The sequence below is a fragment of the Clarias gariepinus genome, chromosome 7 (genome assembly GCF_024256425.1).
Source record: "Clarias gariepinus isolate MV-2021 ecotype Netherlands chromosome 7, CGAR_prim_01v2, whole genome shotgun sequence".
Lineage (NCBI taxonomy): Eukaryota > Metazoa > Chordata > Actinopteri > Siluriformes > Clariidae > Clarias > Clarias gariepinus.
Window position 1 is genome coordinate 36,541,290 of NC_071106.1, and position 288,358 is coordinate 36,829,647.

Here is a 288,358-nt window from a genome sequence, read left to right on the forward strand (position 1 = left end):
CCTAGCAATAAGATTAATATACACATGTTGCTTCAAGTAATTTTTTAAATATCATTGACAGTTGTCACAAGTGTTTTTATATATACATACAAGTTAAAAGTTTAGACACAAGTTTGGATTTATATTTCTACATTCTAGAACAATACTGTAGGTAGACACATGCAGATAAGGGTAAATGGGGGTCCCAAATTGCCTGTAGTATGTGAAGTAGTGTGTGAGTATACGTGTGTGTGCCCTGCGATGGATTGGCACCCTGTCCAGGGTGTACCCTGCCTCGTGTCCTTAGCCTCCTGGGATAGGCTCCAGGCCCCTGCGACCCTGAATACGGGATAAAGCGGTATAGACGATGAGTAAGTGAGGGTGAATGTGTGTGTGTGTGTGTGTGTGTGTGTGTGTGTGTGTGATGGATAGGTGTAGCTGAATAGGTGTCTATGCAAGGTGCCGCCCAGGTACTGTACACGTGACCCTGTATGCAGGATAAGCGGTATAGAAAATAGGAGGCAGGGGTAGCTCAGTGGTTAAGGCATTGGACTACTGATTGGAAGGTCTCAGGTTCAAAACCATCAAACCACCAAGTTGCTATGTTGGGCCCTTGAACAAGGCACTTAGCCCTCACCTGCTCAGAGATTAAATAAAATAAAATGTAAGGCGGCTCCTGTAGATAAGGGTGTCTGCTGAATGCAGTAAATTTTAGTAGCAGACACATCTGAAAATCAACTGTTCAAAGGAGATTATTACATATTTTGTATTTTGGACACCTTCAGCAATGTATTGCTGAAAAATCAGAAAAGACCATGGATTTAGAAGGGGAGTCCAAACGTTTGACAGATATATAGGGAGAAATTACTTTACCATGTTACTATAGAGTCCTTCTCTGTCAATAAAAAAAATTCCAGCTGTATCCCTATTGTCATGCCACCAGTGCAGCATAGAATGCTGATTGGTTACGTCAATAATGATGTCATTGGTCACGTCATACATCAGGGAAACGGCACAGGCCCCAGAGCGAGGATTATTTTGGTCCCGCCCCCTTCTGGTCGACATCAGTACTAACAGCGAGCACTTCATAGGGAACCTAGAAGATCTCCACACTAAGAGTAACAGTATGGTAGAAGACCTGAAAAAGGGCGCTGGGGTTTATTATATCACCCTGCAGAGGCGCAGAAGAGCTCTAGTCTAATATTAATGACTAGAAAACTTGCACAAAACAAGCAAAGAGGACAATTAACTCCTGTAGAGACATGTAAAACTACTGAGCTGAATTAGTTCCACTGTGAGTGGGTGAAGAACCTCAGCCTTCAGCTGTCACCTGGTTACCTGGGTGTAAAGAAGAAAATTAGAGGTTGAAAGTGAAGACAAAGCGGGGATATAATTGTTCAGTTTGGGGTTGGAGCAGGTTAAACAGGTAAGAAGCTCTCTAATACCGAATATAAACACAAAGACGGGCTTTAACACTGAACGGCTAGGTATGCTAGCAGGCTAGTTAGCTGTGGTGTTAGCATTAGCCGAGTGCTTCTGCACTAGCACTGAAACGCATTTTGTTAATCCGGTTCAAAGCGTGTATTTATAGGGGACTTATTTTAGTTTTCAGTGAAAATAGTTTGTAGTGTTCGACGTTTGTTAAGAAGTCAGGCGTTGTTTAGCTAACATGCTAATGTAGTTTATGTACAGGTGGAGTAGTTTAGCTCGACCTCTGTGATACACTGTGGGTGATACTGAGCTAGAGAGTTAGCTATTAATATAATATTTGACATAGATTAAAATGTAAAACATAGCATTATATAAAAAAAAATTATAATATAGCAAAAATAATAAGTTCACTGATGTGATAAAGATGCGAGCCGTTATGACCTGTCAGAGGAAATACACCACATATTTAATCCAGATATATAAAAGTGTGTGTGTGTGTGTGTGTGTGTACAGTGATCCAAAAAAGTGTATACACAGTTCAGGAAAAAAAAAAAAAAAACTTCTATTAGATATTCTAAAGGTAACACCATTAATTTCATGATGTTTTAACAAATTATATTATAATATTTTAATATTAGAAAAAATATATATATTAATAAATACATATACAGAGTCAAAGAAATGTATACACACTGCAGGAAATGAAAAAAAGTACAAAATATTATTAACATTATATTAATATAATATATAATCTTAATATTATCATGCATATCAATATACAGTGGAAAGAAAAAGTATGTAAACCCTTTGGGATTACGTGGAGTTTTGTGTGAATTGCATCATAAAATGTGCTCTGATCTCCATCTAAGTCACAACAAAAGAAAAACACAGCCATCTTTAAATAATCCTACACAAAAATATGTTTTCATGTTTTTATTGAACATAACATGTAAACATTTACTGTGCAGGGTGGAAAAATTATGTGAACCTCTAGCTCAATGACTTCTCCAAGAGCTAATTGGAGCCAGAAGTGAGCCAACCTTGAGTCCAATCAGTGTGATGATATTGAATGTGTTGCTGAAAGCTGTCCTGCCCTACACCAGTTTTGGTTTACTGGTTTCAAGAAGCACTGCCTGATGTGAACCACGTAATCCCAAAGGGTTCACATACTTTTTCTTGCAACTGTATAACATATAGCAATACATTTTAATATTATTATTCTTCTTCTTTGTCTTTTGGCTGTTCCCTTTCCGGGGATCGCCACAGCGAATCATCTGCCTCCATCTAACCCTATCCTCTGCATCCTCTTCTCTCACACCAACTAACTTCATGTCCTCTCTCTCTGCATCCATAAATCTCCTCTTTGGTCTTCCTCTAGACCTCCTGCCTGGCAGTTCCAACCTCAGCATCCTTCTGCCGATATATTCACAATCTCTCCTCTGAACATGTTCAAACCACCTCAATCTGGCCTCTCTGACTTTATCTCCAAAACATCTAATGTGGGTTGTCCCTCTGATAAACTCATTCTTAATCCTATCCATCCTTGTCACTCCCAAAGAGAACCTCAACATTTTCAGCTCTGCTACCTCCAACTCTGCCTCCTGTCTTTTCTTCAGCGCCACTGTCTCTAAGCCGTAGAGCATCGCTGGTCTCACCACTGTCCTGAACACCTTTCCTTTCATTCTCGCTGATACTCTTTTATCGCACAACACACCTGACACTTTTCTCCACCCATTCCAACCTGCCTGTACCCGCCTCTTCACCTCCTTTCCACACTCTCCGTTGCTCTGGACCGTTGACCCCAAGTACTTAAAATCCTGCACCTTCTTTACATCTGCTCCCTGTAGCCTCACCGATCCTCCTGGGTCCCTCTCATTTACACACATGTATTCCGTCTTGCTGCGGCTAACCTTCATTTCTCTGCTTTCCAGAGCATACATCCACCTCTCCAAATTTTCCTCCACCTCTTCCTTGCTCTCGCTACAGAGCACAATGTCATCTGCAAACATCATAGTCCATGGGGACTCCTGTCTTACCTCATCTGTCATCCTGTCCATCACCAGAGCAAACAAAAAGGGGCTTAGAGCCGATCCTTGATGCAGACCCACCTTCACCTTAAACTCTTCTGTCACACCTACAGCACATCTTACCACTAGTGCTCTCATACATGTCCTGCACCACTCTAACATACTTTTCTGCCACTCCAGACTTCCTTATACAATACCACAGCTCCTCTCTTGGCACCCTGTCATACGCTTTCTCTAAATCTAAAAAGACACAATGCAACTCCCTGTTACCTTCTCTGTACTTCTCCGCCAGCATCCTCAAAGCAAATACTGCATCTGATGTACTCTTTCTAGGCATAAAACCATATTGCTGCTCACAAATGCTCACCTCTGCCCTTAACCTAGCTTCCACTACTCTTTCCCACAGCTTCATTGTCTGGCTCATTAGCTTTATACCTCTATAATTGCCACAGCTTTGCACATCTCCCTTGTTCTTAAAAATTGGCACCAATACACTTCTCCTCCATTCCTCTGAAATCCTCTCACTCTCCAAGATCTTGTTAAACAAACTTGTCAAAAACTCTACTGCCACCTCTCCTAAGCACTTCCATACCTCCACAGGTATGTCATCAGGACCAACAGCCTTTCCACTCTTCATCCTCTTCAACGCCCTTCTCACCTCACTTCTACCAATATTTGCTACTTCATGTTCCACAACAGTCACCTCTTCTACTCTTTGTTCTCTTTAGTTTTCCTCATTCATCAACTCCTTAAAGTACTCCTTCCATCTTCCCATCACCCTCCTGGCATCTGTCAGTACATTTCCATCTCTATCTTTAATCACTCTAACCTGCTGCACATCCTTCCCATCTCTATCTCTCTGCCTTGCCAACCTGTACAGATCCCCCTCTCCCTCCTTACTGTCTAGCCTAGCATACAAGTCCTCATATGCTCGTTGTTTGGCCTTTGCCACCTCTACCTTCACCTTACTCTGCATCTCCCTGTACTCCTGTCTACTCTCTTCAGTCCTCTCAGTGTCCCACTTTTTCTTAGCTAGCCTCTTTCCCTGTATACACTCCTGAACTTCCTCATTCCACCACCAAGTCTCCTTGTCCACTTTCCCCTTACCTGATGATACACGAAGTACCCTCCTACCTGTCTCCCTGATCACATTGGCTGTAGTTGTCCAGTCAACTGAAAGCACCTCCTGACCACCCATAGCCTGTCTCAACTCCTCCCTAAAGACTTCACAACATTCTTTCTTTCTCAGCTTCCACCACTTTGTCTTCTGCTCTGCCTTTGTCCTCTTCGCCTTCCTCACCACCAGGGTTATTTTACACACGACCATTCTGTGTTGTCTGGCTACACTCTCCCCTACCAACACTTTGCAGTCACTGATCTCTTTCAGGGTACAACGTCGACACAAGATGTAGTCGACCTGAGTGCTTCTGCCTCCACTCTTATATGTCAATTTTAATATTATTATTATCATTATAATTAAAAATTTTTTTTGTTTTTTTTTTCCAATTTTCTCCCCTAATTTAGTCGTGGCCAATTCCTCCCCGTCACTAGGGGGCTCCCACATTAAGGCTACTACTACCATTCAGCCGGAAGGGCGAAGACTATCACGCGTTTCCTCCGAACCGCGTTGCGTCAGCCGACCGCATCTTTTCGAACTGCTTGCTCACGCACCATTAGCGGCGGAGTAACACATTTGGAGGAAAGCGCTAGCCGCTCCTTCGGCGTGCGCGAGCTCACAGACGCCCCTGATTGGCTGTAGAGCCGTGATTAATGTGGGAGCGCAAGTACCTCTCATCCCTCCCCCCTGAGAGAGCTCGGCCAATCAGCTCTCTGTGTGCCTCCGGCTGTGAGAGGAAAACAGCATCACCCGGGGTTCGAACCAGCGATCTCCGGATGATAGAGCGGCACTTTACCATTGCGCCACTCGGAGGCAATATTATTATTTTTAATTATATATTTTTTTCCCCTGAAGTGTGTGTACATTTTTTGTCTGTCTCTGTATATATAAATCAGTCATGTGCATGTTTTATTTATTCTTTTTTTTTAATTTGGTAATGTATACATTTTTTGATTCTGTATTATTATTAAGTATTGTTTATATTAAAACTATTTACATTTAAAGGATAAAACTGCCCAAATCTTCTTGGTTCTATGTGAGAAAATTATTGCCCCTTAAACCTAAAATCTGGTTGTGCGTGTGTGTGTCAGGCGTGTGATATAACTAACTAGCAGTGAGTCGTGCACATCTCTGTTGAGGGATTTTTGCCCACATTGGAGGATTTTTTTTGTTGAAGGTTCTCAAGTAAGGATTTTAACTAGACCGCTCCAAAACCTTTTTTTTTGAGCCAGTCAGAGGTGGACTTGCTGGTGTCTTTCATATCATTTTCTTGCTGCATAACCCAAGTGCTCACAAACTGATAGCTGGAAACTCATGATTGCATCAATTACGGCAAGTCGTCCAAGTCTTGAAGCGGCAAAGCAAACCCCAGACCATCACACTACCACCAGGGTGTTCGCCCCCCTATTGCCCTAAGTCCCTTAGACTTTAGGCCTTCTGTAACCTTGAACAGGATAATCGGTGTAGAGAGTGAGTTTGTCAGAGAGAGATTCATTTATACTGGTGTGTGTGTGTGTGTGTGTGTGTGTGTGTGTGTAAGGCTAAGAAAAGGAAAGCATGTGAGCACAGACAGGACACCATGACCTCAGGGACAGACACATGTAAATCACGAGTAAACAAACACTGCTACAGAATTTACAATAAACTAAATTGATTTTAAAAGCAATAAATCATTTGAAAAATGGAAAATAATTTTCTGACAAATTTTAACAAAGAAAGATTAAGACTACCAAATAGTGCCAAGAGCTGCAGAAATTGATATTTAATTAACTGTAACTAATGATATTTAATTAACTTTAATAACAAATGTATTGTTTTGAAAATTGTACCAAATAGGCAGAATTTTTTTGCGTGATATAGAAGGCATATTGGTATTGTGTTGGAAGCTATGATACTGTATATGATGGAGATGGAAATCTCCATGGACCAAATGATACGATATGATCACGATACTTTCGGTGGCAGTTCGATTTGTACAGTAAGTCTCCGACTAACGAACATTCGAGTTATAAATTTCCGTAAAAACGAACGGTCCCCTGTGCGCACACGGATGTTGACTATACGTGTTACTTGCGCATGCTGAAACCGAGCATGGGAGACGATTACTCACAATCCCACAGCGAGAGAGAGAGAAGAACCATTGGCCCAGATCATGTGACACTTGGCAGACAAAGCGTATACAATTTATTAGCAAGTTATTAGCAAAAATTTATTCACAATTTTGGTTGTATCATGATACACAATTGAATTATTTTTATGTTATACTCTTTTAATAATATATGATCTAGCCAGTGATGATACTTACACACCTGTAACCATGTGTATTGTTTTATACCCTAGGAGCCATGCGTGGTTGTGCCTGGAGCTTTCGAGCTCTGTCCCCAGCCCTGCTCCCCCGGCTCCGCTCCTGCTCTCGGTGCTGCAGGACACCGGCGGTCTGCCATGGCCTGTGGCGCTCAGTCCAGTTCTACAGCACGGCTCCGGAAGCCCAGGTCGCCCCTCTGCCCAGTCAGGCTCGAGTCGTGATCTGTGGAGGAGGAATCGTGGGAACGTCTGTCGCTTATCATCTGGCGAAGTTGGGCTGGACGGAGATTGTGCTTCTGGAGCAGGGAAGGTGAGTGTCGTCTAATACGTATGCTCTAACGAGGTTTGGTTTAAAGCCATTGTGTTTTAATCTTTTTATTTCTATGGCAGGTCCATTCATCCATTTATCTGTTGCCTTTTCTTTTCTCCCTCTTTGTCAAGCTCTAATCTCATTACTTTTACCATCAATTCAGCTTTCTATCTGTTAAAATCTCCATGCATTCCAGATTCACTTTGATTAGATAAATCTGTTTTTTTGTAAGCCAAATAGATGGAATCTGGATTTATATTGACAATTTAATCTTGATTTCTGCTCTGTGTCCAAGATTCATTTGCAATTTTCCAGAATAATTAAGCTGCTGAGATTTCTGTGTGTTTTTCGTCGTAGGCTCGGAGCTGGCACAACCCGGCTGTGTGCGGGGATAGTAAGCGTTGCCAAGCCCATCTTTATCGAGAGCCAGATGGCAGACTACTCGATTGCGCTGTACGAGCGCCTGGAGCAGGAGACTGGTGTCAAAACAGGTCAGGAATAATAAGGACTGGGAGGAAAGAGAAAAATTATAGTAAACTATAATACAGAAGGTGTGATTGAGATGAGGTTGTGTGTGTGTGTGTGCGCATGTATGGCAGCTTTTGTCAGGACCGGATCACTGTGTTTGGCTCAGAACCAGGACCGTTTCCTCTCGCTTAAGCGTCTGGCATCCAGACTCAAGTAAGATTTTAATCACTCTTTAAGACTTCGATCAGTGTCATGTGTAATAGTAACGGTAAGATGAGAAATAAAGCATTAAATGCATTGTGAATGTTAATTGATTTGAGTCAATGTTAATTGATTTTCTGCAATGTTAAAGTACTCAAACTAGTTCCTTTTATCAGGAAGTAATGCAGAAATGTATCTGATTACTTTTAAAAAAAGTCATTTTGTAATGTAATTAGTTACTTTAAAAAGCAACGTTTCGCAACGCTGACCCTCACCATACATATTTAATCCGTTCCGGGTGAGATGCATTTTCCTATAGCAAAAAATGTAAATGCAGATAATCCTTTCCAGCCATTCAAAAATATTCCCAAAAATTCCAAATTTCCAACTCTTTAATCAGTTTTTGCATATGAAAACAATCAAAAACATTTAGAAAAGGCATATTAATGAATTTGAATTAAAATACAAAAAAAACTAAAAATGATTCTCAATTAACCGTTAATTATAATTGCAATTTTTTTCTTGCTTTATGGAAACTAAGACAAGTTCCAGACAATCGGAACACAAAACACAGTACAGGTCGTCCCCGACTTAGGAACGAGTTCAGTTCCTGGAGCATGTTGGTAAGTCTGATTTGTTCTTAAGTCAGACAAAGTGAGTCTTGTACCCCTTTAACACCAATATACAATGTAATGCATACCAATCCACTCGACTAAATCTGTCTTCTTTCCCCACACTGTCATCATGGCACCAAAAACCGTAACCTGTAATGTCATTTTTTGTACAATACAAAAAATACGGAAGTAGAACTGCAGTCCATTTTTTTTATTTGTGGAAATACGTAACTCGAATGTTAGGGGACTACTCGTATTTCTTTATTAAAGTTCCACAAGAAGTGGCTCCCATTTTTCCCTTGGTACCATCCTTGGTAACTTTCTTTGCACTTATGGTGCTATATTCTCACAAAATCATGCACAAAAACGCTTTTCTCCAATTGGCTACCGGAAGTGTGTGCGACTGGCTTGATCTTTTGTACGTCGAAACGACTTTGAATGTCAAAGCAAGATCCAGCCAAAATTTTGGTCCGTATTCAAAACTTGTTCATATGGTGAGGGTCCACTGTATGTATTTGTATTTATAATGGAAAGATGTTTTATTTGTTCGTTCCATGAATTCTCCACGTTATGTTGTAGCGTTTTGGGTATAGCCTGTAACATCGTCAAACCCAAAGAGGTTTCCAAGCTCCACCCGATGGTCAACATTCATGATTTGGTGGGAGCTCTCCACCTTCCAGGAGACGCTGTGGTCTCGCCTGCAGACATCAATCACGCCCTGGCAGTTGCAGCAGCAAAGCACGGTAAGGGAGGCTTCAATTCCTTATTCTGACTCTTCCCTTTTTTTTTTTTTTTTTTTAAATCAGCTTTACTTTTATTTATAATTTTCTGTTGTAAATCCATCGCAGGAGTCCAGATCCATGAACGAACCAGCGTGAACCACGTTCTTGTGGAAAAAGGTCACGTTAAAGCGGTGGAGACGGACCGAGGCGCCATTGAGTGTGAATACTTTGTCAACTGTGCTGGACAGGTTGGTTCGTTTAACAAATATATATAGATTTCACATTGCAACGATGGAACATTTTTTTAAAACATTTTTTTTACAGTTACAGTACTTTATGTTACAGTTTGCAATTTTCCAGTGCTTTTGTCAAAAAAAAAAATATAAATAAAACCACAGTTTGCAGACAGTTTTCTAGATAAGCAAATAACAGCTTATTTGAAGTGTATTGATCATTGACTTACAGCAAGCACATGTGCGCTTCTTGTTTTGACGCAGAGCGTCATGTGATCACAACTGAGCCAATGTTTTATTTCCTCTCTTGCGCTGCAGAATTGTGGGTAATCGTCTCCCCTGCTGGGTTTTAGTGCGCGTCTGTTACTGGTATAATCAACATCCGCCCGCACGTGTACTGTTTACTATAACACTGTGACTACATGTGTGCGCGTAAAACATATTTTATTTTGTATTTGTATGCGTGTGTACAGCGCGTGTACTGTTTATTATAACACGTGTGCGTGCGTGTAAAGCAAAGGAAAGTCTCATTAGAGGTTAAAGATCCATTTTCTCCCTCTCCGTTTCAGCCTGTCATTATGTGTGTACGCGTGCGTAATTTGACACCGTGCCCCTTCACACACACATTCGCCCTTATACCCCCCCCCCCCCCAACCTCTCTTGGCTTCACACACACACACACACACACTTTCTCTCTGCTCTACACAAAAACACTGCTCTGTCGCAATTCTTAGTAAAAGTAAAGTGCAGGTTAATTTGTTTTATTTTTACTTTCATAAATTTTTATCCTTAATTATATTTTGTATTAATAATTTTAATGTATTTATTCTTTTGAGTTGTGGAACGAATTATTTGAGTTTCCATTATTTCTTCCAGGAAAATTTGCTTTGATGTATGAGTGTTTAAAAATACAAGTCCACTTAAAGAACGAATTGTACTCTTAATCCAAGGTTCCACTGTATATACATAACAAATAAATGGATCAATGTTTAAATTACGACACACAACATGAAATAAATCTTGATGTTGGAACAAAACATTCATGTACTTTAAATAATAGTTGAGACCAATCATTTATTAAATGAAGATTAGGACACTCAGAAGCTAAACACAATTTTTTACTTTCAAGAGAAAGTTCAGTTTTGAAAAAAACCCTTCTGTCCATCAAACACATTTTGTTTCACTTATTCGCCTACTCCTGTGACCAAGTGGTTTTATACTGTTGACACTTTTGAAAAAGCTTTTAAACAAATAAATCCAAATTCAGTTTTAAAGTTCTTTAAAGAAAAAAAATATATATTTTCTAGTTTCAATATTAAATATAATTAATTATTATACAAGTCATTAAATGCTTTAAATACAGTACAAATAAGAATGAGGTTTCCATATTTGGTGTTTGTTGCAGTGGGCGTATGAGCTCGGTCAGAGCAGTGAAGTTAAGGTGTCTGTGCCTCTGCATGGCTGTGAGCACTTCTACCTCCTCACCAAACCTCTACAGGAACCTCTGCAACCCACAACACCTGGTAACTCCACACTTACATTTGTAGATGTGAATAAATCATGTAAGTAAGCTCACGTGTATTGTACAAAAAATATACACTGCAGCGCACCAGATACCAATATTAACAATTATATACAATATTTTCAGTGTGTAAGTAAATATAAAGAATGTCTAAAATCCGGTATATTGTATGTGTGTATCCGTGTGGGAGTGGGGAAGAAATGAGTCGGCCTCACCGGTTTCACTAAATCAGTCCCAAACATGAAAATGTCCGTCCTGTAAAGCTTTCCTGATGGTGAATAATACTAATTTCAGGAAAATCCTCAACGAGACAGAGTTCACAGTCCAATACAGTGGAAAACAGCTCTGAGCCAAAATGGTAACTACAGAAAATCAATGAGGACATGGTGGAATTACAGGAAACGAACCAACTGACATGGCAGCAAAACAAGCCCTTACAGAAACAATTAGGGAATGTCAAATTCCACCCTCTGACCTCAAGCTATTGATAAATTGGTATATACTGTATTGAATAATTTGCAGAATAAGAATAATAGCAAAACAACAAATGATTGAAATAAGCCCAGTTGTGGGGAAAAAGACCCTTTTAAATCCAAACACGACCAAGTTGTATATACAAGGTGCTGTATAGGCCATATGAGTTTAACCGATGCATATTTATTGAAAGGCGACGAAGATCTTAAATGTCAGTACTGTAGTACTACTTTAATTATAAAGCGTATACTTTTGACCTGCCCAAGTCTTAAGACGAAACCAGAAAAACTTATTAGCAAATTATTAGCAAAAGTGCATCTAAAGAACCATGTGTAAAATCTGGTTCTTCTGCCCAAGGCAGTTTTTTCCACTACATTTTAAATCCCCTACATTATATCTATAACATAATATTATATTGGTTCGTATAAATTAGTTAAATGTTTAATATGTATCTGCCATGAAATATCCTGTGAAGCTGATATGGCAGTAAACCCTAATACAAACAGAGGCTTATATGGGTTTCTGGTAACAATATAGTATTGCCTCAAATTGAAAATCTTAATTCTTTAAACTATTTATTTATTTATTTTTTTAATGTTAAAAAACAATAGTTGGTGCATTAAAACAAATCATATAAATAACATATTGGGCAAATGAATCGAATGCTCTCATTGTGAATCTGTAGTGGTGATGGATATGGACGGCAGGATCTACATACGGACGTGGCAGGGCGGCATTCTCTCAGGAGGCTTCGAGAAGAACCCCAAACCCATCTTCACAGAGGGCCGCAATCAGCTGGAGATCCAGAACATGCAGGAGGACTGGGACCATTTCGGTGAGTCCAGCTTTTAGCGCATTTTAGGGTTTAAGGACGCTCTTGCACATTCCGGTGTGTTCACTGTCTGCTGAGTACTGTTCTTAGGCATGAATCGCACTCGGGTGTGAGTTTCTGAGGGAAGTGTTGGTCTTCAGTCGCGATTCTACTCTGAACCGATTTATTTGAAGGAAGGGAATCAGATAAATGGCACATAATTGATAAAACTAGTTATCCGTGTATTTTTCCATATTATTTAATCTGTTTGGTTGCCTTTTGTAATTTCTACATGCACTTGTTTTTTTGCGTTGTCATCTGTCCAATAAGTAAAATGGGAGAATTACTATCTGTAGTGTGAAACATAAAGGCGCTTGAGTCTAACGTTTAATTTCCACCTAATATGAACTGATGAAACAGACATGTTATTACATCTACATAACTCTCATTTCTTAAAGCATCATCACACTTCCAGTTACGGCCTGTAATTTTTGACCGTATCTTTTTGTTTTTTTTTCCTCCCAGAGCCCATGCTGAGCGCTTTGCTGAGAAGAATGCCAAACCTGGAGTCGTGTGAGATCCATCAGCTGGTGAACTGTCCCGAGTCCTTTACCCCGGACATGCGCTGCCTCATGGGCGAGACTCCGGGAGTGCACGGCTACTTTGTCCTGGCAGGCATGAACTCCTCAGGGCTGTCTTTTGCAGGAGGGGCTGGCAAGTAAGGAACAAGCTACAACTCGATTGTAAAATTCGGTCACCTCTTATCTTAGTATTTAATTTTCACCTCTTTTTTATTTATTTATTTATGTTTTTAAACTTGTGCTCAGATATTTAGCTGAGTGGATGACTTACGGCTATCCGACCGCTAACGTTTGGCCTCTGGACATCAAGCGTTTCGGAAATCTGCAGAGCAGCCGCACTTTTCTGCGTCATCGCGTGATGGAGGTCATGCGTAAGTACTGAACAAAGAGCACAGAAGTGATGTAGACTGAATAAAACATCCTTTAAAGTCTAATAAAAATGTGTGAAGGTAGTTCAACAGTTTAGAGTGAATCATATCCATACCAACAGTTAGTGTAATTAACAGGGGTGAAAGTAGTTTTAAATTCTTACCGGTGTTATCTAGCCAAGAGGTGAGAAGAAGACACCATGGACATGGAGGACAGTCCTGTAAATCTCACAATTAAAATTTATTATTTTTTTAATTAAATTTTATTCCGCTTTAGAATATCAGCTCTGTTGGACCCCCAAATAGTTTTTAATGGCAAGCTAGTGCATTATGTAAGGTTTTAGCGATTTGGGATTTAGCCCTGTTTTAGAGCTGGTTAGCTTTGTAGCTGTAAATAAAAGAACATGGACGGTTCGCTTTGTAGCTGTAAATAAAATAACATGGACGGTTCGGATGCGATTCTGAACGACTTTGATGCAAGTCAACGCGTTTTTTTTTTTTCGTTTTTTTTTCCCTTTTAAGGTGACCTAATGATATCAGATGTGTGTTTTTTTAATTTTTTAATGAAAGTGCTTCTGTAACTGGGTTTTGCCAGGCAGCTGTTGGCAGTTAGGGTAATTTACAGTTATTGGAACACCTGGGAAACGGAGTTGAGCATTCCAGTGGCGTTACTGTTCATTATCAGCACTCATGGAATGCCTCTGACCAATCAGATTGCTTGGAACTAACTAGTCGGAAGTAACTGATGTACTGTATAATATGTATTTATTCTAATTGGACAGAAGGTTTTACTATAAAAAGACAAAAACATTCATTTCACTAAACTAATGGTATATGGTGATTTCTGTTGTATAAAAGGAATAAAACACCTCAGGAAATGCTGTTATAATAATAATAATCAATCTCTAACTGCTAACAGTAACTCTGCCTCACCCCCTCAAGCTGACGTTTTTTATGTTTCTATAACAGCACACCTCCGAGTGTTTTATTATTTTTTTCCCCTTAGTTAGTCACCATTTCCAATGTCTCATAGATGTTGGTTTAAACTCGTCTCGTCAAGTGTTTGTCTGTAACCTTGTTGCATTTGCAGCTTTTTGTGTATCCAGAGTTAGAATTTATTTCATCTCACTACATTTTCCATTTTCATTTCTTTTTCTGACTGCTCTAGCACTGCTATATGAGCTGAAAGTGCCGAGATGGGACTTCCAGACAGGCAGACAGCTGCGCACCAGCCCTCTTTATGACCGTCTGGACACACAGGGGGCTCGCTGGATGGAGAAGCACGGCTTTGAGAGGGCCAAGTACTTTGTTCCTCCAGGAAAGGGTAAGAATTCTTTTAAGGAATCTTGTCCCTGTTATTTTTCCCAGCGGCAACACAATATACAATACAGTCCCCGACTTACGAACATTCTAGTTACGAATTTCCGCATATACGAGCGTACCGCGGATATGGAAACATTTGTAGATGCAAACAAATCGTGGAAGTAGCTCACGTGTATTGCACAAAAAAAAGATAGACTGTATATAATAGACTGTTTTCTATAAGTAAATGTATAAAATATCCCAAAAAATAAACACTGTGTAGTGATGTCTCCTCCTTCTGGGTTGAATTTAGACAAGGTCAGCTGACTCATTATGCATGTTTTAAAAGGCTTACAAGTGGTTATGATTTTTGGCAACATGATGGGAGTGTGGAGAAAGGGGACAGATGCACCATTTCGATTTAGTCAAGTGGATTGATATGCTTTACATTGTATATTCGTGTCAAAGGTGTATAAAACATACTTTGTCGGACTTAAGAACGAATCCGACTTACGAACGTGTTCCTGGAATTGGACTCAGTCGAGGACTACCTGTACTGTTCTAAACTAGTCTGATTAAACATGGATAGCACACTTGTAATATTCTTGTCTTCCAAGTATGAATTGCACTTTATATGTGGTCTGTTTATGCATAAAGTGTGCGTACAGTGTTTTTTAGTAGTTTTACTCAACTCGTATACAGTGCTATGCAAAATAATTATGCTTAATAAAAACCTTTAAAAAGAAATCGGATAATTTTCCTATAAAACTTGATAAATTGCATGTAAGACTGCTGGTGTTGTCACACCAAGTATTAACTGTCCTTAGATTAGTATTGTTCTCTAGCGCACTCCCTGACCAAAAATAGTTTCACAAGAGTTAAATTATTAGCCCGGATCAAGGTAATATTTTTTTAATAGCAGGAATTTAGTTAAGTCGTTGTCCAAGATGTTGTTAGAACCTTGAGGAATAATGTTGAACTGTCACAGTCAGAGATCACTTAAACACTTGGTGAAATTGCATCTTAAAACATTTACAAAAGAAATGAGAACTGTATTTAATTGTGAAAGTACAAGCATTTCCACACACAAACAATATAATGTGAACTCTCAGGAATAAGACTTAACAGCTGTGTGTTCAGAGAAAAACCTCTTATTAGTGGGAGCCATCAGTAAAAAAAAAAAAAAAAAGGTTTAGATTATAAGCTAGTATAAAGATTGAACTTTAGAGCGTTGGAAGTGCATCTATCATGCATAGTGTGGTCACTGTACAAGTCTTTGGAGGCAGTGTTATGATCTGGGGTTGGTCAGGTCTAGGCTCAGCAGTGTTGTTACAGTATAATGATGTCAGATGTCTTCCATCAGGGCATCTTTGATTTACTTTTTGTCACATATCAAACTCATAGTGTTTTTTTTTTTTTTTTTTTTTTTTTTCTTTTCCTCCCTTTTACTTTAATACAGATTTGCTGGCCCTGGATCAGAGTAAAACCTTTTACAAGCCAGACTGGTTTGACATCGTTGGTGCTGAGGTGAAGTGCTGTAAGGAGGCGGTGTGTGTCATCGACATGTCATCCTTCACCAAGTTTGAGCTCACAGTGAGTAAATGTAGGAGTGTACGATATTATTATTGTTCTTATATTGTTTTTTTTTTTTCCTAACTTTTTCTGTTTTTCTCCAAAATCATTTACAGTCTGATCAATTTAGTCTCATCTATTTACACATACCTGTGGTTTTCTTTTTGTACGTTACACTGTATTGAAAAAATAAGCTGTTTTCCTGCTGCTTTTTGCTGTATTTTAGTTTTGTAGCATGTGTCAATGACGCATTTAATATCTGGGACTCAATCTCGCAGTCCCAGATATTAAACATTTCCTAAATTGTAAAAATAAAAAATGGATGCTTCAGAGGAGTCTTGACTGTAAAAGTTCTTTAAAAAAGCTAATACAATCAAATTTTCTTTTTTTATTTAAAAGATTTTATGAAACATGTTTGATCATGGTCTAGTTATTAACACTGTGTCTGTATTTAAACAGAATCTAAAGAATTTTTGTTATTATAAGAGATGCTAATTAATGCTAAATAAAATATAAAACTACAGAAGGTAAGAGGAAGGAGCGACCCTTGAGAAATTTCTGTATGATGTTTTATTTTTTTATGTTTTACAGTCAGAACTGAGTCAGTGATTACGTTTACAGAAAATGTTTGTTTCTCATCTTTATTAGCCAGGCAGTGGAGAAAAAAACAAAACAATAAACTTCTCACCACAAATTGCAATATTTATTTATTTTTCTTGTATATTTTAGTAAAGCAGTACTTTACACAACATGTTTCTTTTTACATAAAGTGTTTCAAAACAAGAAGTCACTAGCACAATTTACTGGTTTATGTTTTTTCAACACGTTATCATTTTATTGCTGGTGTTTGGTGTAGTATTTGCATTTGTTATCAGGCTGGGTAAATACACACAGACCAAGTGGATAAACTAGATTATACACTTGTGTAAATTTGAGCAGATTAGCTCTTTCAAGTTTGTTTCTTTCCTGCCAGAACTTTTTTTTTTTTTTTGGATTGATTTTCAATTTATAAATAGATTATTCTTGCACAACTGTGTCATTAACTCACTTTTTCTCGTCCCACCAGTCAGCCGGGGACCAGGCCTTGGAGTTGCTCCAGTGGCTGTGCGCTAATGATTTGGACGTCCCTGTAGGACACATCGTCCACACAGGCATGCTCAATGAGAGAGGGGGCTACGAGAACGACTGCAGCGTGGTCCGCCTGAGCAAGAACAGGTACGTCAGGAGGATGGTCTGGAGATAATGAGTTCAAGTGGGAAGGATTAGCGCTAGCTGACTGTGGGGGAAAAATATATATATACATATATATGACCAGTGACCAGTTTGTGAAGTCAGGTAGACTTCTAATGATTCATAGAATGTGGAAGAGATGTGTGTTGCTGTGAGTCTGGTTTTTATTTCCAGTTTTTCTCGATTAACTTTTTAAGTTAAATTCACACACACTAATTAACCATATTCTTTTCAGGTGTGTGTTCTTGTTCCACTACACCTACTTTTTGACCCTTCACACCTTACTTCTCTTGACCCCGCCATTCACCACAGACTTTATTCAAGTTTCAAGTTTGTCATATGCACAGTAAAGAAACATGTACAATGAAATTCTTTCTTTGCTGTCCCCAATGAATATAGGTATAGAAAAGAATAGACTGCAAAATAAAAATAATATAACAAAAGAATAGATACAGTATAAAAAATACAGTTTCAAAAGCACAATATGAAAATATATACTGTAAACAGTACATGGAGTGCAAAGTGTGCGGAAAAAGTGTGTTCAAACGATTGTGCTTTATTAACATTTCAGCTCAACTCACATAATTGCCATCTTTAAGCTTTGATTAATAGTTATGTTTAATCCTTATTAGAAAATTTAAGGATATATATTTTTAATAAAGTTTTCATCTTTTTTTTTATCTTGACTGTTAACTACCACATTCACAAAACAACCACAAGCTAAATTTAAAAGCCAATATCTATATAATACTATTGATTAATCACTTTCAATAATATTGATTAATAATTTAATAATCATTAGTTGCAGCCCTATTCGTATCTAGACTTGTTTAGGAATAGTAAGACTTACAAATAATTTCTATAATTTAAAAATAATTTTTTACCACAGCCTTGTGCAGAAAAACAACCAATTACATTTTGCAAAATACTCTTGATTTATTATTATTTTTTCGTGCTTCTACTTTTGAGTTTGAGTGGTCGGCAAGACAGGAGTAGGTAAGTGGTTAAGACGTTGGATTATTGATCAGAAGGTTATGGGTTCAAACCCCAGCATCACCACCCTGAGCACGGTCTTTAACTGCTCAGATGACTAATGAGCTAAATGTAAGTTGCTCTGGAAAAGAGAATCTGCTAATTGCTATAAATGTAAAGCTAAGAAATATAAGCTGCTTGAGAAAAATCTAATGGGGTTGAGATCAGGCTCACCTTGTGCAGGCACGCCTTGGTTCCACTGAAGGGAAATTGTAATGCTACAGCGTACAAAGAAGATCTAGATTGAAATGAGAATTACATCTGGGTATGACGGTCAGTTGTCACATACTTTTGGATATATAGTGTAGATTTGAAGTGCGTTAGAAAAATAGTTTGAAGCAGTTTATAAGGGTTACCTTTTTTTTATTTAATTTGTTTGTCTTATTTCTAGTTTCTTCATCATCTCTCCTACGGATCAGCAAGTGCATTGTTGGTCTTGGATTAAGAAGCATATGCCCAGTGACCCACAGCTCCACCTAGAGGATGTCAGCTGGAAATACACTGGTATATCAATCCTCAATCCTTGAAAGATGACGATTTCTACAGCTTGATAGTGGTTTATTCATGTTTAATAATGCCCTTAATGATCGTACAAGTTGTCGTCTCATCTCTCACAGCTCTGAATCTGATCGGTCCCCGGGCCATGGACGTGCTGTCCGAGCTCTCCTACGTCTCCATGACTCCTGAGCATTTCCCTTCTCTGTTTTGTAAGGCAAGTGTTCAGCCTCGGCTCTCACTCAGGTCTCATCCTGATAAAACGGCACTCTTTTAAACTCTTTCTTTGTGGTTACAGGAAATGAGTGTGGGCTACGCTAATGGAATCAGAGTAATGAGCATGACGCATACAGGAGAGCCAGGCTTCATGCTGTACATCCCTATAGAGGTGAGGTCCTCGTAATTGTCCTACATCACGACTCCTGGAACTAATTTCATATTTTAATATCTTGTGATTTTTGTTTTCTCAGTACGCGCTGCACGTGTATAACGAGGTGATGTCGGTGGGTCAGAAGTACGGCATCCGTAACGCAGGGTACTACGCCCTGCGCAGCCTACGCATCGAGAAGTTCTTCGCCTTCTGGGGACAGGATCTCGACTCGTTCACTACGCCCATCGAATGCGGCCGCGAGTTCCGTGTCAAATTCGACAAGGTTTGTTAAAGAAGGTTATGATTTAGAGACGGCTCGAGATGGCTGAAATGATTGAGTATAAAGATTTTTTAGCTTTTTGAGTATTGTTTGTACCCACTTCTCTATCAAAGAAAAGTTGGTAACAACAACACAGTCGACTGAAATGCATTTCCTGTTTTTTTCAAAAATTTGATCATATAACACACAGTAATGAGAGAGAGGGATTTTTTTTAAGGTTGTGTTATCAGATATCACACAAATGAGATTGGTTTTTCCTTTGAGTCTGGTTCCTCTGAGGGTTTCTTTCTCATATTACTCTTCGTGAAAGTCGCCTCCTGCTAAACTAATTAAGCTGCTTTATAAATTTATAATTGCATCCGTTTCTTAATTTTTTTTTTTAATTATGCATTCAAAAAAAAAGGTTTTAATTTTATTTCATTTATTTATGTAAAGCAGCTTTGTGGCAATATCAATTGTTCAATGGTCAACCTTCCCATAGGAGGAAAAAAAGCCACAATTGATGATTCAAAAGAGTTTATATTAGGGATAGGACAATATATAAAATATCGTAATAGAAAAATTACATAAAGTACTGTATATCTTGTAATATGTATTGTGGACTTAGTAGTTAGTAGTCAGTTAGGAGATATTTTTTAGCCATAAGAAAGTGTTTTTTCTCGCGTATTCCAAGACATACACAATTGCCTTTTTTATATATTCGCCAAAAAAGGCGATTGTACCCTCTGCTGAAATACTTTCCTGTAAAATGTAATTTAATTACAGATGAAATTTTACCATATTTATTTTGACAATTTAATTAATCTATTGCAAATCATTTCATATATATTTTTTATTATTATAAACAGGTATGGTTTTGAGAGATTTTATGAAATTGTATCATGTTTGTACCGAATTGTGAAGAGACTAAACATAATCTCTTCCCTAATTCCTAGTGAACCATACTGATGGAATAAAAATACTTGGCAGCTACACCTGCTTATATTGACTAAACTTGTAAATCACTTGTAAATTCAACAGTATCGTCCAAAACTGAAAGTAAAAAAGCAAAAAAAAAAAAAAAGGGGGAAAATAAAGCAAGAAAAAAGCAGAAAACAAATGTCAGCTGTAATTGCTAATAAATAATTTCATCAGTTTATTCATGATTAAAATGTTTAATTTTAAAATTCACTAAAATCATTTATTTCAAAAATTTTCAATATGCATTTTCATGTCTCTACACCTTTCGTGTTTAACAAAGTCGTTTTCATGGTACATAATGCTCTCTGCTGGTGTAAATTTTGCGTTTTAATTTCCCATCCATAACTCAAATAAAATGTTAGACATTTTCAGGATGAAAATAATTAATATGAATCTTTTTACCCTTATACACTTTCATTTGAATAGTGATTTATTAAAACCACTGAGGAAAATAAATGGCCAAAAACTAAGAAAACTCAAGTTGTAATTATCAATTGAAGATTTGCCATTTTACAGATTTAGTTTATATTAATGTAATATTTCTCAGCTACTTTTGATTATAAAGTTAGAAAATGGTATTTCAATACTTGCTATATATACACTCACCTAAAGGATTATTAGGAACACCTGTTCAATTTCTGATTAATGCAATTATCTAATCAATCAATCAATCACATGGCAGTTGCTTCAATGCATTTAGGGGTGTGGTCCTGGTCAAGACAATCTCCTGAACTCCAAACTGAATGTCAGAATGGGAAAGAAAGGTGATTTAAGCAATTTTGAGCGTGGCATGGTTGTTGGTGCCTGACTGGCCGGTCTGAGTATTTCACATTCTGCTCAGTTACCAGGTACCACTCATCTCCACTACAAATAGGAAAAAGAGGCTACAATTTGCTTACCAAAATGGGACAGTTGTAGAATAGAAAAATGTTGCCTGGTCTGATGAGTCTCGATTTTTGTTGAGACATTCAAATGGTAGAGTCAGAAATTGGCGTAAACAGAATGAGAACATGGATCCTTGTTATCACTGTGCAGGCTGGTGGTGGTGGTGTAATGGTGTGAGTACACACTTTAGGCCCCTTAGTGCCAATCTTAGCATTGTTTCTGGCCATGTCATCCCTTTATGACCACCATGTACCCATCCTCTGATGGCTCTGATGGTTCACTGTACTAAAATGGCCCCCACAGTCACCAGATCTCAACCCTATAGGTTGGTAGGGGGTCAAACACCGTATTAGTATGGTGTTCCTAATAATCCTTTAGGTGTGTGTGTGTGTGTGTGTGTGTGTATATATATATATATATATATATATATATATATATATATATATATATATGTATATATGTATATATATATATATATATATATATATATATATATATATATATCTATATATGTATATATATATATATATATATATATATATATATATATATATGTGTATATATATATATATATATATATATGTGTGTATATATATATATATATATATATATATATATATATATATATATATAGAGAGAGAGAGAGTATATTTTATTTTATTTGTATAGCGCTTTTAACAATTGTCATTGTCTCAAAGCAGCTTTACACAATCAAGAGAATTATTTAAGTTTGTATGGAATGCGAGTGTGCATGAATCAAAATGATCAGATTGTCCCTGATGAGCAAGCCGCGGGCAACAGTGGCAAGGAAAAACTCCCTGAAATGGTAATAGGAAAAAACATTGGGAGGAACCAGACTCAACAGGGAACCCATCCTCATTTGGGTGAAACAGAAAGCAAGAATTGATCTGCATTTATAGTGTTAGGTGGCAGGCAGTTCAGCTATACAAGTTGATGTTAATTAATGTTAATATGGAGTCCAGGTAGTTATTGGAGACTCCGGTAGACTCGTAGGAAATTCCAGTCCTGAACTATCGAGCAACTGTAGCCAAGTCAAGTCCTTAGAAAAACAGCTGTCGACACCAGTCAAGGCCAGAACCATCTTCATGGTAGAGTGAAACCATCCCATGACACCAGACCATCCCAAAAAGACATACGGGGTATCCATGTGACGAGAACAGTCACATAATGTAAATATATATTTAATGTAGAGTGCAAGCAGAGACTCCAGCAGGACTAACTATAACAGCATAATTAAAAGGGAGAGATATATTTTATATATATTAGAAGTGTATTCTGGCATAGTTAATACATATAATTCAAACAAATAAAGTCTTCTTATCTGTGAATGTTTTGCATTAATTCTGTCCATAATCCATATATTGTTTGGAAAAATATAATATAAACAGTTACAAAATGGTTCCTTGGCCAGTTTTACATTTTACACCACTTATTATTTTTTTCCCCCCAAAGGATGATGCTATTTTCTAATTTAAGCTTATAATGAGGCCATAAGACGCAGTACACTGGGATCAGCGTCTCACTCTCCTCCCGTCTGTCTTCCCTTGTTTACTCCCCACAGGAGACAGACTTCCTGGGCAGGGAGGCCCTGTTGCAGCAGCGTCAGGAGGGCGTGACGCGCCGCTTCATCATGCTGGTCCTGGAGGATCACGACCCTGAGCTGGACCTGTGGCCTTGGTGGGGCGAAGCCATTTACCGTAACGGAGAGCTGGTGGGCGTGACCACTAGCAGCGCCTACAGCTACACCCTGGAGCGCCACGTGTGTCTGGGTTTCATCAGCTCGCCAGGGCCACACGGCAGCGCAAACGTCATCACGCCCGACTTCATCAACCGCGCCGAGTACCAGGTAGACATCGCCGGACACAGGTACCCGGCCAAGGCCAAGCTTTACCCGTTCAGCTCGCTTTTCGCCCAGCAGAAACGCCGCAAGGAGGATGTCGAGCTTAGCAACTTACAGGGCAAGTAAAGGGATTAAAGTAAAGCGTAGAATAAATAGACCATGATATTTGCTTTTCCCATATGATCCACAATCAGCGCAATTTTTTTTTTTTTTTTTTTTTTTTGCTTACTTTGTAAGTGCAATATACGTCATCACATGTGCTGTTTGTCCAAGCTGTCTCAGTCCTGACTCTCTGGAACACCAGCTTTTTATCTCGAAAGCACATCCAGTCATATTGCACAAACTTTCACTACCTGATCAGGTGTGTTTGGAGGTGAACCAGCTGACGTGACGGTGTTTAAGGGCTGCATTAAGACTCCCTGTATTTATATACTATAAGCCTAACTTTTTTTTTTTTTTTATTGAGCACTGTGTCATCATTATGTGAGTCTACTTTTTTTCTTTTTCTTTTTTTAAAGGAATCCTGTAAAAAGAGACTGTAAAAAGGATATTCAAATGCTTTTATCAAGCAAAGGAAACGTCACGATTCTTATCTGTGCAAATTGCACGTGAGGTACAGATGCACTAGATATACATTAGAATGGGGAAAAAATGATTAGGATGGGATTCCGCCTTTAAATAATCCGTCCTGTGAGCCGAGCGTGTTTTCAATGTGTTTTTTTTTCTTTTTGGACAATCGAATTCTAATCATTAAGAAGGTTTTTGTGGTGTCGAACAAAACAGACATACAGGGTGACGTAATGTTTAACCGTGAGTTTGCATTCTTCAAGCCATTTTGAACATATGTCAAAGAAGTGTATTTTCATATATCTATATATATAGTGTACAAAGAAAGACCTTTTTGAAATGAAGAGTAGTGTATAAAACTGTGTGCAAATTGTGTTCATGTCTAAACATAAAGCACTTCATTATAATCTATGATGTTAAACATGTAATAAACAGTGGTTTTAATATTGAATGATGTATCGACTACTGTTGCACAACACCATGAAGGTCGCTACGTTCATGTGAACAACTGAGGGAAAGTCTCGGTTGGGCGCAAACATCGTATAGGAGGGATGATCGAGTCAAACTGGGACTTTAAGCCGTCTAGACATACAATCATTCACAAACACCACTCGAACAGTTATAGGAACTCGGCTAACGGTTATTGCCACAGCCTCCTGACCTTGCGTCACATGTTTGGGCCATTAAAGGAGTTCCTGGGAGGCCAGGGTTTCAGATTTAAAACAGACTGGCAGTCTAATTATAAAAACTTTCCACCTTGATGGTGTCTAAGCATAAGTGAAACACTGGGATAAGTGCATTAGCGTATCAGGGGATTATATAGAGAAATAAAGGGAGTTTTTAAAACTCTTATAACTGTGTTACAATCAAAAGTCCCGGTTTGACTTGAACACACCGTGTACATACGTCTTTTTTTCTTTTTTTTTGTGCTGGATCTTTATTACATATATTTCCAGACACAAACACTTTTATTATTGTAATGAAGACTCATTAATATAGTTGTCTTTTTTTTTTTTTTTTTCCTACGCGTGTGCGCGCATGTGTGACTTGTTTTTACACAAGTTGAAGGTTTGAACCTGAATAACACTGCACTATCGGCAATTTATATGACATTATATTTTATTGTTTTGTTTTTCACTCTGTATTGTTGTTGTACATCCCTAATAGTCTCTTATCAACATTTTAAACAATAAAAATAAGGAAAATCTTTAAGTTTTTTTTCTTCTAATGTGTGTTGGTTTGGTTATTTGTTTAAACATAAACAATAGGCGAAAAATTAACTTTTGAATTTGGTGACCGTCGTATGCAAAAGTTTTTATCCCCTTAGGACAATACACAGAATGTTATTTCTAGGTGTTGGGGCTTTTTTTTCTTTAAATATCTTGTCCTTTTCTTAAACAAATAACAAATCATCCAACAATATGAATTATAAGAAAGCCTTGTTTTTTTTGTTTGTTCCTCTCATAACTTGCAGGTTTTTATAACATCCTGTAACAGCTTGTCTTAATTTTAATTTGTAACATTTGTACACACACTAACCAGACTTCCATCTAACATGCTGTTCATTTTAAATTCTCCAAATATTTTGAAAAAAAAAATAATCGGTCATCACGAGCGCATAGAGAGTGTTAAACATGCTGTTTACCTTTGTTTGGAATTATAATTTTTTTTAAGCTGCTTGAACAGGTATGTGGTATTAAATGTCTGTATCGTCTTTCCAATCTGAAAGAGACTCAATAAGGCTGTCCATCATATTTCATGTGTTTGTCCTGTTATATCTGTATCTTAAAGAAATAAATATGTAATTAAATTGAATTGTGTTGTCTGTCTGAAAACTGTCTTTGAAATAGTATAGTTATATTTTAATAATTTTTTTGGATTTTTTGCCGATTCCTTTTTTTCCCCTAATTTAGTCGTGTCCAATTCCTCCCCGTCACTAGGGGGCTCCCACATTAAGGCTACTACTACCACTCAGTCGGGCCATGTGATGCCAGCCAACCGCATCTTTTCAAACTGCTTGCTCACACAAAGTTGAGGGGCAGAGTAACACACTCAGAGGACAGCGCTATCCGCTCCTTCCGTTTGCATGAGATCACAGACGCCCCTGATTGGCTGTAGAGCCGTGATTAATGTGGGAGCTCAAGTACCTCTCATCCCTCCCTTCTGAGGCCAATCAGCTCTCTCTAGACCTCCGGCTGCGAGAGGTTACAGCATCACCCCGGAATCGAACCAGCGATCTCTGATGATAGGGCGAGCACTTTACCACTGTGCCACTCGGAGGCAAATGGAATTTATATTTTTTTTAAAAGTTTTGTTTGGTAAAAATAAATTGATTTAGTCACATGATTATGAAAAGCATTTTCCATGTAGCATGATTTTACTCACTCGCTTATCATCGATACAGCTTTATCCTGTATAAAGAGTCGTGGGGAGGCACACACACAGGAGACTTGGTGTATGATCCCAGATAGGGTGCCAATCGATTGCAAGGCACACACACACACTCACACTCACTGACACACTATGGGAAGTTTTGGGAAGCTTACTAGCTAACTGGACCGTGGTAGGAAATCCACCAAACATTAGGAGAAAATGCAAACTCGGTGCACACACCCCGAAGTGGGACTTGAACCCGGACCCTAGTGATAGTGCTTACCACTACGCCACTGTCCCGCCAGGTGCTTTTATGTGTTTTTCTAGGTTTTATTGAATATCTGATTTTAACACTTGCCTACACTACATCCTTAATTAAAAATCATTTATAGAAATGTACATTATTTTTAATTCTGAGGGATTTGCATAAAAATAGAAAGGAGTGAGTGTGACAAAGTTAACAGAAGAACTCATATTCTCCAGCACGCTCAGTAAAACCTAACAGCTGTTTTACTTACACTCACCTAGAGGATTATTAGAAACACCTGTTTAATTTCTCATTAATGCAATTATCACATGGCAGTTGCTTCAATGCATTTAGGGGTGTGGTCCTGGTCAAGACAATCTCCTGAACTCCAAACTGAATGTCAGAATGGGAAAGAAAGGTGATTTAAGCAATTTTGAGCATGGTGGTGGTGTAATGGTGTGGGGGATATTTTCTTGGCACACTTTAGGCCCCTTAGTGCCAATTGGGCATTGTTTAAATGCCACGGGCTACCTGAGCATTGTTTCTGATCATGTCCATCCCTTTATGACCACCATGTACCCATCCTCTGATGGCTACTTCCAGCAGGATAATGCACCATGTCACAGAGCTCGAAGCATTTCAAATTGGTTTCTTGAACATGACAATGAGTTCACTGTACTAAAATGGCCCCCACAGTCACCAGATCTCAACCCAATAGAGCATCTTTGGGATGTGGTGGAACGGGAGCTTCGTGCCCTGGATGTGCATCCCACAAATCTCCATCAACTGCAAGATGCTATTCTATCAATATGGGCCAACATTTCTAAAGAATGCTTTCAGCACCTTGTTGAATCAATGCCACGTAGAATTAAGGCAGTTCTGAAGGCGAAAGGGGGTCAAACACCGTATTAGTATGGTGTTCCTAATGATTCTTTAGGTGAGTGTATAGTACTGTGCAAAAGTCTTGGGCACATACAAAAATATGGCATAAGGAAAATATCCTTTTAAAAACATTTTTGCATAAAAGAAACTTCTATAAAGAGGAATAAAATAAACAGTCAATATAAGTGAAAACTTATTGTTTAAAATCAGGGGTTTAGGCACAGATTTGTGCAGTTTTAAAAGAAAACAGCTGTTAGGTTTTACTGAGCATGCTGGAGAATATGAGTTCTTCCGGTAACTTTGTCACATTCGCTTCTTTCTATTTTTATGCAAATCCCAGGAGCGTACATTAGGTTTTTGGTTTCCATCTGTAATCTTGTACTATATATTTTTTACTTTACAGCCATGCATATATTCTGCTGTAATGTTATTTATTTATACGACAAAATTGGTACAGCATATAATATGGTGCCTAAGACTTTTGTCTTTATATATATATATATATATATATATATATATATATATAATTTTTAAAGGAAATAAATAATTATTAAAATGAAAAACGAGGTTCGGTTACTTTCTAATTTGTCCATAACTCATGTTTTAAAGACTTCCCTGCACCTTATTTGTTATTTGCCTTACATTATAAAGGTACTGTTTAGGCTTCTCCACTAGGAGGCAGTGTTACTCCTTTGAACCAGTGTAAAGTGGTAACACTGCTGATATGGAATGCTACTGTATGTAAGGAGAAATTTCGTGATCTTGGGTTTCATGAAACCGACACTGAGTGTGTGTGTGTGTGTGTGTGAGAGTGACAGGATTTAAGTGTAATCATAGTCATGCTGCAGGTTTGGCATTAAATGATTCATCAGAGACATGACTGTGATCAATTTAGTGAATAATTATACAAAATGAAAACTATGACCTAAATGTCCCTGCTGGGAAAAAGAGAAGATTTTGGAGAAGAAAAGAGAGATTTTGGCCGCAATGGTTTCTTTTAAACATTTTCCCATTAGGATGTAATGGTTTCATTGAATTCCATTTACTCTTGATTTAGTTTCACACCCAAATGAATTGTATTGTGTATTAATAGAATACCTGCCAGCTCTATCTTATATGTTGGTCCTCTTTCTCTCTGTTTTATTTTTATTTTTTTAAATCACAAGTCCATTAGGGGTACAACACTAAATCACATGAAACCACAATCACTGCTTATTATCATAATTTGAAGCTTCATATTGTGATTATCATTCTTTTTGGAAAACATGAAATATGAATACAAACCACTACAATCCATTCTTAACTGTCTATCATTTGGATTTAAATTTTTTTTTCTTTAATTCAGCAACAACGTCATCTCATCACGTTGCTATGGTAACAGCTCATCGTCCTAGATCAACGTGGTCAACCCTACTAACTACATCACTGTACAAAAGTCTTGACACTCAGACCTCCAGACTTTCTTGTACTTTTAATATGGGATTGAGGACCAGTTATCCACACTTCAGTTCATAGTCCAGTCCCTGTACTGGTGCAGTTTCAGAGGAATGTTTTTTTTGTTTGTTAAGCCACATAGTGAACTATAAATCAAAAATTTATGTTAAGGCATAAACCAATGAGAACCAGGTGCAGAAGATGACAGATGATCAGGTCGGTGAATAATACACTGCTGATGCTGAATGCTGAGTGGTTGGAAAAGATGAGAGGGGAAATAAGGTCGCTGCTGAGGCTGTCACGGAAACAAGCAATTTTTCAAATAAAATTTCAAATCAGGTAGTCAGGTTGCAGCATATTATGGTAAAATACAGGTCAGGCGCGAATCGAACGCTCGCCTCTGATGGTGCGAGGCCACAGTGCTGACCACTACGACCCCATGCGACCTCTCTTCTTTATATGTAGTGACACAGTGGTATAGTGGTTAGCACTGTCGCCTTGCACCTCCTGGGTCGAGGGTTCGATTTCCACCGTAGGTCTGTGGAGTTTGCATGTTCTTCCAATGTTTGATGGATTTCCTCCAGGTACTCCGGTTTCCTCCCACAGTCCAAAGACATGCAGATTAGGCTAATTGGCGAATCTGTCTGTGTGTGTGTGTGCCCTGCGCGAAGGATTGGCACTCTGTCCAGGGTGGACCTCGCCTCGTGCCCTGAGCCTCCTGGGGTAGGCTCCAGGCCCCCCGTGACCCTAAATACAGGAGTGGTATAGACGATGAGTGAGTGAGTAAGTGTGTGCAATGGATTGGCACTTTTGAGGGAGAAAAAAGAGAAGAAAGTGAAAGAAATACTATTTTAAGCACGACAACTTGTTTTGTGTAAATGGATCAAAAGTTCTGTGTGATCCTTGTTATTTCTAGCGAACTGTGATGTCATGTGCCGTGCGCTACATTACTCTTTCTGCGTTTTCTTCCTTACAGTATGTGTGCTGCTAATTTTGTCCTAGGGTGCACAAACTTTTGCAATATATATATATATTCTCAGGATTAAAAGCAAAATCTAATTCTGTGCCTCTACTCTGACATCCTGAGATCTTCACATGAACTCCTGTATGTACAGTATGCGTGAGTGTGTGTGTGTATGTGTGTGTGTGTGTGTGTGTGTTTTCTCCTCCTGTCATGGTGCAGGTTTCCGGCAGCGCGGCGGCGTAGGGAGTCTCCCCTTGAATCTGATCCGGCTCTGATTGGATCACGTCGCGGGTGGCTCGGGGGTCAGAGGCGTGCGGAGGGAGGAAGCCGCTCTGTGCCAGGTTTCCCATCATCCTGTGGGAATGGAGGTGTTGGATTACTATCGGTCCCAGGTTAGTGGGACGGGGCAGGTGCTCGGCAGAGACTCTTTCTTCTCGCTCGGTCTCTCTCATCAAAGCAGAGAGACAGGTTTAGAGAGAGAGAGAGAGATCAGATTCACAGCACATGTCATACACTCAGTGTCAGTGTTATTAGTGTGTAATTACTACAGTTGTTCTTTCTTTCTTTCAAAATTCTTTTCTTTTAAAATGGCAAAAATCTAAAAAAAAAAAAAAAAAGACATTTAGAAGCGCAGGCTCGTCTGGAAGAGTTAAAAAATCTGCCACGGTCATAGAGAGATATCCTTTATCTCTCCTTCCATCACTTTCTCTCCCTCTGTCTGTCTCTCTTTCTTCTTACTCATCCGTGTTTCTTCCTTCTTTCTCTCTGTCTGTCTAAAGTTGCATTTATCTCTCTCTCTTATCTCTTTGTCTGTTTTCTCCTCTTCCTTTCTATATCTCTTGTTTTGTCTCTGTCTCTCCTCATTCTCTCTGTCTCGCTCTTGCTCGATCTCTAGTTTGTCTCTCTCCATCTCTGTCTCTTTTTCATCTTTTTTTCTCTCTCTCTCTCTTACTGTCCTTGTGACCTTTTCATCTTTCTCTGTCTTTTCCTCTCTCTATAACACTCTCAGTCTCTCTCTTGCTCTATTTCTCTATAGTCCCTCTTTCTCTTGCTGTATCTCTCATGCGCACAGGCTTTGTCTCTCCTTTGTGTATCTCTATACTTCTCTCTGTTTCTGTCCCTATTTCCCACTGTCCCAACTGTCTCTCTCTTTCCCCCCTCTATGTTTCTCCTTCTTTTTTAACTCAGTTCAGTTCAGTTCAGAAGGGCTTTCTTGGCATGAATGATGATCAAAAAAAAAAAAAGTACATTGTTGCCAAAGCAATTACAAAACATTGGTTACATTATAAATAACATCAATCCATATTTATACTGTAGACATTTATAAACATTTTAAATATGAAAGAATAACATGATAGATAAACAATAATAATAATAATAATAAAAAAAACAACAAACAAAAAAAAAAGATCAATATTAACACTAACAATAACAACAACTATCAGAACAATGGTGATGTTACGTTGTAGTGATACAGTGTAGTTAGGTATGTTCAGAGTGTGTCTCACTGTCTCTGTCTCTCTAGTCATTGCATTTCTATGTCTCTCTCTGTCTCTCGTTCTGTTTGTATCTCCTCATTCTCTCTTGTCGTCTCTCTATTATTCTCTCTCTCTCTCTCTCTTTCTCTTTTTCCCCTCTGTATCTTACGACACTGTATTTTTCTCCTTACTGTCACTTGTGCTGGTTGGTGAATGTGAAGGTGTTAAATGTTACAGCTCCGTCCGGTACATCCATGTCTTCTGTGTATTTTTCCCCCTCTGTCTGTCCCCTTCTCTGTATGACAGTGTGCATTCAGAGATATTCTCAGACAGTGAGACCGCTGGAGTGAATAAAGGGGACAGAGTCTTTCAGCGCGGCGTGACGTCCCTGACAGCTGAAAAATAGGAGGCCCTGCGCAGAAACACAAAAATGATGAGAGAGGGACGCTGTGTATCTCTCGCTATTCATCCTTTTCAGTGTCAGAGAGATGCTTTCAGACACAGTCATACACTCCATCCTTCCATCTGCTGTCCTTTTCACCGATTTCTAGTGATCCTCTGGCATGCAAACACACACACACACCCAAACACCCAATCACAGCTGAATAATATCTTTATGTGTGATGTGAAGATGTGAATTCTACATCTTAGAGCTTAGAAACTACAGTATGTTATGTACGAGGGGCGTTCAAGTCAAATCGGGACTTTTGATTAGATAGTCTTACAGAACACGGTTATGAGAGTAACAGCTCCCTTTATTTCTCTATATAATGTCCTGCTACACTAATGCACTTATCCCAGTGTTACACTAGTGCTTGGACACCATCAAGGTAGAAAGTTTCCTCACTACGCCGGAGCCATGATGGGACTGTCATCTTCAGGTCTGAAACCCCGGCCTCCCAGGAACTCCCTTAATGACCGAAAGATGTGGAAATGGAATGTACGAGGAAATAACTCTTTTTTTTTTTTTTTTTTTAAAGATTTCAATCAACCATCAAGAGTTGCACGTGCTGAAAGTTCACGTGAACGTCATTCTCAGACGTACGGTCTTCTTTAAAACGGTTTTGCACCGTTCAAATGCAGCCAAGAGTCTCATCATCGTACTGTGCTTGACGTCTTCTGTAAATGTCAATCGCTTTTCCACTTTGATTCAAGAGTAATGTCATCATGAGTCCCGGTTTGACTTGAACGCCTTCTGTAACTTGTCCGCAATGATTTGCTTATATCTCATCGTGCACTTACAGCTCGGCTGGTGTGTGTCAGAAGCTGAACACTTTCGGGTTCACGGGGTGTTACGTGACACGTTAAAAGTAAAACGTCTTCGTCATGTAAACACACACCCATGACCAACCACTTTCATGTATGCACCTCCCTATTTACAGTATTCACACACACAGATTTCAGGCTCCGATCTCACTGTACAGTAAATATCCCTCGGACCGATGCTGTTTTTACAAGCGACGTCGCGTAAACACACTGTAAGCCGTGAGAACACAGCGCCTCTTTGACCGGAGTGAAGCAGAGCTTTGTGTGTCACGATCTCCTCCCGGTTCTAACACAACCGCACATCTCAGAACATCCACCTCCTTTTTTTAATTTATTGCTTTGATAATCTGGTAAATATAGCAGGATGGATGATGTGCAACCTTTTTATAACGCTTCACTTCAGGCTGCTGTTCATTAGGATACGTGACACCTACGTGCTGTAATCGCTTCGTTCCCGTGATGAATGATACTGCGGCTGTTTTCTGAGAGAATAAAAAATAGACGGACCAGAAACATCCATAAATTAAATAAGTCCATAAAAAGGGACTGTCTATTCTGGGTTCATCTAGTTCCTGAATATCCTATTGAAATCCAGACGTCACTGTTGTGTACATTGCAATCTCTCTTTATTTAAGGCTGATAAATATACAAACCCGATTCCAAAAAAGTTGGGACGCTGTACAAATTGCGAATTTAAAACAGAATTAAAACAAAATGTAATGAAATAAAAGTTTCAAATTTCAATATTTTATTCGTAATAGAATTAAGATAACATATCAAATGTTGAAAGTAAGACATTTTGAAATGTCATGCCAAATATTGGCTCATTGTGGATTTCATGAGAGCTACACATTCCAAAAAAGTTGGGACCGGTAGCAATAAGTGGCCGGAAAAGTTAAATGTACATATAAGAATCAGCTGGAGGACCAATTTCCAACTTATTACGTCAACTAGCAACATGATTGGGTGTAAAAGGAGCATCTTAGAGTGGCAGTGTCTCCCAGAAGTCAAGATGGTCAGAGGATCACCAATTCCCCCAATGCTGCGGCAAACAATATTGGTGTAATATCAGAGGAAACTTGCAAAATATTTGAAGTTATCATCTACAGAGCATCATATCATCCAAAGATTCAGAAAATCTGGAACAATCTCTGTGAGTAAGGGTCGAGGCCGGAAGACCATACTGGATGCCCGTGATCTTCGGGTCCTTAGACGGCACCGCAGCACATACAGGACTGCTACTGTAATGGAAATCACAACATGGGCTCAGGAATACATCCAGAAAACATTGTCAGTGAACACAATCCACCGGTTAAAACTCATGTGTTAAAACTATATTTTAAAAAAGAAGCCATATCTAAACATGATCCAGAAGCGCAGGTGTTTTCTCTGGGCATTTCAGATGGACTGTGGCAAAGTAGAAAACTGTTCTGTGGTCAGACGAATTAAAATTTGAAGTTCTTTTGGGGAAACTGAGACGCCATGTCATCAGGACTAAAGAGGACAAGGACAACCCAAGTTGTTATCAGCGCTCAGTTCAGAAGCCTGCATCTCTGATGGTATAGGGTTGGTTGCGTGAGTGCGGAGTGGCATGGGCAGCTTACACATCTGGAAAGGCACCGTCAATGCTGAAAGGTTCTAGAACAACATATGCTCCCATCCCATCGTCTCTTTCAGGGAAGACCTTGCATTTTCCAAGATGACAATAATTCAATTTAAAAACTCATATATTATATAGATTTATTACACACAGACTAATATATTTCAAGTGTTTATTTCTTTTAATTTTAATGATTATGACTTACAGTTAGTGAAAAGCCAAAATTCAATGTCTCAGAAAATTTGAATTTTACTTAATGATCAAAATATTTTTTCTCAAAAAATGTGAATATTGCTCAATAAACAAATGAAATGAAATGAAAATAGTTTAAATACAGAAATGTTTGACTGCTGAAAAGTATGAACACGTACGACACTCAGCACTTAGTCAGGGCTTCTTTACATGAATTACTGCAGCAATGAGCTGAGGTGTTCTGAAAGCCCAGGTTGCTTTGATAGCGGCCTTCAGCTCTTCTGCGTTGTTGAGTCTCTCATCATCCTCTTTACAATACGCTAGAGATTCTTTATGAGGTTTAGGTCGGGTGAGTTTTCTGGCCAATCAAGCACAGTGATACCATGGTACTTAAACCAGGTATTAGTACTTTTAAAAGTGTGGGCAGGTACTAAGTCCTACTGGAAAATGAAAGCTGGTCAGCAAAGGGGAGCATGGAGTGCTCTAAACCTTCACGGTGGACGGCTGTGCTGACCTTGGACTTGCTAAAACACAGTGGACCAACACCAGCAGATGACATGGCTCCCCAAACCACCACTGACTGTGAAAACTTTATACTGGACCTCAAGCAGCTTAGATTCTGTGTCTCTTCTCTCTTCCTCCAGACTCTGGGACCTTGATTTCAAAATGAAACGCAAAATTTACTTTCTTCTGAAAAGAGGACTTTATCCCACTGAGCAACATTCCAGTGCTGTTTGTTGCACAACCCTGACCAAGTATTTATATTAAGTAACTTTTTGTAGTCCAACATTTTTGTGTAAGAATTTTTTTTTTTTATTGGTCTTAAGTAATATTAAAATTTTTTGAGATACTGCATTTGGGTTTTTCTTTAGCTGTAAGTCTAATGAATATTAGACTAAATTAGACTTATTTATATACAGTATATGAAGTTGGGAGAAAATGTCATGTCCTTATATAAGGACATTCGGGTCTCAAGGGGATATACAGAATTTATTTATATTTTTTTACTTTGTACCTTGTACTTGACCAAACTGGTCATATTCCCAGTCTTATTAAAAAGACACATAAATCTATCACTCTTGTCCGAACCAAACTGAAATTTTTCCTGACTTCTTTTCCGTAACTTCTGAGAGCTTTCTGAGCTTTTCAAAGAAAAGCAGTCACATGTCCAATATTTTGTTACAGTCATGCCATACAGTAGAGTATACAGCCTTAACTATCACAAGTCTTGTAAAGTCCAGGTTTAGTGCGTTACACACACACACAATATCATGACAAATGAATGTATACATAAGTACTGTTTGTTACTTGCTCTGCTCGAGTGTAGCGGTGATCCAGCTGTCAGCCAGAGCTTTAATTCTTACTGGAAGTAATGAAACGTACTTTAATATAGAAACATCTGGATTCATTCAGTAGAGTTGCTTTTACTCATGTGTATAAAGGCAGTGACACACGGACTAAAAGAACTCCTACAATAATTATTAGCTGTAAGTTTAAAAGAAAAAGAAAAATGATTACTGTTTCAGTTTTTTTTTTTAATTGGCAAAATTGTACAACTAAATACTATAGGAGAAAGTCCAAAATGTCTAAAAAAAAAGCAAAAAAATGACATCTTAGCAAGCAAAATATTTTTTAATTTAGCCAAACCTATGTATTATTTCTTTAAAAAAGGTTTACATCCAACTTTATTTTATTATTTGTGCTTGCAATTTTAATAACATTTGACTAGAAGTAGCTTAATAATCTTAGATTTGATCTGTTGTCAATTATTTTAAGAAACTATAGATAGGTTTGGTTACTGATTAACACTACGGGACCATTACAATGGAAATATTCTTAAATCTAGCAAGACCAATCTATCATTTAAAAAAACAACATTTTAAAGCAAACCAAATATAACCTTATATCTAATGTGATTTTAATAAAATTGTAAGCCAAAAAAATCTTGTTCTACTGGTAGAGAACTTTGGTACTTTTAAGAAATAATTATCTACAATTTTAGTGAAAATTGACTAGAAATAAAGTAAATAAACTTATATTTGGTAATTTGTAATCTTATTTTTTTTAAAAGTGTAGCTAAATGTACTTATATTCAGGATATTTTCTCTTAGCTGTTGAATACATATTAAAATTGTCATTTATATATTTATAATTCATAAAAATGACAACTCTCATTAATTATTAGGCAATATCACATGCGAGGTCGTGCTGTTGCACTGGTTATCAGCACAGCCGTGGTGTCTTCGGCTCCATTTACTTCCAGGTTCAGTTGTTAAATCTCATATAAATGGAAAGCTAGTGTTCTATGTAGGGTGTACAATCCCTTGTCCCAGGAATTTGGGATTCAGCCATGTGTTAGAAGCTAATTGGCTTTTGTAGGCATCAGATGTATGTTCTTGCTAAAATGTGTTTCTGACTGGTTTAGAATATGTATTTTGGCAGGTAAATAATCAGTTCTCTGCACTGCATTTCATATAAACCTATTTTTACCCATGCTGCGTTAGTGTACTGACAGTTAGTGTAATTAACGATAGATAGACAGATAGATAGATAGATAGATAGATAGATAGATCGATAGATAGTTAGACAGATACTGTAGATAGATAGATAGATAGATAGATAGATCGATAGATAGATAGATAGATAGATAGATAGATAGATAGATAGATCGATAGATAGTTAGACAGATACTGTAGATAGATAGATAGATAGATAGATAGATCGATAGATAGATAGATCGATAGATAGATAGATAGATAGATAGATAGATAGATAGATAGATAGATAGATAGATAGATAGAAAGAACTTTATTGTCATTGCATAGTACAGGTGCTTGCAGAAAAGAATGATTGTAGAACATCTGGGACGAGGAGTGATACATATAATTAATGGTCCTAGTGAGGTTACTGTCCATTATCAGCACTCCTGGAAAGCCTCTCGTCCAATCAGATTGCTTGGGTGGGACTACCTGTTGTATAATTATTCTTAACATGTGACAATGTTAATAAAAAATTTGTATGAAATTTCTGGAATTAAAGGTGCAGCTTCTAATTTCTGAAAGTCTGTCTATTGCTGTGAAAAATTGTGATATCATGAATAATCAACTTCAAACATACAGTTTAAAACATTTACTACAAAAAAGAATGAAAAAAAAAGAGATATTGCCACGGTTTCTTCAAATTACACTTCGCCTTAAGATTTCCTGGCCTGCCACAGCCTCCAAGAGCTGTTTAGCCCTGGCAATTGTTCTGTATAAAAAAGCAATGCAATTCTTTATGAGCGTTATAAAATAAAAACAGAAATAGAGAGGGTGAGATCTGCTGGGGGACGATGAGGCCGTGTCATTTATTTTTCTTTGCAGTTCCCATCGCAGACAAAAGGATGTGATAAAAGTCAAAAAGTGCTCCCTTAAATGAATAAAAAATTAAGAAATACTGTATGGCAGAATTTTATATAAACTACTAGAAAGAGTAAATTAAGAGTAAAATAAGTGCATTTTTGGATCCAACTGAATTTATAATTCTTTATTATTATTATTATTATTTTTATTATTATTATTATTATTAATTATTATTATAAACAATGATATTAAGTGTTTCTCTCAAACACTGAATCTAAAACTCATATTGTGAGACGAAGATGGTAAGCTTGGTGATGTAGCGTCCGATCTGCACCCTCTTCTCCAGCTCGCTCATCTCCACTTGTACCTCGATGGTGTCAGGGCCCAGCATAGGGCTGAGCAGCAGCAGCTCTCCGGTCTGCCGGTCTGAACGCTGGATGGTGAAATGGCGTCGCCCGCGGGCCCCTAGCAAAGCGAAACGCAACGTATCTCCGATCATCCGTACAGACGAAACCCTGAACATGACCCGCTGAGCTGAGAGATTTGACACCACTGACATGTGGTGGTAGGTGATGGAGTTGGGCGCCTGAGAACATGCCTTATTGTCCACGGGGCAGGGGTTCCTTTCACATCGCCTGGTTCAGTAAAAAAAACACATAATAGGAAAATTTGATACCATTATCTATGCATATTAGTGTATATTATATAATCTATGTATCTCATTTTAAAATAGATTTATTTATTTTTTTCATTATTTTTATATGCTTGCATTTAAAATGTTGTTCCTCTATTATCCTACAGGGGGTGCCCTCTAAACTATTCACATTTTGGCAGGCAGCACAGCATTCTGTTTGGTAGGGGCAACTTATTTGCCAAATTTGTTTAGATTTGTAGCAAACTCATGATTTTTTTTTTTATATAGAATGAAGATTTTTATAAAATTGTGATGCTTATAGAATTACGAAATACGAACTGAATAGAACTGAAACCTAGGTATTGTGATAATATTGTATCATCTGGTCCCTTAAGATTTCCATCGCTACTAGTTACGATAAGGTGTTATTTATTAGAAGTTGCTTTTTCCTTATCTTAAATGTAAAATGTAAAACAGAAAGGAATACTCTCTACATGGAATTCACTGTAATTCTAGAAAAAATTGAAAACATGGCTAATATAAAACATTTTTGGAAATGTTTTAAACACGGTGGGACTTTCATCTATCATTACTTTAAGTGAAAAAATCATGTGAATTAAGTCTTACTATAGGAATTATTATATACTAAAACAAACATTAATATAAATTTAATATTTAATTCAAATTTAATAAGGATTTACAGTCAACTCCTTCTGACCAATCAGAATTAAGAATTATCTATGCAGTTTAACTGCACTACATCCAATGCTCCACATTAGGCTTTTATTATTGAATCCTTTGCACTGGCACTTACGTGGGTGAAGTTTTGACATAGGTCACATTTCGGATGCGTGGACATTCCACCTTCATACACTGAAAACCTCCATATGTGTTAATACACAGGCGATCACGGGTGCAGTTGTTCTGCCTTGTGGTGCACTCATCGATGTCTGTATGCAGGATCAAGAGAAAGCATGTGTGTGAATAAGAAACGTCTGGATTTAGTCTCCTTACTTCTACAAATGGTGGCTCACTTGGGTTGGCTCACCTCTGCAGCTTCGGCCGTCCTGGCTCATTTCGTAGCCAGCTGGGCATGAACAGCGATATCCACCAGGAGTGTTAACACAAGCATGAATGCACAAACGACCTGCCGGGCCGTTATTGAATACTTCACACTCATCGATGTCTGGGAACATAACAGGAACAGGCACACAGAATCACATTATTTCAGCTGCCTTTTCTGTTGGTGAATTGCCGAAGGCTAAAAGGACTATTGCACCAAATCACACTTTGATTCCTTGAGTAATGTTATTCTGAATAAGAATATAAAGGCTTTCTCGAAAGTATATGTGTCAAATCAAAAGTTATACATTATCATTCTCTCAAACTAGAGTCTGAATCAAGTTAATGGGCAAGTTGTGGCTATAGTGTTTGAGTCCAGAGTTATAGCTTTTATAGTAGACTAATAGTCCAACGTTGATCCCCTCATGTTCTGAGTCGAGTCCAGAGTTCCTATCTTTAGTGTCCATATCAAATGTAGATTATGCGTTTATCACTCAATAAAGTCCAAGCAACAGAATCAACCATATGTTGAGCCCATGAATGTAAATGTGAACAGAGTTCGTGTCAAGTGCTTTGCTCTTAGAGCAGGGGTCTCCAAATCCAGTCCTGGAGGGCCAGTTCTGGACCAGAACAGTTTGTAATTCACCAACACCTAAACACACCCACTGAACCTACAGAAGTAATTAACAGATTAGTTAAATCAGCTGTGTTTGAGAAGAAGAATCACCAAACTGTGTTGGACACTGGCCCTCCAGGACTGGATTTGGAGAACCCTGCTCTAGAGCCTGAATCCAGATAAGCCACAAATCACAGAATTAAAGTTGAATCTATATTTCATAGCTCTAGAATCTAAATCTGTACGTTTCAAGCCAAGATCTTGGCCATGAGAATCCGAACTGAGGCTAAAGTCCCTAGCTTTATGTTCTGATTTAATTTCGAATTGGTCCCAGGTAGAAGGGTTTCATCAAGGTTTAGATTTTAAGCCCCAAGCTATAGTTTCTCGGTTATATAGTAATATAATCAGAGTCACGTTTAGAGTCCCTAGCCTAGTTTCTTGGATCCAAATCCTAGCGAGTTTAGCACTCGATTGAGTCCAGAGTCCCAAGCATTGGAATCTGGGTTGAGCCTCTAAGTTTAGAGGAGCAGAGTTCGAATCCACAAACAACAGATTTTAAGTTCAAAGTATGTCTAGAATCATGGAATCTAAAAACATCTGTAAAGAACACTGCCTGGCCAAAAAAAGCCAACATTTCAGAACATATCTAGTAACATATCTAACCTGTATGTGTACCTGTATGTAGCTGGTAACAGAAGAAGGCTGCTTGTTTTTGCTTTTGCCTCATAGGGCGAGTATGAGTGCTGAGGGTATGAGTTCTACACAGACCGTCTCAAGGAAAAAGCATGTAGTTTTTTTTTAAGGAGCCACTATGTACAGAATCAAATTCTGCAGAAATATCCAACCCTTCTGTGTACTTTACAAGCAAGAAGCAAACATCCCCCCAACCACTCCTCACCATACCCTGCTACCGCCCGACCCATTTGGGGAAACCTTAGAGTGCTTCCTCAACATGTTCCATCTTCTAATACACAGAGGAAAACAAGTACAAGCGGCTACATTTCCAACCTGGCTGACCTTATCTTTAAAAAGTAAATGTGGTCATGACATGTCAGAAGTAATATCCAGCTCCTCCGAAAATAAAATATGTTTTTTTTTTTTTTAATACCACAAGGGCACAGGAGAGCAGTTTGGGTTAGTCGAGCTGAGTGCGGTTTAAAAGCAAAAAATTGAAACTTCTCATGAAATTAGGCGAGTTCATGGTGTTAAGCTTACATGTAGCACATTTGGGAGGACATCAAAGTTCTGCAACTTGCACAATAATTCAGGAAGTATTCATGTTCTTCAGACGAGTGTCTTTCGGGAATGCATTTACTGTACATTCTCTTCTCCCAGTGCTTTAATATCATATGGTGATGGTATGTATGTACTGTACAGTAGGTGGTTTGTAATGAATTATAAAAAGAAAATATTGTGTATCATATTCTGGTCTGATCTAAGACCATCATCCAGCTTCAGAGAGCTGGCATTCTCAAAATTGGCAACGTGTCTCCTTGTGTAATCCTACAATTTCTGTCTAATCTAGTAGGTATAAAAGTCTGTTCTCTGGGAATTGACTTGAGGAACGAGACAGGTGGATTTAATGTTGTGCTAGGTTCAACGTCAATTCCTCTTCTGGTTGTGGGTGAAAAGACAAATTGCTTTTTGGCTAAACTAACACGTTCTAATGGTGTAAGATCTAGAATGACTTCTGGATCCCTATGGCTTGGTGAGTAACTAGACATAATGTACGCACATATAGAATTTCAACTCTGAGGATTTTTTTCTAGAGAGAAACTACAAAACAATAACTAAATCAAAAGACGTTAAATAGATACCATGTGCTCATTTGTAATCTAAACAAAATTATCTAGCTAAACATTTTCATTATGTTATAGGCTTTTGAGTAAGGATATGACCTAGCTAACTAGCATCAGCTAGCTTGTTTCTACAGATGATATAGGTAGGGTGGTTACTAACTCACCCAGAGTCTATACCACTTTATCCTATATACAGGGTTGGAGCCTATCCCAGGTGATGTGTGTCATGAGGCGGGGTACACCCTGGACGCGTTGCCAATCCAACGGAGTGCACACACTCACACTCTCATTCACACACTGTGAACAATTTGAGAATGCCAATTATCCCAATATGCTCGTCTTTGGACTGTGGGAGGAAACCAGATTACCCGGAGGAAACCCACCAAGCACAGGGAGAACATGCAAACTCCACACACACAGACCAGGGGTGGAAGCAGCCCTGGAGGTGCAAGGCAACAGGGCTAACCACTGAGCCACCCTTAATTACAATGCCACGTCGTACATGTGTTTTTTTCCAAATATAATACGATTTTGCTCAGAAATATGTATATAGAATATGTAGGTGTGTGTGTGTGTGTTGTTTTATTAACTACTGTACATATACTGTTTTTTTTTTTTAGTCTGATGTGACAGGTGCTCACCTGTGCAGATGCTGGTGTCGCGACCTGAAATGGTATATCCTGCCTGACAGGTGCAGTGTGTGGTGCCCTGGACCTGGACGCACTTGGACGGCTGCACAAATGGAAGCAGAGTCGTTAAAGGAAACGAGGTGGCAGCAGCTGCAGCTCCAGAGGTGGCAGTAGAGATGTTGGTTGTTGTAACAAAAACTGAAGGAAGAAAAAACATGATATGTTGGGAAACACTTTTGAGCTGCCTATTTATATACAGTATATGTGGTGAGTTGCGGAAAAATGTCAAAAAAAAAATCTAGAAGATAACCAGATCTCCTACGCGGCTGGGTTGCAATTCACAAGTCATATTATTTATCTTAGAAATTCTATGATTCGTATAGATAAAAAATTACAGACCGCACCTACAGTATAATGCTTTTGATACCAATCGAGATAAGCGAAAAGTCTTAATGATAAATGACTGTAAAAGATTGTAAAAAAAAATCAGTCATGGTGTATATACTGCGTCATGGGTTAGTCAATACAGTTAAAAATACATAGATTTATACGGTTTATGGCTTGTTTGTGCACTTTGGTTTGCAGGAGGATATGGGATTATGAGACTTAAAAACAACCTCGGTAGTGTATGGTTTTAAAGATGCATTTAAAAGGTCATTACTGTAAATGTGTGCTTTCTACTTGTGCAACGAAAAAAAAATTGTGTTTGCTTTATTTACATTTACAGCATGTGGCAGATTCTTTGATCCACAGCGACTTAGAAGTGTGTGGTTGTCCACTTGGAAAACAAACATGTCTTTATACTTGGGCAGAGCCTGAATGTGCCAACAATTTAAGACATTGCCTGAAACACCAGTACTGTTGCAGAAGGAAAAAAAGGAGCAGAAACGAATTAATTAATGCACTAGTTTTTTTTTTGTGTAAGTGCATGAGCTGAAGGAGAATGAAAACAGTTTGGACAGCCACAGGAAGTTCATTCTCCCATTTGGTGCCAGGACAGAGTTCTGATGTTCTGTATGTACAGTACTTCCTGTTTTTTGAAGGTTGTTGGATCGAGCTGAGACTTGAAGTACAGTGATTTATATTAAACCGTAGTAGCCTGTTTCATAGTAAAAGTGCCAGGAGGCTCAGGGCACAAGGCAGGGTACATCCTGGACAGGGTGCCAATCCATCGCAGGGCACACACACGTATACTCACACTGATTCACACACTATGTGCAATTTGGGAACGCCAATTAAGCCTTACCTGCATATCTTTGGACTGTGGGAGGAAACCGGAGTACCCGAAGGAAACCCACTAAGCACGGAGAGAACATGCAGACTCTATGCACACAGAGACGGAAATCGAGCCTGGCCAGGAATCTGGAGGTGCAAGGCGACATTGCTAACCACTACACCACTGGGGAACAGTCAGTTATTTTAAAACACAAAGGTCAGCCTTTCTGGAACAGTTCTTGCAAGAATAGTATTTTTGAGTGCATTTTAGAAACCCATCAAGCACCATAATGAAGCTGGCTCTTATGAAGACCTTCCCAGGGAAGCAAGAATAAAACTGACCTCTGCTGCACCGGAGAAGTTCATTCAGAGTCACCAGTCTCAGAAATCACCAATTAACAAACAACACCTTAGATTAGAGCCGTTATGAAGGATTTACAGAGCGGACGTAGCAGATACGTCTCAATATCAACTGTTCAAAGGAGATTATTGTGTATTTTGGACGTTTTCAGCATTGTTTTATAATGTAGAAAGAAATTAAAATCAGGAAAGACCATGAAGTTAGAAAGTGATCCCAGACTTTTGAGCGGTAGTGTATGTGTTGGAGGATGTAGTGGAGTGAAAGTAAAACGTATCCACTAATAAGGTCACTCGAGTAATGTACAGTGCATATAATTGAAATTTTAGGCATTATGATGAATCAGCACAGTTTTCTTTAAATTGGCATGTGTAAGTGAAACAAATAGAGTTTAAATTTGGTTCTTCATTCCACCCTGGCTAGACTTTAAATGGTTCCAAATGCAGCAGCCAGACTTTTAACTGGAACAAAGAAAAGGCAACACATCACTCTGTCTTGGCTTAACCTCACTGGCTACCAATTAAATATACTATTGATTTTTAAATTCTAATGGTCTATCTGACTTATATATACATCCCTGACTTGTTACCCCAATATTCTGCCTCCAGGTCACTCAGATGTTCTTTAAAAAAAAAAAAAAAAAAACATTTTCCAGCCCCTTATTCTCCAGTACTATGCATTTTGTAAAGACCAGTCCTATGCATTTTACAGTTTCACACTATGCCAGGCATAAGTACCATATGAGTACTATACAGTATAAACGTATTAGGTAATGTTCTCCTTTAAAGCATGTTTGGTCAACTGTAGTTTTAAATCTGCTATACAAATAAAATGGCTTGACTTTGTATTACGTATATAAAACTGCAGCATCTCAAGTACAAGGGGCGTTTAACAAAGACATAAAATCGATTGACATTTATACAGTACAAGACTTCAAGCACAATGACGATCCCGGCCAAGGTGGCTCGATAAATCCTTTGTTTATTTTTCCCACACTCATCTACATCAGTGTTGCCTAAACATGATAAGTCTTTGGAGAAAAAAAAAAGGAATAAAACTGAATCAAGTATGACTTGTTTTTGAAAGAATCTGAATATCCTTACATGTGGGCGTTGGAGATTGGCATGTATGTCCTGCCCATCCTCTGGCACATACACATGTGAATCCATTGACTTCATCTGTGCATGAACCCCCGTTGGCACAGGGTGAAGAGGCGCACTCATTTATTTCTGAGGAAAGACAGGAATTCGGTCATTAATCTATCCCTAACACCGAGCAGATGCATTGAGGTATGCAGAGCTCTGATAGCTTCGTGTAACTTTATACTACGATACTGATGCAAAGATTAAGTAAAGTATGTCCTGCGTTTTGTGCTTTCACAGCCAGCTTCCTTTCGTGCCTGATGGAGCGTTTGTCGAGCCTAATCGACTTGTTGGACTGCTGTCTGGAATTAAATGGTGTGTAAAACAATGAGCTGGGCTCAAACATTTTTTACAGAAGCCAAATGAAACTCAATCATGCTGAGGAGCACGTGAAACTTTTTTTTTTTCCCGGGGAACAATGTGGGTGATAACATAAGTGATGTATAAAAGTGTTTTAGAGACAGGAAAAAATAAAAGCAGTGATGTGGGAAGTGAGGGTGATGGGTGGAGTTTAGAAAAGATGAACAATGACAAGGATAAGGAGTGAGAAGACAACCATGACACCAGGACCTAATAAAAAAAAAAAAGATCTGGGCTTTTGTAATGTTTACGCAAAGTATTACATAAGACCCTTATGACAATGACATAAACGTACTGTATGTCCACATTTAATAAACCTTTTTTTAACATACGTACACAGATGACATAAGGTGTGTATGAAACTTCATGAGCTGACTTTGTGTCTAAAACATCTAAAACATTGCACTTTGTTTCAAATGTAAGAGCTACGTATTGTAAGGATGATGGGCTGGCAATTATTTATTATTTATATAAAATGCTTATGTAGCTTTATGTCACTTGTCTTATAACCATCAATGTAATTACAACTTTATACCAACAACAAATGAAATCACTAGTTTACCATATGCGTCAGTTTATGGTAAAAACGACAATTGCTTATAATCCTTATATGTACAGTACATAAAATTTTAATAAATGTGTTCAGTTGTCATAAAGGGCTTATCTAGGTATTATTCCACTCTAGGAACACAGGAAAATGTCATAACACATCCTAATGTCAACGAATGCCACTATTTCAAACAGGTATTATGTCACCTTGATGTCAAATTGACAAAGAAGCACAACACCCATTTAAACTAGTGTTTTTAAACACTAATGTAGACATTAGTTGTTATATAAGGCTTATAAGCATATAGTGGCCTGTAAACACAGTAAAATGTCATTACACAAACTTGTATACCAATACATATCTATTACTTCACAGGTGTTCGGGTATTATGTAAATGTTATGTCAAATTATCAAAAATACTCCAACAACTGACACAAATAAATCTTTAAAATGTTTGTGTAAAGTAGCTTTAATGTCAGTTGTTATAACTCTTATATGTATTTTTAATATAATTAAAAATATATATTGCCCTGTGGACAGCTTACATAGGAATTATATAGCCATATGAACACCTTAAATAGGTGGCAGGTAGCCATATAAACACTTTGTGTAGGTGTTATGTAGCTCTATGAACACCTTCTGTAGATGTTATGTAGCCCTATGAACACCTTCTGTAGATGTTATGTAGCCCTATGAACACCTTGTGTAGGTGTTATGTAGCCCTATGAACACCTTGTGTAGGTGTTATGTAGCCCTATGAACACCTCGTGTAGGTGTTATGTAGCCCTATGAACACCTTCTGTAGATGTTATTTAGCCCTATGAACACCTTGTGTAGGTGTTATGTAGCTCTATGAACACCTTGTGTAGGTGTTATGTAGCCCTATGAACACCTTGCGTCGGTGTTATGAGACCTATGAACACCTTGTGTAGGTGTTATGTAGCCCTATGAACACCTTCTGTAGATGTTATGTAGCCCTATGAACACCTTCTGTAGATGTTATTTAGCCCTATGAACACCTTGTGTAGGTGTTATGTAGCCCTATGAACACCTTGTGTAGGTGTTATGTAGCCCTATGAACACCTTGCGTCGGTGTTATGAGACCTATGAACACCTTGTGTAGGTGTTATGTAGCCCTATGAACACCTTGTGTAGATGTTATGTAGCCCTATGAACACCTTCTGTAGATGTTATTTAGCCCTATGAACACCTTGTGTAGGTGTTATGTAGCCCTATGAACACCTTGCGTCGGTGTTATGAGACCTATGAACACCTTGTGTAGGTGTTATGTAGCCCTATGAACACCTTCTGTAGATGTTATTTAGCCCTATGAACACCTTGTGTAGGTGTTATGTAGCTCTATGAACACCTTGTGTAGGTGTTATGTAGCCCTATGAACACCTTGCGTCGGTGTTATGAGACCTATGAACACCTTGTGTAGGTGTTATGTAGCCCTATAAACACCTTGTGTAGGTGTTATTTAAACCCACGTACATGGGTATTATTTAGCCTTGTGTAGGCTTTATGTAGGTATTATGTAAACCTATGAACACCTTACATGTGTGTTATGTAGCCCTATTGAGTGCCAATAAACTTTCAGGTATGTCAACTTGACATAATAATAAATATAAAAAGCAAAGCAACAGCTGAAATTTAGGTGTTATAAAAGATATATATAAAAAATATATATTGCCCTGTGGACAGCTTACATAGGAATTATATAGCCATATGAACACCTTAAATAGGTGGCAGGTAGCCATATAAACACTTTGTGTAGGTGTTATGAGACCTATGAACACCTTGTGTAGATGTTATGTAGCCCTATGAACACCTTGTGTAGGTGTTATGTAGCCCTATGAACACCTCCTGTAGATGTTATGTAGCCCTATGAACACCTTCTGTAGGTGTTATAAGACCTATGAACACCTTGTGTAGGTGTTATGTAGCTCTATGAACACCTTGCGTCAGTGTTATGTAGCCCTATGAACACCTTGTGTAGGTGTTATGTAGCCCCATAAACACCTTGTGTAGGTGTTATTTAAACCCACATACATGGGTATTATTTAGCCTTGTGTAGGCTTTATGTAGGTATTATGTAAACCTATAAACACCTTACATGTGTGTTATGTAGCCCTATTGAGTCCCAATAAACTCTCAGGTATGTCAACTTGACATAATAATAAATATAAAAAGCAAAGCAACAGCTGAAATTTAGGTGTTATAAAAGATATATATTAAAAATATATATTGCCCTGTGGACAGCTTACATAGGAATTATATAGCCATATGAACACCTTAAATAGGTGGCAGGTAGCCATATAAACACTTTGTGTAGGTGTTATGAGACCTATGAACACCTTGTGTAGATGTTATGTAGCCCTATGAACACCTTGTGTAGGTGTTATGTAGCCCTATGAACAGCTTCTGTAGATGTTATGTAGCCCTATGAACACCTTCTATAGGTGTTATAAGACCTATGAACACCTTGTGTAGGTGTTATGTAGCCCTACGAACACCTTGTGTAGGTGTTATGCAGCCTTACAGTATGTCCTGTATAACTTAAGTAGATGTTATGTAGCCCTATAAACACCTTATGTATGTGTTATTTAAACCCACGTACATGGGTATTATTTAGCCCTGTGTAGGCTTTATGTAGGTATTATGTAAACCTATGAACACCTTACATGTGTGTTATGTAGCCCTATTGAGTGCCAATAAACTCTCAGGTATGTCAACTTGACATAATAATAAATATAAAAAGCAAAGCAACAGCTGAAATTAAGGTGTTATAAAAGGTCTTATGAATTGTCATCTTGCCTTATAACTAGTTACTCAATGTAAAATATTGCCAATGTTATAATTTTTCTGTGGGTGTATGACTGACCCTTGCAGACAGGCTGTTGGCCGCTCCAGGTTAGCGACTCTTTACACTGCCGGGTCTCAGAGCCCACCAGCTCGTAGCCGGAGTCGCACAGGAAGTGAACCTCATGACCTAGCAGTAGACCTTTTCCTAATTTTCGTCCATTGAGGGGAGCGTCCAGTTTCGGACAGAAAGCTGTGTAGAACCAGACAATCAGTTATTGCATTTTTACATCTCCTATGTTTTTTTCCTCCCCAATCTGAGATCATCATCAAAAGCTCCTACCATTACTGGGTTTGGCAGGCACACGGGCCGTGCTGTTCTGCAGCTGGCTGATTTTCCTCTTCAGGCTGCGGAGACTCTGCAGGTACGAGGCCTCATGTGATGCGAGCAGCTTTTGTGCTTGGCGTAGGGAATTTTGCAGCTCCTGAGTACTGGGACATTCCTGCATGAACACACACACACACACCGCTGTGATGTAGCAAGTTGCCAAGATAACGATCTTAATTAGTGCTTGAATTGAATTCGAAGCTTGCTGATATTCATCTTAAAGCATATTTCTTAGTAATTATGGTGTATGAAAGAATATAATCTGGACCCACTAACAGCGTCTTGGAGTTGAACAGGTTAAGTAAGATATTAGAATATATGATTCATATTTGCACACTGGTGTCTAATATCACACATTTCATTTCTTTTCCAGGGAAAAAGGAAGCGAGATTTATTCATTGATCTTCCACCTAACACAGACAGTTTCTCTCTCTCTGTCTCGCTCGTTCTTGAACCACATTTACGTATCCTTCCAACTGCCAGTCCCATAAACGATTAAAGCATGTGCTGGTTTTATTCTATGGACCGTGTTCTGTCGTGAATGATGCAGTGTCTGGGGTCCTGACGTGCATGACGTCACATCTAAGTGGAGGTTGGAGCTCAGAGCTGAAAGACTAGATTGTGCTCGTGAGGTGAATGAACAGAGCGTATGCAGTATGAGCTTTACATGCTCTGAGAAAATATCGCCGCTTGCAGAAAGAAAGGGCGGTCCTGATTTGTTTCAGCCGAAGGACTTTGCTAGAAAACAGCCAGGGTTGTGTCGAAATGCTTGACCGAAAAAACTGCTGGTAGGACTCAGTGCATCTTACTTCAGGTGGAAACAGGAACGATATAAATGCAGATAAATGAATAAAGCTAGACTATTAATGAGATTTCTTTCCAGTCCAGAGACTCACCAATCCACCTTTCAGCACATTTTTAGCGGTGGGAGAAAACCAGAGAACCCTGAGGAAACCCCAGCGCCACTGGTGAGGTCAATCGCTTGAGATGGCATGATGAAGCAAACACGACTCAGGATGGAGCTGTACGTTCTTCCTCTTTCACAATACTGTTCATGCAAGCTTCCTCGCTTCTCATTGGCTGCCTTAAGGGGAAGGGCCCCTTTTTTCCTCCAAGTTTTTTATATTAAATGACTTATGTAAGGAAGCTAAATATTTGCATATCCTGTTAGAACAACTTGTTCACTGATTATGAGGCATAGATCAGTGGAGCTTAAAAAGAGAGTAATACTTATTGAGATGTTTTATTTTATTTTTGCAAAACATCATTTTAGATTAATCATTAACATATACTGTACTATAGACACATTAGATACATATATAAACATAACATAATCATAACAGTCCTTAGAGATATACTGTCCAGATAGGATAAAAAGGATTCCAAGCATAATAGTTTAAATCTTAATCTTCAACATTTTTTTCATTGTACTTGGAAATACATTTCAGAACTGTATTACTAATCTTAGTTTTTAGTTTAGTGCTTTCCTTAAAACCTAGTGCACTTCTCTTTAGGTGACCAAGTACTAAGGTATGACAGTATACCAAATGATAACTGTTAGTATTCCTGACACTTAGCGTATTGTTTTTCCAAGCATCATTGTAATAAACATGAATAAACCTCTAGCAGGAGTTACAATAGTAATGGTTAAATTAAATGTGTAGGTTAGCTGGTTAGTGATTGGTTAATGAATGGTGAGCTGGATACTTATAATGATATTGATGATGATAATGATGATGATTATTAATTAATTATTTTTTTTATAACACCAACCTTTTTACCTTCTAAACTACAAATGCCGTTCAAATCAAACCAAGACTTTTACTTGTGCAGAATAACAGAATACAGTTATTAGAGTATAAACATCCTTTATTTCTCTATACTAATGCACTTATCCCAGCATTTCACCAAAATTTGACTGCCTGCTTCATGTCTAAAACCCTGGCCCCCCAGGAACCTCTTCAAAAGCCCAAACATGTGCAAGTGGCGTTGGTGAATAATTGTGTGTACAGTTCGCACGGACAGATGCGTCTCTTCCGCAAGTTGGTGACAAGTTGTCTGTCGATTTCCATGGATCAAGCATTTGTTTCGCTCAATCTGGTTTTTGGACACCTCGTCTGAGACCGTCAATCACAGATGTAGAGCCATCTTTAAAGCGTTTACGCCATTAAATATATTACTGCAGCTAAGAGTCTCATCACCATACTCTGCTTGAAGTCCTTTAAAATGTTAGTATCCTTTACATCTTCGTTTCTAAGAAATTTCATTACAAGTCCCGCTTTGATTTGAACACCCCTCATATATAAAGTTATGTAAATGCTCACAAACTGTGTTCAGCTTGTGTAGACCTTCTGTTCGATAGACAGTCCTCTCTGTGACCTACCTTACACACGCACACAGGAACGCACACACAGCTAGGAGGTCTTTCTTTGACCCTTAAACACCTCCTGTGCAAATATTTAGCCTCAAGCAGAACATATTAAACTACATGTTCAGTTTGCACATGAAAGCACAAGGCATCAAATACAACTATAGAAAGGATCTTGTATTCATATTCATACTAACAGATTCATAAAAACTTTATATATTCTTATTATTGAAATGTAATTAATAATTAATGTCTTTAAATATTTGTAGTTTTTTCATATTAACATGCATAAAGAATATTTCACAAAGATTAACAGAATAAATTTAGCACATACATACAGTACATTCTTGGCTTGCATTATAAAATTTATTAGTGTTTAAATAAAAAAAATAAGTGGAATAGGTTTACAATAAAAGCTCACACACTTCACTCACCTGGCCATAAATCGTGTTCATCTGACCGATCCACATAATCAGCAGTACGAGGGAAATCAAATTCATTTTCCTAATAAAAACTTACACACTGCTCAAAACAAACTCGTCACTCTTCTTAAACGTCCCGAGTCTTTATACTCACTTTAAAAATCCACAAAATGTAATAGAGAGAACTTGGGACCAGTTTCAAGAGCCTTCCAAACGAGAGCCTTCTCCCATCTGCAGAGCGAATTTTTATAACCCGCCACTGTAGACTGGTGTTTTTCTTCTTTCCTTTTTTTTTTACAAAAAAAAAAAAAAAAAAAAACACATGCCACATTTTCTCCTCATAAAAGCCACTCAGTTCTAGTAGCCTATTTGTTAACCTGGAGGAATCTAAAATCCGCTTGTCAACAACATCTAAGGTGCATATCAGACTGCAAAGGAGGTATTTTAATTGGGTGAAAGTAGAAATAACGAGCTCCAGTCTCCTGGAGAATTATGGTAAAAGGTTATAGATTTGCACGACTTTGGTAACTTTTTTACTATGGTAACAATTTACTATGTCTTAAAATATGCTTTGGTTCAAAATTATTAATTCTAAATTTTATTAGTCCCATAAACAGTATGATATGAAGTGAAATGCTTATACAACTGATGACCTAATAATTAAATTAGAATATAATGTATGAAATAAGATCAATAATATAATACAAATAGAAAAATATAGAAAAAAACTTTTAGCTGTACCAATTTACATTATGTACAAATAATAAAATTTTAATAGTATTAAAATAGAATAAAATCAAGAATTGGAATATAGAAACCATGTTCAGTCATGAGCAAGAGAATGTGCAGAATGTGCAGAATAATGTGCAAATTCATATTGTACCTGTCAGATCAGCATAGCTTGCGTTAAATAGAAAATGCAAATGATCTTGCAAACGAATATGATGAAAATAAAATGGCATATTTTCACTTGAGACAATAAGTTATAATGAACTTTCCTAGTCTAATATGATGCACGGACATGTTGGACCTGGACATGTTGCTTAATACTGTATGTAAAGATTTTTTGAGGTTTTGAACCTCTTTTAATTACTGACTATTATGACTACAACAAAAATTAATGTGTCATTAAGAATGTGTCATAGTTAAACTTTAAACACTGATTATACAACCTAAAACATGTTGTTTTGAATAAGATGTGAATGGAGATCCCAGCCTCCTTGCTATGTCTACATTCACATGAGTCACTTTACCCGAGAGCATCACATCATTCCTGAGTGGGTCTCGCACCAGGGTAGAAACACTCTGCCCTCTGCAGGGAGATCTTTCCCTTCCTCGAGGCGTCTCAGGAAAAAAGAAGTTTACTGAAATTATGTTGTAAACACAGATATATGAACAAATGTTACAAGAAAAACACATATTATATTTAGTAAATGTCAGTGGAGTAGGCACCCAAATGAAATACACAAGTATGATGGCTGCCAAGCAGTGCATAGGGAGCCATTTCATTTTGTAATAGCATGCGGCTTGCATGTTACAGTATAGTAATTAAGCAATAAGACATGAGAGGAAGTGCTGTTGTGATGAATATCAGCACAGCTGTGATGCATTTGAAGGCATTAGGGCGAAACCTGACTGCCAGAGGCATTACAGCCGTGCTGATATTCAGTACAACAGCACGACCTTGAGGTTGATATTGCTTTTATATAATAGTTTCAAGAACACCATTTATTATCAACAGTTTTGTTTGTTTATTCAACCAGTTATTTTGCTCCGCCCACATGTACAGTATCCTTTAGCGGCTGGTGGACTTAAATACTGCGACTGGCGGAGCTGGCGACCGACAGTTAGTGAGTACTGTATGAATCTAAAATGAGAATAAGACATGGAGGTGGACAGTCCTGTAAATCACATATACTGTACATTCTTCTTTATATTTCCACTTATTCCGCTTAAGTATACAATATCACCTCCATTAACTTCTGGGTTCTGGGGTTGAATCCCAAATATTGTTAAATGGAAAGCTAGTGTCCTGTGTAGGGTGTACAATCCCACACACCAAGTAAGCACGCTTGATTAGGGGTTACTGAGGGATTCGGGAATCAGTCTTGTGTTACAGTAGAAGCTACTGTAGTTAGCTTTCTAGTTCGCCTTATGTAAATAAATAAAACAACAAGGTGGCAAAATTAAAATTTGTGCAACAAATTCTGGGGTTTTATTCTCTTAAGACCAATTTAAAGTAAATCACTGACAGCCTGATATTGTCATGACATTTATGTTCACGATCAGATCTTAAATATTATTAAATAGCACAACTACTGATAAGCACCCTCGTCTGATGTCAAGTGCAAAGATCAACTCATGCCGAAAATACCAGAGGTGATGGGAACATGTTTGAACCTGAGAGGTTAGTAGGAATCTCTACTAAAGAACTTCCTTTTTTACTTTAAGCCATGAGAATCCAGGCTTGTGTTTGATAAAACAAATCATAATCCCCTGAATCTGAATGACGTACTGTAAATGAGCATGTTGGATTACTTTTAAAGCCTTTATTTCTGTAACAAAGCTATGGTCAGCTTTCAGGGAACATCTTTGTGGGACGATTTCAGAAAGAGAGCCTCTTTGCCTCTACTGGAATGTTTCATGCAGATGCTCAGTCAGTCAGAGCCACTTGCTCTTGTTGACTTGGATTTGTTGTCTATCCAAGGATATTTTTGTCATCAGTCCAGAACCTTCTTGCTTACAGTCTTTTAAGTTTAAGAGAAATGTCATGATGCAATTAGATATTTAAGCAACTAAAAAACTGATAGTCCCACCACCGCTAACATTTTAATCCTATAGGTATTTTCCATTATTATTCTTGAACCCATGTGTATTCATCTTAATGGTTACTGAATAAAACAATAATATAAAAGATTAAATAATTCCTATAACAAAAAAAAAAAAAAACATTTTGACTGAGACATTGTAGTAGCACTAGTTATACAAATATTATTCTTGAATTGCGGAATTGCCATGACAAATTTGAAACTATTGAATAATTTTGATTTTAATGACATATTCTTTGAAACAAAACCCTAAATTACAAAACAATTTGCTAACACTTATATACATAGTATTAATATACATATTTATAATTTACATTTTTTGTAGATTTTTTACTTTTTCACTACTTATATTTAATATAAAGTAATTAAATTAAAATATCTGGGTAAAAGCGTCTGCCAAAATATTTGAAAAAGAGCCTCTGCCGAATGCCTAAATACAATTGGTGACAAAACATCTAGAAATATATATCACATATGGGTTTGATTACTTTTTTATGAACAATACATGCCAATACCAAAATATACTGTACCAATGAAAACTTACAATACATTTCACATCTTCATGGACTCAATGGGAGGTTGCTCCTGCTAAATATCTAAAATTGATATTTAAGCTCAACTTAAGTTTGCAGCATCATAGACAACGAGTTAGAACAAAGTGATCGTGAAAATCTGCCTGAAACTGATTCTTTAAGTTTATGTCAATGTTGCAATGAGTCATCTAATGAGATGTTTTTAGTGGCATGCGCGCTTTAAGAGAAGAAAAACATCACTGGAAGATGATGAGAGATAAGGAAGACAATGAGCTAAACCCCCCAAAATGTCAAAACCATTCTGAAACTTGTGCATCGTCAGAGAACAATCCACAACATTGCTGTCATGGTCGGTCTGTCATACGGAACAGGCAATCCTAATGTCTGATTTGAACATGCGCCGTGTTTCTGCCAAGCTCGTCATGCATGCATGACCCGTCCTTCATGTCGAGGATCATTACCGGTGACGAAAGTTGGGTGTATGGGTACGACCCTGAGATGAAGCAACAGACCTCACAGTGGAAGAGCATTCCAGGCATTGTGCATCGAGAGAGACTGTCAGGCGTCTAAGGGGGAGAACGTACAGCAAAAAAGCGACCTGATCAGTGGTGCACTAATCTCGAAACTTTTTGATACCACCTGATAATTAGCTAGATGGTTGATATCCTACAGGATATTGCCGGTTACCTCTAAGCTTTCGGAGCCTCAACCCTAGTGAAAATTTGAGGACTGCTTAAAATTTTTAATTGAACTGCTTATTTGCTGCAAATTCTGCCCTGAAGAGCGGTCAAATATAGGACAGATACTGTAGTATAATCAATGCTTGTCAGAATTTGTGTGGTTTTGTTTGTCAGAATTCAGAATTTTACTAGAAGCTTGACGATGGCTACTTACTGTAAAATATTTATTAAAGTTAATGCTTGCTAAGGGAATTTATCCTAACTGTAGGTGAGCTGTATATTACATTTTTAGAAAACCTAAAATAAATTTAAACTTGTGCACCAAATTCTAGGAGTTTTCTTTCATTAAAGATGTAAATTGTACAGTCATTCTGTCAGTACTGTTGTGAGGTCCATGTTTATCACGAGAGTGTGCACGCTAACTAGAGTATTAATGTGACGTCATGAGGGGGGAGAACGAAGCTGGAGCGCGAGAGAGCAGTGGGCTGAGAGAGAGAGAGAGAGAGAGTTAGGGGTAAATAATACAGATCCTCACTCTTTATACAGTCTACTTGGTAACTTGGAAACTTTTTACAGCCATGAGAGACGGGAGACACCCGCAGAGACGCGTTACGCTCCTCATACTTATATGTTCAGTCCTGAACACCTGCGCGAGCCGGACGCTTAACGCACGAGCCGACTCACCTGAGAGCGGTAAGTCGCACGCGCCTGCGTGAGTCGTCTCGAGCTGCAGCACGCGCGAGAGCGACTGCATCACCTGCATTCATTTTAATCAATTAATTAGGATCATTTTCAATAACTCATGAAGTTATGCTTTCTCTTTAAACAAACAAACAAAAAAAAACTTCTGAAAAATGATGTTCTCATGTGAAGGATAAACAGGTCTTAAACTTAAAAAAAGTTTTGAGACTGACACAAATGTTAATTATCACAAAGTCTTCTGCTTCAGGGTTTTCAGTGTGTTTACAAGCATTTCAATTACAAGTGTCAAAGGCTTTTATTGACAATTACATTAAGTTTATGCAAAAAGTCAGTATTTGCAGTGTTGATACTTCTTTTTAAAAGGATCAACACTTTAAAAAGCTTGTCAGAATTTGTGGGTTTTTCAAGATCCAGAAAGTTTCGTTTTTTCGATCCACTTAGTTATCACTTTTGCCTCATGGCGAGGAGCTCCATCATGCTAGAAAAGGCGTTTTTCGTAACAAAACTGTTCTTGGATGATGAAAACTTTGCACTCGGAGGATGTTCTTTATACATGGCTTTGTTCTTAGGCAAAATTGGGAGTGAGCCCACTCCCTTGGCTGAGAAGCAACGCCACACATGAATGGTCTCAGGATGCTTTACTGTTGGCGGGACACAAGACTGATGGTAGTGCTCACCTTCATATATTTTGAAGAAGAGGAGCAAAGATGTTACTTTTCTTCAGGAAAAGCATCATTGACAGTCTGAAGTTCTGCAAAAGATACAGGGATTGGACTTCTGAGAACAGGAGTAAAGTCATTTTCTCTGACGAGTCCCCTTGGATTATGGGGCATCAGAAAAAAATATTGTCAGAAGAAAAAAACTATTCCTGTGTCATGCCAACAGTAAAGCATCCTGAGACCATTCATGTGACTATTCATATCACTAATCATGTCACTACTTTAAAATAATAATAATCATAATGGTAAAGCATCTGTAATGAGATTTTAGATCATACCTTCTGGCTGTTTAAAGTACATGCTTTACATATTAAAAATTAAATAACAATCTAATCTGCCATTCTCTTTGATGCACAGCTATACAGCACCAATATTAATAGAAATGTACAGATTTATATTTTTTTCAGACCTTGAATCATAAAAAATGAATCACAGCTCCTTTATACTTTCAGATTTTTTAGGTTTTCTGTATGCAAGTTTATTTAGAAACAGGTATATTTATTACTTACTTCAATACTTTAATAATTTACTGTATATTTACAGTACTTGCAATTCATGACTCACTTTGGTTTTCTGAGATGCTGCAAATTAACATTGTTGATTACTAATTAGCTTTTGTATTCCCTGTGTATAAAACTGTACTGAAAAATGCATCAACTTCAACATGCATACTTATATAGCTAACATGGTCATACATAGTTTGATTGTAATGAAATATTTTGTTTCATTGGTTTATTTACATTTACATTTAGTGACTTAGTTACTTAGTCTTCTTTTCTGAATTAAATGTCTTGGGTTGTGAAAAAAAGAATCCTCTCTACCTGCAGCATGTAGAGTGCAGTATTTCTTCCTTAATATTTAGTATATAATAATTAAGGAATATTAGTAAAAAAAAATACTCAACAATGTCATGGTGTGATAAAGTCAAATCTTTTCCTATAGCAGTTTTATTCCTCTTATACCCCAGCATTTTAATAATCAATGACTTTGCTTTTAGTTTTTTTTTTTTTTTGTAGAACATTTGTGAACCACGTTAATAAATAGCAGCTTTACTGGCCCTTTTTACTTTTATTCAATCTCTTTTAAAGTTAATAAAACAGCAAAAAGGTGATTTTGTCATATTGGGAAAGCAGAAAAAACTCTGTGCTAAAAACTTGCTGACACTGGAGACTCCTTCCATACAAACAGTAGATTTCTTCTTTCTTATTTTGCTTAACATAATACTTAAATTAAATCCCTGTACAGGAATGCATTCTTATTACGGAAACAATAATGTATGAATATTAATATAACCTGTTTTTCTTTTCCTGATGTATAATGCAATGCACTGAGTGGAGAAAAAAGAACAGTATAACTAGTGTAGTGTTGTATTTCCAATTAAAACTTGTGCACTAGTAGCCTCCTTCTTTTGTTTTTATCAACCTGTCATCATCTGCGCAAACTATTTGACCCCTCAGCTTGCCCTCGACCTCACACTTGCACTTGGTTGCCATGGAGATCCGATCTAGTTGTGCAGTAGGGGTAATTGTAGTACTTTGCTTTTCTTTCTAGGATTTGGGCCGAAGGAGCGTTTTCAGATCGTTACACAACACAATCGACTGCGCACCCGAGTCGAGCCCATGGCGGCGAACATGCAGAAAATGGTAGGTTATGCGCAGTCTTAATCCTGCTCTTAATGTCAGAAAAGAACTCAAGGGTACCACTGAATGAACGGTGTAGGACTTTTCTTTTCTTTTTGTATGAAGTGCATTCATTGAAAAAGAATTTGGTTTGGTCACTCAAATTCTTCATGTGGGTTATGGACATGTATCACATGGACATGTATGATATGTCGACACGTTATTGATGTGTTAGAAGTGTTTAAATCTCTCCTAATTTCCTTATCGGTCCTCTATTATTAAGATCAAGTCATAAAATAACTGACGTGAACATCCAGCTCAGACAGAGGTATGTACATATTTCTCGCCATGCTTTCCCAGGATCTCCCTTCTGCTCCATGCTCCCATTTTTGGACTGGTGCCAGAGCTCTTCATTAATGGAACATGCCAGAAGAAGAAGGAACCCCCAGCATGCTTGTTGTTGAAGTGCCCCCACCTTCCAGAGTTTGAGAATAGGATGTGCTTTGTAAAACAACTCTCTTCTATTGACACCACTGACCTTGACTGCTTATAGTATAGAAATTTCCCACAGTTCCTCCTAAGTTCCCCCAAACACCTATCAGCCATGCGGAATGTGACTCCCGCCCCAGCTGGAGTCTATTCTCGTTTCGAAATCGCACTTAATCCGATCAGACGTCCTCTTTCTCTGAAGGATATGCGATGTTGAAACAGCGATACACACACGTCCCTTTGACACAAGCCTGTCGCGAACACCAAGACAGCTGCTGCGTGAGTGCGGGTCAGGGCGTTAATCCCGATGTCCGCGCACGCCGTTTCGTCTTGTGGCTACAGGCTTACGGGGTTAAACAAACACAAGCCACTGTATAAGTCTGACTTCACATTCACTGACTTTGTTTTTACCCTCCTAACCCTCCATGTAATCGTGTGAGAAGATTTTAAACAATGCTGCCATCTTGGTTGTTTTCTTTCTCAAGTGAACATTTTTCATAAAGGCTCTGAGGGATGTTAAGAACTTTATTGTGTCAGCCTGGGAGGCACGCAAGAAAAAAACGTCATGGATTTCAATGTGACAAGGAAAAATCTTTGTCTTTTTAAGGAGCGAATCACACCTCCGGGGTTGGGGCAGGGCTTGAATTCCACAGTCCAAAGACATGCAGGGTATCATGATTGACATTTGCAAATTGCCCCTAGTGAGTGTGTGTTTGTACCCGATTCAGGAGGTACCCTACCTCAAGCACTGATCATTTAGGGACGCACCTTCTGATTCAATGATTTTTGTTTTTTGATTTATTTTTTACATTCTAGAACAACACTTGGCATTAGGTAACTACGTAACAACAAAGACAACAGTCAGTTGTTATTTTAAGACACGAAAGTCAGCTAATAGTTCTTACAAGATCAGTATTGTCATGATCATTTGCAGAACCCAACAAGCACCATGATATAATATGCATGTCTTTGGGACAAAACCAGAGTACCCAGAGGAAACCCACCAAGCACGGGGAGAACATGCAAACTCCATGCACACAGAGGCAGGAATCGAACCTGGCCAGGAATCGAACCCAGACCCTGGAGGTGTAAGGCAACAGTACTAACCATTAAGTCACCGTGCTGCTTCATTTAGAGAAATCACCAATTAACAGCACCTTAGATTCGTTTGTTATGAAGGCTTTACAGAGCATAAGTAGCAGACACATCTCAATATAAACTGTTCAAAGGAGATTATGCATAAATTGGACCCCTCTAAACTTTTAACTGGTTATGTTTATAATGTATATAAAATGTAAACAATACGTTATTGTCACTAGTGCACTGGATTGATTAGTTGGTTAAATTTAAAGTGCTCACCTGTACACAACAAGGAACGTCTTGACACGGAAAGCCTGGATGTCCGATCGTGGCTCCGGCGTCCTGAGAAAACTTTATACCATGACGATGTCCAAGCACTAGTGAAACACTGGGGTAAGTGCATTAGTGTGTACAGGTGAGCACTTGTTGGGATAATATAGAGAAATAATACTTTCTGTAATAAAAAATTATTTAAAAACTTTCTTAACTGTGTTCTATTATTCTGCACAATTAAAAGTCCCGGTTTAACTTGAACATCCCTCATATTAACATTTAGGTCTTTTTCGGGTTTGTATGGTATACATTATTTATCCCGTACTTAGGCATAATTATTAATATTCTAAACCTCATCAAGGCCTGAGTATAATGAGGTGACAGTGTGACGTCATCATCGATCTGCATTTCGTATTCCAGACTCTCGCATTTGAGATAATTTGCTTAGCGGCTCACAGCAGAGTTCCCGTGAAGCTAAAAAGGGATATTAAAGTGCTTTAGTGATAAATTTGAAAAAAGCTTTGGGCTGAAGAGGCTTTGCAATTATCATTCGACAATATTTGCACAGAAATCCTTAAGCGCAGCCTGATTGTCTGTGGCTGTAGTAGAGATTAGAGGCTTACACTGAAAACTCTAAGCTCTGCTTTCAGAAGGAGATAAGATTTCTTAATTTCATAAAATGTCTCAAATTGTGCTCGTTTCTTTTCCTCCAGTGACTGTGGTTTTATTTGGATTGAGTGGAAATTGTGTTTAACATAACAGCGCATTTGATATTCTGTAGATTTGCAAAAGTTTTTACTCCCCATGGATTCTTGCTGGGATTCCAAAAAGATATTTTAATTGTAACATAAGTACATCTTTTCACAAAATAACAGTCAATTTTCTTACATGTGACGGTGGTGTATGACGTCAGACAGGCTTACAATAGAGATGTCAGAAGAAACAAACCAAACAATATTACGCCAGAGACTCCAAAAGTTACACAATTGATATGCAAAGAGTTTTTAGATGGTTTTAAGATATTGGAATATGCTGAAAAAAGAGTTGCACCTGTTTTGGGTATGGTCATGGCCAGCGTTGACTTTATTTCTGTTTAATAGGTCACAAACACTCAAGCATTTGCAGTTTTTCATAAGCGTTGGCATTGGTAAGCCACACAGTGAACAATGAATCATTTAAGTTTAAAAAGTATCTAATTTAAGGAATGAACCAGTGAGAAACAGGTGCAGATGATGGCAGATGATCAGGTGAGGAGGTGATTACAGTAGTATACTGCTGATGCTAAATGTTGAGTGTTGAGTGGTTGGAGCAGACGAGAGGGGAAATAAGGCTGTTTTATAAAACAACAATTTTTTTTATGTTTGGCAGACACCCTTATCCAGAGTGATTTATATTTTCTTATTTTTCACGCAATAAGGGCCTTGTTCAAGGTCCCAACAGTGGCAACTTGGCGGTGATGGAGTTTGAACCTGGGACCTTCTGATCAGTAGTCCAATGCCTTAAACACTGAGCTACCCCTGATACCATCGAGTTGTATCTTTAGGCAGTTTGCGGCCTGTTGCAGTAAAAGATTTGTTCTCGTTTCATTAAATCAATCTACATTTATTTTAATAAGAAGAAATAAGGGGTGGCTCAAAACTTTCACTCAGTACTGTATACATGAGGGGTGTTCAAGTCAAACCGGGACATGTGATGACATTTCTGGTGAATGAAAGCCTTCTGGTGAAATAAGCACAGAAAAGCGTAGTATGGTGATGAGACTGTTAGCTTTAGTACAACATTTTGACATGGAGATTGAGACAACATGGGAATTATTGCTACATAAGGAGTTCCTGGGAGGCCAACATTTTAAATGTGAAGCAGACAGTCTGATCAGGACTCCGGTGTACTGAGAAAACGTTCTACCTTGATGGTGTCCAAGCACTAGTGAAACACTGGGATAAGTGCATTAGTGTGTCAGGGGTTTGTGTAAAGAAATAAAGAGAATGGACTGTGTTCTGTTATTTTGCACAATCAAAATTTCCGGTATGACTTGAACGCCCTTTGTATTAACATTTGTTTTGTTTGTATAATTTGTGATTTTTATAGGAAATAAACCAGTGCTAAAATAATAATTATACTTTTTTACTTGCTATTTTTAACAAGTGTAGTGGTGGTGCAGTGGTTAGCACTGTCGCCTTGCACCTCCAGGGTCCAGGTTCGATTCCTGGCCAGGCTCAATTGCTGTCTCTGTGTGCATGGAGTTTGCATGAGTGTGTGTGTGTGTGTGTGTGCCCTGCGATGGATTGGCACCCTGTCCAGGGTGTACCCTGCCTCATGCCCTAAGCCTCCTCGGATAGACTCCAGGTCCTCGCGACCCTGAATACAGGATAAAGTGGTATAGAAGACGAGTGAGTCAATGTTACATTACAGTACTAATCTGTTGCATTATAGCAGCTACAGTACAAACAAGCTGTTTTTCATTCTATTGAAGTTAATGATGCAAAACAATCTGCAGCTTGTCATGTTACTTAGAAAGACCTTTTAAAGCACCGATACTCCAGTCTCTTTCTCGAAATGTTATATAAACATCTCGATGATTATAGCGTACTAGCCCCTGTGTAAATTGTTACTGTACGTACAAATGACAGTGTTAAAACTAACACATTTATATAAACAGGTTTATATATTCTCAGCTTGTACGTATACAGTATACTTTTGTTACTTTTTGGGTATAGAGGAATGTCTGAGAAACACAGCACAAATGTCTCCAAATCCATCTGCTATTTTGTCCCAAGGGGTGCAAATTTTTGCACTCAGCCATATTTATATTCTTTAGAGAAATAATGGCTATCTACCCTGCATACACATCCAAAATCATTCTCGAAGAAATCTCTCCGATTCAGCTTTCAGCTGTTTGAATTTTTTTTTCTTTGAGTGTAAAGAAGACGATTGTTGTTCTTTTCAGCGTTCAAGCGTTTGCAGTCCCCCGCTGTGAGCGAATCTAAATGCACCCTGTCACTCCATAAGGGGCTCTCCCTCCCTCAGGAGACGAGGCGGGGGAGTGACAGAAAGTTGGCAGCATCTTTGAGCCTCACATAGAGACAGCATGTGTGGAGAGATAAGAGAAGACAGCTAGCGTATGGTAGCGCGGTTAAAGCAGAGCCGCTGATGGCCTGTCGGGAGTTTCGTCCCTGTCTGTAGTGTGGGTGGGAACAGGAAGAGGACGGCTCGAATGACTCCGGCTGCTGATTTGTGCCAACGAGCCGAGTGCTGACCGTGTTCTCTGCCTCTCTGCGCTTCCTCTCCTTCTTAGGCTGTATCTCTGAAATGGGACCCGAGCTTCAGGAGGCTGCTGTGAAACCACATCTGTGGAAAGTGGCCCCCCTACTTTGATTTCACGCTAGATTTCGCAGTGGTGACAGCCGTGTCCATGGGAATACGGTGTCACCAGCCAAGCATGGCGTACTGCTGACCGCACACACACACACACGCACGCACACTCACACACACACACTCTACTCAAATTCAGGAGGTGGAGGAAGAACCTGGGTCAAACGGATTCCCCTGAGACAGATATGCCATGATTTTACTCCTGGAATGAAACAAAGGCGTCAGGAAATGAGTGAAGGCAGTTAGTATAACAAAAACGTTCCTGCTTTTTTGCGAAGAAAGTCATAACATGGCACCTTACCTGTGGTGCCATGGGTCAGTTCACTCTCTTTAGGCTCCTCACCATGTTGTTAAAGAAACAAGCCAATATTTGGGTCATAATCTGCCTGAATTCCTTCAAGTAATTGGACTTTTTTTTAAACCTGTTTAAACCTGTAGTGTAGGCATTGCGTTTGATTCCTTATTTTTTAGGAGTGGAGCGACACCCTGGCTGCACAGGCTCAGATAAGGGCTGCATCCTGTGAAAATAACACTCCAGGATCAGAAGTGGACACCGAGCACATCGGCTGGAACATACATCAGTCTCCTCATGGTGTGGCCTCCTACACTGACATCATCAACTCATGGTTTCAGGAAGGGCATCACTACATCTATCAAACTGGAGAGTGCAAAAGCAACCACACCTGCAAGCATTACACACAGGTATGATTTGGAGATGTTTGACTTTATATATAGACAGGTACAATACTGTATATACATACAGAACAACCACTTAGATTAATAATTAATTGGTTCTGAAAGTCCAGAAATCTGAACAGTTGAGGGCCAACAGCAGGAACTTGGTTGTGCCGTAGTTTGAACCTGGTACCTTCCAATTCGTAGTCCTACACCTCATCCACTGAGCTACCTCCCTTTTAATTTGCTGAGCCCTGGGTCTCCAGAGATGATTGGCTCCAACTGGCAGCTTCTCTGTGCAATATAAAGTAAAATGGATTTGTTTGACAGTAGGAACAGACTTTGCCAAGGTCTCAAGCTTCAGCTGAGAGGAAATTAGTTCACATGGTCAGGAACCACCAGGAGCCAGTGTCTTTGTCTACAGTCAAGACAAATGGTTGGTTACATCACTATGGACTGCCATCCAACAAAGAAGGCCCTGCTCCAAAATACACATCTTCAATCTAAAGTTTGCAGCTGAGCACATGGACAAAGAAAAAGCTTTGTGGAGGAAGGTTTTGACCAGAGGTATGTTTGGAAGTGTAAAAGTGAAGCATTTAACCCCAAGAACACTGTACCAGGTGTTAAGCGTTGTGGTGGTGGTGGTGTCATTCTCTAAAGGGGGTAAAAAATGAAGGTGAATGAGGACTACGTCAGAATTCTTCAGCAGAACCGTAAATCATCAGCTAGATGGTTGAAACTTGGATAAAATTGAGTGTTCAGACCGGAGAAAAAACCCAAAGACACATTGATGCTGGTGGTGGAATGAATAAAGCCAGCTAACTATAATTTTTGGAGACTCATCCCTATTATAAATTTGTTAAACATGCTTAAAAGTCTGGCCCATGCCAGAAAACTAATTAAACAATAAAAAACAATTTATAAACAGTGGTCAAATATGATGGATAGCACAAGCATCTACGTAAGGTGAAGCGATATTCAAGCACATTTTTGCTATGGTGTATATACTTATGACCCTGTATGTATAATTTGACCCTGTGTTGATGTCTGAAATCCTAAAATAATTGAAAGATTCATTGCAAGTCCAGCTTCGTTCATGATGAGTGTATGTAAACTTCTGACTGCAACATACTCAACAATATACTCTACTATGTTTTCTTCAGCTGGTTTGGGCCACGTCCAGTCAGGTGGGCTGCGCATTGCACCTCTGCAGAGCTGGAGTCAAACACCTGGACATGTTTGTGTGTGCGTACTTTCCCGGGTAAGACAATAATTATTTTACGCATCGTAATATACCATATTTGATATTGTTGTCAGCTCCTCTGGAACAGTGTTGTCAAGTGGAAGACCTCCCCAGGAAAGCAAGACCAAAACTGACCTCTGCTTCAGAGGAGAAGTTTATTTAGAGTTACCAATCTTAGAAATCACCAATTAACAAACAGCACCTCAGATTAGAGCCGTTATAGAGGATTTACAGAGCAGAAGTAAAAAAGACAAAATCAGATTATATAAAACGGGAGATTCTTGAATATTTTTAAATGCCTTTTGAATTGTTTTAGAATGTAGGAAGAAATAAAAATCAGGAAAGACAATGAAATTAGACGGTGTGTCCAAACTTTTGATCGGTAGTGTATTTTATAATTTCTATGAGGATCTCTTATCAATCAGGCCTGTGTGTGTTATTACAGTATTTGGTTAATGTTATACACAGGGGCATATTTGTAGTGTAGCACTGATTTTTTATTCAAACGTAACATTAAGGTTACATTAACCGTGGTTAGGTTCGGTTTGCTCTCTGTGTGTGTGTGCAGGGGAAACTGGAAGGTGAACGGTCGGGAAGTGATTCCGTATAAATCAGGAGTGTACTGCTCACTCTGCACGGCCTCTATGTCAGGATGCTTGCGGCTCTGGGACCACGTTGGAGGATTGTGTGGTGAGAAACACTGTAGACCAGTCCACCTTAAATGTCTGTGTTAAGTCTAATGTAGGTCAGTTTACTTTAAAGCCTCTGTAAACATGACAATTATTTTTTTTTTACTTAAAGTATTCTTGAATGCGTAAACCTTAATAAAAAACTTTTAGCAAAATAATACTCAGTTTAATGCCCAAGAAACCACTTTAAACGACCTTAAAGCATTGTTAATCCTGTACCCCTAATTAAGAATTCTACAGTCTATAAATATGCATAATGTGCTGTTTAGAAACACCGCCATGTCCTGCTGCCGTCCCAAATAGCGAACTTGCTGGCTAACACCCAGTACAAAAGCTGTTTGCAATAATTTGTCACGAATGATTTTTATCCTCAGTGATTAACCATCCAAACCACATTAGCATCCAAAATGTTACTTCAGCTAAGGTTCTGCATAAACCATGTTGGTACTCTCTAATTTGCATATCAATCTAGATTGGCCCAAAGGTGCAAAAAATAAAATGATCAGATTTCAGCAAATTTACAGGGAAATTTAATGGAAATGCTATTTTTTTTTCTTTTTTATTTAGCACTGTGCTACTTAATCTCTTTCACTGAAATGAAGCGTCAGTGATGGGGTAAATAATTACACATCATGTTTGTTCTTAAGTATAATTATGAACAAAATATAACCTATATCATGAACTATAATTTAAATATTGTAAAAATGCTGCAAAGACACAAAAACTGTGGGCGAATCAGATGCTATCATTGAATGATTGATACTAGCATCTCTAGAGCAATGTAAATATTAAGTTGAAAAAGTTTTGTGGTTGTTTAATTAATTCCCATGTCCTGTTCAATACTAGCTAGAAAGCAACACCAGTTAGCATAGCATCATACAGCAACAGTGCAAAAGCAGTAATATTAGCGCTTCTGGTTTCGAATGTGAGTGCTAACCATTTAGCCACCGTGCTGCCGACTATGCTAATCACTTTTGTTTAAATGGTTTATACAAAATGCTATTTAGATGCAGTTTGTTTCACTTATACATGACCTTAAAAAAAAAAGCTGTGAGGATGTACAGTAGCTAGGGCAGCAGGTGTTCCACACACAAACCTGTAGCTAGTCATAAGAAGCTAATGGTAACAGAAACATGTTGACATGGGCTTTACATGGGCTTTAAAGTCTTCTTTGATTAGCATTTAATTAAAATTGAAGTAGAACCATGGGAAACCGGACCACTTTGATTTACAAATTCTGACATGTCGTCATGACCGGAACACTAATGAGCCTCTTATCTGATAAGCTGTGTTTAACTGCCATGATAGAAGTTTATGTCTTTAAAAGGAGTGTTTCATTATTTCTAGGTGTAGCCAAAGTGTATCTGAGTATGAACACTGCCTCTTTGTTAGCTCTTTATTCATTTGGAGATAAGGGCGTCATGGGTGAACATGTTGGCAGGACTAAGTAGAGTTTTATGCGATGGTAATTTCACTTAATGAAATTTAAACAGGATACAATAGATAAGCTCTTCACTTATTTCAAAGCCAGGTTAGCTTTAATGAATGAGTTCTGTGCTTTTAAGTGGCAGTCGTGTCTCTGCTTTGAGTGTGTGTGTGTGTGTGTGTTTTTCAGAAATCCCATAAAACTTTTTTTTTTCCCCACACTGACAAACCAAAGCATTTTTTTTTTTGTTAAAAATGCTGGTTAATGCTTTTCAAAAGTAGGTTTATTTGGAACATTGAACAGTTTTCCAAGAGCCTCTAATTAAAGAACATAAAGAATATATAAATTATTGATTTTCATTAATTAATTAAAATTATTATTATTATTATTATTATTATTATTATTATAAAGGTTGAGCTTAAGATTCCTGCAGAAGCCCAACTTTTTTACAGCGTTAAAAGATATCTTTTGTCTAGGGTTCTTCCAGAAAAACAACTGCAGAACATTCTAACAGTGCTCACTACTGTACTATGTGAAAACACATTTTTAATGGTAAAATTATAATGCTGGATTTTAAACAGTTCCTCCAAACAGACAACTTAAGAAACCTTAAACATCTAAATTAAATGAGTATAACTTTTTATTTAAAATCTATAAAAACAACAGATTACTTAAGAGCTCTTTGAAGTTATTATTTTTTTAGCTGTCTAAACAGGTTCTACGCAGAACCTTCTCTGAAAAGGAAACCCTGTGTTTCTCTTTAAAAAAAAAGGTCCTATTTGGAAGCAAATTTTATAGCAGGAAAAGTTCCTGCAGAGAGCAACTCAGAATAGGTTGATGACGATTTGAAACAAATACGTGCTTATATGGAAGCCTTGTTAACGGGGAGACTTCCGACATCAAACTGTGTATTAAAGTTTTCAGATATATCAGATACTGTATAGTTGGTTCAAATTGTATAAAATTCAGTTCATTACATTGCCTAGGTTGTGCTGATAAAAAGGATACTGTATGTCACTCTATACTGCACAATCCTGAGCCCTATGTATGTTTATTAAAAAAACAGCAAAACAAAAAAATGCTTTTTAAAGGGTACATTTTCAAAAAAGTCCAAAAAAAAAAAAAAAAAGTTATTTCAGTTACTTAAAGGTCACCAATTTTAGTTTTCAAAGTAGGTTCCACTTGCAACCTTGTCTGAAATAGAAACCTTCTTTTATAGGTTGTTTAAGCAATATTTTAAAGTTCTGTCAGATAAACAAACTGAGGAACCTTTTAAGGAGTTCTCTTTACTTTGTGTGTGTGTGCGTATTGTTTCAGAGACCCCTCGAAACCCATGTCGTATGAGTTGTGGACAGTACGGACAGCTGAACGTCTCGTCATGTCAGTGTCAGTGTAAACGCGGATACACGGGCCGGTTCTGTCAGGGTCGGAGCGGTTCTTTTCAGTTCCACCTCTCTCTCTCTATTTCTTTACCTTACTTTTAAACTTATTGCGTCTTCCCATCTGTACACATTTAATGTGGCTGTAATGTGTGTGTGTGTGTTTCAGTGCGTTGTAGTGTGCAGTGTGTCCACGGCCACTATAAAGAGGAGGAGTGCTCCTGTGTCTGTGATATAGGTTATGGAGGTGCCGAGTGTGCGGGTGAGGAGCTCAGCTGCACTTAATTTGTCATTTCTGTCACTGTCATTTTTTTTATTCTAATAGTAAACACTTTGAGACCATTTTTTTATATAGCGAGTTCAACACAGACAACTGTTACATTCACTGAAAGACTGGAAATCTCTCATTGGTCTCATTGCCTCAGCTGATAGTGTTAATGAGAGAGCAGTATACCTCAGGCACGAACCAAGGATTTACTGACTCAAATACTGACTCGCTGAATCTCAGTCATGACCACCAACAACTGCCTTGTTAAACATGTTAAACAAGTTGTTAAACATGTCCCTGGTATGGTTATATGTTCTTTAGAGAAGCTGAGTTTCCCCCATCACAGCTGTGACCTGCAGATAGACGGTGAATGTCTCATGGTGTCCTCTGAAGCCGAGACGTACTACACGGCCAAGCTGCGCTGTCAAGTAAGGAAGCAATTTCACACAAGCAGAACTCATCATCATCCACCAGTTGGATTAGTCAACCTCAGACCCAGTGAATAGGCCTTGGCTCTAGCTGTGGGTTTATTCATGGCAGGAAAGAGGAGGGATTTTGGCCCAAGTTCTCAATCAGAAGGTCCAGGATATCATGGCCTTTTACCTCGGACAGTTGGAGAACACCAACGAGGTCACGGACCCTGACTTTGAGACGCGCAACTTCTGGATAGGTGAGAACTTCGAACCGGTTTCTGAAAGAAAAAAAATAGTTGTAGTTTTAAATAGACCATACATAGGAGGATTATTTTAGAGCGATAAACAAAAGAATGTTAAAAAAAAACTGAATAGCTTTTTAGGGTGGAGCGTATCTCCAAAGTCAAAGAAGTTCTGCAGGGTTCCTTAGTAGTATGTAAATCTCAATGAATTAGAATATCATTAAAAAGCAATTCAATTAAAAAGTGAAACTTATTATATGGATTCATTACTCACAGACTGATACATTTCAAGTGTTTATTTCTTTTAATTTTAATGGTTATGACTTACAGTATAGCTAAGGAAACCCCAAAATTCACTATCTCAGAAAATTAGAATATTACTTAAGACCAATAAAAAATAAAAATAAAATAAATACTGAATGGACTACTGAAAAGTATGAACATGTACAGCATTCAATACTTGCATGAATTACTGCATCAATGGAGGCGAACAGTCTGTGGCACTGCTGATGTGTTATGCTCTGATAGCGGCCTTCAGCTCTTCTGCGATGTTGGGTCTGCTGTCTCTCATTTTCCTCTTTACAACCTTTTTATGAGGTTTAGGTTGGGTGAGTTTTCTGGCCAATTAAACACTGGGATACCATGGCATTTAAACCAGGCATTAGTACTTTTGGAAGTGTGGGCAGGTACCAAGTCCTGCTGGAAAATTAAATCAGCATCTCCATAAAGCTGGTTAGCAGAGGAAAGCATGGAGTGCTCTAAAACCTTCCCGGTGGACGGCTGTGCTGACCTTGATAAATTCAATTCAATTCAATTTTATTTATATAGCGCTTTCAACAATGGTCATTGTCCCAAAGCAGCTTCACAAGAAAAAAAATGAAAGATTTTTTTTTTTTTTTTTTTTTTTAAGAAAGAAAAGAAAAGAAAATATTTGGAAGTGTGTATGTGTGAGAAAAATGTGTCTAGATAATAATTAAATGAATGAATGATGAATGAAATGTCTCTGATGAGCAAGCCAAGGGTGACGGCGACAGTGGCAAGGAAAAACTCCCTGAGATGGCAATAGGAAGAAACCTTGAGAGGAACCAGACTCAACAGGGAACCCATCCTCATCTGGGTGATAACAGATAGAAATAACATCAAGTGTGTTGTGCAGGTGAAAGTTCAATATATCAGAAGTTGTGTAGATTCAGTTCAGCAGTAGGTGCAGAGGGCAGATGGGGTCAGATCACTGGAAGCACAGGAGCAGGATGTGTAGCTCCAGCCATCATAAAGCAGAATCTAGCTGGAGCAGGTCCTTCTCAAGATGCTTTAGAAACCTCGCAGGGTTGGCCTTTGTCTACTGAAGCTGGCACAATCTCCAGATGTCTCAGGATGGGTAGAAAAATACAGAAAAGATGGAGAGAATTAGCGTAGTTGCCATTCAGGATAAGTGTAATGGAGTATGAGGTTATGGGTTGAGTTACGCGTATGCCAGATTAAAGAGATACGTCTTGAGCCTACTTTTGAATTGGGAAACCGTGTCTGCTCCCCGAACAGTGTCTGGAAGGCTATTCTAAATGACCTGATAAAACACAGTGGACCAACACCAGCAGATGACATGGTTCACCAAACCACCACTGACTGCAAACTTTATACTGGACCTTGATTTCCAAATAAAATGCAAAATTAATTTATCTGAAAAGAAGACTTTGCCCCACTGAGCAACACTTCAGTCTTTTTTGTCCTTAGGCCAGATAAGACACAATTGAAGTTGTCTCTGGTTCAAGAATAGCTTGACACAAGAGATGTGACAGTTGTAGCCCATGTCCTGGTCTGTGCATGGTGGCTCTTGAAGCACTGACTCCCAGCTGTAGTCCACTCCCTGTGAATCTCCCACAGATTCTTGAATAGCTTTCATTTTATAATCCTCTCAAGGATGCGGTTATCTCTGTTGCTTGTACATCTTTTCTACCACATTTTTGCCTTAACATTTTATTAATGTTAGATACAGCTATCTGTGAACAGCCAGCTTTTTCCATCTCAATTAATTATAATATTATAGAAAAGATGCAATATATATATATATATATATATATATATATATATATATATATATATACACACACCTAAAGGATTATTAGGAACACCTGTTCAATTTCTCATTAATGCAATTATCTAATCAACCAATCACATGGCAGTTGCTTCAATGCATTTAGGGGTGTGGTCCTGGTCAAGACAATCTCCTGAACTCCCAACTGAATGTCAGAATGGGAAAGAAAGGTGATTTTAGTTATTTTGAGCGTGGCATGGTTGTTGGTGTCTGACGGGCCGGTCTGAGTATTTCATATTCTGCTCAGTTACTGGGATTTTCACGCACAACCATTTCTAGGGTTACAAAGAATGGTGTGAAAAAGGAAAAACATCCAGTATGCGGCAGTCCTGTGTGCGAAAATGCCTTGTTGATGCTAGAGTATGGAGAATGGGCTGACTGATTCAAGCTGATAGAAGAGCAACTTTGACTGAAATAACCCCTTGCATTTGTGAAGCCACAAGACGCACAACCTCAAGGCGGATGGGCTACAACAGCAGGAGACCCCACCGGCTCACCAAAATGGGACAGTTGTAGACTGGAAAGATGTTGCCTGGTCTGATGAGTCTCGATTTCTGTTGAGACATTCAAATGGTAGAGTCAGAATTTGGCGTAAACAGAATGAGAACATGGATCCATCATGCCTTGTTACCACTGTGCAGGCTGGTGGTGGTGGTGTAATGGTGTGGGAGATGTTTTCTTGGCACACTTTAGGCCCCAATTGGGCATGGTTTAAATGCCACGGGCTACCTGAGCATTGTTTCTGACCATGTCCATCCCTTTATGACCACCATGTACCCATCCTCTGATGGCTACTTCCAGCAGGATAATGCACCATGTCACAGAGCTCGAAGCATTTCAAATTGGTTTCTTGAACATGACAATGAGTTCACTGTACTAAAATGGCCCCCACAGTCACCAGATCTCAACCCAATAGAGCATCTTTGGGATGTGATGGAACGGGAGCTTCGTGCCCTGGATGTGCATCCCACAAATCTCCATCAACTGCAAGATGCTATCCTATCGATATGGGCCAAAATTTCTAAAGAATGCTTTCAGCACCTTGTTGAATCAATGCCACGTAGAATTAAGGCAGTTCTGAAGGCGAAAGGGGGTCAAACACTGTATTAGTATGGTGTTCCTAATGATCCTTTAGGTGAGTGTATATCTATATATCTAGCATGTACAGCAAATTCCTGCTGTAGAGTGAGGATGTCTTTGAAAAAAGTTTCTACATTAAACAAATACTATAAAAAAGTCAACAGTAATTAATAAAACAAAGTCAATAATTGGTGTGACGACCCTTTGCTTAAAATATATTTTCAGGTACAATTTGTGCTGTTTTATAAGAAAATTATAGCAATTATAGCTGCTTAGATTTTCCTCCTGCCACAGTCCTTCTGAGGACTTTTTCATCCATGCAATTCCCAGAAGCTTTCTTTTTGTTTATTTGCCTGAAAACTGGTCTTTTACATAATATGCGGCTTTCTTTTCTGCCCTACAGACATTTTCCAGTAAGATTGAATTTTTCTACTGGAATGCTAATGCTTGGAAATCAGAAATGTTTGTTTGTACTGACTTAATAATGAAGTCATAAAAAATGTATAACAAACTTTGTAAAAGTAAAAAACAAACAAAAAAACAGGGTACTTTTAAATAGATAGATAGATACTGTAACAAAAAATGTATCCACACTTGAAAAGTTGCTATATACACCATTAAAAAACTCTAATTGACGTGTGTAGTGTAGCAAAATGTTTCCTTTAAAGATGTCAGTAGTCGTACCATCGTTGATGCTGTCTTGTGCCCGTCTGAAGACAGGCGCTTATTTTTTTTCATGTTGACTTTGTATACATTTTTGGGCCCCCTGTGTGTGTGGAGTATATGTGTGTGTGTCCTTGTCTATTACCAGTGCATGCTGTATACACTTTTTTGATTAAGTGTTTTTTTCTTTTCGTTGTTCTTTATAAAAACAGGTCTGACGTATAAACCACTAAAAGACTCATTCCGCTGGGACACAGGAGAAATCGCCAGCTTCAACAGTTTTGCTTTTGGACAGCCAGACAACCAGGGGTGAGAAAAATGCAACATGATGATGTTTGTTGTTTGTAATATGTGGATGAAGCTGAATATTAGGACTGTAGAAGCTTTAGCAGCTGTAGTGTTTGGGTTTGACCATCAGGTGTCCCTCTTCTCTCTCTGTCTGACTCGAGCTTTGGGAATTGCGTCGAGTTGCAAGCGTCCAGCGCCTTCAACTGGAACGATCAGCGCTGCAAAACTCACAACAGATACATCTGCCAGTTCGGTGAGTAACAACATGATGTAGAGATCTGAGCATGCAGCAGAGGAGTTTGCTTTTATTAATACATCAAGATGATGTTTATTATTATATTAATAATAATAATAATAATAATATTAATAATAAAAATAATAACAACAATAATTAATGTTGTGTTTTTTGTGACATGCTTTTGGAAAAGAAGTTTAAAAGCTTGTGAAAAATAATTCACAAAAAATTCACAAAATATGATGGTCATAAACATTTGAATTATATGACATTTAATTTCTTTATCATTAGTTAAAGAGTTAAATGGCCATAATGAAAGGAAAAAGCAACAAAATATGAACTTAACACGGTCATGTGGAATTGTGACAAGTAGATTTCAATAATAATAGGAATATTAATAATTATAATAATAATAATAATGCACTTAATAAATAAAAAGTATATATTAAATGAAAGTAAATAAATTAAAATAGTAAATAAAAGAGACAATTTTTGTTAGTATGGTGTTCAGCCAATGTAAAAAATCATTATAATAAAATGTTGGAAATTATAATTGTAAGTAGTTAATATTCCACTTTTTTGAGTTTTAACTTATAAAGTACTAATGTAATTTAAAAATAATGTATTGATTATTATAATTATCGTTACACATTTTTTAGGAATCTTTGCACAACAGATAAAAGGCTCTGTTTACATTCACGTAAGACATTCTTTCTCATTAGAACAGTTTTTAATAAATTTGATTAATCTAAATTATTTCATACACCAGACAATATTTAATAGGTATTACATTAGTATTAGAGCAGCAGAGATGTACAAACCCACCAGACGCTCTTTAACACTCAGCTGTACTGAAGCGGAAAAGAAAAAAACCCAACATAAAACCAGAGCCAGTGTGTAAACACGTGCCGTGTTTAAGCTGCTCATCTGCTTCATCTCCTTTATGAGTCATTCAGTTTATGAGTGCAAACAGCTCTAGCGTGATAACCGTGCAGCCTCTGTTGGAGTCTGTGGCGTTCGTCATGAAGCGTTTTGCTCGGGATCAATAAGTGCCACTTCACCGCCGCCGTCGCTATTGTGTGAATAACCTCCAGGGGTGGAGGATCTTTCAGCAACACTATTAGTGCCAAAAAGGCTTTTACCTTGTTTTCTTCACGATCTGTTTTGTTTTGCTTTGTGTCATGGAGTGCTTATTGATTAATCAAGATGACTTTATTCCGTAATTGTTGCCACGGCGACAATCTAACAACATGTTTGAAAGCTCTTAGAAGATGCGACGCGATGGAAACGATCATCTGGGATGCGTAGAGCGATGAGAAAAAAGAAAACACAGCTAAAGGATGCAGACTTACACACATGCACACACATGCATAGCAGCGCATGCACTCTTGGACTGAATATAATGAAACAAATTGGGGAAATGAAACAGTCTGTTTGTTTGTACGCACATCACGTAAAAACTACTGAATGAATCTTCATTTAGCCGAGCTTGTGGTAACATATAGGCTTTGTTTAATTGCAGTTGGCCCATAAGGAAGATAGGATATGCTACTTTGAAATTTAAACGGAAAATGACCTTCTATCATAAAAAATCAACCATGAAAAAATCATTAGTTCATTCCAAAATTTTACAGATGGTGCTGTAAATTTTTTAAAACGCACTTATGAGTGTGCAATTAAATTCCACACGAATGAAGTCGCGGGCACATCTAGTTTAAAAATAAGGCCGCAAAAAATCTTGCACATCACTTGACGTTTTTACGGTGGCCGAAAAGTGCAAAACGAATGAACAAAACTAAAAAACAAAATAACACATTTAAAAATCAAAATAACAAAACCCAAAACAACATAACAAATTCAAAAACAAAATACCAAAATGAAAACAAAATAACAAATTTAAAAACAAAATACCAATACACAAAAAAAAAAAAATAATAATAAAAAAAAAAAAATAACAATACGCAAAACAAAATAACAAAACCCAATACTAATTTGTTGTTTTGTTTTTGGTTTTGTTATTTTGTTTTTGGATTCGTTATTTTGTTTTTGGATTTGTTTTTTTGTTTTTGGATTTGTTATTTTGTTTTCAGTTTTGTTAATTTGTTTTGCACTTCTCGGCCACTGTAATTTTTAAGTGGTTCAATTCTTAACAGCAAATGACTGAATTATGGTTAATCATTAACATCCCCAGTGACTATGCCCAATGCCCACATTAAGTCTAATTTTTGTGTGTAAATCTTTATGTAAGCTGAACTGAATGAAATAGTTTCACTAGAAACATTTTGGTGTATTTAGAGGTTTGGGCATAATAGGAATGAGATTTTGTTCATTGAATTTTGCAGCCACGTGTCTGTTTATTTGGACGAACAATAAATTTTATTTATCCCATTGAAAAATCTACAGTTAGTCAAGCCTTAAGTGTGTCTGGCAGAGGCAATCAGATTTTAAATGCAAATACGCTGCCTGGTCACCACTTAAGAAGGGTCAAATTATAGGCTGGCATCAAGTACTGAAATCAATTAATCAGATTTGAAATTCCTGGAATTGGTTTTAAAAGCTGTCCAACACATTATTAAAACCTGTAAGGACTGTGCTGTACAATCAACTTTGTGAAAGAAATGTGGTCAGAAATCAATCATAAATGAAGATCACTGAGACACTGTCAGTAGAAATCAGATCTATGTTTAATATTGAAAATAAGAACGTTTCCACAGACATAATGTGATGAGAACTCACAGGATTGGGACTGAACAGTTGTGCGACCATAAGAACCCCACTTGTTAGTGAGACTGATCTAAAAAAAAAACAACACCACATTTTCTGGGGAGCATAAAGGTTGGACTTTGAAGTGATGGAAAAGGTCATGTGAACTGAGGAGTCCAAATTGAGCCTATTCCAGAGTGATGGGCGTGTCAGGGTAAGAAGTGTCCCCTGTACAAGCCTCCCGGCGACAGTGTTATGATCTGGGGTTGCTTCAGTTGTTTACTGTAGGTCTAGACTCAGCAACGTTATGTGGCAATAAAATGTACCTGAATTCACGGAATGACCAGAGTATCACATCTTAATAGAACAGGCATATTCCAGGATTCAGATTGTAAAAAAAGCAATTCAGGGAGCATGAGGAATCATTTTGGCACATGAATTCACTACCGCACTGAACATCGTCATCAAAGCTAAAGGAGATCAGCGAAATCTTGGAGCATGCGACTTTTTTTAGGGTGTATATTGGCATGAAGCAGAATTAATAATGCTGTTTATTTTCAAGTGAAAAACAGGACAGCTCAGAAAGCATCGCTGATGCATCGTCATATTTTATTATATGATATCTTATATGTACAGTATATGAGTTTCCTTTTAAAAGAAAACAAAATGATGATGTTCATATCTGCTCCAAATATCTGCTCTCATATCTGTCGAGCAGTGGCAACTGGACACTCAAAATAATCTAAACTCTGTCATTTTGAAGCACTTTCTTGTGCGTCTTGGTGTGTGTGTGTGTGTGTGTGTGTTTCCAGGTCCAGAGCACATCGCTCGGTGGGAGTTTGGCCGATGAGAGCTGTGCTTCGTGACTGAGGCAGAAGATTACTGATCCACGGCTGCTGTTCCTCTTCTGACTGGATTGTGTGGTTTAAGCTCAGATCTAGGACTCCTGATCGATGTAGCCGGGATTTCACAAGGAATAAAATATGTTGAGACGTGTTGCTAGAGGAAAATAATCAATGACTCATTGTCATACACTGTGGAAGCAAAGTTGATTTTTTTTCCCCAGCATGTCCTGAAGTATTTTAGTCCTTTTACACCAAAGCGATGACTCTTTTTATTTATTAAACATCATGCTGTAATTTTTATCCATTTTTCATTCAGTGTGTTTTATTCAATGTTTTGGAACGTTTATAAAATTAGTCGATATTTGTGTTCACTGCCATCCTTTGTGTATTTTGTACAGGAACAATGTAAGGAAATTTTTATCATTGTACATTTGCCCTAAATAAAAATAGCAGATAAGACTAAGGCTCTGTTCATATTACATGCCACATTTTTTGGTCGGATCGGATTTGGGTATCATAACGGTCCACATAAAAAATTACAAGTGACTTTTATTTTACTATTTTATTATTTTATTATATTTTTCCATTTATATTTTTCATTTATTTATTTAGAATTATGTTTTATTAAAAAAATTTATTGCCATTTTATTGTCATTTTTAGTGCTGTGATGCTGGTTCAACTTAGATTGCTGTAAAGTGCTATATAAATAAATGTTGATTGATACTCTAATGTGGATGCGTTTGTCTTTTAAATTGTCGCTCTTGTACACATCAATACGTCTTTGCTAAAGTCACATGAAATCTCGTTTTCCTTCAAGTCGCATGACTGTGTATCAGGGTAAAAAAAACAACAACAAAAATACAGATCTGCTTCCCTTCAGGCAGGTGATGTAAATGCAGCCTAAAACCGTCGATGCTTGGATAGCTTCGATTTAAACTCTCTTATGTTATCAAACACCCCCTTCGTCCAATCTCACATTTGCCTTGTTTTTTCTTTTTTCTTTTTGAAGTACATGCCTCCCTCGCTTTATGTTGAAGTAAATGGAGAGTGCTTTAAAATCATTAGACAAATTAATTTTCAGAGTTTTCCTTAAAACTTCAAATAATATTAATATTAATATTGCAGTCTGTAAAACTGCTGAACATTAAACTTGATGATTGTCCTAATCTAATGGTCGTCACATTTTTTTTATGTTATGCATATATGAGTGACGTCTAAGTAAACCCGGGACTTTTGATTGTGCAGAATAACAAATGACAGTTACAGTATGAAAGTAAAAACTTCCTATATTTCTTTATATAATCTCCTGCTACACTAATGCACTTATCCCAGCATTTCATTAGTGCTTAGGTACCATCAAGGTCAAAAGATTTCTCAGTATGCCAGAGACATCATCAGTTTGATGCTTCCGGCCTCCCAGGAACTCCTTTAATGCCCTAAACATGTGGAAATGGCTTGAAGCGAGGTACTGTGCATTACAGTATGCTCTGTGGTTTTGGTGAGTGTAGGGTTCCCACAGACAGATGCATCTCTTCCACAAGTTGATGACATCCATATCCTTAAATTTTATGTTACACTTGCTGAATGTTCACAGAAACAATGGCAGTGGGCATCATTTATGTACGTACTTAAAATCTGCAGTAAATGGGAGTCTGTTAAATGCCTTCGTTCACTAGAAATAAAATCACAAGTCCTTGAATGTGCCTCGTGCATATGATATGTACTAATGTGATAAATATTTAAATGTTACAGTATTTGAAAAATAGTGAATTTGTGGAAATTTGATTTCAATTTTTCTTTTCTGTATTCTGATATGACATTTTGTATTATGAAAAATACTGTCTAATTATTTTTATATGGCATGCAAATGATGTTTGTGTAATAAAAATGTTTTTTTTTCAATAGCTGTAATTTTCCTCTATTTTATTTAGTAAGTATAAAAAGTTAATTAAATATTTTGTGCCCTTGAATTTGCAACTTTTCCCCCCAGATTCTGTCCTTTTATAACTTAGTGCTCAAGAGACTACTGTTTATGGAGAAACTTCACGCTAAGGTGACCTGCACTATAGGACTGGATTATAGACACACACACACACACACACACTGCTGAGATGATAAAAAAAAAAACAGAAACACAACTGAGGCAATTTGTTCGATCAGATTAAAAAAACAAACAGTCACCGTCCTTGCTGATATTTGCCTCTGTGTTTTGTTAGTGTGTGTGTGTGTGTGTGTGTGCAGCCCTGCTGAGCGCTTGCTGAAAGGCTTAATCGTCTGGGAGGGCGATGACTGAAAGCTCATAAATCACCACTCTCATTATTGTTGGCTGTCCATATGGATTTACACTCCCACTGTAATCCAGTCGTCAGTCATCGTGTGAGTGTGTATCTGAATTTACATCACTTCTATACCGTATTCATAGATTGTTAAATCAAAGCCACATAATTCAAACAAATACACAACCCAGTGTCTAATTTTCTGGCTAATATCCAGATCCGTCACACTTTTGACTTTGATCCCAAAACGATTCGCCCGAATGTGATTTTAATAGTTGAGACAATATTTTAAAATAAAAATCAAGAAAAAAAATGTACTTCATTCACATATAGGTTTTATTGTGTGTTCACTTCCCAAGTTGATTATTTTTACCTTCAACACTGTTTTATTCCTTTTATACAAAAGCCCTGTGTGTCATATTTATTTTTTCGTATCTGTTTATAATTACATGTTACATTGTCAGAAAATGTAGAAAATCTTTTTTATAGAATACTATCCAATTACTGTAAAAAAAAAAAGCACCTTTAGAAAATGATTCCCAGAATTCTGCCCCATAACGTTGCTGAGTCTAGACCCGAGCCACTGAAGCGACCCCAGATCATAACACTGCGTCCAGATGATGGGGGCATCACTTCCTGCACTTCCGTTCTGGACTCATTAGACCACATGACCCTTTTCCCATTTTGTCCAATCTTTATGCTCCCTAACAAACTGAAGCCTTTTGTTTTGTTTCTGATGAGTCTCACTAACAAGAGGTGTTCTTAAGGACACAAAGCTGTTTATGCCCAGTTCTGTTAGTTCTCATCACATTGTGTGTGTACGGAAACACTTTTACTTTTAGTATTAAACATATGTAAAATGTGTAAGTAATCTCAGTCATTCATGATTTATTTCCTTCTGTGCAGTTGCCAGTTCACACTGTTATTAGTGTTATATATGGTTGTTATAATATCTTACATTTTTGAGCAATAGCAATTTATTGACGTTTTGGCACCTGGGGTCGAATTTCCGATGCACAATTCTGCAAATGGCGAAGACAATGAGCATGCACTTGTTTGACCTGCCGATCTGCCTCGCCTTTTTCACTCATGGAGATGACAGGCTCTTCCACGCTGAAGACTGTTGCTTCATCTCAGGGTCAAACACACACACACACACACACACACAAGTGTCGTCACCGGTAATGATCCTTGACATGGAGGACATCATCCACGGCACACTGATGGAGTTCTTGGCAGACTTCGACATGATGTTCCTTCTGCTCCCGGGTCGGCAGGCTGGGGACAAACTTAGCAGCAACACAGTGCATGTCCAAATCACATGTGAGGATCAGCTGACGTGCTGACAACAGCAGCAGTGTTGTGGATTGTTGTCTGATGATCATCATGCACAAGTGCCCGAATGGTTTTGACATTTTCGGGGGGTTGAGGTCTTCCTCGGTCTCTAGTTGTGTTTCAAATGACTCATTGCAGAATCGCTGTAATCTTGCCGAATCACGTCAAACGTAATGTCCCATTCATTCTTTGTTCTAAATTGCTGTCCATGATGAATAACAGATTTGGTCAAAAGTGCATTAGCTGCACAGCTAAGACGAGTTCTTTTGGCACACTGACTTATGAATGTCGTTGCTCCCTGTGACTGTGCATGCAGCTTTGTGCACCATCTATTGGTGTGTTACAAAACTACTTTTAACCATTTAGAACAAAAAATTCAGTAGTGCTGTGGTTGAAAGTGGTTTGATGTTGTAACCAAATTACTACACTTTTTAAAAAAAACAGTTGATTTTTAAGCTTTTTCTATCACTAAATGATAATTTCATGAATGAATGTTTTGCATATATGCTCATTTACATATTTAACATCTGCTCCATGGATTCCTGTTGTCCCAGTACAAGGATGCTACAATTTGTGCTAAAATTTCCAATCACTCATAAGCAGCTAATAGAGATCAGGCTGAAAATGAGCACAAGAGTATTTCTATAATGAGAAAAAGACTGCCATAATTTATGCAGAATTTGTGCCCTAATTTTTTCCCCGAGAACACATTTGTTGATTCTGTGCAGCGCAGATAATAAGAACAAATTCACTTGACACAAGTCGAGTTTGCTCTCTCTCTCTCTCTCTCTCTCTCTCTCACTCTCACTCTCTCTCTCTCTGTCGCTGCAGTTCTACCCCAATCCAAAATCAATTACACTCCACAGACCAATAATCTAGTGCCTCCCCCAAGTGAACCCTTATCTTCCTCTCAGGGCCAGATAGAAAATAACAAATTACTGCAGATAATTCGGTGGCTGTCGACGTCGCTCGCTGCCTCTGCATCGGACCGACGGCTTTGTTGTGTGTGGCATTCATTCCTCCCCATGTTTCTTCTCTCATCCCCCCTCTCTCTCTCTCTCTCTCCTTCCTTCTGTTTCTCTTTAACGTCATCGATTTTTTTCCTTGTCCTTCAGCAAATGTCTTGTTTAAGGATTACTATCTTGCAGCATAATAATAATAATAATAATAATAATAATAATAATAATAATTTTTAAAAGTGGCTAAATAAAAAAAGATCATCCATACATGCAGTACCTTGTATAAACATATATTACAATTTTATGAATTATGGAGTAGAAACAGCAGTAATAGTAGTATAATATCATTTAAGCATGTGTGTGTGTGTGTGTGTGTGTGTGTGTTGACTGTGCCTATATTTGCACTCTCTCCTCCATGCATTAGTGATGGAGGTCATCAGGATAGTAGGGCGACTGTCACAGCGGACGGTTATTTGGGCTGTGCTGGTATCCTGATAAAGTGCATTAAAAGATGGATGGAGAATGAAAGGCACTGGAGGCAGGACAGTGGAATTAGCTCCCATTGTCATGATAATGACATTCATATTTTTCACATCCAACACACCCAGACCTGGCATTGTGCGGTAAACGGGAATGCAATTTCTCAGCCAGCAGCGATCAGAATAAGGAACGACAATTACAAATCCTCTTTGAGAAAGTAAGTCGCTAAACGACTTTTCATTCAGGCGAGGCGAAGGGGTCTAGGAAAGCAATTAAAGTGTGTGTAGCTGTAGGGAAAAGACCCTGCTCTGTTATTTAACCTACATAGGGAATATTCCTTCATTCATAGGCAGAAAAACATTCACAAATTTAAAAAGCAAAACAAGTCAAAGGTGCAGTTTGTAATGTTTCAACATTTAAGAATCATATAATGGTCTGGTGGGAAAGCAGGTGCCCAGGTGAAACAGGGCCAGGGAGAAAATGGAAAATCCTGGAATGGTGAAAACTCACTTGGAGGGAAATTTTGGAAAAGGATGCAACCAGGTTGGGGTTCTTTGTTAGAGCTTCAGTGTATAGATGATGTTTTCTCCATTTCCAAAAAGCCCAACCAGCAAGATGGAGGGATCCTCTACAAGGCAATACTAGATGAAAAACGAGAACCTCAAAGTGGTCAAACATCTTACCCACTGGGCTACCGCTGCCCATCAAAACTAATCTCAATCCGACAGACCTTGAGAACTGTTGTAAAAAAAAAAAATGGGCAAAAACATCGTGATCCAGATGTGCAAAGGCATTTGAAAAGAATTATAAACTTGCAGCTGGATTTGCTGCCAAAAGTGGTTCAAAAGTGGTTATTGATCCGAATGGTGAATATTTATACACTTTGATTGCATTTTGGGACTACCAACTATCTTCTAATGTTAGATAAACACATGAGATCATGTTGCCCTTTAAGTCAAACCTGAAATTTTGATTTTGCAGAAAATAAGCCCCTGCTACATTAATGTACTTTTTTTAAAGTTTCACAAGTGTTTGGGTAGCATCAAGGTAGAGGTTTTTTTCAGTAAACTAGAGCCATGATCGCACTGCTGGCTTCATGTCTAAAAAAAAAAAAACGGCCTCCCAAGAACTCCTTTAATGGCCCAAACATGTGGGAATGGCTTGAAGCGAGGTCAGGACTGTAGCAATGAGGAGGGGGGTTATGGCAATAACTCCCAGGCAAGTTCCTGTAATGTGCAAATGGTGTTGGTGAATGATTGTGTGTACAGTTCCCACAGACAAAGGGAACTTTTCTGTACGTTATCTGTCTATTCTCAAGGATCAGGTGTTATATTTTCTGAATGTTTACAGGAAAGGCAGCAATGAGCTCCAAACAACCTTGGCCAGGATCGTCATAAGTAGTACGGCCGTCTTTAAAACATCTAAATGTCTTACAAGAGTTACTGTATCAAGTTCTGGGATTGATTGAACAGATTGATTGATTATTATATTAAGTAAATAAATAAGGGTTAAAACCAAATTTTAGGCATTTTAGATTATACTTTAACATGGAAAGGGACTGTATGGCCAGGATCAGACACTCATATGTGCCTCTGCTGTGAATTCCATGTAATCAAGCTGCATAATGACTCATTTCTAACTCGTCCCGGTCCATCACGATTATGACAGATTAATGACGTGTGTATCAAACCCCACCAGCTTCCAAAACCTGATAAAGAAGCGGCTCTTTTTACGAGATCTGTCATGATTAAAGTCTCAAGACAGGTTTATGCTCACAGGAGAAGTTTTAGATAAGTTTCCTTACAGAATTTACCTGTTTGGAGGGAGATTGAATTTAAATAGAAAGAAAGAGAGATAGAGATAAAAAAAAAAAAAAAAAGCGGTGTTATACTGTGGTACGATTTCACAGCGAGACAAGGAGTGGAGGGAGAAAAATCACGAGTGAAGAATGAAATATTTGGAGCTGGAGAGCAAAGAGGAATTCAGATTGGTTTGGTAAAACCAGAGGCAGATAATGATAGACAACAATGGAGGCAATTACTCAAGAAATGGGAGATAAGTATGGTCTCCTTGAGACGAAGGTTTTTCCCCCGGTAATGGTTCATTTATTCAGGAGCTGCGCTTTCTCCATACGGCGGCGTCTCAAGGAAGAGCGTGTGAAAGGCTGCAATCAGCACTCAATTAGAGTGTTTTACATTTCAATGGTAATGAGGATACCAGGCAATGTGTCTGCCATGGTAAGGGAGGGGGGGTTGGGGTGCGACGAAAAGGAGGCAGAAGATAGGAGAAGAATAACAGAGAAGAACAAGACAGAGAGAGAGAGGGAGATTACAGAGAAGATTATAATAGTCAGAAATATGAGAAATTGCCTGGAACAGTGGTTCGTGTACTTCGGCTTTGCTCGATGAAGTGTTTGTCTCCTCCCTAACACACCCACATGGACTCATATTATTCCTGCAAGTTGCTGTTAATTAGCTGATTAGAAGCATCAGGTGCGTTAAAGTGGATAAAGCCACCTTATACTCGAGGCTGAAGGATCAGGGCCTACTGCACAGGAAGCATGGTGTTGCTGATACTTATGAGTTTCCTTATAAAAGGCTACACTATCAAAGTGCACCGAAGAGATAAAGGTAGACATTTTGTCGGCTCTTATTTATTTATTTATTTATTTATTTATTTAAATAGGTTTTGGTTAGGCCGGTGTGTTCTTGTCAGTATACCGAGGCACCCTGACATTACTGAGGTGAGCTTAGCTAACGTTAGGATTCATGTTACTGCACCGTACAGGAGTTAGGGAGCTAAACACTTCTAACTGTATCTATGTTTTTTCAAACTTTACCGTGAATTTTGCCCAGCGACAGCATCCTGCTGCACCCCAGCACACACTGCCGTGCAAGCGCAAAGCTAACATTTAAGGAATAGAGGCGCTAAGTTAAGGGATATACAAATTGGCAGAGTCCCTAATGCTTATTTACAAGTGTTATATTTGTTAACTTATTTATATAAAAATGAAATGAGTAAATACCCAGTTAATTTAAAACTTCACTGCAAACATGTAATTACCCCATCCCTGAGAATGCCAAAGTAAAACCCTTGAAAATATCTAAACGTTTTAAATATGATGCAATATGTACAGTACTGTAGCTTTAACCCATCATTAGAATGTCTTTTAAACACTCTGTTTGTATATAGCCTTATTCATAATCTATTTGGATTTTTTCACCCTAATTTAGTCGTGTCCAATTCCTCCCAGTCACTAGGGGGCTCCCTCATTAAGCTTCTACTACCATTTAGTCGGGAGGGCCGCAGACTATCACATGTTTCCTCCAACCCACACGAGGTCACCGACCGCATCTTTTCAAAATGCTCGCTCACGGCCCGTTAGGGGCGGCGTAACACACTCGGAGGACAGCGCTATCCGCTTCTTCCGCTCGCGCGAGCTCACAGACGCCCTTGATTGGCTGTAGAGCCGTCATTAACGTCATTAACTTTTTACTAATCTCTTTTATGTTTCGTCCTCTTAGGGCTGCTTTCAGGAGACTAAACAGGTTAACATGCAATGGAGCAAGATACAGTAGGCCTATAGGGAGGAGGCTTTAACACCTTAAAATCACAAGCACTGTTGATTGTTGAACCTTTCTCCTGATAATGTTCCAATACTGGCCCAAAAAAATTTTAACACTGATAAATTTTTTCAACTGATGGTTGACCTTTGAACTTTTTCTCGGTCGGTTAACCGAGGTGTTAACATGTGATGTTTGTTAATTGGTGATTTCTGAGGATGATAACGCTAGATCACTTACAGCAGCAAACACAGAAGGAAAACTCTCTTGAACCTCCTTTCCTGTTTCATCATTGTTTATGACGATTGTTTATGACTTACTTTACTGGAGGTTTTGAAACTATGAAATAACACAAATGGAATTAGACAAATACGCAAGAGCAACAACTGTCAGTTTTTTTTTTTTTATTTTAAGGCAATTTTAAGGCATGAAGGTCGGCTGTTCTGGAACAGTTTTTATAAGAACAGTATTATGTCAAGTATGCAAAACTCATCAAGCACCATGATGAAACTGGGTCTTTCTCAGGAAAGCAAGACCAAAGCATACCTCTACTGCAGAGGAGAAGTTCATTTAAAGGTACCAGCCTCAGGAAAACAGCACCTCAGATTAGATTGGCCATTTTAGAAGGTCCTGCATCAGGTAAAAAAACAAACAAACAAAAAAACAAACTAAGAATATTGCTAAATTTACTGAAATTGGGTTATGAACTGGTCAAAACATTATTAAAGGATAGGACCTGGAGGGATAGTGCTAAACCGTCAACTTTGCGAAAAAAAACAAACATTATGATCAGTGTTCACTTACTGTATGAGCACTTGCTGTAGTTGCATTTTTTAAAGCCGCAGCAGGAATCAGAGCTATGTTTACTAGTGAATTCGCTAGCGAGCATAGGGTTTGGACTTTGGAATGAGAGACCACAAGGTCATGTGTGATGAGTCCAGTGTGATCCTATTCCAGAGCGAAGGCAATGTCAGGGTAAGAAGTGAAGCACATGAAGTGATGCACCCATCATCTGGAGAGGTATGATCTGGGGTTGCTTCAGTCGCTCAGGTCTAGACTCAACAATGTTACAGTATGTGGCAATAAAATGAAGTCAGCTGATGACCTGAATGTACACATCTGTGGAGTTTTTCTCCACTGTCATATTCGAGGACTCCAGTAAAAGAGTGGTTCTGGGTGCACAAGGTATGATTTTCACAGTGGAACTGGCCACCAAATCGTATGCCATAATCAAAGCTAAAGGCATTCGAAGGGAATATTAGATTGAGCAACTTTAGATCTGGATACAGTAAAAGGATCTAACAGCATATTTAAAGACGGTGGCTAAATCCCAGGTGGCTCTCTACTCCCTTTCTACTGTATATAGTGTCCTATACTGTATGTGCCTTCGATTTACAGTAACACTGCACAGGAAATACATTCCCTTAAAAATACAATATTGTTCGGAATAAGTTTGACGTGATTTTGAAGTCCGGTCCTCGTGAGAGGGTCACACATACAGTAGGTCATGTAAGTTTTTCATTCTCGAATAGGGGGAGTTCCAGTGTTGTGAAAAAAAGCAAACCACAGAGTCTGAAGCTAATCATCTGCTATATGCTAAGTTACACATCCAGGTGTACAGACTATTGACGTTGTACGATACGGCACTGCTATTAGGGGATGTGACTCAGCTGTTGTCTATGGGAGCTTGTATTACTCATCACTAATGCTGCACTACATCATTCTAGTAAATACCAAATCTAAACAGGGCTAACTACAGGAAATTGGCAGGACCATAATGGTAAAAAAAAAAAAAAAAAAACAGACACAAGACGTTATCTGTTAAATACATTTCATTTCTGAAGACTCTGAGACATGTGCAGAGGATTAATGTCACGCATAACACACATGGATATTAATTAATCATGTAGTCTGGCAATCCATTGAAACTCACTTATTTCCTGTGTGACAATGTCCAAATCGCCCGAAGCCACACGCCGACGAGAGGGGAGAAATGAATCAGATTCACGTCTCTAAAACAGCCAGTATTTTCAGAAAACCGTTAAGTGCATGCATTTACGAGAACATACGAATATGCTTTAAAAAAAAAAAAAAAATAAAAATAAATCTTTATAAAATATCTGTGTCCCTCGCCACGTTCTGCTTCAGTTCTCTCGGTCTCTCCGCTCTCTCCAACATGTTTTGGATACAAGATGAACTTTGATAAGAGTTAATAAGAAAACGCTATTGTCCCCAGAGAGAATGAAGCGAACGGTTCTGTCTTGCCAGCCAAACACTAGAGCTTCCTCTCCAGGAAATGTGAAACAGAGAATAGAGAAGAAAAAAAAGGACGGAAAGAAGTCAAGGGGATGAAATGAGCAGTGGGGACAAGGAAGACAAAGCAAAGAGATAAGCTGTGGATGAGCTGAGTGAAGAGGAGAGAATAGAGGAAATGAAAAGCCTTATTATCGCTGGTGAATATTCACGACCCTGTCGGTTCTCGAGAGCACACCTCGGAATACAGAGTATTCGTTTTGTGCAAACAAGACAGTCGTTAGATGTGTGCTGAGTAATCTGATTAATTTGCATGTACAGTATTTATACTATAATGTAGAATATAAGGACCAGGGGTTTATTGATTGCACCCTCTGGGTTGGGGGTTCGAATCTCGTCTCTGGTCTGTGTGTGTGTGACGTTTGCATGTTCTCATTGCGTTTAGTGGGTTTCCCCCAGTTTACGCTGTTGTCGGATTGGTGTTTTCAAACTACAAGAAGGTTGGCGTCCTCAGCGATGTAACGTCCCCTCGTGATCTGTGGTCGTTCATAATAATGTCTTGGATAGATGTGTTTTCTAGAAGATCTAGTATCATGATACTGTAATCATTTCCTGTGCTAACATAGGTCGCTATGACAACTCACATCCAAGGGCAACATTTGATGCTAGATTTGTGACGTGTGTTGGATGCTGTTGGATAAATCAACAAGCTAGACAGAAGGAAAACAAGATGAGAAGACACCTCTCTCTCTCTCTCCGTTTCTGTCTCTCTCTGTCTTTCTCAAACACTCCCACCTACCCCCTTTCCCACACACAAGTCTCAAGGACGTCAGATCTTAATTGAAAATGACAGCTCCAATTAAAAATGTAATCATTTCGCCCGTTTGCTAATTAAAACGGAGGCGACTGATAGTTTTGTCTCATTAACTTCAAAGAGCACCACTGCGCAATGGCTGACTGGGCTTCTTCTGGTGCTTTAGTTTTTTATTTATTTTTTTTATTTTAGCGGAATGTGAAATATGCAAGAAATAACCCAAATGAAAGGGAAAAAAAAACATCTCAGTGTCACTTGACTGATGTCGTCTCGGGAAAAGGAGCTCCACAAAGCCTACGTGTTATGAAGGAAAGTTTGAGGAAGCCTGCGAGGCAATGGGAGAGAATCTTACCTTCATCTAATGATCAGACTCCTCTCTGCAGTGTGGCATGGCATGTATGGGTGTATGAATGAGTGTGTGTGTGTGTGTGTGAAAGAGAGAGAGAGAGAGAGAGAGAGAGAGAAAGTGATTCGAGCGATTTCATTCTGTATGCTTGCAGCTTATCCCTTGGGGTACATGATCTTAAATTAACCACTTAATCACAGCTGACAGATGTGTCCGAGGACTGTCGAATCCCTCTACTTCTCTGTCATCGATGAATTCCTTTCAGTCGTTTTTATTCCCATTACAACAAAAAGGATGTCAAGCCGTTTTTATGTGTTTTGTGAAATTTTAAAAGCTGCCGAAGAGAGTTAAATGCCACAGCGATTCCAGTCTGCTTTTAGTACTCATGGTCATGCTGCTAAAATGATATAATTTTACAATTTTACATTTTATCACATTTTAAAAGGAACTGCTTTTGAAAGCTATGTCCTTTGCTTCCTTTGTGCCTTCTGGTTCCGTTTATATTACAATTGCAATTCAGTCCTGGACCAGTCGTTTGGCCTGAACTTGTGTTTCACTGCATTATTCCTAAATTCTCAATATTGCTACGATATAAATTCCTGTTTTAAAGAAATTCTGTGTGACTTACTATCTTTAAGCACAGACTATAACTTTATTGAACTCCGATTCTGCATTACAACATACAGAACATTTATACTGTATTTCTATATCAGCACTGACCCCTGGTGCAAGCAGCGTCTACGTCTTTCCATTTATCACCCCCCTTAACAGAACAAAACCGTATACTATAAAGTGATGATTTGAATTTTTTTAGAAGTCTGTCCATCAAATTTGAGATGTGTATAAAAACATTACCAATCATGTCTTGATTGTTATAAGTTTTCCTGTACACATGTCGATTGTAAGTAGTTGAGGCGAAATTCCACAACTCTCGTTCCATGGAAAAATGTATTCAAAAGTTCAGCTGAGACTCTTCAAGCTTCTGCAGTCCCACTGAGCTAAATCGATTTGTTATCTTTCAAAATGACTGTGAATACAGCATAAATATAATGTTTTTTTCTTTTCACTGAACTAGCTGTATGGCTAACAGGAACTGACCTCATTAACAACCGATGCCATATGGCTAATTCCAGAGAAAGAGCATTAAATTTGTACTAAATACACAGTAACTTAAAAAAAGTCACTTTAGTTAGTTAGCTTTAGCTTTAGTCTAAGCTAAACTTTAAAATGTGTTTTTGCACAGGACATGGGTAGCGGAATTTGGTCCCAATTACCTACAATGCGTTACACTGGAAGTATAATGATGCCATATGCCGAATTCCAGAGGAAGAAAAGTATTCAATTTGTACTAAATATAGAGTAACTTTAAAAGACACTTTAGAACATGGGTAGCGGAATTTGGTCCCAATTACTTACCATCTGTTATACTTGTGTTTCCGCAGTAGCTAGACAGAACAGGAACATTTTTAACAACCAAGACCTAAGATAATATACTTATATGCACCTCAATTTTATTTTAAGACAGACTTGAAAAAAAGCCAAACTATTCCCTTAACTTCTTTTTGCATTCAGGCTGTCTCTGGTCTTGACAATGTATTTAGCTCACTTACTGTATGTTATAAGACATTTAATTCATCATTTATTCATTTAACTCATTATTATCTTGACACATTTTTCTGACACTTACTTCCAAAAATTTTCGTGAAGCTGCTTTGAGACAATGACCATTGTTAAAAGCGCTATATAAATAAAATTGAATTGAGTCAACAGCACTTAGATTTAAGTCTAATTTCTTCTGAAACAAGATAACTGCCTACAAACTTACCATATGGGTTAAGCAAGTAATAAAATATAAAGTATAAGGAACTTGCTCAAAGGATTTACTAGGTTGATGAGTTATTAATATATAATCATCACTCCACCTGTCTCTGACTATTAATTTTTTTTATCAGCTCAGCTGTTACATACATGTAACATGGGCAGTGTCAGTGAACACATGAAGGTCAAAAGAGTAATAAAGTAAAGCCATTATATTGAGAAGCATGCTGGAATCACTTTACATTCGCAATGTTTAAACCATTTCACTGAGACCACCTCCAGTATAGTCTCAATTCAGGTTACTTTTTCATTTGGATTATTTGGGTATTCATATGGAGTCCAGACTGAGGAGGAAAAACAACCACTTTTGTTACGTGAAAAAACGAAGTACTCCCACTCCTACATAGCTTTCACACTAGGAACTTGGGCGTGGATTAGAGGACACTTGACCCCAGTTCATGGAACGTTTGATTAGTGTGAATACTGTACCATGCATGAATATGGAACAGTGTGCTCGGATCTACTTGAAAAGGTGTTCTCAGGCACAGTTTGCATCAAATTTGTACCAAAACGTAAAACATTTTCTTTCTCATTAGCTACGGCTGAAGGGGTAGGAGTGAGGTTTGATCCAAAGATCTTCTTCTTCTTCTTCTTTGTCTTTCAGCTGTTCCCTTTCAAGGGTCACCACAGTGAATCATCTGCCTCCATCTCATTGCACCCATAAATTTCCTCTTTGGTCTTCTTCTAGACCTCCTGCCTGGCAGTTCCAACCTTAGCATCAAAGATCCAGATCCAAAATATTGAATAGCATTTGCCATAGCATGAAGGTCAACTCTGTTCTCCCCCTCTTCCTCTTTTTGGGGTTTATTGGGGACTTGCAAACCAAGTGGAATAGTTGCCAACTGCCACCCACTATCATAGTGCATGAGTACGCAAGTGTTCCTAAGTATGGAACAATATTACTAAAATGAAAGCTGGCCGATAGGAAAGTTGGGAGGGGGAAAACTTTCGGACTTTGGCTTGGTGCATCATGCCTACTGTCAAAACAATCTTAATCTGCTCTAGCTGAGAAGGTTATACTTTCCAGGTTAATAACTAAGGTTTGTGCAGGAATAATGCATAAATCAATAACCATAACCAATATAGTATTCAGTATTTTAAATGCGAGAAAATTTATCCAGTGTGAATCTTCTCTGGATAGGTACAACATCATGAATTTAAAATTATTAAACTACTGTTCTATGATTTTAACATTGTTCTTGTTGACAGTCAATGAAACCATCAACCTTAAAAAATAAAATATTCAAATGATACAGAATTACCTAAAACTGATTGTTTTTAAATCTTTGTATCCACTTTAGAGATTTTTTTTCCTAGCTTTGTGCTTTAGTTAAAGAAGTAAAAGCCTAGCTGCATGGATTTTCCTTTTTCCCCTCTCAGTGTCAGAAGCTTCCCGCCGAAGACAAAAGCGCCTCAGTTCTCTGTGGAGTAATTATAGTTCCGCCTCCTTTCATGTCAGCACGCCGTGGCCAAGTCTTTGTTTGAGACCTCTCTTTAAAAAAACACTGTACGCCCCAGGCCTCAAATACAAGATTAAACGATTCTCTGTTGATATTGAAATGAGAGGCTCTACATTCAAGGGCAGTTTAAAAAAACAAGGCAAAGCATGTCTGAAAGTCTGAAATGAACATGACACATTTGTTCATGTCTTTTAGGGGTTTTGGAGTGAGGTAGCATTGTGGGGATTTGTATGATATTAACTAACTGTATATGTGTTTTTTTAAAGACAATTTAATGTTAAAAGATCTCAATCTAACATCAGAAATAAACTTTTACACACATGAATCATAACATGCTGTTTAGTGTTACATACTGTAGGACATAAGACAAGGACATTTCTGCACAGGTCAGTAGGCACACTGATGTGTCTGTGGGTGGAGATTGATCATTTTTACTATAACGTGATATGCGTTTTGAAAACAAGTCAATTATTCCTTCATTCATTCATTTATTTATTCATTTAACTTTTATACTTCTTATCTTGTACAGGGTGGCCCCCCTGCCTGGAGCATGGAGCCTATCTCGGGACACTTTGAGCACAAGGCGGAGTACACCCTGGACAGAGTGCCAATCAATCGCAGGGCAGGCACACACATACACGCTCACTAGGGTACAACTCTGCATGTCTTTGAACTGTGGGAGGTAACCGGAGACACAGGATTCATGGATAAAATATCACAATTATGACATTGTATAAAATTTCACTCAACATTATATAGTGTGTTCTTTAAGGGGTATGTGTACAAATAAGAAACAACTAAATTAATGATTTTTAAATTCACAAATGGGTTTAAGAGATGGGGATGCATTTATTACATTTGATTTAGAAACACTTAATATCAAACAAATGCAAAATTTACCGAGCCCCTTAGGAGGAAAATACACAAAAGTGGTGTTACAGGAGTAAAAATACATAAAATAACGGGTGAAAATTATACCTTTATACCTTTTGAATTCTCAAATCTGATTGGTTAGAAGTTGACGTTCTCTGACAGTAGTTCTGTTTATCAGACAGCTCACAGGTTAATATTAATTTCTTGTTTTAATACATAATGGTTTCTATAGTAACAGCTTGTATGGTAGTTAATTCACATAATCTAAATTGAATAATAATGAGATTAAAGAGGAGGCATTTATTTAGCATTTATTGAAGGAGTCTTTAGTAACAGCACTTTGTAACAGTCTGCAGTAATGCCCTAACTTTTAAGTTCGCACTTGAACTTTCTGCTTTCTCTGTAACGTGAAAATCTGCGTTGATTAGCTTCAAATGAGAAAAGAAAATGGGAACAACTGTTTATAGCTAGTTATAGAACCAACTTGTCAAGCAGATGTTCCACAACATTAAATGTAACTAATGTAAAAATAAAATGATCTGCTGTTCTCCAATAAATAAAAAATAAGTGGTATGAGGACATGCAGTTATAGCAAATAGCATTCTCATTGAGATCTCATTAAAGTAAATGCTAAGAGAATTGGCCCTGATGCATACAAAATGTCCTTGTGAAAGCAGGCACACTCTCAGGCTCATGGGGAACTGAGATACACTGCACGCATCAGCGCGTCAGCGGACGTTTTTCACTGCCGTGTGCAAACTGTAAAAGTGGTTTCATTTTAATTACACGCTAACGTGCAGTATAAAGAATATAACATTTGTCTTCAGAATAGAGTCTCTTGACAGATTCAGTGGACTGACACTCTCTCTCTCTCTGTCGAGCTCTCTCTCTCTCTCTCTCTCTCTCTCTCTCACACACACACACACACACACACGCACACACAGTACAAACTCAGCAAAGCAGAGACACCTTAGAGGGTTGAGGGGGCGTGAGACAGGACACATGGTCTACTCCCAGATCCTTCACAAGCTTTTTATCCCTACATCATTTAGCCACTCTCCTTCACTTATCCTTCAGTCTCTCTGTTCAGCCGGATGTGTCTATCTCTTAGCATCTCTCTTTTTCACTTGCTGCTTGTCCCTCTCTTTCTCTTTATACTGTATTTCTGTTTCCCTTTATTCTCTGTTGGTTTATCTTTCCTTCCTTCTGTCTTTTTCTCTTTTTCTTTCTCCCTCTCCCTTTCTTTGTCTCTTCCTCTTTCTCCCTTTTTACTTCTGTCTCTTCACTCCCTCCCCATGTCTCTTTTTGTCTCCCTCTTTATATTCTATTTTCCTCTCTTTCCTGTCTCTCTTGTTATCTCTGTTTTTTTCTTCTCTCTCCCTCTTTCTTTCTCTCTCTCTTTATGTTTCTCAGATGCAGGATCTGCCAGTTGTGTCGAAGACACGCAGCATGCGACCTTGACTGTACCGACTTTTGGGAGGGCAGAGTGAGCGAATCGTTAGCCTGTGACGAGTGTTGCATTAAAAACGGAGAGGCCGTATAAAAAATGAACCTCCTCTATAAAACCAGGTGGCGGAAAGTCTCGACTACCCTGCGACACACTGACCTTCAAGCAGTACTTTGCAAAGAGAATGTTTCCTTTGCTGTTGTTAAAAAAATAAAACTCATTAAAAAAACTCACACATCAAAATTACACATCCACTTTTATGGAGTTAGTCTATTTTTACTTTTATTTGGACACTTAAGAAGTAATTTGCTAACTAACATGTACATGTGCTCTAATTCCTAGTTACCTACTCGCCAGCTATCAGATCTATATAAGTATGTGAGGTTACAAGCTAGCTAGCATGTACTGTACTGCACATATGCTTTAATTTTTGTTTACATACATGCCAGCTTTTAAACCTGAATGTCTAAGATAAATAGCCAGAGAGAAGGTGTATTTTCATTCATTTTTGTTTATATACATGCCAGCTATTAAATCTATAACTATGTGGGTTAACTAGCTAGCTAGCATGTACTGTACAGTACATGTGCTCTAATATCTAGTTACACACATGCCAGCTATTAAATCTAAAATTATGTAAGGTAACAACCTAGCGAGCATGTACAGTACACAGGCAATAATTTTGTTTACATATATTCCAGCTATTAAATCTTTAAAAATGTGAGGTAACTAGCTAGCTAGCTAGCTAGCATGTATGTGTGCTTCCATTTTTGTTTACATACATGGCAGCTTTTAAAGCTATGAATGTGTGAGGTAAATAGCTAAATAGTATGTATATTTAAAAAAATTCTGCTTACATACATGCCAGCTAATAAATATATAAATGTGAGGTAACTAGCTATCTAGCATTTACACGTGCTCTAATTTCTGTTTACAAATGTGCCAGCCATCAAATCTGTATAAATATGTGAGGTAATTCTGTAGCTAGCTAGCATGTACGTGTGCTCTAATTTTCATTTACGTACATGCCAATGCCCTATTTTCTCTTTACATACAACCAACAGGCTTTTGGTATTGAATATTGATTATTTCTATCTATCAAAGCTAGAAATATTTAATTTCAATTAAATTAAATTGTATTTGTATAGCGCTTGTAACAATGGCCATTGTCAAAAAGCAGCTTTATAGAATAATAATAAAAAAAAAATTATGTGCGAAAATGTGTATAAATAAAAAAAAATGATCAGAAATATGTTGAGTTACAGACAGAGCCCTGTATAGTGTACATTATACAGAGATGTTCAGTAACTACATTCAAACAGTCATTGGGTAGCAGTTAATACACTGGGATTCATGTTGTTGTCACTATAGTTACCACACAGGAGAATGTATACCTTGTGGTTATTGCTAATCCGCATGTTTAAACATCTACACTAACTGTACTAATCTGGTCTACAAATTGAATATGCAGGTCTCTTTAAATGATTAAAGAACTCATTTAGAGTCACATGTAAGCAGCTTTACCTGCTCTTTTGTAGACTCTAAATAAAACCCCAGTCTGTTCAAGTGGTTATTGTAAGGAAATAAAATACATTTCTCGTTTTTGTCAGAAGTGATGATAATTAGTTTGTGAGGATGAGAACAAATTTGAAATACAACACAGCAAACGTCCTCTAGTTTCAAATAAAAGCAATGGGCCTGTTTGTTAGTCTGTTCTGACAAACAAAACAATATAATTAGCTTGTTTCGAATAGCTTGAAGTGATGTTTTGTGTATGACTTGAATTTTTTCTTTGTAAGTAAAATCATTAATTTAGGATGAAACTGAATACGAACACGTTATTCAGAATGCACAGATTTTGGGTAATCCTCAGAAGCTCTGCGTTAAGACTATAATACTTCTGTATAAACTGGCCTGAAATATGATTTTATTTACACTTCATTTTATATTTATATTTTTATGTATGAAGGGAATCATAGTCAAACCAGGACTTGTGATAAAATATCTGGTGAATTAAGGTAAAAAAATTAAAGAAGGCCGTACGTCCGTAAATGACGATCCCAACCGAGGTGGCTCAGAGCCCGTGGCAGTTGTTACAACATCTAAACCCTAAAAACTGCTTTTACCAACTTGCGTGAGAGACACATCAGTTTGTGGGAACCGTACACACAATCATTTACCAACATCACATGCACATGACAGAAACTCGCCTGGGAGTTATTGCCACCTCCCCATACAGTCCTGACCTCACTCCAAGCCATTTCCACATATTTGGGGCAATTAAAGGAGTTCCTTTAGACATTAAGCAGGCAGTCTGGTCGTAGACACAACATACTGAGAAAACCATCTACTTTGATGTTCTAGATAATGATTGACATACTTTCATACATTGCTACTATATTAAACAATGTGCAAGTACAGTTCGCGACAAATTGGAGATAAAGCGCAACTCCATCAGCCTTTTTTTTCTAAATGTTTTTACACCGCCAGTAGTCAAGTAGTATAAAACAATAAGCTTGGTGTGCTCTCAGTCAATTCTTTTACACTAGCCAATTATGGACATCTCTGAGATAACAGATAATATCACACACTCTACTGCTGGATATAGCTGTGGCACCACAGGAGTGCTATATTGAGCAGTACAGTACGACCTCGAGTGTGATATTGCTTTTATACAACAGTTCCACACTATTTATCACTCACTCACTCACTCACTCACTCACTCAGTTTTACATTTTTAACAGCACTATCTAGCCACAAGCCAAGGAGAATATAACATGGAGCTCGTATTGGAAGCTAGTGTGCTATGTAGGGTGTACCCACTGTGTGTGTACACACACACACACACACACACACACACACACACACACACACACACACACACACACACAGTTTAGCAGCTGGTAATAAAGGAATACTGAAAGTTTAGATGCGATTCCAAGCGACATAAAAGAAATTATGTGTTAATAATAAGAGGTTTTTTTTTTTTGTTTAAGAGGACAAAGTAAGTGTTTTTTTTTTTTATTATGACAAACATTATAAAATGTGTTTTTGTGTTCTTTCTGAAAATGCTTTTGTGACTGGTTTTGAATGTGGTATTTGGCAGGCAGCTGCTCTCTCCTCAGTACTACAGACCTACAGTACAGTGATGGATCGTTCATAAACGATTCGTTCTTTTTAAACGAATCGTTCTTTTTAAACGAATCTTTAACGTGACTCAGAAGAACGAGTAGTCTTGGAGTGTGATTCATTCATTTTCTACTGGGCGCGCATGCACAAATCATTGCAAAACCTCCGAATGTTATGTACGGGAAACAGAATTGAGCAATTTTTTTTCTCAATGACTCCGAGTTGTTTGTAACTCCCATAGACACTATGCAGGGCAATACACAGGAAACATAATTAAACGGTTCCCGAGTCGTTCATTATTTTGTCACAAGAAAAAATAAAAGACTCCCATGGACGATATGCGGTGTAATAGAAAGAATGAACGAAGTAGACTAGAAGATATTAGGTGAGCTGCTCATTCTGTTTATTATAATATGTCTTTAGCTGCATTGTAATACTTTCATTACTGGAACTATAAGCCAATATTTTTGTATGTGGACGTATTGGGAGTCTGTTTATTGAAAATGCACCATTTTATTTTATTTCTTATCAAAAGAAATAAATTACTCAACACAAAGATTTGTTCATTTTGACGAATGAGATTTAAAGAACCGAGTCACTAAAATGATTCAAATTTCCCATCACTACTACAGTACTTTCACAGATGCTGCAACTGACTGTTAGCGTAATTAATAACTGTAGATCACCTGGGACATACTATTGATTGATATGTATATTTAAATGTCTCAGTGGTTTTACCATCCTCAATCCATCATGGAATGCCTCTTGTACAGTCACATTTCTCGGTTGAAACTAATTGTTTTGTAATGTGACTTACTGTATGATTTATTTTTGCTTTTTCAGTGCTAAACTTAAAGTTTTTTTTGCTTTTTTAGTGGTTGATCTCAAATGTACACTACTCACAGTACTACTCCCAGATATGAGTTGACTGAACACTTTCAGAGTTCTTATGAGTCCAACTGGACCTATATGAACACTGTAGTGGGTTAATTCAATACTCTGGGGGTTATTTCAACACTGGGAATTTTCCTGCTTTTATTGTAAGATAGATGAGCACAAAGATGTATTTCTTCAGTGTGAAAACAAGTTGTGTGCTCTGTGTACATAGGTTGAAACCAGATACACAGTACAGTTAAACCAGCTTTTGATCTAAATGGCCATTCATCTGTGACATATCATAAGTTACACTTCATATGACTTGAAGAAATGAAATTGCCTGCAGTTGGTATACTGATCTATAAAGCCACATGCTGGACTGCAGTCCATAGTGTTAATGATTCACAGGCATGTAGTGGCCTTGTTGCCAGTTTTTTTTTTTTTTTTTTTTTACATAATGGCCTGCTGGCTAGAAATGCACTGGAGTCATGCCCTGCAGTGCCACGGTTAGCTGGTGATCAGGTAGTGGAAAAACCTCTCCATCTGCACACCGAGAGCGCTTTGACCAAAGTGGCGTCCCTTTTATCCACGCCAACTCAGACAGATGGCCGCCTGTGGCTTTGCCCCAGCTACTGATTCAGTGTCCACTCGAGTTTACGCTGCTGCTTGAGACATAATTGGGCTTTTTTGTCTTGGCAGCAAACAGAGAAAAGAGAACGAGAATAAAGGAAGTATGTGAAAGGAGTGAACAGAGAGAATGTGAACATTAAAAATAGCAGGAGTCTGTAGTAATTTATCTGCCATATTGTGTTTGGATGCAATGATGCATTTAAAGGGGAGATTAATGTGTCAGGATAGGGGGTAGATTTATGTACGTGTGTGTATGCGGGTGTGATCGTCCATGTTGTTGGGAGCAGGGCCTGCTGGCACAAAGCTGACAGCCCCCCAGATTGGAGCTGATTTCCCTGCAGATGAGGATGGATGTTTTCAGACCAGGCAGCTCACATTGGTCTCCTTTAACCTGTTTTACCTTTTTTCACACATCTCTATTCACATTCTTCTTGATATGCTGCTATTTTCATCCCTTCAGACTTACTGAAGTGCCTGTCCTCCCCCGCAGTTCCCATCTTCCACTCCTCCTTTCTTTTCTTTTACCATGCCTCTTCATATCTGTCCAGCTCCCTTGGTTATTCTCAGATCTGTCATTTTATTATCTCCCTTCCCACACCCAGCCCCGCCCTCTATCTTGGATATTCTGCTCATCTGGCTTGCTTTAGCAGTCCGATCACTTCTCCCACCTCAGTCTTTCCATACTTTTTGGTTCTACTCCAGCCTTTTCTTCAGCTGCAGCCTTCAGACCAGTTACTTTTTCCCCCTTACTTCTCTCACTTGCCGTAGTAACAAGAGGGGTCAGAGCAGGCAGATTTATTAGGAAAAGTTCCAGCCGAGTGCCCTTGATCCCTACCCATTTAATTCCTCTGTCAGGTGCATTAGGATCATTGTCAGAAGTTGGGAAATGTGCGTAATGATGTTCCAAGTGAATGTCACGGACCGGGAGGTACTCATTCCCATGGCTTAAAACGGTAATTACCATCTCTGCTGTGAAGCTACAGGGGAAGGCAGTCTGCCTCAGGAAGGCACAGAATTTGCAACATGTCCAGATAGACAAAATAAAAATCATGGAACTTGTTCATTGATTACAGTTGGATGGGGAATTTTAATAACCTCATGTGCGCCTGAAAGCTGACAGATTGCCAGAAAGAAGGATGTTGTGTGTCGTGATAGCGCGAGCTTCACTGTCTCACTGGTTTATCCCTGATGATTTTTTTTTTTTTTGGGGGGGGTCTGCTCAGCAGTTTGTACGCCGCACCACTTGTGTTGCCGCTTGATTAAAATGTAAAACAGATGTGGAGGAATGAAGATCTGCACTCTGCATGTTTATTTGGCTGCTGTGGATTTTCTTACAGGTGTACAGGCTGATTAAAATCTCACATCATCCTCACTTATTACTAACAGCCTACTACATATTCAAGAATATTTTTACGACGTCAGAAGAAGGATGAATGCGGTACCTGGGTCTTTCTAGACATTCTGACTAGTGAAATTAAAATTTGGAGGAAATCCCTGTTTATTCTGATCAAACAGTGATACAAAAACACTTCCCCTTAAAATCACCTGATTGCTTCTACAGAAACTAATACAAATCAACATGGCAGACAGGAGCTTAAACGATCACCCTTTTATAAACTAGCTACACTTGCTATCAAGTATGAACTAAGTACACGTTCAAACGAAAACATAATAACATTAATTATCATATTAATAAACAACAAAGAACATGCTGATGATGAACAAGAAAAAAAAACATATTACAATAAATTATGAATAATAAATGAAGGAAAGAATGCAAACCATTTATCCAATAAAGAACCTGTACGAAATGGGAGGGGAAAGTACATGCACATGATATGTGCACAGTAGAAAAAATTACCAAAGGAGGAACTTAACTGTAAACTTGAAAGGAAGGAGAAGAAGAAGAGGTTTCTTAGAGATTTAGACAGTCAGGTGTACTAACACAATTTTTTTTTTATAATTATAACAAGCAAAGACCCCCACACACACACAAAAAAAGATTAATTAAAGGTTATGCCATTACATTCACTAATTCACTTTTATCCTAAGCACAGGTCATTACATTAATTACTTGTTTTCTACCAATAAAGCCATGTTGAAGTTTGCTATTGTTCTTGTGCTTGCAACTAGTATTTATTTTTTTGTTGTTGCTGCTAGCATTGAACCATCAATTGCTGCTAGGATTGCCGCTAGCATTACTGGAAAAGTAGAAACATACATGGACGTCTACAGTAACGTAATCATGTGCCTTTCTATCTCATGGAAAAACAAAGCCATTATTGGGAGGTTCACTATTGAATCGGCTCTGGACCGGCACTAGCACCAGACTAGCCTTTTTAAGCATAAACTGTGATTAAAGATCTCTTTCAATTTTGTACAGGAGAAAATTTAGTTCATTTAAAGAGAACAGTGAGCATAGCAGATGAGCTAGGTCAGCATGTCCTACAGTATATTACACGTGGTAACATTTTCTTTACAGGAGACCACAGTGATAATTATAACTGTATAAAGTGATGCATGAATTATTCATTCAATTGTAAGAAAGAAATATACTAGGTTTCTAGTAAAGCGTACCAGAGTTATCAGAGTTAGATGGCACAGCAAAGAAAAATAGATGCTTTATTCTACAGTTTGTTTTTTCAGTTTTTCACCCTTTTTCTGATCCCCAGAAAGGATGTACCAAAGCCAACTCTGAACACAGCTAAGTTTCCTTGAATAAGTGACTCCAGGAGGCCAATACTTGCTTGTATCACTTCTGTGTAATTACATGAGACATTCCATATAAAATAGGATTTCCATAATTTAATTTAAATGATGAAGAAATGCTTTATTTACTGCTTTGTTAGAGAATTCAACAAACATTTTCATGTCACTTAAAAAAAAATAAATCCCACTCAGAACTCCCATAATGATCTAGTACCCATATGAGATTAAAAATTCCCCCCAAAATAATTTACCCCTGCTGTGTGAGAGACAAGACGTGAGCTCAATGTCTGCATCGCAATTATACAACATAATCAAACTGATTAATGGCCGTCCAGAGGGACCTCCGATAACAAACCCATAACTCACCACGGCTCGGAGGCTGTTTACTTTATTGACTGCGATCATCAAGAGATAATGAGTATGAATTTATCATCTCCAAGCTTTTTGATTTTTATTGATGGGCTGATCTATAAGTGCTTAGAGGTGATTATGACTCTGCTTTGATGTTTATGCGCCAGCCAGGTTTTGCTTTAAAGTGCACAATCGAGGCCATTTAAGCTGAGAAATGTCCATCATCATCGTTATTTCTCATAAGAGAAAAGTAATTTCTGACATCTTATTCCAAGACAATCTAAAAATATATGTCTGCAAAACGGCACATAAAACACCCAGTATCAAACCCTGAATTTATTACCATAAACTTTATTAAAACATCTATAATATTGAGTAACCTGTAGGAAAAATATTGGCTGTATGTAATCTCTTTATATACACACACTTTATTAATTATTTTATAGGTTTATGTCACAAGGGCTTAAATAGATGTTATGTAGCATTAAGTAAATGAGATAAAAAATATATATACTATAAATGATGGGAAATTACATGACTTTTTTTAATACAATGTGAATAACATACAAATACTGTGCAAGTGTATAAAGGAATTTTTACTGAACAAGCCATCATATGATTGACATAACAATTACACATTATTATGCTACCACCAGCCATTATAACAGTTCACTAACATTTAGTGACTTAAGGAGGTCGTGTTAACATGCTGCTTTGGCTCCGTATCATCTTTTATTCTATTTATTTTTGGCTAATTCATTGGGTGGATTTTGTAAATCTTTTGTTCTTCTATAACAGCACTTTGTACTTTATGTCACATGACATTTATATAGTTTTGGGGAGACCTGGATTGTATTTATGAGGTATAAGAATGGATAACATCATTGGCATAACATGCTGTAAGCTGTTATACGGCAGAATGACATCATTTGCAGTTCCTAAGGAGCACGCGGTAAGTAAGAAACTAAGGATGGAAGGAAGTTAAGAAGGAAGGAAGAACATAAAGAAATAAAAAAAGAATAAAGGAAAGAGGAGAAAGATGAAAAGTGTGAAGAAGAAGAGGCAAAAACAAAAATGGCAGTGTGAAAGAGGAAAATATTGATAAAATGAGAGAAAATAGACGGGAATTGATGAAATGAAAAAAGTAGAAAAAGCAAAGAAGTACAGTATTTAACAGAGAGGCATTTATCTGTCTGCGGCATTTATCACTAAGTGGGTAATTTTAAATTTATTTAAACAAATCTTATGAGAATTGTCATAAGGAGGCATAAGGTGTCTTAAGGCCAAAGCATGCTATTAGCTGTCATGACATAAAGCATTATTAATATACATAGTAACGACAACATGATGTGGCTGTACAGTAAAACTATGCCATGACATAATCCAGTGTATATTCGTGACAGGGATACATCAGGTCTAAATACATGCTGTTTGTGTATTCCTCTCATTTTTCCCTCTCTGTGGAAAGTGTCTCTCTATCTATCTGTCTCTGTCTTCTCTCAGAACACTGTTGCTATGCGGTCCTGCCGTGGGCTCCAGCTGTGAGGTTCTAGTCTTAGATTTATTTTTATTTTTTGCCTCACATAAGCCACATCAACATACACACACACACTCACCAAAAACGCCCATAAACACACACTCCAGGAATCGAGTTTCTCCACCATCTCCCACAGTTTAATTCTTTCCTGGCCTGATTTCCTAAAACCTGAGACCTGTGGTATTCAAGCTTTAAAAAAGCCACTAATCTCTCTCTCTCTCTCTCTCTCTCTCTCTCTCTCTCTTGTCCCTGTTTTCTTGCTTCAGTGGTATGACCCACTTCTCCTCACATCCCTCCCTGCTGCAGTGCCTGTGTTGGTACGGCCCACCGGTAAAGCTGAGGCAGTGCTGTCATTGATTCAGTAGTAACACATCGAGCTGCTGAGAAGAGACGCTGCAAAAGAGCGAGAGACAAATCTGTCCTTATGAGCCGAAGGAGTGACAACAGATCGAGCTGAAGAATAGAACTAGGAAAGCAACTACTCGCCCGTTCAGGTTGCTGGCACCTGTAAACCTTTTTTCTTTCCCTCTCGTCGTCCCTGATATGACTCTTTTCAAGAGTGAACATTGCAGCCCACAGTGTGAGTATCACCAGGTTCTCCTTTCTGTCTCGTCCTCCTTGCCTCATTTGGCACTTTTAGACTCGAGGGAGTGTTCGGGGTCAAGTGAAGAGTAGCCTGGTTGGAAGTGAGACATACAGTACAGTTTGAGATCAGATGCAGCTGTTAAGTTCATGCTGTGTTGTGATGAGTGAGGATGTTGATGGCTTCAGTGAAATGAGACGTGGACGTCCTCATGGACAGATGCTTTAAAAGAGTATGGACTTTAGTATAAGACTAAGATGATGGTTCTGTCTCGTATTCTGGTTCTGTGTTTATACTCAGCGTGCAGCTGTTGGAAGTATCCAGGGGTTGCCCTGTTGGACTGTTAGCTGTGCATGTGCGTTTGTGTTTATGTGTCTCACATGTTTATTTGCACCTTCGTGTCCCTGTGTCCTCATTCAGAAAGTCTAATGTTGACACATTGTTCATGTTCAAGCTTCTACCTTAATTCTAACCTACATAGAATGAAGTATAGACCAAATATCTTTTAAAAGAGACAGAGCTTCTTTTTCACATAGAGCCTTCTAAGATGTTCCTAAGAAAAAGGAGGTTATTTCTACACATCAAGGTCAAAATGTTAAATTCATTTAAAAGAGAGTTTAAATCGGCAACTTTAAAAGATTCTTTTGTTTGTATTTGCAGAAACTTTTACAAGAAATATATGTCAAATGCTACACAGATGGTTTCCTCTAGAAAAAACATGTATTAAAAGGGTTTATATATGAAACCGTTAAAATGGTATTAAAAACAAAAAATCAAGCCACAGATCTGTTTCAGAATTTAATTAAAATTGAATTTTAAGTTTTTCTACAATTTTGTGGAAAAAATCTCATTTTTTGGTACTCTGTGTATATTTCTACATCAGAGTATTCTCATATTAAAGGCCATCCAAAGAACCCGAGAGGAACTCTCTTCATAAGAGTAAACATGTACATGTTTTTGGTTCTGCTTTTAAGGAAACAAAAACATTCTTTGAAAACAAACATTTTTTAAAATTCTGTTAAAAACTATAAAAGATTTATTTGTCCGTCTTCGAGAATGACTTTGAAAACCAGTGTCATGCGGTGCCATTTGCATGGTTCAGTCAAAAGAACAGCATACAGTAGTTGTGTGTTTTAAAGTGGTAATTATTATAGTGTTGATATGAAGAAAATAACAACAGGATTAAATCATAAAGGATTTGGAAAGTATCTCCATAGAACCATACAACAGAAGAATTCTCATGTAGAAATGTTTTATGGTTTTATATAGAGAGCCTTCACAGGGTTTTACAGAGCATCAAGCCAGTCCTGCAGGATTACACATTTACTCTAACAACTTCTTTGGGTTCTCTGTAAAATCCTTTAAAGGGTTTTTTGAGTGCAACAAAGTATTTTTCTGTCAGAGAGAGTTCTCAGTAATACTATGAGAAGAACCCATAACAATTCCTGAGGAACCTTTAAAACAAAGATGCGCTTCATAAATTGTCAGTAATTCTTTCTGATATTAAGGAAGCAAAAAACTATCAGGACCTTTTGTAGAACTGAACAACCTCCAGTAAGGGTTCCAAGTAGACGTTCTTTAGGAACCGAGGAACAATATCTCCCCAGGGATAGAGTGTGAAAAATTCAATTCAGTTCAACTGAGTTTTATTTGTAAAGAGCAACAGATTACAGAAAATAAGTTATTAAATATATTTTTTTAATGTAAAGGGAAGCATGTTTGGAAGCGTGTAATTAAAAAAAATTGTGCATCCTCAGAAACTGACATAATGAAAAATTTAAACAAAGAAGGACGATGCTTTGTTCAGTTTCATAAAAACCAAGATAAAATAAAGACGGTAAATTTGCTGTTGAACCTGATCATAACCTTTCTGCCATTTCATTCAATTTGCATCACAATTATTTTCATTGTTGCCATATACACACCTACACGTTTAATAAATGCACTCAGTTTCTATGTCTAAATAAGAATAAACATAATTAGAAACTGAAAAAGTAATTAGTGACAGGCGTAGCCTTTATTCTCCTCTTCAGCGCAGGAGTCTGAGTTTAAAGGGTCATATATTTACTTTTTCTAGAAAAAAATTCGAGCTTTTTCTTGCTTTACTTTTTAAATTTCTGTATAATCATAATTGCTGCACTGGATCATGACCATAGATTCTGGTCTGGTACTATGACAATAATAATATCACGCTTATATTACTCTCTACAGTACATTAAATTTGTAAAAAAAAAAAAAATTGGAACGCGGTTTAGAGACAATGTAGTTATGTACTTATGTTCATCTGTTAGCATTTCCATAGGATTTGTGTAAGTTCTTCAAACAGATTTCTCATGTTTGAAAATTATCCACGCTATTATCCTGCTTTCCTTTCTAAAACGTTATTCCACCAAATAGTGATTTCTTAATGTTATTTAACCAAAGCATTAACACAATTTGTTCACAAATTATTTGCATTTTGTTTTATTTCAGTTATTAAAGCTCTGCAAATACTGCATGTGCAGCATGGTTCCTGTCCAAATGAACTTCTATTAATTATTGTTGCAGGTTAAACGGGTCAGTGAGAGGGATTTAAACTGAATAGAATTGTGAATGAGCGCTTTCTGTACGTGGTGAAGGTCGGCTTCATCTTCCTCGTATGGAATATGTCTTTTATAAAGTTGACATTTTAGGATTAATAAATAGCTTCAAGGAGTCCTTGCATATACATTACACTTTATATTAATTACAGCAGTTTGTATCGTGGCAGCTGGTAATTAGCATTCATATAGATTGTATGGTCATGCCAGCTAACTTTTGACCTCATTTGTTAACTGAATCTACTGTAACGGTTGTCCTTCATTCCCTGGTTCCTTGATGACAGCGACACCAATTAACCATCAGGAACTTAAATCAGTGTGTGACATAAAATTGAGGTAGGTGTCTTTGTCTTTTTGCTTTTAATTTCATACTTCAAGTCAATTTAAGTGATTATACTTTTCTATCTCAGCTTCTGTTATGCTATAGCACAAAGCCTTTGCACTCCACCAGATATCTTTCAGAAGTGGTAATGTTCTCAACGCTGATACACTGGAAAAGTTTCAAGCTGTCTGTCTTAGAGATGTCACGCTGTCTCATTCTCCTCGTCCCTCTTTTTATCTTCTTTATCCAGCCTGGGATAAAGAGTGGGGGAGCGAATGAAATGAGACAGTGGCTGTTACAGAAAGTGTGTTGTGTCTGAACAGATATCTGTTGCAGAGAGAGAGAGAGAGAGAGAGAGAGAGGAACAGACAAACAGATGTGGTGTCTCTTTGAAGATTTTAAAATTTGGTTTTATGAGAAATTCATTTGAATTTGAGCAAGTGGTCAGATATCGTCCAGTTTTATGCTTCTAACTTTAGCTTATTTAAAAACAGCTACAAAGTTGCACATCCATTCATTCATTCATTCATTCATTTATGTTCTATACTGCTTATCCTGTACAATTTATTTATAAAAATTAATCAATTGTCAGTAATTTGTTCTGATATTATGGAAGCAAAAAACTATCAGGACCTTTTGTAGAACTAAACAACATCCAGAAAGGGTTCCAAGTAGACGTTCTTTAGGAACCAAGGGACAATATCTACCCAGGGATAGACTGTGAAAAATTCTATTCAGTTCAACTGAGTTTTATTTGTATAGGGCCACCTGGAAACCCCCAGGAAACTACTACAGTGTAGGGTAGACCCAATCCATCGCAGGGCGCACAAGCACACACCACATATTCATTCATACACTATGGGCAATTTGGGAACACTAATTAGCCTACCCTGGACTATGGGAGGAAACCCACCAACCTCAGGTAGAATATGCAAACTTCACACACAGACATGAGGCAGGAATGGAACCTGGGCCCATGAGGAGTGAGGCCTCAGTGCTAACCTCCGAACGCTGCACACAATTGTAATAATCATGTACTCTCAAAGTTTTAAACAGTGATTAACAAGAAGTTTCTTCATTTTGCACTTTTGGACCGAAATAGCTCCGCCCCATGCAAATTATAGATGCATTTTCTCAATCTGCAATCAGTAAAGAAAAACTCAATAGATGTGATAACCTGGTCATTTAGTCCATTCAGGTGGTCAGCTGACTTCATTTTATTGCTGCATAACGTTGCTGAGTCGAGACCTGAGCGACTGAAGCAACCCCAGATCATAACACTGTCTCCAGAGGCTTGGACAGTGGACACTATGCATGATGGGTGCATCGCTTCATGAGCTTCCCTTCTTACCCTGATGCAACCAGGGCTGGAATAGGCTCAATCTGAACTTATTAGATCACAAGACCTTTTTGTATTCTTGCATCTTTTTATAAATCCATGCGGACAAATTGTTACCATAGGAACAATAACATCTTACATTGAGTGCATTATACTGTATAAACCTGTGATTTATAGCGGATGTTATAAAATATTATAAGCATGTATGGCCAGTCTGAAAAGAGTATTAAACAGCACTGTGCTATAAGGTTTCTGTTTAAAGGTTTTATTGTGGTTGGTTGTGTTAAAGGTGAAGGTTTGTCAAAGTTTATATTGTCGATGTTTCTTTAAAGAGGAACAGAATGTTTCTACCTGATTGCTTAAAAAAGATGGACAGAGTCTGAAAGAGAGACAGATCGGTGACTATGCCACAGACAGTCTCACTGCATGAACGCTCTGGATGTGAAGTCTATTGGGATTTCCTCTCAGTAACCGGCATGAGTTTTGGCATCAGCTGATTACTTTTCAGTCTGCCTTATTATTTATGCCTGTCACTGATCATTAATTCATGGAGGCAGTCTGCTCCGTCTGCTTTCTCTTTACCTGGCTGAGTGACATGACGCTTCGTCTTAGTGTGCGGACTTTTTAGTGAGCACAAGACAAATTGAGATGCATAACTGGGAGCTTTATTTATTTATGTATTTTACAAAGAAAAAAATATTTACACCATTTTTTTATATATAGATTCCCACAATGGGAAAAAATACCCCCCAAAATTTTACTGCCTATATAAGAAATGCAGTTAAAACACATTGGGTCATGCTGTTATAGGAAAGTAATCAACAACAGAAACGGTGTAATGGTGCAATGTCACAGTTATTGCCTTGAACTTAATAATATTACAGTGACAAAAACAATAGGAACTGCTCCATGTTTCTTACAGTACATCTCCTTCACCGCATTTTGTCAGGGATTACATTGTTCAAAATGTATTAAAGAATGAGACGTCATTTCTTGTTTCCGCAAAACATTATCATTTAGCTAAAACTGCAAAGCACACATTAAGTACACATTAATTTTACAAATAATTTTACAGCGATAATAGCATATAATATAATCAATAGAGTCTTGACCAACATCAAACCCCAACCCCAACCCTTCCAGATGTTGACTTGACATCATCTACTCTTCAGAGATCATGCTTTGTTTTCTTTTGTGTTTATTTTGTGACATGCCGTCAAGGTAGAATTAAATACATAATTTATATCAATGTCATATTTCCAGCTACCTTGTAGAAATAATTCTATTTCAGCTTCGGGGAGCTGTCCATGTGTAAATGATGTATGGATTTTACTCAAAAAGAACAGGGGAGAACTGAAAATGCATAAGTGGAAGTAGAAAAGTGAAGAAGTGGAATGCATATGGTGGAAACTGTTCCGTGATGCAACAAGGTGGCAATCCAAAACACAGCATGTGACAGCATTATGGGTAAAAAAAAATAATAAAAGGAGAAAATACCTATTAATGTCTATCTGGAGCCAAGTCAAGAGATCATGGCATGGTATCTTTATATACCTTATAATAAAAATATATATATACTTTATAATATAAAAATATATGTACTATACACTTTATACTTAAAAAAAAGAAAAGAAAGAAAAATGGCATTAAAAATAAGGAATAGCTGAAGTCAAGAATAGAATAATGTTTGAAATGCGAATTTGATTTTCGGAAATTAAATTTTTCATTAAGTTTTAAAGTTTAATTAAAATTCCTATGGGATGACACATGCTCGGGGAAAAAAATCTTTTTACAAGTTCTAGATTTAACTTTATCTTCTAATGACAATCAGTTTTAAATATATAATTTTTTGCTTTTAAAGGGTTTTACACTAAATTGTTTCTGCATAGAATCCTTGTATTGTAGTTCAGACATACATAAAACCTTCATCTGTTCCTCTAGAACAAATTAATTCATAAAGATTATAAATGTTAATAAAGAGTACTTTTTAATTATTTAAAGCATGCAAATCTGAAATGTTATGCTGTGTTTGGAATTCGTACTTTGACAAAAGAAACACTTTTGCATATTAGTGGGTGAATCAATAAAAATCTGTCAATGTCCAAACATAGTATTTTAGAATACAAGTTGTCTTTGTCTTAAAATGCAGCAATTCTATGTGTATGTTAGGATGCAATTTATTTGGTTTTTTAACACTTGTGCAAAAAATCTCTCAAGACATTGCCACGATATAATGTTCACAAGAATGAGATTGACATGAGGTCACAGTGTTATTGCCCTTTGACCAGGAAAATGTAATCAGCTCATTGTTCTGGCCAAGTGGACATTTGTTTAAATTTTTAATAAATTGCCTCCTGTCGATCCGCACTCACAATGAGACGTGATGTCACAGTGATGTTGACCTTTGACCACCATAATCTAATCAGTCAGTCTTTGGGGCCCATGTGGACATTTGTGCCAATTTAAAGAAACTCCTTGACTGCATTCCTGGGATATTGTGTTCATAAATATGGAAGAGATGCAAGTTGACAGTGACCTTGACCTTTGACCTTCGACCACCAAATTCTAATCTATTCGTCCTCGATCCCCAGTGGACATGAGTGGCAATTTTGAAGAAATTCCCTTAGTGCAGTAGTTGTTGTATTGATACTGGACACAAGAATGGGACAGATATACTGAGATGGACATGAGGCCACAGTGACCTTGACATTTTATCCTTAACTACCAAAATGTAATAGTTTCATCCTTCAGTCCAAATGGACTTTTTTGACTAACGACTCCTGACACCCAACTCTAAGCAGTTTATGCTTCTGTAAAAGTGGACTAATTTTGAATACATTTCCTCATGGTCTTCCTGAGATATCAGGATCACAAGAATTGGAACACATACAGTATGTACACAAATATAATATAAAAAGAGTGAATTTTAACTACAAAACTAAATCGCTTTTAAATTTTACAGCTACAAATTTTAGAAACCCTGAAAATGATAAAAGTAATACATTTTAAAACTCTATGTAAATCTAAAACCCTTTCATTAAATAATAAAAATATGTATAGATCATATAAACACATACGGTGTTAGATAATTAAGCAACAACAACAACAACAACAACAACAACAGTCAATTGGTATTTTAAGACAATTAACAAACAGCACCTCAGATTAGAGCCGGTAGTGTGTACAAGGTTTATACTGTATGGGTGAACTGTGAAAAAAAAACAGGGTTCTTTGTGTATTTTCAGGACAGGGTTCTTAGCTGCATAAGAAGACTCTGACCCCCTTTCTAAAAGGACACTGTTTCCCCTCGGAGAGAGACTGCAGACAATCTGCAGACAATTTTTTTGTCAAAGATGACATTTTCACTTCCTATAAAAGTTCACAGGTGTAAGGTACGGTATCCGAGACTTGGTTATGATTTATTCCTGGGTTTATTTACAGAGTAAAGCTACATCAGCAAAAAAATAATCCGATATAAACCCAGATTAGTGAAAATACATCAGGTTTGCGGTGTCCCAGGAGTCTGACTGCGAGTTTAACATTGAGATTTAATCACAGATGGAGGATAAACAGGGTTTGCAGGTGGCGTAATTGGCACCGAGGCCTCCTGAGGATTTGGGCTGTAATCTAATTTCACCTCTGTGTTTATGTGACCTCTGCTCACTTCCTCTGTCCTAAACGACCTGTGTGTGATAGTGTTTGCATATTTATAGTGTTCTGCAGATCTTAGAATGTTGCTGAGCATGTGATAGAGATCATGCTTCGATTTGAACTGTTTTAATCATTAATGGGAAATTCATGCATGAGTTAAATCATTGTGTAAATGTATATATTTTTTTACCTAATTCAATCTTTTACCATGTTCTAAAAAAACACACACATAATAGAAACATAAGAAAAATGAAATCGCATATTTATTGTATAAAGATCTTTAACTCAGGGCGTATCACAGACAACATATATACGAGGCAAGGGTCTTATGAGAAAAGGGTAGTTTTATTTGAAAAATTAGAAAAATGAAGGGATTAAGGAGGGAGAAAGGAAAGAAGGGGAGAAAATAAGTGAGGGTGTGCACATACAGAAGCAGTGCGCAGCTGGCGTACAAGCACTTGGCTGGCGAATGATGGTGGCGGCAGAGCAGTGTCTCCCGAAAGCTCCTTAACGGCCTGCTTGCAGTCATGGCAGGCTGGCTCCACCCTATCCTTCTTGGGTGTGGCCGCAGACGGGAATCAAATGCGAAGCAGCCAATGACAGTTGTCGCTCCTGTGGTAACCACAGAGATGATCCCGGGTGTGGAAGGGGGCCATAACGTTGATGCAGCTGCCTTTTCCCTTTCAGTGGCTGAATCGCGAAGCCGGCCTCTCTGTTAAAAACTTAAAACGCCTGGACAACTCTTGCAGTCTATCCACAGCTGTCTAATGCCTGGCCATCAAACCATGTAGTACAGTCTGCCTGTCTTTAAAGTCCCTTGGGCACGTTGCATTGCCCCACTTACATGCCATTCTCATGGTGAATGTCCACCATGCTTTCTCTTCGCTCTCAAACGTCCAGACTCCTTGCTAAGCTCCACACCCGGAGCAAGCCCGAGGTCCATTGGTGATTATGTCCCGCCAGCTGTGCCAGATTTAGCGGCCTTGCCACTTCACATATCTGCTGAAGGGGAGGCTGAATACCAAGTGAGATCTTTGGAATGAGCAATGAGCAAAAAAGATTTACTGTAAGTGCATGTCTGTCACTGATGCATGCATGTCAATATTTAACCCCTTAAATTTTTTTTTACATATGTGGTTCATAAGAGATATTAGATCACTAGTCGCAAGTCACAGTTTGGATGGCTTGTCATTTGTTTTGATTATTTATTACTAACAGAATTCTAGGAAACTTAAAGTGAGGGTAGCTTGGGCACCCATTAGCCACTGTTGTGTCCTTGAGCAAGTCCGTGAACCATGAACTTCTCCGGTGTTCAATGGAGAAAAAAAGTAAATCACTCTGAATAAGGGCGTGTGCCAAATGCTGTAGTGCAGTTGATGAGGCCAGGTATTCACCACTGCCTACATCTTGCAACACTGGGTGAGCCCATTGAGTTTTGTATCATAAACGCAAAATAGCTCATAACGAAAGATCATTGTAGCTTGCTAAATGATTTACAAATAACAATTATATATATAAAAGTGATTCACCTCATTTTTTTACCTCATTGCTATGAAATCCCTACATTAGTTACAGGTTGACCTTAGATATTGACACACATTGCCAGGGCCAAAAAACATCTGAATGCTGGAGCAAGAGATGGAGCACCATGATGGACATTTAATAAAAGATTCCTGTTATCCGGACTGCCCAGTGTTTCTACTCTCTTATCGAATATTGGAAATCCCATGCATGGGTCCATGACTGCTGTTAATAATGAGCTGAGTAAGCAGCTCTCACCAGTGTGCAGTCTGATCTAACCCTCTCTGAAGTCGACTGATATATTAAATGTATTCTGGCCTCTGGTATAAAAGCTGCCCTCTTTTTCTGCATCTTGCACACACACAAGCACACACACTACTGTTATACAACACAGAATCATGCGGTCGCAGTTCGAGTGCTTCACGTACAGTAATGTTCATATCAGACATCAGAATGAAGAAAATGCGATTTCAGTGGCCGTGGGATGGGTGTTGTTGCCAGACGTGCTGGTATGAGTATTTCAGGAGATATAGAGCGCCTGGGATTTTTATGCACCACAGTCTCCAGATGTCACCGAATGGTGCTCAGAACAAACAGTATGCAACGAGCAGGGGTACTGCGCTATTTTTAATGAGAGAGAGCTGGTGTTACTCAAATAATTACTCTTTACAGCCATGATGAGCAGAATAGCAACTCAGAATTCACAGCAGCTTATACTATATGGCAGATGTGCTACAGTACATGCTAGCATTTAAATTAGCATTAGCCATCATAACATTTTAGCTAAGCTAAAGCCATTTGCATGCTTTATCAATTAATCAGGATTTAGGTGGAGTTGATTCCTGCCACGATGGCAATGAGTATCAAACTTCTACCGTCACACAGTTCTTTTTATTCTGTCTATGGCTGTAAGATTATTAGGTTGTAGGATCGACTTATTCAATGCAATCAATTGGATTGATCTGAAAATTCAATTTGAGAACTGAAAAACAAAGTCATTGAAATCATGGCACTGTTCTGTGAACGTTCATAAACAAATACAGGAAAAATATTCAGCAGGATCCATTTGATTTGGGTTTTGCGACTGTGCAACAAAAACCAAGGTCATAAAAATCCCAAGCTCATTCTGTCCCAATATATCAACTTAAGAGATCCATGTTTTTCTCCTAGCATGCTTGCCTACAAGCTCTAAAACACTCAGTTTTTATGGTTTTAAAAATCAGCGGTTTATCTGGAGATGACGAGTTTATCGACGCTACGTCTCCTAAACCTGGTCGTGGGTCACTTTTGACAAACCACGAACACCGACAGAGAGAAATATTATTTTTTTATCCCCATCCCTGGCTCAGTGTATCTAAGCAGCACAAATCTCTGCATGCTTAATTGGAGAATTTTTTTTCCTTTAAAGCTGTCCACTTCACACAACTGCTCGATGTATCGTAGGATTTAGTCCCTTGCTGTCTAAATCCTGTCCCTTACGCTCCCCTGATTTTCTCAGCACGTTCAGGCCTTTCTAAATGTTTACTGTTGATGTCAGAGTCATTATGTCTCATAATTTCAATAGGGGCTTGCTGGTAGAAAAGCCTGAAAATAATCATGCTAATGTAATTAAGCTTTTAAAAGAAAAAGGCAGGAAGACAAAAAAAAATAAAATAAATAAAAACCACAATCCACTCCTCCATCTCCCAAAATGAAAAGTATATTAATTTCCGCTGTAATTCCGTCCTCTAGTGTATATTAAAAGCTTTTTGGCTGTTTATTTTCATCAGAGTCTAGCTCAAAGGCATGCCGGTGTGCCTTATTTTCATGGAGATCACAGCGGGAAAGCTAATTGCATTGTGTTGCGTCGTGTTCGCCGCGTATGAGCAAATTGCTCGCTCGAGGCGATGCACGCTGTTTTGCGTGATTGCAGGGGTCCTGGAGTCTTTCTGCAGTGTAATGGCTTTATCGTGCTGTGGATTAACACTGCCAGCTCGACATAGTCGCCGTGCTCAGTGCCTTTGTTAGCAGCACTGACCTGTGGGGTTTTGATATACACTGGTTTTGCTTCTCCTTTCAACCAGCAAGTGGGGAAAAAAACCAGCTCGATGGATTTTAGTCAGTTTGATTGAGATGGGATAATTGTTTTCCTTATTCTTAATATTTTTGGAGTAATTTGAAGATTATACAAAAACATCAAAAGCATTTTAATGCAGCGAAGAATGTATTCATGTGTGTGAATGATAGCTTTAGGGAATATTCTGCGCAAAAAAAAAGTGTAAGTTTAACGTATCATCTCTATTTATGTGATCATTAGCTCTGGGATAAAAAGGGGTGGAGCTAAAATAGTTACATAATCAAAAGGGAAGGAATCTCTGTCAAGTTTTTCCATTACCGGGATAGAAAAGTTTGCATTTTCTAGTGATTTCTTAACAAGGCTACATTTTAAATCATCTTCTAGAAACAGACAAAAAGGATGTCAGTGTGGAAATGACGTTTATAGTGCCGATAATGTTGAAATACGAACTCGTTTTACAGCATTAAAACATCACTATACGTGTACAGCACATATTCTTTAATACACATACCTCAATTAAAAGAAAAAAATTTGGAACAGCATGGAAATGAACAGTTTTCTGCAAAGTCTTTTCACCTTGTACATTATTTAATGGTTCATATCTTAAGTTAGATGTTTCTTAATGCTTGAATGATTCACTGTGTGGTTGAAAAAACAGAAAACATTCCTGTGGAACTTCTCAGGTACAGGAACTGAACTGAAAATAAGAAGCAAAAATGAGACTAAATAAGTTCTTCAGGTAGCCTATATAACTATTGCGCAAGACTACATTAAAAACACAAGAAGGTCTGGGTCTTTGGATGCAAATTAAGAAGAAGTGTGTTGACTAAGGATTGTTGTACAACCTCAATTACAAACAAAGTTGGGACAGTATGGAAATCAGTGGAAAAACAAAAAGGAGTCGTCTGTAAAGTCTTTTCAAGTTTGCATTGTATTGAAAACACTGCAAGAACTCATTATTTGATGCTTTACCATATAACAATTTGGTAAAGTTGACTGTTTACCAATGTGTAACATCACCATTTCTGTTAATACGTTTTAAGCATTTGGGCACTGAAGACACAAGTGGTCAAGTTTAGCTAGAGAGAGTTTCCCAGATTCTTTCATTATGCAGGTCTTCAGCTACTCAGTTGTCATCAGTGCCATGCTTTGCAATTTATAATGCACCACACATTAAAGCAGGCAAGCCAGTCTAGCACCTGTACTTTGTGTTTAGCACCTATGCATGTGTGATCTACGCGATTTGCCATTGTCCTGCTGGAAAATACAAGGATGTCTCGTAAAAAGATGGTGTATGACAGTGTACTGTATGTTGCTCCAAAAGAACACATTTATTTTCTGCATTAATGGTGCTTTCAAAGATTTGCATTTTATCCATTGCCTACATCACCCCAACTTACCCAGACTGATGCTGGCTTTCGGACCTGACGCTAATAACAGCTTGGATGGTCCTTTTCCTCTATGACCCAGAGAACATGATGTTTCCAAAACCTATTTAATTTGTTGACTTGTCAGACCACAAAACATGTTTCTATCGTGCCATTGTCCATCTCAGGTGAGACTGAGCTTAAAAAAGTCTTTGATGCCTCTGGGCGATATTAATTTATGGCTTTCTTAAGTTGGATTTGTACAATAAATGTGTGTTTAATGGACACAGGTTTACGGAAGTATTCCCCCAATCCACATCATGATATCCACCACAGACGCAAACTGTTTTTCAGAAGTGGTTTTCGGTTCTGCTCTTTACGCATTGAGATTTGATATTCTTGATGATACTGTGAACTAGGGAATGTTATCCCGAAAGTACTGGTTAATTTGCTGCTGCACCAGTTCGCTCCATCGTTGCTCTAGCAGGACTAGGTCTTTCTTTGAATCTCCTTGTATACTTTAACATAATTGGTTCACCTCTTTAATAGCACTTGTTTCTCTTCACCATGTCATTTCTACTTGTCACATTGTTATTAGTCTCAAATTGGCCCTGTCTCATCTTCTTTGAAGGATGTTGCACCCACCAGATTTAAAATAAGTGCATATTTTCGACAAACAATTAAATTTACATGGAAATCATTAAATAACGAGTTGTGGTGTTCTTAATATAGTACAAGGTGAAGAGACTGTACAGATGACTCTGCTTATTTCCATACTATCCCAACTTTTTTCTTTTAATTGGAGTTGTATATTAAAAAAAAATGTGTTGTTTTTTGATTGCTATTAGTGCAAACTAATCGTTATATATGAGAAATAAAACACTTACGGATGTGTATAGGTAAATAATCAAGGTCAGGACGGTGACAGTGTATTTTTTCATCATACTGACAGGGCAAGATGAGTTCTGGTGGTGACCCTGTCGCCTGGTCATCGGCCTTAAGAAGCAGATCATGTCGCTGTGGCAGATGGAGGGTAATTAGGCATAAAGCATTTGATATGTATGCCAGTATTAATTTGAACCGGTCAGGGTACAGGGCAGGGAGGACCTGAGCTTCACTGCTGCACTCGAAGCACTAGCAGCTCACTCGAGTGTCTGAAATGGAGCTGTTGGATGAAGAGCGGATGACAGCCATGAGTGTAGAACCATTTACTCTTCCACGGTGCGTTTATGCAGCCAAATCACATCAAGTCCAAATAGAAGTTTCCTGATTGCCTCCTGAATGGCACTGTGGTAAAGTGCTCGCAGTATCATCCACTAGTTTGAGTCTTGGGTGATGCTACAGCCCTTTGTAGCCAGGATCCAGATTTGGTTGCGAGGCAGATTTAACTGCAGCACTTGAACATACTCCCACATCAATCAAAGCGACACTAGCCAATCAAGTGGAAGATTGGCCTCTATAGAGGATTGTTCTATTGATGTTTTTTCATAGAAGATTCCAAGTAGAACCTACAGTAGTAGAAAAATGAAACTATTACCCATTCAAAGAACCACTGAGGATCCTTAGTCTTCATTCCTTTGGAGGATTAAAAGATGATGTCAGAACAAGTTCCATGTACAACCTAAAATTTTAGGGAAATTCAGTTATTAATAGAAAAAAATACCCATGAGAGACTGTTTAAGTTCATCTAGGGCTGCCATTTTGTTCAGTGGAGTTAGTTTTACTTTTAAAGTACACAATATTTTAAAACTGGTCCTCCTGTTCCTTCCTTCTTTTTGAATACCTATAGTGGAACCCTTTGCTTTGTTCGTCTTTGGGTACCCTTTGGTTTGTCCGTCTTTCAGCAGCTGTTCCAAATAGACTTTGAGAAACCATTTCTGCAAGAGATCTTAAAGAAGATCTTCCTGTTTTTTATTTCAGAAACTATTCAAAGATTCATCTAGCATTTATTATTCTAATGGTTTCTTGGGAAAACCCTTCGGTTAAGAGTGTACATTAAAAGCAACAAGCAGAACCTATTTGGAAACCATAAAATACACTCATTTCTTAGTTTCTCTATGGAAACCCAAGTACAACCCCTTTTAAAAACTGAAATCATATACAATGTATATGGTTTCAGTTTTGAGGAACAATTGTTAACTTGTGGGTTTTTAATTTTAAAAAGGTTCTTGTTTGAACCTTTTTAGACAGAAGAGACCCTGGATGCTTTTTTCTAGTAGTACCTTTGGTGATACCTTTCAGTCTGCTCTTTCTCTTGCAAATAGAGTATCTTGTAGAAATCTAGAACAGATATACAGGTACACATTCTGTACTAATACAAAATAAACAACATTAAAAACCTTCTCCAAATATTTTATTTGGAAGAACTATTTGGTTTGTCTTTGTATGAGCTGTCTTTTTTTTTTTTTTTTAGAAAAGGTTCTAGTTAAATCCTTTTTAGGACCAAGATTGCTTTGATCAGAACCCCGAGGAGCCCCATTTTCTATGATATCCTGGGAGTGTATTCTTAGATCGATTCTTTCAGGAATAAAAAGAAGGGGGAAAAAAGAGAACCTCTTTAGAAAATTTGAGCGATTGGACATGTGCAGAACCTTTAGGACCATTTGTATAAAGAGTGAAGGAGGACAATGTGGATCATTTTCAGACACAGCGGAATGAATGGTATCTAGTCTAACAAATTGGTATTTGGCAAGCCTTTCCTGCTGTTCTCCACTTTTCCACTGCGTGTATCTATGTGTGTGTTTTGTGTGAGTGTGTGTGTGTGCTGTTTCAAGAACCCACACTGTGCCTTTCCCCACCAGCGTGTGGAAATTGCGGTGCTGATGGCCTGCCGCGCTAACCAGCCCCTCAGTCTTGCTGCATAATGCAGCCCAAAAGAATCAATCTCTCCATGTCATGGAACAAAGCCCTAAAATTGGATGTCTCTTGTTTCTGGATGTTTACTTATATGAATTTTGACAAGGCGATGCTGTAAATTCTGCAGCAGGATGTTGTGTGCAGTCTGAGAGCATGATCAGCTTTTATAATGCTTAAAACAAGCTGCTGTACATTTGACCTGACTTCTAAAGCATCCTCGGTCTCTTTCACTCTCTTAGAGCCTGTGGAGTAGACCGGAACCTGAGAGGTGACCTCTGCTTTTGGAGTGGAGGAGTTGGGGTCGGTGTTGGACTCCGACATTGAGGTTATTGGTCATGCCTGACAGCTCCTTGTTGTTTTCCCACAGACATGAACATGACCGGAGAGCTGAAATCAAGCCGCCCGAAGACAGGAGGAGTCAAGAGGCCGAGCAGTGCTGCGTATGGGTGAGTGTGAAACGCCTTCAGCTCTTTCCTCTTGACCGCACAGCTGTACAAGGGTTGATATGAACTTTTAAAAGTTTAGATTAAGGCAAACAAAACCCACATTTGGTTATATGACTTATATGTCTGGATGTAAAATAATAATAATTCTCTATCTTTCTCTATCTTTTCTATTCTCGACCTTGCAGTGTTTCGGCTTTTTAAAACACCTGAATTTACACATGTTTATATGTATACATTATAGTAAGGTTTATTTTATTTTAATAAGCTCTTGTTAATAAACCCTTTTAGAATGCGAAGAACCTTTAAGGAACTTTGTATTAGCCGCTGGTTTTTCTGATCAGAAATGTGTCTTAGAGCACTACAATGATCTGTAGTTTTAACAAGCCTTTTCCTTGTTGGGAACAATTTTACTTAGTCCATGAAGGTTTCTCAATTGGAAAAATGGTAAATTGGAATTGGAATTTAAAAAAAAATGCAAACCATGTGAAAAGCAATTACATTTTCCAAGATTCCTTTTTTTGGAACCAACTGTAGTTAAGTTGGTCCACTAGCATTTGCTTTGGAGAAAAAGAATAGTACAATATTAATATACAGTAATGCTACCACTACTACTACTAATAATAATAATTAGAGCCTCCTTTGTGAACTCTTAAGGATTCTTTTTATTTCGTTGCAAATTCCATCTTTAGTTTAATTATAATCGCTAGTGCAATATTTTCATTTGCAGTTAAATCTTTCTATTTTTAAGCATTTTACTGCATATCATACTGTGTGTGGTTGTGTATGTGACAAATAAAATTTGAATTTGAATTTAATCAACCATTCTCAGCGGGCACAGTTACTGTACAATCTGATCTTTATAATTTATACATGATCTATTTTGTAAAGCCATTGTTAACAGCGCTACGTATATATATATATATATATATATATATATATATATATATATATATATATATATATATATATATATATATATATATATAAAACTAAACAGGACATCTCCTTGACCTGGGCTATTAAGAATGACATCAGGACCCTAAAAATGTGTCATTAGGACCATCCCTCATGGTAATGTTAGCTTGAAGATAACCTTTAGACAGACATTAGTTACAGACCTTCTAAAAAGTGCTTTCAATGACTACTTCTTTCATAAAGAAGTCCAAATATATTAGACGTCCAAAAGGACCTTTAAGAAACTTGTTTTTTGTTAAGTGATCTATTGGATGTTTTTTTTTCTCTGTGGTACAGAAAATTTTTTTTTAGATCTTAGCTTTAGTATGTGACCTTGGATTGGATATAGCTAGATTAGATATATCTATTGACATATATGTTGCCATGCAACATGAATTAGTTAATTAATTAGATAAATTATTATTATTATTATTATTATTATTATTATTATTATTACTACAGGTCTAATTTAAATGAACCACATGTGAACAAAAAATGAACCTGAGAGCATGAAGTAACATAAAACAGCTTTTTAATTTTTAATTTAGCATCCCTGGTGTTTAAAGTAGGAACAGTGTATCAACTTAACCCATCAGACAACTTAACCCTGTTCCCCAACACTTTTATGACTCCTTATTGTTTTATTGGCATCTACAGTACGTTTTCATTTCCACTGCTGAGATTTATTCCATATGGCACCAGAGGGTAGGAATTCACCTGGCGATGGCTTTCCTAAATTGGAGTTTTGATAAGAAAACTATTGCTTTTGGTTTGTGTCCAAATATAAACGCATGCCATATCTCCTGGGGACACTGACTGACATGATGAGGTCTCAAATCCCCGATGACTTTTTTTTGGCAGTAGAGAGTCCACATTTCTGTCTCTAAATGAAACTTTTCCTTGCATGATTTAATTATTTTCAACCAGTGCTTATTTGTGCAGCATCTTGCTAATCTGGCCTTCACTGCCTTCATTTTCATGGATGATATAGAAGAAATGATGTCTAAAACTTGAACCTGAGATTTTTTTTTTTTGCTAGACATTTGGTCCACAATTTACCAACCAGAGTTACATCATAAAATTTATCCCTGTTTTCCTCTAGAGTCCCGTTTGGATTTCTCTGTCCATCTTTGAGGCTGGCAAAATGTCTTTTAAACATGCCACCAGTCTCCCTCTTTGGAGGTCAATGAGCACTTGCTAAAGATATACAGTATAAAATTAACTTTTAAAGATACTTCTGTAAAAAAGGAAAGAAAAATTCAAAGAAAAGTAAAAGAGACAAAAGATGAGTGAAAGTCAAAAGTAAAAAACAATTTGGCAGCAGAAAAAGAGTGAAAAACGTCAGGGAAATAAAAATACTGAAAACATCTTTTGTTTTTACAAACTTACTAGAACATTACCAGCCTTTATCAAGAATGTGTGCTGTTGTACCCGAGGATTACAGCTCATGATGCTAGTGTGTACTAATGGGGCTGTATTTCCTCTATATGACACCTGATTTGAACAATTTAGAATCTCAAAACAGGTTCTATCTAATAAACTACAATTCTAGAACTAATATTTGTTTCTGATTTCCATTTCTTTCTAAAATCTAAAATGGAGGCACTGTGGTGTAGTGGTTAGCACAGTGGCCTCGCACCTCTAGGGCCCATTTCAGATCTGTGTGCATGGAGTTCCCCAAGCTTGGTGGGTACTCTGGTTTCCTCCTGCATTCCAAAGACTAGCATTAGTAGGCTAATTGGTGACTCCACATTGATCATAGTGTGTGTGCATGTGCACCCCGTGATGGATTGGCACCCTGTCAAGGATGTACCCCGCCTCATGCCCGAAGTCTCCTTGCACAGGTTCTAGACCCCCCATGACCTTATACACAGGATAAGTGGTATACAAATAAATGAATATATAATTATATTCATAGGCTCAGCATGCTGCCTTCCCCTGCAGCCACACTCCTGTCCAGCGTATAACCAGATTTTTTTTACGGAAAATGGTTCATTCGCAAAAATATATTTCTAATGACCTTTTCAGATTGGATTAGTTTTACATGCGGAGCTGGAATGTAGCTGTTATTGGAGTATTACCGGAATGTGTAGTCCTGTCTGAATGTGACACTTCAGGACTTTGTTATGGACTGCACATAAACCATATATTCATTGATCTCAGCATTGTTAATTTCATCAACAAAAATAATGAAAAAAAAATAGTTGACAACCTTTTACATTTTCCATGAATAAGATGAGGCTAGGCCTAAATAAAAAGAATGAATAGACAATCTTTCTAATGGATTTTATCTCTGTACCCATTAATCTGGACACATGTACTTTGTACAATGGTTAAAATTGATGGTTTAAATAATAATAATAATAATAATAATAATAATAATAATAAATAAATAAATAAAAACTTTGCCCCACCAACCATCACCAACAAAACTGAAAAAAGATGAGAAAAACAGAAGAAACAGGAAAAGGCATTTAAATAACTGCTGCAAAATGTATGGGAAGTAAACTTTAAAATTCATATAAGAGTTAGGGAGATTATAAACACATTTACTTTTAAATATTATCTTGACGCTAACGCTAAACCCTGAGAGTGGTCACCATTTAAATTAACTACAAGTGAATGCAATTCCAACAACCTTTTATAGTAAAAGCACAATGTTTGTAGCCTACTCACTCCACCGTAACTGTTTATTAGACAGCTCATTTCAATTAGAGAAGCTGTTTATTAGACGAGATGTTTTAGTGAAATTGTGATATGTGAATATGTGATATGTGAAACAGTACATCAATACTGACATATGTGGATAAAAAGTATATGTGGCTAACATTATTTGATTTAATTGTTATTGTATTATTAAATTTAAAGTAAATTTTATGTTATAGTTTATGAAAGTAAGAATGCATGATTAAAATTAGAAATTTTTTGGTCAACTAAAAATAATTAGAGTAACTAACTAAAATAGACTGACTACGTCAAACTAACATTCATTAAAATGCAAAAAATGTGACTAAAACTAATGCACGTTTTATTTAAAAGACTAAAACTAAATCAAAATAAACTGTCAAAATGAACACTGGACCCCAGGTAAACATCTTACTGGATATCCACCTGAATTGACATGTTGAAAACGTTTCCATTATGGCACTTTTTCTTCAGAATAAGTGGTGTTTTTCAACGCATTCCCCAAACCTAACCAAAATCAAGTACTGCGCCCAGGTTTAAAATGTCAAACAATAAAATACAGACATATAACTGATTGACATTTAAAGTACAAAGGACTTCAATTTGAGTACGGTGATAAGACTCCTCGCCGCAGTAAAAGATTTAACGGTGCAAACTTTTAAAGAAGGCCGTACGTCTGTGAATAACGAATGCCAGCCAAGGTGGCTCTGAGCCCACTGCAGTCGTTCCTGTGAACATTTAGCGAGTGGTACACTTGATCCTTGGCTAATCGATGGATATCTTGTCACCAAATTGTGGAGAGATATATTTGTCTGTATAAAATGTACACACAATCATTCACCAACATCATTTGTGCATTATAGGAACTCTTTATAGGAATTGCCACTTCACCTGTACAGTCCTGACCTCTTCCACATGTTTGGGCCATTAAAGGAGTTCCTGGGAGGCCAGCGTTTGAGACATGATGCAGACAGTCCGTCGTGCTGAGAAAAATCTCTACCTTGATGGTGTCTACACACTATTGAAACACTCTGATAAGTGCATTAGTGTAGCAGGGGATTATATAGAGAAATAGAGGAAGATTTTACTTCCAAAAAGTCCTGGTTTGACTTGAACACCACCTTATAGCATTGTGAGTGTGTGTTTGTGTGTTGAATCAGGGGTCACACACACACACAGCCAGTGGTGATAATACTTCAGAAATTTCTCCAATGGCCTGGCCTGTCGTGTAGAGCCTGGGATTTAGAGGAACAGAGGAATAAATGAGAGAGCAGAAGAAGATTGGATTTACGTCCTCCAGGACTCGGACTGTCTCGCCACACACCGCACTGTTTATATGATAAATGACACACAGGCTTTTCCTCTCTCCTGTCTTTATCTATCACACACTGTAACATCCGTCTCCTCTCTCTCCTCTTATTTAGTGCAGGCATCTCCACTGCATCCCAGCTTATATCTATTTTTGCTCAAATTGATTGTACTCGGTTACACAACTGGCTTCACACTATCATAATCAGTCACGTATCGACACGCGGATGTGGAGAAAAATGCACCTACAGCAAACGCAGCCTGTGTATTGCTTTGTGATGAAACTTCAAACATGTCCATACTGTATCTCCACACCCTTACGTACCAGATATATCTTCATATAGATACAGCATCTGTACTGTACAGATCTCTCTCTCTTTCTTTTTTTTTTTTTTACAATGTGTAGTAAATGTAATGATTGTGAATTAATCAAACTAATACATATAGGCCACTGCCTCCATTTGTAAATTAAACACATTTACCCCGGCCGCCCGTTCCATTTCAGGAGAAAAATGCATTGCCACACCTAGCGATTAGCATTCAGCTAGCTTCTATAGACTTCTCTTGTATCTTCATACTTAATTTATACTGTACGCGTATGCTTTTCTTCTTTATCTCGTAGGAGAGATTGAAGTTGTATGTACTTTAAATTTTACATAATGGGTTTATTTACATAAGGAGATGGTCTTGTAAACAATATGTACTTTTTGCAGCTTGATGTACAGTAAAGCCAGGAGATGGAGTGAACACATGAAGAAATATCAGCTCTCTGAGTGTGTAATGTGTGTTAAAGAGGCATTGTGGCCTGCCAGCTGTCCTGCCACGAAAGAGACCCAGGTGTTTTTATACACATCCTCTAAGGGCTTAAGGCACAATACACAAACACACACTTATTAATTTGGGAAATATGTGTTTGTTCAGTGATTATGAGCAATATCCAGTGGAGTGTATCAGTGCGGTGAAGCGTGAGTGTTTGATTGTCCTCACTTCCAAAATCCTGGACGGAAATGTCTTCAACTCTCTTAGGACATGCAAAGCTGTTTTATAATTTTGCTCAGGACATCTTTGGAATCGTACTGTATACATTGAAATTGACACATGAATTTACTTCCATATGCTTGTGAAATAGATTGGGGGAAAAGAATCCAGCACTATTTAGTCCACCTACTCCACCAGATTTTCACCTGAGGTGTGAAGTCATGGACAGCGGGAGTTTGCTCTAGTTTTTCAAAGTCGGCTTGGTGAGTCCTGGTTCTCACAAAAAATAGATCACACTATAAACAAAGACAGGACATAAATATCCAGGCAGGCTTGTAAAGACAAATCACCAAGTCCTCCGAGTCAAACCTGAAAGCTGTGACACAGCTGTTGTCTACACTGTTAATACAACACTATCCATCATGTCTTGCTGGGATGCACACCTTTACATGTAGCTCTTCTAGATATATGACTTATACGGCACTTCTAGTATCGCTAAAAAGGAAATACAAGAGGACATATGGAAAAAAACAAAAACAATGGACAAACCCATTTTTGGTAACATGTGCTCAGAGCTTGAATAAGTGTGTGTAGCAACGGGGCACAGCACCAATAGTTATTATTAACACAATGGATTTGGAATATTCGGTACGGTGGTTTAATAATAAGCACTGGTGCCGATCCCGGACACCTTCATGGTCCGGATTCGATTTTTAGTTTGCAGGTTCTTCCTGTGCTTGATGGGTTTCCTCTGGGTGCTTCCTCCCACAATCCAAAGACTTGCAGATTAGGCTAATTGCCTGTAGTGCGTAAATAAGTGTGTGAATGTGTAAGTGCCCTGCTAAGGATTGGCACCTGGTCCAGGGCGTACCCTATCTTGTGCCCTACTGTAAGTCTCCTGGCATAGGCTCCAGGCCCCCTGTGACCCTGTATACAGGTCAAAGCGGTATAGACTGTGATGATGATGATGATGATGAACTATAGCATGCTCATCCTTGCTTTGTTTCCTTGAGTTCTTCCCCATTTCTTATATATCAATACTTCACATGGTTGTCCGGATGTCTATAGAACATGTGACTGGCTCGTGCTCTATGACATAGTGGTGGAGGTACCCCTTTTGCCCCCCTCATGTACTGTAGCCTGCATGGGGGTCGGTGATAGATAGGGTCCCCTATTTACTTTGTGTTTACTGAGGGCGTTGGCTTGGGATTTATATCTTTTTTTATTTGGAAATAAACCAGAGAATAAACCAGCATCATGTGTATGTGTTTGTTTCGCCAGCGTGTTGAAGCACAGCAGACAGAATTCGATTCGAAAATCAAATTTTCAACTTTTTCAACAAGCATTAAAATTTTTAAAAAGTTAAGTTCAGCCTTTATTCGTCACATATACATTACTGCACAGTAAAATTCTTTATTATTCACATTTCCCAACTTTGTTAGTAGGCTGTGGTCAAAAATTATATATTTTATTTTTTTCCCGGCAATCATCTGCTGTACACTCCACTCCAGTAGGGGGTGTAATGTACGACGTGCCGATAAACGCAAAAGAAAAAGAAGCAAAGTTCTTGCAAGTTCTTGCAAACTGCAAGTATTTGCAGGAACAATTTGTAATTTTTTAATAATTGTTTACCAAAATAATTTAAAATGTGAATTAATTCAGAATTGAAAACTCTCTCACTCACTCATCGTCATTACCGCTTACTCCTGTATTCAGGGTCGCGGGAGGCTTAAGGCATGAGGCGGGGTACACACTGGACAGGGTGCCAATCCATCGCAGGGCACACAGACATACACACACTCACACACTCATTTACACACTATGGGAAATTTAAAAACACCTATTAACCCTACATGTCTTTGGACTGTGGGATGAAACCGGAGTACCCGGAGAAAACCCACTAAGCACGGGGAGAACATGCAAACTCCATGCATCGGGTCTGGCTGGAAATCAAACCCGGACCCTCGAGGTGCAAAGCGTCAGTGATAACCACTACACCACCGTGCCGCCATTGAATTGAAAAATGACTCATCATTTTAATTAATTGAATCCACACACAAAAGATTAATTGAAATGCATAATCGATAAATCGCACAGCTCTAATAAGTAGATACGCTTCTCAAAGACTAAACAAACAGTACGATGGGACAGATATAGGTCACGGTGGAACAACAAAACACAGATGGTGTTCACCTTGAGGCAAAAGCACTGTATGACGGCAGTGCTAATGAATAATCACCATCATATAATTTGCTAACCAACGAGACCAGAATTGTGATGCACGTCATCACCCCTTTTTGTATTTTGTTCACGTTTGGTCTGTTTTATTTCTTTTACCTTTTAGACAGCTGTTAAAGCAAAATTTCTCAATGCCACAGCTAAACTGTACACATCTGTACACATCTGTGCAGTGCACTCTATACTTGTTAAACCCTGATTATTATCAGGGCTCCGTGTATGTGCGGTGCAGCGTCTGTGCCCCGTCCGTCTAAAATGCGATCATCTGTTTTCATTACTGCCAGTAGAGACAGCAGTCTGGTCAGGCAGCACAGGCTGCGAGGCTAAAATAATAGGCCCACTCCATCTGTTACAAGCGGCCAGTGCCTACGGAGAGAGTGGAAGAGGAATAAAGATCAACAGCGGGTCAGTCTGTTGAGAGCAACTGTCAAGGCTTTGCGGTATTGAGGTCACATGACTGAGAAAGCTGCATTGGTAATGAGGTGGCGCAGTGGGAGAGGGTCTGTTCACATCCTACCGTATGATTTGGTGTGCCATGCCAGAACAATATTAATAGCGGGAGAAGAGCTGCGGGGTCGTGCTCGGATGAGCAGAACCTCAGATACTTCAGGGATCTGGATGGAGGGTTTGGCTACTGCGATGTATACAGTAGATGTAGCGCACAGTCAGGGATTATTGAGCCGTTTAAAGTCTCGGAATCTTCATTGCTTAAGCATATTGTAGTTGCTTATTTGCCCGTAATTTGATTGAGACAATCATTTTAAATATCCAATTTATGTTACTTTCTTTTCAATTACTTGCAATATAACCAGAGAGTAGATTTGTGGTTGAAATGAAGGAAATACAACAGAGATTCATTTTTATGTTTCTGTACTTTATTACAAAAGCAAAACAGATCACATTTATGTTGCTTACAGAGGTAGAATTTAGACACCAAACTATACAATTATTTAACCAATTTAGAAATTGCATTTTTCCATAACCTAAGTCTGGGACAGATTACTTCGGGGGATGTTGATGCTAGAAAAACAATTACTGATGGGTGGAGTGATGTGATGTGGCCCTGACATGAAGCAGGTCTACTGTTACTGTACATCCCAGAGTGAATTATTGTATTTTTTAATAACAGTACATCGTTTCTTAGTGTTTTATTCCTCTTACATGACAGCAATTTGCTTATAAATCAATTTCATAACTAAAGAATGAAACAGCATATTTTACATCTATTTATGGCTATATTTAATAGTATTGAACATACAATAAACAAGTTGGTTATATTTACACCTTTACATTTAACTTTGCATCATGGGATGTGAAGCCTTTTTTCCCCATAATGGTTTAATAATTATTTGATTTATTCTTTCAATAATAAAAAAAAATATATATATATATATATATATATATATATATTGGTGTAGTGGTTTAGTGGTTAGCACTGTCGCGCTTGTACCTCCAGGGTCTGCGTTCGATTCCCGGCCAGGCTCGATTATATATAACGGCACGGAGGTTTAGTGGTTAGCACTGTGGCCTTGTACCTCCAGGGTCTGGGTTCGATTCCCGGCCAGGCTCGATTCCTGTCTCTGTGTGCATGGAGTTTGCATGTTCTCCCCGTGCTTGGTGGGTTTCCTCCTGGTACTTCGGTTTCCTCCCACAGTCCAAAGACATGTAGGTTAGATTAATAAACGTTCCCATAGTGTGTGAGTGTGCTCTGCCGTTGCCGGTTCCCCGGATGAGAAGGGTTGGGCGTAGGGCTAGCAACCCGCCCGGTAAAAAATCATCTGCTATGGAAACAACGAGAAAACACTCGTTGCCCTATGCACTAATCAGTGCTGGTGGCCTTAAATAAAATATATATATATATATATATATATATATATATATGTGTGTGTGTGCATCTTAAAAAAACTTTAATATCATGAAAATCTATTTCAGAATTTATTTCAAAAAGTAACACTCATAAAGTAATAATTTCAAGCCATATTTCAAAGCCGTTTTAATTTTGATGATTATGGTATATAGAACAATTTTATATTGAATAAAAAAATCCACTGTCTTTGAATATTTCATTTTGAGTTTTTGTAAATGATAAATCATGCTGTATACAGTAAATACCTTGTTATCGTCTTTAGCACACACACTTGAAAGACAGTTATCATTGAAACTATCTATTGGGGAGGAAACCACAGAAGCTGTAAGAAAATGTGCAAAAAGCAATAGAGATGATTGAAGCCTTAAGACAATTGTCATGCAAAGCCGATTCAAGGATTTGGGAATGCTTTGTAAGGAGTGGAGTGGTGCTGGAGTCAGTGCATCAAGAGCCACCACGCACAGAAATTAGTTACAGCTGTTACTGTACATTGCTAGTATCTGTTGCTCCTGAACCAGAGACATTGTCAGAAACATCTTTTCTGGACTAAGGAGATAAAGACCTGTACCGAGACCTCAACGGGATGAAACGGGATTTTCAGAGGAAAGTACATTTTTCATTTCAGTAAAGTTGTTATTTTAATATTGCAGCCATGTAATGATGTAGTTTTAGATTAATCCCTCTTTTTATTTCTGGGATTGCATATTAGATTAGATAGACAGAGGGAGGAAGAAAATCAAAGTTGGATAGTAAGGAAAAAGGAATGCAGCACAGACAGTGGATAAGATAATAACCTGCCATGGAACAGTGTGGCATTGTAAAGGAAAATCCTGGCGCATTCACACACCCCTGCATCCAACCACAGGACACAATCTATCCACCCAACATCCTTGTCAGTGTGTATACCAACCTGAACATTGGTCTATCCCTTTAGGTTTTTGCAGCACATATCCTGGGGTCTTAGGCAAAGGAGTCATATTTGCCTGTGCAGCAAGAGGGAGAGAGTGAGCAAAGGAGCTGGGGTGCTGTTTGCCCCCCGGCGTGAACAATCCATCTCGAATTGATCTCACAACTGGCTGCAGCGGGCCACTCCGAATCAATCTCAAATTGATCTCGGCGCCAGAGGTGGAGAAAACTAGCAGCGGACCTTATCAAAAATATTGTGGTGTTGGGCAAATCTGACAGGCAAACTTATCACCAAGGAGCAAAGGAAATGGGCTCGGAGACCCCTCAGGCCCGGTTCAGGACAGGCCCCTTCTGCTGTGCAGCACACACACATCAATACACACGCCTGGTTCACGGCTGCCAGCTGAGGCCTGTAAAACACACACATATACAAACATGCACACACACATGCACATAAAGAAACACACATATACTCATATATCTTCTATTGTGTCTTTAAATGCTCTGTTGTTGGAGAGTGATGCACTAAAACTATCAGCAGCTTCAAACTATCAGCACTGCAGGAATCTGGTACGCAACTACTTAATTCTAGGCTGTCTAAGTAACATAACACATGATATAATATATTCACCTTTAGTGTACTGAACAGACATTTAAAGGCAGCTGTGAAATTCCATAAATCACAATACATCTAAAACAACACCCCTTAAGTAAGTAATAAAAGTCGATGAAGTGTGATGTTAGGGGAAAATTATGCATAATTGCGTGTTGTGATATCAAGAGAATTCTTTTCCTAAAAGCACCCTGTGTAGCGTTTTATTCCTTTTATGCTTCAGTAATTTCCTGAGAAGTACAATTGGACCCTGGAGACCTCTTTCCATGTGTGTTAAATAACTCTCTACTTATTAAAAATGTAAAACATGATGAGGAAAATCATATAAATGTATGACTTTCTTTGTATAATAACAATACATTTTATTAAGCTATACATTAGATGAAAAGTAAAGGTACAATAGAAGTTTACGTTTATACGTTTACTTGAGCAAAAGTGCAAAAGTACTCACCTTGAAATACTTAAGTTTACTTACCTTTACTTAAGTATCAAAAGTACTGATCTCGTATTAGCTCACAGTAGCCTTTTAACCATAGTCTCTTTCATCTCCACTTCGGATTTCAAACACCTGCTACAGTAGAAGACAAGGGAAGGCAAATCATACAATTTCACATTATAGCCAATAGGTGGCGTCAAATACTATGCACCGCTCCGGTTACAAAACACACCATCATGCAGAAATACTATGGAGTATAAAGTATAAAGATTTGTTGTTGAATGCAGTAGAGTACAGATACATATAATTTATACTTAAGCTCAGGACCAAAGTAGATGTATGCAGTTACCTTCCACCTCTGATTACATGGATCATCTGCATGAGATCTCAAAGCTGCGGTTACAGAAAATGTATGCTGTGGTATAAAAGTCTCAGGATGTTATAGATATGAAGTAAAATCCTAACAAAGCAAAAAGTTGTATTTTATCACAAAAACTGACATTTTTGCTTCATTTGTTAAAGGACAAGCTGCCTTGTTGCATCTTTCTACAGGATTACCCAAAAATCTGGATCAAAATTGTAAATTAAAGCAAATATTCAAATGACAGCCTTGCGAGATTAGACCTCAAAGAAAACATTGAGTCATGTTAGGTCAGATTCCGTTCAATGTTCTTTTGTTAGTTTTTTATCACATATTTAAAATATGCAATAATCTTCTTTGAACTTAAGCTCTGTAAGTCCTACATAACAGCTCTAATCTGAAGTGCTGGTTGTTAAATGGTGATTTCTGAGGCTGGTGACTCTAAATGAACTTCTCCTCTGCAGCAGAGCTCAGTTTTGGTCTTGCTTTCCTGGGAAGGTCTTCATGAGAGACAGCTTCATCATAGAGCTTGATGGGTTTTGTAAAAGCATTTGACAACACTGTTCTTACAAGAACCGTTCCAGAACAGCTGAAAATAACAGTTTAATTATTATAATAATATAATTATAATATATTATAATATATTATTATAATATATTATAATAATTATTTTAGATTTGAAATCTCCAGTATTGTTTTAGAATGTAGAAAATAAATCACAAACAAAAAAACATTGATTTAGTGTCCAAACTTTTGACTTGTACTGTAATACGTTTTACAATTATAGAAGGAGGTTCCAGGATTTATGATATAAAACCAGAGAGCGATGAATGAAAGATGAGGTGAAAGAAAAGCAAAGTATAATGCTGCCAATTCATGCCACTGATGAAAAAAAGTGAAGAAAAAAGCATTCCTTGCTCAAACAAGCCAGTTAGATTGTCCCTATTTGTGACCTCATATAAGAGGAACCCCTCCCCTAGCTCATTGGTCAGGAGAAGCTCATTCACACAGACAGTGAAATTTGTGAGAGGTGTGAAATGAAAGGGGTTTAAGGTATGAAAAATCCATTATGTGAGGGTTATTCAGCAAGAGAGTCAACACACTTTGGGGGAGCTCTGAAATCTGTGTCACCTTGTAAAAGAAATAAATAGGAATAAAAAACATGGAACCTTTAATTCCAGCTGTGACAGTAGCACGAGGTGCGGGGCAAATTTCTCTTAATGCACTCTTTCTAATAAGTTAATATTTCAATGATGTTAAGCAACGAGGATTCCTTTAATGCCTATTCATCGTTCCCGGACATTTCTCTTGTACTAAACACACACTGAACAGCTCAGAGGAAAGAGAAACACATCTCTCCCTTGTGCCTTTTTTCTCCACTGTTCCAATTACAAACACACTCAGACCCGTGACTGACAGACAGCCTGTTGATGGGGAGATAAAAAGTAATTTAAACCATTTAAAACATCAGTAAGTGAGAGGTCTCGAGAGGGTCTGATCGATGAAGCCTCTACTAATCGAGTTTTCCCACTGGATTTTTCTTTGGGGGAAAAACAAACGAATGCATGAATAAACTAATAAACGACTTTTAGAAATGGAAACACTCGAGGAATGGATCATTACAGCAATCACACTAGTGTTTAGAGATCATGGATTTTGGATTGTGGATTTTTCAACTAAAACATTTGCATATATCAGGATTGAGGGTTATAATGTCTATGTATATACTGTATATCTGCGAATACTTAAGAAAACATAAGGGTAAAAGCTATAAATGGAAAGATTTATGTTTTAGATACGTAGATCACTAGAGGTGCGAATAATTTTGACATGCTTTTAATAAGGGTTTGTTTTAATATTCTTAGAAGAAATTCCCTTCAGTTAAAGGTTAAATGTCTCTTATTTTCAGTATGATATTAAACTAATTAACAACAAAGCCCATAACCTTTTCCTCCCATCTTAACCGAGGGTGCCAATAAATCTGGAGCTGACAGTGTAATACACTGCTTCATGCGTCAGATTAAAGGTCACAGTAATGGAGTTTGTAGCAGAGATAGAAGTAGAAGTAGAAGATTATCTCAGATTCTTGCGCATGATATCCAGCGTGTGTCAGTGTGCGACCTTCACAAGCTACCGCTCGTGTACTGGAGGTTAGAGCGGCTTTGAACACAGCTACCAGATAGCGACACACACTCGCCTCGGCCCTCGTGCTTCTACTATCAGTGGCTTCGGTCTGTTACTGTAGCAGTGTGGGCTACCGGAGAACGGGCAGAAATAATTCTCCTGTCATGTATAGCATCTTATCATTTTAAAACTCCAATGAAATATTTAAGTTTTTATTACAATAGACAAACATATAAATCCATATTCCTGTTCAGAATTTAAAGGTCCCATATGTTAGTATTTTTTGACGAGTTAACACAGACACAGATGTCTGTCAAAGTATGTCTGTTAAAGCTTCAGCTGAAAAATCTGTCAGATAATGCAACTTAAAATCCCTTAATTTCATTTCTTCTCCATTTCAGTGCACATTTAAATGAGCTACTGCTAAACCACACCCCTTCATAGCACAGCAGAACTGAGCAACAAGCCGGAGGGGAGGAGTATCATCCTATTTGAGGTCACAATAGGGTTGGATTTTTTTTTAAGCCCCGGCGAATACAAAAATGGAATAAACAAAAAAAAAAAAAAGGTTTTATGTTTATACACACAAACTGGAGAGCCATCCAAATATAGTATAGAAATGACTAAGACAAGTCAATTTTACCTAATAGGTCCCCTTTAAAAAGATGTGTGATGTGTCAGATTTAAGTTTCTACAATGTTTTTATTGTTTTCAATGTCTTTTTGCAAGTTGTATGGTGTGTTCGATTTTCTTATACAAGTGTCTCTCTACATGATACTCATTTTAAACGCGAGTGAAGTTGCTACCTAGTGTAAAGCGAGGAAAAAGGGAGATTTTGTTTATTATCACTCCAATACAAAATAAAGGAAATGAAACAAAATGAGTAGTGAAGCAAGGTAAGAACACAAACATGATATGAATAAGGTGACTATGTTAAAATGCAAAAGCTAAGGACCAAGCGCGTAATAAGGCTTGAATCACAGTTCTGGTGCTGATTAAACATCAGTGTGAATCAGATGTGTGTGATGGGAATATAATGATTATGTGATGTTCAGTGGATGATAGGAGTTATAGTCCTGCATTATATTGGTCACAACCATGACACAGCTGGTTGGATAGGTAATAGGAAATCTATTTTTGTGCAGAGATGGTGGCGTCCATGAAAGGGAGGAATGTAACATTACGTCCGGTGTTGTCACAGGCATGACCACAGGCTCGGTGAACTTTTCCTTTGTAATAAAGTACATGTACAATTCGTTTCGATAAATTTGTATTACAAAATATGGACTTTATTACCAGTTGTTAATGCCTAGTTATTTTATTTAAATTTTATTTAAAACTTCAATTTAAAGACCCCTTGGAGACTGCTTCCAACAACAACAACAACAACAACAACAAACTAGAGCGGTCTTGTTTCATTGATTTTTCAATTTAATCAGTTGTTTGCTGGTCGATGTGATTTATTGAATCAGTGGGTCAGTTTTTGATTTAGAATTTTTAAATCGTTTTTAAAATTGCGCAAAAAATGCACAAATAAAAAATATTTAAAAAATACCTCTACAAAAAAAAAAAAAAACTAAGAGAACATAGCTGTACGCCCTAATTTTAAGAAACGTAAATATAGCATATATCATATATCCCTGAACATAGCATCTTGACTTAATTTTAACGATTAAATATTAGAGCTAGTGTATTAATACAACTTGTGTACAAAGACACCAGAAAATGTTGTCCTGGATTTTTAAAGGATAAACAATGTACTTTTTTTTTTTTTATAGATTTGAAAGTCATTTTTGAAAATCCAGGGTCTACATCCATAATTCAGATTACTGAGATACGCTGCAGATACGTAATGTATTCTTCTTACTATTCGGTATATACTGTTTATAATAAATATAATTAAATGAACAGCATTGCTTTATAAAACATTTTAAGCTCAATGTAGGAACCCCAAAAAAAAAAAACATATGACCTTTACAGCATGTTAACTTTCCCAGAATAAATCTGTACCCAAGCAGTACGCTAAATACTGTGTGTATACTGGAACTCCCCGACATTTTCTTAAGAGGAGAACTGTAAAGTAATCCTGGGGAATGAATGCAGTTCCTCATCACTGGCCAATTCCTTCGTGTCTGTCGGATAAGCGCGTGTTCATTTCAAGCCCTCATGCTGCTGTGAGTCTGGGCGTGACTCAGAGCTCTTGGCCTGCGCTAACGAAGGCTCGTCGTGCATCAGACGTTCTCCCTGGGATGGGCGTCTGCTGGGGATTCGGAAGCCTGCTGGAGCTTGTGGGCAACAGAGCATGGAAATATGAGTTAGGGTTAAAATGAAATTAAATTGCCAAGGTTAGTTTAAAAGAGATAAAAAAAAAAAACAGGAGTTTGGATCCCAATGTCATTTTCATGTGTGTGTGTGTGTGTAAAATGTAAATGTGCAGTGTTAAAACTAGGGTGAATTACTCGAGGAGGCAGCTGACCTTTTCTCACCATTTAGCTCGATTTCCTTCCAGTCAGCAAGGTTAATGGTAATTAATGCAAAGTGTACACACAGCATGCGCATTGCGACGTGATTTCGCGTGACCTTTGAACCCAGGCACCTTTCTCTCCTGCCTGTTTCGTCCCCAGCACAAGAGCGGTTCTGATGCTCTCCTGCCGATTTTTTCAGACAATCACAGATACAATCACACGCCCACAGAGGCTCAATCTCAAGCGGTAGACATACAGTACAAGACACACACATGCCATAGTCTCTCTGAATACAGTATAGTATTTATAAAACAATAAAATATCCAGGTTTAAAAAGATACATGATGTTTAGCACTAATTAATAATAAAAAAAAAAACTTTTGAAAAACAAGACTTCAGTAATAACAAATTAAGTTAAGGAACAAAAGTTTGAAGTCATGAAATGATCTATTTCTTTTAAAAGTGGCAAAGCAGCTTTAGAGAAAGTTAGAGAACCCTTGGGAGAACCCAGGGTCAAAAAGAAACCTGTCATCATCTGGTTGCTGAATCCTGATAATCCTGATAATTATACCATGGAATGTTTTCTATTTTACAAATCAATGCTATAAGCTTTTTACTGGTTAATCAATTTAATCAATGAATGTCTTAAAGCAGTTATAAAATAATGACTAAGTGACTACACGCAAATTAACATTCAAGTGCACTTAGAAATGCAGAGACACCTGAGCAGAGAGAAACCCTATGGGGCAAAATCAGAACCAACAACCAACTTTGGTATGTATTCTTTGCACAGGTTTGTCGTCCTTGTTTAAACACAAATTTAGGGTTATTCTTAAGGATAAAAGCAACACTGTCATGGGAATTTATTGTGCTGTGTTTATTATGATAAGTCCCACTTCGCATGAATATGGCTGAGCTTTATTTTGCTACTCGCTTGAATGAAGTCGCTGGGCAGGTCAGATTTTTTTTTTAGCTTTAAATGTCTAATTAAATTGGAGCCCTTGCTGCTTTTTCTCCCCCTCTGGAAACATTTGCATCACATACAGTGTTTTGCAAAGAAAAGTTTTTACAACTGCTTGTTACTGCTAATTCCAGTGATCTGTTTTATGCATATTTTCTGTTTATGATACTCAAGTAATTAACAGACAGTATCAGCTATAAAGAGTCACTTTCGTACCATCCACAAACGCTTCATCCCGAAGACCCATGATGAAAAATCTTTCATCTTTACATCGAACTGATGCAAATCTCTGACACTGGAGACTTCTTTCATGAATGTTAAAGCTGTTATAATGTTGGTTATATCCATACCGTGTTGGTATTTGTCTCACGTTTCCTTATCACAGAGCTGGAGCAAGGCAGACGGGTCAGTCATCAATGTCAGGCAAAGTTCCCTTCGTTTATCGATGTTTAATAGCTGTTATTAACCATTTTCCACGGCTCAGTTCACGTTGGATTTTTTTTTTGCGAACGTTGTGTTTTTTTGCGGGACCTCAGCAAGCCCTCGTCAGCTATTTCTAAAAACCATCAGAGCTCAGACATGTTGAGTCACAGACCTTTAGATGCAGCGTGCATCGCTAATGGCATGAGTCGAGGGAGGAATCTAGGACACCAGTGAGGAGGGGGGCGGGGGGGGTGTATTGTCTCTTATGCCTGCGTGTTTGTCACTGATGGGGTTATGGAGCTTTTTTCGGGAGCTCTTACCGTCTGCAGGTCAACTTCACCTCCCACAGAAGTGTCGTCCTGCCCCTCCGAGGGGGGATGGATAAATGCCATGTCTGTCAATCAACAACCAAACCCCAGGCGGCTCTCCTGAGGCATGTCTGATTGGCAGGTCATTATTCCTCCAGAAGCATTGCCCCCCCCCCCCCCCTTTTCTCCCAGATGTGCATTTTTTCACATTTCATACAGACCTGTCTTGTACACATGCTTGTGTAATATTTCTCTCTGGAATCTGATTCGTGCTGATGCTGAAGGTTGGGAGCCGTCTCTTCTATCCACACTGAAGTCCAGCTGCATCTCAATGCATTTAATAGGTCATCAACACCTGCTCGTTTTCTCCACCCCTTTAAATGCGGTGCCTGCCCAATCCTACATGTAGTGCTCGAGTGAATCGTTTGACTTTCATTTATCTGAGTTTGATTCTTAAGCTCTTTTGTCTGAATGCTTTTATCAGGCTCACTCAAGCGGCGTGAATCATAAGTCGCCGCATGCTCAGTTTAGGGGAAAGTGAAACGCGACACAATTTCATCCCTGTGATTTCAGACAGCTCATGTGAGGTTCCCGGGTAAGATGAGAGTAGCAACACACCCTGAGCTCTGGGATTTAACTTTATCACACATGGGTTAACACATGGGATTCAATATAACATAGTGTTGTTTAATTTTTTAAATCTTTTTCGTCAGAAGATGTTGATTTAGGCCTTGTTTACACGGGCGTTAAAATCAAGCGTTTTTCTTGCGTTCGTAGCGTCCGGTAAGCGCGGATCAAGCGGCGAATGTTTTCTACACATAGGAGTCAATAAGAGCGTTCATAGGGCTTTGGTAACGTGCGTTTGTTTGGCTGCGCGTTTATACGGCATCAAAAAAAATGTTTCATGCAGCTTTTTCTTGCCGCTTAAAACCCAACGAACGCAAGGAAACCGCTCCTAGTGCGTTTTCTTCACGTTCATTTTACGCTTCGGAGGACCGAATATATCCCATGATCCTACATGCTATACATAGGGAAATGCGGAAAAGGGCAAAATAAAATAAAATTAATTGTTGAAAAACATACGCATCGCATTTCTTCATAAATCACCAAAAAACCTTCCTTTAATCCGACGTTGTGCAGTCAGAGGGTGAACCCAGTAGCGGTGGGCTTTCATATCCAGTTCCCGACACTGCCTCCACAGGTTAGCACACAAACTACAATTTGGGCTGCAGGCTGACGTTAGACAGAGACAAATGAACACCAGTGTGGGAGTCAATCGATCGCCACTACAAAACACAACATAAACGTCTAGGACGTTCGGAGCGCGTTCGTTTATCCAAAAATTTAACGCCCGTGTGAACAAGGCCTTAACTATAAATCTATAAAAGCATCTCTGACAGTAGTATCGACTGCAAAACAATTTAGAGGTTCAAATATTTATATTTTTTCTATAAACCATTTGAGCAGTAACATGTACGGCTGATTAAAACCATTTACTGTATAATCATTCATGCAGTAAAGTTTCCTGTTTATTTAAAGGTCACCTATTATAAAATGTATTTTTTCAGTTTTAGATGTTTAAATGGGTCACCAGTCAAACATGAGAAAAAAGAATATCCCTGCAATTTTTTTTTTCATTGTTTTTTGATACCCAGATCTTAAACAAGCAAATCAGATTTCCCCCTATTATGACCCCATGAATGTGGGTGGGAAAAGCCTGAAAAGTATCGCCATGATTTAACAGCTTGTAGATCCACCTTTAGTAGCAGAAGTAATCATTTTCTGTATGACTATCAGTCTCTCACATTGTTGTGATCCATTCTTCTTGCATCAAATGTTTGAGGGTTTTGGGCATTCACTTAGGCACTGCTCTCTTAAGGATCCCCCACAGAATATCAACTGAGTTGATGTATTTTTGACTTTGACTTGGCCATTCCAAAATCTTGATTGTAGATTTACTGGTGTGCTTCAGATCATTGTCCTGTTGCATGACCCAATTTTAACCAAGCTTTTGCTGTTGGACAGATGGCCTGACATTTGCCTCTAGAATGCTTTGGTGTACAGAGGAGTTCATGGTCGATTCAATGACTGCAAGGTGTCCAGGTCTTGTGACTGCAAAAACAAGCCCGAATCATCACTGTTACACCGCCGTGCTTGAAAAGGTGTCTCAGTGGTCTTATCTGTCCATAGGACATTGTTCCAGAAGTCTTCTGGTTTGTTCAGATGAGGTATGTGTACCTTAATTGTGCTTCATGTTTTTTTTTTGACAGAAGAGTTTTTTTCCAGGCAAGTTTCAAGTTAAGTTTTATTGTCATACAGTATGCACAGTAAATAAACATGTTCCCCCTGTACAATGAAATTCTTTCTTGGCTGTCTCCCAATGATTGCCATAAAATAGGATAAAATAAAATACATAAAAGCATAAAAATGAATAGGTCTAAAAAAGATATATTTTTAATATGAAAATATGAGAACATCAGAATATATTTAAAAATTATATGCAAACAATCCACATAGTGCGCAAATGGGTATGAAAAAGTATGGTTTCTAATTAAACATTTTTCAGTCTTCTTCTAATTGTGGACTTTATCATTGAACATGCTCAGTGAGGCTTATAGGGTCTTATAGGGTCTTGTTTTTCGCATTTCTCTGAGGATTGCATGGTCTGATGTGCAGCAACAATTGCTTCTCTAATACCACTGCTTATGTCTTATCCATTTGGCATTGTGTTAACACACACAGCTGAATGCTCCGACCAGCAAACTGCCAAAAATTCAGCTTTTATAGAGGCCTGAACACCTGCTTATTATCAAGTAATCAAGGGCTGATGATTTGCAGCACCTGGCTGCAACTTGCCCTCTTAATTCCTAAGGAAGCAGTAAGGGGTTCTTCAGTATTGCTCACTTGTTTTATTAGTTTTGGCTTCATTTTTGTTAAATAAATAATGGAATAGTAAAAAAAAATTATATAGGTTGTCATCTGAGGTTGTATTTGCCTAATACTGAGGCCTGCTACAATCAGATGATTTTTTTATGTTTTTATACACACATACAAACACACAAAAATGGAATTAATATATTATAGTAAATATTATACAATTTAACACATTTCAGTAAATGCTAATTAAATAGTGCTTAAAGCATCTAGCATACACTCCAGTGCAGCGTATTTTGCACATTAGACTGATTAATGTTTCACTGCAGGTAAGAACTGAATACCGTCACCTTCTGCTACAGTTATATAAAAAAACAGGCAATGCATCTTTTCCACATTATGAGCACCTGAGTCCCGAACATGTCCCTTACCTCGCCTCAGTGCACTCTCTCTCTCTCTTTTCTCTCTCCCCCGCTTCATGTTCATATCTTGCCAGTTATTACTTATGAGTTAATTACCAAAGTTAAGAGGAAACTTCTGTCTGAAAGTCAGCTGAAGGATTCAGACTGCAGCATCCCGCGCATGTGTGGTACAGATGGTCTCTAGTGATGCGTTTTACACAAGCTCGTCCCACTCCAAAACGTTCCCCCGGCTCTCAAAACAACATTAATCTCTTCGCCTTCTTACAATTACACTAATACTAGAAATCTATTTTCATAAAATATTATGGGTTGTGTTTTTTGTTTGGATTATAAAGATACAATAAGGCAAAGCACCGTGCATTAGCTTTGATTGTAGACGATGGTGCTTTATTAATTAATGTGTTGATTCGTTTGCTATGACAGCAGCTCTGTCAGTAGTTCTGTCCACAAGGCAATCACAGGTTTATATGTGCACTGTATTCACTTTATTACTTCTATAGATTGCTTGTATTTTTTATTTATTACTTCTATAGAATGACCAACCATAGGTAATGGTATGGCGAGCACATAACATACATAAACCTGGTTTCAACTGCGGGGTCGCCACATCGGACCATCTGATCTGCCTTCAACATGACACAGGTTTTATGTTCCTGACACAATCCTCCCATTTTTCTAATCGTATTTGGCACTGCACGCAGTGTCTGGGTAGTATGGGGCGTGGCAACCACCGATGGCAGGGCTCGAACCTGGATTCTCAGATCCTCAGATCTAAACCGGTAATGACCTGAGCCACCACTCACCTTCACCTTAAAGCTTTGTGGTTTTTTTGTAATCATGAGAAGCTGATTTTGTTAGTTTTTTTATTTTTTATTTATGAAGGACATTCAAGTCAAATGGGGCTTCAAGCACTATGGTGATGAGACTCTTACACCATTAAACATTGGAATCGTGCACTGCAGTCAATCCAATGAACATTCAGCAGGTGGAACGCATGATCCTTGAAAATCAAAACTTTATACACAATTATTTACTATTTACCGCTTGCATATTACAGGAACTCTGCTGGGAGTTATTCCCACATCACATTGGGCCATTGAAGGAGCTCCAGAGAGGCCAGTGATTCAGATGTGAAGTCCTGGGTTTACTTGAATACTTGTCATATTAACTTAAAAAAAAAATGTGGCAAACCACATATGGTACTGTAGCCACTAGTAGATGTACTGTAACAGCTAACACCTGCTAGCAACCTAGTTATGTTTTACAACCTGCGATATTCTAAGTGTTCTCACTCCTGACATTTTATTCTGTCCTTTTATCAAACAGATAGATAGATAGATAGATTAAAGGATTCTCTGTTAAAATATGATTCTATAGAAAATCATGACATAAATCAGTTTTCAATTAATTGATGGTTTTGTTCAATTTTAATGATTGTTCAGTTGTTTAGACATCCAAAGCCGACAAAATGTATACGTTTAATTATATACAGTGGGGCACAAAAGTATTTACAGTAGTCAGCCACCAATTGTGCAAGGTCCCCCCACTTAAAAAGATGAGAGAGGCCTGTAATTTTTATTATGGGTATATCTTAATTATGAGAGACAAAATAAAAAAAATCCAGAAAATCACATTGTAGGATATTTAAAGAATTTATTTGCAAATTATGGTGGAAAATAAGTATTTGGTCACCTACAAACAAGCAAAATTTCTTCTACAAACAAGATAACTTCTTCTTTAAGAGACTCCTCTGTTCTTTACTCGTTACCTGTATTAATGGCATCTGTTATCAGTATAAAAGACACCTGTCCACAACCTCAAACAGTCACACTCCAAACTCCACTATGGCCAAGACCAAAGTAACAAAGGCTACCATCAATAACACACTGCCTCACCACTGTCCACCTGCTTAAGCCAGTACATGTCCTTGCCCGTCTGAAGATTGCTAGAGAGAGAATTGGGAGAATGTCATATGGTCAGAAACCAAATAGAGCTTCGTGTTTGGAGGAGAAAGAACGCTGAGTTCCATCCAAAGAACACCATACCGACTGTGAAGCATGGGGGTGGAACCATCATGCTTTGGGGCTGTTTTTCTGCAAAGGGACCAGGATGACTGATCCATGTAAAGGAAAGAATGAATGGGGCCATGTATCATGAGATTTTGATCGAAAACCTCCTTCCATCAGCAAGGGCATTGAAGATGAAACGTGGCTGGGTCTTTCAGCATGACAATGATCCCAAACACACCGCCCGGGCAATGAAGGAGTGGCTTCGTAAGAAGCATTTTAAGGTCCTGGAGTGGCCCAGCCAATCTCCAGATCTCAACCCCATAGAAAATCTTTAGAGGAAGTTGAAAGTCTGTGTTGCCCAGCGACAGCCCCAAAACATCACTGTTCTAGAGAAGATCTACATGGAGGAATGGGCCAAAATACCAGCAATACCAGTGTGAAAACCTTGTAAAGACTTACAGAAAACGTTTGCCCTCTGTCATTGCCAACAAATCCAATTTTAAGGTTTCTTCCAATTGCCATCTCAGGGAGGTTTTTTTTTTTTTTTTTGCCACATTTTGATTCATACACTTTCACATTCCATACAAACTTAAATAATTTTTTTGATTGTGTAAAGCTGCTTTGCGACAATGACAATTGTTCAATTAAAGAATTAAATTCAATTAAACAAAGGGTATACAACAAAGTGTTGAGATGAAAGTTTGTTTTTGACCAAATACTTATTTTCCACCATAATTTGCAAATAAATTCTTTAAATATCCTACAATGTGATTTTCTGATTCTTTTTTTCTTATTTAGTCTCTCATAGTTAAGGTATACCTATGATGACAATTACAGGCCTCTCTTATCCTTTTAAGTGGGAAAATCTTCAAAAGTTGGTGGCTGACCAAATACTTTTTTGCCCCACTGTATTCAGTTGTGGCCCCTCGGGGCATGACTCCACATGACTGGGCTATGCTGCCTGGCACCAGGGCATTAAGAGCAGATCCTTTGGGTATTGTAAGTTGCGGTGTGTATTGTTTGTCTGATGCATGACATACTGTAGATGTCCAGATTAAATTCTGGGGAATTGGGAGGATCAGACTGGACAGGCTGGCCTTGCTCCCCACAGACATAGATGATCCTGGGTGCCCGTGATCCAGTCACCAGTTTACTGGTGTGTATATAATTGACAATCAGTATTATTCAGTTCAACTGGTGGTGTTAGTGTTGTGGTTGGTTGGTGTATTTTTTAAAACGTATATTACATGCACTAAAATGATGGAAATCACCAACTTGAGCTAAAATAAGAGCTTAACCGTCATGATATTTAGTGACTCAAACACTGAGTCATTTACCAAGAGTCACGTGAATCTTCCTCATGAGCTAAAATTCAATGATTTGAACACTGACTCACTTACCACTGTGACACAGAGAATTCAAAAGACTCAACGGGCACAATCAGAGAAGAATTAGCATGCACATAATGGCAAATCTGACCCAGTTCTCTGATACCTAATAAACAATGTCAGATCCTGGATGCTGTTGCAGTTTACAAAGTCTGAGGTTTTTGCATCAGCAGGAACTAAACAAAAAAAAAAAAGGACTCTTTGCATGATTCTATTAATTAACTGTTTGACGAGAGTAAATAATTTGTAAATATATTGAAATGTACATCTAATCTAATCCAATTATGCATGCCTGTTTTGCCTGGTAATTGTAATTCTTATTAGTGGATTTTAGCCCAAGCTCTATGTGTCATCAAGGTGGCAGTGGCAGTGTCCCTCAGAATTAAGTCTGATGTCCAAACTGTGGGGGGAAAAAAAGGCTGGAGAGCTGCAGGAAAGGTTGAGTCATGCCTCATTTCCTCTCTGATAGTCAACTCTTCTTCGAATTAATTTGGTTATTTTAGTCACCCAAATGGTTTTTCCTAATGTTTATATCTTACTGACCATTTTCAATTATTTTGTAGAACAGAAAGTGTTGTTTTGCTGTATATCGGTGTCTAAAATGGTGAAGTGATGCATGCGAAGTTTAAGATTTAACCAGGCAGCAGATGAAGCGCTACTCTATAGAAAGAATTTAATTAATGTTATATAATTATTTTCACTACACACACTGTAACATTCAACATTTTCAACAGCAATCATAATGCTTTAAAATGCATTTAAAAAATGATAAAATAGCAGAGAGTAAAAAAAAAGGGGCTGTTGAAGGCAAACCTGGACTTGTGATGAGATTTCTGGCAAAGAAAGGCGTAAAAGCAATTAACAGAAGACTTCAAGCACAGTACAGTAATGAGACTCTTCAATGGTGCAAATGTTTTAGAGAAGGCCATAGATCCGTGAATGACAATCCCCGCCAAGGTGACTCGGAGCCCACAGCCGTTGTTCCAGTGAACATTCCCTAAGAATCCCGATCCTTGAAAATCGACGGATAACTTTAGTTGCCAACTTGTGAAAGAGACGCATCTGGGACCTCGCTCCAAGCCATTTCCATATGTCCGGGTCATTAAAGAAGTTCTTGGGAGGTCAGGGTTTCAGATGTGAAGCAGGCAGTTTGATCATGGCTCCAGTGTACTTTAAACAGCTAATAAAACAAATCATAATCTGTTGATAATAAGTGGTCCTTGTAGACCTGTCATATAAAAGCACTATTACCCATAAGGTTGTGATGTTTTCCTGGATAACTGGGTGTACCCTCATGCCTAAGACTGCATCACAGCCGTACTGATAACCAGCACAACAGCTCTTCCTCTCGTGTAATATTGCTAAAACGAAACACTAGGAAAAGTACATTAGATTAGTAGAAGATGATAAAAAGAAATAAAGGTTCTTTTTATTCACATAACTGTGTGTGTTAATGCTCCAGGTGATATGAAGCATTTTTTTAATACCTTAATCTTTCTCTATTTCACTCCTCCTCCAAACATGCTGTTTTAGTGTCTATGTAAATGAGCTCCTGCTGTGCCACACCTTTCCAGAGAAGAGCAGAGCTGAGAAACAGGTCGGGTTAGTGTTTCCCTTATGTGAGGTCATGTTCGGGGGGAAATTTAATTGGTGTGTCGAACCCAAAATGGAAAAAATGCAAAACGCTGGAAATGTTCATTTTTTTAAACACCTGACATCTTTCTGTTTGTGCACACCCACACACACTGGAGACGCATTTGAATGTCTAAATATATGTTAATTTTGTATTATAGGTCCCTCTTTAAATGCTACACACTAATCTTTCATCAACGTTTTGCTGTATATTTTTTATGCCAGTAAACAATGTGATTAAGCTTTAAAATGATGACAACCAAATATAGTAACAGACTGCTTTTTATTTATTTTCCTATGAAATTCTGTTTTTTATTTCAGTTCTCATGAGAAATTTATTCAGAGTCAAAATAGGGGAAAAAAGAATTTCTTTGATTTATTGCTTCAAACATCAAATCAGGTCTTAAAAAACGTGATGATCTCTGAGACGGTGGGGATCCCCAGTGAGTCTGACAGCAGATTAATCATCATAACAGTCAACATGCTTCAAAAAGCTTCTTGAGTTTCCTGATTTCTGAGCTTCTTGAATTGTTTCCTTTAGAGTATTTAGTTATTGCTCATTTAGCAGTAAAATGATTTGTTCACTGGGCACGGTGGCGTAGTAGATTACCCTGGGCTCTGTTTGCATGTTCTCCCATGCTTGGTGGGTTTCCTCCAGGTACTTTGGTTTCCTTCCATAGTCTAGTTGACGTTTTCAACTTGCCGTGTGTGCATGTTTGTCCTGTAATGGAATGGCACCCCGTTCAGTGTGAACCCAGTCTTGTGCCCTGGGATAGGCTCTTTGTGCCCCTGGACAGGCTTAAACTGGAGACTCCTTCCTTAAATCTTAAGGCATGACCCAGTGAGAAACGGGTGCAGAAGATGACAGATGATCGGGCCGCTGATTAGTATACTGATGACGCTGAATGCTGAGTGGTTGGAACAGACGAGACGGGAAATGAGGTCGCTGCTGAGGTTATTACATGAGCAGACAATTTTAAATAGTATATTTAGGCATTTTGCAGCCTGTCGCAGTAGAACATTTGTTCCAGTTTCTTTTAATTTAATATTTATTTATTATGGTTTTTTTTTTCATTAATAAAAATGTACACTTTTATTTAATATATATTTTATTAATTTCTGCTTTTTTGTTTGCATGTTTTATAATTAAAATAATTTATATAAGTTTTTAATATCCAATTGAATTGGATTTATTTACTTATTTTTCATATATTTATTATGTTCTATTTAAAATGTCTATAAAGATAGAAATGATAACATATACACAGAAGTAAATGTCAGAATGCCTTCAACAGCCCCGTGGGATAATAACATTCAGATTCAGGTTAGATTGAAGACTTGACAGAAGATCTACGTCGACCATTTGCTAATTTGTGTTAATTAATTAAATAAATTTAACATGTAAAGACAAAATCGTATTGAAATTGACTATTGCACAGGGAGAGAAGGGAACGGCGGCCTGTTAGACGACTCTCTTTGTTAGAACATTCAGTCGCGTATGTGAGATACGAGTGGCGGCTTTGTGCGGTGAATAGGGCGGTGCTGTATCACCGAATCGATCTGCTTATCTGGAAGAAAACTGTTATTGACCAGGCCTTTATACGAAACCTATTTATTCGAATGGGGTTTTGTCTGTGAATGTGGCAATTCAAATGCAATCCTCCAGACCTCTGGGTGATCTTCAGGTCAGCGCTGGTGCTTCACAGGCAATTCACGGTAATGAGCTGATAAAAATCTCAGCGAGCAGTTTCTCACTCCAGACAAACCGTTTCTCCGTGTTCTCCGGGTGGCTTTGTGTGCTGAATATTCTGCATGATATCCTTCTGTGTAACTGCAAAACCTGTCAAATGTTAATAAATCATCACTATCGCTTCTCTATCACGTTGAGCGGAGATAGTTTTTTTTTTGTCTTTTTTTCGTGTAGATGAAAAAGATGGCAACTTTTTTTTTTTTTTAAGGACATGCTGGGGGAGTTAACATCAGTGTGTGTTTTGATCGATGTGGCTGTCATCTTCAGTAAATCATGAACAGAGGCGTAAAAAAACATCAAGCATGGACCGAGGCGTGCGTGCGGCCGTGCGTGTGTTTGTGTGTGTATGTGTGTGTCTTTCGAATTCCTTTTCAAATGTATTCAGTGTTTGATTGCTCGAATTACATGAACGGTTAAGTACTAAATTATGGTGTAGTATTCTAATGCGTTCAAATATTAATGACCCTATAATATTATCCTGGCACAGACAGAGTGAACATTAGCAGCAGCACTTATGTTGTGCATTTATATCTGTGAAATGACAACGTAACTGACTGTAGAGTCACAGATGGCTTTCTATTCACTGTAGGTACAATACAGTACATTAGGGTTCCTCGTCATTAAAAATTCATCGGCACCTCATGAATAATCAGATTAAAGAATTTAATACATAGTCGTCCAGGGAGGGGGGGTTAAATCTTGTCTCAGGTCTGTGTGTGTGTGTGTGTGCGTGTGTGTGTGTGTGTGTGGAGTTTGCATGTTCTTTGATTGAGCTTGGTGGCTTTTCTTCATTTACTCTGGTTTCCCCTTAACTGGAAACCAATAATCCAATTTGCCTGTAATGTATGATCGGTGTGTGTACGAGGGTGTGTGAGATCCTCAGCAGCATAACCTCCCCTACAGCAATGACCCAAAGCATGAAGTCTTGACTGGATGATTGCAGTATAAAATAGAATCATGTAACAAAAATTTTGTAAAACATCAGCCTTGTTAAACAAGCATGTTTTATTCATCTGTCCTTAAAAGCTTTAGATACTGTAGTAATCTAAGAGATTCTGGTTTATCCCCGAGCGTCCTGGAGGTTAGTTCTGTATTGTACAGTGTGGTACAGAATGTAATACAGGATGTAATTAACCAGTGTTATGAATGAAATTCCTTTAGACTGTGCTCATGTACTGGACATTCATACCGAGGAGTTGTAGTAGAACATGGATGCTCTCAGCCTGATGGTTTTCTGTCCCTTTATGGATCAGAGCACAACCCGTGTTCCATTATGCGTGTGCATGAGTGTGAGCGATAATTAGGCGATGTGTGTACGTGGGTACTTAGACCGGTTGAGCGTGTAATGGCTTCAGTGCGGTCGAGGACATTAATCAATGAGGCGCTCCCCTTTGTGTAACGACACAGATCAATAGGACACAAGCAAACGGGCGGCGGTGACCACCGAGCCTGAGCTTGCCGCCGCATATCGATGGACTCCTTTGTCTTCGCAAAAAGCCTTTTAGTGACTATAAAGCTGCGTCTCTCTCCTTTCGCTGATCTGCACCATAATGAAGTGATTGGAATTCATCATGGCATATAATCTACAGGCTCACACTCATTCATACGCACACGCTGCACATTAAGTCTGAACAAGATGCTGCGCTTGTAGGTTTCGCTGTGTTTCACTGAGTACATCATTAAACACAGTAGTTTTTAAGAATAATAAACTGAGACCAACTTTAAACTCTTTTTAGATTCAGGGAACAGATGATACTTACATATTATGGTTCCGCATACAGTATACAGGCAGGGCTCCAGGCAAACACACATTTTTAGGAACCAAATACAATTTTTAGGAGCAACTATTAGTTGCAAAACGAAAATGTTGCATTGGCAGCCAATTCGGCTAATTGTTACTTGTTACTTAAGCATTTATTTGTCACATAAACATTATTACATGGTGAAATTATTTTCTTCGCATATCCCAGGTAGGAAGCTGGGGTCAGACATCATATATTATCCCTAGACCAGATAGGGTTAACGGCTTGGCTGAAGAGCTCAACAATGGCAACTTGGTAGAGCTCGGGCTTGAACCGCCAACCTACTGATCACTAACCCAGACCCTTTACACCCTGGGTTACCACTGTCCCATAAGTATTCTACATTATATGGACAAAAGTATTTCGCCAAACCTGTTTCAATCAGACCCCTTATTCCCAGTGAGGTGTAATCTTAATGATTCAACATACAGCACCCAGACGTCTTGGACAATAATATTCATCCAACTTAGTGGCAACAGTTTGGAGAAGGACCTTTTGTATTCCAATGACTAAGCCGCAGTGCACAAAGCAAGGACTATAAAGACATGGTTTGATGAGTACAACGGTGTGGAAGAACTTGACTGGCCTTAATACAGAGCCCTGACCTCAACTCCATCAAGCACCTTTGGGATGATGAAGTTTCTTAATATTAGTCATTTCTTAACTAAAATTACTAAAAAGTAATTAAAAAAACATTAAATGACTATTATGGATGTCAAACAATTAAATTAAATATGGACATGGAACCTATAACTATTTTTCTGTGTTATGTACTCAAATTTAGTATGGTACATATGGTATAGTACATACCATAATATACCATAGTATTACCATAATGTTTAAATGATTATCAGTAAAGGTACTATTGCACTTCAGTGAGTACTGTTGTACTACCAAAGTAACCAAAATTCAACATGGTATGTTTGTACTCTACCATATTAGATATGCCATGTACTGTAATACGGTGCGTTGAAAGAGTTTAAATAAACACTACAGTATTTAACTAATTATAATACATAAACATACATAATATATTTCTGACAGTATCCCGGTATATGTTCCATAGTACTGTACTGTAGTAATATAGCACATTTACTGTCTCATCACAGTATGCACCATGGTAGAGTCATATACCGTAGTGTGGTACATGTACTATATCAGCAAAAAAGTATCATAGAACTATAGATTATGGTACTGTCAGGCTACCATGGTACGGTACCTATACCATGGTAAAATTCCTCATAGGAAGTCTGTTCAATTGGTTAAATCTTTGAAAATGCAACATGGACACATTAGCATTAGCCAACTAACACATCAGCATTAGACTACTAACAGCAAAAGTGACAATAAAAACAAACTAAAACAAAGACAAAACTAATTTAATATTTTTTGTGATGATACTATAGAAATTGTACAGTATTGTATAACTATTACTGTACAGTATGTGGTGTAACCCTGCGCTAATTATGATTAAAAATTGCCAGCAATGATAGCACTCATTCTTCACCTTTATTTGTATGAATCTAGCTGCAAAGATTTAAGTAATAAGAGTTTAATAATGCCTTATTTGAAAATATAAAAAATAAAGCCTTTGATATACTGTGTAAGACATATATGCTATAGTTTGTGAAATTACATTACTTTTTGTTTGTTTGTTTATTTATTTATTTATTTATTTTAATAGGTATACATGTCTGACTTTTTCTGTTCTGTCCCACTGACACTTTGGCTGAGTGTTTAATCTCGAGGTCCTGAGTTTCCTGCAGATCGACAGCGATTTCTTGCTGAGTTGGATTTCATTTCCTGATCTCTTTCCCATTTCTCTTGCTTTTCATTTATGTGCTTCAGTGTTTTGCCGGAAGGTTCTCGGTCACTGACATCATTACCATAGTGTCTCTGTGCTGTTTAATGTATGGCACTGAGGAGATAAGGGAAAACGGGAAAAAGAGAGATCTGAAAGGCTGATATCAGAGGAAGTGCAGTACAGTGTAGATGTACGATCTAAATCAGAAACACTGAGATAACGAGACTCTGTACAGATAGACGTGCTCCTATTGGCATGAGGCATAAAAGAAACAAATGTGTGTGTGTGTGTGATAGAGAGAGAGAGGGAGAGAGAGAGAGAGAGAGTGTGTGTGTGTGTGTGTGTGTGTGTGCCAATGTCTGCTCACACCTGCAGTATGATCGTACATGTGTGTGAACAGCCAATTACGCAGCTGGTTGTAATCCAACCTGGCAAGGAGTAGCACATTATAGCAGGGTTTTGTCTCTCAATATATAAGATTAGTAAGCACACATAGAGTCATTTTTTTCCTTTTGCTATCGCTAATTAGTGATGCATCCTTTCACAACAACTTAGCACAAGGAACAAGTAAAAACAAAATAAGTGTACATATTATTTAAATTTTTTTTGGAAACTCAGAATTCTGTAGCAATAATTGTTAATGATAAGAATTGAAGCTTATCGAAATAACCTGGCTTACAGTTACATTCGGATGTCTCTCCATTATGTGTTAACCTTTGTTGAATAAATAGTAATATATGGGATGTTTAATTGGTATAAATAAAATTAGTTTGGCACAATCTTTGGAGCTGTAAATAATCAGGAACAAGGAGGTGTAATGTGAGTCATAGTTACCACCCGAGCTTTTATTTGCCTTTATCACCACATCTGGGTCTGTCTCTGTTATGCCATGACTATCTGCCAGTGCTGACAATATCTAATTAATTGAAGAATGACAAGGTTATGGAAACAAGTTATAGCAGATATAAATAGTTGATCATTTACCGGCCTTCAGTTTTTGTCCCTCTCATGAAGTTAATATGGCAGCTTGTCATATAACCTGTGGGAATTTTATTAAGGCCAAAAACAAATGAAAAAATATGGGAGTGTGTTTTGGAATTCAATTGTGAGCTGTTGCAAGAAGTCGTCATTAATACATAAATTAATCTAGTCAGTTTTATTTTTAAAAAAACTTTTTTATAATAATAATAATAATAATAATAATAATAATTATTATTATTATTATTATTATTATTATTCATAAATGTCATGTACAGCATTTATGAATTATTATTATTATTATTATTATTATTATTATTATTAATAATAATAATAATAATAATAATAATAATAATAATAATAATATCATATACATGACATATCATATACATGACATAAAATGTTTTTTTTGTGTGTTTAAATGTTGCATAAAGAAACGTGCACAGACTAATTTACAGCTTTTCTTACAAATATTTTTAAATTATAAAAGTTATTTAAAATGTAAATGTAATATTGGCACATCTAATCACCAGATGTGTGGAAGTCCAGAGTTCCCTCCCAGCAGCCTCAACACCCTGGTGGGCAGCTGTGTGCACTTCAGCCGTCATCTATAATGAAGAGATTAGTCAGTGAGAAATGGCTTCGCCCGCCCTAATAATCCAGCCCGAGTCTATTAGTGTCTGTGTCTGGATAGAACAGCTCCAGTCTGGATCACTGCCCGAGCCTCGAACACATCCATCCAATCTTCTCACTCTCACACTCTCACATTGGCACTGTGACATTCCATTAAATCTGCCATCACTAATTTGTGAGACACAAAATAAAAAAATCAAAGAACGAACGTTTTAGTACTCGTAGAAAAGAAATGTTTCTAACAAGCTCATAGAGCTTACTACAATGCAACTCTTTGTTGATTTAAGTGGAAGTTTAAAGGGGATCTCAAGTTCAAAACTTATGTAGCTGATTAAAGGAATTCTCCAAAACTTTCCAGTCTAATTTCTATTCACTGTATCTGATGCTACAAGAATTATTTGACATTATTTAACAGCATTTTCCCACATTCTCAAATTTGATCCTGAACTGATGTGATCTCGAGATTAGTTGGAGCGGTAGTAGTTTGGTACGACCGGATATTGTTCAGAAGAAATTAAAGCCGTTAAAATAAATAAATAAATAAATAAACAAATAAATGTACATACTGTATATATAGCATGCTTTTTGTAATGGATCGTAGCCTCCAAAAATATCCCAAATTCCTATGATTTGGTTGTACCAAGAACTACTTTGGCCTTTCTACAAACAACATTTATATCCTTATTGTCATATGATGACACCAGCCACAGTGCTAACCACTAAACCACCGTGCCGCCAGACGTAGATATATTTGAGTTTATATGCTGCGTTAGGCTAAAAGCGTCATTGTAAGTGTCAATGATTTCCTCCATAATGTTGAACTGAACTCCAGGAAAACCTTGTGCAAAGTGTGTTTTCATTTTTGTGCATTGGTGTTTACACAAACAGTGCGATAGGTTGAAAAATGCTGGGTTGCCTTTTTTAAAACTCGGCCTCTTAAAAAAATAAAGTACAAGTTCTATACAAAAAATGGCAATAGTCCATGTAATCATCGATTTTTCTACCACTGTGTGAGGTGGCCTACAAACTGCAGTGATTCTCGCAGCCATTAAGTGAGTGTTAAATCCTCAGGGAGAGGCATGGCATGATTGCAGCTTAGCCTAAGGCAGGCATTTAGTGGTTCAGAAACTCTCAGCACTTTTCACTGATAGCATTGTAAAATCCAAGTTTAACCTCCCGCGTCGGCTCGGGTCGGCTCGACTCCGCACGCGGCTTGGCACTGAGACAGGTGGATTGATGCTGAGAGCGAGTGTGACCATGTTAAGGGAGCAATAAGCAAAAAATTTCCTGCACGCCAAGCAGGAAATGCTCAGTTACATCTGAGAGGAAAAAGTGTGGAGTGAGCAGGAGGGCAAAGTGTATACACATACACACACGCACAGACACACACTTCATTGGTTCCTGTACACTCACAGATTTCTCTCTTCCTCACCATCACACACAGACTCACACTGAAACAGAAACTATCCATGGCTGTATAAGTCTCGTGAATTACTTCGACAAAATTTTTGTTCCAAGTTTAAGGCTGATTTGCGAATGCAAGGTCAGTCCTCAGTGTGAGTACGTGTGTGTGTGCACACACTAATCTCCCTGAGCTGGACTGAAGAACAGCTGAAGTGGCAGGAAATGCAGGTTTCCAGGCTATTAGGCACACTGAAGAACACTGATTTATTACTGTGTGTAAGACCGAGTGTGAACATTATCTGAGGATAACTCAGTGTATCCCTGAGAACATTCCTAGAAATCGTGCAATACAGAAAAGAGTGAAGAAAAAGTTTCCATATTGTAATTACATGTGTATACTGGATATATTTGTATCAACTTATTAGGAATGCTTGCACATTTACGGAATTATCTTATCAGCCTATCAGTTTAAAGGTGTGCTGATACTTTATAAAGTAAGTGTAAATGAGGAGCTTTAATTGATGTTAAGATAAAGTTTTAGGACGAGCTGGTTTGAGTAGGATTTTTCCACACACAATGGCAGACAGAATGGTGACAACATATAGTGATCTTACGTTCTGCATGTCACAATGGCTATACTTAAATAACCCCTCTTTAAAATTGTGATGAGCAGAAAAGCATCTCAAAAAGCACGACATGTTGAAATTTGAAGCAGATGAACAGGTTCAACTCACCGAGATCACAATTTACATATATATTTCAATATAGATAAAAATAATAAATATTTATTTATTAAATTGCTAAATCATTGCTTGCATAAAAATCTTAATTATTTATTTGCAAAGGCTGCAATTTATTACAGGTAATATACACATAGTAGGGTTTGTCTATAACTGAAGCATTTGTTTTTTATATATTTTTTTAATAATTCTAAGACGATAAATCAATATTGGCAAACATCCTCTTGCTGAGATCATTTGTGCCATTATTTGATGTTAGCTTAGAAAAATACTGTACGCTTAAGTTACATTTAATAGTTTTGTATCTTAGTTTAAATTGCAATATGTGTCAAAATTATCAAAACGTATTTTGTCAATACAGTAAGTCCCCTAAAAACAAACATTAGAAAATGTTCAATCGCAGAAGTTAGATCACATGTCCGGCATACATTATCACATATGTCTGGAAGCAAGCGCAAAAGCAGGGGCCATGAAGCTTGTAGTGCTAAGAAGCATCATGCAAAAATTATGGAGACAAAAGCAAAAAATAAGTGAGAGAACTGAGTGAGGTGAAAAGATGGCAGACATTGCTTGTTCTTTTAATGTGAATCATTTAATCACTCAGTTAGTATCCTAGAACCTAGACAATGTTTGTCGGACTTACAAACAAATTGAACTTATGAACGAGCTCTCCGACTGGAACTCCTTTGTTTATATGTTGAGGACTTACTGTACTGACGATTTAAAAATGCTTTTATACCCTTAAATGCTGAGTCTTTTACTTACAGTACTTATTTGGCTGATCCACCTAACCAAACTATTAATCTGACCAAGAAACAATTTAGGGTGTACCCCGCCTCGTGCCCTAAGCCTCCCGGGATACGCTCCAGGTGACCCTATGACCCTGAATACAAGATAACGCGGTATAGAAGATAAGTAAGCGTGAATGAGTGAGAAACAATTTTTACTTTTTTCAGGCTGCTATTTATTTATTTATTTATTTATTCATTTATTCATTTTCACAATTTTTTTCTTGACTGTGCAATAGAAAAACATTGCTCCTGAAATGGCCGTACTAACAGCTACTCTGTAGAGCCACACTGAGAAATGGACCATCACAGTAAAAAATCAAAGAGCGTGAGATGGCGAGAAAGGAGCACGAAAGAGGGGCGGTAAAAATGACAGACACAGGAAGGAAAGAAAGAGACAAAATGCAGGAGAGAGAAAAATACAAGAATAGAGAATAGTTGAAAGTTGAAGCTTTCAGACAGCAGATGGAGTGTGTGTGTGTGTGTGTGTGTGTGTGTGTGTGTGTGTGTGTGTGTGTGTGTGTGTGTTGATTTCTATTGTCAGGGCTACACATTAGAACTGACTAGATGCAAGTGATGTAGTGCAAAGGCTCTGTTATAAAAGCTGCGTATCAATTAAATCCATTTTTTTTATAAACTTTTATCACTTCTCATACCACAGTACTCGATTCCGGCTGGTCGAAAGGTCTTGCTTGTTCTGTGAGGAGAGATTTAAATAACATTTGCAAAAGGGCAATTTTTTAGTCTACCCAAGCTCGCGCTTTTAAATAACACGTTTAAATCTGTTAGAACATCTGACCACTATGTCTGTGAGCAGCAGCACATTTACACCTTAATTACCCCCAGCATCGTGTCAGCGACTAAACGAGCCACACTTATTCACCTATCTCATCTCTCTTATCCCTTCATCCACCCCTCCACCCGATTCTCCGACCCCCACTGATGGGACATGTGTGAAACAGAAAGCGACAGCAGGGTTGCTAAAGGCTAATTAATTTCTTTTTATAATTTCCCATGCAGCAGAGCAATCCATTAGATACGGCTGGTTATAAATCATTTTTGTCCCATTATGTAGGCATGCGTGTGTGTGTGTGTGTGTGTGTGTGTGTGTGTGTGTGTGTGCGTGTGTGTGTGATTAAAGCGGATAGACAAATAAATACACAATGTACAATGCCCAATAGCAGCAACTTTTTTCCTTTTTTTCCTAGATCCTGACCTAATCATCCTGTAAGAGTTTTATAGACATTTCTCTTATTATCCTTTCTTAGCAATCCTAGGATTGATTTTTATTATGCAGTACAGTATGTATACTTTCTAATCTATTATACACTGTCTGGAGGCTTTAGCTTTAATTACAACACACAATCTGGTGTCCAGTTCATGTGTGAAAATGATCCCTCATGTTTCCTCTTTCACACTCTGGAATATGGCCATGCCATAAGGGATTGAAATGTATACTGTAGATGTGATAAGCAAGTCATTCAGTACATTCAGGTCGTCCGCTGACTTCATTTTATTGCCATACGGTATAACAGTGCTGAGTCTAGACCTGAGCGACTAAAGCAACCCCAAATCATAACACTGTCTGCAGTAGCTTGTACAGTGGACACTATGCATGATGGGTGCATCGCTTCATGAGCTTCCCTTCTTACACTGACACGATCAACACTCTGGAATAGGCTCAGTCTGGACTCATCAGGTCACATGACCTTTTTCTATTGCTAAGTCCAATCTAAACGCTCCCTAATAAACAAAAGCCTTTTTCCTGATGAGTCTCACTAACACGTGGTTTTCTTATGGACACAGCTGTTTAGGCCCAATCCTAAGAGTTCTCATCACACTGTGTGTGTATGAAAATTGTTTTCCTTTCACTATTAACCATAGCTCTGTATTTAACTTTGCTTAATGCAGCTCAATAATTTAACTCTTCTGAAATGGCAATTTTTTTCTTCTTCTTTTTGGCAAGGCAGTGTATGTATTTGTATATGTTGTCACAATGTTGTATATGAACATTGTGACATATTTTTTAAGTTATTTATTGTTTGTATTTTTTAAAGGCATTCATTTGAACAAATATCTTAATGTTTGGTAGTATTTATTGAATAGCATTTCATGAGAATGGGTACTTACTGACTATCACGGTTTTAGACTCAGACATTTTTTTTGCTACTTTTTGTATAAAAAAACCTATATAAAAGGGATCAACTTGATGAAAAATTCCAATTTATATTAGAGCTCATAATAGATTACATACAGTACATTTCAGTAACTATATTAGCATCTGGCCTTAAGTAGGTAACGGATTTACTCATAGCTGAGAAAATAAAAATGCTCATTAACAAAAATAATTTACCATATAATTAAAGATTCATCATTTTCACCGTATGCAATAAAAAAAATTAACGTAAAGTACTATTTAAAAAACTCCCAGTGTAAAAAAAGTAAATGCTGTGAGTTGCTTTGCTTTACTGCTAGGTTTCTAACTAAATTAAGGAGGTCACCAAAAGGCCAGCTTAGTTATGAAGTCTCGTTGCAATCACAAATCCAATCACAAGTTGCCACTGGAGAGAAGCCGCATGAAAACACCAGGCGTGAACGTTTTGTCTGTATCTTTCATATACCGTCTGACACAATAACACACATTCCAACACATATACAGTATACACACACAAACACCAGTTATACTAAAAAGCTCACAGCCACACGTCCAGCTATGGGTTTTTTTTTTTTGGTTTTTTTTTGTGAGCTCTTAGTGTTTGCAGCATGTGTGTGTGTGTGTGTGTGTGTGAAGGTGAAGTTAAGTGCTCCTGGCACCTCTTCCTTGAGTGGAACTATTCCAATTTACAGCCTCTGAAGACCCTATCATTTCTAATAGCACTTATGGAGCAAGAAAACAGGAGAAAATCACAGGTGTCCTCCTTCGGCTGAAATGGCCCTGTGATGGTTAGATAGCAGCACTTTCACACTGTCCTCGACCACACTGTCCTCGACACACACACATGTGCACACACACACACATGCAGCATTTTGTTTCTTACTGAGAAGTCCTTCTGAATTGAAATTAGATCTCTGAACCCTGGTGTATTTTTTTATCATTATTATATTTTCACATTGTCATGATGGTTTTTACAGTAAAAGTACACTTTAAAAAAAGGCTGGGTTGTTTTTGCTAACACATTTTTGGGTCAAATGAAATGTAGTGGGTCATTTACAAATGAACACCTGCTTGGGTTATTTTGACCCAACAACTGGTTTATTCCTTGGTTTCTTTAAACGACAGCATGCAAAATGTTTAAAATATTACTGTTATTGTGTCACAAAATGTATAGCGTCTATTTAAAACATTTTGAGAGATTTGAGCTCCAGGCAGGTAATACAGGCGGCCTGCGCTGATGTAGCCGCCAAACGCTGCCACACCTCGGCAAGAACTTCTGAAAACTACCGCTGGCTGTGATGTCTCTGCAGTGGTTAAAACTGGGTTTATTTCACTTTTGTGTGTTTCTAAAAGGCAATCTTTGATATAATACGGTTATGGTATAATATATCGCGGCTGTGAGACGCATCCTGGACGCTGCGTTCCATTTGCAATATATCCGGTGTCCTCAAACCCTCGAGTGTGCACTTCCAAGTAAAGGCTGTTCATGGAATTGAGACACGGCATGAAGAACTTTCTGGATTCTTCACTTCTGAAGCGAGGGGCATGCCACTTAAAACCGTCAGTATTTTATGGTAAGTTATAATGAATTGTTACCTAATTTTTAAATGTTGTAGTTGTGGTAGGAGCAAGCTCATTTTCATGTTCATTCACTTTTCCACCTTTTAAATTGCACTTTGATATGGGGTGTGAGGAGTGTGTTTTTATATTTAGTGTCAATAGTCGGCTATACTGTATATTATGAGAAAAATAATTTGTACTTTGTACTACACACAAATAAAAAAAGTATTTTTAAATGTAATTTTAGGTAAATTACTAGTGATATTCACTAAAGCTGTGTGTGAAAAGTCTGTTAGCATATTTTATAATATTTTAAAGTTGTCAGACCGACAGTCTTAATATGTCTTCTGTTTCTGTCTGTTATTTTGACTCAACGGTTGGTTTATTTTTTGTCGAACTTTCTAGATTCTTCACTTCTGACTGGATCATACTCAGAGCACTCAGTATTTTATGGTAAGTTAATTTACATTTTTACTTTTTTTTTTTTAGTAAGTTGTGGTAGAAGCAAGCATATTTCATTGTTCAGATTGAGTGCTTTAATATGGTGGTGTGGGGTTAATTTTTTTAATTCTGTTTTTTATTATTCAATAAATGAGTGCGTCATCAATTAAAACAAGCTTTTTCTTCATCCTTATGAAATATTTATTGTAAGTTGTAAATTCATCACTTAAATATCGTATTCATTTAGGCTTTGTTGAGAATTTGAAAAGGGGTGAATGTTTCGTATTAAATCCAGGTGGAGGTAAATTAGTTAGAAATATATAATAAATTCATGTTCACATTATGTATTTTTGTGTATTGACAAGAGAAAAAGCGTTTTGCATTAAATACATACATAGCTGTACGTCCTTAACGAAAATGCTTGACGTAAATGTTAGTTAAATTGCAACACTAAGTGATGGTGTGTAATCCACAGATGGGGACCAACATGATGGGAATAATATCCGCAAAATATAAAGATGTCTGGAGCCCTGTTCCATGTTTTGTGAATTAGGAATGAGACAAGAGGAACCTGACAGACCTTTCCCATTGTTGGAGGCAATGCTTTTGATACAGACTATTTGGTGGAGGCCGTGGATGTTTGTTTTATTATTTTTTTGATGTTAACTACACAAAGCAGTGTCTTCTCACCTGTGAGTTTCTCCAGCATACTGTAGATCAAATTGATGGACACGAGTACTCACCTGTTAAATTTTTAAGAATTTAATTAATAATATTGTAAAAAGTTTTACGTTTTTGTTTTTAATGTCATTTTTAAGGAAATTAAATAGTAATAGTTAAATTACTAATAGTTAAAATATTAAGATGGGGGATGTTTAATGTCATGTGGGCATTATAAGATTTGTTTTGAAATTTTCTATATAAAAAATGTTTAAACATTGTATTAAGTGCAAAAAAAAATAAATTTTTACAGATTTACAGGGGCCTCTTGTTTTTATTGTTTTAAAGTGTTTATGTTACATTTATTTTATATTTAACAAATAGTCACCTTGGGATTATATGATTTTGTCTGATATTTTTATCAAAATTGTTATTCACTTATTCTGTGACAATCTGTTTACATTATGTGAAGGTGTGTACATTTTGCATCTTTTTTAAAAATAAAAAAACAAATTAAATGAAATGTGTCAACCAAGCAAAAGTGTTAATTTTACCCACTGGTTGGGTCAAATAAAATAACCCAACACTTTAACATTTAACCCAGCTAGAGTGTTAATTTTACCCACTGCTTGGGTCAGATGAACAAACCAGAATTCTGGGTTAAATGGTTAAATCCATCACTTGGGTCAAAACAACCCAGCGCGTGTTATGGTTATGGGTTATGGTTGGGTTGTTTTTTAACCCAGCAGTTTTTAGCGTGTAAGATTAAGTATTATAAATAGTACATCCTTCTTAATGAAATACATTACCGGAAAACCGCTTTCTTAGTCGGATTTATGCATTAGCTGTGAGACGTCAGAATTGTTAGGTGTATGTCAGAGCAAAAAATGCCTGATGACCTTGCTTAAGGAAACTGGTAAAAATCAGGCAGATAGACCACAAGGGGATCGGATTTTCCGTAAAGAATTGAGAAGTAGTTGTTGTTAAGGATGAACGTTGCTCTCAGAATGATAGATCTGATGATAAAATAAGAATTGACCTGAATGATTTCACACCAAGCTACTGTATAGTCTCTAAAGTCTTGAGCCACCCCTCATTTCTTCATATTTAATTAAATTGTGTAGATTAAAGACAATAAATGACCTGATCATCTGTCATCATCTGCACCAGTTACTTACTGGTTCATGTCCTAAGTTCATTCTATCATTTATATTCTGTAATGTTTTACTTACAGTACTGTATATACAGGGTTGCAGGAAGTTTGGAGCCTTTGCCAGAAAACTTCGGGTACAAGGTATTTGGCTATACCCTGGGCAGGGTGCCAGCCAAATACCTTACTCTGAAACTGCTCAGGTACAGGGACTGGACTGAAAATGAGAGACAAAAACAAGAGCTAAAAAATGTCCTTCAGGACACCTGGAGAACTATTCCTCAAGACCAGATTAATAAATACAAGGTTGTCTGGATCCTGGGAAGCAAAATATGAATAAATAAAGTGGATGGAGTCTAGACTCTTTTTATATAATGATAATTGATAACTTTAGAAAAACACAGGATGTTGCAAAATCTATGCTGCTTTCTCATCTAACAAATAAAATCCTCTCCTGAGCTGTCTCTTTCATCCGGCGTCTTACTGGAAATGCAAATAAATCATAGAGCTTGTGGCGTAATTGTCTTTGTGCGATTGTGCAATCTGTCACCTCGTTGTTTATTTGTCTCGATTTACAACATGGACTATTTTCTTTTGTGTGTGTGTGTGTCACTGACAGACATTGATTGGCCGACAGAGAACTTTTCAGTCTAACAGGATAATAAAAGTGTCAGCAGATGCGCAATCGGTGATTCAGAGATGCCCGGCCCGAAATTGACTGGTGGAAAATGTAGATGTGTGCCGTCTCCGAGTGCGGATGTCTTCAGAAAAACAGAGGGTCTTCTTATGAATCACAGGGAGCTTATAGGTGCAGTCGTAAACCACGTTTGTATGGAGCATAAATGCTGCCACTTATTAGTGATTATTTGTAGCCTACTGCATGGAAGGAGAGAGAGAGAGAGAGTATTTGTGCCCCTCATTAGGAGAGCATAAGTTTAAACCACATTGTGTGCATATGGTCCATGTCCGGGAGCAAAGGAGAAAATACGTCTTATGTTCTTGAGGTGGGAGGAGCAAACATTCTCCTGTCAATCAGAGGCATTTGTGAGATTTTGTATATAGAAGAGGGCAGAAAACACTTTCCCTTGATTGTGTTATTTTGCCCCTACATGCAGAATACCAATTATAATGTTTATTATAATGTATATTAAACGGAGTTTCCGAACTGTTTTGATCTCCAAAGGCATTTTCACCAGGTCTAGGACAGTTGTTCTTGATAGTCCCAGAATTCCTCTATCCACAGTTTTTCATGCAAAAGGCTTAATCTCTGTTTGCTGACAGGCCTGGAACTTTTCTAGTACTTTTCTACCATCTTTAAAGGGCTCCTATTATGTGAAATTTATTTCTTGATCTTGACTCCTTCTCCATGTTTGTTCATGTATGATGTCATTCCAGGAAGGAGAAAACAATGCGCATAGCTTCACCTCTAAGAATTTTGAAACAGGTCAGATTGGTTAGAAAATAAAAATGCACTTCCATAAAGGGTTTGTTGCTCAGCTCTGCTGCTCTCTGGGGAGGAAATGGCTTAAGAGAAGCTCATTTACATAGACAATAAAACAGCGTGTTTGGAGGAAACAGAGGGAGTTTGAGGTATGAAACATATGGGAACCTTTAAAGCAGGTTGAGACACCGTAAACTGCAAACAGGTTTAAGTGACTTAAATCTCTCAAGTGTAAACTGTAGATTTGTATATTCATCTCAAATGTTTTTAATTAATTATTGCAATTATTCCGATTGCAGTAAAATCTTTCGATTCTATTCTAACTTTCTTTTTTAGGTCATGACCAGTCGTATAAGCATTTCACTGCATATCATACTGTGTATGGTCTTGTACACTATGTGAAAAATAAATTTTGAAATTAAATCGGCATATCATTTGATATTAAGTCAAACCCTTTAGATCAGTAGGTACAGTATTTACTGGGTTTTGACATAACCTTCGTGAATCATACCCATGTTTAGATGATTGACAGGCCATGTGTGCGAGCGGGGAAATCACTAGATTGGACCTGACAGGATCAGTGGGTGGATTGAAATTTAGTGAAAGCTCTGTTTCGTAACAAAGCTGAGTTTTGATTAAGACTTATCCGTGACCTTGTTTTTATTGTTTATATTGTCTTTTAGGCACGTCTTTAATTATATGTGATTGTAATTAAGTTGGGTTGTATGTGTTTATGTATGTGTGTATGTGTGTGCATGTGTGTGTGTGTGTGTGTGTGTGTGTGTGGTACAGCAGCTGGTCGCAGTGCCTGACATGTTTACAGATACATCTGTTAACTAAAAGCAACAGGAATTAGAAGCTTGGAGAATTTCCAGGAGCTGAGTGGTGTGTGTGTGTGTGTGTCTGTTTGTGTATTTTCAGTTACTTTTCTTCCTCGCCCCATGCAAATGAAATAAACACGATCCAGATCTGTCATGTCTTTATGATATATGAGCTACGCACACTGTCCGCAGCTATATTAAAAAAGTATTTATCATAAAAATGAAAGTGAAGTATGAATGAGGCGGATTTTAAATTTCTTATTTGATATTTTATATATACACACAAACATATACCCACACACATGCACACGTGTGCACCACTGACAGGTCATTACAGTTTCAGGGCTCATTATCATCACTGCACTCACTTGTAGCAGAAATCAGGTGCTAATTTTATCAGCACATAGTAGGAGACAATTAATGTGCATTTTTAACGATCAGAGAAGCGACAGGAACAAACAGCTACTTTCAGCTGGCTTCAGTCAACAAACAGCATGAATCCTGTTGAGCTGGATATATACTGGAGTCGTTTTTAAGACAAAACTCCATCCTTATCTTATCTACTTTTACGATTTCTCATCTGTGATTTCATGGTTGCGGGATGGTCTATCAGATTCGTTAGACCCACTGGGTGTGCTGGTGCCTTTCTATCATGCCCAGCATTTACACTGAGGTGTGCCACAGTGGATCAACTGTCCTTTGGTCATCACGGGCATGAGTGAGCCTTGGGTATTTGGGTATATGTACTATCAATACTGTTATTAACTATGAGCGGAAAAGTATAAATAAATGTTTCAGCAAATGAATGATCAATGTTTGGCTGTACCTTTTCTTTTTGTCCACATACAGCTAAATATACATATGATTAAGTTTCCATTTCCTGGATAAGAAAAATGTCATCACATAAACTTGTGACATAAACATCTCAACAATAAAATACCTATAATTATAACTGTATTAATGAGTATAAGACTGGTGGCACAATGGCATTGTGGTTAGCACTGCCGCCATTCACACCCCGTTCCTCCCATACTTCAAAAGACATGCACGATACAGTAGGTTTACAAATTTCCTGTAGTGTGTGCTTGTGTGGCCTGTGATGGTTTGACACCCCGACCAGGGTGTAAACTGCCTAGTGCCCCAAGATCACTGGTATAGGATAGGCTTCAGGCTTCTCGTGACCCAGTACAGGATAAGTGGTTTAAATAGTGAATGAATATATAAGACTACTTGTTCCTGGTCAGGGTCATTCAGCCTAAATGGATTCAGGGATAAATTTGCTTAGCCAGGCTACCTTCAGGACAGATGAAACTGGATCACCTATAAGAAACACAAGGACACTTGGAGAACAAGTGAAACCCTACACAGTAACCTGAGCTTACGGTTGAACCAGGGACCCTGAAATGGCTACACACAAACACACACACACACACACACACACCCACACTAGCCCATTTCCCTCCCATGAACCAGCTTTGGGTTTCCTTCACAATCACACAGCATACTGAAGGTTAACATGCTTCCACCAAGATCCTACATGAACTCTCTACAGCCTTTGTTTTCATTTCTATCTCATTTATGAGGTCACAAGCATTTATAACTTGGTGGTGTTGCTGTGATTAAAGGCGGAGTCAGTCAAAAAAAATACACCATTTGCTCTAGTCCTCATCTTCCTCAAAATTTTTCAGCTCTTCATTCATTGTGGTGCATTGCCAAGGCCGTGACACTAACAGCTGGGCTAGCTGCCCTATATTAAACAAAAAATTATTTGTTCTGGATGTTTAAACCAGGCAGGGAATGAGCTCTTCTCTTGGCCCCCATTTACATTTACGGCATTTGGCAGCCACCCATATCCAGAGCTGCTTACAGTTGTTTTTTTTTTTAAATGTTGTGGAGATGTTATGGAAAAAGGGAAGCTTTATTTAAGATAATAGGGAAAGGAAAGGGTTAAGGAGGGAGTACAGAAAAAAGGAGAGGAACGTGGCAAAGTAAACACTCCCTTAAATGTCTCCTCTTTTCTGACTGGGACAGGATTTCCTCATGACGTCCATTGGCTGGGTAGATTTTTCACCTGGAATCAGGGGCCTTTTCCTCTTCGGGTGGCAAGATCACAAAAGCTGGATCTGTTACCTCACCCCACTCGTATGCCACTCCTCCGGATTTCTTTTAGCCGTCGGCTGATCAACTCTGCTCTGTAGACCTCCAGGACCCTGAGCTAAGAAAACCTGAGATCCATTAAAGATGTGCCCTGCGGGCCTCCGAGTGGCTCGCCACTATCATCCGGAGATCGCTGGTTCGATTCCTGGGTGATGCTGTAAACTCTTGCAGCCGGAGGTCTAGAGAGCGCTAATTGGCCAAGCTCTCTCAGAGGGGAGGGATGAGAGGTACTTAGTGCCCCCACATTAATAACGGCTCTACAGCCAATCAGGGGCATCTGTGAGCTCACGCAAGCGGAAGGAGCAGATAGTGCTGTCCTCCGAGTGTTTCTCTGCCCCCAACGGTGCATGATCGAGCAGTTCGAAAAGATGCGGTCGGCTGGCCGTCACGTGATTCGGAGGAAACACGTGATAGTCTTTGGCCCTCCCGACTGAGTGGTAGTAGTAGCCTTAATGTGGAAGCCCCCTAGTGACGGGGGGGAATTGGACATGACTAAAAAAGATGTGCCGTGCATGTTGCCCATTTAGCCTACGGAGTAAGCTAGGTGTGACAAATGATTGAGGCACACGCCCATCACTGGCGCATGCTGTGACACCTATACACATGTGTGAAAATGTTTAGCTCCCTGTGGCCTTCTGAAATATGTAATGTATATACAGCGGTATCTCGCCATACATATGTAATCCGTTCTGGGGAAAAGTTCTTAAGGAGAAATTTTGTTTGAAATTTCATTCATGTAAATGCAGATAAATTGTTTCAGCCATCCGAAAATATTTTTGCATATAAAAACAATTAAAACCTTCAGAAATGTTATTAATATATGTATATTGAACCTCACTTAACCTTAATTTATGATTCCTCTTGGCAACGACTGCTTTATCAAACTGAAAGTGGATCCCTTTTTTTCTTGCTACCGTCCTTGCAAAAATTCTTGGGACCCACTGTGCTATGTCTTTACTAATGCAAAAAAAAACAACAACCACAAAATCTATCTAATCTCGCTTTGCTTGGGAAACAAATCCTGAATGGCTCCCAGACGTACACGCAACTTTCATTGTTCACATGCTGAAAATGTTTCACATGCAGAATTTCTGTTCTTAAGGGTGAAAATTCGTGAGGCAGCATACGAACACCCTGCCTCACGAATATAATAAAATGTTATCAAGTATGAATGCTCCTTGTTGCTGATTGGCTGGCACAGTGTTATCTGGAGAGGTCCGCACCACTTCATTTTTTCCCATTCACAGAGCTGTTTGTGAAGATTGAGTTTTTTATTTTGTTTTTTTTCCAGCCCACACACACAGAACAGACAGCTAGCAGATATTCACTGAATTTGACAGAAAAGTGTCCTGGTTTAGAATGAATGACTCTTCCTTTAAGAAGACAGAGAGATAGAGTTGTAATCCCTACCATCGAGACAGCACGGTCGGTTTTGCTCTTTTGGACCCTGACCGCGGATTCATACTCACAATCTTTCGTTGATAGGTGCCAATAATTCTGAACTGTCAATCCAAGGAAAATGTATTTGTCTGAACCTGTGTTAATCTTAAAGGCACAATCCTGTGTTAAGCCTCTGACTCTTGGCACACGGCAACAAGGTCACAGATGAGCAATGAGGCATCACTGTCAGGTGTTAGAATAGACAGAATAAAGGTGTGTGTGTGTGTGTGTGTGACAGCTTCTTTGAGCTTTTCACTCACACTATTCCACATTCTGTCTCATTGCAGGTCAGAGTATGAGCTGGACTACGACTGCTACCAGGATGAACTCTATGACAGGTACGAACAGCCCTGGGATCCAGGTTAACACACTGACTGGCATGTGTCGGAGAGGACGAGAACTAAAAACCATCTGAGCACATATATATTTCTGTCTCTGCTTTTGTATCTGAGCACGTGCAGAACATACATTAAGCAACATGGTGTATGGGAAACACTAAAAAAGGCATTGTATAGACTGGGCCAAAGCGTGGCCTGTACCTCTGCTCACCCTTATCTTTACTGAGTAAGTCAGCAAGTACGTCAGTAGTTTATTATGTATCTGGGATTACGTGAGGTGTTAAAGATGTTACAAAATGGATGAGTTGTCAACCAGAGAGCTAAAGAAAAGAGCCAAGGACAAAACAAGTTAATTTCAGTAGCATAGAGATAACCATTTTAATTATAAAGACTCGTCGAAGTAAATGACATGGAGGGCATTGTTTTGGCTGATATGTCATTAAAATCCTTAACGAGCTCAATCTTAATGAAAATAACATGGAGTGTATGATACACTCCTTAATATTAAAAGTCTGCAGAATAAACTATACAACTTTTTTTTTTTGCATTATTGTTGTATTAAAGAGCAATTTAGTGTGTTTGTTATTTTACATGCCAGATAATTACCTCTTTGTATTCTCTCTAGCCAGAACATGACATACTAATTTATCCAAAACAAATTAAGTTAAAATGTCTTGATTAGCATCTTATTTCAGAGATAATTAGTATCTTGTGCCGCGCGCTTTCCCACATTTTTCTGCTAGAATGAGCCGAATAGCCCTGAACTGAAGTTCTTAAGAGTTTCTGGCTCGACTCTGTGATGTTACATGCCTTAAATCGCCTATAAATGGACTATGAATTAACTGTGATACAGCGCGATCATGATTACTTATGATTACGATCAAGCGTATTATTTAGATGTTAAGTGCGCAGGGTTGGATTTAGACATGGATTTAGTATCTGTTAGAGCGGGGGCCTGAATTCAAATTTAAGAGGGTCTAAAGGTCAATAAAACTTTCTTCGGGCTGAGGTCCGATTATTTTTATGTTTGTGTTAGGATTCAGTTCTTTCTGCATGCAATCATTGTAAGTCTTTAAAAAAAAATTTGTAAAAAATTTCCATAGCATTTTAATAATATTTATTGTCAATTTTCAGTTACTACGTTAAACAAGTGAACAGATGGCCTTGTATACTGTATTTCCTTATATTTGTATGGAATACAAACACCAATCTTTCATCAATCTTTAGTGAATATTCATTTACATGCTGCTGGGCTGTAAATCAGTGTGAAAGTATACTCTGTTGCTCTGTTACACCGGGCTCTCAGTTCAGGTATGTTAAATGCTCTCGCACCTCGCCTTGCTGAGAATATGTTTACTCTAACGATCTGTGTTTTATCTCATAGTGGAGCATTTACATATCTGCTTTTTATTATCGCCATGGTTTTGGAATGCATGAGACAAATTGGTTTTAAACTTTCCGCAAAAATGCAAATGTATATCCATTCATTTTCACAGATTCAGTTTTCATAGTCTACTTTCCTTTTCTTGAAGTAAGACATGTTGTCTTGTGCTTCTTTTGTTTCTGTTTCTTCCGCACGTTCTGTCTCTACACGGTAAACTATCACATTGATTGTCTCTGTTGAGGGATGCAAATAGCCGTGTTTATTTCTAGGAAAAAATTTAATGTTTTTCTTTATCAGAAAAGCATCAGCGTCCAGCTAGAACTACCACTTGGTCTGGATCTGAACTCTGATCCGCCATATAGTGATGCCTGGATTAAAGCATACTCTTTAGCAGTTTAGAGTGCATGGTTGGATTTAGATTTTCTCCAACCCCCTGTATGCAAGGTTTTTAAAGGAATTCAGCATATGTTTGGATTTTAATTACAAGCAGGCATGAACCACCTACAAAGACGACAAACCTCTACAATCTACCTTTGAATCATATACTGTACACATTGCTGCAATCTTTTATACCGAGCACATTTTATTTTTTGATGCCTTGGATTTCTCCTGCACTGCAATATACAACGTCAGGAATGTGGCGAAGTGGATTTTGGCAATTAACACGACTAGACGACTGTGAAGGAAAACTATGAATGTATTCATATTAAGATCGATTTTGGTCAGACAACTTTTCACCGTGGAAAAGTTTTCAGGATGGACTGTAATTATTAAAAACTACAACATAATGTTTGTTCGTCAATAGAAAATTTCAGTTGTTAAAAAACTGCATGTTACAGTATACTAAAACATTTAAGGATGTCCACTTGTCAGAAAAATAATCAACACTAGGGAGGTAACAGGACCTCCGCTTCATGTAACTGCTCATTTTGATTATTTTCCCAGAAAGCACATCCTTCAGTGTTTTATTCTTTACTTCCTGGTTTGCGGAGTCAAAGTTTGATCAGGTTTGGTTTTTTGGGTTTATACAGAGATGAGCAGAGGTGTGAGAGCTGCTGACAAGGCATGCAGCGAGCATGTGACAGGGAGCACACGCGGACCTGAACTGTGTGTGCTGACATTATTCCCAGTGTGATAAACGACTTCTGGTTGTGCCGTGTGTTTCTCGTCCGATGAGAACGTCGAATTATGCAATTATGCAAAAAGTGCAATTCAAGTGCAGTTTTAAATTCTCTCTTTCTCCCTCTCTCTCACACACACACACACACACACACACACACACACACATACACACTATGTGGTGTGTATATATGTGTGTGTGTGCTTCTGCACTTGCATTTCTATTTTATTCATTTGTACACATAATTGCTGTGGGAGATAACTACCTCCCTCGTGCCGCATGGAGGGGACGCGGGTCATTCATAAACTGGAAAGTCAGCACATTTAGATTTGACTCGCGGAAAAAACGCAGACCTGCACACAAACAAACACGATTACCTGCAAATCTGCTTCTCAGAACAAACACACACACATACACGTACACGAATTACTGATGCACAAAGCTTTTACACAAACAGAGCACCGGAAGAGAAGCTTTTATTACAAATATGTTAAATTGCCTGTGAGTGCAGTTTATGATTTTACAGGAAACTCTGACATGCTGAGGCTCTGATTCACTGCAATCCTAAATAATTTGCACTAGTCGCCTGTGCACGAAAATGAACTGCATTTTTGCTGCTGAAATTAGTTTTACTGTACTTTCACTAACAACAAGAACAACAACACAGAGGTGAACAGACACAGAATCAACTACTGTCTAAAAGGAGTGTTAAAGAAAAAACTTGATTTTACAAGTTTGACTTATTTGGGGAACTCCTTGGGGGTGGGCTCAAATCACAAAAATAAATAAATAAAATAAACAGGCCTTCATCAGGAAGTTTGGACGATTTTGGTGCAGCGACTCACGATGCAGGAGTTCGACTAAAATATAAAAAAATGAAATATTATTTTAATATTAAAATATTAAAATAAAAATGTTTATTTTACTTTAAGATAGGGAAAAGTAAATAAATTATGAAACAAAGAAAGAAGTACATTTACTTTTAATAAAAGACAAAGTAAATAGAAGAAAGAAAGAAATATACTGTACAGAAAGAAGTATATTTATTTTAAAGAAAGGGAAAAAAAGAAAAGGTAATATACTTTTAAAACATAAAGAAAGTATATAGAATGTAAAAAAACGGAAACATACTGTACAGTATAAAGGCAGAAAGAAAGAAAGAAAGAAAGAGTAGACATACATTGGAGGATAACAGGAAAGAGGAATAATTTAAAAAATATATAGTAATATAGTTTATATAAAGAAAAAAAGCAGATAATACATAAAGAAAAAATTAAGTAGATATGCTTTAAAGTAAAAAAGTAAACAATGTGAGAAAAAAACCTAATAACTTGCTAAAGTTTTACCAAATCTAGTTATAATATAACGTTCTACACTAATATAAAGTTCTGTCGTACTGTAATATCATCACATGACAATATTTTAATTAGATTTAGATTAATTTCAGGAAGTGTATAATGTTCCCGCTGCTAAACTTTATAATGTTTCTCAGACATGCACCTGTTTAATTGTACAGTGGAACCTCGGATTGCGGGTAACACGGTTTGCGAGTGTTCCACAAGACAAGCGTCACGTGATCACAACTGAGTCAACGGTTTCCTCTCTCTTCGCTGCGGAATTGTGGGTAATCGCCTCCCCTGCTGGGTCTTAGTGGGCGTCTCTCACTAGGTATAATCAACATCCGTGCACTCCGTGTACTGTTTACTATAACACTGTGACCACATGTGTGTGCGTAAAAGATATGTTATTTAGTGTCTGTATGCATGTGTGTACAGGGTGCGTGTAAAGCAAAAGCAAGTCTTAATAGAGAGGTTAAAGATCCAATTTCTGTCTCTGCTCAAGGCTCAATCTGCTTTATGTGTCTGTGTGCGCGCGTCATTCGACACCTTGCCACACACAAACACACACACACAGACCCCTCCTACTTTTCCAACTTTTATGTTTTCACAGACACACAGACACACTCTTTCTCTGTGCTCTGTCGCGATTCTTTTCAAAGATAAAGTGCAGGTTAATTTGTTTTATGTTAATTTGTTTTCCCATATTTCTTATGAAAAAATTCGCTTTGGTTTTCGAGAATTTTGAAATACGAGCCCGCTTCCAGAATAAATTATGCTCATAAACCAAGGTTCCACTGCATAGGCTAAGAATTACTGTTTTGTATTGTGTGTGTGTGTGTGTGTGTGTGTGTGTGTGCGCGCGTGTGGATAAGTGAATCAGACCTTCAGTAGTCATTAGACTATTTTTTTTTAAATAATGGTGATGTAATGAGGCGTAATAATAGCTGATAGCTTTGTGTGACACGGCAGTCGTGTGTGTGTGTGTGTGTGTGTGTGTGTGCATCCACACAGGATAAAGAATATAGATGTACTTAATAGAAATAATGAAAAGAAAGAAAGAAAAAAAGTATGAAATGTATCAACCTTAAGGAAAATGTTGTTTAAAAAAGAGAAGAAAAGAAACAAGAAAGAAAGAAAGAAAGAAAAAAGAAAGAAAGAAAATAATAATATACCTTAAGGAAAATAAATATAGTTTAAAGTAAGAAAAAATAAAAGACAGAAAGAAAAAAATGAATATACTTTAAGGAAAATAAATATAGTTGAAAGAAAGAAAGAAAGAAAGAAATCAATAAACCTTTAGGACAGTAAATATAGTTTAAAGAAATAAAAGAACGAAAATAATAATATACCTTAAGAAAAATAAATATAGTTTAAAGAAAGAAAGATAGAAGACAGGATGAAGCACTGTGATAAAGAGTGAGAGATGGAGGGAAGAAGAGGAGGAGGAAGAGTGAGGGAGGAGGAGTGAGGGAGGAGGGGAAGCTGACAGCATGAAAAACGAGTCCGTCACTGTGGAGGCCTGTGTGGTGTGAGGAGCTAATTCAGCTGCTACTCACTGATGGGCGATAAGCGCCTGACTGCCCCTCTCTCTCTCTCTCCCTCTCTCTCTCTCTTTCTAGTAGAAACACAGAATTCTTCCTATAAGACCAAAGCTAGTGATGTGATGGTCTCAGTTAGGAATCCCTTGTTCATATCTTGTTCATATAAAACAGAGCAGCTAAAGCACTCGACGCTCTATAAAGCAGGCGCTCGGACGCGGTCAGGCAGATCCGGCCGTGTGGCCACCGTGGACGCCTGCAGATACGTTTTACATCCTAGTGTGACCGTGTTCTTCTCTCCTTACTGTGCACTGTTTGTTTTAGGGGACTCTCTTTGAGCTGCACTCTCTGCAGTTTACCGCTCCTAAGCTCAAATCACCAAACATGGACGCCGGCTCCTCACGCCAGTTACCCACAGTTACATCATAGCATGGTTTTAAACCTGATGTAGGATCAGTGCTGAGTTTCTGACAAAAGAGCAAAAAAACTCCAAGCTCTAAAACCTTCCAAAGTGTAAGGAACACCACAGACCACCATTTGTAATTATTAAGGAACAATATAGATATATAATGCGGAATATAAAAAAAGTATTACTTACTGTACATTATAGCAATGACAAGAATTCATTCATTTATCTGCTATACCGCTCATCCTATACAGTGTTAGCCTATCCCAGGAGGCTTAAGACACGAGGCGGGGTACACCCTCAACAGAATGGCAATTCAGCGCAGTACACACACACAACAGGCAATTTTGGGAATGCCAATCAACCTAATCTGCATGCATCTGCAGACCCTGAAGGAAACCCCCCAAGCATGAAGAGAACATGCAAAATCCAGACAAGGATCCCGAGGCAGGAATCGAACCCTCATCCCTGGAGGTGCAATGCGACAACGGTAATCACTACTCCCCACTGTATGCTAACCTCCGCAAGAGTTGGATGGAAAAAAAAATTATACTAGTACCAATATCTTGACTTCAATTCCGCTTTCTGAACAGAATTTTTTTAATACCAATTTGATAAGACCCATTTTTAACAAAAGTAAAATACATTACACGTTACACTATATTCTGTATATTTGGTTTTTGGTTTTATTTTTCAGGTCCTTGCCAGGTTTATACACCCAAACATAATCGATATAATAATCCTACTTAAACCAGGATAGGTTTGGACTTTTTATCATTTAACTATTTAATTTCAGGAGCTATTTATACCAACTCGAAGTTGTTTCTCACAAGAGTTAGCTCAAAATACACACACAGTAAAATGAACGAGTTTGTCTCGGGTTACTTTACTGTAACCCTGTTCCCTGAAAAAGCGGGAACGAGATGCTGCGCGAAAGCGCTATGGGAAACGATTCCTCCTGGTTGTGAGGCACGTGTGTGTCAAAATATTTTGACATGTATAACCTCAGGCAGGTTATGTCAACCAATGAGGTGCACCTGGAGGTTATAAATAGGCATGAACCGGAAACACCCTCAGGTAAATTTTGTCTAAAGAATGTCCAGTCACGCATGCAGTGCGGCATTTCCGCTTTTTCAGGGAACAGGGTTACAGTAAACTAACCCGAGACGTTCCCTTTCAAAACACGCTACACTCGATGCTGCGCGAAAGTGCTATGGGACCGAGAATACCCACTCCGCCGCACTGCAAGTGTCTGGACCCCCAGGGTTGTGTAGTGTGCGCCCAGTACCCCCAAGGAGTCTTAGACATAATCCTGGGATGCTGACTCAAGGACCTGCGAGCCTGGCATCCAACTATGAAGCCTAAGAGATGTCTTGCAGAAAGGAAACCTGCCGCATGACGTACTGGAAGACCCTCTTGCCAGAGCAATTGATGAGGCAAGCTTCCTGGTCGAATGGGCCCTGATCACTAGAGCCGAAGTGTGCCACGCGCCTCATAGGCTAGAGCACTAGCGTCTCTCACCCGACTCTTCTAATGGCGGCTGCCCTTTGGCTGGAGAACCACGATGATTGCGCTGTAAATTGAAGAGCATGAGCTGGACACAGCAAATGGAGTCTTACTGCTCCGGCGCTAACAGCGGAGGACAGAAGGCTTCGACTGTGGAAGAAAGTTAGGTAAGGATGCTTTTTTTTTTTTTAGAAACTTCCAGCACTGAAACAGTTTGGCAGTGGACTGGGTCTACATGTTTTATGTCCTGGAACGTAAATGACCCTGAGGGATGCTGCAGGGAGTATTTCGGGGCCAAAAATAAAGTCATCAATTCGAGTCGGTTGATATGCCACGCGAGAAGATGACCTCTCTAGATCTCTTGGGCTGGACAGCCATCTAAGGCAGCGCTCTCGCCCGTAAAGGTAAAAAAAAAAAAGTCTGCCGTTAGCAACTTGCGATGACAGTACGGACCTAGAGTGGGACCCAGAGTCAAGGACGAGGGTCTGAACCACATAGAAAGGGTACGAAGCTCTCGGCGGATAACTCTTATTGCCTCTGGGGATTGGCCCTTGAAAGAAATCCCCAGGCACTTTGCCACCACTGAAGCGGTGAAAGTTACTTCCTGGCTTAGCTTGAACTCCTTTAGAGTGTTTAAAATGGATTTGACGCACGCAGGAGACAGCTGTGCCCGCATTGCAGTCGGATCCCACATGACACTCAATGTATGCTTTGTGTAGAAAAGAGAAAACTTTCCGTGGCGTTGAGACTCGATCCTAAAGAAAACGAGGTGAGCTACATTGACATGTCAATGCCGAGGCGCTAGCTCCATAGAGAGGGTACGAAGCTCTCGAAGCGTAACCCTTGTTGCCTCTCAGCTGCTGAAGGGAGTATTTTAGTGCCAGAAATAGAGTCATCGTTTCGGGGCAATTGATGTGCCACACGAGAAGATGACCTCTCCAGATCCCTTTGGCTGGGCGGCCATCTAATGTTGCGCTCCGGCCCCTAAGGGAAAAACGTCTGCCGTTAGCAGCTTGCGACGACAGCATGGACCTAGAGTGCGACTCAGAGTCAAGGACGAGGGCCTGAAACACATAGAAAGGGTACGAAGCTTCCGTCGCGTAACCCTTGTTGCCTCTGGGGATTGGCCCTTGGATGAAATCCCCCGGCACTTAGCCACCACTAAAACCACTCTGGGACGGTGACGTTACCACCTGGCCTAGCTTATACTTTTTTAGAGTGCTATAAGGAATTCAGCGCGCGCAGAAGACAGCTGTGCCTGCATTGCATTTGGATTCCGCATGTCACTCAACTTCATACCTTGTGTAGGAAGGAGAACACTTTTGTGGCATTAGGGCTCCACCCTAAGAAGTGAGGTGGGCTAGGGCGACGTGTTGACGCCGGACGCTCTGTCTGGGAGGGGAACATGTGTTAGGGCCCCTTTGCCAGCAAGCCTGTGATTTTGGATTAACAGAGGTGATCACTGTGGCTTCATGAAGGTTGAAAACCCACGCTGTTGAAACACAATGATAGAATCCAGTAGCCCGGGAGACATGCTTGACAGTAGCTTTGTTGCTTAGCTAGGCGAAGGGGTGGTAGTGATGGTGGTGGCTGTTAGGTGTTTGGTGTCCTGAAACACGGCAGAAGGAACCCGAGCACCTAACACTTTGTCGGAGACCGCTGTCGCCCGAAACACCAGTGATGGCGGAGATTGATCCATGGCCTCCTAAGGATGCTGGTCCTCCACAGTGCTTTGTATCTAAGAGACATAGCTGGCAGTACGTTCCCCGCTGCCGGCCTCTCTAAAAGGTGCACAAACTTTGACACTTCGGCTGGATGGGTGTGTTAGATGTTAGGCATCCTGAACATGGGAGGAAGGGACTGAACACTGAACACCTAACATTTCGCTGGAGGCCGCTGCTTCCTGAAACACCAGTGGTGGCGGAGATTGAACCATGGCCTCCTGCTGCTCAGCTCTCAGTAGGTCAGTCTGGTATGCCTGCAAAGCCACTGTGTGCAGGACAGCAACGGGCTGACCCGGGCTGTGCAGGACAGGCAACGGGCTGACCCGCTGCCTGAAAAATCTCCTCCCACAACGAAGATGTTAGTCTACACGCTTGGTGGGGAGTGTGGATTTTTCCCAGGAGGATGAGCTCCCAGGAAAGAGATAGCCCGCGAGCGTCACTCTGATCTGGGACCTCATTATAAAGGACCGCGCCTTCATCCATGACATTGAAACAAATCAGATGTCAATAGCACAAAAACACTGGATAAATTCGGTTTATTCCATGAAAGAGTTAACTCATGGAGGTCGCCAAGAGGGGGAGGGGCCTTCCTCCTCCGGCCACCCGACAGGCACCTGCAGCTGACCTTGAGCGTTTGGGGGATTTATTTTATTTATTTATTTTTACGGCAAATCAAGGTGTACGCGTTAAACTGCGCGTTACCACCTCTAACACCAACTAACACACTGGCTCATCACTAGAGGAGCTCTCTGGAGTCATAGTTTCCATCTCAACGGGAGCGAGAGAAAAAGTTCTTCCCCCCTTTACAAGAAGCGCCGAAGCGCGCAGGAGAAGTGAAAGGTAAAAGGATGATCATGATCCGGCGAGAGAGCGAAAGAAAAGGACAATTCTGTCTCATATGCTTCTGGCAGACTTGCACGCGAGAAATGCGCTGCGGGTCGCGGTTACGCTTTATGGCGGCGAACCCGAGCGCGAGGGACTTTAATAGGGAGAAAATCGCAATACTTACCTGCTCCTTGAAGCCCGGGATAGCGTGCTCTTCCCCCAAACACTCAAAAACAGAAAGCATGGAGATCGCCCTCAGCGAGATATTCACACGTGTCTAACTGCCAAAATATTTGGCGTGTTTGACACACACGTGCTTCACAACTGGTCACGAGGAATCGTTTCCCATAGCGCTTTCGCGCAGCATCGAGTGTAGCTTTCGAAAGGGAACACCTCCATTTCTTAGGTTTTATTTCAAGCAGTGCATGCAGTGTCATGTCACCAGATGATCCTGCCCCTTACGCACTTCACAGTTTCACAAAAAAAAAAGAGGTTTGGTATCTTCTTTCTTTCGCTCATACTTGGGCTCTTTGGCCAGAATCAAAATGAGAATCTTTTGTTTGCTGAATGCCACCTGTCATAGGGCCAGCCTCAGTAAAATGACATTAAGGATAATCCTGTGGTGGAAGTTTCGTAGTTAGTTTATGTTAGGCAAACTTGAATAATCAGAAGAAGTTTTTGTTTTTGTTCTTGCCACCCAGCATGGTACAACTTTCTGCTCGTACATCTATTCCTTAGGTAGCTCATTAATTTTGTCGTGTTGCCAATCTGGACAGCGATGTCCTTTTTGTACTGTATGTATTGCATTGCATGCTGATAAAACCATCAGGGATGATAAAATAAAACCCTACACATTTGATTGCACAGACATTTTTACACCTACTATGCGATGTGCTGTACACCGTAGCCTGTAGAGAGATACGATACACGAGATGCGTCCATGAGCTCTGTAATCAGCTCGCTGCGTGCTTACTGGCTCACGGACACCTGATGAGACATACTTCTTAGGTATAGAAATTTGGTACCGAATGACGAGGCATTTTTCGCTACTCTCTGGTATCGAAGCAATTTGGTTAGTGCCAAAAAGATATCAAGGTTCTGTACCAAGCCGTACTGGAGTCTCATATACTGCTCTTTGCTGCATCAATCATCTAGGTTCAACTGTGAAAAGTGGAAAATACTGAAATTAATTTCATTTTTTATTTATTTATTTTACATTTATTTATCTATTTATTTATAAAAATCTGACCCCATATTTTCAAAGATCAATTTTTTAAATAAAAAATATAAATAATGTCAAAGAGAAAATGTTTTGGGCCATTTTGTTTCATACTGCAGTAAGTACTGGTTCAGTGACTCTGAAACCACTACTAAACTCTTACAACTGCTTCTACAGGCTGTCAGTCAATCTGTGTCGTGCCACAGTGATGTCATAATGTGGCACAGCGACAGTAAAACAAAACAACTTTTTTTGACAGCTTAAAGTTAAAGATTATTTTCTGTTATCACCTTATAACATCATAGCCATGATTGTGCTCTTACTACTATCTTGCTGAAAAGACTTGATGATATGCTGGAGCATTAGGAGATTTATACAATTTTGATATTCACTCAAAAGAGGCTCTTAATATTCTGTAATAACTCTTGCTAGAACGAAATAATCTAAATAAAACAACATACACTATGCTCTTCTGTATATTCAATTCAATTTAAATTTTATTTGTATAGCGCTTTTAACAATTGTCATTGTCGCAAAGCAGCTTTACACAATCAAAAGAATTATTTAAGTATATGGAGCTTCGAACACACTGAGATGCCCCTGAGTCAGCCCAATAAAGTAGGCGCTGTTTACCCCTAAAGGTTTTCTCTTTGCAAATGTTTTTTTGTAAATGAAATTATATTGAAGCAAACCAGAAAAAAAATGACGGTTTTAAAAAAATTCCGTACCCCTTCACTCTATAGGATGGTGGTGTACAGAAATGAGCAGCGCGTCTTCATTGTGCGAACATGTTGGGTCACCAATTCATTTAAACGATATTAGATTGAATTTAAGAAGAAATATGGTGTTCCTGATGTACCCTTAAAGGATGGCACAAAAAGCAGAAAGGACAGGGTCATTGTTCCCTTCTCATGGCGGAGGGTTTCCCCAAAAAAATTTTTTGACCTACAAAGTCTCTACAAAGGCCTACAAAGTCTCTAAGATGCCTCGCACAGAAGACATGGAGGTTTTAACATGTCAAAGAGCTGCGAAAAGGTCATGCGTATCATGTCACCATCGTTCTGGAATCCAAAGCATGTGATATGGAGAAAAGAGTCCAATACGGTTACTGTTTCCGGTACATTCAGGAACATGAAGCGAAAAGTGTCTGGTAGTAAATGGCGATCATGTCTAGCAGTGCATTATTGCAATCGATTACACATACATCAAGGTATGTAGTGTATTTTTTTGGGTTAGATTCTTATCATAGCGAGAGTTATTACAGAATATCCGAAGACCTCTTTCTAATAAATCACCCTGTATTTGTAGGTTCCATCTTAAGATTTTGTTCAATGCGTCTTCTGCATTTTCCCCTTTAGACAATATTTGGTTTTGGTCCATTTTGGAGGAAGATGATAGGAAAGAGCGAATGCTTACTTGGGTGTCTTCCTAATGAAGAAAAAGCTTTGAGTTTCTTTTGTACTCACTATATAATGGAGTCTTTATCAATATATCAAATGAAATGTGATACTTATTACCCAAAGTTTTTTTTTTCCCCACTGATTTAGACAGCAAATATGGTGCAATCATAATAATTACATCGTCCAACTAATCCTGAGCTTCAGAGAGCTCTAAGGCACATCATTTTAATCCAGCATTACTCTTTTTTTAACTATATTACAATTTTATGACTTATAAAAACTGACCAAAATCAGGGACATGGTTAACTGTAAATGACAGTAAAGGCTCCGAAGGTTGTCACTGGACGGCTAAATAAACTCAGTTCGATTTGCAAACGAATGGCCTGAGTGTGCTGCCAAAGCAAGACTCGTGTAATTGTTTACTCTGTCTTATCTGCTCAGTCATGGATTAGGAGCTTAAAGGCTTTCTCACATCTTAATCCTGTCTCCTTGATATACTCGCAATCAGCAGACTGTTTCAGCTGTCATTCAACAGTCTGATACAATCTGGCCCGGGCACTACAGCTTTAATCCTCGCACCTGAAGATAATGAACAGCTTTCTAACAGACGTAATTAAGAGTAAATGGCCAGTAAAGTGCCTCACCACCCGGAGGGCCAGTAATTAAGTAAGGTACAGGTGGGGAATGCGTGACAAGTGTGTTTAAATGTCCTGCATGCAGCTGTTTGAATGATGAACACAAATACGTCTTTGTTTTTTTTAAAAACAGACATCCTTCGCAGAACTTTTGAAATGCAATAGGGCTTGTATTTGATACAGAGGTGTCTTCCTGCTGTTTTATTATTTCTGTATTCGATATGAATAAAAGCTTTTTTTTCTGCAATCCTGTCACCTGAAACTTATAGATACACATATTATAACTGCCACTGTGCAATTCTCCCAGCCCTGACTCCCAAACTTAGTGTCCCCATATATACACATGTGTTTATACTGATTTCTTTTCTTTTTTTTCAATAATAGACCAAATCAATTATTTTTTTGCTCTCTGCTGCAGTTCAGACCGTTGTACAGTAAAGTGCTGCAATTTTATGTCTATACAATAAGAAGAAGAAGAGGAAGAAGAAAAAAATTATGATCAATTGTAGTATTTAGAATTGTTTCCTCTACTACTTAGAAATTCAGTAGGCTCACCATAAATATTTAAGCATGTAGGAATGTACAGTAATCAGTGACTGCAAATAAGACAGTATTTACTCTTGATGATTGCCTTCATTATGCTAATAATGAATGCAGCAAATCAAGAGACTCCATTTACACCACATCCTCCTTCAACTGCAAAGGAAAAATCCCTTCTCACTGTCCTGATGGTAATCTGCAGTATATGGTGCCTATTTTTACCAATGAATGGAAAAGTGTGTAGTTTCTTTCACAATCTGCTTAGCTTTAACCCCGAGCTGAACAGACCCGTGCCAGCAACACAGCATACTGTAGGTCAATAACGATTTAAAAAAATAACAAATAATGCTTATATGGAAGCCTTGCCAATGTGTGTTAACTGGGAGGCCAGGCATCAAACTGTGTATTTTGGTTTTTGGATATGTCAAGGAGAATGAAAGTTATTATTATTTTTGGAAAGTGTAGATTTTACTACTACTGGAATATGGGACTAAAAAATGTGAAACTCTCATAATGAACACATAATTGTTATGTTTCGGTCATAGAAAAAAAAAAACTTTTTTTTTTGCTCAATAATGTTTATATAGTTTGTTAAAATAAAATTAAATTCAGTTCATTATATTGCCTATATACACTATATTGCCAATAAGTGGATGAGTTAGTTTGATGTGGAAGAGCTTGACTGGCCAGTACAGTCCTAACCTCACCCCAATAGGACACATTTGGGATGCATTAAAGCAGAATCTGCGATCCAGATCTTCTTGTCTAGCATCAATGTCTGACCCCACAAATGCGCTTCTAGGAGAAATGGTTAAAAATTCTCATAAACACACTCCTAAACCTTGTGGAAAGCCTTCCCAAAAGAAAGAAGCTGTTATTGCTGCTAGGGGCGGGGCCAACATCATAATAAACCACATGGATTAAGAATTAGATGTTACTCAAGTTCATATGCATGTAAAGGGCAGATGAGAGAATACTTTTGTCAATATAGTGTATGCTTATTTAAAAAAAACAGCAAAACAAACACTGCGCGCTTCTGTTTTAAGCTACACTCTGCTTTTAAGCATCCCACTATGGCAGAGCTCTAAAACCTGTGTTAACTTGATAAAGAATGTTTTATCAATTTATAGTTATAATTTATAATGTGAAACATTTTCAAAACATATTTCCTCACCAGTTTTACTTTTTTTCGGCCACTTTAAGTTAATATGACAAAAAAAAAAGTAATGGCTTATGTGACAAAGACTTTCTCATAATAATAATAATAATAATAATAATAATAATAATAATTGGTACAATGTATGTGAATATATACCATTCACTTATGATCAAATTATAAATTGTCCTGAGAACCCTATTTTGGTAACCTAACACTAACATGTGACATGTAAAATAAAATTGCCATTTACACTTGGCATAGTTTGGCATAGAAACCTGCATTTTTACAGCATGGAGAGTTAAAGTAAGTATCATGGCCTGATTGCATTAGCTTTCTGGGTCTTTATATATACATCTTCTATGTATTATCCCACAATTCATAAAAATTCTAGTGATAGCTGAGCAGCTGCTTCTAGTCTTGATATTCAAACAGATTAAAGCCTTAAAAAGAGCAAAAAATCTCCCCAAGAGTGAACAAAATGCTCCCCTAAAAACACTTTAAATATTTTTCTCACTCTCTCTTTCTATCTCTGATATAATGGATGGTATCAGTATCCAGCATAACAGAAGCTCCTAAAATCTCTTGTCATCGTCTTCACCACAGAGCTTTTGATAGGCTTTGACAGCAGCAATTTGATTTTGTAGGAGATAAAACCTCCTTGCCACTGTTCATAAGGAAGAAAGAGTGCCAAGAGAGAGAGAGAGAGAGAGAGAGAGAGACGGTGGAGAAAGGAGAAGACTTTTAAAACCGAGTTACAATAAAAGATTACTGTGATTGCCATAAACACAGTATATGAAGTGAGGTTCCTGTAGTTTTTAAGAATTTTAGCATCCTCCTCTGTAATATCCTCCTGGCTCATATCCATATCACAAATGCCTTCTCCATGTGGCTGGCTCGGCTGGCTTTCTTGTGTTTTGAAATGCAAAAACTTCCATACTGGTGAATCTCTCTCTCTCTCTCTCTCTCTCACACACACACACACACACACACACACACACAGAAATGAACTCATAAACCCCTGCTGGAAAGCAAACACTCTGAGAAAGGTGCTGAAACGCAGTGATAGTGCGCTCACCTGGAACTTTACGCAAATGTGTTAATGATTAATTTAAAAAAAAAAGAGTCAAAGCTACTGCAAGGAAAATAAACTGGAATTTTTAAATATTTCAAAGTTAACATATATATATATTTTTATTTATGGGACCACATTTGGCACGTTAGCGGTAGGTTGGTTTAGTGGTTGCCTTGCACCTCCTGTGTGCATGGAGTTGGCATGTTCTCCCTGTTCTTGGGTTCTCTGGTTATCTCCCACATTCCAAAAACATGCAGATTACGCTAACTGACATTTTCAAATTGCCCGTAGTGTGTGAATGTGTGTGGGAGTGTTGACCAGAGGTCCTACCACGGTCATACAAATGGTAATAAATACAATGGCCACCTTCGGCCTCCACGGTCCCTAGCTGGACTACAGAGGTTCCTAAATAGATGGATGGATTTGGTTATGTGACTAGCCTGGTTTAATAATAAATAAACTTTCAGAAATCCCATTAGTTTGGCCTATTAACTATTTTGTTAACAATAGGGAATAAGTCATTAAAACTCCCTCCAAAATCTCATCAGGCTTTAGTATTAGGCTAGCTCACTATTATGCTAGGATTAGCAGGAGAACCAATGAAAACTTATGAATACAGGATAAAGCTTATCCTATAAATCCCAAACGTTGTCGTATTACTTAGATGACTAGTGATAGCAGGAAAAATATTGAGCTCTTATGAATATGTTATAAAATCCTTTACCCCTGGCAACGCATAATTTGAATAGCATTAGCAATAAAACAAATATGAACATCTCATAGACATCAGGTCAGGTCAGCTCATTTAGTTAACTGTAACAATTAAATAACATTTAAATATTAAAAAGCATGTCAGGTTAGCCTTATTAGCTTGCTAGCATTAGCAGAGAAGTAATTTAACATTTTTGAAGGTGTTGTACAGGCTAGCTAGTTGGCGTTAGCCTTTTAGCTGCTTTTATCCCCCCCCCCCCCCCCTTGATATGAGGTCATGTCTAATTAGCCTATGGTAGATATTTTAACTAGGTGATTAGCATTTAATGGAATGTACAGTACAGCTTTCCTCCCCAGATCTGTCAGAAATCTTGGCTGGCTAGCATTAGCTAAGTACATTAGCAGCAGTACTCTGTACATTAGAAATTCTGAGTCTGTATAAGAATGAAATATTTACCATTTACAAATATGATTTAAAAGACTATAAGAAATTTTCTTACGCTAAAATAATGCATATGCTAGGAATTTTGTCTTTCACTCTGTCTCCACTTGCTTTTACTGTGTGAATGTGCTATTATTGTGCTGTGTGTGTGTGTGTGTGTGTGCTCTGTGAAAGAGTGTTTTCAGACAACGATGAAGTAATTGTAGCATGCATTTTTGTTCTTTAGGGTGTTTGATTATCAGCGCGTCCCATCTGCTGTGCCTGCGCTGCCCCACAGTTCAACCCTGGCCAAGAGAGCGCGCTCGTCTTCTTCCAGGCAGAGACGCAGCCGAGACCGCTCGTCCTCCAAAAGCACCTCCAGACCCCACTCCTCCAGCAAAGCCAAGTGTACGTGCATGCACACACACTTAAATATACATAAACACACACGCACACACCCCAAACTCAACCTGTAATTTTCTTAGCAGCTGTTCGCAGGTCTGAATGTTTCAGTCGCATACTAACATCAAAGACAAAGTAAGGTCAGCTTTTTCTTGGGTACAAAGAAACCGCAACACAACAAACAGATGCTAGAGACTCCTGACAGATACTTCGACCTCAGCACATCACTAATAACAACATCTGATTTAATCAGATTCCAACATGAAAAGTCTAAATAATTGGCAATCTTCTTAGCCCCAGTGGCCTGGACGAGGAAAAAAGAAACCATAACATATACAGTAAATTTAACATTAATAGTAGTCAATTGATTCATTTTAAATATACACAAGGGAACAATTTAACAAATAGGAACATAATACCAACCTGTGAGGAGAGATATTTCAGAGTTTGCAGGCCAGTAATAACTCTTAAACAGTAATACAAATGTTACCAGTCAGACATTGATTATTTTTCTTTAACAGAATGCCCTTTAGAAAGTGTTTTCTTTCATACCATTTTTTAAGCAAGGACTAACATATTTAATTTGCTTAAAAGCATTTATAATTATTTAATCTTGTTTTATGGTATAAAGCAATTATAACATAAATTTTACATGTCCTTCCAGGCTATTTTTCTCTTTGTACAAGTCATACCAGGACATATTTTTTGTGCAGAATAATAGAACACAGTTATGAGAGTAAAAACTTCTTGTATTTCTCTATATAATCCCATGCTGCATTAATGCACTTATCCCAGCATTTCACTAGTGCTTAGACACCATCAAGGTAAAAAGATTTCTAAGTACACCGGAGCAATGAAGAAGTATTTCTGGTCTCCTTGCCACCCAGGAGCTCCTTTAATGGTCCAAACATGTGGAAATGGCTTAGAGTAGGTTCAGGACTGTAGGGCGGATGTGGCAATAACTCCTAAATTCCTGTAATATGCGAGTGGTGTTGATGAATGATTGTGTGTAAGTTTCCCACAGAAGGATTCCTCACTTGCACAAGTTGGTGACAATTTATCTATCGTTTTTCGAGAATCAAGCATTCCACTCATTGAATGTTAATGGGAATGACTGCATGGGGCTCTGAGACATCTCGGCCGGGATCATCATTCACGGATTTCTTCAAACCTTTTGCACCATTTGAAATGTTTTACCTAGGGCTAAGAGTCTCGTCACCGAACTGTCAATCAGTTTTACACCTTTATGTAAAAAGTTTCATCATAAGTCCTGGTTTGACTTAAATGAAGTAACATGCCTTCATGATCAAATGTCTTTGTTTATATAGCTTGTGTCAAAATTTTTTAATTGTAAATCACTTCCTTCTTTAAACCAGGTTTGTAGACCAAGATGATAACACAACTTTTTTTTTTTTTTTTTTATAAATTTTTGCCTTATCTTATGAATTGGTGTTGTATTGAAATGCATTTTACTTAGTAAAATGTTACTTTTTACTGTACAAAATCTACATGGGATGCAAACTTTTGCACTCTGCTATACAGTGTGTATAATCCTTTTTTACTTTAGCATATGGCTTGTTTTCTGCGTGTTTGATTTCAGTTGAGGAATCAGTCGGTCTCTTGTGAGCCTCCAGATGCTATTTTATTAAAAGCCCTTTTTCCATAGCCTTTCCTCCTTTAATGGAGACAGCCCTATCAGAGCATGCCATTACAGCAAATTAACAGAGCTGAAAGAATAAGAGAGTGTTCCGAACATGCTATTAGCAGCTCAGCAGGTCTCGGGTCACCTCAGCTTCTCCCAGAGTTCCAGGGTTTAGATGTTGGCTTGTTCGGTGAAGCGCTGTGTAATTTCATTTCTATCACAGTGTCTCATTTTACGTCTTCATTATTTCTTCTTTAACCTGATTGGCCATCTAATATTTCTCTCTGTCTATTATATAGTGCCTTTTCACACTGCCATAGAGGCACATAGTGATGGTTTAGAATGAATATGAGGTTCAAGGGAACAAAAAGAGACTTTCCAGAGTGATTTGTGTGAGCGATTGTCTGAAGTAGCCTCTACAGATGAAGCGATAGCATCTGCCTCATCTCAAGCCCAGTCAATATTTCACACGAAAAGCGGTTTTTTATGGGCCGCTTTTGACTTTTATTCTAACCTTTTGTGTAAAGTGGGAATTCTCTGTCTCTATCTCAATCTCAATGTGTCCCTGCAGTGAAAATGGAGGAGCTGCAGACCATAAAGCGAGAGTTGACGATGATAAAGGTTCAGATTGATGGCCTGCTGGACAGTCTGGATAGGATGGACAGACAAAGGCAGGAGCACACAGGTCAGTCGTTTTCAGCTACAAGGGTAAATTTTTTTAACCTCATCTTTTCTTCTAATCTTCTAACAAGTTTAAAAGATAAAATATAAACTAGGATTGGTTGTGCTGTGTACAGTAAATCACTTGAGTTAATGTTGCCCCCTAGTGTTCATCTCTATTATGAGGTATATGTTAGAGTGTGCATGTTCTTATCTGCAGTTTTGCCCCTGGTTGCATTTTGATTCATAAAAAAAAAAGATACTGACCTTATTGGTAAGCCTAGCCTTAAAATTTTGCTATCTTATGAACTGTGCAAAGTGTTCATCTTTGACGAAGATTATTAGAATTAACAGGAGGTCATTTGCAATTCTGCAATTCTGCAAGCCTGCAAGGCATTTAGTAATGGCATATTGGGAGTGAAATGGAAATATGATACAGAATGTGGTCATGTGAGACATATAATTAGCTCAAAATTATTATTATTATTATTATTATTATTATTATTGTTGTTGTTGTTGTTGTTGTTGTTGTTGTTAGAGTATTATTATTAATATAGTTTCTTGAGTTCCATTTAAGAATAATTTATCTTGTATATTTTCATAACTCTTTTAGATATCTTTACCAAAACAGCCAATAATGTTAGATATGACTTCATGCATATTATTTATTGGGTACTCAAGTTATTGTAAACTACATTTATTGTTTCTTTCAAAAACAAAAAGTAATAAGTGTATGGGTAAAGTAATAAGTAGCTTCTTGTCTTTACCAAGCATAAAAAAACAGTACTATTAGGTTTATTTTGTTAGTAATAATGTTCATAAGGCATGTAAAAATGCATGTTAAGCTTCGGTTGCTAAGTGACGAAATTGGAAAAGATTAGGATATTATCTAGACAGACTAACGGTCGTTGTGTATCACTTTAGAACTGGGGCATTAATACAGAAAACACTGCTGGCTTTTGTTGCAGCACTAAAAGTAACTTACTGGCTATTCATCACTTTATTTCAGTTCAGTGATTATATATTCCCTGGCCAAAAAAAAAAAGGTTGCACATACCAATTATGGTGTGCAATGCGGTGTCCAGTTCATGTGTGAAAATGATTCCTGATGCTCTCTGAGCAATTCTTTCACACTCCGAGTCCTGAAATATGTCTCTGCCATCAGGGGAAGAAAAACTCCATAGATGTGATAACCTGGTCATTCAGTACATTCAGGTCGTCAGCTCAATTCATCTTGTTGCGACATAATGTTGCTGAGCCTAGACCTGAACAACTAAAGCAGCCCCATAAAGCTGCCTCCAGAGGCTTGTACAGTGGACACTATGTGTGTCAGTGGACAGTGGGCACTATGTGTGCATCGCTTCATGCGGTTCTCTTCTTACCCTGAAATGTCCATCACTCTGAAGTAGGCTCAATGTGGACTCATCATGTCATATGACCTTTCTGCATCACTCCAGTCAAGTCCTGTCTTTATGCGCCTTTTTTTTTTTTTTGATGAGTCTCACTAACAAGTGGTTTTCTTATGGACACACAGCTGTTTGGTGCCAATCACATTTATTTAGACATTTCATTCATGAAGTTTGTGGTTCAGCACTGTCCCTCCAGGTTTGGATAGTGTGTTGGACAGCTCCTAGCCCAAATCCAGACATTTCAAATCTCCTTAATTGTTTTCTTGATGCTTGATGCAGACTAGTAATTTGACCCTTCATAAATGGCAGTGTATAATATAATAAATTATAGTCTACTGTCAAACATTTACTAAACATGTACTGAATGTAATGTGATATTTAAAATATTAAAATATATTGAAAATGTATTATTTGAAAATTTTCAATTCTAACGCTCTATTCTTAGATCACATTTCCAAAGAAGCTGTCAGAGTTAGATTCATTATTATTCTCACCATGTCTTGAATTAATTACATTGTAGTTACTTAATAAATTCTTTGAACTAGGTAAATCATACACTTTAAGAAAAGCAGCTGAGTTTAATTGCTAACGATCTAGTAATTAAATCATGGAGAGAACTGTTGCGTGAATAGTGAATCTGGTCGCCGTGTGTTTGTGTTCATTTACAGAGTGTGTTCAATCCTCTCTTTAGTCTTCCTCTAATCTCTGATGGACAGCTCAGTTTCTCTGAGGCTCTCTCCGCTCTTTTTTTCCTTCGCTGTTTCTTTTCAGTTCTGTCTAATCTATCTCTGTATTTAATTACGGTTCTGCCGATGACGAGCGATCAATGTGTCTGAGTCAGTAACGTGAGCGCACTGAGAGGCTTCAGAGCTGAGAGATTTCTCTGTCAGTTTTCCAGAGCTTAGTCAAAAAACTATCCGAATCTCTACAGTATAGACTTAAACATAGTGATGATGAAAGATAGAGAAAAGGCAATTTTGTTCAGTGTGGTTTATAGATATTTTTAGTAGATGAAAAAGCAATATTTAACTGTCAGGTTTGTGGCTTTACGAAGGTTTACTTCAGGGGGTGCTGTCTCGGTCTCATGGAGATATTATAACCCAATTTAAGGCTACTGAAATACTCTAGAGTAATGCTTAGTGGCATTTAAAGTAAATTACAAAACTTTTGTTATTGTTCTATTTAAAAAAAAACACACAGCATATGAGTTCCTCAATAATTTGCTTTTTAAATGATAAACAGTATAAACTGATAGGGATCCTTGTTGATCCTGGTGTGTGTGTGTGTGTGTGTGTGTGTGTGTGTGTGTGTGTGTGTGTGTATAAGTACATGAGACATACAGTACAAAGAAACAAAAAAATTTTTTTTTAAGTATAAATTTCAATAATTTAAATGACCTCATTACAATTACTCAACTCAACTCTCAACTCAACTTTATTTGTATAGGACTTTATTTGTATAAGAACGCCCCATATAAAAAAAGACATAATTAAAATCACATCACACACATATCTAATCAAACACAATGTGAGTTTTAAGATGGGACTTAAACACCCTCAGTGATGTGACCTCACGAATAGTCAAGAGTAGGTTATGCCACAATTTGGGTGCCGCCACAGAGAACGCCTGATCACTCCTGAGCTTATTTTTGGTTTTAGGTACACTCAGCAAAAGTTTATCTGATGATCTGAGAGACCGGGGTGGGGCATAGGGCTAAAGCAGATCCGAGAGGTAGGACGGGGCAGGGCCATCTAAACATTTAAACGTGACCAAAAGATTTTTGAAATTAATTCGGTACTGTACTGGAAGCCAATGAAGGGAAGCCAGAACTGGACAGATATGTTCTCTTTTATGGTTAGACGTTAAGAATCAAGCAGCAGAGTTTTGGATCAGCTGTAGTCGATGTAATGCTGCCTGCATTAGGTCCACAGTTCACTGGTGTAAAAGTTTGTGCACCTTTGTACGGTACTGTCTTGAGCCATTCCTTATTTCTTTACATTTTGCTTCCAAAGAGCCAGACAGACATATTTTTAATGCAGTCTTAAGGATTATGCAGTGACCTATTAATCCATCAAGCTCACTCACTTAAGGCATGAACCGGAGAGAAACAGGGAATACTGGTGATGCTGAATGCTGAGTGGTTGAAAGAGACGAGAGGGGAAATAAGGTTGCTGAAAAGGTTCTTACATCTTTATTCATTTTTCAGCCTGTCACACTAAAACACTTGTTCAAATTTCTTTTATTTAATCAATTTTATTTTAATGTAATTTATTTTAATTGAATGTGAAAAAATGTGAGATGACTCAAGACAAATGACAGATGACTTTGCACAATTCTGTTTGTCACTTCATCAACAAGATGTTTAGTCTGTATGGATTTACAGGTCCTTTATTATCAACAAATAAATGTTGTCATATAGTTACTGATAGTAAAGCAAATAAGGGCGTAGTCGTTAAAATGTTTATAATATGACAAATGTAATACTCTCTGAGCAGCTTTTGGATACTTAAATCACCTTCTTGGAAATAGTCTGTAGGTTTTGTCTAATGTTTTGGCCTCAGGTAGCATTGCCACAGCTCTCCCTTTGGGTTTCAAAATCGCTTAAAAAGCATGCTTGTACATTGATTATCTATGCAAAATTATCATGGAGCCATCCATGATAATGTGTAAGGGTGTGTACCCTGTTTAGGCCTAAAGGTGTCTTTATTTGCTGCAGGTTCTCCATTTTCTCACGGAGGGAGCTCAGGAGGTTCACCGTACCACCCATCGACCAGCAGTCGAGAGGGATCTCCCAGAACCCCCAGCCCACGCCGCTGCACCCGGAGAGACACTCCTGAGCTGGGAGAAGCCAGCGACGACGAGCCGCATATGGTGACGAGCTTTATTTTACGACCTATGAATTCATTCTGAAGGTCATTCCAACTCGCATAGTCTGTGTCTGCGTCTCTAAAGATAACCAAGCAGTAATCATTGGATTTAAAGAGGGCAACGTGTGCATATATGTGTGTGTGTGTGTGTTTGTGTTTGTGTGCACTTGTTTGAACGTGCGCTTGTGTATCTTAGTTGAGAACGTGAGAGAAATGAGATAAGCACAATAAGGAACGTGAGTGAGCGTGGCGAATCACAGTGACAGCTGATAAATGTGCATTAAATGCAAAACTATGCCAGAGAAAATTCCCCGACTAAAAGTGCCAAAATATGGAAGTCTCACTTTTGAAATGATTCACAGTAAAGCTCTTATTCTCAATAAACATATCATCCCACCTCCACCTGATAAACAGAAAAGCCATCTAATCACGCTGATATTGTTTTGACAGATGAGACAGATTTGCTTGTGGCAGCGTAAATTTTCACCAAGCTAGCATTTTTTTTCCTTCTTAGATCGCATCCACCTACAGCAAAAGGTGGCAAACACACACACATACGCACAGACACAAAAGCAAGTACTTACCGGGAAGAAAAGCCAGCTCAGAGAGCACTTTTGCTGTCAGGTCTTATATAGACACAACTATTTATAGACACAACTATTATTCCAGACGCCACATTACAATTATGTGTAATTACCTGGGCCTTTCTACCTGGTGGCAGTGACAAATGAAGCGTGTTTAGCCCTCCTTCTGTTTGCCCTGTGCACAACAGCAAAGCCGCAATTACTCTTCCGCTTTGTTAATATTACTAAGGGCTTTTCTTTTTCCTAAATTATTCTCTCACTAGGCAAAGTTTTTGTTTTATGAAATGCAACAGAAATGAAAAATCGGCCTATTTACACCAACAACCGGCCATTCCCAAAACTTTCTACACACTTTAAAAGACAGTTTTGAATATACAGACTCATGTTGCACAATCAAGCATTTCCCTTTATGTGTGAAAAAAGCTCACAGGTAAAAGAAAATAAAGCAGACCATAGTTAAGTGTTTTATTTTTCAGTATGATTCAATTGCAATATGATATAAAAGCAAGAGGGCAAATTGTATACATGCAAGTTTATCTCACACAATGATATACTGTACAGATGAGAGGAAAATCGATATTTTAATATTCTTAATATTCTTAATTCTTAATTCTTGTTAAATATGAGGGGTGTTTAAGTCTACCCGGGAGTTTTCAATGTGCAGAATAACAGAACACAGTTATGAGAGTTAAAAACAGCCTACATCATGTCTGAAACGCTGGCCTCTCAGGAGCTCCCAAACATAATAGCCCAAACATATTGGAAAGGACTGCAGTGGGCTCCGAGCCACCTCGGCCGAGGCCTGTTATTGACAGATGTGCAACTTTCTTTTAAAACAATTTTATTATTTAAATGTTTTTTTTTTAAACCGTACTGAACTTGAAGTCTTCTGAAACTGTCGATAGGGGTAAAAAATACTGGTATCCACTATTTAGTATTTATTTATTTATTAAAAAAATAACATATTAAAGGGAGTTTAAAGAACCTGCCATTAAAGAATGAGGGAACCATTAATATGAATATAAGTAGAACTTTTAACCATGAAAAGATCCTTGATCATCCCATAGACTGTCTTTTCCCAAGACAGACATTTCTGAATTTCAGTGAATTCAAGTAACTTTCAAAAGATGTCTGCATCTATCTTATACTCATACATCTATTTACCTCTAATAAAATTATTGCCTACATCATGAGTCCTACCCAGCTGGTAATGTCTTAAATAATTTTATACTGCATGATCATTGCAGCAGTGCCAATATTACTACTAAAACCTATAGTATCAGGAGCTATAGAGTGATGCAGGATCAAACCAGATGTTCTTCAAGTACATATCTACGGAATTATGTAGTGTGACATTTCTCACTTTCCCCAGTGAAGATTTCTTGTTGTTTTCCAAGCTGTTTTCCAGTCTGGTGGTGCTCCTCCATAAATGATGAGAGTGCCGTCTCTCTTAGTGAGAGCCCATATGTTAGAGAGGAAAGGCTCAGCGAGAGCAAACTCGTCTCTCTCTGTCATCCCAGCGTGACTTCATTCCCAGGCTTCAGGCAGTGCCACTGGGGGAACAACCGGTCTGAGATTGAACTTTGTGACTCACATATCATTCATTTAGAGCACTGTGTAGGGCTCTGTGCTTTCTCTCTCTCTCTCTATGATAACAATGAACATGTTGCAGCTACTCTATGTTGGAGTGTTGGTGCTGATAGTCAAAAACATCTCTGTGTTTCTCTTTATTTAAGATGCATCATCACAACTCCGACATGGAGGATGAACTGTAAAGATGAACAACTCAGGTAATCAATATTAGTCAAAAATCCACACACACTCACTCACACACATAGCTACTTCACAAGAAAATTTATTGCATCTATTCATTAGTTTTTAGATAAATAATGCTTTTGAAGAACGCATTACATTTCTTGATGCCACAACAACTGTTGAAATCTTAAATCTAATATGTATAAATTATTATTATTACATATCAATTATAAATAATTCTAACTATAAGGAACTCCATCTATGGAAGGAGTCTCCAGTATCAGCATGTACTGTTAGCAGTCAGAGGTGAAGCTGTAACTTTAAGCTTTCTGCCACCAAAAAAAAACATAGCCATGGCGACATTTTTTATAATGTGACAAATAACATTTAATTTTGATGAAAAATGCTTCTATAAAAGTAAGCGCAACTTGCTTTATGAGCATTCTTCAACATTCAACGTAACGTGACAATAAACAGATGAAATGTCATGATGTGTCATTGTTAAATACATTATATATTATAATGGATTAGAATGTAATATTGGTGGTGCTTATTATTCCAGGGTGATAATAGTCAAATTGGGACTTGTGATGAAAGGTCTCATGAATAAAGGTGTAAAACCGATTGACATTTATCAAAGACTTTAAGCACAGTACGGTGATGAGACTCTCAGCCGCAGTAAAACATTTTAATGGTGCAAATGTTTCAAAGATGGCCGTGTATCCGTGAAGGACGATTCCGGCTGAGGTGGCTCAGAGCATATTGTAATCGTTTCTGTGAACATTCGGGGAGTAAAACAACTGATCCGTGAAAATCGACAGATAACTTGTCTCCAACATTCACTAACACCACTTGGTTTTTTTTATTTTTACTCGTAGAACTGTGTTTTCTTACTGTGCGCAATCAAAAGTCCTGGTTTGACTTGAACGCCCTTTAAAGAAAAGTGCTGTTGTATAAGAAAAAATGTACCGCTCTGAGACATGCTTTAATAAGATTATAATGAGTGTCAGTACATTACATGCAGTACATTAAGGATCCATAATGACGTGATGTGTTGGTCCATACTAGCTACAATATCCTATTAAACACTAAATCACTGTTTTATTAATGTTTATTAATTCTTATTCGTTTATATGCCATTAACTTCATACAAACTGCAGATTATTGCAGTGCCAATGAACTGAAAAGTAGGTTGACTCCAAGAAGAAAAAAAAAAAGAACTATGTAAGTTACAAGCTGTTAATTAAGCTAATTATATATTAATGATCTGTAGCTGCATTTTTGCTCCACAAGCCCCAGAGGCAAGTTTATGGGATCTTCTCACTACTGTCGCTCTCATTCTGTTCTTGGAGGAGGATGGGGGGGGGGTATTTTCTTATCTGCTGAAGATAATGTACTCAATTAACAGTTCATTAGCTTATTGGAGCTAGTTTAAATGTATTTATTTGTAAGTTTTTTTTTTATTCTGTAAAGTAGTTCTAACTTCTTAAGTTACTTTTTCTGTCATGTTTTCGTGGTGTTGCAGAGAGGTAAGAGGTATTGCCCCCCAGCGGCTGAAATATGTTACTACATTGAGTTCTACATGGGGTCCAATAAATAAAAAAAACATACATATATTAGGGCTGAAAGATACAACATGTTAACTCTTGCAACAATGGTTTTGTTGAACATGATTAAAGAACATTAACGTCATTGATTCAGCTTCCTTCTCCCGTTCCTGAGGCTTCACTTTTGCAGTCGCAAATGTCCACCCATGGTAACACGTGCTTCTGTGTGACATACCATTTTTTTGGCTCTCTCAATACAAAATCCCTGTTCATCTTTTTTTGTTTATAAGAATTATTTAGATTTACAATAACGCCATTTGACAGACACCCTTAGAGCATAGCTGGAGCATCTTTCTTTTTCATCTCTTTATATTTTCATCTTTAGATTCACAAGTCAAAGTTTAAGTTGAAAAAAATATTACTAGAAACACAATTTCTTGAATTATATTATGTTTTGTTTTGTAATAGATTATAGGACAGTCACCTAATGCCATATGACCTAAGTAGTCACCAAGAAATTAATTCCTAAACCTGGTTGTCCTGCCTCTTTAATTAAAACTCCCAGAACTACAGTGTGCTTCAAAAAAGATTAGTTTCCAGTATAACAGGATGTTTTAGAGACAACCAGAGGCAAGACTTAGGTTTCTATGAGACTGTGTATTTAGAAAAGGATAAACAGGATGTAGTATACAACAGTTTGTTCTGATATACTGCTTTGATTGGACAAGCTGTGTTTTAAGAGTGCCTATATTTATATGACCACATTTGTATAGCTACTGTACATTGGAAGGTTTTACAGTTTGTACCACTTGATCCCCACACCGGACCAGTGACCACATTAGTGTTAGCGACATGGCAAAGGGGAAATTTTTCATTAAATCCAATTTCTTAGTTAAAATATGTAAGCTGTTCAGATGAAGATAAAAAAAGAAAAAGCGAAGGCAATTTTACCAGGTGCAATCTGAAACATGTATTCGGCTTATGTTTTAGCTCAAAGAATCAACATTAATGTGTAATTGTTTTTAAAGGCTGAAATCAGCTCCAAAGTCATTGCTGTCGGTACCACAAAGTAGCAACCCTACATCGAGCCATTAACAATTTAAAGAATTCGCAAGGACATGAAAAATACTCTATGGCAAAGTTTGACACGAGGCAATAACGAAGTGTTAGCGACATAATATTGTTTCAGTAGAGAGCCGTTAAGGAATTTAACAATATTATGCAGAGTTCTGAAGAATGAATTATGAAACCATACCATCGCAACAGACATGAAGCAAAATTACACTACGACACTACAGTCACTATTACAAACTATTACCGAGGTGTTAATGATATTATAATGACCTCATATGGTACCTTAAATAGATAGACACTGACCTATAGACATTGGAGGTGTGTGTGTCATTTCACACATTTAATGACCGTGAGCTGAAGGGAGTGCATAGAGGATGGTACCATCAATGTTCCTCCACCAGAACCCATGACAAATCATGCCAAGTCTATGCTTTATTTTATCCTCAAATGTTTAAAAATGGTTAAAATATTTATTCGGGTAAACCAGGTTGTATTTGAACTTGACAAAAATCCTTGAAATCAATGTATTTAAAAGATTTGAACCTTCCTTTTTGTCGACTCCAGACTTGTCTGCTGAGTGATGTAGCAAGACAGAAGAGCCGGAGATGCAGAAGAAGAAGAAGAAGAGCCCACCCCTGCCTTCACGCCAACAGCTCACGACACAACACATGCAGCACATACTGTATACACACTCCTGGGTCACATGAGTAAAGCTGGAAGTTGTGGGATTTACATTTAGTTTGTTCTTTATAGCACTCACGTGTACTGGCTCTTATTCCTGTTTGTAGTGTCAGGTGTCATTACAGGTACTCTCATTCTCCCTATAACTCCTAGAAATGCTGTAGTATTGTGTGTCATTTTAGTGTTGTTTTATTGTATGAAGTGGGAAAGATCTTTATATTTCTTCTGAACATTACTGCATATTCTGATGAATTAGCTTTTTATGTATGAGCGCAACATTTTCAGGTGTCAACCCTTTTTGTAATGTCAACACCACCTGTGCAGGTTTTATTATTTCTCATTTCTGTGGTTTATATTTAATGCAGTAAGATAGCAGATTTATTAGAATTCCATGGGATTGAGGATATGAGTGCATCACATGACTGTGTCAGCCAATAGCGCCTCCAGGGGTGTAAAAGTGGAGACAGTTTGGTTGACTGCAATCACAAGGCACCGATGTAGAGCCACAGTGTGGAGACTACAATGTCTGTGTGACAAAAAATTAAGCAGAAACCTAGAAAAATAAAAGGCAAGCCAATGGCAAAGAAAAAAACAACTAAATCCGCTTGTCATGGCTAGTACACTGCTTCATCATCATGAGGAGGTTTAAACATGTGTTAAACAATGTGATGTTGTTTCTAATTATCATTATAAAGCTACAAAATAGAATATCACGATATTATTTAAACCAGCACATTAACAGATTAACTGGTTCTTTCTTTCATGTTTCATTCCTTTCTTTCTTTCTTTTTCTTTTATTCTCTTCTGTTTTTCCTTTTTTTCTTTACTCTCTGCTTTCCATCTCTTTTTCTTTTACTCTTTTCTGCTCCTGTCATTTCTTTACTTTATTCTTTTCTACTCACTTTTATTCCTTCTTTTCTTTCTTGCCCTTGTTCTTGTTTTCTTCATTTGTTTCTTTGCTTGCTTGTTTAAACTCCTTTCCTGTTTTCTTCTTTTACTTAATTAATTCCTTCCTATCTTAATTTCTTTCTTTCTTTCTTCTTCCTTCCTTACCATCTTATTTCTGCCACTTTCATTCTCTTTCTATCTCCCATCCTTCATTCTGTCCATTGTACTTCCCTTCTTTATTTATTCATTGAATTATATATTTATTTAGCCTTCCTTCCTTCCCTCCTCCATTTTCTCTGTCTTTCCTTCTCTCTACTACTCTGCTTTTTTCCTTTTATTCCTGTATTTTTTCCTTCTTTCTTTGCATTTAACTCCTAAACTCCCCTCGCTCATCCCTGTAGAGACACACACTCTACATGTGTGTGAGCTTTCCCTTTCTGTCTACACTAAGGGATCCTCTTCTTCTGTGTACACGGCGCTTCAGCCTGAAAGTAATTGCGTGGCTCAGCGTGTGATAATATGGAATATTGTAAAACTTTGTTTTGTGTGTTTCTCGCTGTCTGATTTTATCTTGCTTTTTTGTTTTTAATCTTGGAAATGAGAACAAATAAATGAAATATCTAAGACTCTTTCATTAGAGGTGTAGTGCTGTTTGTTAGAAATGGGTTCTTTTCTTATTTTTGCAATTACAAAAATAAAGCAGGCTGTGGCAGTAAACAGATTTTACTTAAAATATATATATATATATATATATATATATATATATATATATTGTAATTTATTGTCTGATCAACAGGTGATAATTCATCATTTTGCCCCTTATAATCACTCAAAGGGAATAAGTGGAAGTGATTTACCTCTGGGTCCAGAAATCTTGCTACGCTGCAGGCACACAGCACGCACTGTAACATGCATGGTTTCAGCTTCAGCCCAGACACAGCCATGGATCTTAACTGTTTCTGTGCCAGAATTACCACACAATCTTTTTGTTTTTTTCTGACAAAAGACAGCATTTATTTTGACCACTTTATCTGCGGTCCTACATGCAGTAAGGGAATTTATTCTACAGTGTGATTGAACTGAGTGCTCAAGCACTGTTTGTTATCTTCAGCACAAAACCCTGAAGAACAAAAAGATTTATGGTTATAGTCTACAGCCATAAAGATATATGTTTGCATTTGGCAAAGCAGCAGTTGTCACTTCAAACTAGCACCAGTCCATCAAAAGTGGCATTTACACTACAGTTCAGTTCACTTAAACTGATTTACTAAAAAACATTTGCTATATTTATATTTTAGTATCTGGAGCCGTTTTGTCTCTTTTCATTTTACTTTTAAATTTTAAACATGTTAGCAATGTAAGCCAACTAATATAACCACATTACATTAAAGACTACCCAGTCATAACGGTGATGAGTAATAGATCAGTTATTCAAATATATATATATAAAACAGTATATGCCCAAAGGTATGTGAACATCTGAATATTTTGTTGGTCTTTCGGCGGCTCCCGGCAAGGGGTCGCCACAGCAGAATACCCAGTCTGCACTACAACTTGGCACAGGTTTTTACACCGGATGCACTTCCTGACGCAACCCTCCCATTTTATCCGGGCTTGGGACTGGCACTGCATCCAGTGGCTAAGGTTTGGGCACTGGCTGGGAATCGAACCTGGGCCTTCCGCACGGCAGGCGAAACACCTACCACTAAGCCACCAGTGCCCTGAACATCTGAATATAGTACTTATATATTTTTGTTAAACATCCAATTTCATTTATTTTCACTAGATTTTAGGGTGTGGATTTGAGGATTGAAGTTCATTCAATGACAAAAGGTCGAACACTAGTGGCAGGAGAGAAGGCTTGGTGCACAGTCAGTGTTCCAATTCATTCCAAAGGTATTGTAATAGTGCAGGACCTTCAGTAGTTCCACTCCAAATTGAACACACCATGTCTTCATGGAGCATGTACAGTCATGACCTTGACCTGACCTCTAATCAGTTACTAAAGGAGTTCCTGGTAGGCTGGCATGTCAGATGTTAAGCAGTGAAGTATGATATACTTTTTTGCATTAGGGAAACACTGTGATAAGTTGCATTAGTGTAGGAGGGATTATGTAGAGAAATAAAGTTTTTATTCTTTTTTAAGTTTTTCTGCACAATCAAAAGATACAGGTGCGGGATATCAATAATAAAAATCAGATTGTGTACTAAATGGCATATAGTATAAAAAGTTTGGGGTCACTTGCAATTTTCTTTGTTTTTGTTTAGTGATTTATTTTCTACATTCTACAACAATACTGCGGATTTCAAAACTATAAAATAAGACATATGGAATTAGATTATGTAACAACAACAAAAACAACAGTTAGTTGTTATTTTAAGACACAGAGGTCAGCCTTTCTGTATTAGTTCTTCTTGCAGGAACAGTATTGTCAAGTGCATTTGCAAAAACCGTCAAGCACCATAATGAAACTGGCTCTCATGAAGACCATCCCAGGAGGGCGAGACCAAAACCTACCTCTGCCGCAGACGAGAAGTTCATTTAGAATTATCAGCCTATTCACAGTTAACTGTTCAAAGGAGATTAATGCATTTTTTTGGACGCCTTTAGCATTCCTTTACAATGTAGAAAGAAATAAAAATCAGGAACGATCATGGAGTTGGAAAGTTCAAACTTTTGAACGGTGGTGTATATATATATATATATATATATATATATATATATATATATATATATATATATATATACACCCTCCGGGTACTCTGGTTTCCTCCCACAATCTAAAGACATGCAGATTAGGTTAACTGGCTTTACCAAGTTGCCCACAGTGTGTGTGCCCTGCCATTCCTTGGCAACCTGTCTAGTGTGAACTCCTCATGCAAGTCTTGATCCAAAATATTAAATAAGGGTAAAAAAATAATAATAATAAAATGAACTTTGTAGTTTTAAAGAAAAAAATATATTAGATGAGTATCTGTATCAGCTTGAATAGTATTTGAATTTTTTTTTTTTATGTATTATGCAGTCTTCACTCTAGATTTGTGTTGGTCATTTTCTTTTTAATATCAATAGATTCTGCTTTTCTACTGCAAACCAATTTTTTTTATTCAATATTAGATTTAATATATAAGACTTTAAAAAAAGCCTCTAGCTAATATTAAAAAACCCTAACTGTGTTTTTTTTACGTTTGTAGATATATCAGATAATAATAATAGCCGCCCAGGTGCGGTCTCCCAGTCACGTGACTGATGACGCTTCACTTCCTGGTTTTAACACTTTCATAACAACCCATGTTAAAAGAGTTTTGCAGATACTTTAGCTTTGACTTGGGTATTTGGTTAACACGTTAAAAAGCTAAAGTACGGACTCTATCTAAACTTTAATAAAAAATAATAACACATGCTTTATATTTAATTTATATATGTTTGTACACTTTGCACTGACGGGTGAATGATATACAGGTCATTGACCTGCGCTCGCGCTGCATGACACACACACACACACACACACACAGAGCCTGCCTGCACACTGTAAGTACAAACTACTGACAAATTAATAATGCATTTACATGATGAGAATTGTCATAAATAATAACATTTCCGTAACCTGCAAACTGTGATTCCCAGGAATCAGCTGTAATTATCAGATTAATATCTGTACAATTAACTAATATCAACTAATATTAGGGTTACTCTGTATGCTTATCCTGTAGGTTTTTAAAGGCTAATAGAAAAGGCAAGAAATACGCATGAGTGCCAGATTGCAGCGTATTAAACATCATATTTTATCACCACATCAGGTAATTAGACTCCATTCTGCATGATAACCACAGCTCATTATTAGTCCTTAGTTTATGAGAAATGTTCGTCACTTATGCTTGTTTGAGGTGAGTGAAGGATTTACATGTCATCCGACACATATACAAGTGTGCAGAAATAAGAACTGCACAATTATTTTTATATTAAAACTTCAAGCAATAAGAACTGCTTTTTATGAAGGTTTACAGATGGTTCCTTATTATAACAAGTAATATCAGCAAGTAGTGCACTTTAAGAGCGTTTGCCCATCTCTAATATATATAACGATAAATTAGTATATTATCAAAATATTTCTATAGTTCAATTCCAAAAATGAAATTTTCATTACATACAGACACCACTGTGTCACACATTCATTTTGGTGATTATGGCTTACATTACCCAAAATTCAGTGTCTCAGAAAATGTTAATATTATTTAAGACCAATAAAAAAGCAAGTTTTCTGGCCATTCAAGCACAGGGATACCATGGTCCTTAAACCAGGTATTAGTACTTTTGGCAGTGCGGGCAGGTGCCAAGTCTTGCTGGAAAAGCGGAGCAGAGGGAGGCATGAAGTGTTCCGAAACCTTTTGGTGGACGGCTGTGCTGACCTTGGACTTGATAAAACACAGTGGACTAACACCAGCAGATGACATGGCTCCCCAAACCACCACTGACTGTGCAAACTTTATACTCAAGCAACTTGGATTCTGTGACTCTCCTCTCTTCCTCCAGAGTCTGGAACCTTAATTTTCAAATGAAATGCAAAATTTACTTTTATCTGAAAAGAGGACTTTGGCCCAATAAACAACAGTCCAGTGCTTTTTGCCCAGGTAAGATGGCCTCTGATGTTGTGTCTGGGTCAAGAGTGGATTGACATGAGGAATGCGACAGTTATAGCCCATGTCCTGGATATGTCTGTGTGTGGTGGCTCTTAAAGCACTGACTCCAGTTGCCACTCCTTACTAGTCCACTTCTTGTGAATCTCCTCTGAGTTTTGAGATAATTAGCTGATTAGACTCATGAGAATATATCAGAAATACTCTTGAAATATATCAGTGTGTGTGTGTAATAAATCTATGTATATTATGAGTTTCACTTTTTGAATTGAATTACTGAAATAAATAACTTTTAAATAAAATTCGAATTTATTAAGCTAAAAGTATGAAAAGTATTAGCTATCATTTTCATAATGATGCGGGACCATTTATACCAATATAATAAAATTTTAAAAAACATATTTTCTGCTTTTTTAGCTAAATATCAGCTGGAACCTATGTGTTTGTACAAAGATTAATAACAATAGAGACAAAGTAAACAACTCCAAAACCAACTCTATCTATGTTGTAGTGTTCAGAAATGAGCTCTCTACCCCCAAGTCCGCTTACCACTCATGTCCTGAACACTGGCCGAGGTGTCCCAGCTGCAGGCATGAGCATCTCTCTGTGTATCCTGGATCCTGCCACGTCAGGTTGGAACCATCTAACAACAGGGTAAAATATCTTTGTTAACTATTTTATCTTGTATGTGTTGAGCGGTCATTTCACATCTCTGTTTTCTTTAGAACTACCAACAGTGACGGACGCTGTCCAGGGCTGATCACTAGAGAAGCCTTCGGTCCTGGTACGTATAAAATGCGTTTTGAGACTGGAAAGTATTGGGAGAGACTGGGGGAGACCTGCTTCTACCCGTATGTTGAGGTAAGCAGATAAAAAGTCATACTAAATACTAATTAAATCTTTTCAACAGTAATTTATTTAAATGCACTTATGGTGGCAGTGTTGCTGAATTTTTAAGAAGTAGTTTGTTAAAATTTCATCAGGCACCCTGAGTTGGTTTTGAACATTTTATTCTATAATAAAATATACAAGGCGATCCTTTTTTGCCTTTTTTGTCATGTAATGACATTTTTATGTGTGACCCCATCAAGAAATTTGATCATTAGTATAGGAGCAATGTAGGTTTATTTGTATATTACTATTAAAACTACATTAACTACATATATTGTAAATGATGCACTAAATAGTACCCTGTAATATACATTAAAATCCACGGGTAAATCTGATCTTGTGCACTAAGAAGTACGCTTCAAAATCTGTAACATTTCGTAATTACTGTAAATAAGGCATGTGATGCAGCATTGTTTTAAAATGTAGAAAGAAAAAAAAACTGAAAAGATCATGGAATTAGAAGGTGTGTAATAATACATCATACTGTATACACACAGACCCTAATCCTAAAATGAAAGATTGTGGAAAACAATGTCCTCCGAAAGTATCATTGTATACAGTACATATATTTTACACTGACTGGATCTTTCGTGTACTTGTTGCCTACAGATTGTTTTTACCATCACTGATGCTTCTCAGAAGTTCCACATCCCACTGCTCCTGAGTCGCTTTTCATACAGCACGTACCGGGGAAGCTAAAAAGTGCAGGGACCAAACTGATTTAAACCAAGTCACACTGATTTGCTTGATCTTAATGTTTGGATGAGGGTGCTGTTACTGTATAAGTTTATCCACATGTAAAAAGTAACATTATTGATGTTAGATGTATTTTACAGGTCACTTAAAGGCATGATCGCTTAGCATAAAACTATGGGTCAGCAGCTGTCTCAACTATGTCTTGCTGTCTCATTTTACAGTATGTCCTGATGTTAGTTTTAGGATGATGATGTGACAGAATAAAAATGTTCCATAACCAAATAAATTGTATATTAAAAACATTGAGTGCAACAGCATATTATTATCTCCATCCCTCCACATAATTTAAGAATTAGAACAAACAGATTTGTGTGATGTTATTTAACAAATAAAGACTAATTGATATAGTAATATTGATAAGCTATGATAAATCACAACTTCATATGCATGTGTTAGTACATTTTTAAAGAACCTGTACATTTTAAAAGTCAACAATAAAACTAGACTTTACAAATGATACCAAATAAACAGATTTAGAGGTGGAGTTGGATGTTACCTTTTTTCATTACCTCTACTGTCACAACTGCAGGTGGAATTATGACAGAAACTAAGACATATATATACAGTGGTATAAAAATAAACTTTCTGACTCTTTGGGAATCAAAGCATTTGAAATTTCAGTGTTGGTATGCAGTATTACAAAGAGGGGACAGTAGCTGCACTTTCAGCAAGAAAACACAGCTGCTAACATTATGTCCTTATAAACAACACTTTATTTCTTTATTAACTGCTTCTAAGCTGTTCAAATTAGCTTCAAACCATCTGTGTTGTGATTTTTTATTACTGCTAGTTAAAGTGAACGCGACCTTCTACCAACATGCTGCAGTGAACTGATATCCAGTGCTGTGAGGTTTTGTCAGGCAGAGGTTTCTTGCAAAATCTCCCAAGTGAAATGTGTCGCAGAATGAGGAGTAATGGTTCATGATATTCTGTTTTATTCCAACAACACAGACAGCAGCTTAAACAAGCTGTATGTGACTGTTCATATACAGTCTTGTTTATATTCTAAACACAGTGAAGAGGTCCATTTGATTTATTGTCCTGGTACGTTTAATTAAAATGAAGCAAGTTATGAGAATTTTGAAAGTTTTATAAATTTTCACATAATCCTGTTAAACGTTGCACCTTAACCATAGAAACAAATATTTTGCTATTTACAGTGTCAAGTGTTTTTTTTTTCTACTCCATATAGCTGTTAAAAAAATTAGGTGCATAAAGCTGAAGTGAACAATATGAAGTGACGAAGGTTGTGGTAGTAGCACCAACAATTTTAGTTGACTATAGTAAACTATAAGTGATAAGAACAGGAACTATTCTGTGTCTTTTACACAATATTACATTTTAACTGTTAAAATGTTTAGAAGCACCTCCAGCGTCGATGCTTTGATTCCTGCTTCTGGTCTATTTGCATTTAGTTTGCATGTTCTTCCCATGCTTGATGTGCTTCCTCTGAGTACTCTGGTTTTCTCCAGAGCAGCTTGTGCTTACTGGCATTTCCAAATTGCCAAGAGTGTGTGATTGTGTGCGCTGTGATGGACTGGTACCCTGTCCAGGGCCCTAAGATCAATGGGATAGGCTCCAGGCCTCCCATGACCCTATACAGGACCCTGTAAAAGCAGTATAGAGAATGAATAGTTATGAATGTTCAAATGTCCCCCATTTCATTCAATAATAAATTAAACATTTTAATTGCCATAGGATAAATAACACACAACTGTTTATGTTGTAAAGCATATAAATTTATTACTTTCTTGAGTTATTAAGGCAACAATTGTGATATGAATTTTTTTATAAGAAATAATGTAAATGCAGGTAATTCACCCTAACCTATTCCTAACTTTATATTATTTATTCTACTACAACTTTATTTTATAATGTTGAATTTCAAGTGTAGAAGAATAAATATCTTCTTTCTTGCGGTATAAAAAACGATCCTGATACAACCGATATTCAATTCTAGGGATTTAAAAAAGAAATATTAAATAAAGCTTGTAGTAGCTCGTTTTCTCCACTGAAATTGACAAATTGTCAACACAAATTTTAGCACCAAGAATTACCTGATCGTAAATGATTCAATTTAACATTATAGTTAACTAATGAGATGAAATATACCATAATCGTTGTTATCGTGCATCTCTGGGATGACTGACTGTTTGATTGCTCTGGGTGCGATTACTTCAGCCTGGCTAGCTTCTACACATAGCGTCTGTTGTTAGTCTAGCCTTTATAAGTCTTATATTTTGAACTTAAATAGTTGTGACACAATGGCTGATGAAGAATTGGAGGCTATTAGGCGGCAGCGAATGGCAGAACTGCAGGCAAAACATGGGGTAAGTGGCAAACTGGTTAGAAACATTAACTAGCAAGCAAGTTAGCATGCTAGCATTTCCGACCATATATGGGAATACACGTTTTAGGACGACCCTTGCGCATTATTAAATAAATAAATAAATATAAAAAAATAATAATAAATAATGCATTGTCTATCATTTATTCGTATATATTACCTCTTGGTTCTAGGTTAAGTCGATAAATTTTAGCTGTGTCATTCCTGCACTGCTAGTTAGCAAACTTTTGCTAGCTCACACTGGGGCAGAAAAAGGGGCGTTACAACAAGCTAGCTAATAAATCAGGCGTTCTTAGTGTAATTATCAGCCAGTTTATAATTTTAAATCATTTTAGAGCAAATAGGTGGAATTAATGTAAACAACAACTAATATTAGATTGAAAAAATCTACAAGGCTATTTTGTGTAGTAGAAAAGACAGCGTGAACACGTTTCAAGTGTGAATAAAGGCAGATTTTAACGTTTTCCAGAATTTTCCTAAATAACGGAAGTTCTACACAGTTTGTCATTTAATCAACGCTGTTCATCCAGGACGAAAAAGATTTCGCCAAATTCTCGATTCTCTAATTGGTTCAGTATGTGTTTCCTACCTATGCATTTCCTGTAACATCAATTGTGACATACAGTATATAGATATCAACTAGAACTATGAATGCATTTAAAGAACGAAATCCCTCCTCTCTATTTTAATTATATAAATATGCTTCTCTTCTTTTTGATATTTTCCTATTTCTATTTGTATTTTATTTTCCTTTCTGTTGTAATGATATGTGAATAATATGTTTATTAAATGTTAAGCTGCAATATATGATTTAACAAAAAAAGATAGATGGATAGATAGAGTACTTTATAATAATATACTTTATAAAATATGCGTTATTATATATAATAAGAAATACAGCAACATACAAGCAACGAGGTGTAGAAGAATATTAAGGCTAGGTCAAATAAAAATAAAAAACTCAGACTCATGATACACTCTTTCCAATAGTGCTGTCAGGTGGGAATCTTGTGTATTAAGATGCATTAACTAGGTAAGGTACATGATGATTGTTTGAGGGTGAGTCAAACATCATCCACTCTCTAGCTGTAGAATTTATTTTCATTAAACTTTGGAAAAGACAAATGCATCATTTTGCAACTTAATCTCCCATTTTTTTTAATACACTTTGTACTTATACAAGCTTTCATATTTTACCTAATTTCTTTCATCTCATTAATCCTGACATACTGTATATTCAATGGAGATTCCAAAATGTTCCACACTCCATTTTTTTAAAAAAGATCTGTTGGCCGAACTCTTATTACCGCTTTTCGTTTTATGTTACTGTCTTCCCAGTCACTGCTGTACAGGTGTGCACATGTTACATCACTTAATTTGTAACTGCACTGTGAGTAAAAATGCACAAAAGAGCAGCAGGGTGCAGTGATTTTTGTCGTCTGAGGGTGCACGTGGTGCCGAAACAACTCACGGAAGAGCGAAAACAGAAGTGTGTGGATATCTGCAAACAACATTTGGACCAATACCATGAAAAGTCAAAGTTTCCTAAAGAGAATCATTGTATTACATTACATTTAGGCATTTTGCAGAATAAGTTCTGGTATTTTTCGTATTAATCACTACAAGCCTGAGACTAAACGGCAGAGTATGAAACGGAAACATGAACAATTTTCTGGGATTCTCAAGGTAAGTGTTTCAGTATTTATCAGGAAAAACGTTCAACAATTAACAGTGTTCATTACAGTGCGACTCTTACCGAAGAGCTGAAGCCTGATGCACGTACACACACTTCTGCCCACATCGTCTTTGACACACAAAAATTTTGTTTTGATGTGTTAAAGCATCCTCCATATAATCCTGACCTTGTTCCGTCGGGCTTTTACCTGTTAGGTCCCCTGAATACAAGGACGAAGATTTATTTCTGATGAAGTGAAGACAGTGGTGCATTTGTGACTCGCAGCTCATCCTAAAACATTTTTTATTACGGGAATGCAGAAGCTTGTTGACATAAATGATGTATTTGTCTTTTCTAAATGTAAATTGAAATTAACTCTGTAGCCAGAGTGTGCTTAACGGATCTTCCTCCATCCGTCATTAGCAGTCATGGCTGATAAGTTTGACAGTTTAAGTGTTTGACAAAACATGCATAACTCTGCACACACTACCATGCCAATGTTAATCTACCACCAGGTAATACCCCATCAGCTCCTGTATGCCCCTTGCACCTCATTTTCATTTGTTTACAATATTTCTACTGGTAAATTTTCAATGCTTGGAAACCACAAATATCCCATCACAAAAAGTGCACTAAATGAGTGTCAGCTTTCCTTCTCAGGGTGTAGCGTGGGACCCAATGGAGCCGGTAAGCCTAATGAATGTAATGCCGGTAATGAAGAGGCTTTTGGCTTTTTGAAAGTTGCTTTCATTTTTCTGATGCGTATTAAACCTTTTTATGCAGACTAATAAACAGCTAATGAAATGGGCTAATATTTACCAAATATTTTGCTGGTTTCTTGCTTTGGCAACCCTATGAACACAAAACTGATTTAAAAAATATATATTATTTAAGGATATAGTTATCGTCCCAGGAAGGAGTATCTTTTGCTTAATTTACTGATTGGCACTTGTGTCATGGCCTGTATTTTTCATGTAGTTATTATAGCTAAAACAGTATGCATGTTCTGAAAAAAACTCGTTGAATCTGAAATTTTGAAAAAGGAGCTAAACTATCAGTCCACTAGAGGGCAATATAGAACAATAAACATGGTCCTATATGGTAAGAACTACTACTGTTAAAAAAAAAAAAAAGGGGGACTTTATTGTGATTACAGATTTAGGACCTACACAACAGTGGGGGAGCTTATACATATGCAACGATTGTTTGTATTCATTTAAAATTGCCCCAGCTCCAATATTACAGGCCATTTTGGGTCGATTCGTGACCTTATCGTAATCTTGTTCTGCTTTTTTTTTTTACACAAAGATTTAGGTCAAATTTTAAAATATTTTTTTATCACAAATTAAAGCTGACTTCTTTACAGATTATTGCCTTGCAAAATATATTTTTGTAGTCGTTGCTGTTTAGCTTATTTGACATCAGACTAACTGTGAAATGGCACGTGGTCTTGACCACCCTGATGTAAATAGCTTGCTAATTATCTGATGTGCTTGGATTTTTTTTTTTTTCCCAACTCACATATTGGGTTAACAGTCGTTTAAGCCACCAGAACCACATACATATAAACTTACACAGACATCTCAAACCCATGCCTGTTTTACACTTCCTTCACTTTTGCAGAACAGTGCACTTACGGTGCGATAGGTAACATTGTAATTATTGCAAATAACATGGAAGCATTTGTAAGACATGATTAACTATACGTCTTGAAGTAAAGAAAAGATTGGGAAAACAGAGGTTGATCATGATCATAGTTGTCACTGCCTTGGAAGGAAAAGTCCACGCTCTTTATTTAATATTAACATCTGATCACCACTAATTAATTTTCATCAACTTTGAATTTACCCACAATGCCATTCCACTACCTACTGGTGTTGGTGCAGTGTGTGGGATTTATATTGCATTTGAGCAAAGTGTCATTTAAAAATCATTGCAATCTTGGAGTGTGTGTGACTTGCTGTAGCATGTTGATTTGATGCTATCCGACAAACTGAGAGGTTGAAAAGTGTCAGGAGTTAATAAGTACGAATTGTGAGATGGGCAGATTTTCCAGATCGAAATTTGGAATCTACAAATTAATTTAGTGGAGCATTAGCACTTGCTTTATCTCTGCTTAAGGACAGCTGCAGAGGAGCTTTAGTCCTTTATTTTGTCCAACTGTTCAGAACTGTCCAAATTTTCTTATAAAAAAGAATAATTAAGGCAAGCTTTAAATAAACTTTGATTTTGTTCTTATGTATTGCATGTTCTTGATGCTTCGCAAGGTTTAAATGCTGATCCAATTGAGCGCTGGCTAACAGCAGTTTCATAGCACTAGAAACTTCTTCAGGTTTATCCATTATCCTTCAAGAACCTTGCCTAAAGCATTCTTAGCATGTTAACCTTTTTTTTTCCATACATGAGCTCACTTTATTAAACACTGCAAATGAAATACATCATTAATGTGTTCTAGGCGTAGCAGTGTGGAAAAAGAAAAAAAAGAAACATGCCTTGGTTTTATCCAAATTCATCTGAAATGACTAAACAAAGGTTTTTTTTTTTTAATATATATATATTTTGTTTTTTTTAGGACTCCTCCAGTGAGCAAGGGCAACAGGAAGCCAAGCAGAGGTATGTCAATACGCCAGGTTTACTTAAGCTAGGGGAAAAAAGTGCATTTTATACAAATTGAATATTTAGAATTATTTTAATACGAATTAGTTTTCATGCATCTAAGAAATAAAAATGGACTATTATTGTTGCACAACATGCTGGAACATTGAGACATTGACATCTGATGATTATATAAATCATTTGTAAATGGAAAACTAAATAAGTCAGTGTTACAGCTGATTGCTGTTTAAAAACAAATGTATAGTGAAAAAAAAAACATAAAATCTACCAAAAATGTTTTCATACAATAGGAATATTCTGAGTGATTTCCTGGACGTTTTAAAACTTACAGTGTATAAAAAAAAAAACGTATTAAAGGTCATGACCTTTTCCTCCCTTTTACATTAAACTCTCACTTCCTTTTGACAGAGATACAGAAATGAGGAACACGATACTGGCTCAGGTGTTGGATCAGTCGGCTCGCGCCAGATGTGAGATGAATTTATATTTATGATGGGAAATTCAAGTCAAACCGGGACTTTGTGCAGAATAGCAGAACACAGTTATAAGAGTAAAAACTCCCGTTATTTCCCTAAATAATCCCCTAATACACTAATGCACTTAGCCCAGGACGTGGCACAAAAGTTTCTGTAATGTGCAAGTGGTGTTCCTGAATAATTATGTGTACATTTCCCACAGACAGGCTTGTCTCTTCCTCAAGATGGTGACAAGTTAGTCGTTTTCAAGTATCTCTTGCTGAGTGTTCCCCGGAACTACTGCAGCTCAGCCACCTTCTCCAGAATTGTCATCTAATTAAGTTCAAATGTTTTACTCAGAATAAGAATCTCATTACTGTACTGTGCCTAAAAGATTTAATAGTTTAATTCACAAGAAATTTCATTACATGTCCTGGTTTGATTTGAATGCCCCTAGTGTATCTGTGTGCTATGTGTGCTTAAGGAGGTGCCGCTGTTCTCTCGAACCTCACTCTTCTATTTGGTTTTAGTGAGTAACCTGGCACTGGTGAAGCCTGACAAAGCAAAAGCTGTGGAGAATTATCTGATCCAGATGGCTCGATTCGGCCAGCTCGGTGGAAAGGTAAGCGTGAGTGAGAAGAAGACGAGATCTAAAGAGTTTTAAACAGAAATCACTAAGAAGGATGGAATATTGAAGGGCAAATAAAAATGGAATGGGGGCGTAGCGATTAATTTATTTATTACAAAAAAAATTAAAAAATAAATACAATGACAGAACAGAAATTAAAGAAATTTATAGAAAAGAGATTATAAAAAATAAAGAAAGAAAGTGCATGAGAGAAATAATGCTATGGAACAAGCCTAACTGAAAAACAAAGTAAACGAACAAAAATAATAGAAACTGAAAGTAAAGTAAAAAATAGGGAACAGTCAAATGAAGAATAGTATGGTGTGACCAGAACAAATAAAAAGAAGAGATATGCTGGGGGAAAAAAAAAATTAAATAGCAACCATGAAAGAAAAGAAATGAGATTGTAAAAGTGGATCAAAAACGAAAGACAGAAAAACAAATGCAAGATGTAGTGAGAAAGTAAAAGGCTAGAAATAATGCAGGAGAACAAATAGGAAGGTGAGGAAAGAAAGATTTTCTGAGCAGTAGTTGCTTTGTGGGTTTCCCCCGGAGACTCCGGTTTCCTCCTACAGTCGAAAGAAATATTGTGTATGAGAGTGTGTAATTCTGCACTGTGAAGGCTTGGCACCTATCCTGGGTTTACCCCAGCTTGCCTTGTGATAGGTTCTAGGTCCCCCCTAACATCAGCACAAGGGAAATGTAGATCAGTGTTTTCCAGTCGTGGTCCTGGAGGACCCCCCTGCCCTGCAGACTCTTCCCTGAAGCTGGGTTTAGAGCACATGATATGGCACCCCTGGAGCAGACAGGGTTAAGTTCCTTGCTCAAGGTCTGAGCTGCCAGTGCTCCTGAGGAATAAGGATTAAACTGTGTTATATACTGTAAATGTCTGAAAAATTATTGTCTATGTAATGAACAGATTTTGGTCGTTACAAGCGAACGTGTGTAATCATTATCTACTTTTTAGATCTCGGAGTCTGGTTTAATAGAGATCCTTGAAAAAGTCAGCCAACAAACAGAGAAGAAAACAACTGTCAAGGTAACACGCATTTCAACGCGCATTCTTCTTTTTTTTTTATTTAGCATAAGCTTTCTGTAACTATTTCTCTTCTTCTTCCAGTTTAACAGACGACGAGTGATGGACTCGGATGAAGACGATGATTATTGATTAGTATCTGTTCCAATCGGTGTGCTGGTGAGACACGACTGCACTACTCTGCATCTCTGGAGTACACTCTGGGAACAACTCCTGTTTATTTATTCATACAGGAACTTTCCATCCATGTTGTTGCACACATTTTGAATACTAGAATCTTGTGCCCCAAAACAACAATTTACAGTATAATTTCTAAAGACTGACTTGTGAATACGGTTTAATTTTTGCCTCAAAACAAAACAGGCCTTCTTGCCATCTCTTCATATGTTGATGCATTGTGCAGCTGTTTACAAAATAAAAAAAAGAAACTTGTATACAAGTGTTACCTTATGTTTTTAATATTATTTTTTGCATTGTGCATGTGATGTGTCAAGTTCAAGTACATCTTGTACACAACTAGACAAGGAAAGAGAGTATGGAAAAAAGGGTAATTATGCAATCCAAAAAAAAAAAAAACACGAGCTGTCATTCTTTTTTATCCATTGCCTGGGGATTTTATATGAGTAAATCAACCCATTATACCTTGTAGCAAGTAGCTTATTAGAGGTCACATTTTTTTCTTCGTGTTCTCAGATTTAAATGCAATTAATGCATGGGTGTAAATGAGCCGTGACTGAAGGGTAGACATATATGGATGGAAAAAATTAAACTAATATTTGCAAATATAAGTGAATAAGGATAAATAACAGTGGATAGACTAGCGCAAATTGAGAAGTGCCACTGAACATACTCTTCTGCTTGGCAAAACCCCATACAGTGGGTGACTGGTGTTGGACATGACGGACAGCATTTTGTTTAAGGTCCTTCTTTCCTAGTCCTATGATGGATGTCGTATTCTATGTTACCAGATCCACCACAACCCTGACTGAAAAAGTGTCTTATTATATATATTTTTTTGTTTGTTTGTTTGTTTGTTTTATTAAGTTTTTTTGAGTTTCAGTAAAAAAAAAGTTAACAATAATTACATTTGTTAAAACTGGTAGAAAATCCTAAATACTGTGAAGCTCACTGTGTATCAAAAAAAAAAGAGTGCTTTGATATGATTAAATTTTTTAAAGTACCCCAAAATTATTATGCACATTTTAATTTAAAAAATGGCCTTGGATTATCGCCATACCTTCTTATACTTATTGGTAAAGTTTTATGAATTTGAGAGGTCATCAGTGGGGTTGAGTTCAGTCAGAGCTCTATCCAGGACACTCACCACAACACATCTTAACACACTGTGTCTTCATAGAGCTTGCTTTGTGCCCAGAAGACTTGTCATGTTGATATAGGTTTACAGAGAAGGAATGTTGTAATGCTGCCGCATACAAAGACACTTCTGTCTTTGTACTGTACAGTTTGGGGAAGAATCACATATGGCTGTAACGGCTATGCATAAACAACCTTTGGACATTTAGAAAGGCTACCTAGAAGCTGAGCATTTGAAAACTAGCTCATGTTTGTGACTAAGTGGGATTTTAGTATCAGAGTGTCTATTAAGGAGTAATTTTAAAATAAGTAGCTAATTTCTGGAATTATTGATTGGTTTCCTGCCATGCAGTAGGCCCAGGTTCATTTCCCACCCAATGTCCAAACCCCAGTGATTGAATACAGTGCAGGTCCAAAGGCCGAATAAAAAGAGAGAGTTGCATCAGGCGGGGATTCGGCATAAAACGTGTGCAAAGTCGTCTACGGATCAGAATAGTCTGCTATGACCCTTCGACGAAAGCAGCTGAAAGACACACACACACACACACACTCAACTTCCTTATTTGCAATTTAGACATGATTGGTCAAAATCCATTCAGTTTATTTTTGTGATGTCATAAATGCAGAGCTTAGTGCAGAGAAAATATATTTGATTAAAAAACTTTTAATTTGTTGTTTCCTACTTGCAATGCCTTGCAAAATAATTTATACACTTTGAAAATTTTCCACATTTTGTCACATTACAACCACATATGTAAATATATTTTTGGGAGATTTATGTGATAGACCAACTTACACAATGGTATTCACAATGGTAAATCAAAGAGCTTTACATAAAAGAAATGAAAAAAGTAATCATAAAATGAAATAGAAAATAATAGCAATAAAAAATTATAAAGAAAACTTAAAATTTGATTTAAAATAGAATGAAACTTAATTTAAAATAAAAATAGGAAACTAATTAAAACGAATAAAAATTAATTTAAAATAAAAACAGAACAGTTTAAAATATTAGGTAAACATAAAATAATTTCAATTGTAAATACATTAATAGAATATTTTTTTTTGTGACCTAAGTAGCATATCATTATAAAGTGGAAGGAAAATGATGTGCTTTTCAAAACCTTATTTACAAATAGAAATCTGAAAAGTGTGGCATGCATTTGTATTCAGACCCCTTTACTCTGATACCCCTAAATAAAATCCACTGAAACCAGTTGCCTTTAGAAGTCATCTGATTAGTAAATAAAGTCCACCTGTGTGTAATTTAATCTCAGTATAAATGAACATGTTCTGTAATGTGGCACAATGTGCAATAGTTCAATGCATATGAATATTTTGGGAAGGCACCGTATAGAACGTGTATTAACAAATCTCACACAAAAATCTATTTTTTAAAATAATTCACATTTTCAAAAAAGGCTCAAGTAGCATAATATAAAATAAAATCATATATTATATTTTACGGATTGTTTTATTTGTTTATTTATTTAGTGTAAGTACAAGCTGTTTCATTCATGACCTTTTAACGGGGCTGAATCGTAAATGCCTGAACACTTCCTGTATATGTGCACTACATAGGCTCTTTAATTACTGCTTATTCTCCCTAACTAGTGCACTCTGTTATCTCCAAGTAGCTATTTTGGATCCGGAACTAAACGCCTCACAGATTAGAGAAAGGGCGTGGTTACCGTAGGCTGACGTCATGCCGTCCTTTCGCACGAGGATGGTCCGAGCTCTGCCATTGGCTGATTTTCTTAGAGAACGCGCAACGGACGGTTTGATTGGCTAAGAGATGAGGCTCGTGTCTGTTCTCTGACCAATCACACTAGTAGGTGTCATATCATGGCGACCTTAATGTCAGTGTATAGTAATTCTTTCTCGTAGTTTACTCCTGAAGTTGATGACATTTCGTAAAGAAATTGTAGCGTAAGAGGCTAATTTAAAAGAGCAAGTACAAGTGTAAAGATGCCAGAGACGAGCAGTCAAAATGTTTCGATGATCACGTGCACGGCGCCAGTAAACATCGCTGTGATTAAGTACTGTAAGTGTGTCCTATGTCTTTGTGGACATTGTGTGCTTGTATGCATGCTTTTTTGTTTTATGTGCACCATGTCTTCCTATGATTTTATTTTTGTGCATTATGTATTTTTGTGCATTATGTCTTTATAAGCCTTATTACTTTGTGTGTGTATTTCTATGTGCATAATGTCCTTTTGTGCATTGTCTTTACGTGCATCATGTCTTTACGTGCATCATGTCTTTACGTGCAACCTGTCTTTACGTGCAACCTGTCTTTACGTGCAACCTGTCTTTACGTGCATCATGTCTTTACGTGCATCATGTCTTTACGTGCATTATGTTTTTACGTGCAAGCTGTCTTTATGTGCATTATGTCTTTATGTGTATTATGTCGTTACGTGCAAGCTGTCTTTACGTGCAACTTGTCTTTACGTGCATCATGTCTTTTTTATGTATTATGTTTTTATGTGTATTATGTTTTTCTGTGCATCCAAAATGACAAAAAGAGTTGGTCTCCAGAATTCGAGCTGAAGTTTTTTAACTATTTGTACGCAGGGGGTAAACGTGATGAAGAGCTGATTCTGCCCATTAACTCCTCTCTCAGTGTCACTTTACATCAGGACCAGGTGAGACAGTCTGCTTTATTAAAGGTGCCCTCAATCATATACAGAAACAAAGACACGAGTAGCCATAAATTAAATGCACCCATACCGTCCTTATCCTTTCCCTTGTGTCTTTTCCAGCTTAAAACCACCACTACAGTGGCATGCAGCAGGACTTTCCAGGAAGACCGCATCTGGTTGAATGACAAAGAAGAAGACATCAATCAGCCGAGACTGCAGTCATGTCTTCAAGAGAGTACGCTTGTGTTTAACCTGTTAAACTGTCATGTCATATTAAAGTGCTTACCCTGACCTGTTTTTTCTTTTCTCAATCTAGTCCGAAGGTTAGCGCGGAAAAGACGGAATGACGAAGACCCAAACGCAGAGATCACGCTTTCTCATCGGGTGCATATCTGCTCCGTGAATAACTTCCCAACAGCAGCTGGTCTGGCGTCCTCTGCAGCCGGGTATGCCTGCCTGGGTGAGGTTAAAATCAGCAGCAGTAACAGCTTCATCTTCATCAACACAGCAGGGAAATATTTAACACAGCAAGACAATTATAGCAAAGACTTAAAATACAGACTTACACTCACAATATTCTTATTGATCGTTTGGAACATGAGGTGGGGCTGAGGGGGACGGTTTTAAAATGGTTTTCCTTTTATCTAAAGGGGCGCTCATTTTCTGTTAGAGTTGGGGATTTCTTCTCCAAGTCAGTTGCTTTGGATTGTGGAGTTCCACAAGGTTCAATTTTGGGACCCATTCGTTTTTCCTTGTTTCTTTTACCCCTGGGCCTTATTTTTAAGAAACACAGTATTTTATATTATTTATACGCAGACGACATTCAGATCTATTTACCAATCAGTGCTGGAGCCTCAAGCCCCAATCAATCCTTGGTACTCTGTCTAAAGGAGGTGATCAGCTGGTTGGAGCAAAATTGCCTGAAGTTAAATACTAGCAAATCAAAAGTTCTGGTTTTTTGGATGGACAATGATGACTGGGTTTCAACTGATTTTCTTGGCCCTTGGGAAACATATGTTCAACCGAAAAATAAGAAATCTAGGATCTGCATTCTCAGTTGAGGTTTTTAAAACTCGTGTTAAAACGTATTTGTACTCTGTCGCTTTTAATTCTTGATTTTGCCATTGAATGTTATGTATGTTATGCATTTTATTTTATTTTTTATTTTTTGTGTACTGGATGTTCAGTCCTTTGGTCTACGTTGTAGCATAAAGGGCTATATAAATAAATGAGACTTGAGACTTGACAAAAAAAAAAAAAAGTGAATAATTACAGAGTGCATAAATCTAGCATACAGAAGCACCTGAGACTCTACATGCTTACTTAGTATATGACTTTATAACATCTCGTTAATGTGTTTGTGTGTCTCAGTTTACTCGCTGTCCCGTTTATTCGGTGTGGACACAGAGCTGTCTGTGGTGGCACGCCAGGGTTCTGGCAGTGCCTGCAGGAGCATGTATGGAGGCTTTGTGCAGTGGAAGATGGGTGAAAGACAGGATGGAAAGGACAGCGTAGCAGAGCAGGTGGCGCCCGAGACACACTGGCCGGAGCTCCGGGTTCTCGTCTTGGTGGTGAGTCACAGATGACCATTTGGATATTTCATATATTTTGCACACATTTTCTATTTGCTTGTGGATTATACCATGTGAAGATCCTGAAAAAAGTCAGCTTTTAAGTTAAATGATTTTAAAAACCCTTTTTTAGGGAATCCAGTTTTTTTAAGATTCACTGTACAGTATATAATACACATACTGTATAATTATGCTTAGAATTATTTATATTTATTTATACTGTATAGAGGGGATTTGGTTTAAATTACTGTTGTTGTTAAATTTAAGTAATGTACCTATAACTAGTCAGATTAAATATTCATAAAATACATTATACAACACTTGTATAGACTTTTTATACTTTTGAAGCCTGAATTTTGTTTTTCATGCAATGAAGTTTTTCTTTTTTCATGTCACTTCAGGTCAGTGCAGAGCGGAAGCTCGTGGGAAGCACCTCAGGCATGCAGACGAGCGTCCAGACGAGCAAACTGCTAAAGGTAAAGACGCTCTTGAAGACTGCATTAAACCCTTTTCGGCTTGTTATTATTGAAATCTTCAAGATGTGAATTCCCCCCCTGGTCTGATACAGCACCGCGCAGACAGCGTGGTCCCCGCTAGGATGGACGAGATGATCCGGGCTATTCATGAACGAGACTTCGAGACGTTTGCTGAACTCACCATGAAAGACAGCAACCAGTTTCATGCCACGTGCCTGGACACTTTCCCGCCTATCTTCTACCTAAACGACATTTCCAGGAAGGTCATCAACCTGGTGCATCGCTACAATCAGCATTACCGCGAGACCCGAGTGAGTACAGCCGTCCTCAGCTTTTTATTCACCACACGGTGCACTAATCAATATTTATTCTCCAACTATCAGTGTGAGAAAGTTAACAAAAGTAAATGTGTGTCTAATTACAAGCGAGTAGTAAAGCTTTAACGGAAAAGGAAAATCTTTTTGTTCATTTTGCAGCTTTGTTTTAAACCATCAAACTTTTTGATCCTTATCTTGGAGAAAGACAAACCATTCTTTTTCCATGATTCATTTTTATTTCGACATGCTTTTTTTATAGCACATGTGTCGGAAAGAATTTCAAAAATGAGCTCTTGGTAACATTTCTTAGTAAAAGTTTAATCTATGTCATCTCAAACACCTGTTCCAGTCACCTACCCATTTCTGTGCATTCATCTGTAAAGAAAAAATAGCTTTCCTTATCTCTCCTAAATTCTTCAGGTGGCGTATACTTTCGATGCGGGCCCTAATGCGGTGATCTACCTCCTGCGAGACCACGTGCCTGAATTTGTCCAGGCTGTACGCCATTTCTTTCCTCCGGAATCCAACGGTGGAGAGTCAGTCCTAGTCTCAATTTGTGCAAACTTTGAACATTAAATCTTTGATAATGATCATGTGCTGTAAAGTGAATGCATGACATGTGCTGTCTGTGTAGGTTTGTAAAAGGACAGCCTGTCCCCTCTGCCTCGCTGCCTGATGAGCTGATAAGAGACATTGGAATGGAGCCCACACCAAGAGGCATCAGTTACATGATCAGCACAAAGGTATGTGACTCAGATTTGTGCCTGTGAGCACAAACATATGAGACATAACAAAGCTGTGTTGATTTTCGCATCAGTAAAAACTGTCAGGTCCATAAATTGTTGGACAAAGATAAGCTGTTTTGGTCAAGACAGTCACCCCTTTAATTTAAGGGGTTTGACAAAAGTGTGGCATTAACCATTGAGGAATTACAGGTGTTTTCACACACACACACACACACACACACACACACTCACTTTAAGGGACTCATAAATAATGGAACATGCTACCATAATTACAATCATAGGGATTGCCTTGCCATACTTGAATAAAATCCTTCGCAGGCAACAAAGTTTGGCATCTATGGACATGACCAAATGCTCAAGATGCTTTGTCAGGGCTTTACTGCAGCTGCCTTCAGCTACTACTTGTATGTGGGTCTTTCTGCCCTCAGTCTTGTCTTCAGTGAAGGCAACATCTGAGCAGAGACTATACTGTAGCTCTACACACTTCAGAATTCATCCTGCTACTTTTATCAGCGGTCAGGTTTTCAATAAACACCAGCGACCCAGGTCCATTAGCAGCCATACACACTTATACCACATACAACACTGCCTCCAACATGCTTGCCATGTGATGTGAAATGCTTTGAATCATGAGCTGTTCCATTCTTACTCCGTACATTTCTCTTCCCATCATTTTGGTGCAAGTTTATTTTGGTTTCATCAGTCCAAAGAATCTGGCAAAGGCTAATCTGCACCACCTTCAGGATCTTTTAGTCACGGAGTAATGAGAAAACAAACTACACCTGGCCGTGCAACTTCTTGTTAGCCATTTGTTCCATTATTATTATACTATAATTCCAGAATGGTTAATGCCACACTTTTGCTTGAAGGTGCTTAAATTAAAGCTAAAAGTTTTGACTTTGCTCCCATCTTCAGTGTTTAATTTAAAATTCAGTGCGGTGGTCTACAGGGGCCAATTGCCATAAAAATTTATTGTTATTCCAAAGTTTATGGACCTGACTGCATGTCTTTTATGTAAGTTGTACTGCAGGTTGGTTTGCGTTTGTCAGTAGAGCACCGTTATATATGTTAATATACGTTATGAGAAAAATGTTTAGGATGTGACCATGATGAATTCTGGCGAACAGCCAAAATAGAGCAGAAATCTATTTAATGATGTCATCACTGAACATATGATGACATAACAGGATTTCTGTTATGTAAGTAACAAGTCAGACTTATGTTTACAGGGAACACCCTTATTCACAGTAACCTACAGAAGCACAAAACTCCCATAATGCTTATAATTAAATAGATTTTTTAAAGGAAACATACGATTGATATTTAAAATATAGACTTTTCAGACAAATTGGAGTTCCTTTTTCCAAGTACAAATTTTCTTCCCTTCCTCTTTTGGGTATAGCAAGACTTGTTAGTTTTTAGATAAGAGATGGAGGAAAAACATGTTTCAGTTTAGGAAAGTCTAACATAACCTGACGGGGTTTTTCCAGACTGACATACTTGTTTAACAATCACTTCAATGCATGCCAATGAATACACACAATATAATACAATACAAGACATTTATTTTTAAAGACAGGTGACTTTTTTCCCCCCAGGTTGGCCCTGGTCCTTGCACGGTAGACGATCCAACACTTCACCTGTTAAGTGCAGATGGACTTCCCAAGAAATCTACCTGAGTGTTAATGGATCCAATGCACACTATTAAATTTCTCTTGATTAAAAATAGCAATAAATATATATCAAATTTAGACTGAGAACTATTATTATTATTATTATTATTATATTATTTCTAAAGCACCTTTTGTGATCAGATGTTTGCCATCTTATCTATTTACATGTAATTACCTTTATTTTTGTGTACATTTCTTAAGTGTATTTTTCTAGTTTTTAAAAAAAAATGCTATTTGAAAATACATTTATTGATCTCATGAGTATGAGTCATTTTTGTGCCTGTTTTGTTTGTTAAAGAATCTAAACTGGTTACAGGTTGTCTGATATAAATATATAAATTGAACGGATGAATAGATGGATAATTGGACAGACAGATCAGGGCTCTGTGTTCAGGCCAGTCAAGTTCTTCAACACCGAACTCATCAAAACATGTCTGTACGGGCATGTTGTCTTGTTGTACAATGTCTTTATAGTCCTTTTATAGTCTTTGCTTTTCTGATATGGTTGATTTATACAATTTCTCTTTGGGATTCAAAACTGTATCATTCGTACACTATCTATTTATTTATCTATTTATCTATCTTTATGCACTGGGGCACAGACATGTTGGAAAAGAAAAGGGCCTTAAGATTAAGATTGTCCTTCACTGGGGATAAAGGGCCTGATTTAAACACCGGAATTCAATAATTAATAGGTTTGGCCAAATACTGATTGATTGATAGATAGATAGATAGATAGATAGATAGATAACACTATTTTTTGAAAACGTTTTTGTGTTGGAAAAGAACATATGCATCTTTCCCTTATGTTTCAGCACAAAATATGACTCACTGCATGTCATTCGTTTCAGATTATTTTTATGTCGTCAATAATTCTGTAATGGCCTGTTTATGAGCTGCCAGTCAAAAGAAACAGTGATAAAGTCAGTCACTGAGTAACTCTGAGAGCTTTATCTTTATTTATTTATTTATAATTTTTTTATTAGTAACAAAAATGAAAGTTACAATATTAAAAGAATAACATTATAACATACAAGCTTTAGGTGTAAAAGAATTATAACATTAATTATCCACAGTTCTCAGAAACAGCTTTCTTTTATTATTTTTTTTTCCTCTCAGCTTTCTCACTTCAGGAAAAACCTAGGACGTGACGAAAAAACTGGGCGGGACTTGCGTAATCTGGCCACGCCCACATTTGTTCTTTTTTTTAATAACGGTAGAGGTGCGTGGAGAAGCGGCTCAGTGGCTGTGTGTAGAGTCAGGAGAAGCGCTAGGCTGTGTGTAATCTGCGTGCTCTTTAAACTGGTGACATGGGGAAGATCGAGTGGGCGATGTGGGCTAATGAACAAGCCCTAGCGGCTGGACTCAGTGAGTACACCAGGCTTTCTACATTCTTCAACACAAGCTCTGTTGTGTCTGTTAACTGAAAAGCGAGCTTTCGGCAAACTCACTGGTTTAACACAATTTATTATTTTGGTGTGAACTCCGAAGTGGTCTGTATCATTTTTAAAAAGTGCAATAAAGTCACCTGTGTGAAGGTTAGCTCGAGTCAACTTGTGTTTGCATGAAAGCGGCTTTTCGGGTTAAAGTTAATCATGTTTTGTGTTATAAATCTATAAGGAAGTACCTTCTGGATGGAATAAAAGTTTTTCTTTTCAACTTCCCTGTTTTAGTTTACCTCACTGGGGGCATTGTAGGAGTGGCAGGGCAGTTCAGAGACTGGCAGTTCGCCGCTTATGGGATGTATCCTTTGATGTCATGCTTTGATGATACGCGAATGATACAGTTTTGTACAATTTTGTTTCACCTGTTTGATCTTCTAATCAGCAGCTCTTAGCTTACATTGTGTGCTGTGATTTGTTTACAAAACCGAGTCGGTTCGTTCAAACGACACTTTTTTTTAAAGGGTCGACTCATTAGAATGAGTCTTTTATTCATCATTACCATATTATCTTCTAATTTTCATTCATTATTATCAAAGATCAAAAGTATGACACAAATACACTTTAGTGTGTTTAAATGAGAGGACATTTTGGCTGCATATACACTACACTACACTACACAGTCGACATGTTATTTCTGGATGCTTCTATAAAATTAATGTAAAAAATTATTACAAATAAAGATTGCTTTAAATATCTAACACATTTTGATGCAAATATTTATTTTTCTCATAAAAAAAAACAACGTCTAGGCGTCTAGTTACGTCTTGCATGGTTGTCTAGATCTATTTCTCCTAACAGATTACAATTTTTTACCCTTAATGCTTCTAATAATCTGTTTCGTATACCCTGGGCAAATTAAGTCCAATGTTATTTTCCGAAACTAGTTTGTGTGAAACACTCCATGATTGTCTGTTACTGAACCTTCCTACATTCCTCACTCATCTCGCTCCACACCTTTCTAATTGGTTCCATGGTTATTAATTATACTGTAACTATTGATCCCTGCTAAATTACATGTCAGGGAGTGTGTTGTTTAGTTTCCTTAACCAGCGCACACAGAGCTGCAGGTGTGTTTGTGTGTCTGCTTGAGTACCCACGGAGCCGGAGAGCCAAAGGAACAAGCGTGGAGAGAACGTAAGTGCTCGATGCAGTCTGATGCCTCTGTCGCTAGTTTTAAGGAAATACAGTTGAGTGCAGATGTTTGCACATGCATGCATTTAAATAGAAGCAAAATATGTTAACTAGTATGAAACCAGTGTGTGTTCAAACCAAAATTAGGGTTAAGGTTAATAATAAAACACTGAAAAAAAAAAACGAATTGTAATGAAAGTCTAATTTCTCTGTGTATAATCTCCTCTTAAATTCCACTAAGGAAGTGAAAGTTGTTAAACTTTTCTAAGACGTGTTTTCTCTTTTCTTTTTCACTTCAGCGGTCAGTATTGCTTCACCGTGTGTGTAAAAGCATTCGGGCCCCTGACTAGAAATTATTACGTCCGGGCGATACTCCATGCGGCGTAAGTAAAGTCCTGTTTTGACCGCGTTTTTTTGTCTTTCCAAAGAAGCACATTGTCTGAGCAAACTGACAGACAGAGTTGCACATGTGTTTTTTTTTTACACATCTAAATGCCACTGACACCAGGTGTCATTTTCTGTTCTTACTGTCTGTCATGTACTTGTTCACACCCTTAGGCTGAGTGTCCCTGGAGGTTTCATGCTCGCCACGGTTTTAGGCTGTGTGTGCCTTGGCATAGCCAGCCTCATCTATCTGTCAGTAAGTCTTTCTGCTTTTGCTTGCCTTGTCGTTATATCTGTCCTCAATCTTGTTTATTATAGGAAAATATGACTTACTGGAAGAGAAACAAGTAATACAATGCACCTTACTGTCAAAGAAGGAAATTGCTATAAAGCAATGATTAATTAATCTCAAGAATTTCCTTATCTCACACCCTCCTCACACACCTTGCTTACTTACACCTTTACTCATAGCTCTTCCTTCAAGGCCTATTAAATGTAGGTCATGTTACTTTAGTTTGCCTTACGGTGCTACTGTGAGGTAGAGATATTTACCCATACTTCCCTAGTCTTACTGTAAGTAATCGGCCTGATTCTTACACACTGAACTTGGACACTTTAAAAAAATATATATTTCTCTGTATCATGCAATAGATTTGCACAGAACAGGAAGTTGCTTCATCACTGCTTCTTATAAGTGATTCTTTGTCTCTTTTCTAAATGGTTTGTATAACACTACTGCTCTAGCATGTGTAAGATTACGGCCATGTTTAGTGAGCACAGCCCCAGAACTAGTCAGGCTTAATGTCCTATTACAAATTATTACCATTATCCCCCAGGATGTGTTCGATAATGTTACTGGTTCAATTATGCACATTCCTGTTTCATCAGTCTCACTGTCTCCCCAAAGAAAATGTCCACATAGTCACATAAAGCTTGTTTAAACAAGGAGAAAACAAATGATTAATTATCTTTTTTTTTCCATTGTACATATCGTTTATATAGAATTTACAAAAAAATACCACTTAAAAACTCATCCAGGTAGATGCATGGATTGATTGATAGATAGACACACTGATCAGCCATAGCATTAACCACATTAACATTAATAATCGATTATATGTGGAGACCAAAGGCCAGCCTGTCCGGTCCGATGCAGCAGAAAGGCCAATGCAGCACAAATCGTTGAAAAAAGTTAGTGCTGCTCACCAGAACACCCTTGTGGAGTCATGCCTCAAGGGGCCAAACCTACACCATACTGGGCTTAATGTTTTGTGTTATAATTTTGTGGGTGTTTGGTGTCCACGTGGGTGGGGGGGCCGTGTTGGACGTGGTTAATACTTGATTTCTATCATGATATTGTGAAACGGTGGAATTTTTTTATCATTCCCTGAAACTGTCACATGCTCACTCTCATAATGGACCCCACATGCTCCTCTTCTGTTTTAAGAAAAAAAAATTATATATATATATATATTTCTTCAATTCCAGTTCAGCTTTAATGTCACAGTCAATGAAAAGGATGTTAACAGCGCCACCAGTTTCTTCCATGTCCGACATGTCCGCGACTGCGGAGACTGGATTGCTTATTTCTCAGGGTGTGATTTGTCTAAGGCGGTTTCGAATAAATGGTGAAAGGAAATCTTCGACACTGCTGATCAGAATGCTGCTTTGTAGATAAAAGTGTGACCACAAATGAATATACCGAGCCCAGGACATCTCAACTTGAACTCGTTAAACGTTGGCAGTAAAGCAACTCTTTTTACAGATTAAAAGTCATCAGTCATCTTTCTGATTAGTAGTCCTGTAGATGAGCCACTGATCCATCAGTGCTCTCAGGAGTACCCTAGGCTACTGATATGTGAGGTCATTTTTACATTTTTATGATTTCTTTTTTTTTTTATTCATTTTCTCTTGACTATTGCTCCACAGGCTGCTATCCACGGTGAGCACTGGGAACCCATTTTGAAGAAGGCAGAACCCAGCACACGCGCCGCTCCTAGCATCAAGCAGCCCCCTCAGAACCCACCGCCACGCCCTCCTCCGGAGGTGCGCAGGAAGAGAACAGACGACCTCGAGGCTGCGTCTTACGCCAATCCCATGCCCGTGACCGCCGACGAACAATGAATGGACAAATCCGTCTGCGGTGAGGATTCTAATCCAGCTGCCACACTGAGACAAGGGAAAGAGAGGACTGAGTACTACTGAACAAACGAGACGGGTGTATGTGCGCACACACACACACACACATGCGTGTACACACCTTACTGCAGAATTGTTCTGCACAGATGAACAACGTTTTAAGAGACATGTCCGGTTCGGGTTGCAATCCTACTATCATGTTACTGTTTGTTTTATGAGAGTGTTATTAGAGTGGAGATATTTTCACAAGGAGGTATCACACACTGATTATTCTGCATCCATTGCACTATGGAGAAGATCGATACAGTTTTGTGTGGATGAGTGCAACGGTGTTCACACCCTTACATCACAATTTTAAAGTTAAGTTTGTACATGCCAATAAAGGACCAGTAGTGTATGATAAGATCTAAATAATATTTCTGGACCCTGACTGATTTGATCTTGGACAAAGCATCTGACTTTGAATCAGCTTCGACTTGCCTTCATATGTACTGATGACACTTTAATGAGTCAAATTTAAATAATTGAAGTAATTGAAGAGGGCAAACCTTAGAGATTTGTTAAAATTATAATAACAAATTTTTATCTCTGCTTTTACTAGCAAACTGTAATTGTTTTGTTTGTTAGCTTTTTCATCCACAAACCAAGGAATTCCACATTCTTGCACTCAGTTGTACATTATATGTCTATAATTGTAAGTATTACTGTCGACTGCAAAATCCCATGTCATGCTGGATGATTTTACTGCTCAAACACACCGCGTTCAACAGTAAAACTCATTTAGTGGAGCAAATGAAGGGTAACCTTACTGTTAATTCATAATCTGATATGTGCTACCTGATAATGTAATCAATACATTAATGTATATATTTATATTATCTTACAGTATTTTGTGTTTTCATATCAGAACAAACTGCGGGTGTTAATAAAAAGTCTGCTAGCCTGATGGATCTGTAACGATGCATTTGTTTTTATGTAAAACTTTGTTACAACTCTGTTTCTATTTAGTCATAATAAATATGTAATGCTTGTGATGTCATCCTGTACGTCGTGGCTCTGAGTTATTCTATAGTCCAGCGATAATTACACGTGAGGTCATGCTCTTGTGCTGAATATTCAATTCAATTTTATTTGTATAGCGTTTTTAACAATTGTCGCAAAGCAGCTTCACACAATCAAAAGAATTATTTAAGTCTGTATGGAATGTAAGTGTGCATAAATCAAGATGAGCAGCCAGCCGACACCCAGGCCGAGTCACTGTGCCTGCGACATGCCTTCAAGTGTGATATCGCTTTTATACAAAAGGTCTACAAACAGCATTTGGTATCAGCAGCACGTATCCTTCTGCGCCTGGCGGAACTAACTAACCGCGACGGTTAGCATAAAAGCATAAAAGGGAAAGCTAGTGCTATATAGGTTATACACCCCCTTGTTCCACACACCAAGTAGTGCCCTTGATCAGGTGTTCGAGTGGGATTTGGGATTCAGCTTTGTGTTAGAAGCTCGTTAACTTTGTAACGCATGTTAGCCATGAACAAAACAACATGGACTGTTCCGAGGCAATTCAGAATGACTGAGAAGCAATTACTTAGGAGACAAAGTGTTGTTTAAGATGGAATAACGTTATCACTCTTTGTGACTGGTTTTGAATGTGGGTTATTCTAATTAGGGATGGTTAGATCACTTGGGAGAGGGAGTGAAACGTAGTGCTGTTTGGGCCCAGTGCTGTTATGCTCTATATCACCACTCATAGAATGACTCTCGTCCAATCAGATCGCTCGGTCGCGTATAATTTGGAGTACTTTTAATTAACTGGTGTATAATTTGGGTACTTTTAATTAACTGGTGTATAATTTGGGTACTTTTAACATTAGTAAAAAAGTATGAAAACACTTCTTTCTCAATAGAACAGTCAGTAAATTCCTTCAGTGTGACTAATTACAAAGCATTGAAAAAAAAATCAAGGTTAAGGACAACTTCAGTACTCAGTTTGTCAACTACACCCACTCACAAAAGTCAGTACACCCTTCTTATTTCAGCAGTATATCCTTTTAAAGGAGGATACTATAGAAATAAAACTTGGATATATTTTAGAGTAGTCAATGTGCAGCTTGTATAACAGTACAGATTTACTGTCGTCTCAAATAATAACTCAATAATAACTCAATTCAGCCATTGTTGTCAAAATAGCTGGCAACAAAAGTAAGTACACCCTAAGTGATAACAGCAGTACATCCTTAACCATGCAAAGTCACATGTCCGATTCATCATGTTCATGTGTTCGTCAGTGGTAAAGTAAGAAAGTTTTGATGTTCATTTAGGGTCTACTCATTTTCATTGGCAGTTATTTAGACAATAAAGTCTGCATGTTAAGTGATTGTTAGAGGACAGTAAATCCGTACTGCTATACAAGCTGCACATTGACGACTCTAAAGTAGATCCAGTTCTCATTTCTATAGTATTGTCCCTTTAGAACATTTTATAAAGTGGTTGCTGATTGAAATGTGAGGGGTGTACTTACTTTAGTGAGATAGTATATGTTACTAACAGAACTTTGTCCTGCAATTTAAATAAGAGTTCTGCAGCATGTTCTCCGAACATCCTCCTCTCCTCGCAGGATCAGCATCCCAACCCTGTATCTCTCTTTTTATCTTTTTTAAAATAAGGAAGATAGTAAAAGTGACTGATTGGCTACACTGTTGGGTAACATTGTTGACAATTTCCTTATTTTGTCACAGAATTTCAGTGCGAGGACTCGCCTGGCTGACCACTTCTCATTTACATGTACAGTTTAAGATCATATTTCAGATTTTACTGTTAAAATCATAAAGAATATGTAAGCTGTAACACTGTATATAACATAGTTGATGATAGTGAATTAATATGCTTAAAGACGATGTTACAGAGATAATATTGAAAAACAGAAATGAAAGAACACTTACCCAGACGCGTTTAAAATCTACACCAGAGAGAAGAATGACATTATTTGATGGAGGTCACTTGGCATTGGGACAAATCATTTTTACTTTACAGGATGATTTCTGTCAGTAACAAAGTTGACAAAATGAGCAATGAAGCTATTTGAAGTAACATATTGGACAGAACGTTTGCTGACATGAAAAATGTTATGTTTAAATTACTAAAATGAGAAAATTTATTATAATTTTTTCTTTTTATATTTAGACTTTTGAAATTAATAAGAAAAAGTTGTTTTTATCTTTAACGGTTTTATTCATTATTTGGAAACTAAAAAACCTTAACTGCAAAAGCAGCGGAAGGAAAAAGGGCAACATTGCAACAATTGTTAAGCAAAGTCAGCATGGGATGCACCAAATGTGTGTGTGATATTATTTTGAAGAAAAAATTTAGAATAAAAATACTTATCATCAATGTATATGGGCCCTACAACATTTAGTTCCGACTGCGTAATCTGATTGAATGAGATATAATTGATGATATAAAGCATAACAGCACTGGAGTGTTTAACTATACCGTATGTATCACTCCCTATTCCAGGTATTCTAATAACTGCTATTTATAGTACACTAACCGTTACAGTAATTACACTAACTGGTACAGTAAGTACACTAACTATGGTTCTCAGTGTGGGTGAGAGTAGGTCTGTACGGTCCGCAGTACCGAGGAGAGAGCGGCTGTCTGCCAAAACCCACATTCACAACCAGTCACAGAAGCACTTTTAGCAAGAACACACATCTGATAAAATTATGTTGTCTTAAACAACGCACTCTCTCTTCGCGGTAATCGCCTCTAAGTCGATCCGAAGCGCCTCTGAACCGTCCAAGTTGTTTTGTTCATGGCTAACATGAGCTAGGAAGCTAACTCGCGTCTAACACAAGGCTGAATCTCGAATCCCTCTGTAACACTGATCAAGGACTTTACTGTACTTGGTGTGTGGAACAAGGGAATGTACACCCTACAGTATATAGCCCTCCTGGCTTAGTTAAAACTGCTTTTACCCCTGTTAATGACACTAACTGGGTAAATCAATCAACTAATCATATCTGTTGATAATAAATGGTGTTTGTGGACCTGTTGTATAAAAGCAATATCACTCTCAAGGGATTTTATAAGGCTTAATTATAGAATAACTACTCTATAGTTTATTCAAGGAGACAGGTGATGACTTTTTATATCTTATAAGTTTTACCAAGATGGCGACTGAGTTTAGACACCGGGGTAAAATCTGGGGTAAAACAGAAATAAACTCTGATTTTACTCAGGTGTCTAAACTCGGCGGCCATCTTGGTAAAACTTATAAGATATAAAAAGTCATCATCTGTCTCCTTAAGTAAACCTCTCTATAAAGAGTGTCTTTTAACGTCTTCATCAAGAAAATGGTTTACTAAAAGGGCGGCCCTTCCAATAAAAGAATCACTTGAGGACTTTATAACCGAGCATCCTGTGATGTGTGCTAAACATCTCTGTCTCTTTCAGGAGGTTACCTCACTGTACTTCTGCTTTTTTCTTCTTCGTCTCTTCATTTCACCCAAATTGCAAAACATGGGGAAATCCTTTCGTTCCTATTTTTACAACAGCACACAGGCTGTGAAACACCATGAGACTGATGGTGGTGAAATGTGTTTCACATCGCTTATTTTACAAAGAGGAAACTTCTCTAATTTTCAGTGTTAGACAAATAATAGTAGAAAAAGAAAGGTTTTATCCACTATGACTTCCTTGATGGAGAAAAAAACAACTTCCTTGTATGATTCTTGTCTTGTTATAAAAACATAAAGGCCTTTATTCCAGGAAAGTGTTTGTATGAGTAAAGAGAGGTGTATTGTGTGGAGTGGTATGAACCAATCCATATCTTTTACTTCTGTACTAGAAGGAAGGACACACACTTACACACACACACGAACACACACAAGCAGGCCAACACTTCCTCTACGCTTTTCATGGCTGCTTTACAAATCCTTGTCACGCTCATAAACGTCTTGATGACAGATGACTTATCGGCACATCTAAATACCTGAACCTAAATAACACACAGCCCAGAGCGATCCAAATCCTCAACAGATAGACAGGAATCTCCAATTTAATCAGTTAACATGGAGAATATTACAGGACCCAAACTTTGTGATCTAAAGAGTGATCTGAATTGTTGAGCACATGCACAAACCTGATGATATAAAGGAGATTTATATGTAGTTGTTTGTTTGTTTGTTTTTTTAAGCTAGGACAGCTTTAAATTCTTTACGAATGCCCGCAATTATAGACATTTTACACTTTCTAGGAAAGGCTTTGCTAAATAGTAATGGTGGTGGTTTCAGTGATCAGTGGGATAACTGTAAACATACTGTGACAATACAAAAATGTTTTTTAATAATAATAATAATAATAATAATATTAATAATAATAACAATAATAATAAGTTCTTTATATATATATGATGATCCGCCAGTAAAGACGAGGGAAATATTTGGTAAGGTTAATAATAATAATAATAATAGCAATAATAATTGTAAGTTATGGTGATATGACATATAAGAAGCCACAGTCACATACTTTAGTCACATGCTGTACTTAACACCAAATCTGAATTTAGCAGCTCAGCGGTTAACTTCCTTCTGCTTCTCTTCTTATTGTCACAGAGGATTATTTCATTTCAGCGTGACTCATTCCATTGTCATGTACACTATACAGCTGATTACCTGATTATCACACCCATATGCGGTTTTTCCCAAAACTATTTTTATGTACAGTAACTGGAGGCACTCGATTTATGCAATATATTTGTATGGCATAGCTTTACAGTTTCATTTTACTTGAAATAAGAGGACCAAACCTGTTCCTGGAAGAAGGCACAAAGCCAAACAGCCCTATACTGTAAATGTTAAAGTAGAAGAACACTTTTGAATGAACACCTTTAAGATGAACTGGAACACCAAATGCACCTATCGGTGCCTCATCTCTTTAGTGCTCTTTTGGCTAAAGGAACGAAAATGTCCATTAATCCATACTTTACCAGAAGGGTGCAGCTTATTGTAACAGAAAAATATTGGCTTATTATAACAGTCTTTCAGCTGCTCCCATCAAAGGGTTAATGCAGAAGATAACCCACAACAACTTGGCGCAGGTTTTACACTGGGTTCTCTTTACCACTTTGTCCTGTTTACTGGGTTATGGAGGCCTGGAGCCTTTCCCAGGAAAACCTACGGCACGAGGCAAAGTGCACCCTGGCATGACTACCAATCTGTTGCATTAAACACAGACGGGCAATTTGGGAATGCCAGTTAGCCTAACCTGCACATCTTTGGACTGTGGGAGGAAACCGGAGTACCCAAAGGAAACCCACCAAGCACAGGGAGAACATGCAAACTCTATGCATTTTTACATTTTCACTTAATTCTTCATAATTGTATATTTATACTATATTGTATATTATTTATATTATTGTCTTTATACTTCATTATCATTGCCGACCACACATATTTGCTTTTTAGTTCTATTTTATTAAGCAACTTTGTACATTTTTCAGCTTAATGGTATTTATCTTCATATATTTTCCTTTATTTCATATTCTTATATCTCTTTTAGAATATATATTTTTTAATTGTACTCTTTAAAGCAATTTAATTGTCACAGAAAAGCCCTTTCTCATTTATAAAGTATATAAAGCAATTATACTGCATATCATACTGTGTATGTCTCCATGTGTGACAAAAAAATAATAATTTGACTTTGTATTTTATTCCTGTACGTATTTATAAATATGCACGTCCACAGTGCCCTCTTGTGGACAATAATTAGAAGTACAGCTCAATCAGTACATTTTTTATAAACCCCGCCTCATTTGACGGGATTGGATAGTTTTTGTTCAACAACGGACCAATCGTAATGCAGAAGGCGGGACGTCCATAATACGGGTTTGTTTCGTTCGTGCATGACGTAACTTCCGTTTTAGACTGCAAGTGCTTCCGTGCTGACTTTTGTTATGGTGGTGTTTGGGTTTGGACGATCGGAGTGAAAATGTCGAGCCGAGCGCTGCGGAGACTGAAGGGAAAACAGCGGGGACAAGAGGATATAGACATCCGGGACCTGAATTTGATTGATGCGGAAGGGAAAGGAGCAGAATTAGAGCAGGAAGGAGGCGAAGAAGAAGAAGAAGAGGAGGAGGAGGAGGAGACGTTACAGCCGGCCAACCGGAAAGCGAAGAAGAAGAAGAATAAAAATCAGAAAAACATCAGCAACATTTATGAGCTGGTCAGCGCTAAAGCACACGGTTTAACATTGCATGATTACATAGTTTTATTTTACAATTGATCAGTTAAACAAACATTAAGCATGACGTATCGTTATTCTGTAATTAACTCCTTCTTTACCTATATACATGACTGGCATGCTGTGTTCAAGAGCTCCCAGATTTAGTGTCTGAATATTAGTGCACAAATCCAATAATAATAATACAAGTTTTATACACATCTATGTTTGATTAATAATACGAGGTGGTATCAGAAAGTTTCAAGACTAGTCTTGTAACATGTCAACAGATGGCAGCAAAAGGCACAGGGAGCACCGACCTTCATAAGTCAGTGTGCCAGAAGACATCGTTCTGTGTACATCTGGGGCTGTGTGACTGCTGCTGATCTGACCTTGTGCGTTGCCGCGTCTGATATTTCATCATGGATAAAAAGCGAGTTATAACAAAGAGAGTGAACATAAAATTCTGTGTGAGTTACAGAGATGTTTGACATTTATCCGGCAAGTTTACGGTGATCCTGTAATGAGTCGTTTGAGGTGTTTTGAGTGACATCACTGGAAGACGACGAGATCAGGAAGACCTTCAATGAGCTTGACCCCCGAAAATGTCAAAACCATTCAGCAATTTGTGTGTGATGAACGTCAGAGAACAATACGCAACACTGCCGGTGTGTCATACTGAACAGTCCAAATGATCCTCAAGTGTGATTTAAACATGTGCCGTGTTGCTGTCAAGTTCGTCCCCAGGCTGCTGACCCAGAAGCAGAAGAAACATTGCGTCAAAATCTGCCAAGAACTCCAGCAGCGTGCCTTGGAACACCCGTCCTTCATGTCGAGGATCATTACTGGTGACTAGACTTGGGTGTACGGGTACGGCCCTGAGATCAAGCAACAGTCCTCACAGTGGAAGAGCCTGTCATCTTGACAGAACTTTCGACGTTGTGTATCGAGAATTTGCCCCCAAGGGACAGTGTAGATTCTGGAGGCAGAGCTTTGTGAAAGCTTAATTCTGAGAATAATTCGGATATTAACCAATCGGCAGGGGAGACACTTCAGTCGCTTTGACTAATTCTATTACCGAGCTGAATTTTGTGATATTTAGTGATTCTGAAATTGATATGCATGGTGTTGATTTCCATGGGAAGTGAGGTATCGTGTCATGTCTTGTTTTGATATGAGGATAATTTTTAGATTACAGTAAAAAGTTTATCCTCCTTACACTCTTAAAAGTGTACACATAACCAGACTGATGTCCAACAAACATGAACAAAGTCCAAACTTTATGCTCCCAAGCTCTACATTCTACAATCTCAAACTAAAGCTTCACTATAAACCCCTGTAAAAAGAGGTGTTTCTTCTTACCTGCTTAACACTGTATAAGAAATCCAACACAACTAGAGGAGACCGTAAACTCTTGCCTCTCAGAATGCAATACAGCTTTGGATCTGTAGGTTGTGGACTATAGACTGGCTATTCTGCATATAATAGTAAAATAATAAAAAAAAGTTTAATAATAGGTCGCGTCTACTTCGAACTTGATCGGCTAATTAACACGTTCGTGTGTGTGATGTGGATTACAGATTGGCGAAGCTGCTGATTCCGATGACAACAAGACTCAGAGTGACGACGAGAGCGTCACAGCTCCAGCAACGCAAGAAAAGGTTTACAAGATTTAGTTTTTACTGTAAACATTTTAGTTTGTGTGTTAGACTTTAAAACAGCAGCAAATCCTCATCCAGCAGTTTACAGTCTGAATTCCTAACTAGCTTTATATTTACAGGAGTTGTTTAGTGCTCTGCTGGCCACGAGGCGTACTACAGTTACAATGAAAATTGTCAGACCGCTTTGTATCTGCTCCTTGGCAGCGTTGTAAAGTTCTCCCGAGTGATCTTGGAAAAATTATACGAAGAGTAAATGAATACGAATTACGCTAATTATTTTTTATTTATACAAATTTTTCCCTTTTTAGTCTGACTCTAATGAAAAGACAAGCAGTAAGAAAAAGAAAAAGAAGAAGAAGAGGAAAAAGGCCTCTCCAGCAGATGCACCGGTATGATTCTGTCTTATTTGTTTGTTTGTTTTTTATTATTTACACCTATGATGCTGATTTTTAAGTCAGTCAGTTCAGAATGAGTTCATATTTAGTCACATCGACAAAACTCACAGCTGACAGAAAGCTGAAGTCGTAGCTGGATTCTTAGGAATACCACCACGTGAACGGTTTCCAAATAAATTTGTTGGGATCCAGCTCGAGGCGTGATGTCCTCCGCCGTTCTTATTTGTTTCGTGTGTTTGTAGGAGGAGCCAGTGAAAGGCGATGACATAGACACCTTACTGGAGTCCATGGAGAAGGAGAACGGTTTGTCTGTTCAGTGCGAGGACGGAGGAGTTTCAGGACACAGACCTGTACTTTATGTGGAACACAGGTAACGGCGGCTCTATTAGACTGGACTTAAGTTAATTTTGCTTTTAAAGGAAAACAGGGATGATTTTAGGTAAATTTCTAGCCATCCATGCTGCATCAGTCTCTCTCTTTCTCTCTCTCTCTCTCTCTCTCTCTCTCTCTCTCTCTCTCTGTATCGAAGTTCTCAACTCTTATTTTTTTTATTTTTCCCCCAAAATTTTTTTCCATGCTTGATTAATCAATAAATTTTATCAGCCTGGGCAAGTATTCAGCACTTTCTAGGTAGGATTTTGTCATTTTGATCTGGCAACCCTGAGTTACATTATATGTCACTTGATGTATTGTGCACGATGAATCACATTTTATGGTACATTCGACTTTGGTTTACGACAGTTATACACTTTCTGGTGAATGAAGGTGTAAAAGCGATTGACATTTACAGAAGACTTTAAATGCAGTACGGTGATGAGACTCTCAGCCGCAGTAAACCATTAGAATGGTGTTAGAAACGTTTTAAAGAAGGCTGTACAACCGGGAATAACGATCCCGGCCGAGTTGGCTCGGAGATCACTGCACTGTGAACATTCAGCGAGTGGTACACCTGATCCATAAAAATTAAAGGGAAGAGACGCATCTGTCTGCGTGAACTGTACACACTATCAGTCACCAACACCACTTGTACATTACAGGAACTAAACCGGGAGGTAGAGCCACCAACATCCACCGTACAGTCCTGATCTCACTCCAAGTCAATTTCACATGTTTGGAAAAGCTAATAAAGGAGTTTCCTGGGAGGCCAGTGTTTCAGATGTGAAGCAGGAAGTCTGATCAAAGAGAAAACTTTCTACCCTGATGGTATCAAAGCCCTAGTGAAACACTGAGATAAGTGCATTAGTGTAGCAGGGGATTACATAAATAAATTAAGGAAGTTTTTAGTCTTATAACTGTGTTCTGTTATTCTGCACAAATCAACTGACAAAGTCCCTGAAGACCTGATGAGTCATGGCATGACATTTCCAAAGTCCTTGAATAATCAAGTTCAATAAGAGTGAGCTCACTACTGACCGATGTAATCACGATTATGATTATTTTCTATAACTGTGCGGCCCATACGCCTGAGTGAAGAGGTAATAAAAACTAAAATTTTGCATATCCCATTTCTAAAGAGGGCTTTAGTAGCTGAAATGTGGCCTGTTGCTTTGTCCTTCACTTGTATGAACACTGGTTTATACATCATTCTGCACAGACAGATTTAAACTCATGTGGAATAATCAAACAATAAGGTTTTACACTTTTAATGTCTTGTTTTACCCTTTATGTTTATGCAGCTGTTATGTCTTGGTTTAGGAATCTTAACCCTGAGACTGAACTGAAGAGATATTTTGGAGCTCGGGCTGTGCTTGGAGACCAAAGGTTTGTTCTTATGGTCTGCGTCCGTGCGTGCGTGCGCTTGCTTGCGTGTGTGTGTGTGTGTGTGTGTGTGTGTGCGCTAAATTTGCTTTGGTTATGATCTGATGAAGTACTAAGTTGAAAAGAGCTTTTAACGTGTGCATCTATTACAGAAATTAGCTTCACTGGCCCCTTAACTGTGCTCTTCTGTGTGTGTCCCATCCAGACCCAGACAAAGACAGAGGCAGTTTCATCGCAGCACGTGGATGACCTCTCCTAAAGACACCTGGCCTCGCTTTAGTCGCCCTGGTAAATCATTTTTAGTCGAGGAGTTTATTTATAAGCCTGTTGAGGTTAGAGAAGGGTTACTTTTTTCTGCCTCATTTGCTTAGTAACGTACAGGGTTTGATCTTATTCAATTCTTTTTAATTTGTATTTGTATAGCGCTTTTAACAAAAAAAGCCTCCTGCTGTGGTTTTCATAATACGCGGTACTGACAAGCAGGCTGCATCCTTTGATCGAAGTAGGCGTGGCGGATCGTAAGACACTTAGCAGTTCACTCAGATACTGCGGCGCGAGACCATTTAATGCTTTATATGTCAAAAGTTAGTATTTAAAAATCAAAAGTAGTAGTAAAGTAGTATTTTACTATGCAAAGATGTAAGCATGAACTAGTTTTTCTGCAATGTTAATGACAATATATTCCTTAACTTGGCAATATTTCTGAGGTAAAAGAATGCTATCCTGGTAATATTATTTACATGTGCTTCAAATGAAAGACTAGAATATACAATCACACCGAGGTCTTTCACTGTTGCACTTGATGGAACAGGAAGGCCATCTAAAGTTACTGTGTGATCTAAAATCTTCTAGCTGCATGCGGTTCTATGACTAGAACTTCTGTGTTATTAGGATTAGGCAGAAGAAAGTTAATTAGCACCCAGTCTCTTATAATTTATTTATGCATTGCTCAACTTTAGTACGCTGTTTTTTCTTATCTGGTTTTACTGAGACGCATAACAATGAAAACTAATACCATGCATACGTTGCCCAAAGGAAGCATGTAAAGGGAAAAAAGCAGTGGCCCTAAAACCGAACCCTGTGGAACACCAGACTCCACTAGAGAACATCCAGAATAATCACCATTTAAATCTACATACTGATAACGATCGGTCAAATAGGATCTGAGCTGAGAGAGGGCTGTTCCCTTAATTCCTACCACGTTTTCATGTTTTCTAATTTGTGAAGGAGAATACTATGATCAATGGTGTCAAAAGCTTCACTGGGGTGGTGTAACACAAGCAACACAAGCATAGTGACGCAACCCTGGTCAGAGGTCAATAGAATTTGTTGTGTCTATTTTTGTGACTCTGTGACTTTGCACGAAGCGTTCATCGTGCTGATTTTTAAATTTGAATGTGTTTGCTGGTTTAAATCAGGCCTTTATAGGCATAATTGCTCTGTGTGTGTGTGTGTGACAGAGAGTCTAATTTAATTATTCGTGAAATAACTAGTCATGAGATCGCTCACATTTCCTGCCTCTTTTCCTCCTCAAGGTATTTCCATGAGTCTGCTAGACACAAAAGATGGCCTCCACTTCTTTGCGTTCGAGCACGGTCGCGATTACCAGCAAGTCCAGTTCAAGTTCTTCGACGCAGTAGAGTCTATGGATCCTAACAACATTGTGGTAAATAAATCACCAGCCCAGTGTTTACTGCACCTAAACTCAGAATTACTTTTCAGAATAAGATTGGTTTTAGACTTTGTGTTAAGTGTAGTGTTTTCAGCAAATAAAGTTTTATTGCCCTTTTTTTTTTTTTTAGAACTGAGGTTGTTGTATAAGTAAGGAATGAAACTTATTGTTGTATAAGTAAGGAATGAAAACAAAAAATAAATAATGAGCCTTAAGGTCATGTGATACAGCCTGATAAAAGGTAGAGTTACTGTTCTCACACCAGAGATGATGATGATGATGATTTATCCATGACTGTGCTTCCCTCAGATATTTTCCTTATTAAACTAATAAACATTTTAATTATTATTGCCACTTTTTCCTTTTCAACAGTCATGTGTTTGTCATGGGACCATTATAACACTAATCCACTACTAGTACTACTGATGTTATATAAAAATCATCAACAGGTTCCGACCAATCGGAATCAAGGATTCTGTAGCTCTATGATGTAAAGCTGTTTAAACCACTGTCTGTAAACAGGCCCTGCTACAGCTTAACCCCTACCACATCGACTCTCTGCTGCAACTCTCCGACGTGTGTCGCATTCAGGAGGACCAGGAGACGGCCAGAGACCTGATCGGTGAGAGAGCTGATACAAAACAAAGTTTACCGTTTATATAGTTCAAATAGTTATCTTCTTTGCACTCACTTCCCTACTTTCCATGCCAGGTTGGATATTCAATTCCATTATAAAAGCAGAAAACTATGTGTGTTCCTAAATGAACAATCTTCCAGCAGATAATTACATAATGCAATTTCTTTTTTCCAAATCTGATCAATTCTGCGCTTTTATTTTACACAAAAAAAAACCTCCCTTACATACGAATGCGTGCAATTGCAAGAGCTCGTTTGTAAGTCCAATTTGTTCGTACGTCCAACAAACATTGTCAAATTACAGGTAGTCCCTGACTTATGAACATTTGAGTTATGAATTTTTCGCAGATACGAACAGCGGTTCTACCTTCTGTCCAATCACAAAAGTAGCTCACGTTTATTGTACAAAAAATAGACAGTGCAGTGCACCAGATACCAATACTTACAATTACAGTCTTATACAAAAGTTTAGGCACCCCTTGATAAATAACAGATTTTGGTGATTTTTTGATTGGAAAGATGTTAACACAGTCTCTCTTGGAAACGGAAAAAAATGCACAATATTTTCAGCAACCATTGATGCATAGTTACTTTTTATGCCATAAATTGAACAGAAATAAAAAATAAGAACATTATTATGGCACTGTGCAAAAGTGTGGGCACCCTAAGAATTCCAGAGTCTCAGATTCTTTTTACAAAGTTTCAGACCTTAATCAACTCATTAGGTCTGATGCATAGCTGTCAGTAGTAAATGGCAATTTCAAAGCTTTACAAATACTTTGACTCTTCCAACCTTGTGCACACACTTGCAGACACTCAACAACCATGGGTTCCTCTAAGCAGCTGTGTCAGAAAGACAAATCAAAACCCCAATTTTACTGCAAGAAACCTGTAGGAAGATTTAGCAGACTTTAAACTCTTACCTGTGTCCCCATCATAAACTCTAAGAAATATGCAACAGAACATCTACAGAAGCCTGATGAGTTTTGAAAACAAGTACTGTGGACTGATGAAATTAAAATAGAACTCTTTGGCCACAATCTGCAAAGTCATGTTTGGAGAAAAAAAAGGAGCAGCATTTTATGAAAAGAACACCTTGCCTAAACTATTAAGCATGGGAGTGGATCGATCAAGCTTTGGGGTTGTGTTGCAGCCAGTGGCACAGGAAACATTGCACAGTTGGAGGGAAGAATGGATTCCACTAAATATCAGCAAATTCTGAAAGCAAACATCACATTTTCTGTAAGACAGCTACAGCTGAAAAGAGGATGGGTTCTACAACAGGACAATGATCGTAAACATACCTCAAAATCCACTATGGAATACTTCAAGAGTCGCAAGCGAAAGGTTTTGGAATGGCCATCACAGTCCCCTGATTTAAACATAATAAAAAAATTCTGGGTAGATCTTAAAAGAGCTGTGCATGCAAGACGACCAAAGAATATTACAGAACTAGAATGCTTTTGCAAGTTAGAATGGGAGAAAATCCCAAATACATGAATTTGAAGATTTTTCGCTGGCTATAAAAAGCGTTTGCAAGCTGTGATATCTGCCAGAGGAGGTGTTACTAAGTACTGATAATATAGGGCGCTCAAACTTTTGCACAGTTTTATTTTTTATTTTTGTTTAGTTTATGACATAAATAGTAACTATGCATCAATGTTTGCTGAAAATATTGTACATTTGTTCCATTTCCAAGAGAGACTGTGCTCACATCTTTTCAATTTAAAAAAATCACCAAAATCTGTTATTTATCAAGGAGTGTCTAATATTTTGCATAAGAATGTATATAAACATAAAAACAGGTACTGTAATAATAATCCTGCAAAACAAGAGTACCTGTTGTGTTTCCTGGAAGTACATTTTCCAGAAGGTTTAACAATTTTTGACAATTTAACGGGTATACTTTGACTCAAATCGACCAATCAAACATTGTTTAAATTTCAAAATCGCTTTTATCGCCCAGCTCTACTGTTGATCTCCTGTGCTGATGCACCGTGTTAAGATAATGAAAAGACTCCTAGCATTTCAAAACAGTAGCACGTGGAATCTGTCATCAATGCAAGATCAGTAATTTCATTTGTAAAATACGTTCATTAAATTATTTAGTTTAAATGAAAAAAAAAAATGAAAACAAAGGTTTTTCTGTAACAGGCTGCAAAGTGCCTAAAGACACAATATAAAAATAGGTTGTTTATGTAACAACCTTAGCAGCGACCTCATTTCCCCTCATTTCAGCATCAGCAGTATAACTAATCACCAGCCTGATCTTCTGTCATCATCTCCACCTGGTTCTCACTGGGTCAGGACTTACGTTAGATACTTTTTTTTTTTTTTTTATTACGCTTGAATGATTCATAGATCACTGTGTGGCTTAACAAACAAAAACAGCCTGGAGAACTGTTCCTCAAGACTATATATAGTTGTTAATGGAAAGAGGCCTGACCTTGATACCAGACTGCGAGCCCGCTGGTTAGGACGCTCTCAATTCAATAAGTCTCTAATTCATATCGGTTTATAAAAGAGCTTAATGTTCACTCGTACAGACAAACAGTTATGTAAGTGGATGCTGCAAGCAGGAGCGGATTGGTGATTGTTCAGCCGCAGGACCTGTTATTCCTGTGTATTCCTTTATTCTGATTTTAAAGTACTCTTATTGAAACGCTCTTGCTTTTTTACATTCTCAAAGCTCTGCCTAATCCTCCAATTTTATCTTTGCTTATATAATAATTAATTTCTTAACTTAAAAAAAAATTCTATAATTATGTTCTTTCTTTATATATATATATATATATATATATATATATATATGTGTTTTGCTTTGTGTGTTATCAGAGAGAGCTCTGTACAGCTTTGAGTGTGCGTTCCACCCAGTGTTCAGCCTGACCTCAGGGACCAGCAGGATGGACTACCGGAGAGTAGAAAACAGGTTTGCGCTGCTCTTTCTCGGATCCACAATTATTCTCACGCTACCACTTTTTCTGACATCTTTTATAAGCAATACATAGAAACTAGAATCAGCTCCTGAAATATTGCCACCACTCAGGAGGCTGAGAAAGAAGAGTGACAGTAAATGACAGTAATGTTTATTTTATTGTGTTTTATTGTAGAAATAAAAATAATTTAAAAACAGAAGATAAAACATTTAATTCCTGATCATGGAAGAGCTTTCATTTACATAACAACTGGGACAGATGATGCGAGTAACACTGCGCAAGTGAAATAGCGGTTATAAAGATGACAGGGTTTTTTATTATTATTAAAAAATGCCATGTTTTGCGTTCTGTGCTATTCTGCTATTTATCAAGGAAAAAAAAAATATGAGGGTGTTCATGTCAAACCAGGACTTCAGTAAAAACTCCCGTTATTTCTCTATATATTCCTCTACTACAATAATGAACTTATCTCGGCGTTTCACTAGTGCTTGGTAGAAAGTTTTCCCAGTACACTGGAGCCGTACTCGGACTGCTTGTCTGATTCATGTCTGAAACGCTGGCCTCCCAGGAACTCCTTTAATGGCGTTTTGAAACATGTAGAAATGGCTTGGAGCGAGGTCAGGACTGTACGGAGGATGTGTGTTAGTTCCTCTAATGCGCAAGTGGTGTTGGTGTGTAAATATGTGTACAGTTCACATAGACCAGATTCGTCTCTTCCGCAAGTTGTCAACAAGTTATCCAGCAGTTTTCAGGGATCAGACATTCCGCTCTGTGAATGTTCATATATGGTTTTACTGGGACTGAGAGTCTCCTCACCATACTGTGCTTGAAGTCTTCTGTATACAACGAATTAGTTTTGCACCTTCATTCCTGAGAAATTTAATCACGAGTCCTGGTTTAATTTAAACCCCCCTTGTAGTAATCATCGGCACTAGCTATCATGGGGGGAAAAATCAGCATCACAGTGGTAATAGTAGATCTGCTTCATATCAGGCTTGATCACACTCATCTCATTGTTGATTATTTTCCTGTAACTGCTCTTCTTTGTCCAAGTGTTTTAGTCCCTACTTTGAACACCTTACGTACATTCTGTTTGCATATTTTCTTTCCGTCTCTCTCTTTTCACTCTGCAGAGCTTTTTATCTGGCGGTTTATAAGCACATGATGTTTCTGGAGAAGAGAGGATGTCCACGCACAGCTCTGGAGTACTGCAAACTCATCCTGAGGTAGAGATCATCGTGATGTTCCTACTGTGCTTAAAACACAACCTTTCTTTGGTAAACCGTTTTAAAGTTTGATTGCATATGACGTGCATAGAGGGCAGGAAATGATTTTCTACATAGGAAGCTTTTAAAATGACTGTTGTTTCTGTTGTTGATCAAACTAAGAAAGCACAAGATAAATCTTTTGGGTATCAAAGGTATTTGTTCAAAAGGGGCCAAATTCCAAAGGGACAAGAAATAAGTCACAGTTTTAAAGCTATTTAGAAACTTGCAAATGTTACCAGTCTAAAATGGACAAAATCCTTGCAACATATGCACAGCTTTAGCAGGGAAAAAATCTTCATCTTTTAAATTTTTGAGTGGTTGGTGCAATACCGCCACCTACTGGACTGGAGTGTGGCGTGGAAGACTGGCAAGGATAAAAGATCAGCGCTTTGTATGAGTCATGTCATTTCGATAGATTTTAAATAATTTTAACTATAGTTGTTGGAAAGAAAAATTAAAATGTATGCTGTTAAATTTAATCAAATTGATGGTCTACCCTAACATTGACAGGGGTTTGTTGCTAGTTTAATCCACAAGACAATAAAAGGTTGGTACTAAGGTCATGAACCACACCCCTAACAAACAACCTCTCAAATATTATTATATAAATGATTAAAATAAAAATCATCTAATAACATTTTTGTATATTAGTTCGTCCATCTCATCCTTTCTGGTTTCCCCCTCCAGCCTTCACATTTCATAGCAGTTACATGATTACAAACCACCTATTAATTGATGGTTATTAGAAAACTGTCTTTGAACTATAAATATTGTTCATATCTGTGTTTCTAGTCTGGACCCGGATAACGATCCCCTGTGCATGCTGCTGCTGATCGATTTCCTATGTCTGCGCTGTCGGGAATACACCTTTCTCATCCGACTGTACGATGAGTGGGAGGTAAGACGCTTCCGTGTTATCCGTGTCATCTGGACATGCTGATCAGTAAACCAATGCGACTGTGCTGGTACAGCAAAATCCTTCAAGACAGCAGGATTTAAAGAAGGAGATTACTGTTATACCCAGGAGTTAATTCTTTTTTTTTTTTCCTGTAACAGGACATCATGAAATATTTTATTGCTCTTACACTGCAGCAATTTGCAGACGCTCACATCATTCAATCTGTTAAATAAAAGACAAGAAATTCTTTAAGCTCTTATAGTTGCGTTAAGTATTATGAACCATCACTTACGTTATAGCAGATATACTCAGTCATTCCCTGAGCACCCTTTTTTCTTTTTCGTTTAAACAGTTTTTTAGTTAATACTTTTGTGTTTATATTATTTTGAGCATGCATTATGGATGTGCTGTTGCCATAGAAACAGAAGCTGTTGTTAGAGTGGACCAATCTGACCAAGAGTTATACAGACTCTGTTCATCTTCCCGGAGTCTTTTCAACATCGTGTCCGAATGCATAGAAGTTCACAGATGTCAACTCCGCTGTTCATCATCATCATCATCATCATTATCATATTTAGCGGTGTGGTTTGCTTCTGATAATTGTCTTTAGGTACATCGGAACCTGTCGCAGCTGCCTAACTTTGCCTTCTCGGTAGCTCTGGCTTGCTACCACGTGAGTCAGCAAGAGGAGACGAAACCAGAGGAGAGCCAGCGCATAAAACGCAGAGCTGATGTGTTACTGCAGGATGCTCTCATCTTCTTTCCTGGAGGTGAGATATACATACACATATATATATATATATATATATATACACATGCGCACACACCCTGCTGCTTATTCATGGTGAGAAAACCACACACACACCCCAAAGATAGCATTATTCCAGAATGCAGTGCGGAACAACAGTGCAGTGCGGGACGATTTGTCCTAATGGTTAAATTTTTTAAAAACTTCTGCTTCTGATGTCTTTGGAAAGGGAACATTCCACAATTTTATTACGCAGTGTAATGTTTTAGATCCTTTTTTCGTAGTTATCAGTAACCAGGTTTTTTAAAATCATTTTACATTTCTAACACATGATCCATGAAAAAATAAAAATCCACCATTTTTACCAATTGACTTCATGATCATATAAAAGGTCCCCTACATAGAGTCGTTTTGATGAAACACCAAGAATCGGCAGATTTAAATACTTTAAAATACATTATTGGAACTTTGGTATTTAAGTTTTGGCACACTGGCCCTTTTTGTTTGGGTGCATGGCATAATTTATCCAATCCAGTAAACAGAACATACCTATGACACACCTGTAATATTTTAATATTTCAGTGGACAGGCCTAATCTGTGTGTGGATTGCTTTATAAGGATATTTTGGCAGCACTGCAAAATCAGTGCTCCTCAGAACTGATAGGAAAGAAAGAAAGAAAAATCGCTATTTCAGAAGGGTGAAATTATTGGTCTGTGGCAAGCAAAGAATACAAGAATACTAAGGAAATCTAAAATGAAGGGACATGGGTTAAGAACCTATCGACACATTATCAAAACCTGGAAGGATCGTGCAGAAGCGTCAACTTTGTGAAAGAAATGTGGTTAGAAAAAAAAATCATTAATAGAGATCACTTACACGCTTGGTCAAATTGCATGATGGGGAAAAAAAGTCAACAGTAGAAGCCAAAGCCATGTTTAAAAGTGAAAGTAAGAGCATTTCCTTCAAAGAACATCACTTATTAGTGAGATCACGGGGGAAAAAAATTTTTTTTAGTTTTCTAGAGAGCATAAGAATTAGACTTAGAAAAAGTAAAGTTTTTGGGTGCCAAAACTTTATTTGAATTGACAGTACTGTTTTTTTGGCATAGTGACAACTGTGACAGATCCTCGTAATAGCTTTTGTTCTTGTGTGTGTGTGTTTTTCAGTGTTGATGCCTTTGTTGGACCACTGCTCGGTCCAGCCCGACGCCGCCGTGTCCTCCCACGCATTCTTCGGTCCCAAAAGCCGTTTGGGGTAACCATCCATATCCACGCTCTCTCCGTGTCTAATCTGAGATTAGTTTGAATTAGATCATGCAGATAAGATCTAAATGCATAATAAAATGTAATCCTGACCTCTTATGCATCTCTTTCTTGCTCTCTCTCACACACTTTTTTTTCCTTTCTCTTAGGCAGGCCCCGGCCCTGTCGGAGCTCATGGGTTTGTACGTGGGCCGCTGCCACACCCTGTGGAAGGAGGCAGGAGTGATGCTGTGGATGGAAGGAAATGTACAGGAGGTGTTGAGGAGGGTCGATGTTAAGGATCCGGTGGTGGAGGAGTACCAGAACAAGTAAGAAGCACGGACGTGCAGACGAATCTTGCACTACATGTTCCTTATTTTACTCGTGTCCCCATGACATAAGATATTAACTGTGACTGAATTTTGATTGTGTGTGTGTGTGTGTGTGCGCGTGTTGTCTCATGGTCAGGAGGAAGCAAAGATACCAGAGTGCTCCCAGGAACATTCACAGACACGTACTTCTTTCTGAGATTAAGGAGGCCACATCTACACTGCCTCTGGTGATTGATTTTCTCTTTGTTCATCTTTGTTACATTTTTTCTTAATTCAGGGATGTGAGGAAATAACTTTTTAGACTGCAGTTAAATCATTAATGAGACTTTTTAGAGACACTTCTATAATTGACCACTGCACTGTTGGTTGTTTTGTTTTCTACAGGAAGTCACCACGCAGCCAGTGATGAGCTATGATCCACTTCCTCCTCTAGACGCTATCGTTTCCTACACCAGGCCTGAGAGGTACGGCGTCTCACCATGTTCACTGTACCGTAATTCTCACTGCTGTTTATTTCTCTGCACTCTATAGTGCAGGGTTTATTCCTGTGGATTCTATTTAGATTTAGCTCAATGCAGAGATTAATCCTAGTACAAAGAATTAAACAAGGAAAAATTATTGTTTTTTTAAAGCTTTTCTGTTTTATGATCTTAATGAAGACGAGAGAGAGTTTTTGGCTAGAACACGTCTGCCTTTTTACTTCCCATCTGTTTTATTTATCGTTTCAGTAAAATGACTAAGAGACGCACATCACAATATTACCGCATTGCTAAACAAGCACTGTGCTTTTTCTTTAAAAGAATTCCAAATGCACCCCTAAAGCACATTGTCAAAATGTGTAGCATTGAGACAACACCACAACAACATCAAATCATATCAAATTTGGTAGGTTTCAGTTGGTTACAAAATGTTTCCTGTGCAGTACAGCATCAGTGATGTTCCAGCGCCTCTAAAGCTAAAAAGCCTAAGGGCCTTGCAGTGCAAGCTTGGCAATGCTGGGGCTTAAACTCACAACCTTCTGATCAGTAACCAAGAGCCTTTACCTATGTTTTTTTTTACTGCTACTATAACATAATATAAGGGCCGTTCAAGCTAGACAGGAACTTGTGATGAAATTTCTGGTAAATGAGGCATAAAAGCGCTTGACGCCGTGATGAGATCTTTAGCTGCACTGAAACATGTGAATATTGCAAACGTATTAAAGTAGGCCGTATGTTCGTGCATGACCTCCATACAGTCCACTCACTTACTCCAAGCCATTTCCACATGTTTGGGCCATTAAAGGAGTTCCTGACAGGCCAGGTTTTCAGACGTGAAGCAGGGAGTCCAGTCGTGGCTTCGGCATACTGAGTTTTTACTCTCATAACTGTATTCTGTTATTCTGCACAATCAAAAGTCCCGGTTTTACTTGAACGCCCCTCATAGATACTTAGAAAACAATCTTGTCTTGTACATGTTATACTTATTTGTTTTGTTTCTTCCAATTGCATATTTAATATATGTAACAAAGTACAAGTTAAGAATGTTTGATTAAATTTAGTTTTGTGAAACCCCTTTCTAGGCAGAATCCAAGCGCCTCGAATGAAAGCACCTTGTCGCTGTTGTTTCGTTCTTTGTTGCCCAACTTCAACCTGCAGGTGAGTGGACTCCAGGAGACCTAATGATTAAGTAAAATCAGTTAAAACAGTTTTAATCTACAGTCTGTCCATAAGAGCAACTTGCACGTACTGATTAAGCTCTGTTACATCACATTACAATGACTGGCGTATAGAGTGTCACATGATTGCATCAGTATTTGTCACATCGCTGATGAGGATCTGAAGCATCATCACCCTCAGGACTTTCATCATGCACAAGTTTCACAAAGTCACCAGATACCTGCCTTGATACAGAAGTTGATTTAGAAAAATAACAAGGGTTTTTGAACTTAGTGAAAGACTCATAATCCTTTAAAACCCTAAATGACCAACGATTTACAAATATATATATATACACAAAGAAACCTGTTTTCTTTGGAGTAACCTACAGTAATGTGCAAATGTCTTGAGCGCCCTTCATTTCTTCATATTTTGTTTCCAAATGGTTTCTTATATTTTTAATGCAGTTTAGAGGAAATGTTTACCCAGGCTTCCGGAAAACCTTTTTTGTCTTTCATTTTCAGTATAGTCTAGGGTTGTAGCTATCGAATATTTTAGTAATCGAGTATTCTACCAAAAATGTAATCGATTAATCGAGTAATAGGATAATATGTAATTTTGCTTAATTAAACAGCAGTGTAAAATATATAAGAGAAACAAAGATTAATTTGTTTTCTTTTTAGAAAAATCTACTTTTATTTTTTAAGTGAATACAGCATTTTATCAAAAATAAACATTGTCATAATTCACAATACAAGGAATATCTTAAAGTTGACTGGGGTGAATTAAGTGCATTACAGAGCCATACATTCTTATTTTAAAGCCTTTTCTCGGATGTAAAAACTAAAAAAAAAGGTATTTCAAATGACTTTAAGTATAAAAAAAACTAAGGCACACTGTTATGCACTAAAATATCTCTCTGCCACGGATTGCCCCCCTACATAATCTCTATCAAATATTATATTAGAACATAAATTCATAGGTTTATGATTTACAAATTAGAAATGGCACCAAACGAATTTGATTATAAAATAAGCATATATAAAAAAAGACATGTTGTATAGGGAAGAAATATATCAATTAGATATTTTTTTCATATACATGTATATTTTTATATTGCTTATTTTATAATAAAAATCGTTTCGTATAATTTTTCATCAATGGCAGATTTATATAAATAATTATACAAGTTGTGCAACTTAACTTTAACTAAAAGGTAAAAAATGTACAGCTCAGGCATAATGCTCAGGCATAACATAGGCCTTTACTGACAATTTCTGTCGTTTTCTTTTGCTGCTTTCTTCGCTCTATCGCTCCTTTCCATTTTGCAGTCCGCAACAGAACGCTCCATCAAATCAATACACAGCTAACTGTTTGCATTTTAGGGTGACGTAAGCGCTTCTTCGTCAGTGTTTAGTGGGGGCTTGCATCCGGAAGCGGCTGTGTCACGCCAAACAAATAATTGCGCAAAAACATAACGCAAGCTTTTAAAATTAATTAAAGGAAGCTTTGAGGCGAAAGATTTCAGCCCTAGTCCAGTCCCTGTATCTGATCAGTTTCCGAGGAATGTTTTTGTTCATTAAGCGACACAGTGACCTATGAATCATTCAAGTATAAAAAAATAATAATAATAATAACCTAAGGCATAAAAAACATCATCTAACTTAAGGGAAACGGGTGCAGATGATGATCATATTAGTATACTGGTGATGCTGAATGCTGAGTTGGAACTGAAGAGAGGGGAGATGAGGCTGCTGCTGAGGATGTTACATAAACAACCTATTTTAAAATTTTAAATGTCTTTGGGCACTTTGCAGCCTGTCACAGTAAAATATTTGTTCCTATTTCATTAATTTAAGAAGTAATGATGCTGTGAGGTAGCAGTTTCTGTTTTGATGATGCATGACATCATCTCTTTATGTAGGGTATACACTTTGTTCCTCCCTAAAGCTTCAAGCAGGACTTGGAGAAACCAAACTTAGAATGATGTAATTTAAGGATGTTTTTGGTTTGTTGGAAATATAAAAATTTCTAAATCTAAGAGTGCGAAAACAAGACAACTGAGTATTGTTCTTATTCCAGGGTGGACAGAGGCCTGAAGATGACCTGGAAGTGGCACGCGCAGGTCGGGACCTGAACCAGGAAGTAAACCGATTGATGGTGGCCATGAGGGACATGCTGGCCAACATTCAATTCCAGGATCCTCCGAGGGACGACAACCAAGACCGAGACGAGGAGGAATGGGATTGAGACTGAGAAGGCACGACAACAGAAGAGTAAAGAAATTATAAGAGACAATGGGACGGATTAGAGGTGGCAGGTTGAGGTGGAGAACGAGAAATCTGTACATTCACAGTCAGTTTATTTCTGTCCCTAGTCTCCTTCCAAGATTAAACCTAAAGTTCTCGATGGACACTTAATTATGCTGAATCCTCCAGAATGTACGAGCTTGACAGATGTTTTTATCTAGAGATAAAACCAAGACATGATGGTGTTAATCTGAGCATAATGCTATGCAACAAAGCGTTAATGTTTCTTCTCAACACTGGTTTCTAGATTTTAACAATCCATCAAACACTAGCTGGGATACCGGATACTTTACTCAGATTATTACTTTGCAGAACTCCATCTGACCCTCGTGACCCAAAGTCATTTCATCTGTAATAAAATATCCTACTTATAAATAAGACTGCTAAATTAAGAAGTAGAAATAAATTCTTCTCTCAATCAGTATTTTTATTCATTAAAAGACTTTTGCCTGGGTTTGTTTTGTACAGACTACTTTTATCCTGCATTAGTTAACTTAATTAGTTGGCTATCCAGAGCTTAATAGGCAGCCCCTGTAGGTTAACTGTTTTCACAATCACCTTCAATCTGATCGAGGTCGATCTTTCTTTATAGAGACAGTGGCACATTCTGCCAGAGACGTCTTGCGATTGTAAATCTCGACTTGTATTTTTTTTAACGTTGTGTATGGGTAAGGTGGTAATGTACTTAATTTCTAAAATGATTTCTCCTGATGATTATTCTGCTTTTGGAGTGAAAGGTAAGAGAGCTTTTTGTTTTTTTTACAAAATAGCTTTTCAGATCTAATCTTCAGACTCATCATCTGACTGATCACCTTGCTAGCCTGATGAAGCATGATCACAGTGGCACCAAAGGCTTGCTGAATGGTTTAATGAGGTTGTAACTGATGTAAACCATATGCTACTACCAGTTTTATCATAGTGCTTGATGGGTTTTGCAAAACCGGCAACCCATCTAGGCATGACATCCACAAGACCTCTAAAGGTGTGCTATGGTATCTGGCACCAAGACATAAGTTGTGAGCTGTGACCTTCATGTGACATCCAGAACACCCCACAGATGCTCGAAAAAGTTGCGCAGTGCATCAGGGCATACAATCCTGCTGAAAGAGGCCGCTAATATTAAGGAATACTGTTGCCATAAAGTGGTGTTCTTGCTCTACAACAGTGTTGGATGTTATGTGTCAAAGTACAGTAACATCCAAATAAAGGGCAGGACCCAAGTTTTGCCAGCAGAACATCACACTTCCTCCGATTGTTGTTTTATTTCCATAGTGCATCCTGGTGCCATCTCTTCCCCAGGTAATGAATGTTAATGAAAACTTGATTCATCAGACCAGGCTGCCTCCTACTGCTCCATGGTCCAGCTCCCTGTAGATGAAGGTCAGCATGGATACTTTGAATGGTCCACTACTGTGCTTGAGGGTGAGCATGAGGTGTTCGCCAAACATCATCATTTCAATCATTTATCCAAAATCAGGTCGCAGGAGTAGCAGTTCCAGCAGGGAACCCCAAACTTCCCTTTCCCCAGCCACCTCAGCTAACTCTGACTGCAAGACCCGAGGCATTACCAAGCCAACGTGGAGATATAATCTCACCACCTGGTCCTTGTTCTGCCCTGTGGCCTCCTTCCAAATGGTGCCAAGAACATGCCCCTAGGTCGCTGTCCTGGGGACATTCTTACTACATGCCTGAACCATTTCGCCAAGGAGCAGTGGTTCTACTGTTGAGTTTCTCATCCTATCTCTAAGAGAAAAGCCAGCTACTCTTTCGTTCTTTTGGTTATGACCCATCACTCATGACCATAGGTGAGGGTAGAAACAAAGATCGACCGGTAGATTCTGCCAAACATTTGAGATGTATTTTTTGGGTTTTTCTCTAAGCATTGCACTGTATGATCTTTTGTTGAATGAGCTGGGACATCCCCTCCTGGGGAGATTGAATTGTTGAGCTTCAAATGTATCGGAAATGGTTTTATAACTCTTTCCAGATTGATGTGCTGCAAAATTGTTTCTCTGTAAGAGTTTTTTTTTTTTGTTTTATATAAAATGAGTTCATTGTACTCTCTTCCCCTCTTCCTCTTGAATCTCATAATAACATGTTAAATCTTGATGCTGCTTCCTTCCTGTATCGTCTTGGATTTGATATTAGCATGCCAACTCTTAAACTTTCTCTTTCTCATTCTTTTTAAATTGAAAGGGGTTTCTTTAGCAAAAAAAGTCTGACAAACAACAGCGACCTCAAAGAGAAGGAAGTGAGAAGTGTTTCCTCCTGCCCAAGGAATCACATGATTAATTAGCAGTGGTGCAGATGTTGGCGAGAAAGTTGTTGTGAACTACAGCTTTGTTTTTAAGCCACCTGGAGCTCAAGCCCATGTCATGAGGAATGTTTGGAACAAGCACACTTTCAGCCCTTACCCTCTAAGGCCTGGCCTTTACTAAGTTATATCCAGTTCTGTCAAAGGGCCGTCTATTCAGCTTTTGATCCTCCGCTCAAACAGACATGTGATTCAGGCCATAAATTCAGTTCCATTCTTAATTAATTTTTCCTCAAAGATATTCAGGGATCAGTTTAAAGCCTATAAATTGTTGTGTTGTTGCTAGGTCAATGGAGTTCTCACAACAACCTCATCAGACGTGTGCTATGACCATGGTAGGTATGTGCCATGGTGCAGAAAAATGTATTAAGTATTGTGTAATCCATACTTGTAATGCACATTTTTCTATTTTGTCCCCATTCTCACTGCATTCAGTATTTTTAGGAAAACAATCTTTGACGCAGAATGAAGAAGAAATCATTTAAAACTATAAAATGATGATAATTTTTAGGTCAGGTCAAAGTCGGACTTTTGAACACTACAAACTATCTTTTATGTTTTTGTAATGCCAAGAAAGCTACGCTACATACAGTATGTGATTACAGATAGTAACATACGAGGGGTACTCAAGTCAAACGTGGAAATGACTTGGAGCGAGGTCAGGACTGTATAGGAGCTGTTGGTCAAACCAGGCTGTTTTTTTCCTGACTGAATGTTCGTTGGACGACTGAAGTTGAGTCCCTTCATCATTCACGGGCAAATGGCCTAAGTGCAGCTAAGACTCTCATCACCACGCTGTGCTTGAAGTGTTTTGTAAATGTCAATCGGTTTTACTAATTCATTCACGAGATGGGGTTCGACATCCCTTGTAGATTTAATTGTAAATATAATCTAATAAGAACTATTTTTAGATGTGAAGACATGTTTACTTTCATGCATACATTTAAGTGTTATATTATTTAATGTCTTGTTTTCAACAGTGTTTTAAAAGTATGATTTGCATAATGTGCTCCAGTCGTCGTCATCATCATCATCTTAGCGGTCTTATTTTTTGCCTTATAGTCATGAAGGTGTATTTTATAGGTCATTTTCACCTTAATGGGAGCTTTTAACCTTCACAGAAGCTGTGCTCTATACATAGAAAACCTTGACAGATGCTTTGTCAATTATTTACTCGCTATCTGGCACTTTATGACAAATCTGATGTATTTCAACAAAGACATTCTTTAATATTGTAGTAATTAATTCACAAACACACAAATGCATGCTATTTATCCCACCTATCCTGATATTTGTCGAATATATTTTCCTTAATGTAAATACTGTAATTTAACAGCGAACAATAAACTACCAGGACACAACAATAATTAATTGTCTGGCATACTCAACTTTGAGCAATATTCTTTATTTAGGCCTTTTGTGAAGTCTCTACCTAACTTTAAGGTTAATTCTTTCTACACTTTTCTTTCTGCTTTCTTACCATGGGTGCTTTAGTACTGTACGTTGTGCAAACATCCATATTGCTGTAAGCGTTTATTTGGCCGAAGATGCCGACCATCACCTTGCTTTTTAAACGTTTGGGGCGATAAAGAAGATGAAAACACTGTTAACACACATTTGCTGCTCTGTTTGATTGTACTGATTGTACAAAAACAGCACGAAGAAATACACTGTAATAAATGAAGCATGAGACAAGTAGACTGCATTTTAACCCTTAAATCTGACCAAATAATAACAACAATAATAATATGCTCATTTTGAAAGCAGACAGATTTGTTCCGACAATACAGCACAGGTCAATGATGATTATTAAAAAAAAATACATGTTTATATGGAAACATGCTGGTGTGTGTTAATAGAGAGGCATCAGACTTCAAACTGTGTACGGTATTTGTCTTTTTAGATATGTCAGGTAGAACAAAAGTTATCATTACTTTTATAACGTGAAAATCTTAATGAAACATAAGAATAATGTCGCAAAAATGTAGATCTCTTAATATGAGCAGTTTATTTTTCTTTTTAGGTCACAGAAACAACTGAAAACCATAAAAACACCAATGATCATGTGTGTCTGTGCTTTTTTTTTTTGCCTGTGTGACCCCTTTTTAAAAACATTTTCAATTCTTTAATATAAAATAAAACCCAGTTCATTATATTGCCAAGGTCATCCTGAGAAAAATTATGTCACTCCATACTGCACAATCCTGAGCCCTGTACGTTTATTTTAAAAAAAACATAGGGTTTTAAACGTACACATTGTGTAGTCATACCACTGGCCCAAATAAAATAAATAAATTATTTTTTTCGATATTAAAGACCAGCTTTCGAAACATCTCTTTCAGAACAGAACATTTTTGCTTTGAGTACACTCCATGTGTTTGTGTTTTCAGTATGACGTTTTGTACTCTTGATAAGTTTCAAGTCCTTCTATTTGTGTTATTTTAGTGTGTGTTTGTAAGGCTTCGCTTCATGCATTTCCTAATGTTTTTTGCTTCCGTGGTAAACCCTATGCCTGTGTTACCCTTCCCCATGCCCATTCCCTTTTTATCATGCCCATGATTATCCTGTCAGGCTGCACAATAACCACTGCTATGTTTCATAATTGGGGTTTCTGGATTTTCATAAAAAAATAATAATAATAATAAAAGTTAATTTTGCAGCACAGTTGTATCCTTCCTTTTCTAACAGCATTTAAAAAACATTAAACCTAAAAGTAACAATTCCAAATAAACCTGTGGAGAGTCAAAGAGCTAGGAATGTTAAAATTATCCTTTCTACCTTAAACAGAATGATGACGTTTAATTAAAAGAAAAATGGTAAAACATTAACAAAATCATGACCTGATGGACCTATTAAAAGTTAATCAAATTCAAATTTTATTTGTCACATACACAGTACGATATGCAGTGAAATGCTTACACGAATGCCAGTGACCTTAAAAAATAATAAAAGCTTATAAATATGAATAAAAGAAATACATTAAAAAATGCTGTACAAAGTAAAATATACTGTAATAAAAGAAATACGTTAAAAAATAAGATTAACTAGTGAAATGTACTGTACAAAGTAAAATATACTTTACAAATAAGAACAGACTATCAATATAAGTATAGAAAAAAAATAGAAATAGAAATTAGTCAAAACAGAAATTTAGAATTTTTGAAATGGCTGGGGTGTGCAAATATGCATAAAAAGTGACTTCGTAAAGTGTCTTATTAAAGTGATTTGTGCAGTGGTCCATAGATGAAAATATAAATATGTAGTGCAAGTGTGCACTGAAACAAGCAAATTTTGGTGCATACAGTCATTTTTAGCATAGAATTATGTGTCTACTTTTTGCATGCCTGTGTTCTGTACATGTTTTGGATCTACATACGGATACAATAAAATAAAGGGGGAAAATGGCATTGATAGCCTATATTCTATTTAATTTATAATAGGCTCATCATTATCTCTCTATGTAATCCAAGTAAGAATAATTTATTTACTTGGTAGTTAAAAAGACTGCGTATGTGTACAATCTATTTATTAGAAATAATCAACAATGAACCTATCTGTTCTGTAATTAATGTGTGATGATTAAGGTTTGAGTGTACAGTAGTTGGTGAAATTGAAGGCTGTGTCCCAAACCTTATGGTAGCACACTAAAAAGTGGCCCAAGATATTATGCCCAAGCAGTCATCACATGTTTTTAAGTAGAGTGTGGTTTGGAATGTAGACTTTCTCTCTCTCTCTCTCTCTCTCTCTCTCTCTCTCTCCCTCTTAAAGGAGGAGCTTGTTTGTTTTAAAAGCAACATTTAGAACAGAACCGTGCAGTTTTCCCTTGATTCTTTTTTAATGGATACATATGCATTAGGCTACTTCATACACATTTTAACTAACCTGTTAATAGATATCTAGAATGTTTAGGAGGCATTCAAACCACAAGTGGGTTCAACATCATTCAGGATGTTAAAAAACTGATCAGAGATCATCTAAAATTACACAAAAAGTGCAACTTACAGTTCTGTCTTACAGTTTTGTCATTTAAAACTTAAGCTGTCTCCTTGTGGATTTATCCTAAGAATAAAGGTAAGAAAATATGTTTTTTAGTCTTTTTATGTAACATGTTGACATTTAGTAAGAACATAGTCCACTGACATATAAAAAATCAATTAATATTAATTCGTGACCTGTTTCATGATTTTTTAAAATAAATTTTAAAATGCTGAGGACATCAGAAATATGCTGTTTCTGACATAAACCACTATATAACCACTATATTTAAAATATAAGAAGAGGTAAAATCGTACATCTGGCTTGACTCCCTGTAAAATGTCGAAGTCACGCAAGTTTTTAACTTTATTATTTTTGTCCAACAAAATTTCTCCACCTAAAGCTCTATAAAGCATATCTTGATTGCGATAATTAAAGTGACCAAATTTAAATTTTAAATGTTTGCCCTTATTTTAAATATTTAAGGATAGGTCCAGTGTCCAATACACGATAATATTTATCAAAAGAATTATTTAAGCATGTAAGTACATAAACTGAATTGTCATAACATTACAATGCAAAATATCAAGCCCAATATTGTGTAGGTTCCCCTTGTACCGCCGGGTCCACAAGACCTCTCAGGACATTAACGTCTAATCCTTTGGGTGCCGTAGGATGCAGGGTGGGGTCTCCATGGATCGGACTTGTTTGTCCCGCGCATCCCATAAGTGTTTGATTGAATTGAGACTTGGTGAATTTGGAAGCCAGATCAGCAACCTTGTACTCTTTGCCTGCTAAGCATCATATGTAGGCTGGGTGTTCTGATACCTTTCTATCGTGGCTACATTTGCGTTTCTGTGGGATTGGACCAGATGGGTTGCCCACGTTCCTGTCACTAGTTTACTCATATTTAATTAACATAATTAATGTTCCGTTCACCTGGTGCTGGTGGTGTGAGTGTTGTCGCTGATTGGTGTATACTGTACTCTTACCGAACAGTTCCTTGGAGGTCCTTTTGTTTGGTTCCTAGTTCTTGCTTTCTTATTAGGTCCTATTAAGAACTTTAAAAAGAGTTTAAAAAAGAAGCGTTCTTTTTGAATCCTAAAAATAAAAAAAATTAAAGAAAGAATCCTATAGGGTGTAATATGGAACATTTATCTAAGACTGCACAGATGGACAGACATATTTTATGGTCAGAAAAAAATAAGTGTAAGACCCTACTTAGGTTCTTTGATTTGTCCCAATGGAAAAACTGTCCAAATGAGAAGGTTTTAAAAAGATCCCAACACCTTAGTGTTTTCTTCAAGAAGTACCTAGTAATAATGAATTGGAAGCTTTTAAAAATAGGGGGGAAAAAGGGTTATACAGTTGTGGTTAGCAGGTCCACACACTGATCATGAACACTAATGTCAGGTCAATATTACTGTAGGCCTTAATAAATGTTTTTTTTTTTTTTAGAATTCTACAACATACATCTTTAATAGAAGAAAACACTATTACTAAAAGCAATACAGAATAAAAAATATACAGTGGTGTGAAAAACTATTTGCCCCCTTCCTGATTTCTTATTCTTTTGCATGTTTGTCACACTTAAATGTTTCTGCTTATTAAAAACCGTTAACTATTAGTCAAAGATAACATAATTGAACACAAAATGCAGTTTTTAAATGAAGGTTTACGTTATAAGGGGAAAAAAAATCTAAATCTTCATGGCCTTGTGTGAAAAAGTGATTGCCCCCCTTGTTAAAAAATAACTTAACTGTGGTTTATCACACCTGAGTTCAATTTCTGTAGTCACCCCCAGGCCTGATTACTGCCACACCTGTTTCAATCAAGAAATCACTTAAATAGGAGCTACCTGACACAAAGAAGTAGACCAAAAGCACCTCAAAAGCTAGACATCATGCCAAGATCCAAAGAAATTCAGGAACAAATGAGAACAATAGTAATTGAGATCTATCAGTCTGGTAAAGGTTATAACGCCACAGTGAGAGCCATTATCCACAAATGGCAAAAACATGGAACAGTGGTGAACCTTCCCAGGAGTGGCCGGCCGACCAAAATTACCCCAAGAGCGCAGAGACAACTCATCCGAGAGGCCATAAAAGACCCCAGGACAACATCTAAAGAACTGCAGGCCTCACTTGCCTTAATTAAGGTCAGTGTTCACGAAAAAGAACATTAAGGCTCGTCTCTATTTTGCTAAAAAACATCTCAATGATTGCCAAGACTTTTGGGAAAATACCTTGTGGACTGACGAGACAAAAGTTGAACTTTTTGGAAGGTGCGTGTCCCGTTACATCTGGTGTAAAAGTAACACAGCATTTCAAAAAAAGAACATTATACCAACAGTAAAATATGGTGGTGGTAGTGTGATGGTCTGGGGTTGTTTTGCTGCTTCAGGACCTGGAAGGCTTGCTGTGATAGATGGAACCATGAATTCTACTGTCTACCAAAAAATCCTGAAGGAGAATGTCCGGCCATCTGTTCGTCAACTCAAGTTGAAGCGATCTTAGGTGCTGCAGCAGGAAAATTACCCAAAACACACCAGCAAATCCACCTCTGAATGGCTAAAGAAAAACAAAATGAAGACTTTGGAGTGGCCTAGTCAAAGTCCTGACCTGAATCCTATTGAGATGTTGTGGCATGACCTTAAAAAAGCGGTTCATGCTAGAAAACCCTCAAATAAAGCTGAATTACAGCAATTCTGCAAAGATGAGTGGGCCAAAATTCCTCCAGAGCGCTGTAAAAGACTCGTTGCAAGTTATCGCAAACGCTTGATTGCAGTTATTGCTGCTAAGGGTGGCCCAACCAGTTATTAGGTTCAGGGGGCAATTACTTTTTCACACAGGGCCATGTAGGTTTGGATTTTTTTTTCTTCCTAAATAATAAAAACCATCATTTAAAAACTGCATTTTGTGTTTACTTGTGTTATCTTTGACTAATAGTTAAATGTGTTTGATGATCAGAAACATTTTGTGTGACAAACATGCAAAAGAATAAGAAATCAGGAAGGGGGCAAATAGTTTTTCACACCACTGTACATAAAGCACAATAAAATGTACTTGGATGTCCCTTAGCAAGTTCACTTTTGTTGGCCATCAACAAGTGTGTTTTTTTCTTCAACAAGTTCTGTTCGATTTGACCCCCGCTTTTTGACATAATTGGTGGTGTTCCAATAAATTTTCTGGTGTCTTGGTACGGACATGACTTATTAACATGTTTCACAAATTGTCGATAGGGTTAAGGTTCCGAAAGCTTAAAATTAGCCTGCTTTTTTACTTCCACAACCTTTTAGGAGTTCTTCCAGGATTGCTGAAAAGCTTGGAGGTTCTCCTCCTCCTTCATTTTTCCAGCCACTGGAAGCAAAACAGCCCCAAGGCATGATGCTACCACCATCAAATGTTTAACACCTGGTGCAGTTTTTTTTTTGGAGTGGAGTGCCTTCCCTTTTCTCCTACAAATTTTCTTATGGTCCAGTCTTCCTTTAAAAGCCTATTTGGTTAGAAACCTATAAAACTTTACTTAATGGTTGTTTTGGTGTTCCTTGAATAGGTGAACATTTTTCAATTCCCAAAGGAGCACTTTGTGGTACTGTCATGATACAGAAATGTTTTAAGGCTTTTACAGCAAGTGTCTTTCTGTAATTAAGATAAATGTAATGTAATACAGAAGGTCTCTATCTCTAATGCTGTCTTAATATGTTACAGTTTAAAGAGTTCAAACTGCTGCTTCACCATGAACACCATGGAGCCCAGGTTGAGTATCGACCATATTGACAATGTCACCCTCAACGTGACAGCCAGTGACATGAACGTGACAGGCATCGCCCATATCATGATCCCTCAGGAACTGTTCCTGATGCTGGGCTTGATAAGCCTCGTGGAGAACATCCTCGTTGTTATAGCCATCATCAAGAACACAAACCTGCATTCTCCGATGTACTACTTCATCTGCTGCCTCGCCGTGTCAGACATGCTGGTCAGCATGAGCAACGTCGTGGAGACGATGTTCATACTGCTCACGGACCACGGCCTTTTAAGTGTGACGGCAAAGATGCTGCGCCACTTGGACAATGTCATCGACATCATGATCTGCAGCTCTGTGGTGTCCTCGTTGTCCTTTCTGTGCACCATCGCAGCTGATCGCTACATCACTATTTTCTACGCCCTGCGCTACCACAGCATAATGACCACGCAGCGTGCCATCGCCATCATCGTGATCGTTTGGCTGACCAGCATCACCTCCAGCTCGCTGTTTATCATCTACCACACCGACAAAGCGGTCATCGCCTGCCTCGTCACCTTCTTCAGTGTCACGCTGGTTTTCACAGCGGTTCTCTATTTGCATATGTTCATCCTGGCATACGTGCACTCCAAACGTATCATGGCTCTTGATAAAAACCGGCGCCAAGCCACCAGCATGAAAGGCGCCATCACGTTGACCATCCTGTTGGGGGTTTTTATCATTTGCTGGGGTCCGTTCTTTCTGCACCTGATCCTAATCCTGACATGTCCAACAAACCCTTATTGCAGGTGTTACTTTAGTCATTTCAACCTTTTCTTAATTCTCATAATATGCAACTCTCTTATAGACCCTTTGATTTACGCGTATCGGAGTCAAGAACTGCGAAAGACGCTTAAGGAAATAGTTTTTTGCTCTTGGTGCTTTGTCATGTAAGATTCATTGAGTGACTCTGGATACAGTTTCCACCTGTAAAGGCTACGAGGTTGACGACCTGGCCTTTGACTTTTAAACGTAATTACAGCCTTTGTTATTTATCTGTTTCAAAAATGCACATATGTAAGCTGGACTGAAGTGAAGGTCCGGTTTGCTGTTACAGAAAATGGTGCTCAAGTGGCAGGAATGCTCTCCTAAATGCTCTCTAATTCAATGTAATGAACTCGTGTTAACGAGTTAACCAAGGACTTGATGATGTCCGTCTAACACTGTTTGTAAAAATGTTAACCTTTTTTTTTTATCATCATCTTCCTGACACTTCAATTTTGTTTTTGATGTATTTATTTATTATTGCAGATCATTTAAAAATTTTATGTTGAGAAAATAATTCCCTAACAATAGGCTCTTTACCTTAGTTACTACCATATTTGACTTGGATTCAAAGTAAAACTTTATCACGCTGATGTTTGTTGATTTTGTAAGGAAAATGTTGGAAACATCATGTGATTTTCTCTTTTAAGGCAAGTAGATCGTAATCAAGATGAAAAAAGACATTCACATAAATAAACACTTGTATTATTGAGCCTAGGAGAGCTTGTTTTTTGTATTCCTTAAAAAGAACCTACTATATTAAGAAAATGTTCAGTTGTAAAAAACAAAAAACCTTTTAAAATGTGAAAAGGGTGATGATTTCTCTCTCTCTCTCTCTCTCTCTCTCTCTCTCTCTATATATATATATATATATATATATATATATATACACAGTGAGGTCAATAAGTATTTAATTTAGTCTGTGATATTGCAAGTTCTCTTACTTAGAAATCATAGAGGGGTCAATACCCTGACACCTCTGCCGACGTGATTCTCACAGTAATTAAAAATACAGTAATTATTCAGGATACAAGATCAATCTGGATAAGTCTCAAGCTCTGTATATGTATGCTCCCTCTAAAGCCATCTCTAAATCACCCTTTCATTTAGCACTTTCTGGATTTCAATATTTAGGAATTAATATCACTCCTAATCTGGAAGACCTCTTTAAAGCCAATTATTCTCCTTTGATTACAAAAATCAATCAGAATTTATCAGACTGGTCGATTCTTCCAAATTTTTTTTCGGCAGGATAAATATCATAAAAATGAACATCCTTCCAAGATAAAATTTCTTATTCCAAAATCTACCATGTTACATAGATACAAATTTTTTTAAGAGGATTAATTCTTTAATTTCAAGGTATATTTGGAATTATAAGAAACCCAGACTTAAATTTTCGGTTTTGATGAAACCAAAGGAATTGGGGGGGGGGGGGGGTTTCGTTACCCAATTTCCAATTATACTTTTGGGCTGCTCAAATCAAGCACATGTTAAGTTGGTAAAATTATAGATTTGATTCACGCTGGGTTGGGATTGAATCTACAAGATGCTTTCCCAGAATGTTATGTTCCCTACCATTTATTTATAATGTACAAAAAATCCAACAACTGATTAGAGCTTTTACTGTAACAAACACCCTTCTGGGATTGGGGGGATATTAGGAAATATTTATCCATTTTAGACAAGTTGTCTCTTAAATCTCCAATTGCGCTTAATCTTGATTTTCCCACTTCTATACAGAGCATTGGCCTTTTGACTTGGAGGTCAAGAGGAGTGTCTGAATTAGGTCACTTATTTGATAATGGCCAAATGAGATCATTTCAGGAGTTAAGACAGGAATTCAGTCTGCCCAGTAAAGATTTTTATAAATTCCTTCAAATACGACACTTTTTAGAGTTGCAGTTAAAAGATGGTAATATACGATTTGATCTTACTGAAATAGAAAAAAAGCTTTTCTCTTCATGTACTCTTAAAAAAAAGATCTCTGAATTATATGCATTGCTGTCCAATGTTGGTCCTTCGACCCTTGACTCCTTAAGGATGACATGGGAAAAGGACTTGGGGTCTATTTTCAGTGATGAGGAGTGGCTATCCGTCTGCTCAAATATCTTTCCCAAAAGTGCTTCAATTTCGGTTCATGAACAAAACTTTAAATGTATTCACAGAACTTATTTAACTCCAGTTCGCCTCCATAGAATGTTTCCCAATTGTTCTCAGCTATGCTTTAAATGTAACATGGAGATTGGCACGGTGATGCATGTGTTTTGGGATTGTGACAAAATCAAAATGTACTGGAAAGAGATTCACAAAATTGTTCAAAAAATAATTGGAAAGTCATTTGCTTTGTCCCAAAAGTATATCTCTTGAATTGTACAGTGGAACTGTGTCTTGACTGTGATAGAGAATGTGTATTGAATTTTTGTATATATTTGGCCAAAAAAGGTATATTATTACTATGGTCAACTGCTCAGATACCTTCGATCAATATGTGGTTGAGTCAGGTGACCACACTTTTACCACTGGAAAAATTAACTTACGACTTGCATCAAAAATCTGAGGTGTTCTGGCGAATTTGGTCCTCTCTCTGGAACTTTCTTGAAGGTCCCCATTGACTATGCCTTCCCAAACTCGTTTTTTGATTTGTTTTTATTTTTGTCTTTGCATTCATAGCCATTAGAGTGTGTTAAAAAATTTTTGCCTGTTGTTGAGATACCGGTACCACTGCTTTTGTTTTGTTGAAAAATTCAATAAAAAAAAAATAATAATAAAAAAATGAAAAAAAAAAAAAAAAAAAGAAATCATAGGGGTCTACAATTTTCAGCATAGGTGCGTTTCCCCTGTGAGAAATCACATTGTATGATTTTTTTAACAATTTATTTGTTAATTACTGTGTCAAATAAGTATTTGATCACTTGCTTATCAGTCAGATTTTAAAGACCAGTTATATATATATATATATATATATATATATATATATATATATATATATATATATAAATTATCATCATTAATATGGGGCTTGTTTTGGATGTTGGCTTGATCTTTAGCTAGTAAATATGAGTTGCGCTAATTCATCTACTACTTTGAAATATGAATTGTTCTTTTGTTAGATTTAATTAGACACCGTCACAAGATGATGCTGTAGGCATCATTATTAAGTTGGTAAATGGATTGTGGCTAAATGCACGCGATGTAAAACAGCGACGTCCGGCTGAATGTGAAGAGCGCACTTAGGATAGGAACTTACAGAGTTACAAAATGTAAGAACCATAATAATTTAAACTGTTTTCACATTCGTGCAGTTATCTAATTAGAAAATAATTTGACTATGGCACACAAAAAAAAACATGCAGATACAGGTCAAGAGCTTCAGGTAAGGTTCAAATCACACATCAGAATAAAGAAAAAGTGTGAACTCTTTAACTTGGCACATACGTTTGTACCAGATGGGCTGGTTTGACTGGTTAAGATCTCCTGGGAATTTTACACACAACATTCTGAGAGCTTACACAAGAACAAGAATCTAAGGCTATTAGAGGTAGAATGAGATGAGGGGAGTTTTCAGTGCGTCTGTGATCATGATGGAATTAGATTCTTGGCTTACATAATATCATAAGATTTAATGATGTTTCCTGCTTCCCTTTAAGTTATGATGTGTTAATTGTTTTGAGATGTTTTTTTGCTCATCACAGTTATAGAGGTATCGTTTAGTTATAGATTCCTGCCAGCTCAAAGCAGTCTGGTCCAACAGGGACTTGTGATTAAATTTTTTGTGAATGAAGCTGTAGACATTATTGACATTTACTGAGAACTTCAAGCACATTACATTGATTTTAAACATTTAACAAAATTGACAGATAACTTTTCACCACCTTGCGGAAGAGACACATCTGTCACCCACACCACTTGCACGTTATAGGAACTCTGCTGGGAGGTATAGCCACATCCCTCATACAATCCTGACCTTACTGCAAGCCATTTCCAAATGTTTGCTATTAAAGGAGTTCCTGAGAGGCCGGTGTTTTGGATGTAAGGCAGGCTAGTCCGGACGTGGTTTCAGTGTACTGAGAAAACTTTCTACCTTGATAGTATGCAAGCACTAGTGAAACACTGGAAGTGCATTAGTGTAACAGGGGATTATATAGATAAATTAAAGGAGAAAAAGTTCTAGTTTGACTTAAACGCCCCTCGTATTTATGTAAATCAAACTTTTTGCCAAGCCAGACACTTATTAAGACACATCTTGCTGGACAAATTGTTCGGCCTAACCGGAGCTGCTACACTGCTGCATCTATCATATGGACAAGGTACGTTGATGATAATCTACAAGTGATTTTTATGTATGCATACTAGAGTATGATGCACTCTGATATCTCAGTAGTCCTGGGTTACTCAGTGATTAATCTTGGAAAAAATGTATACAGTATATTTTATTTTACTTATCAGTTGCATCATATTTTTGGATCTTTTGCAGAGCAACAATCTGGATCAACATGACTTTTCAATAATATTTTCTGCTCTTTTCCACAACTGGTTCATCAGCCACACAAAGTATTCCCCAACTATAAAACCAATTAAAGAGGTTTTTTTTTTTTTTTTTTGGCATGGTGATGGCATGGTGTCTCAGGCAAGGAAGAATGCATGTGGTATAGAAGATGTGAAAGCTTTTGTGGAAGACTCTTTCTGCAGTATTTAGCCGGGGAGAATATAGCTTGTTTGCTCAAAAAGTAGTAATCATGGCGATTAAACACTTAAATAGAAAAAGATTCATAAGAGTCCCAGAGTCATAACAAAGCCCGTAAACATCCCCGTGGTTAAATAATCTCCCAGTGTAAAAGTTATAAAACCACAACCTATTGCTGATGGTGTGTTGTGCCATGCAAAATTTCACAACATGCGCTCAGGCTTATGATAAGGAAGCTGCAAGTGACACCAGGAACAATAAGCCATGGACTTAGACGACATGCAAAACTCTTCTACCAAGTAAGTCAGTTTTAGTTTTTTAGTAGAAAAAAAGGTTCTAAAGAACATCATACCCACAGTGACTGTGATCGTCCTGGGAGCATCATGATATCAACTGTACAACAAAAATACACAATATAGAAAATATATGAAGAAATATAGAACAATAAGAAAACAGCTGTACAAAGTAGATACTGTATAGATTTATGGCATTTTTGTGTGGAATGAAGTTAGATATAAATGGTAATTAAAAAATGGTAATGTCCAGGGTTGTGCAATCCACATATTCTACATATTTGTACTGTATGTAAAAAATAATAATAGTAGTAGTAATATACTACATGTTTATCCTAAACACCCCAAAGTTATTTTAGTAATTGTGTACAAGCCTTTCATTCTATTCTGCTTAACTGCCCCATGACTGCATAGGCCTAAGAAATGAGTACTTTATTTTTAACAACTAAGTTTTGTTTACTTTATTTTTAGACATCAGACAGAACTTCCTTCACATGACTCTACCTCAGGGGCAGTAAGGCAAAAGGTTGTTTTTTTTTCTTTCATGTGATACTCATCAATGTATTTGTTATATACAGTATTCAGAGTAACTGTGGGTGTAAACGTAAAAATATACAGTTTATATACAATTTATCTACTTGTGTAACTGAATTTTTATTTATTTTACAGAAATTATCCCAAATGTTACAGCTCATTGAGTTTCAGGGTAACGTTTATATCCACTCTGACATGCTTGTTAAGTTATTTAAGAAGTTTAAAAACTGTTCTCAAGCTGTTTGAAGTGAGAGTTATGAATCAACTGAATTTTGTAAAAGAGCAAATCACATGACCTAAGATAGAAAATTACAAGCTTTCACAGAGAAGATGTGTATGATAAGGGAATGAAAAGACTTCAGTGTGTTCATTCAGAAATACAGGACACACCATTGCAAAGACATAAACAAACAAGCAATAAGGGAAAGCAAAGAAGAGAGAACTCTTTTACTGGGTTTTATGAAATATAATTGCCAACAGAGCACTTACAGTACTAAAGTTATACAGGCGTAAATTAGAGGCATGTACTATATTGATACCAAACCATAGAAAACACAACAATTGATAGACAATCAGTACAGCAGCCGATCACCTACGCCACATCAACAACAGTATCAATACCACAAGGGTCACTTCAATCAGGGGTGAGTGGGAAATTCATCCTTTTAGCTGGAGAAAAAGGCCCCATCTTTAAGTCTACTGTATAACAAAAGTCTATTTTTTTTCAATTTATTTTAAAAGGGTGTCTCTTATCCAGGAAGATGGGGATATTTGTGATAGTTAATATTAGTCTACTAGCAAGTGGTGTGACGACATTTAGGGCATCTATTTTGGGTATAGAAAGAAAAGACACTTAGGGAAAAACCCAAACAGTGGCGTTTAGCCCTATTTGTTCCCCAATTACTGTATCTCTAATAAGGGGACAAAAATCTATGCCTAGAAGTTATACAAGAATGAGCAAGTGTAAAAGGTTTGTGGGGGACTGTCAACGATTAGACAACCATGCTTTAGTATAATACATAAAATGTATTACTGAGAATGAAATATGATCACGCTGTGCACAAATAGAGGATTTATGTACATGTTTTCAAATCTTGACCAAACTTCCTGTAGTATTAACTGCCCCAGATCCTTAAAATATTTATGGAGTTTAATGAATCTGTGCTTATAAGGTTAATCTGATTATAAATATATAATATTTATGTATAATAATAATATATATGATACTAAGACTTTTAGAATTGGTATTAGTATAAAAAAAAAAATCTAAAACAAAATTGTTAGGAAAATTATAAAACATGGGAAATGTACTATGTGCAAAACTACGGACCTGCAAAATTTCTAAAAAAAAAAAAAAAAATGCTGCCTAGGAAATGAATGCTAAAGTGAAGTGAAATATAAAAATTTTTATCTATATTATCTATATATAAGTCTATGAGCAGTCTGAGAAGACACATGAGGACGTCACTGTCTATTAGAGAAGATTTGGTAAAGCCAATCGTCCAAGTCGCCTAGGCCTTTGTAAGTGTTTTTGTGCAAGCTAGGAATGTTTTTGGAATCTACTTTAGGAAAGACGGTCTAAAAAAGAAAAAGACATACACATTGAAACAATAGGAAGAAAAGTGATTTTGAACATTCCAGACAAACATTTAGAATATTTGCATAAAAACACATTTTCTAATTCTTTTTAGTGTTTGTGATATTGATGAAAGGTTTCTAAAACCTAACTCACGTTAAATAGGTTGAAGTAAGGGTGTGTATGCTAACGCAGATATTGTCGAACCAGGTCACATTTCAGGCTCATACTAAAATCTCAAGAAGTTTTGTCAACCGCTGGTCCCCACTCTGCAATCTGCCAAAGCAGTCATATGACTCCTCTGCCAGTGGAATGCAGGAATGAATGGACTTAATTTCCTCCCTGATTCACGTAACCTTTCCCACTCTGTACTGCATCCACAGAAAGTGTTTTATTGCACTACTAAATACTTGCTTGGTTTCACAACACCGTATGAAAAAGATCTTTTATTTGACTATCTTGTTAAAATCTAAAAGCCTTAACAATTTTTTTCTGGGAACAGTCAAAGTGTCCAAAGGGTTTTGTAATGGTGGAAACCTTAAATAGAGGATGTCCCTTTTATAGATCTGCTTAAATCAAAATAATTTTGGGTTAAAAAAAGAAGCAAAAAACTGGCTAGCATACATTTAAATTATCTTGAAATCATGGTTGTGCTTTAGGAACAACCCTTAAAGGTCTACAATATTTTTTCTTTCTTTCTGTAAATATAGAACTCTTTATTATTTAATAAGCTCCAAAAATTAATGTGAGAGTGATGCTAACTTTGACCAAACAAATTTTATTAACAAAATTTGAAATGTAGCTAAACTGAGCATTCTTAGCTTCAAAATAAAAGAAGAAAGAAAGATTTATACAGCCTTGTGCTAGAAGATAGTTATAAGATTGTTAGCCTCGTAACTCTAAGCATGGATGGTTCAGAGGCAGTTCAGAAAAGCGTGGAAGAAGTTAATAAAATGAGACGATGAAAGTGTGTTTAAGATGATAATAGGTTATTAGACGTGTTTTCATGCTAAAATACTTCCATAACTAGTTTTGAATGTGTGTTTTGACAGGTAGCTGCTCTCCCCTGTTGAGACACCCAACATAAATAAATATAAATAACTCAATATGAATAAAACAAACACTTATGTTTCAGTGTGTTTAAACATCTCCCAAATGTTTCTGCTCAGATCCTGGATTAAAACTGTCTCCCTGAATAACTGATTAGGTTTCACTTGATGATCATTTTAATAAATGTCATCTTTGATTTTACCTATTCAGCTGTTTATATATGAAATTTATATATTTATCATATTCGTGTTTTACCTCCATACTATAAGACAATAAGAGATACTGACATACACTTATCACTATAAGTGAGCATACTGAAATCCATTTTTCTACTTTTTTCAATTTCTTTAATATGGAAAAAAAAATTTATTCATAGGTTTTTATTTCTAATGTTGTGTTCCTGCAGAGAAACACCTTATCTCAAGAAATTTCACTTCTCGGAGTGCATCCTGACCTCCTGACACTGAATGATAATTTTCTATAAAAAAAAAGAGATAACAAAAGAGATATAAAACAGTTTAATAACTACAATCACTACACTACATAATAGCCCTAAATAAAAAGGACATGACATAAAGTCATACTTCTTTTAAGTTTTTTATGTTTCTTAGACTGGAGCTTTATTTATTAATTTGTTTGTTTGTTGATTTAACAGAACCACAAAATCATACTAAAAAACTTTTTTATACCAAACTGATTTGGTGCTGTTTTTGAAAAATATTTATTAATAAAACAACTGGATCTCACAGTGCTACAGACAGAGGGCGCTAGTGGGCTTCCAGCTACTCATCCCTCTCCAGACTCTTCTGTTAATGAACATCATGCCCATGTGCCTAATCAAATAAAGGCTGTAGATTCCTTCAGTTATTCCAGTCATCTGATACAGCAATGTGGAATAGTCAAAAATAATATCATAATTAAGTGTTACCTCTACAGATGAGATAAAGTTGTGTAAAAGCTTACACAGAGTTCATTTTCATATATTGTTTATACTCTAGCAGAAGTCTCTGTCCCTGGGTCTTTCTCACTCTCTCCCATGATTTAACCACCGTTATCAACCACCATGTCATGTTTAAGCCCCACTTCCTGTCTAAAGCTCTTGAATTCATTGCTGCTACTCAGCATCAATCTTTCTTCCAGTACAATGATCTTTTAATAATTTGCATCCGCAAAGCCCTCAAGATTATTATATTATTAAACCTGATGGCGGCCGTGCAGTCTGTGTATCATTTTAACCAGCTGCAAAGACTCAGGTGTGGACCGGGTGTTAGGGTTCCACTGCGGTCTGGCTCACTTCCTTCTTCACTTACACAAAACACTCTCTATACATCGTTTACCTTCCCTGTCACTCAACCTGTTTTCGAAAGCTTTTAACATTTCTGCAACTTAGCTTATTATTATTATTATTATTATTATTATTATGTTACTACTAGCAGTAGCACTAGTACTTAGTGGTTAACACTCCGGCCTCGCATCTCCAGGGATGAGGGGTTCAATTCCCGCCTTGTGTGTGTGTGTGTGTGTGTGTGTGCGTGTGTGTGTGTGTGTATTTGTGTCTTGCTTGGCACCCTGTCTAGAGTGTATCCCCACTCATGTCCTAAATTTCCTGCAATAGATTATTATTATTATTATTATTATTATTATTATTATTATCACCTTAACTTCACACACAATGACATTCTACACATGAATGTACACAAGCTTTTGTCTTTTTTTTTTGACAAAAGACACTTGACATAGATGTCATTTCTTTACTATTCATGTAATTTTTTCACACAGTCATTTTATCACATTTTTCCCCCATCATTTAATTTTTTTCCCTTTTTCCCCCAACATATGATTTTTTTCACGATTCCTTTATCATTATTTGTTCATTTTTTACAAATTCATTACTATTAATTTTACCTGCTACTCTTTTACATGAAAGGCATAAACTCTTATTTTTCCACATGATTTTCTTACATTTTTTAATATGCAAATTATTATAACTTTTTTTTAGAAAGTGTCTTTTTCACATGTACTGCATGTGGTTTAATTTATTTATTTTTATTTTTTATTTTTTTTAATGAATGGTGAAATGCACCTTTACATGTTTTTCCACATACAGTATTATTACACTACATATACTATAATCACACGTCATTTACATTCATGCTATATTTGTTCTGTAAGATGCTTATTTATTTAGGTGCTAAATTTTCTCTAAATGGGTGGATCCCTGCCTTCTGGTGTCTTTGTGCAACACCATCTGTCCATGTAGAGGCTTAAAATGATCAGCTCAATTAGGCACTCAGCTGCGCTTGCCCTCCAGGTCCAGAAATCAATAATCCATGCTTTAGCCAGGAGTCATGAGTGTGCAAAACTGCCAGTGTTTTTCCCTTTCAGGAAAATACAATAGCTGTTGTGTCTCTTCTTTGTTCTTTCTATTGGATTTAAAGAATCAAATATCAGCTTCTTGTGAAAACTGATTTTTGCTGTGGGTGTGGTCAAAGTGAGTCAGGGATTTTTTTCTTCCTTCTCTCTTTTTTTTTGTCCCATTGCCATGCTGATTCTCCATTACATGCTTGAACAGTGCTTGTTCCTTCTCCTCCAGCCTGGATAGGTGTGTCTTTACAATGATGGGCCAGTGTGAGTAAAACTTAATGAGCAGTGGTCTTGGGAATTCAACACACACTAAACAAAGGGCAGGAAGCTAACGTAGAGGAAATGAGTTTTTATGATAACATGTGCCTAATGGCATGTGACAATACAGACTGGTAAATGGTAAAAAAGTCAGGTTTTAAATAACATTTTTTTAACCACTTAAATTCTTATTTTTATTCTTATCAATACATTTAGAAGTATTAGACATTACATGCAGCTTCAGGATCTCATTTATAGTTTGAGCTTGGGTTCAGGTTGCTCTCTCTGTGAAGTATTACATGTTCCTCCAGGTTCTCCGGTTTGTTCTTACCTCCCAAACCAATATGTTTTGTTAAATTGCCCCTGACTTAGAGGTTAGCATTTATGCCACTCAGCTCCAGGAATAGGGGTTTAAATCTCACCTTTAGTCTGCATGCATGGAGTTTGCATGTTCTCCTTGTGCATTGTGGGTTTTCTCTGGCCACTCCAGTTTCCTCCTACCATCTGTTCAAAGACATGCATTGTAGGCTGATAGGTGCTGCCTGTGGTGTATGACTGGATGTGTGGGCATGTGCTCTGTAATGCTTTACCCTGCCCTATGTTGTGCCCTGAGTTCCCTGAAATTGACTCTTGGATCCAATTTAAAATTTGAGCTTGGGAAGCTGTGAAGCTTCACAAGTCCAGCAGTTCCTTTGCTCTCACATCCCAAAAACTTACCAGTAGGTTATGTGTAATCGCCCTGACTTTAACACACCTGGCGTTAAGGGCCTTGCCCAAAGGCCCAGCAGCTGCAACCTGGTGGACCTGGGGCTTAAACTGACGACCTTTTGATCAGAGCCTTAACACGCCGAGCCACCACCACCCGTTAAGTTAGCACTGATGCCACTCAGCTCCAGGAATGGGGGATTCAATCTTGCTTGGGGTCTGTGTTGTGGGTCTTCTTATAGGCACTCCAGATTCCTCCTACAGTTTGTCCAAAGACATGCAGTGTAGGCCGGTTGGTCCTGGTCTATGACTGGGTGTGAGCATGTGCTTTGAGGAGAGTTGGCCCACTATTCCACCCTGAGTTGTGGCCTGCGCCTCCAGGAATACTATAGGTTCCCAAAGGAGCCCACAAAGGAAAAGTAATATGGGGGGAAAAAAACAACGAATATTTTACTTTTAATCGTCGTTTATTTTTCCTCTGAAACTTTCTGTTCTCCCTTTATGAACTACAGTATCCATCCTTTGTTACAAAGTGGTGCTGATGCTGCCGCCTCGCCCAGGCCGCCGCTCCTCCCCCTCCTCCCCCTCCTCCTCCTGCTCTCTCCGCAGCCTCTGATTGGCCAGAGCCTTGCCTGAGCTCGGTGACGTCACCGTCAGTGTGTTAAATCAGCATCTTTCTGAGCGCAGAACAAAAAAAAGGAAGGAGCAGCGTCTGCGCTATAAAAGGCCGGTGCGCGTTGTCTGAGTTTTCCGCCGGCAACTTGCAGGAGACGGAGAACAGCATACACACACATACACACACACGTACACACACATAGACATATCCAGAGACACACCGAGGATGAGAGAGATTGTCCACATTCAAGCCGGCCAGTGCGGCAACCAGATCGGAGCCAAGGTAAAAACGCTTATTTCTGTTACTGCTGATAATAATAATAATAATAATAATAATAATAATAAGATGATAATAGGATTTTGCAGGAAAGACGCGCACATCATAATGTTTAATGTATTAGGCTTAATTTTGGAATTGTGTTGCTTTATCAGCCTGTGGTGTTCCAGATTTTTTCCCTTTTTTTTTCTTAAAATGTGTCTTGCAAAATGACTTGACAGAAAGCCGTGGCCACACCCATGTGATTATTGCTGATCTCTCAGAACGACGTGCTTAGAGACGCGTTTTAACTTCAAACAACGACTTCAAAGTCGCAGAGTTACATTATAATCCTGGATGCGCAACAGCTGGCTAACGCGCACTTGCGCATGAATCCATTCCCAAACCAGGACATTAGCGTAAATATGGAGCACGACAAGAGTCGAATGTGTGTCTTCTAAATAGTGGACAAGGAAATGCATTCGGACCAGGAATGAAGCCGCAGTGTCCTTGTGTCGCAGGACTCCGCTTGAACAAAGGCGCAGGTTCATTTCTTTGCTGCGCCACAAGACAGCTGTGAGGATGTCTCATTGCATGAATGATCCTTTAATTAAGAAAATCAGATCTAGTCAGCATCTGGGGATTTTTTTTCTGCATAAAAAAAACAGCATGCATAATGAGTGTCTTTGTAAAACTGCACACGGTGAAGGAAAAAAAATAAAAAAGGTAATTTAGGAAGTGTTTAGATTTTAGACACAATCCACATTGCAGTGATTTTATATATTACTGTGATGTACAGCACATAGATAGTTAAATATTTCTGCAGGATCAGTATAGCCAATGCCTGATGCTTTGTCATGGTTCTAATGCGCACCCAGATGTTCTTGTAGTTTCTGCCTAATGATGATGTAAGCTGAAAGAAAGCAGATTGTGCAAAAATGCATTACACATATTAAGTCACTCTGGCTGAGAGAATGTGAGGCAGAAACACACACAGAAACAGGACGGTCATTCGTTCTCTTTAACATTTCTACCTGTTAAGCAGATTGCCTCTTCAGAACTTCACTACATCATCTCAGATCAATGTAACACCACGTGAGAGATATCTTATACTACAAATTGGCATGTCATGTTCGTTGCATCACCACCATGAATCTGTTCCAATTCAAAACAGAATGCAGGGAAGAGATCTTGTGTCACTCTGGCCTTCTGTTGGAGGGGTTTTGGGGGAGGGAGAGGGAAAGGAAAAGGGAGGGTGGGGGTGGGGGGGGGCAGCTGACATAATGCAGTGATCTCATGCTGTCTGCAGGAGGGGGACCCTGACTCAACTCGAAACACATCTGCCCCTTCATTACTTTGCTTTATGAGAAAGAAAGAGCTGCATCAGTTTTTTTTACAGACCCTCTCTCATTTGGATGGGAAGGTGTTCAAGTGGTTACCTCACTTTCCTTTTTTATTTTAAGCATCTTTGGCCTATTTCGGAACTTCCCTGTGTTACTAACGGAGGTTTGTCTTTGTCTCCCTTTTTTAAGAAATGAATACATGCCACTTTAAAAAAAAAAAAAAAAAAAGGCAAGCCCAGCCGTTTGGGAATGGCTAATTACCCATTTGGATGGCAGGTCACATCTGAGTTGGACAGAACAGATAATTAGAGTAAGAGACTGAGGGAGACAGGACGAGTCAGCCCCATAGAGACAGGGGTGGAGACAAGGGAGTCATGGACCAACAGACAAAAGCATCACATGGGGCCTGGGTGCTAAATACATACAAAGTGGTGTGAGGTGATATACTCTAATGGAGCTGTTACAGTACAATATTATATTAATGACTTTGATACTGATTGGAAGTATAGCGTCACCACTGACAATTATTTCTTTTAATTAAAGAAAACATGTCAAACTCTTTATAGTTTTACAGTATATATTTGCAGTATACATTACAGTGCATACTTCATGCAAGTGCCTGTCAAGGTTATTACTACAGAAATATTATCAATATTGAGACTTATATGGTAATAATGTATCCAAATAAACCTATGGTTTGCAGCTGTACTATTGCCAGGCTAATTGCTGACCAAACAGAATCAAGAATTCAGCCATACTTTGGTATAAAAGAGGTTTCTTTGTTTCCTGTTGCAGATTTCACACACACACACACACACACACACACACACACACACACACACACACACACACACACACAGTGTGCCCTTAATGCCCTTGGCACACTTTGCACTGTATCTCAGGGGGTACATGTTAGTCGTTTTTGTTCCAGCTTTCTTGCGAAAAGCCAAATTCAAAAGTGTAAAATCACAGAATTTCTGCATTGTTGTTCTCATTGTGTGCGTTGTAGCTGCAGTATCTCTCAGCATTTATGCAATTTATCACTGTCACAGGATTAGCATATCCAGGTCACAGAAACAGTCTGGATTATGAAGTTGATCTTCAGAGAAATCAGCTTCAAAACACTCGGCGTCTGTTTCTTTTAAAAAGATCCAGTCAGAACTGAATTGTCTTTTTATTTTTATCATCTGCTAAGTCATGCTTTTCTGATTCTAAGGCAAGCTAAGAAAGATAAGACCTGAACGCTACACTACAAGGCTTATACAGTCAGTCTTTATGTAGACTTTATGTAGACTCAATCTCTTATGACAAACGTTCACAGTTTTGTTAAACTGGAAAAACTAAAGCTATACAGTAAGACGACTGGCTGAATCAAAAGATTTTTAATTGAAAAATCCGTTCCTGAGAAAAGTGCTGTTACAGGAAAATAATCAATGGTGCAATGATGTGATGCAGCGTAATGTGAAGTACAGTAATCTTAGCACCCTGAGGTTGATTATTTTACTGTAAGAACACATCCTGAAATACTGTACTGCTCTAAAACTATAGGGATTTTGATTTTCCTGAACAGCACATCATGTTTCTGGTTATATTTTGTTTCTGGTAAACAACCGTCCTGCTTCACCTTGCACCACTACCCCCCTACCCCAGCCATGTTTTATCATGAGTTTTTTGTTCCTTACTTCCTGCACGATGGTTTTTTTTCTATAGACAGTGCCATGCTCCCTCTCAAACACATGCACATCATTTAATGTTGGGTCATAAACATCGACCACGTTTCATCTTCAACCCACAACTGGACTTAAATTACTGTAGATCAGTGATTAGATCATTCCCTGAAATGATCATCTTTATAAAATCCAGATATGTTTTGCAACAATTGGAAATAAACTACAAGCAGTTTTTTTTCCTTTGCCACTTTCCTATAACTTTCTCTATCTTTATTTGTCTGACAAAAATAATTTTGCCATCACTCGTCTCCTGTTGATCGCTGTGTTTCTCTGAGCGGTACATCACTAGCCTCTCCTGTTACAGAAGTTTCCAGAAGATCGATCCCCCTGGCTCTAACGGCTGCTTCAGGAAAATCTAATTAGTCCCAACCAAATGGATTCAGTGCTGTGACTAATACATCTAATATTCACAAATTTAGCTATGATGTGATTGTGTTTTACAGAAAGCAATATCACTTAAATGAGCATTTCTGATCACTATGCTGTGCTGTTTTTTTGTGTGTGTGCTTTACAGTTCTGGGAGGTGATCAGTGATGAACATGGCATTGATCCCACTGGAAACTACGTGGGTGACTCAGATCTCCAGCTGGAGAGGATCAGCGTTTACTACAATGAAGCTTCCTGTGAGTCAGAATGAGCTCTCAAAATCCCGACAGAGAAACCTTCCAGTGCTTGCTCAACTGAGCTAATATTCTTATTAATAATAAGGAAATGTGATCGCTGTGTGACTTCTAGGCAATACTGTAACCTTTTTCAAGAAACCTGAAGGAAATGTTTGCTTAGTGCAACTTTGCAATATAACAAATTTCAAACAGGTTTCTATAATATGGTTGCGCTGTGCTAAGTTGTTTGGAAATGCATGAATGCTAACAGACTTTTAATCCAGGATATCATATAGTTTTTCATATACAGTAATTGGAATTTATCTTTGAAAAGCAATTAAATTTTTTTTGTTAATGAACCAACAACTTTAACTCATACTACAATACTTTCAATCCATTTATAGTTACATGTTAATGTTGTGAAAAAATATGAGGGGCATTCATGTCTAACCGGGACTCGTCATGAAATTTGTATGTATTTGTAAATGAAGACGTTAAGTTAATTGATATTTAAAGAAAACCTCGAGCACAATTTAATAATAAAACTCTTAGTCACAGTAAAACATTTAAATAGTGCAAACTTTTTAAATAAGGCCGTTCTGTGGGAGTTCCTGTGAGGCCAGCCATTCAGACATAAAGCAGGCAGTGCGGCCATGGCTCCGGTGTAACGAGAAAACTTTATACCTTGATGGTATCCAAGCAGTAGTGAAACACTGGGGTAGGGAATTATATAGAGAGAAAAGGGAGGTTTGACTCTCATAACTGTTGTTCTACACAATAACTACGAAAGTCCCTGTTTAACTTAAACACCCTTTGTATTTTCCTTCACGTGAAAACATATATACTGAGACTAGCTTAAACTTACAATGACAGTTACACTTCTGTGCAAATTATCATTATTGAATTATTCTTGTGCATGCCGTTTGATTTCTTTCCAGCCACCAAATATGTCCCCAGAGCCATCCTGGTGGATCTTGAGCCAGGCACCATGGACAGCGTACGATCTGGAGCCTTTGGCCATCTCTTCAGACCTGATAACTTCATTTTTGGTTTGTAAATAATGTACTCTTATCAATGTCCTAAGAGCATAAGCAGCTACAGCTGCCTGACCAGAATTTTCAGCTTTCTGATTTTGGCATTAAATTTGCATAGTTCTTTTTGTGGATTGATTTTTGCCAATGATGCATAAAACAGTAAAGAGTTTCTCAAGTTAATATTACCAAATCGAACGAAATGCAAACGATCAGTTTCTTTACTCTTTTATAAATAGCTAATAGAGTTTTCTTTTTACCTACATATTTTTAACCTATAAAAAAAATGGTCCAGTGCAGATTTAGTTGTAATTCTGTTTAAATGGTCATCTGATTAGCAAATCTACACTTATTTAGCTCGTTACAAATCTACTTAGGTTGTAAATGTACCTGTATTTAGAAACAGGTGCTTAGCCAAGCATTAACAGTTGTTTAGTAGTGACATTTTAATCTGGCTATGCTAAATTGATTAGCAAGGAAAGCTTTGGATAAAATTTTATTAAGTCAAAAAAGTAATAGTCTACGATATGTACAAGGTAAGAGCAAGTTAAAATATTATCATCTTAAATGAAAAGTCAGAAAAAAATTATTTACTGACTCAACATTGAAAGAGTCAGGTCATTGTCTAGATTCTGCATTTTAGATTAATCGTCAATTTGTTTTCAGGTCAGAGTGGAGCGGGCAACAACTGGGCGAAAGGCCACTATACAGAAGGAGCAGAACTAGTGGACTCCGTCCTAGATGTTGTGCGGAAGGAATGCGAGAACTGTGACTGCCTTCAGGGTTTCCAGCTCACCCACTCACTCGGAGGGGGTACTGGATCTGGCATGGGAACGCTGCTGATCAGCAAAGTGAGAGAAGAATATCCTGACCGCATCATGAACACCTTCAGCGTGGTGCCTTCCCCTAAAGTGTCTGACACAGTGGTGGAGCCTTACAACGCCACCCTGTCTATCCATCAGCTGGTCGAAAACACAGATGAGACGTACTGCATTGATAACGAAGCTCTATACGATATTTGCTTCCGCACACTCAAGCTGGCCACACCCACTTACGGTGACCTCAACCATCTGGTCTCGGCTACCATGAGTGGCGTCACGACATCCCTGCGTTTCCCAGGCCAGCTGAACGCTGACCTGCGCAAACTTGCTGTCAACATGGTCCCCTTCCCTCGCCTGCACTTCTTCATGCCTGGATTCGCTCCTCTGACAGCACGTGGCAGTCAACAGTACCGTGCTCTTACTGTCCCTGAGCTCACACAGCAGATGTTTGACGCCAAAAACATGATGGCCGCTTGCGATCCACGTCACGGCCGCTACCTCACAGTGGCCACCGTCTTCCGAGGCCGCATGTCCATGAAAGAAGTGGATGAGCAAATGCTGGCCATCCAGAGCAAGAACAGCAGCTATTTTGTCGAATGGATCCCCAACAACGTGAAGGTTGCTGTGTGCGACATTCCACCAAGGGGGCTCAAGATGTCCTCCACCTTTATCGGGAACAGCACGGCCATCCAAGAGCTGTTCAAGCGCATCTCCGAGCAGTTCACAGCCATGTTTAGGCGTAAGGCTTTCTTGCATTGGTACACTGGTGAAGGCATGGACGAGATGGAGTTCACAGAGGCAGAAAGCAACATGAACGACCTGGTCTCCGAGTACCAGCAGTACCAGGACGCCACAGCTGAGGAAGAAGGAGAGATGTATGAAGATGACGAGGAGGAGTCAGAGGCCCAGATTCAGAAGTAAACGCTCAGTAATATACAACAACCCTTCTTTAAAAAAAACAATCACTTATCACGCTGCCGGCTAAAATATCTTAATCTTTCACTTCTTAACAGGTAGATTAACCTTCATGTTAACCATTTGTGCCAGTTACAGCAGAAAGAAAGTCCTTTTACTGTGCCATAACAGCTTCTTGATGGTACTGTATCTGTTGTATAGTGTTGTTCACTGACCAATCCTAAATAAACCAGTATTTCAAGTGGACTTCATGACCGCAGTTGGCTGTGAAATCTTTCCAGGTATTAAATTCACTTCAGACGTCTACGATGAGTCGATGTTAACACGATATTTCCTACAAAAAAACGCAATAAAGTTTCACAGACTGATATCTTGCATAATGATCCCATGTATAGACGACCTAGATGCTGGTTAAAAATAACACACATCCCTGAAGGTCAAAACACACCACAGGCACAGCGTAAAAATGAACTGCTCGGTGTAAAGAGTGAACACATTCCCCAGAGATCCCTTCCACTGTCTTTATTCGGTACTGTCAAAGTGGACCCAGTTAGAAAGATCACATGCTGACACCAGTGCAGGTTTTCTGCTGCCTACGAAGTAGATGCACAAACAGAGCAGGCTTTGATAAGCACACTGGCCCTTCTGAGAGGCTTTGGAGACGCATCGTCATTTACAAATGGCTTTAGAGATGACTTGTTTGCTGTTATGTGGCACCATGACACTGCTCACAACTGATCAAGTAGTCGTTTAAACCAAATTATAAGATATTTATATTTCTATGAACCACAGGAACCTTTAGAGGCGAAAAGGTCATTACATATGCAGGACAAACGTTTCATCCCATTACTGACTCATTTCCGATAATGAAGGGGGAAAAAATAGCTGCTACATAATTTAGGACTGCCCATATGGGTAGGTTAGATGGAGGAACAAATCAATGCAAGTCCCATGAGACACAAATGGACGAGTAATGACATGTTTTATTCCACTTGGTCCTGTCCAGCTGGTAAGACATCACTGATGAATATTAATAGTGATTTGTAAAGTGATACATGTGCAGAGGTACAATGTGAATGTAGCACATGCATTAGGAAATTACTGATTCCATAGAACCCCCTGCACAAAAGGCTTCAGAGGCAGGAACACAAAACAGTGGGGAGAAAAGACCCACATGATCATCCATCCCAGCCCACATTGACAAGAAGGCACTGGCAACCCAGACGATCGCTCTCAACAACCACTGTGAGCAGAAAATTCAAAATATTAAAATTCCCAACATGCCGGACCCTGACGTGCACCCACACACCAGCCAAGAATCTAGTGATGAAATCAGTGTTATTAACTTAATAATATGGAATATTATGCATCACACCAGAATATAAAAACTTCAATCTCATGCAAAATCAATGCATTAAATCATATTTAATCTACTACATCTACTAGTAACTAAAGTCTTGAGGTTATCTCTAAAAACACAAACATAGTAAATAGAGAGGTGGAAAATGGCCCACATTTCTGGTTAGAATCAGAGGCAGGATAAGAGGCAGGAAAAAAAGCAGGCCATTGCAGCGCACCAGGCACACACACACACACACACATTAACACTTTCAGGTCATTTATCTTAGCTAGAACACCCATTTTTAGGGAGGTGTAAGGAAACGCACAAGGAAATCCACTGAGACAATAACTCGTGCTCAGGATCGAACAAAGAACCCTGGAGCTATGAGGCAGCAACCCTACACACTGCACACCACATGGCATTATAACACAAAAACAAAAGGATTAACAAGATGTTTCCTGGCCGCCTTTAAATGACAACCCAATTTAAGTGAAAAGACTGACCCACAATCCCTCCCTCACAACTCACTCTGGTGGCATGGTGGCTTAGTGGTTAGCACTTTACTGGGTAGCGTTTCAAAACGGCTCGTAGTGTATGATCGTGTGTGTGTGTGTGTGTGTGTGCTTGTGCCTTGCAATGAATTGGCACCCCATCCAGAGTGTACCCCATCTTGTCTCTTCATGCACCAGGATAGATGTACAAACAGATGGATGAATTAATTATTTATTTTTGCTGTATATGTTAAAGTGTAATCCCAGTGTTCTCTTGCATAAACACGACAGACACCAGAGGGCGCTAAAATCAGCTCTCGCCTCAACATACAAAACATGTACACATCAATTGATATATTTCAGGTTGCCAGTTTTGCATTTATCATGCATATTTGGAATCATTTTTTTACTCACTCACTCACTCACTTATCGTGTATACAGCTTTATCCTGTATTCAGGATCAGGGGGGAGCCTATCCCAGGAGTCTAAGGGCACAAGGTGGGATACACACTGGACAGAGTACCAGTCCATCACAGGGCACACACATACACACACACTCACACCAATTTGGGAAAACCAATTAGCCTAATCTGCATGCACACAGAGACGGGGATCGAGTCTGGCCGGGAATTGAACCAGGACCCTGCAGGTGCAAGGCGGCAGTGCTTGCCACTACATGCCTTATCTCTTTTTAGTGGTATGGAAATTAAAAATAGTTTATTCATCAAAAATATTTTTCATGTATTACAGTGTCAGTAGTAATAAAATGTTATTTTACAACCTTTTTGTTTTAGAATTTTAATTTATTTCCTATTCCAATTTAATGGCTTAATGGTTTAGGAGCTGTGATTGGATGTAAATTGACCAATATTTTCTGAGATTTGCCACACATTTCCCCCAATCCACTATTCATCTAGTAATGAATCAGCAAACTGGCTAAATAAGAGACCAATAAGATGCAGCATTTAACACAAGTCTGCCAAATGCAGCTAATATATATGTATTTTGCCTTAATACATCCAATTGCTCACTATTCAGGACATGGTGTGATCTAAAATGGTTGTACATGTTTAATTTTAAAGAGAGAATAAGCGTGCACACTTGCACACACATACTGTATACACATCAACACCTATATTAATTTTATTCGAAAGGGGATTAACATGACGGAAGCTGCACGATCCATGTACAGGAAGGAAAAAAAAAACATTGATTTGTTTTTCAATATAAAAATGAAATAAAAAATGTTAAAACCACTTTTTTTTATTTTATTCATTTCCAAAACCAAATGAAAAAATTATAATGTCTCATTTCTGATCATGTGCTTTTTTGTGTGTATTTTATCCTTAGTGACCCTGATATATATTAAAAAGAACAAAAAAGTTGAATGAACGCTTACTTGTCACATTTATTGAAAACTATATTATTATGTTTAAAGGAAACAATTTAAAATTTTAAATTTAAAAAAATTAAAATAAAGATTATTCAGCACCACATGTGAAGAAAACGTAAAAGTTTTCACTTGTGTCTGACAAAAAAAGGAAAGTTTTTTATTTGAGCACACAATCGAAAAATGGAAAACATGACAGAAACTTTTCCTATCCTTACTGTATACAGTATATGGAAGCAAAATAGTCCCATTAATAATTCACACAAAAGACACGATGCACACATGCGTATCCCAATGCACATGCGTAAAACCCAAATTACGTGCACGAAAAAAAATATATTCCCAAAAAAAACTCATGTGCACTATATATATATATATATA

General features: G+C 37.8%; 11 protein-coding genes across 13 annotated transcripts; 10 read left to right on the forward strand and 1 right to left on the reverse strand.

Moving 5' to 3' along the window:
* The first annotated feature begins 1,081 nt into the window (after positions 1 to 1,081).
* On the forward strand, positions 1,082 to 25,536 carry pdpr (pyruvate dehydrogenase phosphatase regulatory subunit). Of its 2 annotated transcripts, XM_053501095.1 has the most exons (18): positions 1,082 to 1,405; positions 6,895 to 7,168; positions 7,526 to 7,659; positions 7,768 to 7,849; positions 9,031 to 9,194; positions 9,300 to 9,421; positions 10,812 to 10,929; positions 12,088 to 12,237; positions 12,739 to 12,931; positions 13,041 to 13,165; positions 14,331 to 14,486; positions 15,924 to 16,057; positions 17,103 to 17,251; positions 18,690 to 18,802; positions 18,916 to 19,010; positions 19,092 to 19,181; positions 19,264 to 19,446; positions 22,871 to 25,536. In XM_053501095.1, exons 2-18 carry the CDS (start codon positions 6,900 to 6,902, stop codon positions 23,273 to 23,275), a joined length of 2,682 nt encoding a protein of 893 aa, XP_053357070.1. In that variant the 5' UTR covers positions 1,082 to 1,405; positions 6,895 to 6,899; the 3' UTR covers positions 23,276 to 25,536. The 2 variants fall into 2 exon arrangements, with proteins under 2 accessions (XP_053357070.1, XP_053357071.1); XM_053501096.1 differs by lacking the exons at positions 1,082 to 1,405; positions 6,895 to 7,168; positions 7,526 to 7,659 and adding an exon at positions 8,379 to 8,460 and having other exon boundaries at positions 7,785 to 7,849.
* Positions 25,537 to 37,767: 12,231 nt separating this feature from the next.
* Positions 37,768 to 51,995, reverse strand: LOC128528239 (fibulin-7). The gene is made up of 8 exons (XM_053500994.1): positions 51,851 to 51,995; positions 49,004 to 49,163; positions 48,743 to 48,913; positions 44,910 to 45,035; positions 42,246 to 42,431; positions 39,176 to 39,313; positions 38,942 to 39,077; positions 37,768 to 38,128 (listed from the first exon to the last, which is right to left on the reverse strand). The coding sequence occupies exons 1-8, from the start codon at positions 51,914 to 51,916 to the stop codon at positions 37,768 to 37,770; spliced, it is 1,344 nt and encodes a 447-aa protein (XP_053356969.1). The 5' UTR covers positions 51,917 to 51,995.
* A 4,462-nt stretch (positions 51,996 to 56,457) lies between these two features.
* On the forward strand, positions 56,458 to 78,914 carry LOC128527997 (C-type lectin domain family 18 member A-like). The gene is made up of 12 exons (XM_053500702.1): positions 56,458 to 56,572; positions 58,852 to 58,943; positions 64,605 to 64,835; positions 65,972 to 66,069; positions 66,620 to 66,741; positions 69,484 to 69,591; positions 69,715 to 69,807; positions 70,135 to 70,241; positions 70,354 to 70,483; positions 74,516 to 74,612; positions 74,753 to 74,844; positions 78,342 to 78,914. Exons 1-12 carry the CDS (start codon positions 56,458 to 56,460, stop codon positions 78,377 to 78,379), a joined length of 1,323 nt encoding a protein of 440 aa, XP_053356677.1. The 3' UTR covers positions 78,380 to 78,914.
* A 26,753-nt stretch (positions 78,915 to 105,667) lies between these two features.
* Positions 105,668 to 200,725, forward strand: LOC128527476 (RNA-binding Raly-like protein). 2 transcript variants are annotated; one of them, XM_053499868.1, is made up of 8 exons: positions 105,668 to 105,871; positions 121,933 to 122,011; positions 170,975 to 171,025; positions 188,273 to 188,433; positions 190,641 to 190,754; positions 194,855 to 195,009; positions 197,326 to 197,379; positions 200,530 to 200,725. In XM_053499868.1, exons 1-7 carry the CDS (start codon positions 105,835 to 105,837, stop codon positions 197,362 to 197,364), a joined length of 636 nt encoding a protein of 211 aa, XP_053355843.1. In that variant the 5' UTR covers positions 105,668 to 105,834; the 3' UTR covers positions 197,365 to 197,379; positions 200,530 to 200,725. The 2 variants fall into 2 exon arrangements, with proteins under 2 accessions (XP_053355843.1, XP_053355844.1); XM_053499869.1 differs by lacking the exon at positions 170,975 to 171,025.
* A 4,081-nt stretch (positions 200,726 to 204,806) lies between these two features.
* On the forward strand, positions 204,807 to 208,061 carry uraha (urate (5-hydroxyiso-) hydrolase a). Its single transcript, XM_053500739.1, has 5 exons — positions 204,807 to 205,066; positions 205,249 to 205,335; positions 206,684 to 206,826; positions 206,898 to 207,033; positions 207,673 to 208,061. The coding sequence occupies exons 2-5, from the start codon at positions 205,285 to 205,287 to the stop codon at positions 207,760 to 207,762; spliced, it is 420 nt and encodes a 139-aa protein (XP_053356714.1). The 5' UTR covers positions 204,807 to 205,066; positions 205,249 to 205,284; the 3' UTR covers positions 207,763 to 208,061.
* A 1,903-nt stretch (positions 208,062 to 209,964) lies between these two features.
* On the forward strand, positions 209,965 to 217,015 carry pdcd5 (programmed cell death 5). Its single transcript, XM_053501163.1, has 6 exons — positions 209,965 to 210,149; positions 214,414 to 214,454; positions 214,866 to 214,927; positions 215,443 to 215,534; positions 216,508 to 216,579; positions 216,661 to 217,015. Exons 1-6 carry the CDS (start codon positions 210,084 to 210,086, stop codon positions 216,706 to 216,708), a joined length of 381 nt encoding a protein of 126 aa, XP_053357138.1. The 5' UTR covers positions 209,965 to 210,083; the 3' UTR covers positions 216,709 to 217,015.
* Positions 217,016 to 219,742: 2,727 nt separating this feature from the next.
* On the forward strand, positions 219,743 to 225,438 carry mvda (mevalonate (diphospho) decarboxylase a). Its single transcript, XM_053500658.1, has 10 exons — positions 219,743 to 219,934; positions 220,468 to 220,538; positions 220,656 to 220,770; positions 220,852 to 220,995; positions 221,907 to 222,106; positions 222,508 to 222,582; positions 222,675 to 222,893; positions 223,320 to 223,435; positions 223,534 to 223,642; positions 225,244 to 225,438. Exons 1-10 carry the CDS (start codon positions 219,859 to 219,861, stop codon positions 225,322 to 225,324), a joined length of 1,206 nt encoding a protein of 401 aa, XP_053356633.1. The 5' UTR covers positions 219,743 to 219,858; the 3' UTR covers positions 225,325 to 225,438.
* Positions 225,439 to 226,527: 1,089 nt separating this feature from the next.
* On the forward strand, positions 226,528 to 231,454 carry LOC128528352 (cytochrome b-245 light chain). Its single transcript, XM_053501167.1, has 6 exons — positions 226,528 to 226,686; positions 226,992 to 227,061; positions 227,823 to 227,897; positions 228,194 to 228,277; positions 228,453 to 228,534; positions 230,208 to 231,454. The coding sequence occupies exons 1-6, from the start codon at positions 226,629 to 226,631 to the stop codon at positions 230,400 to 230,402; spliced, it is 564 nt and encodes a 187-aa protein (XP_053357142.1). The 5' UTR covers positions 226,528 to 226,628; the 3' UTR covers positions 230,403 to 231,454.
* Positions 231,455 to 237,350: 5,896 nt separating this feature from the next.
* Positions 237,351 to 255,588, forward strand: tcf25 (transcription factor 25 (basic helix-loop-helix)). The gene is made up of 18 exons (XM_053501115.1): positions 237,351 to 237,644; positions 239,222 to 239,302; positions 239,611 to 239,691; positions 239,940 to 240,067; positions 241,393 to 241,458; positions 241,661 to 241,743; positions 242,991 to 243,121; positions 243,650 to 243,749; positions 246,599 to 246,692; positions 247,833 to 247,925; positions 248,760 to 248,865; positions 249,476 to 249,635; positions 250,782 to 250,869; positions 251,027 to 251,185; positions 251,325 to 251,415; positions 251,573 to 251,652; positions 252,750 to 252,825; positions 254,908 to 255,588. Exons 1-18 carry the CDS (start codon positions 237,411 to 237,413, stop codon positions 255,073 to 255,075), a joined length of 2,019 nt encoding a protein of 672 aa, XP_053357090.1. The 5' UTR covers positions 237,351 to 237,410; the 3' UTR covers positions 255,076 to 255,588.
* A 9,573-nt stretch (positions 255,589 to 265,161) lies between these two features.
* mc1r (melanocortin 1 receptor) lies at positions 265,162 to 266,103 on the forward strand. The gene has a single exon (XM_053500464.1). It carries the CDS (start codon positions 265,162 to 265,164, stop codon positions 266,101 to 266,103), a length of 942 nt encoding a protein of 313 aa, XP_053356439.1.
* A 12,068-nt stretch (positions 266,104 to 278,171) lies between these two features.
* Positions 278,172 to 285,005, forward strand: LOC128527844 (tubulin beta-3 chain). The gene is made up of 4 exons (XM_053500463.1): positions 278,172 to 278,339; positions 281,900 to 282,008; positions 282,926 to 283,036; positions 283,685 to 285,005. Exons 1-4 carry the CDS (start codon positions 278,283 to 278,285, stop codon positions 284,758 to 284,760), a joined length of 1,353 nt encoding a protein of 450 aa, XP_053356438.1. The 5' UTR covers positions 278,172 to 278,282; the 3' UTR covers positions 284,761 to 285,005.
* Positions 285,006 to 288,358: the final 3,353 nt, after the last annotated feature.

Bases quoted from the DNA above. Each gene is read 5' to 3' on its own strand.
- LOC128527844 (XM_053500463.1), top strand. From the start codon at position 278,283: ATGAGAGAGATTGTCCACATTCAAGCCGGCCAGTGCGGCAACCAGATC. The intron at 278,340-281,899 runs GTAAAAACGCTT...TGTGCTTTACAG, and splicing joins GCAACCAGATCGGAGCCAAG to TTCTGGGAGGTGATCAGTGA. The intron at 283,037-283,684 runs GTTTGTAAATAA...ATTTGTTTTCAG, and splicing joins ACCTGATAACTTCATTTTTG to GTCAGAGTGGAGCGGGCAAC.
- pdpr (XM_053501095.1), top strand. From the start codon at position 6,900: ATGCGTGGTTGTGCCTGGAGCTTTCGAGCTCTGTCCCCAGCCCTGCTC. The intron at 18,803-18,915 runs GTATATCAATCC...CATCTCTCACAG, and splicing joins TGTCAGCTGGAAATACACTG to CTCTGAATCTGATCGGTCCC. The intron at 19,011-19,091 runs GCAAGTGTTCAG...TTGTGGTTACAG, and splicing joins TCCCTTCTCTGTTTTGTAAG to GAAATGAGTGTGGGCTACGC.
- tcf25 (XM_053501115.1), top strand. From the start codon at position 237,411: ATGTCGAGCCGAGCGCTGCGGAGACTGAAGGGAAAACAGCGGGGACAA. The intron at 246,693-247,832 runs GTTTGCGCTGCT...TTCACTCTGCAG, and splicing joins TACCGGAGAGTAGAAAACAG to AGCTTTTTATCTGGCGGTTT. The intron at 251,653-252,749 runs GTACGGCGTCTC...ACCCCTTTCTAG, and splicing joins TCCTACACCAGGCCTGAGAG to GCAGAATCCAAGCGCCTCGA.
- mvda (XM_053500658.1), top strand. From the start codon at position 219,859: ATGCCAGAGACGAGCAGTCAAAATGTTTCGATGATCACGTGCACGGCG. The intron at 220,539-220,655 runs GTGAGACAGTCT...TGTCTTTTCCAG, and splicing joins TCACTTTACATCAGGACCAG to CTTAAAACCACCACTACAGT. The intron at 223,436-223,533 runs GTCAGTCCTAGT...CTGTCTGTGTAG, and splicing joins CCGGAATCCAACGGTGGAGA to GTTTGTAAAAGGACAGCCTG.
- mc1r (XM_053500464.1), top strand. From the start codon at position 265,162: ATGAACACCATGGAGCCCAGGTTGAGTATCGACCATATTGACAATGTC.
- LOC128528239 (XM_053500994.1), bottom strand. From the start codon at position 51,916: ATGAATTTGATTTCCCTCGTACTGCTGATTATGTGGATCGGTCAGATG. The intron at 48,914-49,003 runs GTAGGAGCTTTT...GGTTCTACACAG, and splicing joins GCCTGCCAAACCCAGTAATG to CTTTCTGTCCGAAACTGGAC. The intron at 39,314-42,245 runs GTGAGCACCTGT...TTATGTTCCCAG, and splicing joins CGACACCAGCATCTGCACAG to ACATCGATGAGTGTGAAGTA.
- pdcd5 (XM_053501163.1), top strand. From the start codon at position 210,084: ATGGCTGATGAAGAATTGGAGGCTATTAGGCGGCAGCGAATGGCAGAA. The intron at 210,150-214,413 runs GTAAGTGGCAAA...TGTTTTTTTTAG, and splicing joins AACTGCAGGCAAAACATGGG to GACTCCTCCAGTGAGCAAGG. The intron at 215,535-216,507 runs GTAAGCGTGAGT...TCTACTTTTTAG, and splicing joins TCGGCCAGCTCGGTGGAAAG to ATCTCGGAGTCTGGTTTAAT.
- LOC128528352 (XM_053501167.1), top strand. From the start codon at position 226,629: ATGGGGAAGATCGAGTGGGCGATGTGGGCTAATGAACAAGCCCTAGCG. The intron at 227,898-228,193 runs GTAAGTGCTCGA...TTTTCACTTCAG, and splicing joins GGAACAAGCGTGGAGAGAAC to CGGTCAGTATTGCTTCACCG. The intron at 228,278-228,452 runs GTAAGTAAAGTC...TCACACCCTTAG, and splicing joins CGGGCGATACTCCATGCGGC to GCTGAGTGTCCCTGGAGGTT.
- LOC128527997 (XM_053500702.1), top strand. From the start codon at position 56,458: ATGAGAGACGGGAGACACCCGCAGAGACGCGTTACGCTCCTCATACTT. The intron at 66,742-69,483 runs GTGAGAAACACT...GTATTGTTTCAG, and splicing joins CCACGTTGGAGGATTGTGTG to AGACCCCTCGAAACCCATGT. The intron at 70,242-70,353 runs GTAAGGAAGCAA...TATTCATGGCAG, and splicing joins CGGCCAAGCTGCGCTGTCAA to GAAAGAGGAGGGATTTTGGC.
- LOC128527476 (XM_053499868.1), top strand. From the start codon at position 105,835: ATGACTCTTTTCAAGAGTGAACATTGCAGCCCACAGT. The intron at 105,872-121,932 runs GTGAGTATCACC...GTTTTCCCACAG, and splicing joins TGAACATTGCAGCCCACAGT to ACATGAACATGACCGGAGAG. The intron at 188,434-190,640 runs GTACGTGCATGC...GTGTCCCTGCAG, and splicing joins CTCCTCCAGCAAAGCCAAGT to TGAAAATGGAGGAGCTGCAG.
- uraha (XM_053500739.1), top strand. From the start codon at position 205,285: ATGAGTGCCAGATTGCAGCGTATTAAACATCATATTTTATCACCACAT. The intron at 205,336-206,683 runs GTAATTAGACTC...TCTATGTTGTAG, and splicing joins ATATTTTATCACCACATCAG to TGTTCAGAAATGAGCTCTCT. The intron at 207,034-207,672 runs GTAAGCAGATAA...TGTTGCCTACAG, and splicing joins GCTTCTACCCGTATGTTGAG to ATTGTTTTTACCATCACTGA.